Source organism: Mustelus asterias, unplaced genomic scaffold (genome assembly GCF_964213995.1).
Source record: "Mustelus asterias unplaced genomic scaffold, sMusAst1.hap1.1 HAP1_SCAFFOLD_35, whole genome shotgun sequence".
NCBI lineage: Eukaryota > Metazoa > Chordata > Chondrichthyes > Carcharhiniformes > Triakidae > Mustelus > Mustelus asterias.
In genome coordinates, this window is record NW_027590117.1 from 5,070,507 (window position 1) to 5,342,809 (window position 272,303).

At 45.0% G+C, this 272,303-nt stretch overlaps 10 protein-coding genes, 16 non-coding genes and 1 pseudogene across 26 annotated transcripts; 14 read left to right on the plus strand and 13 right to left on the minus strand.

Annotated features, from left to right (window-relative positions):
* Positions 1-19,110: 19,110 nt before the first annotated feature.
* On the minus strand, positions 19,111-19,202 carry trnar-ucg (transfer RNA arginine (anticodon UCG)). Its single transcript is given in 2 exon segments — positions 19,111-19,146; positions 19,166-19,202. It is a non-coding gene; the product is annotated as a tRNA-Arg (tRNA).
* A 10,145-nt stretch (positions 19,203-29,347) lies between these two features.
* On the minus strand, positions 29,348-29,419 carry trnag-ucc (transfer RNA glycine (anticodon UCC)). Its single transcript has one exon. It is a non-coding gene; the product is annotated as a tRNA-Gly (tRNA).
* A 1,853-nt stretch (positions 29,420-31,272) lies between these two features.
* On the minus strand, positions 31,273-31,354 carry trnas-gcu (transfer RNA serine (anticodon GCU)). The gene has a single exon. It is a non-coding gene; the product is annotated as a tRNA-Ser (tRNA).
* A 12,111-nt stretch (positions 31,355-43,465) lies between these two features.
* Positions 43,466-43,537, plus strand: trnam-cau (transfer RNA methionine (anticodon CAU)). The gene has a single exon. It is a non-coding gene; the product is annotated as a tRNA-Met (tRNA).
* Positions 43,538-65,416: 21,879 nt separating this feature from the next.
* trnaa-ugc (transfer RNA alanine (anticodon UGC)) lies at positions 65,417-65,498 on the minus strand. The gene has a single exon. It is a non-coding gene; the product is annotated as a tRNA-Ala (tRNA).
* Positions 65,499-72,836: 7,338 nt separating this feature from the next.
* Positions 72,837-73,148, plus strand: LOC144482249 (histone H4). Its single transcript, XM_078201437.1, has one exon. It carries the CDS (start codon positions 72,837-72,839, stop codon positions 73,146-73,148), a length of 312 nt encoding a protein of 103 aa, XP_078057563.1.
* Positions 73,149-74,503: 1,355 nt separating this feature from the next.
* Positions 74,504-74,914, plus strand: LOC144482250 (histone H3). Its single transcript, XM_078201438.1, has one exon. It carries the CDS (start codon positions 74,504-74,506, stop codon positions 74,912-74,914), a length of 411 nt encoding a protein of 136 aa, XP_078057564.1.
* Positions 74,915-75,976: 1,062 nt separating this feature from the next.
* LOC144482302 (histone H2A-like) lies at positions 75,977-76,366 on the minus strand. Its single transcript, XM_078201484.1, has one exon. The coding sequence runs from the start codon at positions 76,364-76,366 to the stop codon at positions 75,977-75,979; it is 390 nt and encodes a 129-aa protein (XP_078057610.1).
* An 882-nt stretch (positions 76,367-77,248) lies between these two features.
* On the minus strand, positions 77,249-124,693 carry LOC144482251 (histone H2B pseudogene; annotated as a pseudogene).
* trnar-ucg (transfer RNA arginine (anticodon UCG)) lies at positions 123,981-124,073 on the minus strand. Its single transcript has 2 exons — positions 124,037-124,073; positions 123,981-124,016 (listed from the first exon to the last, which is right to left on the minus strand). It is a non-coding gene; the product is annotated as a tRNA-Arg (tRNA).
* A 3,448-nt stretch (positions 124,694-128,141) lies between the features above and the next one.
* Positions 128,142-128,213, minus strand: trnag-ucc (transfer RNA glycine (anticodon UCC)). Its single transcript has one exon. It is a non-coding gene; the product is annotated as a tRNA-Gly (tRNA).
* A 1,914-nt stretch (positions 128,214-130,127) lies between these two features.
* Positions 130,128-130,517, plus strand: LOC144482338 (histone H2B-like). Its single transcript, XM_078201507.1, has one exon. It carries the CDS (start codon positions 130,137-130,139, stop codon positions 130,515-130,517), a length of 381 nt encoding a protein of 126 aa, XP_078057633.1. The 5' UTR covers positions 130,128-130,136.
* Positions 130,518-144,091: 13,574 nt separating this feature from the next.
* On the minus strand, positions 144,092-144,163 carry trnam-cau (transfer RNA methionine (anticodon CAU)). The gene has a single exon. It is a non-coding gene; the product is annotated as a tRNA-Met (tRNA).
* Positions 144,164-152,642: 8,479 nt separating this feature from the next.
* Positions 152,643-162,657, minus strand: LOC144482254 (uncharacterized). The gene is made up of 4 exons (XM_078201443.1): positions 162,034-162,657; positions 156,202-156,400; positions 154,391-154,443; positions 152,643-152,687 (listed from the first exon to the last, which is right to left on the minus strand). Exons 1-4 carry the CDS (start codon positions 162,655-162,657, stop codon positions 152,643-152,645), a joined length of 921 nt encoding a protein of 306 aa, XP_078057569.1.
* trnaw-cca (transfer RNA tryptophan (anticodon CCA)) lies at positions 156,906-156,977 on the minus strand. The gene has a single exon. It is a non-coding gene; the product is annotated as a tRNA-Trp (tRNA).
* Positions 157,305-157,386, plus strand: trnas-gcu (transfer RNA serine (anticodon GCU)). The gene has a single exon. It is a non-coding gene; the product is annotated as a tRNA-Ser (tRNA).
* A 5,778-nt stretch (positions 162,658-168,435) lies between the features above and the next one.
* Positions 168,436-168,517, plus strand: trnas-uga (transfer RNA serine (anticodon UGA)). Its single transcript has one exon. It is a non-coding gene; the product is annotated as a tRNA-Ser (tRNA).
* Positions 168,518-171,598: 3,081 nt separating this feature from the next.
* LOC144482255 (histone H2B 1/2-like) lies at positions 171,599-183,929 on the plus strand. Its single transcript, XM_078201444.1, has 2 exons — positions 171,599-171,796; positions 183,504-183,929. Exons 1-2 carry the CDS (start codon positions 171,599-171,601, stop codon positions 183,927-183,929), a joined length of 624 nt encoding a protein of 207 aa, XP_078057570.1.
* Positions 183,930-185,082: 1,153 nt separating this feature from the next.
* LOC144482335 (histone H2A-like) lies at positions 185,083-185,472 on the plus strand. Its single transcript, XM_078201504.1, has one exon. It carries the CDS (start codon positions 185,083-185,085, stop codon positions 185,470-185,472), a length of 390 nt encoding a protein of 129 aa, XP_078057630.1.
* A 14,700-nt stretch (positions 185,473-200,172) lies between these two features.
* Positions 200,173-200,770, plus strand: LOC144482322 (histone H2A-like). Its single transcript, XM_078201491.1, has one exon. It carries the CDS (start codon positions 200,330-200,332, stop codon positions 200,768-200,770), a length of 441 nt encoding a protein of 146 aa, XP_078057617.1. The 5' UTR covers positions 200,173-200,329.
* A 772-nt stretch (positions 200,771-201,542) lies between these two features.
* On the minus strand, positions 201,543-201,953 carry LOC144482257 (histone H3). Its single transcript, XM_078201445.1, has one exon. The coding sequence runs from the start codon at positions 201,951-201,953 to the stop codon at positions 201,543-201,545; it is 411 nt and encodes a 136-aa protein (XP_078057571.1).
* A 1,329-nt stretch (positions 201,954-203,282) lies between these two features.
* On the minus strand, positions 203,283-203,594 carry LOC144482258 (histone H4). The gene has a single exon (XM_078201446.1). The coding sequence runs from the start codon at positions 203,592-203,594 to the stop codon at positions 203,283-203,285; it is 312 nt and encodes a 103-aa protein (XP_078057572.1).
* A 615-nt stretch (positions 203,595-204,209) lies between these two features.
* Positions 204,210-204,292, plus strand: trnal-cag (transfer RNA leucine (anticodon CAG)). Its single transcript has one exon. It is a non-coding gene; the product is annotated as a tRNA-Leu (tRNA).
* An 11,152-nt stretch (positions 204,293-215,444) lies between these two features.
* On the plus strand, positions 215,445-215,516 carry trnag-ucc (transfer RNA glycine (anticodon UCC)). Its single transcript has one exon. It is a non-coding gene; the product is annotated as a tRNA-Gly (tRNA).
* Positions 215,517-236,264: 20,748 nt separating this feature from the next.
* On the plus strand, positions 236,265-236,355 carry trnar-ucu (transfer RNA arginine (anticodon UCU)). Its single transcript is given in 2 exon segments — positions 236,265-236,301; positions 236,320-236,355. It is a non-coding gene; the product is annotated as a tRNA-Arg (tRNA).
* A 6,689-nt stretch (positions 236,356-243,044) lies between these two features.
* On the plus strand, positions 243,045-243,126 carry trnas-cga (transfer RNA serine (anticodon CGA)). Its single transcript has one exon. It is a non-coding gene; the product is annotated as a tRNA-Ser (tRNA).
* Positions 243,127-261,783: 18,657 nt separating this feature from the next.
* On the plus strand, positions 261,784-261,855 carry trnad-guc (transfer RNA aspartic acid (anticodon GUC)). The gene has a single exon. It is a non-coding gene; the product is annotated as a tRNA-Asp (tRNA).
* The last annotated feature ends 10,448 nt before the right edge of the window (positions 261,856-272,303 follow it).

A 272,303-nucleotide genomic window follows, 5' to 3' on the forward strand; every position in this document is an offset into this window, starting at 1 on the left:
CAAATTGTGGCCGAGAAGGACAGCTACAACATTAATCCCAAACTGGCATATCATCGCAGGGAGAGAATGAATCCCGCGCTCACTCTCAGCCCCCACTAACTGGCAAATACACAATGAGTCTCCATCTGTCACATGCAGTCTCTGGGACTGAAAGATACAGAATGAACCCCACCTTCACAAACCAACATAGTGAGTAAATCCCACACACTCTGTATCAGAGTGAGTAAATCCCACACTCTCACTGTATCAGAGAGTGAGTAAATCCCACACTCACACACTGTATCAGAGAGTGAGTAAATCCCACACTCACACACTGTATCAGAGAGTGAGTAAATCCCACACTCTCACACTGTATCAGAGAGTGAGTAAATCCCACACTTCACACACTGTATCAGAGAGTGAGTAAATCCCACACTTCACACACTGTATCAGAGAGTGAGTAAATCCCACACTCTCACACTGTATCAGAGAGTGAGTAAATCCCATACTCACACACTGTATCAGAGTGAGTAAATCCCACACTCATACACTGTATCAGAGTGAGTAAATCCCACACTCACACACTGTATCAGAGAGTGAGTAAACCCCACACACACACACTGTGTCAGAGAGTGAGTAAATCCCACACTCACACTGTATCAGAGAGTGAGTAAATCCCACACTCTCACGCTGTATCAGAGAGTGAGTAAATCCCACACTCTCACACTGTATCAGAGTGAGTAAATCCCACACTCTCACACTATCAGAGAGTGAGTAAATCCCACACACACTCACACACTGTATCAGAGAGTGAGTAAATCCCACACTCTCACTGTATCAGAGAGTGAGTAAATCTCACACACTGTATCAGAGAGTGAGTAAATCCCACACTCACACACTGCATCAGAGTGAGTAAATCCCACACTCTCACACTGTATCAGAGAGTGAGTAAATCCCACACACACTCACACACTGTATCAGAGAGTGAGTAAATCCCACACTCACACGCTGTATCAGAGAGTGAGTAAATCCCACACTCTCACGCTGTATCAGAGAGAGAGTAAATCCCACACTCTCACACTGTATCAGAGTGAGTAAATCCCACACTCACACACTGTATCAGAGAGTGAGTAAATCCCACACTCTCACACTGTATCAGAGAGTGAGTAAATCCCACACTCACACTGTATCAGAGAGTGAGTAAATCCCACACACTCACACTGTATCAGAGAGTGAGTAAATCCCACACTCTCACACTATCAGAGAGTGAGTAAATCCCACACTCTCACACTGTATCAGAGTGAGTAAATCCCACACTCATACACTGTATCAGAGTGAGTAAATCCCACACTCACACACTGTATCAGAGAGTGAGTAAATCCCACACTCACACTCTATCAGAGAGTGAGTAAATCCCACACTCTCACACTGTATCAGAGAGTGAGTAAATCCCACACTCTCACACTGTATCAGAGTGAGTAAATCCCACACTCATACACTGTATCAGAGTGAGTAAATCCCACACTCACACACTGTATCAGAGAGTGAGTAAACCCCACACTCACACTGTATCAGAGAGTGAGTAAATCCCACACTCTCACACTGTGTCAGAGAGTGGGTAAATCCCACACTCTCACTGTATCAGAGAGTGAGTAAATCCCACACTCACACTGTATCAGAGAGTGAGTAAATCCCACACTGTATCAGAGAGTGAGTAAATCCCACACTCTCACACTGTATCAGAGAGTGAGTAAATCCTACACTTCACACACTGTATCAGAGAGTGAGTAAATCCCTCACACACACACTGTATCAGAGTGAGTAAATCCCTCACACACACACTGTGTCAGAGAGTGAGTAAATCCCACACACACTGTATCAGAGTGAGTAAATCCCTCACACATACTGTTTCAAAGTGCCAGGGACCCAGGTTCCATTCTACCTTGAGTGATTGTGTGCTGTTTGCACGTCCTCCCCTTGTTTGCGCTTCCTCGCATGCTCCAAACGTTGGGTGGATTGACCATGCTGAATTGCCTGTTCGTGTCCCAAATGTTTTGGTTCGGGGGATTAGCAGGATAAATATGTAGGTTACCAAGATAGGTTCTGGGTGGGATGCTGTGTCAGAGAGTCGGTGCAGACTCGATGGGCCAAATGGCCTCCATCTGCACAGTAGCGATTGTATGACAGTTAAGGCTGAAATAGACAAATTTTGGTTTCTCAGAGAATCAAGGAGTAAAGTGGAGATGAAACCCACGATCTGAAACTCTACAAGCAGCTGGTACGCCCACATCTGGAGCCTGCACTGACAGTTTGGAATCCACACTTTCAAAGAGAAATACAGCTGATAGAGAGAGTGCAAAGATGTTACCAGGAAAAGGGGAGGCATTTGGGGAATATTCTATGAGGGATTTAAGAGTTATTGGATTGCAATCTTTAGAGAATGCTGATTAATGGTTCAGTTCAAGTTGATAAATTGATACATTTTAATTTGACATGGAAGTATTCTATGAAAGATCTGACACTGGGAAGTTTCGAAGAACGAAAGGACCTTGGCATGTTTGTCCATAAATCTGGGAAGGCGGAAAGGCAGGTTAATAGGGTGGTGAAAAAGGCATATGTCACACTCCCCTATATCAATCGGGGAATAGATTACAAAAGCAAAGAGGTCATGATGGAGTTGTATAGAACTGTGGTGAGGCCAAAGCTGGAGCACTGTGTGCGGTTCTGGTCGCCACATTATAGGAAGGACATTGAGCGGGTGCAGAGGAGATTTACCAGGATGTTGCCTGGGATGGAACATTTAAGTTATGTTGGATAGACTTGGGTTTTTTTCATTGGAGCAGAGAAGACTGAGGGGCGACCTGATTGAGGTGTTCAAGATTATTAGGGGCATGGATAGGGAGCAGCTGTTCCCCTTAGTTGCAGGGTCAGTTACGAGGGGAGACAAATTAAAAGCGAGGGGTGGGAGGTTTGGGGGGATGTGAGGAAAAACCTTTTTACTCAGAGGGTGGTGATGGTCAGGAATATGCTGCTTGGAGGTAAATAAATAAATGAGCCATGATCAAATTGAATGGTGGAACAGAGTCAATGTGCCATGTGGTCAATGTCTGTTCTGAATTGCTGTGTCCTTGTTACTGGAAGAGACGGATCCATGGATACTGAGGGAAATAAGGGTGGAAATTGCAGAGGCAATGGCTATTTTTTTTCTAACCTATCTAGTTATAGGGGTGGTGCCAAAGGACTGGAGAATTGCAAATGGTAAACACACCTCTTCAGAAAAGGCTATAAGAATCAGTCCAATCAGTTTAACATCAGCAATGTGGAATATTCTCCAAATAACAACCTGAGATAAAATTAACACTCACTTGTGCTAATGTACATTAATTAAGGAAAACCCCAATGTAATTACTAAGGATGAATTGTACTTGATGAACTTGCTCGAGATTTTCATGAGGGTGATGGAAAAGGCAAGGGTTCAAATCCCAGTCCTGACATTGTTTGGGGGAGGCAGTGGCGTCGTGGACAAGTAATCCAGAGATCCTGGGTAATGCTCTGGGGAGCTGGGTTCAAAACCCAAAAGGGCAAGTGGTGAAGTTTTAATTCAAGACAAATCTGGAATTAATTGTCGATTGTCATAAAACCCCATCTGGTTTACTAATGCCTTTTAGGGAATAAAATCTGCTGGGCAGGAGGAGTGTATTTGAATCAGCAAGTCTCGAGGTAACAAAAGCATGGATGAGGGTTTCAGGTACGGGTGAGTTCAGGTATTATCAACAATGTGTGAAGTTACACAGCTGGAAACAGGTGATCTTGATGCAGGTGTTCAGAATCTCATTTCTGTGTCTAATGATGTGCCAAGATTATGAAGGTTTGTTTCAGCCTCGACAGTGACCAGGGAGAGTGATGGAGTCATTGACTGGGAATGGAATTTGTGGTGGAACCTTTGGTCTTCTAGATATTTAATGGGGAATTCTCTGCTTATCTTGTACAGGATGTCGGATAAACAATCTAATAATTTAATAAGTGGGTTTGGTTCTGAGAGGTGATGGTGAGGTAGAACTGGTGATATCAGCATACATGTGAAAACTAGTACTGTTCTTCAGATAATGTCACCGAGGGGTAAAGTCTAGAAATAGGACGGAGCCAAGGATAGCTCCTTGGGGGATTCAGGAGGTAACAACACAGGAGTGGGAAGAGAAACCATTGCGGGTGATATTGTGCCTATGACCAGAAAGATAAGAATGGAACCAGGCGAGTGCAGTCTTACCCTGCTGCACAATCCCTCCTCATCCTTCTCAACCTGTCCATGCCTTTGACATGGTTGGCTGCACCATCCTGCTCCAATACCTTCCCACTGTCAGGTCAGTGTGCACAGCAGATGAAGATGTTAATGTACCTGACATCCTTGGGAAACGAATGATGAATGAAGGGCTGGGCCTCAGTAAACGGGTGTAGAGAAGGCCGAACTTCTCAATCATCTTCATCTCGGGCAGCAGCCCCTCCATCTCTGTGTGTGTGGTGAGATCAGTCCATTCTGCTCAGTCAGGAACACCCAGACTGACTGTAAGAGAGAGAGGCTGTAACGAGAACAAAACAATGGAGGAGATCCATTCAGAGTAACCAAGCCCTGGACCCAGACAGAGCACAGGAATATCCCAGTATTTCTCCCTGGCCGATGCAGAGTGAGTTGTTCTAACCTGGTGTGGCACTGAGCCCCACACACACACCATAGGAGGAACCCAAGTCTCTCTGCTGATTGGTCTGACTACACGGGGTTTGCAGCGCCGCCACTGCTGAGATTGGGGAACTGCAGCGTGACATGTTTACATAGGAAGCCGCCATTTTTAACACTGAGCTGCGGATTGACAGCCGGGCAGGACAGGATTCCCGCTGCCAAAAGCCTTCACCCATCCGGAGTCCCCCCGCTGGCTCAGGATCCGGGCCCGGGGACTGAGGCCACTGGCCGGACATTTGCCGCCGCCCGGTGTCTGATGAGTCCAGTGTAATCCCCGCCCACTGTCCAATCACAGTCACCGGCCTGTGTCCGACAACTAAGGCAACTAATCAGCATTTGGGACATCCCTGTGATCCAATAGACGCTCTGCGCTGATTGAGTGACAGCTGCATTATCCAATCAGTGAGCTGCGTCTGTCTAATGTGCGCGAACAATGGAAATTACGCTTAATTCTGACTAATAGCAGAGTCATGATGTGGAGATGCCGGCGTTGGACTGGGGTAAACACAGTCAGAAGTCTCAACGTCAGGTTAAAGTCCCAACAGGTTTATTTGGTGGCAAACGCCACTAGCTTTTGGAGCGTTGCCCCTTCATCAGGTGAGTCGGAGTTCTGTTCACAAACATGGCATATAAAGACACAAACTTAATTTACAGAATAATGGTTGTAATGCGGGTCTTTACAGGTACTCGAGTCTTAAAGGTATAGACAATGTGAGTGGAGCGAGGGTTAAGCACAGGTTAAAGAGATGTATAATGTCTCCAGCCGGGACAGAGGACAAACACGGGACACGGCGGACAGAATACCCTTCGTCGTCCAGTACTTCCCCAGAGCGGAGAAGCTACGACATCTTCTCTGGAGCCTTCAACATGTCATTGATGAAGACGAACATCTCGCCAAGGCCATCCCCACACCCCCATTTCTTGCCTTCAAACAACCGCACAACCTCAAACAGACCATTGTCCGCAGCAAACTACCCAGCCTTCAGGAGAACAGTGACCACGACACCACACAACCCTGCCACAGCAACCTCTGCAAGATGTGCTGGATCATCGACACGGATGCCATAATCTCACATGAGAACACAATCTCCCAGGTACATACACTTGCAACTCGGCCAATGTTGTCTACCTGATATGCTACAGGAAAGGATGTCCCGAGGCATGGTACATTGGGGAGACCATGCAGGCACTACAACAATGGATGAATGAACACCGCTCGACAATCACCAGGCAAGTGTGTTCTCTTCCTATTGGGGAACACTTGAGCGGTCACGGGCCTTTGATCTTCGGGTAAACGTTCTCCAAGGTGGCCTTCACGACACACGACAGCGCAGAGTTGCTGAGCAGAGACTGATAGCCAAGTTCCGCGCACATGAGGACGGCCTCAGCCGGGATCTTGGGTTCATGTCACGCTATCTGGACCCCCTGCGACTTGCGTGGGCTTGCAAAATCTCACTAACTGTCCCGGCTGGAGACAATACACATCTCTTTAACCTGTGCTTAACCCTCTCTCCACTCACATTGTCTGTCCCTTTGAGACATGATTATTTGTAAAGACTCGCATTCCAACCATTATTTTGTAAATTGAGATTGTGCCTTTATATGCCCTGTTTGTGAACTTAAATGCCACTCACCTGACGAAGGAGCAGCGAGCGCTCCGAAAGCGAGTGGCTTTTGCTACCAAATAAACCTGTTGGACTTTAACCTGGTGTTGTGAGACTTCTTACTGTAATAGCAGAGAGACGTGCTTCGCTCAACACCCCACCACATTACAATTCACATCAGTCTGAGCCAATCGAAGAACGGCGCTGTAACACAGACACCAATCGCAATGCGGCGGTATTTTTCGACTCCAGCAGCATCCCTCCCAGCCCAGCGTCATTCAATTCAATCCGCGGCTGAAACCAATGAGAAATCAGAGAGCTGGAGGCAGGGAAAGAATCCTTAAACCAGGACCGCTATTAGAATTACCGTTGTACAACTCTAATTTACTGATGCTCGTTAAAGCAACAACAGGACTGGTGAAAGTCAGAGCGTGACAGAAATAGAACTCGGGGGAAAGGAAGGAGGAAATAAGTGGAGGAAACGCGATAGAAATGGAAGGGGAGGAAAACAAAATCGAGGCAGTGAGGTTTCGAGAGCAAATTTTCGAGCTGAGTCCCAGAGAACTGTGACACCCGGTTCAGTGTGAGACCCTGCAGACTTCAGGTGGGGAGGAATGAGCTCAGTAGTTATCAGATGCAGAGGGAAAACAAGGAGAGATGTCAAGCACAATGTGGGCGTGTGTTTAACTGAGCAGCCCGCTCTTCTATTGGTCGGGATCAGCGGCATCATTTCCATTGTTCGCTCCCATTCCAGAGGGACAGCGCTCACTGATTGGATAAAGTAGCTGTCACACAGTCAGCGCAGACCGTCCATTGGATAATGGAGCGGTCCCACAGTCCGATTGGTTTGCCCAGCTGTCAGTCACAGTCCGGTGGCTGTGATTGGTCAATAGGTCGGTAAAGAGGGCCGAGGTGACCCAGGGCCGATCAGACACCGCGCGGAGCGGCAGCAAATGTCCGGCAGGTGGCTTCAGTCCCCGGGCCCGGACCCTGAGCCCGCGGCGGGGCTCCGGATGGGGAAGGGTTTTGGTAGCGGGAATCCCGTCCCGCCCGGCTGTAAATCCGGAGCTCAGGGTTTCCAATGGCAGCTTCCTGTGTAAACATTTCACGCTGCAGTTCCCCAGCCTCAGCAGCACCGGCGCTGAAAACCTCCTGGAGGCAGACCATTCAGCACAGAGACTGGGATCTTCCTGTGCTCTGTGTGAGGGGCTCAGTGCCACACCGGGTTAGAACACCTCACTCTGCATAATCAGTCAGTCTGGATGTTCCTGACTGAGCAGAATGGCCTGATCTCGCCACACACATTGAGATGGAGGAGCTGCCACCGAGATGAAGGTAAATGAGAACTCCAGCCTTCTCCACACTTGTTTTCTGAGGCCCAGCCCTTCCTTCATCATTAGTTTCCCCAGGATGTCAGGTACTGACATCTTCATCTGCTGTGAACACTGACTTGACAGTGGGAAGGTATTGGAGCAGGATGGTGCAGTTAACCATGTTAAAGGTGTGGAGAGGTTCAGAACAATGAGAAGGGATTGTTCAGCTGTGTAAGACTGCACTCACCTGGTTTCGGTTTTATCTTTCTGATCAGAGGCAGAATATCAGCTGCAATGGTTTCTCTTCCCATTCCTGTTCTGTTAACTTCCGAATCCCACAGGGATCTATCCTTGTCTCCCTCCTATTTCTCATTTGCACCGTACCTTTTTGTGACATTATCTGAAAACACTTTTGCTTTTCACATGTATGCTGATAACACGCAGCTCACAATCACCACTTACAACCAATCTCATGTTATGAAATTATTAGACTGCTTATTCGACATCCAGTACTGGATAAGCAGAGAATTCCCCATCTGAATATTCGGAGGACAAAGTTCCCACCACAGATTCTGCTCCAAGTCACTGACTCCATCTCTCTCTCCCTGGTCACTGTTTGAGGCTGAAGTAAACCCTCATAACCTTGGCACCTCATTAGACTCGGAAATGAGATTCTGAGCACGTACCTACTCCTTCACCAAGATCACATATTTCCAGCTGTGTAACATCACACATAGTCGATAATGCCTCAACTCACCCGTATCTGAAACCCTCATCCATGCGTTTGTTCCCTCGTGACTTGTCCATTCAAGCATTCTCCTGGATAAACTCATATTCACCACCAATTAGTTGATTCACAACTCTGCTTCCCTTATCAGAATTCACTCTAAGTCCGGTTCAGTCTGCAACTCCTAATCGCTGCGTGGTCTCAATGTTAAAATTCTCCTCCTTGCTTTCAAAACCCTTTATGGCCTTACCCCTCCCAATCTCTGCCTCCATCTTTCTTTCTTCCTTCCACCTCTACTCCCTTCTTTTATTCAAGAAAAGGAGTAGAAATAGCCCTGGAAATTATAGACCAGTGAGTCTAACCTCAATGGTTGGTAAGTTGATGGAGAAGATCCTGAGAGGCAGGATTTATGAACATTTGGAGAGGTATAATATGATTAAGAATAGTCAGCATGGCTTTGTCAAAGGCAGATCATGCCTTACGAGCCTGGTTGAATTTTTTGAGGATGTGACTAAACACATTGATGAAGGAAGAACAGTAGATGTAGTAAATATGGACTTCAGCAAGGCAGTTGACAAGGTGCCCTATGCAAGGCTTATTAAGAAAGTGAGGGGGCATGGGATCCAAGGGGACATTGCTTTGTGGATCCGGAACTGGCTTGCCCACAGAAGGCAAAGAGTGGTTATCGATGGGTCATATTCTGAATGGAGGTCAGTCACCAGTGGAGTGCCCCAGGGATCTGTTCTGGGACCCTTACTCTTTGTGATTTTTATAAATGACCTGGATGAGGAAGTGGAGGGATGGGTTGGTAAGTTTGCTGATGACACAAAGGTTGGAGGTGTCGTGGATAGTGTGGAGGGATGTCAGAAGTTGCAGCGAGACATTGCTAGGATGCAAGACTAGGTGGAGAAGTGGCAGATGGAGTTTAACCCAGATAAGTGTGAGGTGAATCATTTTGTCAGGTCAAATCGGATGGCGGAATATAATATTAATGGTTGGACTCTTGGCAGTGTGGAAGATCAGAAGGATCTTGGGGTCCGAGTTCATAGGACGCTCAAAGCAGCTGTGCAGGTTGAGGCTGTGGTTAAGAAGGCGTATGGTGTACTGGCCTTCATCAATCGAGGAACTGAGTTTAGGAGTCGTGAGATAATGTTGCAGCTATATAGGACCCTGGTCAGATCCCACCTGGAGTACTGTGCTCTGTTCTGGTCGCCTCATTACAGGAAGGATGTGGAAGCCATAGAAAGGGTGCAGAGGAGATTTACAAGGATGTTGCCTAGATTGGAGGGCACGCCTTATGAAGATAGGTTGGGTAAGCTCAGCCTTTTCTCCTTGGAGAGACGAAGGATGAGCGGTGACCTGATAGAGGTATATAAGATGTTGATAGGTATTAGAAATCATAGAAACCTTACAGTGCAGAAGGAGACCATTCGGCCCTTCGAGTCTGCACCGACCACAATCCCACCCAGGCCCGACCCCCACATATTTACCCGCTAATCCCTCTAACCTACGCATCTAAGGACTCTAAGGGGCAATTTTTAACCTGGCCAATTAACCTCACCCGCACATCTTTGGACTGTGGGAGGAAACCGGAGCACCCAGAGGAAACCCATGCAGACACGAGGAGAATGTGCAAACTCCACACAGATGGTGACCCAAGCCGGGAATCGAACCCAGGTCCCTGGAGCTGTGAAGCAGCAGTGCTAACCACTGTGCTACCGTGCCGCCCCATGTTAAGGTCACTTGGTATTGATCGAGTATTGGTTCAGGTATTGGTCGAGTGGACGGTCAGAGGCTTTTTCCTCGGGCTGAAATGGGTGCCACAAGAGGACACAGGTTTAAGGTGCTGGGGAGTAGGTACAGAGGAGATGTCGGGGTAAGTTTTTCCACTGAGAGGGTGGTGGGTGCGTGGAATGGGCTGCCAGCAACGGTGGTGGTGGTGGATTCGATAGGGTCTTTTAAGAGACTTTTAGATAAGTACATGGAACTTAGTAAGATAGAGGGTTATAGGTAAGCCTAGTAATCGCTAAGGTAGGGACATGTTCGCCACAACTTTGTGGGCTGAAGGGCCTGTATTGTGTTGTAGTTTTTCTATGTTTCTATAGCTATCCCGTTCCTTTTTTTGCCTTCCTATTTCCACTCCTCCCAATTTCCGCAGCCCTGCTGTGGATTTAATTGACATCAGTGAAATGTAGTCACTGAGTTTCCAACATCAGGAACTACATTTTGAAAGCACTGCATTGTCTGTGATATTCCTCTGCAAATGGTCAGAGTGCTGACCATTCGCAGCTCCACCAAGTCCCCCTCCCACCCCCCGGCCCCCTCTCCGACCCTTCCAGAATGGGTTGCTCTGAAATTTCAGAAATTCCCTGCGATGATTCTCGCTTCCCAATTCCTGAAATTCCCACCACTTCTCCCAGCCTCATCCTATCTCCAAACACATTGTCCTGGAATACACTGACCCTTAAGAGAAAGAAGACACGATATGGAGTTGTGATAAATGCAATAAGTTTTATTTCAGAGTGCAGCCCATTTTTCAGACAGCAGTAAGTCAGGGTCAGGGATTAGTGAACAGAGCAAATCAAATAGGAGACTGTTTCCAAAGAAGGAAGATTTCATTCAGTGAGAACTTGGAGAGCTCGAGCTGCTGCGAATCCATCCCTATATCTTTCACGATATTGGAACGCAACATAGTGGCTTGACGGATTTTGGGAAAAGAGACTCCTCCATTTCCTTACAGGCCTCTTCACGAATTTGTCCTCCAAACTGATCGCAATTCTCCTTGTCCACTACAATGCAAAATGAAAAGTGAATGGAGAGATGGTTTTGCACACAGAGGGAGAGAGAATAATGTGAAAGTCTCGTTACTGATCCTGTCACTGTGACTGGGCCTGGGCGGCACGGTAGCACAGTGGTTAGCACTGCTGCTTCACAGCTCCAGGGACCCGGGTTCGATTCCCGGCTTGGGTCATTGTCTGTGTGGAGTTTGCACATTCTCCTCGTGTCTGCGTGGGTTTCCTCCGGGTGCTCCGCTTTCCTCCCACAGTCCAGAGATGTGCGGGTTAGGTTGATTGGCCAGGTTAAAAATTGCCCCTTAGAGTCCTGAGATGCGTAGGTTAGTGGCATTAGGGGTTAAAATATGTGGGGGTAGGGCCTGGGTGGGATTGTGGTCGGTGCAGACTCGATGGGCCGAATGGCCTCCTTCTGCACTGTAGGGTTTCTGTGATTTCTGTGACTCCGGATCAGACATCAACCTTAACTCTTTTATATTTAATATAAGCCCACACTTCCCTTCCTTCCCTCGACTAGTACACACTCACTCTCTGCCCTGAAGGACAGTCCAAGGGATTTTCCTCAGAGCAGACCCCACCACACCCGCAATCTAAGAGCAGAGGGAGACAGAAAAGCTCTGACATTAATCGAGAAGCTTTCCTGTTGCCAGAAGTTCTCAGAAAGTTTCACAGACCAGGGATAGTGTCTGAAGTACTGACACCGTTTGATAGGCAACGTCGCAGCCAATCAGCTTTCAGCCAAGTCCCAGAAAGAGTGAATGGGGTTTGACAGGATGAGGAGTTGTTGGTCATGTGGGTTGAGGGTGTGATCTTGTTTCACTGGGAGAAATGTCAGCTCTTCAAATAATTTAGCAGACATTTCCGGTCCCATGAACGCATCATCAGTGTCTTTGTTTAATGTTTCATCCATAGCATAACACAACAAACAGTGCAGCACTCCACCAATGGGGCGGCACGGTAGCACAGTGGGGGGCGGCACGGTAGCACAGTGGTTAGCACTGCTGCTTCACAGCTCCAGGGTCCCGGGTTCGATTCCCGGCTCGGGTCACTGTCTGTGTGGAGTTTGCACATTCTCCTCGTGTCTGCGTGGGTTTCCTCCGGGTGCTCCGGTTTCCTCCCACAGTCCAAAGATGTGCGGGTTAGGTTGATTGGCCAGGTTAAAAAAAAAAAAAAAAAATTGCCCCTTAGAGTCCTGGGATGCGTAGGTTAGAGGGATTAGTGGGTAAAATATGTGGGGGTAGGGCCTGGGTGGGATTGTGGTCGGTGCAGACTCGATGGGCCGAATGGCCTCCTTCTGCACTGTAGGGTTTCTATGATTTCTATGATTTCTATGAATGCTGGACTGGATCAAGTGGAGTGCAACATTAACCCACAATCTGTTCAGGCAGTTCCCGACTGACGCCTAGAGACAATGGATAAATTAACCGTTTGTCTTATTTACATCGCCTGTTTTCTCGCAACCCCAGCTCCATGAAAGCCGTAGTATGAATCAAGTTAAATAAACCTGTCTTAAACCCTCTTTCTCTCACTCTTTGCCCTTTCATTATGAAAGCTGGACACGTGTGGCCACTGCCTTGTCAGACACCTCCCAATTACTCATTGATTACTTGGGACCATGGTCACTGAGTCTGGGGGGAAGGGACTGAGGGAAGCCGCGATCCTGTGCCCACACACAGTCTCCACTCTCACACTGCAGCACTTGGCAGTGATTGGGAGCAGCGATTGGGAATTTGCTCCCTGTAATATCTGGGTATTGAGGCCAATTACAGAGTCTGCCAAACTGACCATCCAGCTGTGACCCGCCAACTCGGCACTGCCGAGTAATTTGTGCTTTTCTTGCTGGACTGCTTGGATCAGCGTCCAAACCTCACCGTCTCCTCTCACTGTTCAGGGAGTGACTGAACATTCAAGGAATTTACCTATGAGACTGGTTCACTGAAGAAAATTCAGCCTTTCACCTTAAATTATCTATTTAAACTGTTTACGTTCAAAGGGAAAACGTGAGTTTATCGAATCCCTACAGGACAGAAGGAGGCCACTCGGCCCATCGATTCTACACTGACCACAAATCCACCCAGGCCCTATTCCCGTAATCCCACATATTTACCCTGCTAATCTGCTGACACTAGGTTCATTTTAGCATGCCCAATCAACCTAACATGAACATCTTTGGACTGTGGGAGGAAACGGGAGCATCCGGAGGAAACCCACGCAGACAAGTCGAGAATGTGCAATCTCCACACAGACAGTGACCTGTGGCTGGAATTGAATTTGGGTCTCTGGCGCTGTGAGATAGCAGTGCTAACTACTGTGTCACTGTGCCATAATAAGGTACTGAACACTAGCTGCTGAGAGATTGGAGCAATTTCCAAATGTTTACCAGTAGGAGAGTCATATGCAACCCTTGAAGTCAAAACGGGCGGGCTCAGCAACAGAAGCACAATCAGCAAGAAAAGAGTTTTCATCATCTTCAGTGGAGTTCCTCAGAAAGCTGGAACAGAAATCTTCTGTACCTAATCTCGGGGAGTTTGCAGTTTTTATAGTCTCACACATGGGGAGTGACTCTGCTGTCTGAATGTATTAGAGGACAAAACGCGTATCCCTTCCTGCCACATCCTCATTTCTACAAATGTAGCCTTTAAGCAAGAATTCTCCGTGCTATTAACACCTGCAAGCTGGCCAGCAGTTTTACATGGCTGGTAATCCAGCTGGTCTGCCTCTCTTAAAGGCGAGCTAGACTTATTGTCTGGAAGCTGTTACTGATTTGCAGAGATTGTGAAATGGAGGAACACAGGAGAGTGAGAGAGAGAGAGCTCCTGGCGTCGTGGATGCTGCAGTTCAGGGCTCGGCGGGAGGGGAGAGTTCACTACTCTGCGGATATGCTGGGGTGGGAGGCACTAAAATAGCACCATCAGAAGGCAGTTAGGGATGTCTAATTCATAGGAACCCTATAGTACAGAAAGAGGCCATTCAGCCCATCGAGTCTGCACCGACCACAATCCCACCCAGGCCCTATCCCCATATAGTTTACCCGCTAATCCATGCATCCCAGGTCACTAAGGGGCAATTTTAGCATAGCCAATCAACCTAACCCGCACATCTTTGGACTGGGAGGAAACCAGAGCACCCGGAGGAAACCACGCAGACACGAGGAGAATGTGCAAACTCCACACAGACAGTGACCCAAGCCGGGGATCGAACCCAGGTCCCTGGAGATGTGACGCAGCAGTGCTAACCACTGTGCTACCATGCCGCCCTTGTGGTCTAACCAGAGGTTTCTAAGTATTCATCATAATTTCCCTGTTTTTGTACCCGATGATCCCCTTTGTGAAGCCCCAAAAGCCCAATTGTTTTGCTGTTAACCCCCTCAATACATTCTGCCACCTTGAAAGACCATTGTACAGAAATCCGCTACGTCCCAAAGACCCTGAACACTCTTCTGAACTGACTTCCTCTCCTCTACATTCTTTCCATAATGCATCACCTCACATTCCTCTGTATTAAATATTTAGTGCAGACTTTTAAATGATTCCTTTCCCATTTACTCCTGCACAGCATTTCAATTATTGACTGGACTGTATTTCTTGAGTGAAATAGATTTTTCCTGAAGTCTATACATCTTCATTTAAATAATTCTCAATGTTGTTCTCTCTCTTTGTTTGTTAATATTATTTTCCAGTTCATCTTTCCAAGTTGGATTCCCAGCACCTAACAAGAAGTTTTTTCAATACATGACATTGTGCTTTCCCTGACTTCACTCTTTTTCAATCATTATAATCAATGGGTTTGCTTGTGAGTAATAATGCCTCGATTTTCAGTGAAACTTTAATGTTGTTCTCTGCTCTCCTCACTGGAAGCAGCTGGAGGCAGCCCTGAATTCTCTTTTAACCTTCAGAGGTTCTGGGGGAGAAATGCGGCTTGAACACAGGGTAAATCCCCAATTCCAGTTTTCAACTTCCCCTCCCTCTCCCTCACTCATTCCTTGCTTTGAAATCTCTACGGATTATCATACTGTGAATTTCACTCATTCCCGAGCTTTGTTGAAACAGTTTCCTCGAACGTCATTCTAATATTTGTTATCCTGCAGGACGTTTTTGTTCGTGTTATGTAACCAGGATGTGCTTTACCCTTCCCTGAGGCAATAGTGTGCTGTATGGGAAAAGCTCCACACATCTGAAGCAATTCCCTGCCAACCATTAAAATGTTTTTGATGAATTTGGAAAATTGATCATTTAATTCAGTTACAGAGATATGCAGTCAAAAATAAAGTTATAAAAAGCAAACTTTATAAGATACACCGGACAGAATACTTCACAGGTGTAAGGACATTCAAACACATCTGAAATGGGAACAGGAATAGGCCGTGAAGCCTCCGGAACCTGCGCTGATACTTAATATGATAATGACTGGTCTTCTATCTGAAGTCAACCTTCCAGATACACCCCTTATCCCTTTATCCTCTTGGTATCCAAACATCTATCATATTGTCTCCTAAATATACCCAATGCCTGAGCGTCTACAATCATCTGGGATAGGAAACGCCAAAGAGTCACAGTCATTTCAACAATAAATTTTCCTTGATCTTTGTTACTAATGACTGATCCTTAATATAAGAATGAGTCCTGTGGTTCTACATTCCCCATGCAGCACATATCCATAAGTGAGTGGCTATATCTCCCACATAGGATGAATAGAGTTAGTTCTGGAGATCGGAAGGCAGAACTGCAGAAAAACATTGGAATGAAAAGCAAAGGTTCCTCTCGATTTCATCCCTATCTTGTTGTACTTGAAGCCATGGATGGAGCCTGGAACATTCAGGCAGCTCATTTCAAACAGGAAATGGAGAAGCTGGATTCATCAGAAAGCAATGTGTTAGACTGCAGGCTGGGTTCAAGTGGAAAGGTTTGTTTTCACACTGACCTGAAGCAACATCAATTTTATTTTTTAGGGTAGACATGGGTAGAGAGGGGAAAGAAACAGATTGAAAGGAAACAGACATCGTGAAGACAGGATTACGGAGAGTGGAGAAGAAAGACAATGGGACAAAGAGAAAGGAAGAGAAATTCTTAATGAGAGAAGAGAGAATGAATGAGCGGGATGAGGTAGAGAAAATTAAGAGGGAAAGAGGAGGTAGCAGGGGATGCAGAAGCCAAAAGATGGAGAATGCAGAAGCAAGAAGGGAAAATGAGAATTGAATGAAAAGCAAGGGTCAGAGAATAGAAAGTGGGATGACTCGATAATAAGCAGAGGGGGAGAAATGCTGGAAGACTGAAAGGAAATGAACTAGGAGTGGCACAATCAGAAAGAGAGATAGAGCAGAGACAGAGATGAGGGGCTTCACCTTAACTTGAGGAAAATGTTTCCTTTAGGATTCATTCAGCTGAAGAATTAGTTTCTTTTTCTCTATCGAATTTCATCCTATATTCAGCTTATCATTACCAAAGATTGTCTCTTCATCTGCGAATGTTTAGAGGCGACAATACTCTTCGACACAATCGGTCCTCATAGAACCATAGAAAATTACAGCTCAGAAACAGGCCTTTTGGCCCTTCTTGTCTGTGCCGAACCATTTTATGCCTAGTCCCACTGACCTGCACTTGGACCATATCCCTCTACACCCCTCTCATCCATGAACCCGTCCAAGTTTTTCTTAAATGTTAAAAGTGACCCCGCATTTACCACTTTATCTGGCAGCTCATTCCACACTCCCACCACTCTCTGCGTGAAGAAGCCCCCCCTAATATTCCCTTTAAACTTTTCTCCTTTCACCCTTAACCCATGCCCTCTGGTTTTTTACTCCCCTAGCCTCAGCGGAAAAAGCCTGCTTGCATTCACTCTATCTATACCCTTCAAAATGCCCTTCTCTGGCCCATTTTATCGAAATGAAATTTTTCAAAATCTTTCACTAATGTAAAGCCCAGAATCAGGCCACCCCTCAGCCTTGTTATTACAAGAAAAGAAAGATGCAAACAGTCAAAACTTTACCAGGCCTTTCCTTTGTTCTTAATGATTCTTCTTTTTATGGGCTGTGGATTTCACCTGCAGGACCAACATTTGTTGCCCTTCCCGAATTGCCCTTCAACTGAGAGTGGCTTGCTCGCCCATTTCAGAGGGCAGGTAAGAGTCACCCACATTGCTCTGTGTCTGGAGACACATGTGCCCAGACGAGGTAAGGAGGGCAGACTGACTTATCTAAAGTGCACTGGCGAACCAAATGAGGTTTTATAACAGTCGACGGTGGTTTCAAGGCGGCCATAACTGAGGCCAGTTTTTCAATTCCAGATTGATCAAATCAGTGAATTTAAATTTGACCAGCTGCCACGGTGGGATTCACTCCGTGTCCGCAAAAATTAGTGCGGGCCTCTGGATTACCAGCGCAGTGACATTGCCTTTCATCCCTGTAAACAAAAACAGTTCATTCAGTTCATTATTAAACCTCTTCCTGAGGAGAATAGAGTCCCCATCCCACAGAATTCTATTAAACCTATTGCTGCAAAGCCTGTTGCTCCATTCGGGAGCATCAATAATTTATTAAGATTACACAGATGAGATTGATTTCTTAGGAGCTCAATAAATTAATGATATGAGAAAATTGTATGAACCAAACAACAAGGAAATACCTCCTGAAAAGGCGCCCTGCAAGAAAATGCAGAACTTACAGCTGATGAGTAACATGGTGGTTTTCCGGATCTTTTCAGTATAAAGTGACCGCCACAGGACTCTAACGTACAATCTTCTGATATCATCATCATGATCACCGAAGTCAGACGCCTTGTCCATTCGGCCACGCGATCAGCACATGCATTAATGCAGCGGGCGTTAGCGCCATGTGAATAACTACCATGGTTATATTCATTGTCAGTTCTATTTTTGGATGTTCTGCTGATTTCCAGATACCAGAAACTTGAAGGGAAAACTCCAGCTTCTCTAACCTGCGGAAAACTAAAGTCCACTTCTAACATTCTTGGGTGCTGTCTGTGTGGAGTTTGAAATCAAAAGAGAAAATGCTGGAAAATCTCAGCAGGCCTGGCAGCATCTGTAAGGAGAGAAGGAGCTGACGTTTCGAATCCAGATGACACTTTGCATGGAGTTTGCACGTTCTCCCTGTTTCTGCCTGGGTTTCCTTCAGGTGTTCCGGTTTCCTCCCAGTTTCAACAATGTGCAGATGAGGTGGATTGGCCAGACTATATTGACCCTTAGTGTCAGGGGGATTAGCAGGGTAATTACGTTGTGGTTACAGGGTTGGGGAGGGATATTCTGTGAGAGAGCCGGCGCAGAATCAGTGGGCAGAATGGCCTCCTACCGCACTGTAGGGATCCTCTGCCTCCTACACAGCCTGCCTTAAACATTCAACACCTATTCCCGAATCTCCATGCTCGCAGTTAATAGAACCATAGACAACCATAGAAAATTACAGCTCAGAAACAGGCCTTTTGGCCCTTCTTGTCTGTGCCGAACCATTTTATGCCTAGTCCCACTGACCTGCACTTGGACCATATCCCTCCACACCCCTCTCATCCATGAACCCGTCCAAGTTTTTCTTAAATGTTAAAAGTGACCCCGCATTTACCACTTTATCCGGCAGCTCATTCCACACTCCCACCACTCTCTGCATGAAGAAGGCCCCCCTAATATTCCCTTTAAACTTTTCTCCTTTCACCCTTAACACATGCCCTCTGGTTTTTTTCTCCCCTCGCCTCAGCGGAAAAAGCCTGCTTGCATTCACTCTATCTATACCCATCAAAATCTTATACAGCTCTATCAAATCTCCCCTCAATCTTAGAACCATAGAACCATAGAAAATTACAGCTCAGAAACAGGCCTTTTGGCCCTTCTTGTCTGTGCCGAACCATTTTATGCCTTGTCCCACTGACCTGCACTTGGACCATATCCCTCCACACCCCTCTCATCCATGAACCCGTCCAAGTTTTTCTTAAAATAGAACCATAGAAAAATAAAGCGACCGCGACAGGACTCGAACCTGCAATCTTCTGATATCATCGTCATGATAACCACCGAAATCAGACGCCTTATCCATTAGGCCACGCGGCCAACATGCTCCAGGGAATAAAGTCCCAACCTATTCAATCTCTCTCTGTAACTCAGCTTCTCAAGTCCCGGCAACATCCTTGTGAACCTTCTCTGCACTCTTTCAATCTTATTTACATCCTTCCTGTAACTAGGTGACCAAAACTGTACACAATACTCCAAATTCGGCCTCACCAATGCCTTATATAACCTTACCATAACACTCCAACTTTTATACTCGATACTCCGATTTATAAAGGCCAATGTACCAAAGGCACTCTTTCCGACCCTATCCACCTGTGACGTCACTTTTAGGGAATTCTGTACCTGTATTCCCAGATCCCTCTGTTCAACTGCACTCTTCAGAGTCCTACCATTTACCCTGTACGTTCTTCTTTGGTTTGTCCTTCCAAAGTGCAATATCTCAGAATTGTCTGCGTTAAATTCCATTTGCCATTTCTCAGTCCATTTTTCTAGTTGGTCCAAATCCCTCTGCAAGCTTTGAAAACCTTCCTCACTGTCCACTACACCTCCAATCTTTGTATCATCAGCAAACTTGCTGATCGAATTGACCACATTGTCATCCAGATCATTGATATAGATGACAAACAACAATGGACCCAACACCGATCCTGTGGCACACCACTAGTCACAGGCCTCCACTCAGAGAAGCAATCCTCCACAACCACTCTCTGGCTTCTTCCATTGAGCCAGTGTCTTATCCAATTTACTACCTCCCCATGTATACCCAGCGACTGAACCTTCCTAACTAACCTCCCATGAGGGACCTTGTCAAAGGCCTTGCTGAAATCCAGGTAGACAACATCCACCGCCTTCCCTTCATCCACTTTCCTGGTAACCTCCTCGAAAAACTCTAATAGATTGGTCAAACATGACCTACCACGCACAAAGCCATGTTGACTCTCCCTAATAAGTCCCTGTGTGTCCAAATATTTGTAGATCCTATCCCGTATCACACCTTCGAATAACTTGCCCACCACCGACGTCAAACTTACTGGCCGATAATTTCCCGGATTTCTTTTGGAAGCTTTTTTAAACAACGGAACAACATGAGCCACCCTCCAATCATCCGGCACCTCCCCCGTGAATACTGACATTTTAAATATGTCTGCCAGGGCCCCTGCAAGGTCAACACTAGCTTCCCTCAAGGTCCGTGGGAATACCCTGTCCGGTCCTGGGGATTTATCCACTCTGATTTGCCTCAAGACAGCGAGCACCTCCTCCCCTTTAATCTGTAAAGGTTCCATGGCCTCCCTACCAGTTTGCCCTATTTCCGTAGACTCCATGCCCGTTTCCTCAGTAAATACGGATGCAAAAAAACCATTTAGTATCTCCCCCATCTCTTTTGGTTCCATACACAGTCTACCACTCTGGTCTTCAAGAGGACCAATTTTATCCCTCACTATCCTTTTGCTCCTAACATACCTATAGAAGCTCTTTGGATTTTCCTTCACTCTGTCTGCCAAAGCAACCTCATGTCTTCTTTTAGCCCTCCTGATTTCCCTCTTAAGTAGCTTCTTGCACTTTTTATACTCCTCGAGCATCTGATCTGTTCCTTGCTGCCTGTACATTTCATACAACTCTCTCTTCCTCTTAATCAGTGTTACAATCTCCCTCGAGAACCAAGGTTCCTTATTCCTATTTACTTTGCCTTTAATCCTGACAGGAACATACAAACTCTGCACTCTCAAAATTTCTCCTTTGAAGGCCTCCCACGTTCCATTTACATCCTTACCAGAGAACAGCCTGTGCCAATCCACACTTCCCAGATCCCTTCTCATTTCATCCAATTTGGCCTTTTTCCAGTTCAGAACTTCAACCCGAGGACCAGATCTATCCTTATCCACGATCAGGTTGAAACTAATGGCATTATGATCACTGGATCCAAAGTGTTCCCTCACACTCACATCCATCACCTGCCCTAATTAATTTCCCAATAGGAGATCCAATATCGCATCCTCTCTAGTTGGCCTCTATATACTGATGTAATAAATTCTCCTGAACACATTTTACAAACTCTACCCCGTCTAAACCTTTAACATTATGCGAGTCCCAATCTATATGTGGAAAATTAAAATCCCCTACTATCACAACTTTGTGTTTCTTGCAGTTGTCAGCTATCTCTCCGCTGATTTGCTCCTCCAATTCTCGCTGACTATTGGGTGGTCTATAATACAAGCCCATTAATGTGGTCATACCTTTCCTGTTTCTCAGCTCCACCCATAGGGCCTCTGTAGACAAGCTCCCTAATCTATCCTGCCTGAGTACCGCTGTAACATTTTCCCTGACCAACAATGCCACCCCCGCCCCCCCACCTTTTATCCCTCTGCCTCTATCCCGCCTGAAACATTGGAACCCTCCTCTGCCTCTATCCCACCTGAAACATTGGAACCCTAGGGGTTAATGTCGTAACTTCCCCTATGTACCTTAGTTCAATATGTTTTTTACATGTCTCTTACACCACTCAATCTCATGTGCTGCAAAGAGAATACACTCCAAATTATCCAACGAAACCTTGTAGCTAAAATCTCTCATCGCTGGATCCAAACCAGTAAATCTCCTTTTCTCCCTCCGACGGACCCTCACACAATTTCTAAAGTGTGGTTACCAGGTCTCGTTGTGATTCTAAAACAGCCGCAGTTGATCCGAGCTTTATAAAGATTGATCATAGCTTCCCTGCTTTTATATTCAGTGTCCTCATCGATGAAGCCGAAGATCCAATCCACTTCCTGAACAACTCTCCCAAGATCTCCTCTCACGTTCAAAGATCTCTCTGAACCTCAGGTCCCTCTGATCCTGCAATCCTGTGTAGAACTGGACCATTCAGAGTGGCAGGGTGGCACAATGATTGACACAGTGGTTAGCATATTGCCTCACATAATTAGTCCCGGGTTCCATTCCAGTTCACTGTCTGCTTTGAATTTGCATTTTCTCCCCATGTTGCATGTGTTTCCTCCCTGGATTCCCACACACAGTCCAAATATGTGCGGGTTAGGCTGATTGACCATGGATTGAATGCATAGTGTCAGTGGGATGAGACGGGTAAATGTGTGGGGTTATTTGAATAGGGCCTGGATGGGATTGTAGTCAGTACAGACTCCTTCTGTACTGCAGGAGTTCTATGTTCTGTTGCCTCTTTCCATCCCTTCTATCAGAATGCAGCACTGTTCCTGACTGAGATGAATAATGTGTTAATGAATAATGCTCAGAATGCAGCTTCTGTTTCTCCAAACCGGAATTTACAAGGATTTTTGGTACTGATACATTATCTAGCCGAGCAGACTCTGTCTCTGTCTATCCCTCCACCCCCTCTCATCAACTCTATATGAAGGCTGAACATTGTTTAGCGTCTAAATGCACATAATGTGTATCTTCATCTGATCAAATAGAATTCAGCTTGTGAACAAGATCATCATTTCAACCAGTTCCGGGGTAACCCAGGCACAGCTCTGATTGGCTGCAACCCCCTGAATCTGGGGAACTGACACGTTGAACATCGCCGGCCTCAGAGGCTTTAACAGTTACTGAGCTGGGAAACTCCAACTAATCCCCGATAATCCACAGCACAGAGCGAGAGAGGAAAGCCTGCCCTGGGAGCTGTCAATCTGAGACACAGTTTGACTTGTCAATGTGCAAATGTGAATATTGTGTCAGAGAGAGTGTGCTAAAGGGGCGGCTGGGTTAGACTAACGTTACTGTGTTTGTGTGTCCGCCCTCAGCGCCGCATTTCGCCGTCCTTCTTGTGTCAAATCGCAAGATTTCCTGGCATAGGATCGCGCTGTTCCCTTGCTCAGGTCTGAAGGGAAAATTTAATGGAAAATATTCGTCGACTGCAAGATTTCAGTTGGCAAACGGAGAATAAGTCAGCGCTGGACTGAGAGAGCGCGATCAATGCAGCAAAGAGACTGGTTGAAATGGAAATTGCTGCCCGGAATTCGGATGGAACTTTCTCAACAGGAAATATTCGGATTTCGGTCACAGAAATGATCAGTCAAAGAATGTGAAGTGTCAAGTTTTAATTGTAATGGGATAGATTGTGAGGAGAGACAAACACAGAGAGGCTGGAGAAGCGGAGAGCTGACAGCAGCTTGTCTCTGCTCCGTCCGCTCTCTGTCTTTAAATTGCTCTGTACCGCCACCACTGGTTTCATTTCGGATCCAGTTCAGGCTCTCACACACATTTTCCACACACTCTCGGATGTCATTGTTTAAAAAGGGCTGCAGGGAAAAGCCTAGGAATTGCAGGCCAGTGAGCCTCACATCTGTGGTGGGTAAGATGTTGGAAGGTATTTTGAGAGAAAGGATCTACAGGCATTTAGTGACGCAACGACTGATTAGGGACAGTCAGCATGGCTTTGTGAGTGGAAAATCATGTCCCACAAATTTGATTGAGTTTTTTGAAGGGGTAACAAAGGACAGTGAACTTGATGTTGCCTACATGAACTTTAGCAAGGCCTTGATAAGGTACCACATGATCGGTTGTTGCATCAGGTTCAATCTCACAGAATCCAGGGTCGCTAAATGGATACGAAATTGGCTCGATGACAGAAACCAGAGGGTGCTTGTAAAGAGCTGTTTTCAAACTGGAGACCTGTGGCCAGCGGTGTGCCTCTGGAATCGATGCTGGGTCCGCTGTTATTTGTTATTTATATTAATGATTTGGATGAGAATAGAGGAGGCACGGTTAGTCAGTTTGCAGATTACACCAAGATTGGTGGCATAGTGGAGAGTGAAGAAGGTTATCTCGGATTGCAGCGGGATCTTGATCAATTGGGCCAGTGGGCTGACGAATGGTATATAGAGTTTAATTTAGATAAATGCGAAATGATGCATTTTGATAGAATGAACCAGGACAAGGCTTCCTCAGTTAATGGTAGGGCGTTGGGGAGAGTTACAGAACAAAGGGATCTCGGGGTACAGGTTCATATCTCCTTGAAACTGGAGTCACAGGTGGACAGATTGGTGAAGACGGCATTCAGCATGCTTGGTATCTTTGTCAGAACATGGAATACAAGCGTTGGGATGCCTTGTTGAAGTTGTACAAGACCTTGGTAAACCTACACTTGGAATACTGTGTACAGTTCTCGTTACCCTATTATAGAAAATATATCATTAATCTAGAAAGAGTGCAGAAGAATTTTACTAGCATCCTTGTAAATTTTACTAGCATCTTTACTAGCATCTAAGACTATTTCCTCGGGTGGATGGAGCTATTACAAGGGGGCATAACTATAGGGTTCGTGGTGGGAGATATAGGAAGGAAATCAGAGGTAGGTTCTTTACGCAGAGAGTGGTTAGGGTGTGGAATGGACTGCCTGCAGTGATAGTGGAGTCAGACACTTTAGGAACGTTTAAGCGGTTATTGGATACGCACAAGGAGCACACCAGGATGATAGGGAGTGGGATAGCTTGATCTTGGTTTCAGATAAAGCTTGGCACATCGTGGGCCGAAGGGCCTGTTCTGTGCTGTACTGTCCTATGTTCTATCTAACGGGACTTGATGGTTTGAATTATAAGGAAAGGCTGAATAGATTGGGACTTTTTTCTCTGGAGCGTAGAAGGCTGAGGTATGATCTTATAGGGGTCTATAAAGTAATGAGGGGCATAGATTAGCTAGATAGTCAATACATTTTCCCAAAGCTCGGGGAGCCTAAAACTAGAGGGCATAGGTTTAAGTTGAGAGCGGAGAGATACCAAAGGGTCCAGAGGGGCATTTTTTTTCATACAGAGGTTGGTGACTGTCTGGAACAAGCTGCCAGAGGTAGGAGTAGAGGCGGGTATAATTTTGTCTTTTAAAAAGCGTTTAGACAGTTACAGGGGCAATATGGACATAGAGGGATATGGGCCAAATGCGGGCAATTGGGACTATCTTAGGTGTTTTAAAGAAAAGGGCGGCATGGACAAGTTGGACCGAAGGGCCTGTTTCCCTGCTGTAAACCTCTATGACTCTATGACCCTGTCATCTTGTCGGCTTGGTGCATATTGCACCAGAAATATATCATGTGCGTAAACAAGACAACAACTGCTTTCTGAACGAGCTGTCCAGCTCGGTTCAATCTGTCAGAAATTATTGGACGTCTTTTAAAGCAACATCGGTTTATTTGCAATATTCTCTAATCTCTGAATATATACCATCAATTTGTCGCTTGTGTATGGAATCCTGGGAAAAGCGAGCACTTAATCCAGACATCTTGAAGTCAATTCTAACATGGAATTTCCACTGATGTCTTATTATTCTCAAGAATCCTCTTTCACTAACGTTCCAATATGACTATTCCTCCCTATTTTTCACGTGCTCCTTCCATTCCCAAACTGTTATCATCAGGAATACCGAACGCCCAGCTTGTTGCAATATGTTTGAATGAACACGATGTCATTTCATCTTAGCAGCATTTTGAAATTCTCATTCATTCAATGTATTCTGGTGAAATGCATTTCTTATGCCATTACGTAAGAATCTTACTCTGACATGAGACCTTGTTTTGCTCTTATGCTGCTCTGTTTCTTTCCTCTCACGTCATGATTTTTCTCATGAAAGTTACAGCACAGAAGCCATTCGGCCCATCTTGTAGATGCCAGCTGAGAACACCCTGGCGCCCATTCCAATACCAACTTCCTGGACCCGGCCCATAGCACAGATCCAGATCTTCATAGAAAAAAACCCATGAAAATCACGATTTATTCTCGTGTGCTGCCCTGGAGAAGTCAATTAAACATTTCAAATGGCTAGCACTGCGGGCAGGTTTCCAACCTGCGCGCGGAATCCCCACTCTGTTTCCGGTCCAACACCTTAACTGCTCGGCCACCGCAGCGGTTTATCTGAACGAATGATGGAACCACTTCAGAAACGTTCATAGTAACTTCATCAGGCATCTAGATTATGCAGAGCACAGTGTGTGAGCTGAAACCTGATCGCCTCCCTCTTTTTGGTGTCTTTATCTTTGATTGAGAATTCATTTATTAGTTCAGAGACATTTCGTCTATTTCAATATTTTTTTTCAGTATAAAGAAATTGAAGCCGAATTTAACATCCGAAAAAAAATCACATTAAGTCCATTTTAATTCACAACCGGCAAACATTGCTTTCGAACTGTTTGTGCCCACATGCTTTGAAACGCAAGAAGCCGTGGATAAGGTGACAAATGATGAATACAATGGGTGGGAATTGAACCCGGGTCAACTGCTTGGAAAGCAGCAATGCTCACCACTATACCACCATACTGACCAACTGCACCCGCTCCAAATAGATTCACAAAATTTCTGAACAAACAAGCGCAACTGAGCTATGACAATCTCTGAAAGCAATATATTACCATCTCTTCAAGAATCAATTTGCTGTAACTAATTCAATATGAACCGTTTCAATGTCAGCCCTACGCATGGCCAGTTCTCAAACAGGCATTGACTGGTGAGAAGTTTTAATGTTATCAGAGAACAGTCATCAATATTCTCAGGAAAGTGAAACTGCCATCCCGAACTTCATAGAGTACGAACAGTACAGAAGGAGGCCATTCGGCCCATCGATCCTGTGCCAACAACATGCAGGCCCTATCCCAGTAACCCCACGTATTTAACATGCTAATGCTCCTGATACTAAGGGCAATATAACTTGACCATTCCACCTAACCCGGCGCTAATTTTCATGGCGGAACGGCCGATTCTGGAAAGACAAAATCTGCCACTAGTGCCGCAAATGAAACCAAGTCTGCTTTGGAGCTTCTGAAACCACATGTTTTCAGAGTGGCAACTCCTACCCAAAGCTGCTGTCCTAATTTGAATCGGTTGTCAGCTCGAGTTTCTCATTTGGATGAAGAATACGGAATGGTGCTGGACTATTCACCCTTCAAACCTGTGGAACTCTGTGTCTTACCTTCACTTGGTCCCTGATCCTCAAAATAAGTGATCAGTTCACCCTCAATCAGTCAAGTCGGAGACAGAGTTTCAAATGTCATAACAATAAAGATGGAATGCAAATCGATTTGTGCAGAGATATTAAACATTGACGTCGCTGGTCAGGATGGCCGAGCGGTCTCAGGTCACAATCTCCGCTGGAGGTGACAGTTCAAATCTCACTCCTGACCTTAATTTTTCATTCGCGAGGCACCATCCAAACCCAAGAAATCTCTCACCTGGCAGCACAAGGGCAGCAGACGCAGAGAAACAACGACCCGCTCTAAGTTGCACTCCGAAACCCGCATCATCTTGACTTGGAAACATATTGCTGTTCCAATGGGTCACAATCCTGGAAATTCCTCCCGAACAGCAGTGCATGTGCTGACACCACATGGACTGCAGTGGCTACAGAATGAATTCATCGCCAATTACTCAAAGATAATTAATTTGGATAATATGTGCTTCCCGGGTCAGCGACACACATATCCCGTTTAAATGAAATATTTTAAATAAATCACCTCGCGCCACAGAATGGCCTGCAGAGGAGAAAACTGTGTGTATGAATCACACCCTGAACACGGCTACTTTTATAGCAAATGTGGGTCTGAAAACAGGAAATGGAACCAGCTCAAGATAAACCGCTTAACGTTTAGCGGAAGAGTTTCACTGAGTGATGTGGGCAATTCCCTCTGATGTGTTCAATGTCAGGGGAAGGCAGATTTGAAAGGTTTACGGGGAAATCGGTGCAGTCTCAATGGGCCGCTGTAGGATTCAATTATTTTTCTTTCATGAATCTATCCGAGATCCCATAGCATCTGTGGAGAGAGAAACGGTCGTTCCCGTGAAATGTCTGCATTCGGAATGTGAACTGTCTCTATTTTCACAGTTACGTTCCAGATCTGGGCGTATCTCTTTTTTCACAAATACTCCTGAACACATTTTACAAACTCTACCCCGTCTAAACCTTTAACAGTATGCGAGTCCCAATCTATATGTGGAAAATTAAAATCCTCTACTATCACAACTTTGTGTTTCTTGCAGTTGTCAGCTATCTCTCCGCTGATTTGCTCCTCCAATTCTCGCTGACTATTGGGTGGTCTATAATATAACCCCATTAACGTGGTCATACCTTTCCTGTTTCTCAGCTCCACCCATAGGGCCTCTGTAGACAAGCTCCCTAATCTATCCAGCCTGAGTACCGCTGTAACATTTTCCCTGACCAACAATGCCACCCCCCCCCCCCCGCCTTTTATCCCTCTGCCTCTATCCCGCCTGAAACATTGGAACCCTCGAACATTGAGCTGCCAGTCCTGCCCTTCCTGTAGCCAAGTTTCACTAATGGCTATAATGTCATATTTCCATGTGTCTACCCACGCCTTCAGCTTATCTGCCTTCCCCACAATACTCCTGGCATTGAAATAGACACACCTCAAAAGATTATTTCCACCACACTCAACCCCTCCATTTGTGATTTTGCTTGAACTAACCTGTCTTTTTACCCCTGCTCCACTATCTGCTCTGGCACTCTGGTTCCCATCCCCCTGCAAATCTAGTTTAAACGCTCCCCAATAACACTAGCAAATCTCCCTGCAAGTATATTGGTCCCCTTGTAGTTTAGGTGTAACCCGTCTCTCTTGTACAGGTCCCACCTGCCCCAGAAGATGTCCCAATGATCCAAGAATTGGAAACCCTGCCCCTGCACCAGTTCCTCAGACAAGTTACAGCACAGAAGCCATTCGGCCCATATTGTCGATGCCAGCAGAGTGCCCGGTCTTTATAGAAAGAGCCCACAGTAAATTACAATTCAATATTACGGGCTGCCCTGGAGAAGCGAATTACACATTTCCAATCTCGCTCATTGCGCAGAGTTTGAACCTTCGCGAGGAAACGATGGTTTTGAGTGCAACGCCTTAACCACTCGGCCATCGCAGCTGCTTATCTCTCAAAATGATGTAATCACCTCAGCAATGTTCACGTTAACTTCATCAAGCATCAGGATTGTGCAGTGAACAGTGTGTGAGCTGACATGTGTTCCTCTATTTTTACTTGGTGTCCTTATGTTTGACTGAGAATTCATTTATTAGATTATTCTTCTATTTCAATGTTGTTTTCAGGATAAAAAAATTGAAACCGAATTCTCCGTCCGAAATAAATAAAATTAGAACGGGAAGCGTATTTATCGGCAATTGCCGCGTTCGAGTTTTATTTGGTCCACATGCCTTGAAACACAATATAAAGTCATAACTACATTACCAATGCGATGGCTGGGAATCGAACCCGGGTCAACTGCTTGGAAGGCAGCTCTGCTCACCACTATACCACCATCGCTCGCTATGTCTGACTGATGGTTATTTACATTTGTTATAATTACGGAACTGCCTTAGTTGCTGATTTCCTCAGACACCTGGTGGTCCTGACGCACATTTTGTAAACTGAAATTGTTCACTCTTGTTTTTTGGACAGTTTAAGCCTACATTTTAACATTGTACCTGCCTGAGAACTCATTGAATAATTTTGAGGCCTGTTCTTTCAGTTAAAAAAAGTCTCCAATCAAAGCAAATTTAGATTCCAAGTCGAATGCCTGAACCACCCTTCAATCGGAGCTGTTTATTGGCCAGTCGATGCAACGACCTCAGTAACGTTCATATTGACTTCATCGGGATTATTGCGATCACAGTCAGGGAGGTCAACTGTGTTCGGTTCCCTTTACTTTATATCTTTGTCTCTGACTGAGAACTCATTCATTAGCACAGAGACTTCTTCCTCTGTTTCAATATTTTTTTTCTGCAGGGAGAATTTGAAGCGGAATTTTCCGTCCGAATAAATAATATTTCAAAGGGACGTCCATTTTGTTTCATTTCCAGCAAATGCTGCGTTTGAACTGTTTTTGACCACATGATTTGAAACGCAAGAGGCCGTGAATAAGGACCTAAGTACATAACCAGTGCTATGGCCGGGAACCGAATCCGGGCCAACTGCGTGGAAAGCAGCCATGCTCACCACTACACCACCATCGCTTGCTCTGTTAAAGTGATTGTTATTTTCATTAGTTATAATTACGGAAGTACTTTCGTTGCTCACGAAGGTGTGTCCATAACACAATTTGTAAACTGATCTTGGCTGTCGCGTTTTTCTGCACAGTTTAACCCCCCTTTTCACTGTTGTTTCTGACTGAGAACTCATTGAATAGCTTTGAGGCCTATTCTTTCATTGCAACGAAGTTTACACAGGAAGCAAATTGAAGAAATATTTCCATGAACAACTCATGAATAATGAGAATCGTTAGTGAATTTCATTTGAGGTGTCCTGTTCTGTACTGTTCTGACCTGCGATAGCGAATTAAATAGGTCACCAATGTGATGGCCAGGACCCTTGATCGAATGCTCACACAGTCACCACCATCGCCCACTTGACTCTTGTCGCTGCTGCTGCCCACAGAGGTGGCCAAGCAAGAGGTACAGATGTTGACAAACTGCACCCGCTCCAAGTAGATTAACAAAATTACAGAACAAAAAAAGGAACTATGACAGTCTCTCTGAAAGCATTACACCACCTCTTAAAGAATCAATTTGCTGTAACTAATTCAATATGAACCTATTCAATGTCAGCCCTATTCCTTGCCAGTCCTCAAACAGGCATTGACTGGTTAGAAGTTTATATCTTATGCGAGAACAGTTGGGCATATTCTCAGAGAAGTGAAACTGTCGCCCCGAACTTCATAGAATCTCTACAGTACAGAAGGAGGTCATTCGGCTGATCGAGCCTGCGCCATCAGCAATCCCATGCAGGCCCGTAACCCCACATATTTAACATGCTAATGCTCGTGACAGGAACGGGCAATTGAACAAGACCATTCCACCAAACCCGGCACTAATTTTCATGGCGGAACGTCCGATTCTGGAAAGACAAAATCCGCAACTGGTGCCTCAAATGAAGCTTGAGTCTGTTTTGGAGCTTCTGAAACCACATGTTCTCCTGGTGGCAAACTCCTGCTCAAAGCTTGAATCAATTGCCAGCTGGAGTTTCTCATTTGGATGAGCAATATGGAATGGTGTTGGATTATTCACCCCAAATACCTGCAGAACTCGGTCGAAACTTCACGTTTGTTCGGAAACCTCAAAATAAGTCATCAGTTCACCCTCAATCTCTGGGTCAATACGAAGACGGAGAAAATGCATCTACGACGAAGATGGGATTCGAACCCACGCGTGCAGAGCACAATGGATTAGCAGTCCATCGCCTTAACCACTCGGCCACCTCGTCATGCATTTACATTGCCCCAAAACAGCTCTTGTGCTCTTAAGACCCGTAACAAGAAGACATTTCTCCCGCAGGACAATGCTGTGTTCCTGCTCTCTCATGAATCTCGGTTCGTTGTTCCTCTTTCATTCGATGTAAATCCATAGGAAGTAAAGAGGGAGACAGTTAATTTCTCAGGCCCCTCCAGGTCAGAGGGTTCCGTGTTTAATTCACGTCAGGCTCCTGGAGGATTTCTGCAGTTGGTCTTTGGAATCTGCATCCGGGGAAAGTTGATTGTTTGCAAATGTTCGCGAAATGATACATTTCAAAATTATAATGAAATGATATTTTAGGGACACCTCCGGTTTCCACGAGCAGGTCATATTTTTGCTGTTTGTAAATTTAAAGCAACGTCCACGGTCCGAGACGATTCAGCGAACATCTCAGGGGAGAGCGAACTGACTTCTGGTGATTAACATCTCAGGCGGGGAGCAAGGCTGAGAAGGCAGGGCCTGTATCAATAATCTCAACCGATACGGGAACTGATCGGGGGCCGTTGGCTGAATCTGCTATCCAGCCAACTGAACAAAACCTGGGACAAATGCGCTGTGCCACCCACAGTAACACAAATCAACATGACGAAGCAAATTTGCTGCCGAGAAAATACAGAGTTGCTATTGGACAGCAGCCGAATATGCCTTTTTGATACGAAAGAAAACACGATAGCAAAGGGTGGTTTCGATCCATCCACCTCTGGGTTACGGGCCGCTTTCGCTGCGACACTCTGCTCCGAAACGTAATCGCTTCCTGCCTATTACTGTTGCGCGGCAGTCCGACAACTATTGATTTAAAACAAAACCCTCCGTGGTGGGATGCACACCCTGGCTGGACAATAACACATCACATCACCTCGAGTGTAACAGATAGAGAAAGACACACAGAAAAGCAGTAAGAGACTATCAGGATACACACACAATGACAGACAGAAAAGGTGCCGAGCAAACCAGCAAGATACTGAGATGGAAAACATGAGTATTTATGAAAAGCTGTTTTCTGTTACACAAAGCTAGGCCCTGTTTTGAAATGTGTTTCCTGCTGTGTAACTGTGTTCTGTGCTTTGTAACTATTCTCTCTGTTGTGGAACTGTGACTCTGGCGTTGACAGATCTTCCTTGTGGTTTTGTCAAATTATTCCCTGTTGTGTCAATGTGTTCCCTGTTGTGTAAATGTGTTCCCTGTTGTGTAAATATGATCCATCTTGTGCAGAAGTTTTCTCGGTTCTGTAAAGGCGTGTCCTGTTGTGTGACATGTTCTCTGTTGTTCTGTGATGTTGTCTCTGGAAAACAATCGACGGAAATTTCAAGGCCGCCATTTCTGAAGCTTGCATTCAATTCCAGCTTTATTTGGGCCGAATGGCCAACTCCTGTTTCTGTTTTCTATCCATGTTTCTATGTATTAAATCCGTGAATTTGAATTTCACCAGCTGCCGTGGTGGGATTTACTCCGTGTCCCCAAATATTAGTCCGGACCTCTGGATTGCCAGCCCAGTGACATAACCTTTCATCCCTGTGAACAAAAACAGTTCATTCAGCTCATTATTAAACCTCTTCCTGAGGACATTAGAATTCCCTCCACAGAATTCCCATTGGCCGATTGATAACAAAGCATTTTGTTCGAGTTGGGAACATCAATCATTTATCCAGATCAAACAGATATTGTGGAATTGTTCGGATCAAAAATTCTAAGATAAGTGAGAATTAAATGGACAAAGTTACAAGGGAAGTAATTCTGAGACAGCTCCCTGCAATTTCTGAAAGAAATAGTGGATTTCAGTTAACAGGTTCGGTTTTGAGGAGGTTCCATCAGATTTCTGTACAAAGTGACTGGGTTGGAAACTGTAATCTTCAGATAGCATCACAAAAGGCACCGTTCGGCTCCGGTTACGCGCCTGAAAGTGAGTGATTTTTGTGGAGTATGTGGAATATTTCTTGTTCCAATCCTGTTCAGCCACCGCCAACGCCTCCACCCCCATCCGCCGCCCCCCCCCCCACCCCACCCCCGCCACCCGCTCTTCCCACCCCCCAACTCTTTTTCCGTTACATCGATGACTGTATCGGTGCTGCTTCCTGCTCTCATCTGCGTCTGGAAAAAATTGCTATTTTGCTTCCATTTTCTACCCTCGCATTTTCGCATGGTCCAAATGCGACACTTCCCTACCCTTCCCTGACCTGTCTGCCTCCAATTCTAGATAGACTGACCACCAGTAATTAAAGCCCCACCGACTCACACGCCGAGTACAGATCCTCATACCCCGCTCCCTGTAAGGACGCCATCCACATTCCCCTAGTTTGTTCACCTCAGTCGGAACTGTTCCCCTGATGCCTCTTTCCAAATCGGCGCTCCTGACATGGACTCCAACTTCCTGAAAGCAAGGTGCCTCCACCCCGACCCTCAGAGTTTGGTTGGGCGCTCAACCGTGCCCTATTCATATCCCGCACCTCTAAGCTCACCCCTTTCACCTCGCAGAGCCACGATCGGCTCCCAAAATACAGAAATCAAGCAGACATTGTTATCGTCTTCTTTTCCATCTGTTCACTCAATATTTCGCCGATATCTTCACAAAATCCAATAGGAATGGCGATCAGTTTTCCAGTCAGTGATCAGCCCTCTGGAGGTGATTAAAGAAAATGAACAGTATCATCCACTCTCGAACCCGTGGGGGCTCGAACCCGCGCGGTGAACCACATTAGATTTTAAATCAAACGCCTGAACAATTCGGTCATCGGAACTATAATCAACATCTAACGAACCAGTTTATGAACAGCTGATTTCTTCAAAGTTTACCTTTGATTGTCTCGCCAGACAATGACGAGGAATCCAACACACTATCCGTTTCGCCACAGAGCCACACCTGGTGCACTTATTCCCCATCCCCATATGGGAATGTCTGACGTATCGAACAGACAGTTCAAAAGTTCAGCAATTGGACAATGACTATATTTCAAAAATCCTTTATTATCAGTGAAATGATTTGGGACGTCCTTTGGTTCTGAAAAGAGCTACAGAAATTCCAGTCGAACTCTGAAAGGACACAGACAGCTTAGTGGAATGGGAGGACATGTGGCGGATGAAGAATTAAGTGATTCATTTTGGTGGGAAGAACGCAAAGAGGCAATACAAAATAAAGGATATAATTCCAAAAGGGGAAACAGGAACAGCGGGAAATATATGGACCTGTGTACAAATCATTGAAGGTGGCAGGGCAGTTTGTAACAGCCGTATATTATCCCAGGATTTAAAAACAACATCAGGATTTTGATACAAATTTTCTGCAAAGAAAATCCAGATGTACTATTAGATCGCACATTAGATATTTCAAGCATTGCCTGTCGCCTGAGGTGTGGTAACCCTTGGGCTAAATCGCCACCTGTAAGCTCTTCCTTTTGAGGGGGAAAGCAGCCTGTGGTCATTTGCAACTACGGCGACTTTACCTTTATATCTGTGTCATATTATTTGATTTTATTTGATTTGATTTATTCTTGTCACATGCATTAGTACACAGTGAGAAGTATTGTTTCTTACATGCTACGCAGACAAAGCATACCATACATAGCGAAGGAAAGAAGAGAGCGCACAATGTAGAGTTACAGTCACAGCAACATGTAGAGAAAGATCAAATTAATACGAGATAGGTCCAATCAAAATTCTGATGGTAACAAGGAAGAAGCTGTTCTTTACTTGGTTCGTGCCTGCCCTCAGATTTTTGTATCCAGTTCTCGACAGAAGCCGGTGGGAGATAGTCTGTCCACGGTATGTGGCTGCTTGATGAAACTGGCTGCTTTTCCAAGGCAACGCGACGTGTCAATGGATGGCAGGCTGGTTTGCGTGATGGACTGGCTTTGTTTAGGACACTTTGTAGATTTTTTGCGGTCCTGGACAGAGCTGGAGCCGCACCAAGCTGTGATGCAACCAGAAGGAATGCTTTTTCTGGTGCATCTGTCTGTATTCAGAATGTGTTTTGCATTATCTGCTGCTCAATGAAGATTGGGATCTTTCTGATTCTATCAGTTAAACTGCGTGTAGAAGTGACTTGCTCTGACTGTCAGCTTCCGGAACTGAAACATGGTTTCTCAATTAATTCTGTCTCTGACAACCTTTGGTACTGCAACTGAGTTTCTGTATCCCCTCATTATGACTCATCGATTTATTTTGTTTATTCATTTCTGGTATGTGGGTGTCGCTGGCTGGGCCCGCATTATTGCCCATCCTAAATTGCCCTTGAACTGAGCGGCTTGATAGGTCACCTCAGAGGGCAGCTTAGAGTCACAAAAGTTGCTGTGTGTCGGGGGCCACGTTTAGGTCCAAACCAGTTAAAATATTCATTCCTTAAAGGACATTAGTGAAGCAGTTGTCTTCCTTTTGACAATCGATTCATGGTCGTCAGACTTTTAATCCCAGATGTTCTTAATTGATGAAATTTCACCATTTGCCTTGGTGGTGGTGGTGGTCTGTGTGTGTGTGTGTGTGTGTGTGTGTGTGTGTGCGTGTGTGTGTGTGTGTACGTGAGAGAGAGAAATTCTCACATAATCAGTCCGTTTGTGAGTGTGGATTAACCTTTTATATTCCCTCACAAACACTGTGATCCCCTTGCTTTTGTGAATTCCCAAGAAGCATTTGTACTACTGAGGCCCTGGTGGTCGGGTGGAGGGTGGGGTGAGGTTTGAAGGCAATGCCGCAGGGTGCTGAGTATGGAAGCAGCCGATTTTAAAGCTTGTGTGTTGGAAAGTGAAGAGTGAACTTGTCCGTGTGAAGATCACAGAAAAGGTATGTCTGGACCTGCGCCCTCGAGACAAGTTTTGGGTTGTCAGTAAATGAACTCCTGTAATGAAGGGACAAAATCAGAAAGAGGAAATGCTGGAAATATTCAGCAGCTCCGAAAGCAGCTGTGGAGAGATATTCCTGTCGCCAGGATGTAACACTCCTATGGATACTTCACGTTGCTCAGATCTGACACTCTCAACACCTTCGTGGTAGGAACAGGGAGGGCGGGAATTGGGTCTTTGTTGATTTGAGCAAACAGCGCAATGCAGCAATGAGAAGGTCCTCAGCCCCCGGCAGCTTGGGAAAGGATGGGACTCAGATACAGGACTCTGGTTGGGGTTCAAAAATAGAAAAATACATCGAGTTATAAATGTAATGACAATAAAGGTGGAATTCAGATCGACTTGTGCAGAAATTTTGCGCTTTGGCGATGTAGTCAGGTTGGCTGAGCAGTCTATGCCGCTGCGTTCAGGTCGCGGTCTTTTCTGGAGGCGTGGTTTCAAATCCTACTCCTGACAGTGATTTTTCGTTCGCGAGGCAGCATCCAAACCCACGAAATTTCTCACCTGGCAACACAAGGGCAGCTGATGCTGAGAAACAACGACCACCTGTCAGTTCCACTCCGAGACACACTTCATCCTGACTTGGAAATGTATCACCGTTCCCCTGGCTGGCTCACAATCTTGCAACTCCCTCCCGAACAGGAGTGTATATGCACATATACCACATGGACTGCAGCGGCACCAGAATGAATTCATCGCCAATTACTCAAAGATAATTAATTTGGACAATAAATGCTTCTCGCGCCAGCGGCACACATATCCCGTATGAATAAAGTACTTTTTAAAAATCACCTCGTGCCACAGAAGGAGCACATCTGCCTTCAGAGCAGAAAACTGTGTGTGAATCAGATCCTGAACACGGCTGCTTTTATACCAGATGTGTGTCTGAAAACAGTAAGTGGATCCAAGCTCACGATAAACCTCTCAATGTTTAGTGGAAGTGTTTCACTGAGTGATTTGTGTGATTCCCTCTGATGTGCTTTCTTTTGTGAATTCCTAAGGAGCACCTCCCCTGAGACCCTGGTGGGCGGGTGTCGGGGAAAGGCGGATTTGAAAGGTTTACAGGGAAATCGGTGCAGTCTCGATGGGCCACTGTGGGATTCAGTTATTTTTCTTTCATGAATCTTTCCGAGATCCCATAGCATCTGTGGAGAGAGAACCGGTCATTCCCGTGAAAGGTCTGCATCTGAAATGTGAACTATCTCTATTTTCAGAGGTACGTTACAGATCTGGTAATATCTCTTTTTTCACTCATACCACCAGATCTGGAATGTATTTCCAGCATTCTGCTGTACCCACGAAGAGCAGGATCAGGCTCTGTGGCTTAGTTGGTTAAAGCACCGATTTACTAAACTAGAAGATTCTGGATTCAGATCCTCGGATTCCTTTCCAGTGAACTTTGCAACTGCGTAAGTCGCAATATCCATTTCTTGCTTGTCAATGTTGTCTTTCCCTTCACAGTGGATAATCTACAACGATAAAAAATACATAGTTCGAGAGTCTCCACAAATATCTTGACTATTTATTGACCTGATCCAGGTACTTTCATCATCTTGCAGTAAAAAAACTTTTAATTTGCAATGAATCCAATTCTCCAAGTTCTACAAACATTGCGTTCCATTGTTTTCTCAGGGAATTTCGAACAGAGTCAAATCGCCTTAGAATCACACCATCCCGACAGTGGTGAAGGAGACCATTCTGCCCATCGATTCTGTACCGACACTCCGACAGAGAATTGCACACAGGACCTATCTCCGCAGCGCCACGCATCCACTCCGCTAACCTACCTATACAAAGACCTTGGGGACCACGGGGCAATCTAGCATGGCCAAATCCACCCAACCTGCTCATCTTTGGACTGTGGGAGGAAACGGGAGCACTTGGTTTCCTGAGATAACATGCCTGGATGAATGCAGTTTGAACAGCACTACAAAAACTTGGCACCATCCAGGACAAAGCTTCCAACTTTATTCGCTTCCCATGCATAAAGCGTCACTCCCCCACTGCAGACACAAAATGGCAGCAGTTTGCGCCATCTACAAGATGCACTGCAGCAACACAGCAAGGCTTCTTTGCCAGCACCTTCCAAACCCACGACCACCGCAGACGAGAAGGACAAGCGCAGCAGACACATCAGAATAACACCACCAGGTTTCAGGGCACTGATATGTATTTATTGATTGGAGTTATTTATAAGTTGTTGTTGTTGCACGTGTGTGTTGTTTAATCTTCGTGATCTTCAAAAGAAGCGAAATATCTAATTGAAAAAGATGTTACTATTTCTAACCCAACCAGCGAACGTCGTGTCAAACTTTAAGAAAGCCCCCGGGGTTTGCGATTTATTTTTGAGTCAGTGGTTTCCCTGGGAGCCAATAAACAGAAGCAGCATGGAGAGATGGCAGAGCAGGAAATGTCGGTGCCGAAGCTGAATCACATCAACGGAGCAGCAACCTGCTTTCTACTAATCGGACCCCAAGTCCGATTCTGGTGGGACTGAAACCCACAACCTTCGAATAGCTGACTTGCCATTATTTAGATGTCTAACGCGCTACCCATCGCGCCACAGAGCCACATGCTGGAAGTTTGCTCTACTTGTCCATATATGGATATTTGACAATGTGGAAACTATTGGGAAGTTCAACAATCTCGTAGTTAAAACGTCAAGGACTGTGAAGAGGGACTTTATTGATTGCAAGTCATGTTGCCACATCTCATGTCTGTTAAAACAGCTGTGGGAATACAGACCATTTTGTCCTTTGTACATGAAATCTGTCCATCACAGAATGATCCTCCCTCTTTCTCTTCCTTATTCTCGTGGACAGCTCGGAGTGTAATCTCACAGGCTTGATAGTCGGGGGCACATTCTACTCTATCTGTCACAGCGCTGATCAGAATCTGTTCCCTGTTCCAGTTAAACACCTGCACAGAACACAACGCAAAGCTGGAAGCTGGAAACCAGAATCAAAAACCGAAAATGCTGGATATGCTCAGCAGGTGATGGATGAATGGAGATTCCTGTAAAAGAGACCTTGGGGTACAGGTTCATAGCTCCTTGAAAGTGGAGTCACAGGTGGACAGAGTGGTGAAGAAGGCATTCGGCATGCTTGGTTTCATTGGTCAGAACATTGAATTCAGGAGTTGGGACGTCTTGTTGAAGTTGTACAAGACATTGGTAAGGCCACACTTGGAATACTGTATACAGTTCTGGTCACCCTATTATACAAAGGATATTATTAAACTAGAAAGTGTGCAAAAAAGATTTACTAGGATGCTATCAGGACTTGATGGTTTGAGTTATAAGGAGAGGCAGGATAGACTGGCACTTTTGTCTCTGGACTGTCAAAGGCTGAGGGGTGATCTTATAGAGGTCTATAAAATAATGAGGGGCATAGATCAGCTAGATAGTCAATATATTTTCCCAAAGGTAGGGGAATCTAAAACTAGAGGGCATCGCTGTAAGGTGAGAGGGGGAGATACAAAAGGGTCCAGAGGGGCAATTTCCTTCACACAGAGGGTGGTGAGTGTCTGGAACAAGCTGCCAGATGCAATAGTAGAGGCGGGTACAAATTTGTCTTTTAAAAAGCATTTAGAGAGTTACATGGGTAAGATGGGTATAGCGGGATATGGGCCAAATGCGGACAATTGGGAGTAGCTTTGGCGTTTTGAAAAAAAGGCGGCATGGACAAGTTGTCCGAGGGCCTGTTTTCATGCTGTAAACCGCTATGACTATATGACAAGCCGCTGACGCACAGCACAGTTGCACAGTTTAAAGTTTCCTTTCATCCACAATAGATATTCCATTCTAGTATTTTGAACAATTCAAATTGAAAATGTGCATTGTTATTCTCGTCGCCACAGCCTGAAAACAACTCCAGGCATTGATCTCTCCCTTGGATTTTAAATTTGTAAATCCATTCTCTATCTTTTAAAGCTACTATTGAAACTGTATCCATCACCCGCTCATTTCCTTGTGAATGAGCAGGAGAATTGAAGATATATTTGGATAATTTTCCTTTGACTACATTTGTACAGAAGCATCAAGGTCAAGGAGGGAACCACACACAGCACTTCATGAAATTCACCCACTAAAAGGTGACAGTGTTTAATCAAGGGATGGTTCTATTTGTTCATTTATTATTAATGGAGAATATAAAAGTTGGAACAGTGTGCAATCTGGGCATTGTAACTGAGCAAAGTGAAACACAATGCGGACTGGGCAGGATAAGCCTAGCATGGGCAATGGACAGAGTGGAGGTGCGACGTTGGCTGGCTTGTGAGACGGCGCAGGGAGATGTTGCAAGGTGAAGGTACATCGGAAAATGGGAGTGTAAAATGTTGAATGATGAATGTGCAAGTAGAATGTGCAATGTAGACTGCAGGTTGGATATTCAATGGGTTCTGTGATGGGTGAATAGACTGTGGAATCTTGGCATGGTAAAGGTGCAATGGGGATTAGGACAGGTAAAGGTGTATCCTTTATTTTATATCACCTCTCCTCGATCTTCGGACCAAAATACATCACTTCACACTTCCTTACATTAATTAAATTTTATCTGTCACGTGTCTGCCCATTCCACCAGACTGTCTATATCTTCTTGCAGATTATCAATATCCTCCTCACTAAAAATCATAATATTTTCAAATTTTGCACCACTGACAAATTTTGAGATCGAAACCTAAGCACCAAGATATAGGTCAGTAATATATATCAAGAAAAGCAAATTTTTCTCTATATAATATCCCCAATCAGAAATTGGTAAAACCTTCTGAAAAATATGCTTTAATAGGTGTGCACTAATAATTAAACTGTTGATGAATGAAATTCTAACTAAGCTAATGATTCAAATGACATTTGGTTCCAAATTAAATGCCAACCGGCACTAATACATTCAATTATAAGCATAGCCTTGCTCATTTATCAGGATTTCAATGACGAATACAGAGGGAAGCAGCGTACTGGTAGATTTCAAAATGAAATGGCCAAAAGATTTAGTATTTCTAAATTCCGCAGTCCTCGGTTCAATTTGACGTGAACAATTCTTGTCTGTTGTGTCCCTCTCTGATGTCTGAACTTCAGCCGACCAGAGTGTGCTGACATCCACTGGCCGCAATACAGAACTGCAGTAGAGCGGAAAAATGCATCTTAACTGTCGCTGTTGCAGAGACAGATCAAACAGGAGTTAATGATTGGATATCGGCATTACATTCCATAGAGAAATCAATATTAATGTACTTTTAAATGCAGTCAGTATAACTTCGAATTTGCTATTACCTGGAGCAGTTGAGTCGACTAGCACAGATGTACGAAAGGAAAATCTCGGCAATGAGACGATGGAGAATGAATTTCAGAGATAAGCAGATGATGTTACGTTGAAGATTTTTAGTAGAGGATAGTGTGGAATCATGTACTAATTAGAAGAAAAGGCCCTGTTTCAATTATGTACCTTTCAGATACAATGTGTACAGATTTGCAAAGTCTCTCAGAGAGATTCATAATGAACATCACACACATATGTCGCACCAGAGACAGAGCGATACAGAATGAGTCCAACACTCATACATCTCGAATCTTAGAATGGATACAGCAAAGAGAGGGAGACCATTCGGCCCTTTGTCTCTATGCTGGTCTGTACAAGAACAACTCAGCTCATCCCTTTCCCGTCCTTGTCTCATAACCATGGAAATCCTTTCACTTCAGTTGCTGATTCCATTCCCCCTTGACAGCCCTGATTTGATGCTGCCTCTGCCACCCTCTCAGGCAGTGCATCCCAGGTCCTAAACACTCTGCACGTTAAAAGCCATCCTTCTCTCCTCAGGAAATGGGAGCAATATTTCTTCATCTACTCTTCTTAGACTGCACCCACAAGCCCACCACCTCTACCAGGGTAGAGGCAGAGAGATTCTTTCCACTTTGAAAGGAAACAAGAACTTGAGGACACAGCCTCAAAATAAGGGGGAGTCAGTTTAGGACAGACTTGAGGAGGAACTTCTCCTCTCGGAGGGTAGTGAATCTCTGGAATTCTCTGCCCAATGAAGCAGTGGAGGCTACCTCGTTAAATATGTTTAAGTCACAGGTAGATAGATTTCTGATCAATAAGGGAATTAACGGTTTTGGGGAGCGAGCGGGTAAGTGGAACTAAACCACTATCAGATCAGACATGATCTTATTGAATGGCGGGGCAGGCTCGAGGGGCTAGATGGCCTACTCCTGCGCCAATTTCTTATGTTCTTATGCTCTTACCATCTCGAAGGACAGCGGCAATAGATACATGGGAACACCAGCACTGCAAGCTCCCCCTCAAGCCACTCACCATCCTGACTTGGAAATACATCGCGGCTCTTTCGCTGTCAGAGTGGCAAAATCCTGAAAGACTGTATGGCGAACGTCACTGTGGCTGTACCGACACCTCATGGACTGCAGCCGTTCAAGAAAGCAGCAAACCATCACCTTCCGAATGTCAGTTGGGGATTGGCAATGAATGCTGGCCTCTTCAATGACGCCCACCTCTCGAAATGAATAAAACAAATAAACACTCGCAACTACAACCGGAGACAGATAGATACAGAACAAATCTCACTCACGTGCATGTTTGGATACAATCTGAATCCCCCAATCACATTCACTAACAGAGGGTAAAATGCAGTCGAAATTGGGCGATCGTTATCCAGTTGCAGTTTAACCAGAGTTTTATACAAGAATAGAGAACATCTTAACACAACGTGCAACATTTTAACCCAATATGGAACATTATGAGACCAGTTAATCATCGTTCTGCCGAACAGAAAACATCTTCACGGAGAATAGTTTCACACAACACGGAACACGTTTACAGAGCAGGGCATGTATTAACAGAACATTTTTTTAAAGTACACAAGATGGATCATATTTATACAACCGGAAAGATATTGACAGCATCAGGGAACCATTTTACACAACAGCAGAAAGCACCTCTCAACAACAGAGAGCAGAGTTACACAGCAGGAAATATATTTACAAATATGTCCTGGCAACCGAAAATTCCTTTAAAAATAGAGATCGATTTTCCAATTCCGTGCTTTGCCGGTTTCCCATCACCTTTGCCTGTCGTTACGTGTCCAGGCAATCTCTCTTACTGCTATTGTGTGTTTTTCTCGGTTTTATTTTCGGTTTGATGCAGTGGCTGAGCGTCCTGACACTGGAACGTGTATTAAATGATACAGGAGCGAAACTCTGCCTGACTATATTGATAGGCAGCAGCAAAGGCCCTTGACGGAGCAGAGTGGCGCAGCGGAAGCGTGCTGGGCCCATAACCCAGAGGTCGATGGATCGAAACCATCCTCTGCTACTCCTATTATCACTGAAAATGAAACGACTTGTGGCTTTTACGTGGAGTCTGCAGACAGGTATTTACATCGGCTTGTCTTTTCTCCAAAAAAGCTCAATCTGCAGTGAATCAATTTTATATGCAAGAAAGCATACGAACGGGGAACATCTTAACACAACATGCAACAATTTACTGACAGAAACATCTTCACGGAGAATCTTCTCAAACAACATGGAACACATTTGCAGAGCAGGGGCCATATTAACAGAATAGAAAAAAAAACATTTACACAGCCGGAAACACAACAGCGGAGCATCTTACACAACAGCAGAAATCATCTCTCAACAACAATTGAGTCAGTTACATGGGTAAGATGGGTCTGGCGCAAACACGGGCGATTGGGAATCGCTCGGTGGTAAAAAACTGGGCTGTCTTGTCTGGAGACAATACACATCTTTTTAGCCTGTCTTGATGCTCTCTCCACTCCCATTGTTTTGTTTCTTAAAGACTGGATTAGTTGTAAGTATTCGCATTCCAACCATTATTCATGTAAATTGAGTCTGTGTCTTTATAAGTTCTGTTTGTGAACAGAATTCCCACTCACCTGAAGAAGGGGCTCAGAGCCTCGAAAGCTTGTGTGGCTTTTGCTACCATAAGACCATAAGACCATAAGACATAGGAGCGGAAGTAAGGCCATTCGGCCCATCGAGTCCACTCCACCATTCAATCATGGTTGATTTCAACTCCATTTACCCGCTCTCTCCCCATAGCCCTTAATTCCTCGAGAAATCAAGAATTTATCAATTTCTGTCTTGAAGACGCTCAACGTCTCGGCCTCCACAGCCCTCTGTGGCAATGAATTCCACAGACCCACCACTCTCTGGCTGAAGAAATTTCTCCTCATCTCTGTTCTAAAGTGACTCCCTTTTATTCTAAGGCTGTGCCCCCGCGTCCTAGTCTCCCCTGTTAATGGAAACAACTTCCCTACGTCCATCCTATCTAAGCCGTTCATTATCTTGTAAGTTTCTATCAGATCTCCCCTCAACCTCCTAAACTCCAATGAATATAATCCCACGATCCTCAGACGTTCATCGTATGTCAGGCCTACCATTCCTGGGATCATCCGTGTGAATCTCCGCTGGACCCGCTCCAGTGCCAGTATGTCCTTCCTGAGGTGTGGGGCCCAAAATTGCTCACAGTACTCCAAATGGGGCCTAACCAGTGCTTTATAAAGCCTCAGAAGTACATCCCTGCTTTTGTATTCCAAGCCTCTTGAGATAAATGACAACATTACATTTGCTTTCTTAATTACGGACTCAACCTGCAAGTTTACCTTTAGAGAATCCTGGACTAGGACTCCCAAGTCCCTTTGCACTTTAGAATTATGAATTTTGTCACCGTTTAGAAAATAGTCCATGCCTCTATTCTTTTTTCCAAAGTGTACGACCTCGCACTTGCCCACGTTGAATTTCATCAGCCACTTCTTGGACCACTCTCCTAAACTGTCTAAATCTTTCTGCAGCCTCCCCACCTCCTCAATACTACCTGCCCCTCCACCTATCTTTGTATCATCGGCAAACTTGGCCAGAATGCTCCCAGTCCCGTCATCTAGATCGTTAATATATAAAGAGAACAGCTGTGGCCCCAACACTGAACCCTGCGGGACACCACTTGTCACCGGTTGCCATTCTGAGAAAGAACCTTTTATCCCAACTCTCTGCCTTCTGTCTGACAGCCAATCGTCAATCCATGTTAGTACCTTGCCTCGAATACCATGGGCCCTTATTTTACTCAGCAGTCTCCCGTGAGGCACCTTGTCAAAGGCCTTTTGGAAGTCAAGATAGATAACATCCATTGGCTCTCCTTGGTCTAACCTATTTGTTATCTCTTCAAAGAACTCTAACAGGTTTGTCAGGCACGACCTCCCCTTACTAAATCCATGCTGACTTGTCTTAATCCGACCCTGCACTTCCAAGAATTTAGAAATCTCATCCTTAACGATGGATTCTAGAATTTTGCCAACAACTGAGGTTAGGCTAATTGGCCTATAATTTTCCATCTTTTTTCTTGTTCCCTTCTTGAACAGTGGGGTTACAACAGCGATTTTCCAATCCTCTGGGACTTTCCCTGACTCCAGTGACTTTTGAAAGATCATAACTAACGCCTCCACTATTTCTTCAGCTATCTCCTTTAGAACTCTAGGATGTAGCCCATCTGGGCCCGGAGATTTATCAATTTTCAGACCTTTTAGTTTCTCTAGCACTTTCTCCTTTGTGATGGCAACCATATTCAACTCTGCCCCCTGACTTTCCTGAATTGTTGGGATATTACTCATGTCTTCTACTGTGAAGACTGACGCAAAGTACTTATTAAGTTCCTCAGCTATTTCCTTGTCTCCCATCACTAGATTACCAGCGTCATTTTGGAGCGGCCCAATGTCTACTTTTGCCTCCCGTTTGTTTTTAATGTATTTAAAGAAACTTTTACTATCATTCCTAATGTTACTGGCTAGCCTACCTTCATATTTGATCCTCTCCTTCCTTATTTCTCTCTTTGTTATCCTCTGTTTGTTTTTATAGCCTTCCCAATCTTCTGACTTCCCACTACTCTTTGCCACATTATAGGCTCTCTCTTTTGCCTTGATGCATTCCCTGACTTCCTTTGTCAGCCATGGCTGCCTAATCCCCCCTCTGATAACCTTTCTTTTGTTTGGGATGAACCTCTGCACTGTGTCCTCAATTACTCCCAGAAACTCCTGCCATTGCTGTTCTACTGTCTTTCCCATTAGGCTCTGCTTCCAGTCGATTTTTGTCAGTTCCTCCCTCATGCGCCTGTAATTACCTTTATTTAACTGTAGAACCTTCACATCTGATTCTGCCTTCCTTCTTTCAAATTGCAGACTGAATTCTACCATATTATGATCACTGCTTCCTAAGTGTTCCCTTACTTTAAGATCTTTTATCACGTCTGGCTCATTACATAACACTAAGTCCAGAATAGCCTGTTCCCTCGTGGGCTCCATCACAAGCTGTTCCAAAAAGCCATCCTGTAAACATTCAATGAATTCCCTTTCTTTGGGTCCACTGGCAACATTATTTACCCAGTCCACCTGCATATTGAAATCCCCCATGATCACTGTGACCTTGCCTTTCTGACATGCCCTTTCTATTTCGTGGTGCATTTTGTGCCCCTGGTCCTGACCACTGTCAGGAGGCCTGTACATAACTCCCATTATGGTTTTTTTGCCTTTGTGGTTCCTCAACTCTACCCACACAGACTCCACATCGTCTGACCCTATGTCGTTTAGTGCTATTGATTTAATTTCATTTCTAATTAACAAGGCAACCCCGCCCCCTCTACCCACCCCTCTGTCTTTTCGATAGGTTGTGAATCCCTGGATGTTTAACTGCCAGTCCTGAACCCCCTGCAACCACGTCTCTGTGATGCCTACCACATCATACCTGCCAGTCACAATCTGGGCCACAAGCTCATCTATCTTGTTCCGGACACTGCGGGCATTTAAATATAGCACCTTTAATTCCCTATTGACCGTCCCTTTTTGTTTTCGTAGTGTGGTGGACCTTGGTCTACTGAGCCTTTCCAGACACTGTGTCATATTTTGTGAGATGGGGACTATCGTAACCTCTCCTGAGTGCTGTCTTTTCGTGATTTTTTGTAATCCTAAGCAGCTACGCTTCCCACTGATTCCTTCACCTCTTGGTTCCCTGACTTTCCCTTCCCCCCCAATCTCTAGTTTAAAGTCCTATTGACCACCCCATTTACTCTCTTCGCCAGAACACTGATCCCAGCTCGGTCCAGGTGGAGACCATCCAAATAAACCTGTTGGACTTTAACCTGGTGTTGTTAAACTTCTTACTGAAAAAACTGGGCGGCATGGACAGGTTGGGCCGATGGGGCTGTTTCCATGTTGTTAACCTCTATATCATAGAGCACAGCAGGATAAACAGTGAAACACTTTGCACAACAACAGTGAACATCTTTGAACAGCAGAGAGCACAGTTACACAGCGGGAAATATATTTATAAACATATTTACAAGAGAAAACTCCATTCAAACATCAGTGATCAATTCCGTGACTGTCGTTACACGTGAACAAACAACCTCTTTGGCTGATTTTGTGTGTGTCTTTCTCTGACCCTTTATTCTTGGTGTAATGCAGTGGAATTGTGTAGCCAGACTGAGCCTCCTGACACTGGTGATGGTGTTAAACAAAAGTGTGGAAGTGAATATCTGACTGATTGCATTGATAGGCAGCGGGGGTGGGGGGTAGGGTGAGGGGGAGGAGGAGAGGGGGGAGGAGGAGAGGGGGGAGGGAGGAGTGGGAAGGAGGGGGGGGGGATGGGGAGAAAGAGAGGGGAGAGGGGAGTGGAAGGGGGAGGGGGGTTAGGGAGGGGGAGGGGGAGATGGGAGGGGGAGGGGGAGGGGGAGGGGGAGCGGGAGGGGAAAGGGGGGAGGGAGCAGGGGAGAGGAGGGGGCGGGGAAGGGGGGAGGGCGAGGGGGGAGGAGGGGAAGGCAGGTGGAGGGGGAGGGGAGGGAGGGGGAACGGGGGAGGAGGGGGAGGGGAGGAGGGAGAAGGGGACAGGGGTCGTGGGGGAGGGGCGGAGACTGGGGAGCGGAGGCGGGCGGGGTGGGGGGCGGGTGGAAGCGAAGATGGACTTTCTGTAGCAGACTGGCGCAGCTGAAGAGTGCTTGGCCCATAGCTCAGAGGCCGATGGATCGAATCCATCCTCTGTTACTTCCTCTTAACAATAATAACAAAACCACTTGACTACAATTCTTCAGCATTTACGTGGAATATGCAGGCAGGTATCTGCATTGGCTCCTCTTTTCTGTTATAAACCTCAACCCAGTTTGAAATGCACACAAGGTGTAGATACTGTGAACATGCACCAGGATATATTAGACAGAGGTAATGGTGCACAGGGCACAATTTCAGAATTTGTGGACAATGTGAAACTTGGAAGCATCGTGAACTGTGAGGAGCCTGGTGTAAAACTTCAAAAAGGACATCGGCAAGTTGACGGAATGCGTGGACAAGTTACAGATGAAATTCAAAGCTGAGAATTGTGAAGTGATTCATTCTGGTAGGAAGATTATAGAGAGACAATGAAAAGTAAAAGGAAAACAGTTCCAAAGTATCGAATCCATTTCATTAGTAACGTTTCTCAGTCCTACAACTCTAAATGAGGTGCAATAGTACAACTCTAAAATAACACCAAATTACTGCGGATGCTGTCATCTGAAACCAAAAGAGAAAATGTTGGAAAATCTCTGCCGGTCTGGCAGCATCTGTAAGGAGTGAAATGAGCTCGTGTTTCGAGTCCAGATGACCCTTTGACAAAGGGTTATCTGGATTGGTTTACTGCCAATTGGTAACTTCCTTAAAGTCAATAATAATCCATTCAAAATATCCGCATATGTATTTTACAATCATAATTACTCATTTGAATGAAATTACTGCATCTCACATTACTTCGTGTTAGCTCATAAACGTATTTAAAAGTCATTTAACTGAATGCTGCGAGTTGTATCCATGCCTTAATGTCTCCTGGTTTAAATATCTTACCACTCCATCAGGGGTTCCACTTACAGGTATTAAATGTCATGAGAAGTCTGGACAGAATGGATAGGGACAAACTGTTCCCACTTGTGGAATGATGAAGAATGAGAGAGAACAGATTGAACATGATGCGCAAAGGAAGGAATAGGAAGACGAGGAAAACATTTTTCACACAGTGAGTGTTTAAAGTTTGGAATACACTGCTGGAAAGTGCGGTGGATACAGATTCAATTGAAACGTTCCAAAGGAATTAGATTGTTATCTGCCGCGTTACAGGGAGAAGGCGGAGATGTTCATTTTCTGTCACAACTCCTCACATAATTTCTCATTCATCATTCATCACTGAATCGAGTGTGAACTGTTCTCTTGTCGTTTCTAAACAAGTAGAAGTGCAACACTGATTAAATGACAAGACAGTTGGTGGCCTAAGTCACTGGAGAGTTTAAAAATTACAAATATGTGTCTGAAAGGAGATGAGGATGGCACAGTGACGGAATTTGACATAAAAACAGAAAATGCAAGAAACCTCATGCAGGTCTCGCAGCATCTATCGGGGGAGAAACAGAGTTAATGCTTTCGGTGTCTGTGACTCTTCTTCAGAGTTGAGGAGAGTTTGAAATGTGACGGATTTCAAATGTTCTGGAGAATTCGGAGCACAATCTGGATTATTCATTCAAGCAATTACAAAGGCAAATGGCATGTTTGGTTTTTTGCACGTGAATTGGAGGAGATGAAGAAAAGTGTCTTGGTACAATTGTTCAGGAGTTTATGGAGACCACATCTGCAATGCTGTGTGCAGCTGTGGTATCCACATTTGAGAAAAGATAAGCTTGCATTAGAGGCGGTACAGAGAAGGTTCACGAGATTACCCCCCGGAATGAGGTGGTTGTTCCATGTTGAGAGGCCGAGTGAATTATTCTGAGAGACCTTAGAGCTCAGAACAATGTGTAGATTCTGAGTGAATGATTCCATTGCTGTCCTCTGGGCAGACGAGTGGCAGATGAAGTAAAAGTAAAGAAAAGTAAAGTTAAAGTAAAGTTTATTAGTCACATGTGAGGCTCACATTAACACTGCAATGAAGTTATTGTGAAATTCCCCAATTTGCCACAGTCGGGCACCTGGGCGAGTCAATCACCTAACTAGATGATGTTCAATGCACAGAAGTGTGAGTTGATTCATTTTGAGAGTGTGGAGAAATAAATGGAGAAACACTTAAGGAAATGCAGGAAAAAAGTGATCTCGGTTTCTCAGGAGAAAAGTCATTAAAGGTGGTTGGGCATGTTGAGAGAGCAGGTAATAAAGCAAATGACACCCTATGTTTTATTGGAAGATTGAATACATGAATAAGAAGATCATGTTGAGATTTTAAATACACTAGATAGGCCTCACCTGGAGCACTGAGTCCAGTGCTGGGCACCACACTTGAAGAAGTTTGGAGGGAGTGCAAAGGATATTCACATGAATGATTCTGTTGACAAAGATTTGTAGCAATGAAGATCGATTGAGAAGTTGGGTATTTTTCCTCACGGAAAGAAGTCTGTGAGGACCTGTAGAGGGAAACGTAATATTGAGGAAGCAGGTGTGCTGCAGAAGGATTTGGAAAGGCTGGGAGAGTAGGCAGAGAAATGGCAGAAGGAAAACAATGTGGGAAAGTGTGAGGTTACGCACTTTGGAAGGAGGAATGGAGGCACAGATTGCTTTTTAAATTGTGAAATGCTTAGGAACTCAGAAGCACAAAGGGACTTGGGAGTCCTTGTTCAGGATTCTCTTAAGGTAAACGTGCAGGTTCAGTTGGCAGTTAGGAAGGGAAATGCAATATCGAGAGGGGTGGAATACAAGAGCACGGATGTACTTCTGAGGCTGGCAAAGGTTCTGGTCGGACACCGTGTGGAGTATTGTGAGCAGTTTGGGCACCGTATCTAAGGAAGGATGTGCTGGCCTTGGAAAAGGTCCAGAGGAGGTTCACAAGAATGATCCATGGAACGAAGAGCTTGTTGTATGAAGAACGGTTGAGGACTCTGGGTCTGTATTCGTTGGAGTTTACAAGGATGAGGGGGGATCTTATTGAAACTTAAAGGATACTGGGGGGCCTGGAGAGAGTGGACACAGAGAGGATGTTTCCACTTGTAGGAAAAACTACAACCAGAGCACAACCTCAGACGAAAGGAACGTTCCTTTAAAACAGAGATGAGGAGAAATTTCTTCAGCCAGAGAGTGGCGAATCTATGGAAATCTTTGCTGCAAAAGGCTGTGGAGGTCAGGTCGTTGAGTGTATCTAAGACAGAGATAGATAGATTCTTGAGTAATAAGGGGATCAGGGGTTATGGGGAAAAGACAGCAGAATGGGAAAGAGAAAAATGGCGGAACAGATTCGATGGGCTGAGTGGCCTAATTCTGCTCCTATGTCTTATGGTCTTATGGAAGAGAAATAAGAGTGGCTTTCGCACTGCTGCTGCAGAATGACAGAGACCTGGACTCAATTCAGGCCTTGGGTGACTGTACGTATTTTTCACATTTTCTCTATGTCCACGTAGCTTTCCTCTGTGTGCTCTGGTTTCCCCCCACACTCCATTGATAGGGTAAGTGGATTTACCATGCTAAATTTACCCTTATGTCTCCCAGTATGTTTAGATTAGGAGGATTAACAGGATAAATATGTGAGGTTGCATGGATAGATCAGAGAATCAGCGCAGACTCAATGGGCCGAATGGCCACCTTTTGCAATGTAGGGATTCAATGATAGAGTTTTTTATGTTCCAGTCAAGCGTTCATCAAGAACCAGGGGGAAAATTTCAAAATAAGTGTCAAAATTGCACAGTTTCAGTTCCTAATGTATACATCTTTGGAAACTAAAGGAACATTTAACATGGCCAATCCACCTAAGCTGCACATCTTTGAATCGTGGGAGTCAACCAGAGCACCCAGAGGAAACCCACGGGGGAGAATGTGCAAAATTTGCACAGTCAGCAAAGGCCAGGAGCAAACCCGGGTCTCTGGGGCTGTGAGGCAGGAGAGTGGGATTAGGTAGCGTGCAATTTCAATAAGGCAGTGTAGACTTGATGGACCAAATGGGCTGTTACGGCATTGTAAAGATTCTGTGGTTTGGAATCTAAAACATGATCCTATTGAATGGAGCAGCAGGCTTGAGGGGCCAAGTGGTCCACTTCTGATCCGATTTATTGTGCTGCTGTGTCCAGAAAGCTGCTAATTGATTTCTCATCATTAAATCAGAATTTACTCCAGATACCGTTAATGCATCAACCCTGTGCTCAGTGACAAACACTGACTCGTGGTTAAGCAATGTCTCAATTTTAATATTCTTATCCGTGTTTCCAAAACCCTCCATGTCCTCAGCTCTTCCTACCTTTCATCACCTCCAGCATAACAATCATCTGAGATATCTGAGCTCCACTGATTCTGCCCTCATGGTAAGAAGTCTCACAACATCAGGTTAAAGTCCAACATGTTTATTTGGTCGCCAAAGCCACGAGCTTTCGGAGCGCTGCTCCTTCATCACGTTACCTGACTTACCTGATGGGGGAACAGCGCTCTGAAAGCTAGTGGCTTTTGCGACCAAATAAAACTGTTGGACTTTAACCTGGTGTTGTTAGACTTCTTACTTGGTTCACTCCACCAGTGATATTCGTACTTTCAGCTCTCTGGGTTTCAGCTCTGGAATACCCTCTCTAAAAGCCCCTGGCTTTCAGCTTGCTTTCCTCTCGTTCATTTCTGTCGCCTTTTCCCTTCATTTCTTTCCTCCTTCCTTTCCCGCGGGTTTCAGCTTTTGCATCCTCTGACTTTCCGCAATCCTTTTGCCGCTTTAACTGCCATCAACAAATTATAATTGTACAACTATAATTGTGTGAGCGGTTCCACTTTAAGGATTCTTTCCGCCTCCAGCTCTTTGATTTCTCATTGGTTTCAGCTCCGGATTGAATTGAATGACGCAATGACGCTGGGCTGGGAGTGACGCTCACGAGTTTGTTTATTTGGTTTGACCTAAAAAGAGGGCAAATATCAACGATAACCCACGACCATCGGACCGGCAGTCGCGCACGAGCGGCACAGTCCGATTGGACACTGCGTTACGATTGGCTAGACAAGATGTCAATCACATTGTGGGGCTGTTGTTGTTAGCAACGCGGTCTGCGATTGGTTACAATTGGGAGCATCATTTTCAATGGTCTCGAACTTCTGACTATGGAACCCATTGATTGGATAACGCAGCTGTCACTCAGTGGGCGCAGAGCGGCCATTGGATAATCGCGATGCGTCAATTTCCGATTGGTTTTCCCAGCTGTCGGTCGCAGGCCATTGGCGGGGATTCGGGCCCATCAGACACCGCGCGGAGCGGCAGCAAATGTCCCGCCAGTGGCTAAAATCCCCGGGTCCGGATCCATCCACAGCGGGGCACCGGATGGGTGAAGGGTTTTGGTAGCGGGAATCTCATCCTGCCCGGCTGTAAATGGGGTGGCACAGTAGTTAGCACTGCTGCCTCACAGCGTGGGGAGCGTGGGTTTCCTCCGGGTGCTCCGGTTTCCTCCCACAGTCCAGAGATGTGCGGGTTAGGTGGATTGGCCGTGCTAAACTGCTCCTTCGTTTCATGGGGACCAGCTCGGGTCAGTGCTGGGGGTAGAACCTGGGTGGGACTGTAGTTGGTGCAGACTCGATGGGCAGAATGGCCTTCTCCTGCACTGTCGGATTCTATAAATCCGCAGCTTAGTGTTTCCAATGGCAGCTTCCTGTGTAAACATGTCACGCTGCAGTTCCCCCGTCTCAGCAATAGCGGCACTGCCCTAAAAAGAGGGCAATAGCGGCACTGCAAACTCCCTGGAGTCAGACCAATCAGCACAGAAATTGGGATCTTCCCATGCTTTGTGTGTTGGGCTCAGTGTCACAGCAGGTTAGAGCAGCTCACTTTGCAGAGGCCGTGGTTAGATACTGGGATCTTCCTGTGCTCTGTTTTGGGACGGGGCTTGGTGACTTTGAGTGAATCTCCCTTCTTGTTTGGTTCTAATTACAGCCTCTCTCTCTCTCTTACAGTCAGTCTGGGTGTTCCTGACTGAGCAGAATGGCCTGATCTCACCACACATATTGAGAGGGAGGAGCTGCCGCTCGAGATGAAGATGATTGAGAACTCCAGCTTTCTCTCCTCTCGTTTACTGAGTGGGCCTTCATCCATCATTAGTTTTCCCAGGATGTCAGGTACATGAACATCTTCACCTGCTGTGCACACTGACCTGACAGTGGGAAGGTATTGGAGCATAATGGGGCAGTCAACCATGTCAAAGGTGTGGGTAGGTTGAGAAGGATGAGGAGATGAGGAGGGATTGTTCAGCTGGGTAAGACTGCACTCGGCCGGTTCCATTCTTATCTTTCTGGTCATATGCAGAGTATCACCTGCAATGGTTTCTCTTCCCATCCTGTTCTGTTACCACCGAAATCACCCAAGGATATATCCTTGGCTCCTTCCTATTTTTCATCTACACCTTACCCCTCAGTGATATTATCTGAAAGCACAGTGTTAGTTTTCACATGTCTGCTGATAACACCCAGCTGTACCTCACCATCACCTCTCACAACCAATCCCCTGTTATTAAGTTATTACACTCCTTCTCCGACCTCGAGTACTGGCTAAGCAGAGAATTCCCCCAATTAAATATTTGGAAGACCAATGTTTCCACTACAAATTCTGTTCTCAGTCACTGAGTCCATCTCCCACTGTCAATGTCCGAGTTTGAAACAAACCCTCATAATCTTGGCACCTCATCAGACTCGGAAATAAGATTCCAACCACATATCTGTTCCTTCACCAAGATCACCTATTTCCAGCTGTATAACATCACACAGTGTTTGTAATACCTCAACTCACCCGTCCCTGAAACCCTCATCCATGCTTTTGTTACCTTCAGATGTGACAATTCAAACACACTCTGGCCCAGCAGAATTCCTTGCTTTGAGGACATTAGTAAACCAGATAGGGTTCAATGACAAGCGACAATTAGATTTTTGATTGCAGATTCATAGTGAATTCAAATTTCATCATCTGCCATAATATCCACATAATACTACATCTGCCATGTAGATGCCCACACACTCAGCCTGTCCAAATCACGCTGGAGGATCTCTGCATGCCCCTCAAAGCTCACCCTCCCACACAATTGTATCATCTACATATTTGGAGATAATACATTTAGCTCCCGTGTCCAAATCATTAATATATAATATCAACAGTTGGGGTCCTCGCGCAGATCCCTGCGGTACCCCACTAATCACTGCCTTCCAATTGGAAAAATACCCATTTATGCCATCTCTTTGCTTCCTGTCTGTTCACCAGCTTTCTATACATCACAAGGCACTACCTGCAATCCCATGTACTTTAATTTTATATAGTAGAGAGGTGGCACAGTGGTGAGCACTGCTGTCTCACAGCTACAGGGACGCGGCTTCGACTCCTGGCTTGGGTCACTGTCACAGTGAAGTCTGCACGTACATCTATGTACGTCTGCATCTATGTGGGTTTCCTCTGGGTGCTCCAGTTTCCTCCCACAATCTGAAAGATGTGCTAGTTAGGTATATTGGTCATGCTAAATTCTCCCTGAACAGGTAGCAGAGTCTGGCGAGTGGGGGATTTTCACAATAACTTCATTGCAGTGTTAATGTAAACCTGCTTCTGACACTAAAAAACAAATTAACCTTTAAAACTTAAAAACGTCATGTGAAACCTTGTCCAAAGCCTTCTGAAAGTCTAAATAAACCGCATCCACAGGTTCTTCCTGGTCAACTCTCCTAGTTACATCCTCAAAGAATTCCAGTAGTATTGTCAAGCATGATTTCCCTCCCTTAAATCCATGCTGATTATAACCCTACTTTCCAAATGCTTGATGATGGACTCGAGCAACTGCCCGCTGACCGGCGTTCAGCTCACTGTTCATTGGTTCCCTCTTTCTTTTCTGCCTCTGTTCTTGAAGTCCAACAGGTTTATTTGGTAGCAAATAACATTTGCTTTCGGAGCGCTGCTCCTTCGTCAGATGGAGTGGAAATCTGCTCTCAAACAGGGCAAACTGTGGCCTGTTTGAGAGCAGATTTCCACTGCATCTGACGAAGGAGCAGCGCTCTGAAAGCTCATGGCATTTGCTACCAAATAAACCTGTTGGACTTTAACCTGGTGTTGTTAAAGCTGGAACTGTGTTTACCCCAGTCCAACACCGGCATCTCCACATCATCTGTTCTTGAATACAGGGTTTAGATTAGTTACCTCTCTATCCTCTGAAGGTGCTGACTCTGGCTGGGTTCAGTTCCACACTCACTGGTTCCTCCCTCTCCCCTGAAGATGCTGACTCTGGCTGCGTTCAGTTCTGCACTCACTGGTTTCTCTCTCTCCACTGAAGGTGCTCACTCTGGCTGGATTCAGTTCTACACTCACTGGTTCCTCTCTACTGAAGGTGCTGACTCTGGCTGTGTTCAGTTCTGCACTCACTGGTTTCTCTCTCTCTCTTGAAGGTGCTGACTCTGGCTGGGTTCAGTTCTGCACTCACTGGTTCCTCTCTCTATCTCTCTCTCTACTGAAGGTGCTGATTCTGGCAGGGTTCAGTTCCACACTCACTGGTTTCTCTCTCTCTATTGAAGGTGCTGACTCTGGCTGCGTTCAGTTCAAACTCACTGGTTTCTCTCTCTATTGAAGGTGCTGACTCTGGCTGGGTTCAGTTCTAACTCACTGGTTCCTCTCTCTATCTCTCTCTCTGTTGAAGGTGCTGACTCTGGCAGGGTTCAGTTCTACACTCACTGGTTTCTCTCTCTCTATTGAAGGTGCTGACTCTGGCTGCGTTCAGTTCTAACTCACTGGTTTCTCTCTCTCTATTGAAGGTGCTGACTCTGGCTGGGTTCAGTTCTACACTCACTGGTTCCTCTCTCTATCTCTCTCTCTACTGAAGGTGCTGATTCTGGCAGGGTTCAGTTCCACACTCACTGGTTTCTCTCTCTCTATTGAAGGTGCTGACTCTGGCTGCGTTCAGTTCTGACTCACTGGTTTCTCTCTCTCTATTGAAGGTGCTGACTCTGGCTGCGTTCAGTTCTGACTCACTGGTTTCTCTCTCTCTATTGAAGGTGCTGACTCTGGCTGCGTTCAGTTCTGACTCACTGGTTTCTCTCTCTCTATTGAAGATGCTGACTCTGGCTGGGTTCAGTTCTACACTCACTGGTTCCTCTCTCTATCTCTCTCTCTACTGAAGGTGCTGATTCTGACAGGGTTCAGTTCCACACTCACTGGTTTCTCTCTCTCTATTGAAGGTGCTGACTCTGGCTGGGTTCAGTTCTAACTCACTGGTTCCTCTCTCTCTCTGTTGAAGGTGCTGACTCTGGCAGGGTTCAGTTCTACACTCACTGGTTTCTCTCTCTCTATTGAAGGTGCTGACTCTGGCAGGGTTCAGTTCTACACTCACTGGTTTCTCTCTCTCTATTGAAGGTGCTGACTCTGGCAGGGTTCAGTTCTACACTCACTGGTTTCTCTCTCTCTATTGAAGGTGCTGACTCTGGCTGGGTTCAGTTCTAAACTCACTGGTTCCTCTCTCTATCTCTCTCTCTACTGAAGGTGCTGATTCTGGCAGGGTTCAGTTCCACACTCACTGGTTTCTCTCTCTCTATTGAAGGTGCTGACTCTGGCTGCGTTCAGTTCTAACTCACTGGTTTCTCTCTCTCTATTGAAGATGCTGACTCTGGCTGGGTTCAGTTCTACACTCACTGGTTCCTCTCTCTATCTCTCTCTCTACTGAAGGTGCTGATTCTGACAGGGTTCAGTTCCACACTCACTGGTTTCTCTCTCTCTATTGAAGGTGCTGACTCTGGCTGGGTTCAGTTCTAACTCACTGGTTCCTCTCTCTATCTCTCTCTCTGTTGAAGGTGCTGACTCTGGCAGGGTTCAGTTCTACACTCACTGGTTTCTCTCTCTCTATTGAAGGTGCTGACTCTGGCTGCGTTCAGTTCTAACTCACTGGTTTCTCTCTCTCTATTGAAGGTGCTGACTCTGGCTGGGTTCAGTTCTACACTCACTGGTTCCTCTCTCTATCTCTCTCTCTACTGAAGGTGCTGATTCTGGCAGGGTTCAGTTCCACACTCACTGGTTTCTCTCTCTCTATTGAAGGTGCTGACTCTGGCTGGGTTCAGTTCTAACTCACTGGTTTCTCTCTCTCTATTGAAGGTGCTGACTCTGGCTGGGTTCAGTTCTAACTCACTGGTTCCTCTCTCTCTCTCTCTCTCTGTTGAAGGTGCTGACTCTGGCTGGGTTCAGTTCTACACTCACTGGTTTCTCTCTCTCTACTGAAGGTGCTGACTCTGGCTGGGTTCAGTTCTACACTCACTGGTCCCTCTCTCCCTCTCTACTGAAGGTGCTGACTCTGGCTGGGTTCTGTTCGGAAGCTGGAAATCTGAAATGAAAGCAGAAAAGCAAGCTCAGCAAATTGTGCAGCATCTGTTCAGAGAGAGAAACAGAGTTAGTGTTTCAGGTCTGTGACCTTTCATCAGAACTTGAAAACATAGAAACTGGGAAGTGGAGTCGGCCATTCAGCCCTTCGAGTCTATTGCATCATTCAATGTGATCATGTCTGATCCTCTATCTCCATTCCATGTTCTCATTTTTCCCAATACCCCTTGATGCCAGTAAAATCTAAAAAAAACCTCTCTCTCCTTCTTGAATATATGCAGTGACTTGGTCTCCACAGCTTCTGAGGTAGAGAATTCCACAGGTTCACCACCCTATGGGTGAAGAAATCTCTCCTCCTCTTCTTCCTAAATGGTGAACCCCGTATCCTAAGACTGTGTCCTCTTGTTCTACATTCCCCAACCAAGGAAAACTTCCTTCCTGCAGCTAATCTGTCCAGCCCTGTTAGAATTTTATGTTTTAATCAGATCTCCTCTCATCCTGTCCTTTCTGTTTTTCACACCAAAATGTAGAAATTCACGTTTAGCCGCGTTGTACTGCATCTGCCATGTGTTTGGTCACTCACTCAAGTTGTCCAAATCACCTTGAAGCCTCCATGCATTCTCCTTCAACTCACAATTCCGCCAGTTTTGTGTTGTCAGCAAATGTGGAAATGTTACGTTTGGTTCCCTCATCAGGTCGTACATGTTTGAATACGCGCTGAAAAATGGGATTAGAATAGATAGATGCTGATGGCCAGTACATACACGAGGGGCTGAATGGCCTCTATCTGTGCTGTAAAATTCTATGACTATGACCTCTTAAAGAAGTCATTCATTGGCTGTCCTTTGGGAACTCCTGACATAATGATTTGTTTGATAGAAATGAAGATCTCTTGTCTTTTCTCTGGTGTCTTACACTTTGCTCCTTGCTTCCTGACTGGAATCTCCAAACTGGGGAAATTGTGGATGTGGTGACATCACCCTGTTGGGGATGAAGCTATTGTCACAGAGTCCTGTGTTGTCAATGTACCGACCCGTTAACATAGTTCCCCAGTTTCACTGGATGTTAACAGAATATTTACCATTGATTTGGTGTTCTACCTGCCAGCTGTTCATACGGAATACAGATGTTGTGAATGAGCATTGTCCACCTCCACTTACAGCAATGATAGTGACAACCTGCATCGTTTCCGGATAGGGCTGGAGTCATAGTCATACAGTCACAGAGATTTACAGCTGGAAACAGGCTGTTCAGCCCAACTCATCAATGCCGCCCAGGCAAAATTGTAACCACCTCTGCTGCTATCTCTGACAGCTCGTTCCAGACTCCACCCTCTGTGTTTCTCCCCTCTCACTTTAAACCTATGCTCTCCACTTTTAGACTCTCCTATCTTTGGGAAAAGATATTGACTATCTTGCTGATCTATGGCCCTCATTATTTTATAGATCTCTATAACATCACCCCACGCCTCCTACACTCCAGGGAAAAAGTCCCAGTCTATTCAGCCTCTCCTGATAACTCAAACAATCAAGTCCCGGTAGCATCCTAGTAAATCATTTCTGCACTCTTTCAAATTTAATAATGGTCTTTCTATAATAGGGTGACCAGAACTGCATACGGTATTCCTAGTGTGGCCTTCCCAATGTCTTGTGCAACGTCAACATGATGTGCGAAATCCTATGTGAGGATAAATGGGCCAATACATTGCATTGCCATTCCTATAGTTGTTAATGAAGTGAAAAAGCCGGTGTTTAATGAAATGCCCCAGGTGGAAATCTGCTCGAATGTAACAACACTGCAAAATCCTCAATTATTGTTGTTTCTGCTCAACCAGCCCCAGAAACTTGGAAGATGGAAATCTCCGATTGGTCTGAAGTTGGAGGTGAAGAGGAGCCAAGTTTCAACAACTTGCTGACAAACATCAAAAGGCAGCTGCTTTGGAGCAAGGCGATCCTCGAACAGGCCACTCAGAGTAGCCAAGACCCTGGAACATCATCGCTGCTGGAGAACAGAGAAGATGTGAGGCAAGGCAGGATGCTCGAGTGGTCAAAGATGGGACTGAATCATTGGTGGAGATTCCTACTCCAGTTCTGACTCCTTCTGGCATTGATGGACGGTTTGAAGTGGAGGAAATTAGTCAGGATGGAAGTGGTGATGAGATTCACAGTTATTCCCTCAGCTGAGAGACCATTTTTAAGGCAATCTGTGCAGCAACTCCACTCTGGGGTGGGTGTCAGATCAGCTCACCAGACGGAAGGAGGACTGGAGCACAGATGAGGCCATTCAGCCCCAATACTTTCTTAAACGCTCTGCTGTGTAGTTCAAAAACTGAAAGTCCAGGATTCAAGCCATGTTACGCAGGCGACTGGGAAAAGCATCATTGGATTAATCAGATCAGTGGCCCATACTGGAAAGACTCAAAGCCCAGCAGAGAGATGTCAACATGAATTTTCACTTTTAATGTCTCTTCTTTACTCTAAACAATTTGTTGTGTTTGTATAATTATCTTAAATATTACACATTAAAACAAATACTCGGAATATTTAGCATTGCCAGAGAAGTGTAACCAGGAACAGTGCCCTGTTCATTCAGTTTGGGGAACACTTCCTGACAGAGGAAGATTGGGACATGACAGCTTCTCCCTGTCAGCTCCTTCCATTTCCCTCCACAATCCTGAACACCTCTATCAAATCTCCTCTCAACCTTCTCTTCAACAAAGACCCAAATTCTCCAATCTCCCGATGCAACTGAACTTCTTCATCCCTGGACCCTCGCCCAGAGATTTATTGCAACCTTTTTTATGCCTTCCCCTCTTTTCGAAACAGTGCTGTCCTGCAGATAATGCAATACTCCAACTGAGGCCAAACCAGGGTTTTATACAGCTTTCCCATAACTTGCTTGGTCTTGTAAACTCTGCCCCTATGCATAAAGCTCACAATCCCAAATACTTTAATAACCACACTCTCAACCTGTCACCCAAACAGCAATTATTAGTGTCACATTTAATCACAGGTCCCTTGTTCCTGCATGCCTTTACAATTGTATCATTTTTTTCATATTGTCTCTCCCTTTACTTCCCACTGAAATAAATCATTTCACACTTCTCTGCTTTAAATTGGTCTTGTCTCACTAATCCACAAGCTGTCGAAGTAACTTTGAGCTTCAACACTACCCCCTCACAGTTCACAATGCTGTCACGTATTGTGTAATTACCACAGTTTGAATATGTGCTCTGCGCAGCATTGCCGATGTCTCTAATATGTATCAGGAAGAGCAGGATTCCTAACACCAACCCGCCGGGAATCCCACTTTAACCGACCTCCATTCCAAATAAAAACATTTCCCACTGCTGTGTTTCCTGTCACTCTGTCAGATTCCTATTCATGTTGCTGCTGTCCCTTTTATTCTATCAGCTCCAAATGTTACCACAAGTTTGCTGTGTGCCCCTTTATTTATAAAATGCTTTTTGGCAGTCCATGTTCACATTTACCACATTCCCCTCATCAACCTTTTCTGTTACCCTCATTAAAATCTTAAGCAAGTAAAATATGATTCCCCTTTAATCATTATGTACGTGTTTTCCTTAATGTACATCAGCACAAGTGAGTGTTAATTTACTCTCCAGTGTTTGGAGAATATTTCACGTTGCTGAGGTTAAACTGATTGGACTTCAGTTGGCTTATCCTCACAGCCTTTTCTGAAGAAGTGTATTTATCATTTGCAATTCTCCAGTCCTCTGGCACCACTCATATAAGTAGCTGGGATAGAAAACTTTTAACCATTGCCTCTGCAATTTCCACCCTTTTTTTCCCCTCAGTATCCATGCTTGTGTCTTGTCCAGTCACAAGAACACAGGAAATAAGGGCAGACATTTACTATGTGGCTCATCAATAATGTTAAACCATTCAAAACAATTATGGTTTATGTGTCTTTATTGCCATACAGTGCAAAGCACATAGGCACAGTATTAAAACAAGAACAGCAACATCATCAGACAATACATAGATAGAAATCACACTATATTTCTGACAAGTTTTCTAAAAAGTCACTACATTTTCAGCATTCCTAACAAAATCATTTAAAATATCAGCAATTCTATTGGGGAGAAAACAAACTGTGACTATTATGATGTGAATCAAATTTCTGTCGTTGATACTGACGATCACCAAAAATATGGTAACTCCGAATAAAGAACTTTTCAAGCTTGGGTAATAAGGTCATGTATCAATTTATAAATTTGAACTAAACCATAAATCAACCTCTTGAAAGGTTGCAATCCAATAATTCTTAATCCCTCACTAAGTATTCCCCTCATGCCTTCCATTTTCCTGGTTACACAGCTTTGCACTCTTTATATCAGCTGTATATCTTTTTAAAAGTGTGGGTTCCAAACTGTGGATGCAGACTCCAGGTGTGGATATACCAGCTGCTTATGGAGTTTCAGATCTTGGGATTGAACTCCACTTTACACCTCACTCCCTTGATTCCCTGAGAAACCAAAATTTGTCTATCTCAGCCTTAATTGTCATAGATTGTCATAACCTGCAGTGTAGATGGAGGCCATTTGATCCATTGAATCTGCACTGACTCTCTGACAGAGCATCCCACCCAGAACCTATCCCGGTAACCCCACATATTCTGCTAACCCCCCTAACCAATATATTTGGGACACTAACAGGCAATTTAGCCTGGTCAATCCATCTTAACTTTGGAGAATGGGATGAATTGCAAACATGGGGAGGATGTGCAAACATCATACAGGCAATCACCCAAGGTGGAATTGAACCCGGTTCCCTGGTGCTTTGAGGCAGCAATGCTAACCACTGTGCCACCACTAGTGTATTCAACAATGGAGCAAGTCAAAGGATCACAACCCAATGAGTGCTGAAATTTATTCTCATGTCAGTCCGAAATGATCTGATCCTTACACTGAGCCAGCTTCCGCAATCTCCCAATGTCCACAAAATCAAACCCCTTCAGAATCTTGTATGTTTTAATGTTTTGCCTCTCATGCTTGTGAATCACAGAGAATACAGACCCAGTTTACGAAGGGTCACATCATATGAAACCCTTTCACCCCCGTGGACCAATTTACTGACCCTTTGTTAGTGATTGAAGCATAATGAGAAAACCCTTTCCCGCAGCGAGTAGTTCAGCTCTGGGATGCATTGTCTGACAATGTGGTGATGCAGCTTCAAGTGAGGCATTCAGAAAGGAATTGGATTGTTAAAGTTACACCAGCAGAGTGGCACTGGTTAGCGCTGCTGCTTCACAGCGCCAGAGACCCATGCTCAATTCCTCCATGGCTGACTGTCTGTGTGGAGTTTGCACATTCTCCCTGTATCTGCATGGGTTTCCCCAGGTGCTCCAGTTTCCTCCCATAGACTAAACATGTGCAGAATAAATGGATTAGACATGATATATTGCCCCTTAGTGACCCAAGATGTGTAGAGTAAGAGGGTTAGCCATGGGCGAAAGATGTTCTTCCAGAGAGTCAGTGCAGATGCAATGGGCAAATGGCCTCCTTTTACACTGTGGATTATGCGGGATCCAATGGATACTCAGTGCTTCCATTTGTGAAGCCAAGGATCCCATCCACTTTGCAAGCGACAGTCCTAAACTATCTCACTTTCAAATATCTTCCTGAACCTACTCCCTCTGAGCCTGCACACAGTTTTGAACTGGACCATTCAGTTTATTTTGCCTCTCCCCATCTCTTCTGTCAAAAGGCAGCACTGTTCCTGAGTGTGGGATTAATAACGTGTCTCTTCCACATACTGCAGCTTCTGTTTCTCCAAGAGAATCTTTCTGGCTAAAGCTGGAATTTACAAGGATTTCTGTCACTGAGACATTGTCTGGCCGTCTGTTTCTCACCACCCTAACTCACTCTGTCTCTGTCTCTCCCTCCACCCACTCTCATCCACTCTATATGAAGGCGGGATATTGTTGTTTAGTGACTGAGTGCACACAATCTGTACCTTCATCTGATCAAATAGAATTCAGCTTGTAAACAATATCATCATTTCAACCAGTTCTGGGTTAAATCAGGCACAACTCTGATTGGCTGCAGCCCCCTGAATGTGAGGAGCAGACACTGTGAGCATTGCCAGCCTCAGAGGCTTTTACAGTTACTGAGCTGGGAAACTCCAACTAATCCCTGAGAATCCACAGCACAGAGCGAGAGGAGAGGAAAGCCTGTCCTGGGAGCTGTCAATCTGAGACAGTTTGATCCTGTCAATGTGCAGATGTGAACCTGCTCCTTCCATTCCCAAACTGTTATAACGAGGAACACAGAACGCCCAGTAATGACCAGCTTGTTGCAATGTGTTTGAATGAACATGATGTGATATCACCGAAGCAGCATTTTGAAATATTCATTCAATGTATTCTGATGAAATGTATTTTTATGCTCTGTGTGCATTCTTATGCCATTGCATAAGAATCTTCCTCTGACATGAGACCGTATTTTGCCTTTGTGCCTTGATGCTGCTTTTAAAAGAAAATGTTCATGTTATGAATTTTCTCATCGAACCACAGGAAGAATTATAGAAAAATAACAGCACAGAAGGAAGCCATTGAACCTATCCTGCCATGCCAGTCCAAGGACACAGCAAGAAATCTCACACCAGGTGAAAGTCCAACAGGTTTATTTGGTAACAAAGCTTGCTGCTCCTTCATCAGGTGAGTGGGAGTTCTATTCACAACAGGGCATATAAAGACACAAATTCAATTTACAAAATAATAAGGACACCCAGGTGTCCTTTCCAAGCCCATCTTCCTGCACCCAGCCCGGAGCCATGCAGCTGAATGCACGATGGAGATCCAAATACCAAAACTTTGCAAACCTTCTTTGAGCCAGTGGCTGCCCTGAAGCAGTAGAGTGAACATTTCAAATCACACCCGCTGCGAGCAGGGTTCGAACCTGCGCGGGGAAACGCCATTGGATTGCAAGTCCAACGCCTTAACCACTCGGCCATCCCAGCTGTTTATTTGCTGTTGTGATGTAACCACCTTAGCAACATTCACAGACCTTTATCAGGCACCGGAATGATGCAGAGCACAGCGTGTGAGTTGAAATTTGTTCGTCTCCTTTTAATTTGTATCTTTGTCTCTGATCCAGAACTCATTCACTAGTTCAGAGACTTGTTATTCTTTTTCAATAACCTTTCATTAAAATCAAATTGAACCCGAATTCTGCATCCGAAAAATAAAGTCCACTTCATTTCAGTCAAATGGTGCGTGTAAACCACAAGAGGGCGCCGATAATGTCCAATATACATTACCAATGCGATGGCCGGGAATCGAAACCGGGTCAAGGCAGCTATGCTCACCACGATACCACCATCGCTCACTCTGCGGAAGCAGTTGTTATTTTCATTAGTTATAATTACAAAACTACCTTAGTTGCTGATTTCAGCAGACACCAGGTGCGTCCTTGGCCCATTTTTTTAACCTGAACTTCGCTTGTCTCGTTTCTCTGGACAGTTTGAGCCACCTTTTTGCTGTTGTTTCTGACTGATAACTCTGATTAGATTTGCAGTTCATCTGAACAAAGTTTCCACTGAACGGAAATTGAAGCTGGATTTTATGTTAGAAACACATGGATGATGAGAATATTTGGTGTTTTTTTTTAGGAGTGTCCCCCATCTGTTCTGACCAGAGATAGCTAATTAATTAAGTCAAAACTCTGGGTCAGGAACTGACCCTTGGTCAAATGCTCGCACAGTCACCACAACACCACCTGGCTCTGTCACCCCCTCTGTATTTATAGAACGAATACACAAGCAATCAAGTGGCAGAGAAATCACAGCTTAGAGAATTATATAACCGACATTCCCGTTCGAGGAGTTTTACACTTTCCGATAGATCGGGGTGAGCAGGGTCGCCCAATCAGAAAGCAGATCCTTGGGACATGGAATTTGATTAATATCATGGTTTGCAATCATGTTAATCGGTCAGAACCATGTTGATGTTATTTCACTCCAATCGATGAAGGTTTGATTGAATCGTGACCTTGTTGCACAACTTGCGTTCAGCCAGGAGATGGCAGCAGGGAAAAATAATTTGGATTTGCTGTTTGTGTCAATAAATCGAGTCATGGAGGTTCACAGCATGGAAAAAAGCCCTTCGGCACAACATGTCCATGCCGCCCAATTTTTGCCATTAAGTTCGTCCCTATTGCCCGTGTTTGGTCCATATCCCTCTATATCCAGCTCACCCATGTAATTGTCTAAATTATTTTTAAAAGACAAAATTGTACCCGCCTCTACTACCTCTGGCAACTCGTTCCACACACCACTCTGTGTGAAATAAATTGCCCTTCTGGACCCTTTTGTATCCCTCCCCTCTCATCTTAAACCTATGTTCTCTAGTTTTAGACTCCTTTATTGTGGGGAAAAGCTGTTGGCTATCTACCTTATCTATTTCCTCATTATGATATAGGCCTCTTTATATCACCTCGAGGTCTCCTGTGCTCCAGGGGAAAAAAAAAGTTCCAGTCTATCCAGCCCCTCCTTATAACTCAAACCATCAAATCCTGGTAGCATCCTAATAAATCTTTTCTGCACTCTTTCGAGTTTAATATCCTTCCTTCCCATAATAGGGTGACCAGAACTGTACACAGTACTCCAAATGTGGCCTTACGAATGTCTTGTACAATTTCAACAAGATGTCCCAACTCCCATGTTCAATGTTCTGACCACTGAAACCAAGCATGTCGAATGTCTTCTTCACCACCCTGTCCACATGTGACTCCACTTTCAAGGAGCTATGAACCTGTACCCGGAGATCTCTTCGTTTTATAACTCACCCCAACGTCTTACCATGAACTGAATAGGTCTTGTCGTGGTTTAATCCACCAAAATACATCACCTTACATTTATCTAAATCAAATTCCATCTGCCATTCATTGGCCCATTGACTCAATTGATCAAGATCCCACTGCAATCCGAGGTAACCTTCTTCATTGTCCACTCTGCCACCAATCTTGGTGTCATTTGCCAACGTACTAAACATGCCTCCTAAATTCTCATCCAAATCATTAATATAAATGACGGGGTAGAATGAGTGACTTTGCAGATGCCATAAAGATTGGCTGGGTGGTGAAAGGGAGGCTGAGTTTCTTAGTCTGCAAGAAGATATAGACAGGATAGTCAAACGGGCGGATAAGTAGCAGATGGAATTTAACCCCGAAAGATGTGAGGTAACACACTTTGGAAGGAATAATTTGGCAAGGAAGTATTCAATGAAGGGCATGGCACTTGGAAGTTCTGTGGAATATAGGGACATTGGCATGTTTGTCCATAATCTTTGAAGGTAGAAGGGTATGTTAGTAGGATGGTGAAAAAAAAACATATGGGGCACTTGTCTTTAACAATCGGGGCATCGACTGCAATAAAATGCCATGTTGGATGCATAGAACTTTGGTGAGGCCACAGCTAGAGTACTGTGTGCAGTTTTGGTCGCCACAAGATAGGAAGGATGTGATTGCACTGGAGGGGATGCAGAGAAAATTCACCATGATGCTGTCTGGGATGGAACATGTAAGTTCTGAAGGGAGATTGGGTAGGCTTGGATTGTTTTCTTTAGAGCAGAGAATACTGAGGGGGGACCTGACCGAGGTGTACAAAATTATGAGGGCATCGACAGAGTGGATCATAAGCAGCTGTTCCCTTTGGTTGAAGGGTCAGTAAAAAGAGGACATAGGTTCAATGTGAGGGGCAGGATGTTTAGGGTGGATGTGCGGAAAAACATTTTTACCCAAGGGTAGTGACGGTCGGGAATGCGCTGCCCTGGAAGGTGATGGAGGCAAGTTGCCTCACATCCTTTAAAAGTATGTGGTCAGCAATTGGCATATCATAATATTCAGGCCTATGGATCAATTGGTGGTGGATGTGATTTGATTGGAGGTCAGATGCTTCTTCGATGTCAGAGCAGACTCGATGGGCCGAAGAGCCTCTTCTGTACTGCATGATTCTATTATTCTATAAACAAATTCACTATGAACCGTATCAATGTCAGCCATATTCCTTGCCAGTTCTCAGACAGGCACTGATTGGTTCGAAGTTTGTTTCATTTTCCAGGATCCAGCTCAATTAAATAAATGTATTTCTAATGTTCTGTGTGTCATTAATAAAAATCTTCCACTGACGTGAGACCTTGTTTTGTCCTTGTGCCCCTGTTGATGCCTTTGTCATTCTGCTCATGCTTTGATTTTCCTCATGTCACCTGAGAAAGAACCAGAGAAATGTAACAGCATAGAAGGAACCCATTCGGCCTATCTTGTCCTTGCCAGACTGAGGACACTCAGGTGTCCTTTCCAAGCTCACCTTCTTGTTATGTAGCTGAAAGCATGCTGGATATCCAAATAATTCATTCCAAAAAAATAGGATTTGCAACTCTGTGGCTGTCTAAAGCAAACATTTCCAATCACACTCGCTGGCAGCGGGGCTCGAATCTGCACGGAGAAACCCCATCGGGTTTCAAATCCAACGCCTTAACCACGCGGCCACAGCAGCTGCTTATTTAACAAATGAAAGCAAATCACTGCGGATGCTGGAATCTGAAACCAAAAGAGAAAATGCTGGAAAATCTCAGCAAGTTTGGCAGCATCTGGAAGGAGAGAAAAGAGCTGACGTTTCGATTCCAGACGACCCGTTGTCAAAGCTTTGACAAAGAGTCATCTGGACTCGAAACGTCAGCTCTTTTCTTTCTTTACAGATGCCGTCAGACCTGCTGAGATTTTCCAGTGTTTTATCTTTTGGCAGATCTTATTTGTCAGAATAATGTAACCACCTCAGTAAAGTTCATATTAACTTCATCAGGCACCAGGATTGCGCAATGCACAGTGCGGGAGCTGAAATTAGTTCCTCTACTTTTACTTTGAGTCTTTGTGTCTGGCTGAAAATTCATTTATTCGGTCAGAGATTTGTTTTTCTCTTCCAATATATTTCATTAAAAAAGAATTATGTCCGAACAAAAAATGAAAAAGGTATCTGCATTTTATTTCATTCCTGTCAAATGTTTCGTTCGCCCTGTTTTTGTCCACTCAGTTTAAAACACAAGAGGCCGTGGATAAGGTTCAAAATAAATGACCAATGCATTGGCCAGGAATCAAACCTGGGTCATCTGCTTGGAAGGCAGTTATGCTCACCCCTATACCACCATCGCTCACTCTGCTTAAACAACCGTTATTTTCATTAGTTATAATTACGGAACTTCCTGAGTTGCTGATTTCATCAGATACCAGATGTGTCCATAGCACAGTTTGTAAACTGAACTTGGCTTGTCTCGTAGTTCTGGACAGTATAGGCCACCTTTCTTTTTAATATTGTTTCTGACTGAGAATTCACTGATTAGTTTTGAGGCCTTTAATTTCATTTAAACAACATTTCAGCTGAAAGCAAATTGAATGTGGATTTTCCATGAGAAACACAGCGATGATGAGAATTTTTAGTCAATTTTATTTTAGGAGTGCCCACCTACTGTTCTGACCTGCGATAGATAATTAAATGAATTACCACTGTGATGGCCAGGAACTGACCCTTGGTCAAATGTTTGCACAGTCACCATCATCACTCACCTGGCTCTGCCACCCCCTCAGTCTGAAAGTCCAGCTCTGACAGTGAATCTGGTCACCTTCGGGCCCAATCGGAGGATGGTCAGAACATGTCTGCCACTGTCAGAAACTCCATTATCAGCGAGTGGGGGATGATTATTTAACTGGCTGCCACTGGTTGTTGAGGTTGTGATTTACTGTTACCTGTCAGTGCAGGAAAAACAAATAAAACAGGAAAATTGAGAGACTCCGAGAGCAGTTAATTTGTATCTTCACCCTAAAGAAACACAATGATGTCTGCAACCGCTATAATAACTGAAAAAAACAGATATAACTGACTGTTGCCGCGGAATCTGGTTTACAGATGTGGCCGTACACCCCATGGACTGCAGCGGTTCCAGAAGGCAGCTCATCATCACCTTCCCAAGGGCAATTAGGGATGGGCAACTAATGCTGACCCAGACAGCGACACTCACATTCCATGAATGAATTCAAAGACAATCTGCGGGGAGCGGGCTTCAGAGTGTTTAACAGTTACTGAGGCGAAAAACTATAACGACGCCCCCGGGATACAGAGCAAAGGCTAAAAGGAGCAGAAATTCCGTCCTGGGACCTTACAGTTGGTAAATGTTTTGTCCTGTGAATGTGTAGGTGTGAATATTGTGTAAGAGAGGGTGTATGAAAGGGACGGGAGAGTCAGACTAATCCAACTGTGTTTGTGTGTCTGTTCTGATCATGAGATCACCGAGTCTCTCTTGTGTAAAATAAAACAATTTTCCAATCAAAGATTCCCTTAATCCCCCTGCTGAGCCCCAAAGTGAGATTTCAAGGCAATTGTTTCGCCAAATTGAAAATTTCAGTGGAAAAGTAGAGAACATGTCAGCTATCGCGTTTGAGAGCGCGATCAGTGCAGCAGGAAAACGGGTTTCAGTGGAAAATGGAGTCCTCAGTTCGAGTGAAACCATTTCAACAGCAAACATTCGTGTGTCAGAGACATGAAGGATGTGAGCTGGATCTCCGGAGTGGCGGAATTTCATTGGAATGGGAGAGTTTGTGAGGAGAGAGAAACACAGAGAGGTTGGAGGAGCCGGGAGCTGACAGCAGCTTGTCTCTGCTCCGTCCGCTCTCTGCCTTTAAGTTGCTCTGTGCCGCCACCACTGGGTTCATTTCGGATCCAGTTCTGACTCTCACACAGATTTTCCACACACTCTCGAATATGACTGAAACTGCAGCCGCCGAAACGGCTCCTCCAGCCGCTCCCGCTCAAGTGAAGTCTCCCAGGAAGAAGAAGGCGGCTCCCCGACCTGCGGCAGCCGGTCCCAAGTTGGGCGAGCAGATCCTCAATGTTGTGGCGGGTTGCAGCGATCGCAAGGGGATGTCCCTGGCCGCGATAAAGAAAGCTTTGGCTGGCAGCGGAGTGGATGTGGGGAAGCGCGGCTCCCAGATCAGGTTAACGATCAAGAGGAAGGTGGAGACAGGGTCTCTGGTGCAGATAAAGGGACAGGGCGCCTCCGGCTCCTTCAAACTCGCTCAGAAGGAAAGCCTGGGAAAAATGGGAAAGAAGGTGAAGACACCAACAGCCAAGAAATCTTTAGTAAAGAAAACAGCGGCCAAGAAGCTGACAACAAAGAAAGCAGCAGCCAAGAAACCCGCAGCCAAGAAACCCGCAGCAAAGAAAACTCCAGTGAAGAAATCAACAGTGAAGAAAACAAGCAGCAAATGGCGGCAACTCCAAAAAAGGCGGTGAAGAAAGCAGCCCTGAAGAAAAAGTCTCCTGTGAAGAAGGTGACGGGCGGAAAGTCTGTCAAAAAAGTGACTAAATCGAAGGCCAAACCCAAAGTGAAAGCAGCAAAAGCGAAGAAAGCGCCAGGAAAGAAGTGAAAGAACCCGAGCAAATTGTAAACCTCTGAACCCAAAGGCTCTTCTCAGAGCCACCCACATCTCTCAGGAAAGAGCTGATCCCGCAAGAAAATGATTCCTGTCCCGCGGCCCGGCTCATTCTCAATAGAGATCATTTCAAATTCAGACTAAAGCAAAACACAGCAGATGCTGAATTTCATTTGAATTTCACATTTGTTCAATCGTCACTTTCTCTCATAATAAAGATGTCTGGTAGATTCAGTGTGAGACAGTAACACTGGCGGCTAAATACCGCTTTCCAACTTCAATTTTAACACAGGAGATTTCCCCAAACAGCTGCAATAAGGTATTTGTAAACAGCTGGAAGCGGATGTGGGTGAGGATGTTCCTGAGGGAGATTCTTCCTCGATTCTTGCTGTGCTTCAGTCGGAATATTACTGACTGGGAATCATAACGGGGCCAGGTTTTAAACACAAAAGCAAAAAGTCACGAACCGACTCGTTAACTCCCTCTTCACAAAAGCTGCGGGAGCTGCTGATTATTTGCAGCATTTTCTGTTTTGATTCCATATTTCAAAGCTCCGGGTTTGTAGAAACTCTTGTGTGTGAAGGGCGGCTCTGGAAGGGTTTGTGTGGGGAGCTGTGTTTCGCTTCCATTGTTAATAAACGGGTTGAAATTGGCGGTTGCAGAAACTGGAGGTGGAGCTGAAAGATCACGGGCCGTTCTGTGTGTGTGTGTCAGTCCGGCTCTCTCCTCCCTCCCGCTCTGTGTTTGATCTTCACTCTGTCTCCTCCCCTCTCTGCTCTCACTCCGCCTTTCTCAGTCAGGTCGGGGCGGGCTGTATAAAAGGAGCCTGAAAGAGTTCCTCTCCCATATTGTGCAGAGATCTGAGTGAAGAATCATCATGTCTGGCAGAGGGAAAGGGGGCAAAGGACTGGGTAAAGGCGGCGCAAAGCGGCACCGCAAAGTGCTTCGTGATAATATCCAGGGCATCACCAAGCCAGCAATCCGCCGCCTGGCTCGCCGTGGCGGTGTCAAGCGGATCTCGGGTTTGATCTATGAGGAGACTCGCGGGGTGCTGAAGGTTTTCCTGGAGAATGTGATCAGGGATGCGGTCACCTACACTGAACACGCCAAGCGCAAGACGGTCACTGCCATGGATGTGGTGTACGCTCTGAAACGCCAGGGCCGCACTCTCTATGGATTCGGCGGCTGAACAACTGCAACCTTCCTACCGAACACACAACAAAGGCTCTTTTCAGAGCCACTCACCACCTCACAGAGAGAGCATTGACCAGGGGACGGGGGCTGGGACAGGCTGTTCAGTGTTTGAGATGCATGTTTGTTTTGTTTAGGTTACAGTGCGGGAATCACCGAATTTAACATTTCATTTGGAGCAGCGATGCGGATTTTTTTTTGAAATTTTTAAGTGTATTGTCGAAGCAGCCCCCAGTTGACATGTGCCCTCAGTGAAACGCCACATCACTCCTGTTTTATCACTCAGTGTTTGGATAGAGTTTATAAAAGCTTTCTCTGGAATAGCGGAGTTTAGTAGCAGCAGCCGGTGAATCGTTCACTGGAACCAGTCCCAGTTGTGATGCTATTTGCCCCCAGACGGTTGTTTCCTGAACTGAAACTGACAGGCTTTGTGAAACTGATCAGTTTCCGCTCAGTCATTCACAAACCCGCAATTCCCGCAGTTTGAGCCGCTCCAACCCCAGCCTGCTTCTGATTGGCCATCCTCTCCGCATTCGCAGCTCTGAACCAATCGCAGAGCATCGAATGTGAACATTGAGCCAATCATTGGCTTCAACTGTCAACCAGCAGAAATTTTGAATTGGGGGAAATGCCGCCAATTTCAGCGCGGGAAAGGGAATTGAGACAAATTCTTAACTTATTAAAAATAGATTCTCAATTAATATTCTGCTCTAAGATTATTTTACAAGAGGTTTCATTTGTGAACATTTGTCCGCCACGGGCAGCAAACGACTCTATTCAGTAATATCAAACGGGACAAATATGAAGTCACTCTCTGTAACAAACAACAAACTCAACCCCTTTCACACCGGCTTCAGGGAGACACAGAGAAGCGACTGATTTCTGATCCTTGCCCCCGAAAACGGCGGGGAATGTTACAAGCGACAGGAGAGGGGAAATCTGAATGGGCTGGAGAGCAGAGGGACAGGGATCGAGTGGAACAGCGGGAGATTCTGGGAATGAACAGCCCAGAGAGCGGGGAAAGGGTCTAAAGCACTAAGTGCAGGGAGATAGACTTCAAATTTTCAATGTTTCTGGGAATTATCTGATTAAGGACGGAATGAAGACTTATTTTATATAAACGGTTATTTCCTGCACAGAAAACGGCGGAATTTCTGAAAGGGGCGGTTAAGAAAACAACTGAACTAATCAGAACCTGAGTTACAGACATTAATTCGCTGATCAGAGTTTGATTGAAACTTCCTGGGCCAATTCCCGCTGGGGGCGGTCCCTCACAGAGTTTAAAAAGGCGGCAGCAGGACAGACTCTGTATTAACAGTTTGTGTCACAGGTTGTGCTGAATCCTCTCAGAAAATGGCCAGGACCAAGCAGACAGCGCGCAAATCGACCGGAGGGAAAGCTCCTCGCAAACAGCTGGCTACCAAAGCTGCCCGGAAGAGCGCTCCAGCCACGGGCGGAGTGAAGAAGCCTCATCGCTACAGACCCGGCACTGTGGCTCTGAGGGAGATCCGCCGCTACCAGAAATCCACCGAGCTGCTGATCCGCAAACTGCCCTTCCAGCGCCTGGTGCGAGAGATCGCTCAGGACTTCAAGACAGACCTGCGCTTCCAGAGCTCGGCCGTCATGGCCCTGCAGGAGGCCAGCGAGGCTTACCTGGTGGGGCTCTTTGAGGACACCAACCTGTGCGCCATCCACGCCAAGCGAGTCACCATCATGCCCAAAGACATCCAGCTGGCCCGCCGCATCCGCGGGGAACGCGCCTAAACCCCGGCTTCAGCACCAAGTACAACAACGGCTCTTTTAAGAGCCACCAACTCGACAAATGAAAGAGCTACGATCTCCTGCTAACGATTCTAGTGTTTGAATTCCCAGGACAGAATATTCCCAGGACTCCAAAACTGAAACCTCTCAATGTTACAATTAACCCTCCGTTGCATTGAGGTCATTCATATCTCCAATCCTTTGATGGTTGGAGTAAAAACTATGCCGTTAACAATTCTACCGCAATTTAATTTTAAAGTATGGGGCAGCACGGTGGCACAGTGGTTAGCACTGCTGCCTCACAGCACCAGGGACCTGGGTTCGATTCCCGACTTGGGTAACTGCCTGTGTGGAGTTTGCACATTCTCCCCGTGTATGCGTGGGTTTCCTCCGGGTGCTCCGGTTTCCTCCCACAGTCCAAAGATGTGCGGGTTAGGTGGATTGTCCATGTTAAATTGCCCCTGAGTGTCAGGGAGACTAGCTAGGGTAAATGCATGGAGTAATGGGGATAGGGCCTGGGTGGGATTGCGGTCGGTGCAGACTCGATGGGCCGAATGGCCTCCTTCTGCACTGTAGGGATTCTATGATTTTATTAAACCTGCGATCATTTCAGTTTCCGAGCAATAATTCCGCAAATCCACTTTCTTCGCACGTGTTTCGAGTCGCAGCGAGTGTTGAAAATTGTGTCAATTAAGTTCAGAATATGAAGCATGTCCCCAACAGTAACCCACTCACACCGTTATAGCCATTGCAGGAACATTCGCATAGACAATAATTAACACTTTTCCAGATCGAGTGACTGACTTTGAAAACCGATGAATGTCCTCGCAGACTATCACATTTTAAAGCAATTATATTGGAAATAGGATCATTTCAGTTCACTGGGATGGTTTCCCCAATAAACTGTATGTGTCAATAGTACGGATTGATAGAACAAAGCGGGAAACAGCTGTACTGTGAATAGCAGTGCAGAAACTGACCGATAGACACGAGATCGCCCTTTTTCAGATAAAGTGAGTGGCTCTGAAAAGAGCCTTTGGGTTATCAGATTAAAGAATGGCCGCTTCACTTGCTCTTCGCGGTCCCAGCGCTGCTTTTCTTGGGCAGCAGCACGGCCTGGATATTAGGCAGCACCCCGCCCTGAGCGATGGTCACCCCTCCCAGCAGCTTGTTGAGCTCCTCGTCGTTGCGGACGGCCAGCTGCAGGTGTCTGGGGATGATGCGGGTCTTCTTGTTGTCCCGGGCCGCGTTCCCGGCCAGCTCCAGGATTTCAGCGGTCAGATACTCGAGCACAGCAGCCAGATAGACCGGGGCTCCGGCACCCACACGCTCAGCATAGTTGCCCTTTCTCAGGAGCCTGTGAACACGGCCCACCGGGAACTGCAGTCCAGCCCGGGAGGAGCGAGACTTGGCCTTGGCCCGAGCTTTCCCGCCGCTCTTTCCTCTTCCAGACATCTGCACAATCTCACAAACACTTTCACAAAGAATCAGCAATTTCTCCAGCATTGACTGTTCTTATAAACTGACAGCTCCTCTGATTGGCCGCTGCTCTATTCATCTCATTTGCCTATATTCTTCACCAATCAGCTCACTGGAAACAGAAGAGGGCGGGATTTCCCCACAACAACCGGCAGAAGCAGAGAATTTGTCCATTTCCAAAAGCCCGCCAATTTCATTGTGGGAAAGGAGCGAATTCAAATCAATGTCGTCCTTAGTCAGAGATTTCAAATCCCTTCCATTGATTTGCTTTTATTCAGCTCTTCCCGTCACCAATCGCAGGCGCGGCTTTAACATTTTCTTTCAAAGTGTTTCATTCTCCTATCGCTTTCTAACTGTCCTGGGCGGGAATCAATCCCTGTTCACAGCATTCCCAGAAGGAAAACACTCCGTTTTGTCTTCAATCAGAACCCAGTGTCCTTCACTGAAAACAGGGAGCCGGATCGAGTCCGCACACTGTCCTTATTCCGCTCTGTAATAATCCCACTCCGGAATGTTACCCTGCGGAGAAAAACTGTGAATAAAATGATGAATCAATGAACATTTCAGGAATTGAGAGAAGGGACCGTTCCCGCGAAAAACAGCCGCTAATGAGGTCATTTAGGAGCTGTGAAAATAACAGAATAATAACAGCTTTCAGCACAAAGCGAAGGCGGCTGAGTGAATTCTGGGTCAGTGTTTGGATTACAGGACAGGAGACACAAACGAAAGTTTAAAAGATAATTTATTAGTCACAAGTAGGCTTACATTTAACACTGCAATTAAATTACTGTGAAAATCCCTTCGTCGCCACACTCCGACGCCTGTTCGGGTACACTGAGGGACAATTTAGCATGGCCAATTCACCTAATCTGCACATCTTTGGACTGTGGGAGAAAACAGGAGCCCTTTCCTCTTTCAGAAGAGGAAAGAGGCAGAGGATGGATGTACTGGTCTGGAAACCCAGAGACCTGGGTTCAAATCCCAATGGGGTGGATTCCTAATGGGGCAAATTAGAAGTTTATGGGGTGGCACTGCTGTCTCACAGCGCCAGGAACCTGGGTTTGATTGCTGGCTTAGGTCATTGTCTGTGTGGAGTCTGCACGCTCTCCCCGTGTTTGCTTCGTTTCCTCCAGGTGCTCCGGTTTCCTCCCACAGTCCAAAGATGTGCAGGTTAGGTGGATTGGCCATGCTAAAATGCCCCTTAGTGTCCCGGGATGCATAGTTTAGAGGGATTTGCGGGATAACTATGTGGGTTTACGGGGATCAGACCTGGGTGGGATTGTTGTTGGTGCAGACTTGATGGGCTGAATGGCCTCCTTCTGCACTGTTGGGATTCTATGATTCACCCAGAGGAAAACCAATTAGATTTCCTGACCCAATTGTTGTTGGAATGATGATCAAATAGGATTCGGGAAAAAGGCAGCAAGATTTTTCCTTCCTCCCTTCCATTCTCTAGGTTTACACCGGCTGAAAGAACAACGGAAAACGTTATTAGGGATGGAGCAGTAACAGATTATCTTTGGGAAACACATTAAGTTTGAAATTTCCTTGTTATGTAATAGAGCAGAGTGGTTATGTTTGTGGCGAGATGCAAGAAACTGTGGAGGAACAGAGAGCCGGTACAGACATCATTATCAGCTAGTGGACAGGAAGGTAAAAAATAATGTAACAAAGCGAATAGAATATGAAGAATTGGAACTCGTGCTACAGTTATAGAAAACTCTTGTTTAGACCCCATTTAGATCACTGCGTTCAGTCTGGACAACACACCTCAAGAAGGTTAGATTGGCCTTGGAGTGGGAGCAACAGAATTTCACCAGTGATACCAAACTCAAATGATGAGGACAGATTGCAAAAACAAGTCCTGTCATTACCTGAATATGGAAGATTAAGGGATGATGTGAGTGAGATGTTTACAATGAATAATTTGACAGGGTACACAGAGATAAACTATTGGCTCTGAATGGGGAAACTCACTGTAAAATGACAGAGGCATTTCAGGGATAATTTCAGAAAAAAAGCTTCTTTACAGAGGATGGTGGAAATGTTGAATTGTCCACAAACAATTGTTAAAGCTGCGTTTATCAGGAAATTTCCAAGCTGAAGCTGACAAGTAGCCAGTAATATGAAGGTGGATAGTCAGAGATTCTGGAGATAGTTGAACAAGGAAAGAGTTAGCAGAGTGAGCATTGGTTCTATAGAAAGTGCAACTGGGGGATTGATAATGGAAAACAGGGTATTGGCAAATGAATTCAACAGGTATTTTTCATTGGTGTTCACCATAGAGGATACAAGTAACATCCCAGAAATAGCTGTAAACCAGCAAATGGAAGGGAGGGAGGAACACAGGAAAATTCCAATCAACAGGGAAAGGGGTATTGAGCAAATTGTCGGGTCGACAGGCTGACAAATTCCTGGGTCCGGATGGACTTCTCGTGAAGGACATGAAAGAAGTGGCGAATCAGATAGTTGATGCATTTGTTTTAATTTTGCAAAATTCCCTGACTTTGGAGAATGTTCCATTAGGTTGAAATATGACAAATGTAATACCTTGATTCAAAAAGGGATGGAGACAGAAAGCAGGAAACTGCAGGCTGTTAGCCTAACAGCTGTCATCGGGAAAATGTTAGAAGCTATTCTGAAAGATATTACAGATATTACAACTTGGAAAAAATACAAGGCAATCAGGCAGAGTCAATATGGTTTTCTGAAAGGGAAATCATGTTTAACTAAATTATTGGAGTTTTTTGAAAGAGGCCCATGTGCTGTGAATGGGGAACCGGTGGATGTCCTGTTCTTACATTTCCAGAAGACATTTGCCAAAGTGCCAGATTAAAGGTTATTGTGTAAAATAAACATTCATGGTTTTGGGCGTATCATTTTGGCATGGATTGATGGTTGGCTAGCTAACAGGTCAAAAAGAGTTAGCACAAATGGTTCTTTTTCTGGGTGGCAGGATCTGATGAGTGGTGTATTCATGCTGGGGCTACAAATTGTTACAATTTATAAAAATTGCTTGGGTGAAGGGACTGAAGGTACCGTTGCTAAATTTGCTGACAGCATAAAGATAGATAAGAAATTAATTGTGAAGTATACGTAAGGAGGCTTCAAAAGGAAACAGATAGATTAAGTGAGGGCAAAATGTGGCAAATGAGGCAAATTGCGAGGATAAAACAGTGGTTGACAAATGGGAGACTTTCAAAGTTGAGTTGAATGGGATGCCAGCCAGGTACATAGCCACCAGACACACATATGCAGTGTCCAAAGCTGGGGTATCCTGGATGTCTGAGGTTATTAACGAGAAAATAAGGAAGAAAAAAGAGGCATATGATGCATGCTGGAATAATAATAGCAATAGAAATCAGGAAAAACAGCTCAAAATGCAGGAGAGAGGCTAAGGCTGGAATAATGAAGAGGAAGCATGAGGAAATGTTAGCAGGCTGCGCTAATACAAATCATAACATGTTCTTCAAACATATTAAATGTAAAGGATTAGTGAAGGATAGAGTGGGGTTCATAAGGGCCAAGCAGGGTAAACTGCTCACTGCAGCAGAGGGTATGGCAGAGATAGTAAATAAGTACTGTACTTCTGGCTTTACCAAACTAGACAATGTGACAATGGCCCAGTTGAAAATGTATGTGTTGATTAACTGAGCTTCATAGTGAGAGTGTGGAATTAACTCTCTCTCAATCGATCATTGTGTGTGGGTACGGAATTAACCCTGTCTCAATCTATTCGTGTGTGTCAGTGTTGAATTAACTCTCTCTCAATCTATTACTGTGAGAGTGTGTGGAATTAATTCTCAATCGATCATTGTGTGAGTGTGTGGAAGAAACTCTCAATCTTTTATTGTGTGAGAGTGTGGAATTAACGGTCCCTCAATCTATTACTTGTATGAATGTGGAATTAACTGTCTCTCAATCTATTACTCAATGTCACTGTGGAATTAACTCTCAATCTATTACATTGTGTGAATGTGGAATTGACTCTCTCTCAATCAATTACCGTGTGTCAGTGTGGAATTATATCTCAATCTATTACTGTGTCCGAGTGGGGAATTAACTCTCCCTCAATCTTTTACTGTGTGCCAGTATTGAATTAACTCTCTCTGAATCTATTACTGTGTTTGAATGTGGAATTAACTCCCTCTCAATCTATCATTGCGTGTGAGTGTAGAATTAACCTTCTCTCAATTACTGTGCGCGAGTGTGGAATTATCTCTCTTTCAATCAATTACTGTGTGTGTGTGGAATTAACTCAATCTATTACTGTCTGACTGTGGAATTAACTCTCACTCAATCTATTACCGTGTGAGAGTGCGGAAATAACTCTCTCTCAATCTGTTAAAGTGTCAGCGTGGAATTAACTCTCTCTGTCTATCTGTTACTGTGTCCATGTGCAATTACCTCTCAATCTATTTTTGTGTTCGTGTGTGGAATTAACTCCCTCTCAATCTATTACTGTGTGAAAGTGTGGAATTAACTCTCTCAATTTATTACTGTGTGAAAGTGTGGAATTAACTCTCTCTCAATCCATTACTGTATGTGAGCGTTGAACTAACTCACTCTCAATCTATTCCTGTGTCAGTGTGGAATTAACTCTCTCACAATCTATTACTGGGTGTACGTGTGGAATTAACTCTCTCTCAATCTGTTGCTGTGTGAGAGCATGGAATTAACTCTCAATCTATTCCTGTGTGTGAATGTGGAATTGACTCTCTCTCAATATATTACAGTGAGAGAGTGTGGAATTAGCTCTCTCTCAATCTATTACTGTGTGTCAGTGTGGAATTAACTCTCAATGTATTGCTGTGTGTCAGTGTGGAATTAACCCTCTCTCAATCTATTACTGTGTGTCTGTGTCCAATTAACTGTCTCATTCTATTACGGTGTGACACAGTAATGGATTGAGAGAGAGTTCATTGCACTGTCACACCGTAATAGATTGAGACAGTTAATTGGACACTGACACACAGTAATAGATTGAGAGAGGGTTAATTCCACACTGATACACAGCAATACATTGAGAGTTAATTCCTCACTAACACACAGTAATGGATTGAGAGAGAGTTCATTGCACTGTGTTAGTGAGGAATTAACTCTCTCTCAATCCATTAGTGAGTGTCAGTGTGTAGTTAAAACTCTCTCAATCAATTACTATGTGTGAGCGTGGAATTAACTCCCAATCTATTAGTGTGTGTGAATGTGGAATTGACTCTCTCTCAATATATTACAGTGTGAGAGTGTGGAATTATCTCTCTCAATCTATTACTGTGTGGGAATGTGCAATTATCTCTCTCTCAATCTATTTATGTGTGTCCATGTGGAATTAACTCTCTCTCAATCTATTGCTGTGTGTCAGTGTGGAATTAACTGTCTCAATCTATTACGGTGTGTCAGTGCAACTAACTCTCTCGCAATCTATTAATGTGTGTCAGTATGGAATTAACGCATTCTCAACCGATTAATCTGTGTGTGTGTGTGGAATTAACTCTCAATCTGTTACAGTGTGAGAGTGTGGAAATAACTCTCTGATCTATTACTGTGCGTTACTGTGGAATTAACTCTCCCTCGATCTATTACAGTGTGTCAATGTGGAATTAACTCTCTCTCAATCTATTATTGTGTGTGAGCGTGGAATTAACTCTGTCTCAATCTATTATTGTGTGTCAGTGTGGAATTAACTCTGCATCTATTTCTGTGTGCGAATGTGGAATTAACTCTCTCTCAATCTATTATTGTGTGTGAGTGTGGAATTAACTCTGTCTCAATCGATGACTGTGTGAGAGTGTGGAATTGACTAGCTCTCATTCTAGTATCGTGTGTGGGATTAACTCTCAATTTATTACTGTGTGTGAGCGTGGAATTAACTCGCAATCTATTGCTGTGTGTCAGTGTGGAATTAATTCTCTCTCAATCTATTACTGAGAGAGAGCTTGGAATTAACTCCCAATCTATTACTGTGCATGAATGTGGAATTAACTCTCTCTCTCAATCTATTGCTGTGTCAGTGTGGAATTAACTCTCTCTCAATCTATTGCTGTGTGTCTGTGTGGAATTAAGAACAAAGAACAAAGAAAATTACAGCACAGGAACATGCCCTTCGGCCCTGCACCGACCTTGCTGCCCAACTGAACTAAAATCCCGACCCTTCCAGGGACCATATCCTGCTATTCCCATCCTATTCATGTATTTGTCCAGACGCCCCTTAAAACTCACTATTGTATCTGCTTCAACCACCTTCCCCAGCAGTGAGTTCCAGGCACCCACCACCCTCTGTGTAAAAAACTTGCCTCAAACATCTCCTTTAAACCTTGCCCCTCGCACCTTAAACTGATGCCCCCCAGTAATTGACTCTTCCACCATTGGAAAAAGCTTCTGACTGTCCACTCTGTCCATGCCCCTCATAATCTTGTAGCCTTCCATCAGGTCGCCGCTCAACCTCTGTCGTTCCAGAGAGAACAAACCAATTTTCTCCAACCTCTCCTCACAGCTAATATCCTCCATACCAGCCAACATCCTGGTAAGTCTTTGCTGTACCCTCACCAAAGTCTCCACATCCTTCTGGTAGTGTGGCGACCAGAATTGAACACTATATTCCAAATGCAGCCTAACTAAGATTCTATAAAGCTGCAACATGACTTACCAATTTTTAAACTCAATCCCCCACCGACGAAGGCAAGCATGCCGTATGCCTTCTTGACTACCTTCTCCACCTGCATTGCCACTTTCAGTGACCTGTGTACCTGTTCACCCAGATCCCTTTGCCTATCAATACTCCTAAGGGTTCTGCCATTGACTGTATATTTCCTTTCTGTATTAGACCATCCAAAATGCATTAATTCACATTTGTCCAGATTAAACTCCATCTGCCTCTCTCCGTCCAAGCCCCCAACCTATCTATATCCTGCTGTATCCTCTGTGGTGCTCATTGCTATCTGCAAATCCACCAACCTTTGTGTTGTTCGCAAACTAACAAATCAAACCAGTTGTATTTTCCTCCAAATCAGTTATATATATTACGAACAGCAAAGGTCCCAGCACTGATCCCTGAGGAACGCCAAATGTCACAGTCCTCCATTCAGAATCGCACCCTTCCACTGCTACGCTCTGTCTTCTAAGACCAAGCCAGTTCTGTATCCATGTAGCCAGCTCACCTCTGATCCCATGCGACTTCACCTTCTGCACCATTCTGCCATGAGGGACCTTGTCAAAGGCCTTACTGAAGTCCTTGTAGACAACATCCACTGCCCTACCCTCATCAACCATCTTCGTCACTTCCTCAAAAAACTCGATCAAGTTAGTGAGACATGACCAGCCCTTCACAAAACCATATTGCCTCTCGCAAATACATCCACTAATTTCCAAGTGGCAGTAAATCCTGCAGCCAGTGAGGATACAAACATTTCTCTCAAGGCCCCAGCAATTTCCTCCCTTGCCTCTCCCAGTATTTTGGGGTATATCCCATCAGGCCCTGGGGAATTGTCGACCTTAATATTCCTCAAGAACCCCAACACTTGATCTCAACATGACTCAAACTATCAACACACCCTTTCCCAGATTCATTACCCACCAAGTCCTTGTCTATGGTGAATACTGACACAATGAACTCATTGAATACCTCACCCATTTCCTCTGGCTCCACGCATAGATTTCCTCCTTTGTCCTTGATTGGGCCAACCCTCTCCCTGGCTATCCTCTTGCTCTTTATATATGTATAAAAAGCCTTGGTATTTTCCTTAATCCTGCCGGGCAATTATTTTTTGTGACCCCTTTTAGCCCTATATTAACTCTCTCTCCAATCTATTACTGTGTGCCAGTGTGGAATTAACTCTCAATCTATTACTATGTGTGTGGAGTTAAGTCTCCCTCAATCTATTACAGTGTCAGCGTGGAATTAACTCTCTCTGTCTATCTATTACTGTGTCTGTGTGCAATTAACTCTCTCAATCTATTTTTGTGTTCGAGTGTGGAATTAACTCTCTCAATTTATTACTGTGTGAAAGTGTGGAATTAACTCTCTCTCAATCTATTACTGTATGTGAGCGTTGAACTAACTCACTCTCAATCTATTCCTGTGTCAGTGTGGAATTAACTCTCTCACAATCTATTACTGTGTGTACGTGTGGAATTAACTCCCTCTCAATCTGTTGCTGTGTGAGAGCATGGAATTAACTCTCAATCTATTCCTGTGTGTGAATGTGGAATTGACTCTCTCTCAATCTATTACAGTGAGAGAGTGTGGAATTAGCTCTCTCTCAATCTATTTCAGTGTCAGTGTGGAATTAACTCTTTCTGAATCTATTACTGTGTGGGAACATGGAATAACTCTCTCTCAATCTAATGCTGTGTGTGGGTGTGGAATTAACTCTCTCTCAATCGATTAGTGTGTCTGAATGTGGAATTAACTCTCTCTCAATCTATTACTGTGCATGAGTGTGGAATTAACATTTTCTCAATCTATTACTGTGAGAGAGTGTGGAATTAACTCTCTCAACCTATTACTGTGTGTGAGTGTGGAATTAACGCTGTCAGCCATTCTCTGTTCATGTGTTTCAGTATGGAATTACATCAGTTCATCTATATTAGTGAATGCGAGGATGGAATTAAATCTGTATTTGTTATTCACTATTACTGAATGTGAGTGGGACATTAACTCTCTGTTCATCGCTGTTATAGCATGTGAGAGTGGAATTAACGGTCAGTCTTGGTTATTGTGTATGAATGTAGCATTAACTCTTGCTCAGTAGAATTGAATGTGTAATTAACTCTGGCTGTGTTACTGTATGTTAGTGTGGAATTGATTCTCTATCCTTTAATCACCATCACTGTATTTTTGTTTGGAATTACCATTGTGTCAATCTCTGTTACTGCATCTGAATGTGTAATTCACTCCCTATCTATCAATAATAATGTGTGAAGTTATCTCACTGTCTGTAAGTCTCTGTTACTGCATGGAAGTGGGTCACTGTCAGCTTAGCAAACTGCTGCTTGCAGAGAGCCACATGGATCAGTGCTGGGTTCTCAGCTATTTACAATCTATATTAATGGCCCAGATGAAGGGACAGACCATCACAAAATTTTCAGACAATACATAAATAGGTGGGGAAGTAGGTTGTGAGGAGGACACAAAGAGTCTGTAAGGAGATATAGCGAGGTTAAGTGAATGGACACAAATTTGTCAGGTAGGATACAATGTGGGAAAATGTGAGGCTTTCCACTTCAGTGGGAAGGATGGGAAGGCAGAACATTATTTAAATAGAGGGGGAGATACAGCAGATTGATCCAGAAAAGGAGGAAATAACTCTAATTATAAGTACATATGTGGCGTATCAAAGTAGGGAAATGTTGCTACAAATACATGATATTGCTGAGTTTAAAGGTTTTCTCTGATTTAAAGAGGAAAATACTTGTAATGGAGGCAGTGAAGATTCACTCGGCTGATTGCTGAGATGAAGGAGTTATCTTATGAGGAAAGTTCAATCAAGTTGAGCCGATCTCATAGAAGTTGAGAAGAATGAGAGATGATCAGGTTGAAACATTGAAGGATCTGAGGGAATTGGACAGGGTAGATATCGAGAGAAATGTTTTCATTTGTGGGCAAAATTAAAACTAGAGGACACAGATAAAAATAAAGTATGCCCCACTTTAGATGGAGATGAGAAGAAATTTCTCCCCTCAAAATGTCCTTAATTTGTGGAATTTAACAGATTCCATCCTAAGTTAGAAAGAGTTTTGATCTACAGGAGAGACAAGGGTTATGGGGCAGGCAATTAAATGGAGTTGAGGCCATAATCACATTAATCATGATCTTACCGAATGGTGGGGGAACCCTAAAGAACAAACTGCCTTCTGCTACTCCTGCTTCTTATGTTCTGATTTGATGTCAATGTGGGACTAACTCTCTGTTAGGCTCTGTTCCAGTATTTCAGTGTGGAATTAACTCAAGCTTGATACTGCATATGAGTGCAGAACTGATTTGCTGTCGATTATTTATTCTATATGAGAGTGCAATGTCTCTGCCAGTCTCTGTTCCTGTTCAGGAAACTTTGATGAGAAATGTTTGGGCTCGACTGGTCTCAAATGTACTCAGGTTTAAAGCCATCAGCTTTTCCTCCATCAACACTCCAGTTCAAAGCCAGCCAACAAGAACGTACCTTCACAGAACATCCACCCTCATTCCAAAGGGGTCTTCATTTGTCTATTTCAGGCCTCAGTTTTCTGAACAGCTGCAATATTTCACCGGTAAAATCATGTGGATACTGAACATCTGAAACAAAGTGAAAATTCTGGAATGACTCAACAGGTCAGGCAGGTCAGAGAGAAACAGAGTTCATGTTTCAGCTCTCTGACAATTGGCTTGCATTAAAACACGTACTGATGTCTGTGAATGGCAGCAGCCATTAATTCCCACATGAGGAATTAATGGTGTAGTGGTATTGTCACTGGACCATGATCCAGAGTAATGCAATGGGACCTGAATATCACCACAACAGAGTGACATTTGAGCTCAATAAACAACTGGAAATAAAGGTCTAATGATGGCCATGTCGTAAAAACTCTCTGGATTCACTGATGTCCCGTTAGGCAAGCAAATCTGCCCACATGACCTCTTCTGGCCTACATGTGACTCCAACCACACAGCAATGTGTTTGACTCTTAAATGCCCTCTGAAATGGCCTAACAAGCCACTCAGTTCAAAGGTAATTAGTGCAATGAATGCTGGCCAAGTCAGTGACGCACACATTACATGAATGAATAAAAATAATTATCTGCACCCAGAAAGCGCTCTATCCAACACACTGACTTGCCCAGGCACTGAGAGTGGGCACGCTCCCCAGGGGCAGCTGCAGGACAATCGGTGCTGGAACTTTCCTCACTGCCACTTGTCTCCCATTCCACCAAGCTGCCTGTGTCCTTTTGAAGTTTCCCACTTTCCTCCTCACAGCTGCCAATGCCTCCAAGTTTGGTGGCGTGTGGAAATGTTGAGCTTGTGTCCTGTACACCAAGGTGTGTGTCATTAATATATATCAGAAAGAGCAGGGCTCCTAACACCGAGCCCTGGGAACTCCACTGGAAACCTTCCTCCAGTCTGAGAAACAACCATTAACCACTGCTCTCTGTTTCCTCTCACTCACACTGTTCCATATGGGGCGGTGAGGATGGCCTCGCTGCACCATCCGCTTCATGGTGCCGCTCCCCCGGCTCCCTCGCTGCACGTCCGCCGAGCCCGGCGGCTCTGAGAGCCGCTGAGACTCGCCGTTGTTGCGCGTGCACAGTTCCGCTCAGCTTCCGCTCCGGGGCGGAGCCTCCTGACGCCTGCGCAGTGCGGATCATTCTGACTGAGATAGACCGTATTCACGCTCGCGGTGCATTGTGGGTTACACTGCCCACCATTTCATGGAATAATACAGCATATCATAGAAATCATAGAAACCCTACAGTGCAGAAAGAGGCCATTCGGCCCATCGAGTCTGCACCGACCACAATCCCACCCAGGCCCTACCCCCACATATTTACCCGCTAATCACTCTAACCTACGCATCTTAGGACTCTAAGGGGCAATTTTTAACCTGGCCAATCAGCCCAACCCGCATATCTTTGGATTGTGGGAGGAAACCGGAGCACCCGGAGGAAACCCACGCAGACACGAGGAGAATGTGTAAACTCCACACAGCATATGGGGTTATATTTAAACCCATCGGAATTCTGCCAGAGATTTCGTAGCGAATCCGCCCCATTTCCTCTTTATGCCCTAAAATTCGCCCTTTCAAACGGTTTTTCTCCAACTGCTCTTTGAAAAAATTTTGCATCAGATTCCCCAGTTTTTTAGACAGCGTATTCAGGATTTACAGAAACTAGCTCCCTATGTAAGTAAACATGTGTTTGCTCACAATATCTTTACTTTTTTAACAAATCATAATGAATCAATGTCCTCATGCAACAGGAACAGTTTATGCCAATTTACTCTATTAAAGCTGTCCATGATTTTGAACACCTCCATGAAAACTCCTGTTAGAACATAGAACATAGAACATAGAACATTACAGCGCAGAACAGGCCCTTCGGCCCACGATGTTGCACCGACCAGTTAAAAAAAAAAACTGTGACCCTCCAACCTAAACCAATTTCTTTTCGTCCATGAACCTATCTACGGATCTCTTAAACGCCCCCAAACTAGGCGCATTTACTACTGATGCTGGCAGGGCATTCCAATCCCTCACCACCCTCTGGGGAAAGAACCTACCCCTGACATCGGTTCTATAACTACCCCCCCTCAATGTTAACGTGCCTACAGACATCAAAAACTATGAATGCTGGAAGTACAAACTTAATTTTGAAAATCTGGATGTACACAACAAGTATGCACCTGCGGGGGTAAATAGTGATCAGGTTTAAACTTTCAGATCAACATCCTTTCATCAGCACTGGTGAAAGTTACAAATGTGATCGAAGATTTTAAGAAAATGCTACGGAGAACGGCAGATGGCAAAAAAAAACCAAAAGGGAGGTTTGTGATTGTGTGCAACACACGCGCATAAAATGGCAAACAGTCTAAAGGAAATAGTAAGAGTACAAGTAAAGATAGTGAGCACTGTGTCGTCAAGAGGGGTGCATGAGTTCCATTGGAGCACTAGAGAAGACCAAGGACAGAATGATCAGTGTGAGCAAAGCACAGAATTAAAATGATAGGAATTATCACAAATAGTGTGCTACTTGTGGACTGAATGGAAATGTTCCACAATCTGTACATCTGTCATCAGAATGTAGAGCAGAGTACATTGTGAGCAGCAAATACAGCACACTACATTTAAATGATAAGTCCAGTAGGATTCATTGAGGGGGTTTCTGATGAGGAGAAAAGAGGTAAAAGGCCTGTTGTTGCACCTTGACAGGTGCCATGGAAAGTCAAAACGACAAATAGAAGCTGTTAGGAAAGGACTGCAGTATTCGGAGGGGAAGGAATGTTTGGTGACAGCATCACACAAGCTAGAGGTGGTAAAAATGCTGAGAGCTAATCCATTGAAAAAGTTGGTAATTTAAAGGAGGAAGCATTATCATAATACAGAGAATATAGAGACGGGGTGAGAGCAGAGGTGTGGGACAAGAGCAGACATAGATGAGTATGCTGTCAGCCACAGAGTGGGGAGATCAGTGGCTGAGGAAAAAGGAAGAAATATCAGAATTTCTCAAATGGAAAGCTCCATTATCAGTACGCATTGTTCAAGACCTTAATTATACGGCCAGGAGAAATATTGATGTATCTGAACGTTTTATGTTTCAATTTTGTAGAATACATTCAATGCTCACAATGTGGTTTGCTCTGGGTTGGATAGATTGAGTGTCTGCTTTGTGAAACACCTGTCTTCAGTCAGAACAAAGATTCAAATCCAAGCTTAAACTGAAGTCCCAGCTCTAAACAAAGGAAACTCAGAATGTATTACAGGTGAGTTGGCTAAAATAGATTGGGAAACTCGATGAAGGGGCACGAAGGTGGATAGGCAGTGTCTGATATTTAAGGAAGAAATGCTTGCATTGTAACAGTTGTAGATTTCCTTCAGTCGCAAAAACATAACAGGAAAAATGACCCAATCATGGCTAATAAAATTAGGTATTATTAGATATGATGATGATTTTTATAAAGTTGAAAGAAAAAGTTGAAACCCGAAGGATTGGGAACAGTTTTTATTTCAGGAAAGGAGGACAAAGAGATTGGTTAGAGGGATAAAATGCTGTACGAGAGTGAACTTGCAAGTCGCTGACAATTGGACTATTAAAGCTTATGTTAGTATGTGAAAAAATATAACAAAGATAAATTTAGGTGCTTTGCATTCGGATATGGACAAATTTATAATGGAGAACAAGGAAATGGCAGCGCAATTAAATAAATGTTTTCATGCTGTCTTCATGGAGGAACACACAAATAACTTCCCGGCAATGCTCGGGAACCATGGTCTAGAAATTGGGGGGATTTAATATTACTAAAATATATAGTGCTGGAGAAATTAATGGGACTGAGGGCTGCAAAATCTCCAAAGCCCAATAATCTACATCACAGGGTTCTAAACGAAGTGGCAATGGGAAGAATGGATCCAACATTCTCTACATTCTTTAACAGTCTAAGCAGTTTGGAGAGTGGAAAATGTAACCCCTGAGCACAGTTTCACAGCAGAGAGCACAATTCCACAGCAGAGATCACAGTTTGACAGCAGAGAGCACCGTTCCACAGCAGAGAGTATTTTTCCACAACAGGGAGATGAGTTCCACAGCGGAGATCACAGTTCCACAGCAGAGAGCACAGTTCCACAGCAGGGATCACAGTACCACAGCAGATATCACAGTTCCACAGCAGAGAGCACAGTTCCACAGCAGGGAGCGCAGTTCCACAGCAGGGAGCGCAGTTCCACAGCAGGGAGCGCAGTTCCACAGCAGAGAACACAGTTCCACAGCAGAGAGCACAGGTCCACAGCAGAGAGCACAGTTCCACAGCAGAGATCACAGTTCCACAGCAGAGATCACAGATCCAGAGCAGAGATCACAGATCCACAACAGAGATCACAGATCCACAGCAGAGATCACAGTTCCACAGCGGAGAGCACAGTTCCACAGCAGCGAGCACAGTTCCACAGCACTGAGAACTTTTCCACAACAGGGAAAAGAGTTCCACAGCAGAGATCACAGTTCCACAGCAGAAAGTACAGCTCCACAGCAGGGATCACAGTTCCACAGCAGGGATCACAGTTCCGCAGCAGGGATCACAGTTCCGCAGCAGAGATCACAGTTCCACAGCAGAGATCGCAGTTCCACAGCAGAGGATCTATTTAGAAACGAGGAAGCAGAATTAAACAAGAAGAAGGTTAGAAACAGGAGACATCTTGGGATTTACATTAATGACCACTCAGTCCATTCTCCTTTGCCTGTGTGTGATCTTGTGTATCCTGACTATCTGTCGCTTCGTCTGTGTGTCTTTCTGTGTTTTCCATTCTTGGTGACAGTGGAATTGTGGCGCCAGGGGGAGCAGCCGAGCGCATGCACTCCAATGATGAACACGGAAGTGAAAACCTGTGACACATTCACAATAGTTCGCAGGCAATTTTAATTGTGGAGCAGAGTGGCACAGCGGAAGCGTGCTGAGCCCATAACCCAGAGGTCGATGGATCGAAACCATTCTCTGCTATTACGTTTTGAACAACAGCAAAAATAATTCCTCAGCGGCTCCTTCAAAATGATTTGACATTTCCGCCCAGGATGCTGTAATTTTCTTCCGCTTCTCGCTCCTAGTTAACATTTGAATGAGCAACAGATCGCTGAAATGCCATTTACTCACACACGGACACAAGCTGTAAATGTTGCAAAGATACACAAGCCAAGGTTTTTCCCTTTCAGCCCGTTTCTCCCAAACAGCTGACACAGGCGTGATGATCCGAATGATCTTGAATTATTCACCATCACTCTATGATTGTCCGAATAGAAAAAAAGCTATTTTCTTCAATGAAAACAATCTAGTGAAGTTTAGACATATTAGCTGCACTATTTCTGATCTACAGGGCACCCTGCAGTAAGCCACCATGCTTATATGGGCAGCAGCGTCCTCCCTGTGACATGTACTATTGAGAAGGACAAGAATATCAGCACAGCGGACACAGCATCACGTTAAAAACAGAGTTAATCCTTATTTGGACAGAAATCACTATTTTTTTCTTAATTACTGGTTTAAAACATGAAATTCAGTTCCCAAAATCACCATAAACTGAGAAAGTGAAGTTTCCTTTCTTCAGGTTTGCACATTGCATACACATTGTATGAAATACTTTTTTCAGTCTCTCTGATTGTTCCCTTGATTCGCCTCTTCATAGCTGGACGGATTTTAACGTGTTCGGTTTACAACATATTTCACCCTTCTCGGCCTTACTTCAGGTCAAAACTGTGACCTGCGAGGGTCCTTTCTCCTCGCACTGAATGTCTGCCTCTAACATATTGTGGTCACTCAGTGTTTGATGTTTATTTACTGTCAGATTATTAATTAATCCTGCTCCTGCCTCATTACTGAAATTCGTGGAACCTTTTGTCTTGTGCTTTCCAAAGCAAGGTGGAGGGCAGGAGTGATTAAGTAATAAAATAATTGGTGCTGCAAGGCTAAAGGGAGTGTGAAAGGAACAAGTAACAGCAAACAGAGATGTGTCTGAAGGAGGTGTGAATTGAAGAATGATGAACAACTGCCAGCTGAAAGCAAAATCAAGAGAAAATCTAGATGAAAATAAAATGGATTCAATTATGACGGTTACTATCATATTAGAAATACGGGCAGGAGTCAGGCCATTCAGCCCCTCAGTCCTGCACCATCATTCAAGAAGGGAGGCGATGGTCTCGTGGTATCATCGCTCGACTATTAATCTGGAAACTCAGCTAATGTTCTGGGCACCCAGGTTCGAAACCCTCCACAGCAGATGGTAGAATTTGATTTCAATAAAAAGTAATTTGAAAATAAGAATCGAGTGATGGCGATGGAACCATTGTTGGAAAAATCCATCTGGTTCACTAATGTGCTTTAGGGCAGGAAATCTGATGAAATTACCTTGTGTGGCCTACATGTGACTTCAGAACGACAGCAATGTGGTTGACTCGATACGTGGATGGGTAATAAATGCTGGCCAGTGATACGCACATCCTATGAATGGACCAAGGAAAAAGATCATAACTAAAATAATTGTGGCTGCAATTCGACTTTTCGAACTTTTGCAGCAACCATTCACTCCCTTGTATAATCTGTCTAATTCAGCCTAGAACATATTCAATGATCCAGTCTCAACTGTTGTCTGGGGAAGGGAATTCCACTGACTAACTATCCTCTGAGATGAGATGAGAGTGACTGCCCTTGACATCAAAACAGGATTTGACCGAGTTCAGCATCAAGGATCCTCAGCAAAAGCAAAGTCGATGGGAATCATGGAAACCTCTCCACTGGTTGGAACTTGATCCAGCATAAAGCCAGATGGTTGTGGTGGTCAGTCATTTCATCCTCAGGAGACCATTTCCCGAGTTTGTCAAGTTACTGTCCCAGACCCTTCCACCATAAGGTCAGAATTGGAGATGCTCGCTGATGACTGTGCAATGTTTAGCACCATTCAGGACTCTTCAGTTACCGAAGTAGACGATTCCCAAATGCAGCAAGAACTGGACAGTATCCAAGCTTGGGCTGAGATGTGGCAAATAACAATCACACCACACATGTACCAGACAAAGACCATTTCCAGCAAGAGAGAATCTAACCATTGTCCCTTGACATTAAATGAAATTATATCAATATCTTTGTGATTACCTTCAATTGGACTAGCGATGTAATACAAGGGCTACAAGGCAGGTCAGAGACACAGAATCCCACGGTGAGTAACAAAGATCCTGACTGCCAAACACTGTTCACCATCTACCAGGCACAAATCAGGAGTATGATGGATTAATCTCCACTTGCCTGGGTTAATGCAGCACCAGCAACACTCAAGAGGTTTGACACCATCCCGGACAAAGCATCCCTCATGATTGACATCCCATCTGTAAACACACATGCCCTTGACCACTGACACACAGTGGCAGCAGTACTTACTACCTCCAAGATGAGCTACTGGAACTCACAAATGTTCCTTCAGTCGCATCTTTCAAACCAAAGAGCACTACCGTCTAGAGAAGGACAAGAACAGTTGACTCATGGAAACACCATTAAATGGACCTTCCCCTCCAAGTCACTTACCATTCTCACTTGGGAATATATCGCTGTTCCTTCATTGTGGCTGGATTCATTCTGTATCTGTCATTCTCTGGTGCAATATATCTGTACCATATGCCATATGTATCTTGCATTTTTTGCTGCAGGATGCATGTTGCATCATTATTTGAACCTGTGTTTGGAACAGTAGTTGAGCAAGGGATTTTGTCTATCAGTTACTTTCTGATACTGCAAGTGAATTTGGGACTCATTCTGAATCTCTTAAGAATAGCATGTGTGATCATTCAAAATCTGAGCAGGAATAGACCACTCGAGTCTGCTCCTCCATTCTATAACATCATGGCTGATCTGATTTGAACATCGACTCCACACTCCTGCCTAACCTTAATACCTTTTACCTCTTTGCTTATCAACAATCTATCTACCTTTGGCTTAAAGACTCCATTTCAGTTAGCGTGTGTGTGTTTGTGTGTGTGACCATCAGTCAGTGCTATTGTATATGCATTTAAACACAATTCTGAATAGGAATCTTTCTGGTACCACACGAGTGCAGTATTCAGTATTCTCTGAAATTGTATGAGTTTGGCAGGCATTCTGATCTGTCACAAAGATGGAATATTAGGGTAGGATTTATGTTTCTCTCTCTGGTACCATACGTGATTTGGGGTTCATTCAGCATCTGAGTATATCTGCTGCTGTTTCTAAAGGGTGCAAATCATATGTATTGGTCAGACTGTCATAATGTGTGTGAGTGTGGGATCATTCTGAATCTGTCACTGGTACTCAGTGTCTGGGATACTGCTATGTAAGTGTGATAATCAGATGTAACTTTCAGTCCCTGGTGCTGTGTGTGCAGCATGAGATTCATTCATCTAACACTGAGCACATGTTTGAGAATTATCGTGTGTATGTCAGAGTCTATGACTCAATGTGAGCATGGGATTCATCATGTAATCTTCAATCTATTTATAAGTTTGGATTCATTCTATATAAATTTCCAGCAAAACAACAGGCCACTGATGTGGTAGGTTTGAAGCAAACAATGTATGTGAATTTCGGCCCAACATTAAATCTGTGTCACTCTGAACACAATTGTAAAAGATAATGTATCCTTCAATCTGATACTGGATTGCTATGCAAGCTTCACTCAGGTTGTTCACACTGATTTGATCTGTGACACTCAGCCTGATTCTGAGGAAGAATTTTGACATGAATGTAAAAGGAAACTCAGTCTGGAATTCATGTAGTATCGTCCATCTGGCTCAGTGTGAGTGGGGAGTTAGGATTAGTTAATAAACTATAGTTCAATTCAAAGTAATCAAATTGATGTTGTAACTTTAAGTTTCATAACCTGGGTGAGTTTTCAACTGGAATCTGAATTTGTATCTCAGGTTATACGAGCTCTCAGAATATCTCAATCTGAGAATGTATTTGAGATTAGGCTTTGTATGAATGTATTTGTGAGGATACAAACTATGGGCCACTTTTAAACCCCTGATGTGGGTGGTATTTAACTCGAATCTCAGTGTACATTATTAAGGTGCATTGTGTAACTTTTAACCGAAAACCATTTGTCAGTTTGATCAGATATTGAATTTGGAGCTGTGGCTGCTCTATTGTGGGATTCACACAGTGATGATCCAATATTAGGTGAGAATTTGGACTGCGATTTATGGATCCCCCTATCAATGGCACTGAGTTTGATTTGATGTATTGGTACACAGTGAAAGGTATTGCTTCTTGCGTAAAACGGACGAATCATACCGTTCACAGAGTAGAGGGGAGAAGGAAAGGAGAGGGTGCAGACTGTAGTGTTAAAAATTCATTTAGCAGGCGTGGGGTTTGAACCCACGCAGACATATGGCCATTGGATCTTAAGCCTTAACCACTCGACCATTCTGGTACGAGAACGAGCTGTCAAATAGGCACATCATCTGTCTCTCCTGCTGTTTGGGTCTGTGGAATTGATCAGCTGTCTGTGTCTCTGAGCTGTCAGTGACAATGTACGGACTGTGTGTGAGAAGGAGTTGGCGACAATTTCCCCTGTAACTTGTGTGGAGGAAATATCACGTTTGTTTTGGATCTGTCAAATATTTGTCTGGGAAACAAAGTACATTTAATATCTCAAATCCAGATTCCGTCAGTTTAATCTCTATTAATAATCATTGTGAGCGGTTTGTGAGGCTGCAGCCAGACTCTAGCTCTGATTGGTCACTCACATTTCAATCACATTCTTAACCAATCGGAGTGCCAGGTCGAAGAAATGGGAGGGTTTGATTGGTTCACATTTTCAAATTGGAAAAACCCGCCAATTTCAGTGCAGAAAAAATTAAAAAATAACGGAACGCCTGAATGTTCAGGAAACTATTTCAATCTCACACTTTATAATCCGTTTATTGTATTTTCCCTCACAGAATCCTGGCGCTATTGTAGGAACAGTTTGAATTTCTCAATCTCTTATCTATAACCTGCGGTAATCAGACCCCGTTCCGCAATTTAAAACGGAGCAAATCTCAGCTCAGTGAAAAAAGCAGAACCAAAGAGATCACCAACCAACTCCTTCACACAGGCTTCACAGGGACAGAGAGAAACGGCTGATTTCTGATCCTATCCCCTGAAAGCGGCCGAGAATGTTACAATGGGAAGTGCGGAGAGAATCCCTGACTCTATCCCGCCGGTGGAACAAGGCAGCTTTGTCACCGGAGAAGGAGGAGGGCCTGGGGGAGACAGATCTGAAAAGCGCTGCAATGGACTCAGGTCCTGTGTGTGCAGAAATCTCAGTGATTCCGCCCTCTGGGAAAGCTGCGGAATAAACAGATCAGCCCGAGAATAACCTCTTCATTCCCGCCTTTACTCTGTTCCGGGAGCGGCTCCCAGATCGCCCGAGAAAAAAATAATAATTTAATTCAGAGTCGTGAAACTCTGAATATAGTTATAATCAAATTTAAATAATTACCTCCTGATATTTTTTCTGCCCATTGTCCGTGACGATCCCCAGACTGGGATTTAAAATCTGCTCTCAGTTCAGTTTGATTGTCCCTTCAATGTGAAAGTGTGTGTGAGGGGCGGATATGAAGTCCCATTCACAGCATTCCGGAACGGGACAAATCTCTATCCTCCAGAAAGACATTTCTCATTCACTCAATAAGGGAAAAGATGGCGCAGCTTTTTCACAGAGATTGTGGGTGGCTCTTAAAAGAGCCGTTGTGTTTGGGGTGTTTTTCAGTCCATGGGGGAGTTTTACTTGGAGCTGGTGTACTTGGTCACCGCCTTTGTCCCTTCCGACACGGCGTGCTTGGCCAGTTCTCCGGGCAGCAGCAGGCGCACGGCGGTCTGGATCTCCCGGGAGCTGATGGTGCTGCGCTTGTTGTAATGGGCCAGGCGGGAAGCCTCACCCGCGATGCGCTCGAAAATATCGTTCACGAACGAGTTCATGATGCTCATGGCTTTGGAGGAGATGCCGGTGTCGGGGTGAACCTGCTTCATCACTTTGTAGATGTAGATGGAGTAACTCTCCTTCCTCGACTTTCGTCGCTTCTTGCCGCCCTTTGTTCCCGGTTTCTTAATCACTTTCTTCGCTCCCTTCTTGGGAGCTGGTTTCGATGTTGGTTTCTTCTCATCAGCCACCTTCAATTTCACGCAGAAAAAAAGCAAACGCCTTCCGAGCGCTGATTAAATAGACAGTCCCACAGAACTATGCTAATGAGGAATTGGGAAAGCAATGATTGTGATTGGACATTTTGAAAGTTATTACAGTCACTTATCAGGGATTCATTTGAGTGAATATGAAAACAGACCAATCTGATTGAGGTGTTTCCGCCAATCACAAGCCTCCTTACTAAATCAGGAAATACATTTTACAAAGAATCTCCAGCGCCAGTTTGTCAGTGTGTAAAGATCCACCGGGAAATGTCCCCTGACTGTGGGTGTGAGGGACCGTTCTCCACAGAGGGACTGTGCGGGAGTGTGGGATTCCTTCAGGAACTGTGAATCTCTGGTAAAGTGTGTGAGTGTGGGATTTACTCACTCTCTAACACAGTGTGTGTGTGTGGGATTTACTCACTCTCTAACACAGTGTGTGTGGGGGGGATTTAATCACTCTCTAACACAGTGTGTGAGTGTGGGATTTACTCACTCTCTAACACAGTGTGTGTGTGTGGGATTTACTCACTCTCTGATACAGTGTGTGTGTGGGATTTACTCACTCTGATACAGTGTGTGTGTGGGATTTACTCACTCTCTGATACAGTGTGTGTGTGGGATTTACTCACTCTCTGATACAGTGTGTGAGTGTGGGATTTACTCACTCTCTGATACAGTGTGTGAGTGTGGGATTTACTCACTCTCTGATACAGTGTGTGAGTGTGGGATTTACTCACTCTCTAACACTGTGTGTGTGGGATTTACTCACTCTCTAACACTGTGTGTGTGTGGGATTTACTCACTCTCTAACACTGTGTGTGTGTGGGATTTACTCACTCTCTGATACAGTGTGTGAGTGTGGGGTTTACTCACTCTCTGATACAGTGTGTGAGTGTGGGGTTTACTCACTCTCTGATACAGTGTGTGTGTGTGGGATTTACTCACTCTCTGATACAGTGTGTGAGTGTGGGATTTACTAACTCTCTGATACAGTGTGAGTGTGGGATTTACTCACTCTCTGATACCGTGTGTGTGTGTGGGATTTACTCACTCTCTGATACAGTGTGTGAATGTGGGATTTACTCACTCTCTGATACAGTGTGTGAGTGTAGGATTTACTCACTCTCTGATACAGTGTGTGTGGGATTTACTCACTCTCTGATACAGTGTGTGAGTGTGGGATTTACTCACTCTCTGATACAGTGTGTGAGTGTGGGATTTACTCACTCTCTGATACAGTGTGTGAGTGTGGGATTTACTCACTCTCTGATACAGTGTGAGTGTGGGATTTACTCACTCTCTGATCCGGCGTGTGAGTGTGGGATTTACTCACTCTCTGATGCAGTGTGGGATTTACTCACTCTCGGATACAGTGTGAGTGTGGGATTTACTCACTCTCGGATACAGCGTGAGTGTGGGATTTACTCACTCTCTGACACAGTGTGAGAGTGTGGGATTTACTCACTCTCTGATACAGTGTGTGAGTGTGGGATTTACTCACTCTCTGATACTGTGTGTGAATGTGGGATTTACTCACTCTCTGATACAGTGTGAGTGTGGGATTTACTCACTCTCTGATGCAGTGTGTGAATGTGGGATTTACTCACTCTCGGATACAGGGTGAGTGTGGGATTTACTCACTCTGTGATACAGTGTGTGAGTGTGGGATTTACTCACTCTCTGATACAGTGTGTGAGTGTGGGATTTACTCACTCTCTGATACAGTGTGTGAGTGTGGGATTTACTCACTCTCTGATACAGTGTGTGAGTGTGGGATGTACTCACTCTCTGATACAGTGTGTGAGTGTGGGATTTACTCACTCTCTGATACAGTGTGTGAGTGTGGGATTTACTCACTCTCTGATACAGTGTGTGAGTGTGGGATTTACTCACTCTCTGATACAGTGTGTGAGTGTGGGATTTACTCACTCTCTGATACAGTGTGTGAGTGTGGGATTTTCTCACACTCTGATACAGTGTGAGTGTGGGATTTACTCACTCTCTGATGCAGTGTGTGAATGTGGGATTTACTCACTCTCGGATACAGCGTGAGTGTGGGATTTACTCACTCTCTGATACAGTGTGAGTGTGGGATTTACTCACTCTCGGATACAGTGTGAGTGTGGGATTTACTCACTCTCGGATACAGTGTGAGAGTGTGGGATTTACTCACTCTCTGACACAGTGTGAGAGTGTGGGATTTACTCACTCTCTGATACAGTGTGTGAGTGTGGGATTTACTCACTCTCTGATACTGTGTGTGAATGTGGGATTTACTCACTCTCTGATACAGTGTGTGTGTGGGGGATTTACTCACTCTCTGATACAGTGTGTGTGTGTGTGGGATTTACTCACTCTGATACAGCGTGTGAGACCATAAGTTATCGGAGCAGAATTAGGCCACTCGGACAATCGAGTCTGGTCCGCCAATCATGACTGATATTTTTCTCTTTCCCATTCTCCTGCCTTTTCCCCATAATGCCTGGTCCCCTTATTAATCAAGTCTATCTATCTCTGTCTTAAAAAACACTCAATGACTTGGCCTCCACACCCTTCTGCGACAAAGAGTTCCACAGATTCACCAGTCTCTGGCTGAAGAAATTACTCCACATCTATTTTTTAAAGGATCGTCCCTTTAGCCTGAGATTGTGCCCTCTGGTTCTAGTTTTTCCTGATTTTGGAAATAACCTCTCCATGTCCACTCTATCCAGGCCTCACAGTATCCTATAAGTTTCAACAAGGTCCCCCCTCATCCTTGTGAACTCCAATGAGTGCAGACCCAGAGTCCTCAACCGTTCCTCATATGACAAGCTTTTCATTCCAGGGATCATTCTTGTGAACCTCCTCTGGGCCCTTTCCAAGGCCAGCACATCCTTCCTTCGATACGGGGCCCAAAGCTGCTCACAATACTGCAAATGGGGTGTGACTGGAGCCTTGTACAGCCTCAGAAGTACATCACTGCTCTTGTATTGTATCCCTCTCGCCATGAATGCTAACATTGCATTTGCCTTCCGAACTGCCAACTGACCCTGCCAGTTAACCTTCAGAGAATCTTGAACAATGACTCCCAAGTCCCTTTGCGCTTCTGATTTCGTCAGCATTTTCCCATTTAGAAAATAGTCTATGCCTCCATTCCTCCCTCCAAAGTGCATAACCTCACACTTTTCCACATTGTATTCCATCTGCCACTTCTTTGCCCACTCTCCTAGCCTGTCCAAGTCCTTCTGCAGCCTCCCTGCTTCCTCAATACTACCTGTCCCTCTCCATATCTTTGTATCATCTGCAAACCTAGCAACAGAGCTTTCACTTCCTGCTTCCAAATTGTTAATGTATATGGTGAAAAGTTGTGGTCCCAGCACTGATCCCTGAGGCACACCACTCAACATCGGCTGCCATCCTGAAACAGACCTCTTTATCCCCACTCTCTGCCTTCTGCCAGTCAGCCAATCCTCTATCCATGCCTGGATCTTACCCTTAACGTGGAGATGCCGGCGTTGGACTGGGGTAAACACAGTAAGAAGTTTGACAACACCAGGTTAAAGTCCAACAGTTTTATTTGGTAGCAAAAGCCACACAAGCTTTCGAGGCTCTGAGCCCCTTCTTCAGGTGAGTGGGAATTCAGTTCACAAACAGAACTTATAAAGACACAGACTCAATTTACATGAATAATGGTTGCAATGCGAATACTTACAACTAATCCAGTCTTTAAGAGACAAAACAATGGGAGTGGAGACAGCATCAAGACAGGCTAAAAAGATGTGTATTGTCTCCAGACAAGACAGCCAGTGAAACTCTGCAGGTCCACGCAACTGTGGGCGTTACAAATAGTGTGACATGAACCCAATATCCCGGTTGAGGCCGTCCGCGTGTGTGCGGAACTTGGCTATCAGTTTCTGCTCAGCGACTCTGCGCTGTCGTGTGTCGCGAAGGCCGCCTTGGAGAACGCTTACCCGAATATCAGAGGCCGAATGCCCGTGACCGCTGAAGTGCTCCCCAACAGGAAGAGAACAGTCTTAAGACCATAAGACCATAAGACATAGGAGCGGAAGTAAGGCCATTCGGCCCATCGAGTCCACTCCACCATTCAATCATGGTTGATTTCAACTCCATTTACCCGCTCTCTCCCCATAGCCCTTAATTCCTCGAGAAATCAAGAATTTATCAATTTCTGTCTTGAAGACGCTCAACGTCTCGGCCTCCACAGCCCTCTGTGGCAATGAATTCCACAGACCCACCACTCTCTGGCTGAAGAAATTTCTCCTCATCTCTGTTCTAAAGTGACTCCCTTTTATTCTAAGGCTGTGCCCCCGCGTCCTAGTCTCCCCTGTTAATGGAAACAACTTCCCTACGTCCATCCTATCTAAGCCGTTCATTATCTTGTAAGTTTCTATCAGATCTCCCCTCAACCTCCTAAACTCCAATGAATATAATCCCACGATCCTCAGACGTTCATCGTATGTCAGGCCTACCATTCCTGGGATCATCCGTGTGAATCTCCGCTGGACCCGCTCCAGTGCCAGTATGTCCTTCCTGAGGTGTGGGGCCCAAAATTGCTCACAGTACTCCAAATGGGGCCTAACCAGTGCTTTATAAAGCCTCAGAAGTACATCCCTGCTTTTGTATTCCAAGCCTCTTGAGATAAATGACAACATTACATTTGCTTTCTTAATTACGGACTCAACCTGCAAGTTTACCTTTAGAGAATCCTGGACTAGGACTCCCAAGTCCCTTTGCACTTTAGCATTATGAATTTTGTCACCGTTTAGAAAATAGTCCATGCCTCTATTCTTTTTTCCAAAGTGTACGACCTCGCACTTGCCCACGTTGAATTTCATCAGCCACTTCTTGGACCACTCTCCTAAACTGTCTAAATCTTTCTGCAGCCTCCCCACCTCCTCAATACTACCTGCCCCTCCACCTATCTTTGTATCATCGGCAAACTTGGCCAGAATGCTCCCAGTCCCGTCATCTAGATCGTTAATATATAAAGAGAACAGCTGTGGCCCCAACACTGAACCCTGCGGGACACCACTTGTCACCGGTTGCCATTCTGAGAAAGAACCTTTTATCCCAACTCTCTGCCTTCTGTCTGACAGCCAATCGTCAATCCATGTTAGTACCTTGCCTCGAATACCATGGGCCCTTATTTTACTCAGCAGTCTCCCGTGATTGTCGAGCGGTGTTCATTCATCCGTTGTCGCAGCGTCTGCATAGTTTCCCCAATGTACCATGCCTCGGGACATCCTTTCTTGCAGCGTATCAGGTAGACAACGTTGGCCGAGTTGCAAGAGTAGGTACCATGTACCTGGTGGATGGTGTTCTCACGTGAGATGATGGCATCTGTGTCGATGATCCGGCACGTCTTGCAGAGGTTGCTGTGGCAGGGTTGTGTGGTGTCTTGGTCACTGTTCTCCTGAAGGCTGGGTAGTTTGCTGCGGACAATGGTCTGTTTGAGGTTGTGCGGTTGTTTGAAGGCAAGAAGTGGGGGTGTGGGGATGGCCTTGGCGAGATGTTCGTCTTCAACAATGACATGTTGAAGGCTCCGGAGGAGATGCCGTAGCTTCTCCGCTCCGGGGAAGTACTGGACAACGAAGGGTACTCTGTCCACCGTGTCCCGTGTTTGTCTTCTGAGGAGGTCGGTGCGGTTTTTCGCTGTGGCGCGTTGGAACTGTTGATCAATGAGTCTAGCGCCATATCCTGTTCTTATGAGGGCATCTTTCAGCGTCTGGAGGTGTCTGTTGCGATCCTCCTCATCCGAGCAGATCCTGTGTATACGGAGGGCTTGAGAACCACAGGACGTTCCAAACTATTTTAATGCCGATAAAGTATTTTTGAAATGCAGTCACTGTCCAATTGCTGAACGTTTAAACTATCTGTTCGACGAAGTCAGAAATTCCCATCTGGGAATGGTGAATGAATGCTGCAGCTCTGTCTCTGTGGCGCCAAGATTGACATGTTGGACTGCTCGTCATTGTCTTGTGAGATGTTCAAAGGTTGTTGGTCCGAACCTTATCGGAGTCAGGTTTTCGGGAAAAATTTGAAGAAAGAAGGAACTGCTGTGTCAGTGTTCTCAGATAAGTGAAACTGCCGCCTCGAACTTCATAAAACCCCACAGTGTGGAAGGAGAACACTCGGCCCCACGAGCCTGCACCGAGAAGAATCCCACCCAGCCCGTATCCCCGTAACCTCACATATTTACCGTGCTAATCCACCTGACACTACGTGCCAATTTAGCATGGCCAATCCAGGTAATACAGCAATAATTTTCATGGCTGACGATTCTGGAAAGACAAAATCTGCCACGATTGCCGCAAATGAAGCTGGTGTCTGCTTTGGAGCTTCTGAAACCACATGTGTTCAGAGTGACAAAATCCTGCCCAAAGCTGGTACCCTGATTTCAATTTTCATTTGATTGTCACATCGAGTTTCTCATGGGATTAGAATTATGGGAATATGGAATTGTGCTGGCCGACTCATCTCTCAAGACTTTGTGTCCATACTTCATCTTGGTCCCGTGAACTTCAAAACATTAAAGGAACCAACAGTTCACCCTCAATAAGGAGGCAAAGCAAATACACCACGCATGAGGTTGGGATTGTGCAGAAGACAATCGGTCAGCAGTCCATCGTTTTAACGACTCGGCCACCTCGTCACATGCACCGACCGCCATCATTTGTGATTTTAACACCCGTAAAAAAGAACAGATTACTCCAATAGGATAATGCTGTGTTTCTGCACTCTCGTTAATCTCTGTCTATCGCTGTTACTCTTCCATTCGATGTAAATCCACAGAATGTAAAGCGAAAGATAGTTCCCCTCTCTGGTGCCTATTTGATTTTGAATTCACTGAACATGGTAGTCGTGGTACACATTGGTACCAACGACATAGGTAAGGAAGGGATGGGGATTTAAAACAGGAACTTCGGGAGCTGGGCTGGAAGCTGAGAGCCAAAACAAAACATGTGGTCATCTCTGGTACGTTACCGGTGCCACGTGATAGCGAGTTGAGGAACGGGGAGAGAGTGCATTTAAACATGTGGTTGCAGGGATGGTGTAGGAGGGAGGGTTTCAGATACGTGGATAATTGGAACACATTCTGGGGAAGGTCGGACCTGTACAAACAGGACGGGGTGCACCTGAAACAGAGGGCACCAATATCCTGGGACGGAAATTTGATACGGCTCTTCAGGGGGGTTTAAACTAATTTGTCAGGGGAGTGGGAAAAGGAGTTGTACTCCAGTGGACAGTGTTGAGGGTGGTGAGGTATTGGGGAAGGTATCAATGTCAAGGGTGGGAACCGGGAGACAGGAAGGTGGGTTGAAGTGTGTCTACTTCAATGCAAGGAGCATTCGGAACAAGGTAAATGAACTTGGCGTGGATTGGTACTTGGGACTACGATGTTGTGGCCATTACGGAGACGTGGGTAGAACAAGGACAGGAATGGTTGTTGGACGTTCCGGGGAATAGATGTTTCAGTAAGTGTAGGGAAGCTGGTAAAAGAGGTGGAGGAGTAGCATTGTTAATCAAGGATAGTTTAACGGCTGCGGAAAGGCACTTCGAGGGGGATCTCCACACTGAGGTAATATGGGCTGAGGTTAGAAATAGGAAAGGAGCGTTCACGTTGTTAGGAGTTTACTATAGGCCCCCAAATAGTAATAGAGATGTGGAGGAAGAAATTGCTAAGCAGATTATGGATATGTGTGGGGGTCACAGGGTAGTTGTCATGGGGGACTTAAACTTTCCAAATATTGATTGGAACCTTTGTAGGTCAAATAGTTCGGTTGGGGCAGTTTTTGTGCAGTGCGTGCAGGAGGGTTTCCTGACACAATATGTGGATTGGCCGACAAGAGGTGAGGCCACATTGGATTTGGTACCGGGAAATGAACTGGGCCAAGTGTTAGATTTGGTTGTGGGAGAGCACTTTGGAGATAGTGACCACAATTCGGTGTCTTTTGTTATTGCAATGGAGAGGGATAGGGCCGTAAGGCAGGGCAAGGTTTAGAATGGGGGGAGAGGTAATTATGATGCGATTAGGCAAGAATTAGGGGGCATAAGATGGGAACAGAAACTGTCAGGGAAAGGCACGAATGAAAAGTGGAACTTTTTCAAGGAACAAATACTGGGTGTCCTTGATAGGTATGTCCCTGTCAGGCAGGGAGGAAATGACCGAGTGAGGGAACCATGGTTCACGAACGAGTTGGAATGTCTTGTGAAAAGGAAGAGGGAAGCTTATGTAGGAATGAGGAAACAAGGTTCATATGGCTCGATTGAGGGTTACAAGTTAGCAAGGAATGAGCTGAAAAAGGGGCTGAGGAGAGCTCGGAGGGGACATGAGAAGTCCTTGGCGGGTCGGATCAAGGAAAACCCCAAGGCTTTTTACTCTACTGTGAGGAATAAAAGAATGACCAGGGTGAGGTTAGGGCCGGTCAAGGACAGAAGTGGGAACTTGTTTATGGAGTCAGTAGAGATAGGCGAGGTGATGAATGAATACTTTTCTTCAGTGTTCACCAAGGAGAGGGGCCATGGTTTTGAGGAATAGAAGGTGTTACAGGCTAATAGGCTGGAGGAAATAGATGTTCGGAGGGAGGATGTACTGGCAGTTTTGAATAAACTGAAGGTCAATATGTCCCCTGTGCCTGATGAAATATATCCTAGGATTCTTTGGGAGGCAAGGGATGAGATTGCAGAGCCTTTGGCTTTGATCTTTGGGTCCTCACTGTCCACGGGGATGGTGTCAGAAGACTGGAGAGTGGCGAATGTTGTTCCTCTGTTTAAGAAAGGGAATAGAAATGATCCTGGTAATTATAGACCGGTTAGTCTTATTTCGGTGGTTGGTAAATTGATGCAAAAGGTCCTTAGGGTTGGGATTTACGACCATTTAGAAATATGCAGGTTAATCCGGGATAGTCAGCACGGATTCGTGAAGGGCAAGTCGTGCCTCAGAAGTTTGATTGAATTTTTGAGGAGGTAACTAAGTGTGTTGATGAATGTCGGGCAGTTGATGTCATATACATGGATTTTAGTAAGGCGTTTGATAAGGTCCCCCATGGTCGGTTTATGATGAAAGTAAGGAGTTGTGGGATAGAGGGAAAGTTGGCCGATTGGATAGGTAACTGGCTATCTGATCGAAGACAGAGGGTGGTGGTGGATGGAAAGTGTTCGGACTGGAGGCAGGTTGCTAACGGAGTGCCACAGGGATCAGTGCTTGGTCCTCTGTTCTTTGTCATTTTTATTAATGACTTAGAGGAGGGGGCTGAAGGGTGGATCAGTAAATTTGCTGATGACACCAAGATTGGTGGAGTAGTGGATGAGGTGGAGGGCTGTTGTAGGCTGCAAAGAGACATAGATAGGATGCAAAGCTGGGCTGAAAAATGGCAAATGGAGTTTAACCCTGATAAATGTGAGGTGATTCATTTTGGTAGGACTAATTTAAATGTGGATTACAGGGTCAAAGGTGGGGTTCTGAAGACTGTGGAGGAACAGAGAGATATTGGGGTCCATATCCACAGATCTCTAAAGGTTGCCACTCAAGTGGATAGAGCTGTGAAGAAGGCCGATAGTGTGTTAGCTTTTATTAACAGGGGGTTGGAGTTTAAGAGCCGTGGGGTTATGCTCGAATTGTACAGGACCTTGGTGAGACCACATTTGGAATATTGTGTGCAGTTCTGGTCACCTCACCATAAGAAGGATGTGGAAGCGCTGGAAAGAGTGCATAGGAGATTTACCAGGATGCTGCCTGGTTTGGAGGGCAGGTCTTTTGAGAAAAGGTTGAGGGAGCTAGGGCTGTTCTCTCTGGAGCCGAGGAGGCTGAGGGGAGACTTAATAGAGGTTTATAAAATGATGAAGTGGATAGATAGAGTGAACGTTCAAAGACTATTTCTTCGGGTGGATGGAGCTATTACAAGGGGGCATAACTATAGGGTTCGTATTGGGAGATATAGGAAGGATACCAGAGGTAGGTTCTTTACGCAGAGAGTGGTTGGGGTGTGGAATGGACTGCCTGCAGTGATAGAGGAGTCAGACACTTTAGGAACATTTAAGCGGTTATTGGATAGGCACATGGAGCACACCAGGATGATAGGGAGTGGGATAGCTTGATCTTGGTTTCAGATAAAGCACGGCACAACATCGTGGGCCGAAGGGTCTGTTCTGTGCTGTACTGCTCTATGTTCTAACATAACCCAGATGTAAAAGGCAGTAAGCATCGTGAGTTTTTGGCGGAACGACAGCGCGTCTGACTCCAAGATCAAAAGGTAACAGACAGAGAAAGACACACAGAAAAGCAGTAAGAGACTATCGGGACACACACACAATGACAGACAGAAAAGGTGCCGAACAAACCAGCAAGATACTGAGATGGAAAAAACTGATTATTTGTGAAAAGATGTTTTCTATTACGCAAATACAGGCCCTGTTTTGAAATGTATTTTCTGCTGTGTAACTGTGCTCTCTGCTGTGTAATGTTCTCTCTGTTGTGGAACTGAGACTCTGCCGTTAAGAGATCTTCACTGTGATTGTGTCAAATTTTTCCCTGTTGTGTTAATGTGTTCCCCGTTTTGTAAATATGATCCGTCTTGAGTGGAAGTTTTCTCAGCTCTGTAACGATGTTTTCTGTTGTGTCAAATGTTCTCTATTGTTCTATGAAGATGATTTCTGTGGGAAAACAATCGACGGGAATTTCAATGCCGCCGTCATTGAAACTAGCTTAAAATTGCAGACTTATTTCGGCCGAATGGATAACTCCTGTTTCTATTTTATATCCATGTTTCTATGTATTAAATCAGTGAATTTAATTACATCAGCTGCCATCGTGGGAGTTACTCCGCATCCCCGAAGATTAGTGCGGTCCTCTGGATTACCAGCCCAGTGACATTACCTTTCATCCCTGTCAACAAAAACAGTTCATTCAGCTAATTGTTACACCTCTTCCGAAGGAGATGGTAATTCCCTCCACAGAATTTCAATCAACCGATTGAATAAAAAAAAAGTTCTACTTAGGAACATCAATAATGTATCCCGATCAAACAGATATTGCGGAATTGTTGGCGCGGGGTGGTGGATGGGGAGGAGGAGAAATACCGACATCTCTGAGAATTAAATTTACAAAATAACAAGGAAATACATTCTGAGAAAGAGCCCGGCAGTGCTTGGAGGAAAAGGTGTGTTTCAGCTGACGGGAAAGAACTCGGTTCCATGGGAGTTCCACCAGATTCCTGACACAAGCGACGGCGAGTGGACTCGAACCTGTAAACCATCACGAGAAAAATCGAAGTAAGACGCCTGATCCATCAGGGCACATGGTCAACGCATCGACTGCTAACCTGATGTTAGCACAATGTCATCAATATAGTGATTATATATGTTTTTCAGTTCTATTCTTAGATCGCCCAGTTATTCCCAGATCCTCGAAAATACAAGGATAAGCTCCAGCTCCCGTAGGTCATGTTTTTCGATGTGGAAAAAGCCGTTTAATCTGCGAGTTGTGAAGACTCATGTAGCGGAAGGGATGGAGTATCAATGTATGATTGTAAGAGCAGGAAGATTCAGTTGGAGCTGGACAATACTTTGGTGAGGCCACAGCTGGAGGATTGTGTGCATTTCTGGTCACATCGCTATAATAAGGACATGATTGCACTGGAGAGCGTTTAGAAGCTATTCACTTGGATGTTGCCTGTTTGGAGAATATGAGCAACAAAGAGACATTGGATAGGCTCGGGTTGTTTTCTTTAGATCAGAGACGGCTGCGGGAAGACCTGACTGAGGTGTATAAGATTATGAGGCGTACGGACACGGTGGATAGGAAACAATTGTTCGCCTTACTTGCAGGCTCGACAACAAGGGGACAGAATATTAAGGTGAGGGTCAAAAAGTACAAAGCAGATTTGAGGGAACAATATTTTTTCATCCAGAGGACAGTGGGAGCCTGGATTGCACTGCATGGGAAGATAGTAGAGGCCAGAAACAACAAAACTGTCACTACCGTCTGTAGCTTTGGATGTCGATCACCCAGTCGCAGTGTCTAAGTCAGTGCAGACAACCTCTCTAAAACCTAATTGTGTGAATTACTTCTGGACTGGAATGCCGAACAACATCAAAAAGTTCACTTCCTGCTCAGTAAAACCCCTCAGTTAGAATATAATCAATTCAATACCAAACTGCAACCTCCCCCACCCCCCCCCCCCCCCCCGCGCCACCCACCCCCCACCCCCCCCCCCCCGATTGGTTTACTGAGATAGGTTTACAGTCCGGTTACGTGGGAAAACATTCTTCAAACCTTTTCCACATTTTCTCCACGTGTGCAGTTTTGAGAAATACGCCGCAATGTGTGGCAGGTTCCAAAACCTAATCTCGAAATATGGAAACCCCGCGTCTGAAACGTAACATTTGTTTTCAAATAAACAATCGGCAGTTGGGACCAAAACTGGCAACAGGTCAGGGCTCTTCCCGGATTTGACTCTCCGACCTCTCGCACACTCATTCTCTGGGGAGACATGGCTTAAAGTTTATGTTAATTTATTAGTCATAAGAAGGACTTAAATTATCATTGCAAAGAAGTTACAGTGAAATTCCACCAGTCGCCACACTCCGGCGCCTTTTCAGGTCAATGCACCTCACCAGCACGTCCTTCAGACTGTGGGAGAAAATGTAAGCAGAAACGGGGAGAACGTGCGAACTCCGCACAGAGAGTGACCCAAGCACGGGAATCGAACCCAGCTCTCCTCGCGTTGTGAAGTAGCAGTGCTACCGTGAGGCTGCAGGTGGGAATTGAATATACCGGCGTATTCAATATTTAGGAAGGACAGAAATAAAGGAAAAAAGTGGTGGAGTGTCACTGCTGATGAAAGAGGAAATTAGCACAATGGTGAGAAAGGATATTAGCTCTGAAGAAGGGGAAGGGTTAATTTTAATTTCGTACTCAATGTATTTTGTACCTAAAAGGTTGAACTTTGTACCTGGAATGTATCACAAATATTACCCTTCCTTATGGCTAGTTTCCCCTTTGTTTATATTGCTCCTGGGTTGTAGTATAAGCCGTTTGTTTATGTTTTTCATCTTCACCTTTTCGTAGTGTAGGCCATTTGTTCATGGTTCTCTCGCTTGTTTATATCATTCTGATAAAACGGACAGTTAAATGTAGATATTGGGTTGTAAGTCTTGCTTTCCCGTAGGCTTGTGTATGATTTAAACAAAGGAAGCAGCTGCCAAATGGTAGAGTGCGAGAATGGCCGTTTGAAGGAGGACTCCACTGGGACAGCTGCAATCGCACACAGTCACTTCAAAGGAAAGGCCGCGGGAAGAGCAGTGGACCAGAAGTTGCATCTTGATTACAACTACCAGGAGAATTGTGCTTTATGACCCAAGGATACCAGATAGTCTCTAACCATGATCCAGAGACTATCAGAAGCTGTTAAAGGAACTATAATTTATGATCAAGGACTGTTAACTTACAAATGAATGGATGTCCAACTGCAGCCAAAAACCAGTGTAAAGTGTTATTTAATTCACACTAAGCTTTCGATGGAAGATGGAAGAGGGGGGGGGGGGGTGGTGTGTGTGTAGTTAAATGTATAATGTACAAGCTAAAGCCATACAGATAGAGGGAAAATTGTGGACAGAGGTATTGCCCACTATACTGATGAGGCTGAGTTACCACAAACTGGACAACCGGATTAACCCCTTATGAATTAATGACAGAATGGGCGATGATGTAGATTCACTAAAAGATGAATTCAGGAGATATGTTTTGGAACTAAGCCCCCAACTTAAAGGGATGCGCAAATTGGTAAAAGATAATCCGGAACAAAAAGACACAGGGAGAGAGAGCTTGAAATGTTCCTTGACGGGCGGGAAGTTGATTCCCAGTAAAAGCACTGCTTGACAAATCTGGGTTCGCCCCTAATTGGGAGGGCCCCTATGAGGTTAAAATTGTGTAGTATGCTTAATTCACAGATATGTGAGACAGTTGACCTCCAAGCAAGCTGAACGGGTTTGCGGGCAGTGGCGCGTGGGTGGTATAGCCTTTGGACCATTGTATAATGGTCGCGCGGGTTATTCGTTAAGTGATAGGATGATTTTCTTGCTGCTACTCACGACCCTTGCCCTGCTAGTTACGGAGGGGAAGTATAGGTGGAATTGTATAGACTTGGGGATAGAGCATCGCAAGCATCTCTGTAACGATGATTCTGTCTATTGTAACCTTCCGACACATGGAATAAATCCCTGGGAGGTTACCCGTAGGGACCGCTGCTCGGGATTCCTTAACCATGCCATATTGCCAACTCTGTTGGAGGGGCGAGGTGATTGGGGTCTCCCATGCAATGTAACGTGGTGTAACTGGAATTTTTGGTGTTTAGCTGAGGGAACGGGATGGACCAGTACCCTGCATCAGCGGACGGCTCGGAAGGATGTGTACATCAACACGAGATTTGGTTGATCCAAGCGATCATTGTACCAATCCTCTAAAATCCGACCCTATCACATGAACACTTTCATGTATATGTCTCACTTGTATGTATTGCAGTCAAAATTTTGAGCAAGTGCTGGGTCTGCTTACATATTCCCATGCACGAAAGGAAGGGGGGTGGGGGGAGTCCTTTATTCCCTATCCTTTTGACAACTCCGGGAATGGTAGAGGGGATTTCGAATCAGAATGGAACCCAAGATGGGACAAGGAAAGTGACATTTAAAACCCCATCAGGCATGTTGTGAAAACCCAACAAGGGGGGATCTATCTGCGTGGTAGGAAACGGAACCATACTTATTGGCCGTAGCTACTACACCCAGCAGGTTAATGTCACCAGTGGTGCCTGGGTTTGGTGCAACAGATTACAATTCATTGCCCCACGGCTGATGTCCTGGTCAGCCTCTCTTCTACTTACATGAACAGCATGATTGCATATAATGTTACCTATTTTGTATGGAAACAATGCCTACCCATGGCTTCCTTGGGATTGGGTAGGATCGTGTTATTTTGCATATGTGATACCCTATATTCACCATTAGTGAGACAGAACGGTTCTTTATGATAGCTTTCCCACTTTATGGGACAGCAAAAGCAGCACAGGAACTTGTACATATGGCCTCGACTTTGGAGAGAATTGCGAATGAAACTCGAGACGGGTTCGAGGAGGTGAGCACAGCCTTCTCTGAAGTATCAGCCGAGGTTGTAGCTATCCAGACTGTTGCTTTACAGAACCGATTGACACTTGATTATGTGTTGGCTTTCCAGGGAGGAACGTGCGCTATAATTGAACCCGAATGCTGCACATATATCCCAGATGATTAAAATATATCTCGTTTGGCAGATTATATCAAACGAATAGCGAAGACAATACAAGATGAAGGGAGCCAATATCATAATTATAACCCTCCGGGTTGGCTGGGGCAATGGTTCGGGTCGTGGGGATCATACTTGATGCATGGGTTAATTGCATTAATTGTCATTGTTATATTTGTATTTGTATGGCATTATTGAACACTTGTTGTAAAACGGTAACAGCCTAGATTATGCCGACTGCAAGTGTGCAGGCAGAAAGGGCAGACTTCCTGACGAAAGTGGTAGACCCATATGCTGGTAACATTTGGCTCTAAATTGGTCATGAGGCCATGTTTGCACTTGGCCTCTGACCAAAAGGGGGGATTGAAGAAGGGGAAGCGTTAATTTTTTTTTGTAATCAATGTGTTTTGTACCAAAAAGGTTTAACTTTGTACCACAATGTATTACAAACATAACCCTTCCTGATGGATACTCTCCCCTTTGTTTATATTGCTCCTGGTAGTAGTATAAGCCATTTGTTCATGGTTCCCTCGCTTGTTTATATCATTCTGATAAAACGGACAGTTAAATGTAGATGTTGGGTTGTAAGTCTTGCTTTCCCGTCGGCTTGTGTATGATTTAAACAAAGGAAGCAGCTACCAAATGGTAGAGTGCGAGAATGGCCGTTTGAAGGAGGACTCCCACTGGGACAGCTGCGATCGCACACAGTCACTTCAAAGGAAAGGCCGCGGGAAGAGCAGAGGACAAGAGTTTGCATCTTGACTACAACTACCAGGAGAATTGTGCTTCATGACCCAAGGATACCAGATAGTCCCAAATCATAAACCAGAGTGTATCAGTAGCTGTTAAAGGAACTATAAGTTATGATCAAAGACTGTTAACTGGACTTTGCTTCATGACTTGTATTGGGAACCCTGATGTATAAAGGTCAACGCTTCTTGTGTTCAGGGAGAACTTTGGCTTCTGCTTTCAAGGGGTCAGGTTCTCCTGCACTTTTGTGAGAATAAAGCCTGACTCTATTTTGACTCAGACCAGGCTCCGAAGTATTTTTACCTACTTCAAGTCCAAAACGTGGAGCCTGCGTGCGTAGAGTTCAGAAATACCAAGGGGCAAAAAGCATGAGTGAGTGTCATATATACACTCCCAAACTGCAGTGGTGATGTTTGGAATGATATTTAACACGAAATTAGAGATGCATGTGATAAGGGGATATCGTTGATCATGGGTGATTCTAATCTGCACATGGATTGCACAAATAAATTAGCTACAGTGCCATAGATGAAGAATTCCTGGAGCGTATACTGCATGGTTTTCTTGAAAAATATGTCGAGCAACCAACGAGAGAGCAAGTCATCTCAGACTGAGTACTGTGCAATGAGAAGGGAATCATTGCCAATCTAGCTGTACAAGCCCTTGGGGATGAGCGAACATAACATTCTGATTTTTTTTTATCAAGGTGGATAGTGAAGTTGTTGGTTCGGAGACTATGGTGTTGAATCATAATAAAGGACACTATGAGGATATGAGGCTTGAGTTGGCCTTGATAGATTGGGGAGAGTTAATTAAAAGCATGTCAGGAAGGAGAGATTGCGGAGAGTTAATTAAAAGGAAGACAATGACAAACATTCAAGGAACACATGGGGGAACTGCAGCAACTGATTGTTCATGTCCGGCACATAAGCAAAATGGCGAAGAGGGCCAATCCATGTCCTACAAAGGAAATTAGAGACAGTATCCAATCCAAAGAAGAAGCATACAGATTGGCCAAGAAAAATAGTAGGTCTGAGGATTGGGAGCAGTTTAGAATTCAGCAAAGAAGGACCAAGGGACTGATTAAGAAGGGGAAAATACAGTACGGAAGTAAGCTTGCAGGAAACATAAAGACTGACGCTGAGAGTTTCTAGAGATGCGTGAGGAGAAAGAGGTTGGTGAAGACAAATGTCGATCCTCTGCAGACAGAAATGGGGAATGTATAATAGGGGACAAAGAAATGACCGAGCAACTGAATGCATACTTTGGTTCTGTCTTCACAAAAGAAGACATAAATCAAATGCCAGGAATGTTGGAGAATGCCAGATTTAGTGAGAGAGAAGAACTGAGGAAGATTAATATCAGTAGATAAATGGTGCTGGGAAAATTGAAGGGGTTAAAAGCAGATAAACCCCCCGGGCCTCATAATCTACATCCCAGAGTACTTACAGAAGTGGCTCTCGAAATAATGGATGCATTGGTGGTCATCTTCCAGGATTCTATAGATTCTGGAACAGTCCCTCTGATTGGAGGGAAGCGAATACCATTCCAATATTCAAAAAGGGAGGTAGAGAGAAAACAGGGAATTATGGAACAGGAAGCTGAACATCGAGATGTGGGGAAGATTTTCGATTCCATTATCAAGGACTTTATAACAGAGCATTTAGAAAGCAGTGGCAGGATCAGAAAGAGTCAGGATGAATTTATGAAGGGGAATTCATGCTTGACAAATCTGCTGACATTCTTTGAAGACGTAACTAGTAGAGTTGACAAAGGGGAACTAGTTGATGTGGTATATTTGAACTTTCAGTAAGCGTTTGACAAAGTGCTGCACGAGAGATTATCGTGAAAGATTAAAGCACATGGGACTCGGGGAATTATAGAACATAGAAAAAATACAGCATAAATAGGCCCTTCACGTTGCTCCGGTCACGTACCGAACTACCTTGGCTTATACAGAGGCTTCCCTAGAACTCTCAATCCTATTAAGTTCCATGTACTCATTCAGAAGTCACTTAAAAGACCCTATCGAGTTTGCCTCCACCACCACTGACGGCAGCCGATTCCACTCGCCCACCACCCTCTGAGTGCAAAATCTACTCCTGACATCTCCTCTGTACCTACTCCCCAGCACCTTAAACGTGTATCCTCTCGTAGCAGCCATTTCAGCCCTCGGAAAAAGCCTCCGAGAATCCACCCGATCTATACCTCTCAACACATTGTTACCCTCTATCAGGTCACCTCTCATCCTTCGTCTCTCCAAGGAGAAAAGACCGAGCTCCCTCAACATATCCTCATAAGGCATGCCAACCAATCCAGGCAACATCCTTGGAAATCGTCTCTGCGCCCTTTCAATAATTCGCACATCCCTCCTGCAATGAGGCGACCAGAGCTGAGTACAGTACTCTAAGTGGGGTCTGACGAGGGTCTTATAAAGCTGCATCATTATCTCCCAACTCCTAAACTCAATCCCTCGATTGGTGAAGGGCAGCACACCATACGCCTTCTTAACCACCTCCTCTACCTGCGAGGCTGATTTAAGAGTCCTACGGACCCGGACCCCAAGGTCCTTCTGATCCTTTGCACTGCTAAGAATCTTACACTTGATACTATACTCCTTCATCCCATTTGACCTGCCAAAATGGACCACTACACATTTATCCGGATTGAAGTCCATCTCCCACTTCTCCGCCCAGCCTTGCATCCTATCTATGTCACGCTGCAGCTTCTGACATCGCTCCAAACTATCCACAACACCACCAACCTTCGTGTCGTCAGCAAACTTGCAAACCACTCCCTCCACTTCCTTATCCAGTTCAATTATGAAAATGACAAACATCAAGGGTCCCAGAACAGATCCCTGGCGCACTCCACTGGTGACTGACCTCCATTCAGAAAAAGATCCATTTACAACCACTCTCTGCGTTCTGCAGGCAAGCCTGTCCTGGATCCTCAAGGCAACAGCCCCTTGGATCCCATGCCCTCTCACTTTCTCGAGAAGTCTTGCATGGGGGACCTTATCGAACGGCTTGCTGAAGTCCATGTAAACCACATCTACCGCTTTTCCTTCGTCAATGTGTTTAGTCACATTTTCAAAGAACTCCACCAGGCTCGTGAGACACGATTTGCCTTTGACAAAGCCGTGCTGACTACTTTTGAGCATACTAAACTTCTCTAAATGTTCATAAATCCTGTCCCTCAGGATCTTCTCCGTCAACTTACCAACCACTGAGGTTCGACTCACCGGTCGGTAATTTCCTGGGCTATCCCTATTCCCTTTCTTGAATAGAGGAACCACTTCCGCAATCCTCCAATCCTCCGGAACCTCTCCCGTCTCCATCGACGACACAAAGGTCATCTCTAGAGGCTCTGCAATCTCTTCCCTCGCCTCCCACTGTGCCCTGGGGTACATCCCATCCGGTCCCGGCGACTTATGTATCTTGATGCTACTCAAAATTTCCAACACATCCTCTTTCTTAATTTCCACATTCTCTATCTTTTCAGTCCACCGCAATCCTGTAGTACAACCACCCAGGTCTTTTTGCACTGTGAATACCGAGGTAAAGTATACACTAAGCACCTCTGCTATTTCTTCCGGTTCTGTACATACTTTCTCACCTTCACATTTTATAGGTCCTATTTCTTCGCATCTCATCCATTTACTCTTCACATATTTATAGATCGCCTTAGGGTTCTCCTTAATCTTACCTGCCAAGGCCTTCTCGTGACCCCTGCTGGCTCTCCTAATTTATATCTTAAGTCCCTTCCTACAAGCCGTACACTTATCTAGATCCCTATCATCTCCGAACTCTCTGAACCTTTTGTACGCTTTCCTTTTCTTTTTGACTAGGTTCAGCGCAGCTTTCATGCACCACGGTTCCCGTAACCGACCAAAACCTCCCTGTCTCATCGGAACGTTATCATGCAGTACTCCAGACAAACATTCCTTTTAAATCTGCCACCTTACTTCGGTACTTTTCCTCGAGAATACCTCGTTCCAATTTACGCCTCTAATTTCCTGCCTGATGGCTTCATATTTCCCCTTACTCCAGATAAACACTTTCCTTGCTTGCCTGATCCTATCTCTTTCTAATGCTCGCGTAAAGGAGATAGAGTTATGATCACTATCCCCAAGATGCTCCCCCACTGAGAGATCCGACACCTGTCCAGCTCATTAGCCAGTACCAGATCGAGTACAGCCTCTCCTCTTGTAGGCTTATCCACATGCTGTGTCAGCAAATCCTCCTGAACACACCTAACAAACTCCTTCCTATCTAAACCCCTTACCTTCGGGATATTCCAATCGATGTTTGGGAAATTAAAGTCTCCCATCACGACAACCCTGTTATTACTACATCTCCCCAGGATCTGTTTCCCTATCTGCTCCTCAACATCCCTGTTACTATTGGGCGGCCTGCAGAAAACACCCAGCAAAGTTATCGACCCCTTCCCGCTCCGGACTTCCACCCACAGAGACTCCATAGACAATCCCTCCACGGCTTGCACCTTCTCTACAGCTGTGACACTATCCATGATCGGCAGTGCCACTCCCCACCCCCTCTTTTGCTTCCCTCTTGTCCTTTCTGAAACATCTGAAACCTGGCACCTGAAGTATCCAGTCCTATCCCTGTCCCCAAGTTTCCGTAATTGCCGCCACATCACACTTCCAAGCACCAATCCACACTCTAAGCTCATCCACTTTATTCACTACACTCCTGGCGATAAAATAGACACATCTCAAACCTTCGGTCTGAGCTCTCCCCTTCTCCATCACCCGTCTATTCTCCCTCTTACAATGTTTACAATCCTTCTCTATTTGTGGGCTAACCTCCTCGCTCTCAGTCACCTCATCACGATTCCCTCCCCCCAACTTTTGTAGTTTAAAGTCTCCCCAGTAGCCTTAGCCAACCTTCCTGCCAGGATATTGGTCCCCCTGGGATTCAAGTGCCACCCGTCTTTTTTGTAAACGTCACATTTGCCCCTAAAGAGTTCCCAATGATCCAGGAACTTAAATCCCTGCCTCCTACTCCAGTCCCTCAGCCACGCATTCATCCTCCACCTCACTCCATTCCTACTCTCACTTTCCTGTGGCACAGGCAGAAATCCTGAGATTACTACCTTTGCGTTCCTCCTTCCCAACTGTCTACCTAACTCCCTATATTCTCTTCTCATGACCCCTTCCCTCTTCCTACCTATGTCAGCGGTACCAATATGTACCACGACCTCTAGCACCTTTCCCTCCCACCTCAGGATTTCTCAATATTTCCATCTTGAGATGGATCGAAAACTGGTTGGCAGAGAGGAGACAAGGGGTAGGAACGAATGGGTGCTTTCCAAATTGGCAGGCAGTAGCTAATGGGGTGCCACAGGGATCGGCGCTGGGACCCCAGCTATTCACAATAAATATCAGTGGTTTGGATGAGGGAACAAATTGTAACACCTCAAAGTTTGCAGATGACACCAAGTTGTGTGGGAGGGTGAATTGAGACGATGATGCAGAGATCCTTCAGAATGATCTGGACAGGTTGGGCGAGTGGGCAAATCAATGGCAGATGCAGTAAGATTTGGACATGTGTGAGGTTATTCATTTTGGAAGTAAAACAAGAAGGCAGATTACTACCTGCATGACTGTAAATTAGGAAAGGGGAGTGTGCAGTGGGAGCTGGGTGTCGTCGTGCACCATTCACTGAAGGTAAGCATGCTGGTGCAGCAGGCGGCAAATAAGGTAAATGGTATGTTGGCATTCATTGCGAGAGGTTTCCAGTGCAGAAGCAGGAATATGTTGTTGCAATTATACAGGGCCTTGGTGAGTCCACACCTAGAATATTGTGTGCAGTTTTGGTCTCCTTTTCTGAGGAAGGATATTCTTGGACTCGAGGGAGTGCAGTGAAGGCTTACCAGGTTGATTCCAGGGATGGCAGGGCAGATGTATGAGGGGAGATAGACGAGGTTAGGATTGCTTTCGCCGGAGTTCAGACGAATGAGGTGGGATCTCATAGAGACTTATAAAATTCGAAAAGGGCTGGACGGGATAGATGCAGTTCGAATTTCTCCGATCGTTGGAGAGTCCAGAAACAGGGGTCACAGTCTGAGGATTCAGGGTAGACCACTTAGGACGGAGGTGAGAAGACATTCCTTCAACCAAAGAGTAGTGCGCCTGTGGAATTAATTACCACAGGAAGTAGTTGATGCCAAAATATTGAATGCATTCAAGAGGCGGCTAGATATAGCACCTGGGCGAATGGGATCAGAGGTTATGGGAAAAAGCGGGATTAGGCTATTGATTTGGAGGTTTAGCCATGATCGTAATGAATGGCAGAGCAGGTTCGAAGGGCCAAATGGCTTCCTCCTGCTCCTTTCTTCTATGTTTCTATGAAGCCCCCAAAGCGAGAATCACACCACGAGACCAACGAGCCGGTCACATGCAAGGAGCTGAGCTAATCAATATATGTTCCGCTCAAAGCAGACTAACTGTCTTTGCAGACCATGAGAGAGTAATAGAAAATTGAAGACAACACAGCAGATTCACAGGGAAATGTGATTCTCTTTGTCTTACACCCTGAGTATTGAACAAAATTTCAATGTTGGGATTGTAGTTCCTCTCAGCGAAAGGGACTCCAATCACATCAGTTCAGAGATTGTCGTGAAGAGCCGACAAGAAACAAAATGTGGAAAAGCACAGCTACGTGTGTTCAAATGCAGAGAAGCAATGTATGAAACGTTCCATGGATTGTTGATGAGAGTGCATTATGCACCATCCGTGCAGAATACAATCGATAATCAGTCCATCGCCAAAACCATTCGAACATCTCGTCAACTACACAGAAACTTGTCAACCGTCTCCTTCCATTTGATTTTCTATCCATGAAGAGCTGGGGAAGAAAGTTTCCCTCACCAGCGCTCCTGGATGACCAGCCAGATGGAACATGCTGGAAATGTAGCTGCTGCAAATAGAATACATTTTCTTTCCATCAGGTCAGGGAATTATGGGAATGGAGCAGTGTGAAATATTCCCAGACCATGTCCCACATGTTTCTCCTCAGCATGAAAACTCACCACGGAAAGACTGAAACAGACACTCATTTGATCACATCATGATTCGCATCACTCATACTTTAACCATGAGGCCACAGGTGAAGTCAGGATGACTTCGAATTTCTACTAAAACTCACTGACTGGCAGAATGATATTACACACAGGACTGGTGATTCACAACCACAGGCCGACTTGGCGAGTGGTGAAAACAGATATCACTGCTTCTGACCTTCACCAGAACCGATAGTGAAATGAAACATTGTTCATTAACATCTCTGATGCGTTGAGAAAAGATAGTTGATAAACAATTGCGTTGTGAAAAGATATATGCTAAACTTTGGGATACATTGAAAAGTTGTTTTCAGGATTTGGGTTACTGCGGGTGGCTCGTTGGTCTACGGGTATGATTCTTGCTTTGCGCGCAACATGAAGATGCGAAAAGTCTCGGGTTCAAATCCCGGACGAGCCCCGAAAAGTTTGTTTTAAAGATAATTCTTTGCAATGCAGACGGCGACAATGAGCGAATGCCGAAGCAATGTTGAGCTCCCGTGAACACATTGCAGAGAAAATATCTCTGCAGACTCGAAAAACAACCATACAGTCTGACAGATCTGGGAATCCCACCGTCTGGTTTTATTTTTTCCATGTATTAGCTTAAGTCCGGTGCTCTGAGTGAACCGCGAATACGGGTGCGTTTCAGCAGTCCTGTTGAGGGGAAATTTACAATCAGGCGACGACACATGAACAGAGGAAATAAAGGCCATTCGGCCCCACAAGACTGCCCCGCCATTCACTAAGATCATGGCTGATCTGTTTATGTTTCGATTTCCACATTTCCATCTGTCCCCGTTGACCTGTGATTCTGTTGCCAAATAGGAATCATCTCCCTCCGGCTTAAAAATATTCAATATCCCCGCCTCCACCGCCTTCTGAGGCAGAGTTCCAAAGTCGCGCAACGCTCCGAGAGAACAGAATTCGCCGTCCGATAAGAGGAAGCTCAGTTTTCTTTAAGTGCCCGTTGTTCTGCATTCACTCACACGAAGAGACATCATTTCCACGTGCAATTGTGAAGACCATTCAAGATCTGATAAGCTTTGAACAAGGTACCTCCGACTCGGAGTATCCCTGTTGCAAAGATGCCCTAACAGAGGAAATTCTTTCCTCTTCGCAATCTGGTAAATCTCCTCTGCATTGTCGAACTTTTCAAGTTATCAAACTGGTAATCTCTTCTGGACCGTTTGCAACGCATTTACATCCTTCATTAGATATGGATACCAAAACTTCAGACAATATTCGAGATACTTCACTAATGACCTAAACAACTGAAGCATAACAATATTTTCTTACATGGTTAAATGCTTGTAACAAAGCAAACATTCCATTTACCTTTTTTGTTACTTGTTATTCTCGCATAATAAATATTTGTGACTCGTACACTCGAACAACGAAATCCCTTTGCATCTGGGGAAGTTTGTAGCCCTTCTCGAATTCAGTAATAATCTGATTTTGTTCTCTTCCTGCCAAAGTGAATAACTTCACATATTCCAGTTGCCAGGTTTCTACACATGCACAAAACCTGTCTATAACTATCTCCAAGCTCCTTACCTCCTCTCCTCTCCACAAGTTACTTGACGACATATATTGTGGCTTCTGCAAATTTTGCTGTCGTGCTTTCAGCTGTGGGCTGCGATAGCTGAGCTTCTATGGAGATGACAACACCCAGACAGAAAGTGTCCGATTATTTTTTCCTGCGCTGTAACTATTCTGTGTGTATGGATGTAAAAACCATTCTGTGTTCCTTGGTGTGTGATGCGGGAATTGAGAGTGGAATTCATTGTTTATCTGTCAGTCTCTGTGGGGTATATGAGTGGAAAATTTTAACAATACTAATGTTGGACGTGGTTTTTTATGATAGGTATTTTGTAACAAGCAGTTGTAATCGTTGCCTGTCCCTCGATTCAAGGATGACATCTATTCAGGGCCGTGAATTTCTGCTATGGGTCTTCATGTGAATGAACAGGCCCATTCTCGGCCCACAGAGCTTTCTTCTCTGTTACTTTCTTCTCTGCCGCCATTTTGCCTCATAAAAGTATGCTGTAGATTGGCGGATATGTTTCGCCCATTTTCAAGCTCCTCCCAGTCATCGGCATGAATGTTACCTCGCTTCAATCTGGAGGATGTCGGGGAAGAATTACTTTTGGAATTTCCCTCACACTCTTAGGATGCGCTGATACACTGGTCGGATGTACATCATTGCCCTAAAACTACCAACCATCAATGGCATATATGAGTGAGATGCATTTTTATCTGCCCTTCTCTGGTCCCATTTGATCGAAATGATTTTTTTTCCAAATCTTTCCCTAATTTAAATCCCAGAATCAGGCCATTCCTCAGCCTTGTTATTAGTGGAGAAGAAGGGTCCAGTTTCTCAGTCCGTTACCAGGCCATTCTCTTTCCACTCAATGATTCTTCTTTTTATGGGCTGTTGGTGTCGCCTGCAGGACCAGCATTTGTTGCCCTTCCCTAATTCCCCTTCAACTGAGAATGGCTTGTTTGACCATTTCAGAGGTCGAGTAAGAGTCACCCTGTTACTCTGGGTCTGGAGTCACATGTAGGCCAGACCAGTTAAGGAGGCCAGACTTATTTATCTGTAGTGCATCGGTGAATCAGATTATATTTTACAACAATCGACCGTAGTTTCGAGGCCGCCATTACTCAGACCAGCTTTCAATTCCAGATTGATTAAATAGTGATTTTAAATTTCATCAGCTGCCGTGGTGGGATTTACTCCGTGTCCCCAAAGATTAGTGCCAGCCTCTGGATTACCAGCCCCATCACCTTTCATCCCTGTAAACAGTTCACTCAGCTCATTATTAAACCTCTTCCTGAGGAGATTAGATTTTCCTCCACAGAATTTTATGAAACCATTTGCTGCAAAGCCTGTTGCTCCATTCGGGAGCATCAATAATTTATTAAGATCACACAAAAAATATTGATTTCTTGGGAGGAGAATAAAATAAAGAGATGAGAAAATTTAATGAACAGAACAAGAAGGAAATGCATTCAGAGAAAGCGCCCTGCAGTGTGTGCAAGACAATGCAGAACTTTCAGCTGAAGAAGGAAATCTCGGTTTGCCGTTCGTTCTCCCAGATTCCTGCATAAAACGACCGCGACAGGACTCGAACCTGCAATCTTCTGATATCATCACCGCACAGAACTACCGAAGTCAGACGCCTTATCCATTAGGCCACGCGGTCAACAGATGCCATGGCGTCCCAAATGTTAGCTCCATGTGAATAACTGCCGTGATTGTATTTATTTTCATTTGCGTTTTTGGATGCTTCTCTGATTCCCAGATGCCAAAAAATTGAAGGGGAATCCCCAGAGTTTGTAAACGGCTGGAAACTAAAGTCCACTTCTATCATTCTTGGCTGCCTGTTTGTGTGGAGTTTGCCCGTTCTCCCATGTCTGCGTGGGTTTCCTTCGGGTGCTCCGGTATCCTCTCATCTCCAACGATGTGCAGATTAGGTGGATTGACCAGGCAAAATTGACCCTTATTTTCAGGGGGATAAGCAGCGCAATTACGTGGGGTTACAGGGAGAGATTCTCTGTCGGAGAGTCGGTGCAGAATGTCTGGGCCGAATGGCCTCCTTCCGCACTGTCGGGATCCTATGCCTCCTCCACATCCTGTCTTAAATCTTTGATACCTGTCCCTGAATACTCCTGCTCGCAGCTAATGCAGCAACTTCCCCCTGTGTGCCTTAGTTCAATATGTTATAGTATTTTACACCTCTCGTACAGCACCACTCAATCCCGTTTGCTGCAAAGAGAGAAACTCCGAATTATCCAGCATTACCTTGTAGGTATAATCCCTCATCGCTGGATCCAAAACAGTAAATCTCGTTTCCCCCCTCATCAGGACCCTCACGCACTTTCTAAGCTGTGCTTACCGCGTCTGGGTGCAATCCAAAAACAGCTGCAGTTGATCAGAACTTCATAAAGATTGAGCATAACTTCCCTGCTTTTATACTCAGTGCCTCGACTTACGAAGCCAATGATCCAATGCGCCTTCCTGACGACCCTTTCCATCAAAGGCATCTTTGAACCTCAGGTCCCCGTCAGCCTGCACACAGTCGAGAACTGGACCATTCCGTTTCTATTGCCTCTCCCCATCTCTTCTGTCAAAATGCAGCACTGTTCCTGAGTGTGGTATTAATACTGTGTCTCTGTTACAATATCACTGAGAGCTGAGGCTGCAGCTTTTGTTTCTCCAAGATAATCTTTCTGGAAAAAGCCGGAATTTACAAGGATTGTTGTAATTGAGACATTGTCTGGCCGTCTGTGTCTCACTGCCCTAACTCACTCTGTCTCTGTCTATCCCTCCACGCCCTCTCATCAACTTTATATGAAGGGGGGAATTTGTGGGTTAGTAACTGAGTGCACACAATCTGTACATTCATCTGATCAAATAGAATTCAGCTTGTGAACAAGATCATAATTTCAACCAGTTCTGGGTTCACCCAGGCACAGCTCTAATTGGCTGCAGCCCCCTGAATCTGGGGAACAGACAGTGTGAGCATCGCCGGCCTCAGCGCTTTTAACAGTTACTGACCTGTGAAACTCCAACTAATGCCCGAGAATCCACAGCACAGAGCGAGGAGACGAAGTCCTGGGGCTGTCAATCTGAGACAGAGTTTGACCTGTCAATGTGCAGAGGTGAACATTGTGCCAGCGAGAGTGTGTTAAAGGGGCGGCTGGGTTAGACAAATGTTAGTGTTTGTGTGTCCGCACTCAGCTCCGGATTCTCCAGCCCTTCTTGTGTCAAATCGAAAGATTCTCTTGTCATTAGATCGTGCTGCTGTCCTGCTCAGACCTGAAGAAAGAAGTTAAGCGAAAGTTTTGGTCGATTTCAAGGTTTCAGTCGACAAACGAACTCTGAGTCAGCGCTCGACTGAGAGAGCGCGATCAATTCAGCAAAGAGACGTGTTGAAATGGAAATTGCTGCCCTGAATTCAGATGGAAATTTCTCAACGGGAAATTTTCAGATTTCAGTAATAGAAGTAGGACAGTCTGAGAATCTGGAGTGTCCAATTTTAATTGCAGTGGGAGAGTTTGTGAGGAGAGTGAAACACAGAGAGGCTGGAGGAGCCGGGAGCTGACAACAGCTTGTCTCTGCTCCGTCTGCTCTCTGCCTTTAAGCTGCTCTGTGCCGCCACCGCTAGTTTCATTTCGGATCCAGGTCTGACTCTCACAGACATTTTCCAGACATTCTTGGATATAATTTTGTCGGTCTGGGACATATTGTACCAGAAATATATCTTGTGCGTAAACAATACAACAACCGCTTTCTAAATGAGCTGCCCAGCTCGGTTCAATGTGTCAGAAATTATTGGACGATTTTAAAGCAACATCGATTTGGATGCAGAATTCTCTCATCTCTGAATATATTCCATCACTTTATCGCTTGTGTTTGGAGTCCGGGGCAAAGTGACCACTTAATCCAAAGACATTTTGAAATTAATTCAAACATGAAATTTCCTGATGTCTTCTGAATATCTATAATCCTCCTTTACTAACGGTCCGATATGATTATAATTCCCGATATTCGACATGTTCCTTCCATTCCCAAGCGATTTTAAGCAGGAATACTTAACGCCCAGTAGTGAACAGCTTGTAGCATTTTTTGAATGAACATGATATTTTATCATCGAAGCAGCACTTTGATATTCTCATTCATTCAATGTATTCTGATGAAGTGTATTTCCTACGCCGTGTGTGTCATTGCATAAGAATGTTACTCTGAAATGAGACGTAGTTTTGTCCTTGTGTCCTGATTGTGCTCTTTTTCTTTCTTCCTCCGTCATGATTTTTCTCATGGAAGGGAGTTACAGCACAGACGCCATTCGGCCCATCTTGTCGATGCCAGCATAGTTCCCGATCATTATTGAAAAATACCACAGCAAATTACAACTCAATATCATGGGCTGCCCTGGAGAAGCCAATTAAACATTTCTCGTCTCAGTCACTGCGCGGACGGCTTGAACCTGCGCGTGGAAACGAGGGTTTCGAGTCGAACGCCTTAACCACTCAGCCACCGTAGCTGCCTATCTCTTAAAGTGATGTAATCGTCTCAGCAATGTTCATCTTAACTTCGTAAGAAGTCTCACAACACCAGTTTTAGTCCAACAGGTTTATTTGGCAGCAAAAGCCACTCGCTGGAGTCACATGATGAAGGAGCAGCGCTCCGAAAGCTAGTGGCTCTTGCTACCAAATAAACCTGTTAGACTTTAACCTGGTGTTGTGAGACTTCTTACTGTGTTTACCCCAGTCCAACGCCGGCATCTCCACATCATCTTAACTTCGTCAGGCACCAGGATTGTGTAGAGAACAGTGTGAGCTGAAATATGTTCCTCGTTTATTTGGTGTCCTATTCTTTGACTGAGAATTTATTTATTAGTTCAGACTTGTTCTTCTATTTCAATATTGTTTTCAGTATAAACAAATTGAAACCGATTTCTCCGTCCGAAAAAAATAAAATTAAAACGGGAAGTCCTTTTTATTTCGTTGCCGCCTATTGTTCTGTTCGAACTTTAGTATATCCACATGCTTTGAAACGCAAGAGATGGTGGATACGGTCCGAAGTAAATTATCAAGGTGATGGCCGGAAAGCGCACTCGAGCCAACTGCTTGGAATGCAGCTATGCTCACCACTATCACACCATCTCCCGCTCTGTTTCATTAATTGTTATTTTCATTAGTTATAATTACGGAACTACCTTAGTTGCCGAATTCATCGGACACCAGGTGTATCGTAATGCAGTTTGTAGACTGAAATTGTTTACTCTCGTTTTTTGGACAGTTTAATATTACACCTTTCTGGGGACTCAATTATTGGTTTTGAGGCCTGGTCTTTCACTTAAACAAAGTTTCCCACTGAAAGCAAATTTAGATTCCAAGTCAAGCGCCTGAACCACTCGGCCATCGCAGCTCCTTATTGGCCAGTCGATGCAACCACCGCAGTTCATATTGACTTCATCAGGATGATTGAGATCACAGTCAGGGAGGTCAACTGTGCTCGGTTCCCTTTGTTTTATATATTTTCTCTGACTGAGAATTCATTCATTAGATCAGAGACTTGTTCATCTATTTCAGTATTTGCTTTCAGTATAAAGAAACTGAAGCCGAATTTTCCGTCCGGAAAAATGAAATGCAAACGTGAAGTCCATTTTATGACACTGCCGTCAAATGCTGCGTTCTCGCTGTTTTTGTCCACATGATTTGAAACGCAAGAGACCGTGGATAAGATTCTAAAAAAAAATGATGAATGCGATGGCTGGGAATCGAACCCGGGTCAACTGCTTGGAAGGCAGTTATGCTCACCACTATATCACCACCGCTTGCTCTGCTGATGGGCCCCTTATTTTCATTAGATATAATTACGCAACTTCCTGAGTTGCTGATTTCATCAGATACCAGGTGTGTCCATAGCACAGTTCATAAACTGAACTTGGCTTGTCTCCTTTTTCTGGACAGTTGAACTTACCTTTTTTTACTGTTGTTCCTGACTGAGAACTCATTGATTAGTTTTGAGATCTGTTCTTCCATTGAAACAAAGTTTACACTGAAAGCAAATTGAAGCTGGATTTTCCGTTCGTAACTCATTGATAATAAGAATATTCAGTGAATTTCATTTTAGGAGTGACCCTCTGCAGTTCTTACCTGCGATAGCTAATTAAATAAGTCACCACTGCGATGGTCAGGAACTGACTCTTGGTCAAATGCACGCACAGTCACCACTACACCACCATCGCTCACCTAAATCTGACACTCCACCCGTGCATTTACGGAACGAATACACAAGCAACGAGGTGGCATATAAATCAGAGATTAGAGAATCCTATAAACGACATTCCATTTCTGGGAGTTTTATATTTTCCGTAGATCGGGGTGTGCAGCATCGCCCAATCAGAAAATAGATCTCTGGAACATGGAATTTGGTTAATATCATTTTTTGCAATCATTTTAATTGGTAAGAATCATGTTGTTCTTCTTTCACTCCAATCCAAAAAGGTTCTGAATGAATGGCTGCCTTGTTGCACAACACGCGTTCAGCCAGCAGTGAACAATAATTTGGATTTGCTGTTTGTGTCAAGACATCGGGAACAGGAATGGAGTTGCTGCTGCCCGCGGAGCTGGGCCAAGCAAGAGGCACAGATACTGACCAACTGTACCCGCTCCAAATAGATTCACGAAATTAATGAACAAACGGAAAACAAGCGCAACTGATCTTTTAAGGAGCTACGACAGTCTCTGAAAGCATTATATTAACAACTCTTCAAGAATCAATTTGCTGTAACTACTTCAATATGAACCGTTTCAATGTCAGCCTTATTCATGGCCAGTTCACAAACAGGCATTGACTGGTTAGAAGTTTTAACGTTATCAGAAAACAGTTATCAATATTCTCAGAGAAGTGAAACAACCGCCCAAACTTCATAGAATCCCTATAGTACTGAAGAAGGCCAATCGGCCCATCGAGCCTGTGCCAACAACAATCCCATGCAGGCCCCATCCCCGTAACCTCACGCATTTAACATGCTAACGCTCCTGACCCGAAGGGGCTATTTTACATGACCATTGCACCTAACCCGGCACTAGTTTTCATGGCGGAACAGCCGATTCTGGAAAGAAAATACCTGCTACTAGGACCGCAAATGAAGCTGGCGTCTGCTTTGGAGCTTCTGAAACCACATGTTCTCATGCTGGCAAACTCCTGCCCAAAGCCGGTGTCCTGATTTAAATCGATTGCCAGCTCGAGTTTCTGATTTGGATGAAGAATATGGAATGGTGCTGGACTATTCACCCCTCAAACCTGTGGAACTCTGAGTCTTACCTTCACCTTGGTCCGTGAACCTCAAAATAAGTGTTCAGTTTACCCTCAATCAGTCAATGCGGAGGCAGAGATTTAAATGTAATAACAATAAAGATGGAATTAAAAAAATTTCGGCAGAGATTTTACAGCTTTCCCCGTGTAGTCAGAATGGCCGAGCTGTCTAAGGTTCGGGTAGCAGTCTCCACTAGAGGTATGGGTTCAAATTCTGCTCCTGATGTTGGTTTTTCCTTCTCGAGGCGCAACCAAACCCAATAAATCTCTCACATGGCAGCACAAGGACAGCAGATGCAGAGAAACAACGACCACCTCTAAGTTCCATTCCGCGACGCACATCATCCTGACTTGAAAATATATCGCCGTTCCGATGGTTCGCAATCGTGGAAATCCCTCCCAAAGGGGCTTGCTTTATTTCTGCGTGAAATTGAAGATGGCTGATGAGAAGAAACAAACATCGAAACCAGTTCCCAAGAAGGAAGCGAAGAAAGTGATGAAGAAACCGGTAGCAAAGGGCGGGAAGAAGCGGCGAATGTCCAGGAAGGAGAGTTACTCCATCTACATCTACAAAGTGATGAAGCAGGTTCACCCCGACACCGGCATGTCCTCCAAGGCCATGAGCATCATGAACTCGTTCGTGAACGATATTTTCGAGCGCATCGCGGGTGAGGCTTCCCGCTTGGCCCATTGCAACAAGCGCAGCACCATCAGCTCCCGGGAGATCCAGACCGCCGAGCGCCTGCTGCTGCCCGGGGAACTAACCAAGCACGTCGTGTCGGAAGGGACAAAGGCGGTGACCAAGTACACCAATTAAAACTCCCCAATGGACTGAAAAGAACCCCAAACACAACGGCTCTTTTAAGAGCCACGCACAATCTCTGTGAAAAAGCTGTTCCATCTTTTCCCTTATTAAGTTAATGAGAGATCTATTTCTGGAGGATAGGGATTTGTCCCGTTACAGAATGCTGTGAATGGGACTTCAGACGCGCCCCTCACACACACTTTCACATTGATGGGACAATCAAACTGAACTGAGAGTGGATTATTAAACTCAGTTTGGGATTTGTGAGGGGCAATGAGGAGAAACACAATATTAGGAAGCCATTACTTAAATTTAATAATACCTATATTGAGAGCTTTAACAATTGGTGAATTAACTTCATAATACAATGATGTTTATTGATATCTGGTGATCTCGGAGTCGCAGCCTGAACAGAAGAAAGGCGGGAATGAGGAGGTTCTTCTCGGGGTCATCTGTGTATTCCGCAGTTTTCTCAGAGGACGGAATCAGCGAGATTTGTGCACACTCAGGACCCTGAGCCCATCGTAGCGATCCCCCCCCCCCCTTTCCCTCCCCCCCTCCCCCCCCCCCCCCCACTCCCTGCAGCCCCGATTCTCCGGACACAATGCTGCCGATTCAACCGGCAGGATATGGCGGGAATTCTCTCCACACTTCCGATTGTAATATTCCCAGCCGCTTTCAGGGGAGAGGATCAGAAATCAGCCTTTCCCTCTGTCCCTGTGAAGCCTGTGTGAAGGAGTTGGCTGGGAATCTCTGTTTTTGCTTTTCCAGTGAGCTGAGATTTGCTCCGTTTTAAATTGCTGAACGGGGTCTTATTTCCGCTGGTGACAGATAACAGATTGAGAAAATCAAACTGTTCCTAAAATAGCGCCAGGATTCTGTGAGGGAAAATACAATAAACAGATTCTAAAGTGTGAGATTGAAATAGTTTCCTGAACATTCAGGCGTTCGGTTATTTTCTATTTTTCCTGCACTGAAATTGGCGGGCTTTTCCAATTTGGAAATGTAAACCAATCAAAACCTCCCATTTCTTCTCCTGGCTCTCAGATTGGTTACGAACCTGATTGAAATGACAGTGACCAATCAGAGCTCGAGTCTGGCTTCAGCCTCGCAAACCGCTCACAATGATTATTAATCGAGATTAAACTGACGGAATGTGTATTTGAGTTGTGAAATGTACTTTGTTCGCGCGGACAAATAATTGAAGGAACCGGAATAAATGTGATATTTCGTCCACGGAACTTAAAGAGAAGAGTGTCGCCAGCTCCTTGTCACACATTCCGCATATTTTCACTGACAGAGAAGCAAACAGCTCATCAGTTCCACGTCTGAGACAGCAGAAATAAATCCAGAGGCGCATTTTCAATCCACTGCTCTAACAGCAGGAAAGCCAGATGTAGTGTTCACATCATGCCAAACTTTCGTACTAGGATGGCCGAGAGGTTAAGGCGTTGGATTTAAGATCCAATAGACATATGTCCTCGTGGGCTCGAACCCTACTCCTGGTAAATAGATTTTTTAACACGACATTCACGACACTGCTTCATTTCTCCTCCATGAACGGTATGCTTTGTCGAACCAGCATGAAAGAAACTGGAATTTTCACAGCAGAATAATACATGAGACAATAAGAAATCAAAACAAACTCAGTACAACTAACAGGGGGATTCATCAATCCCAGTCCAAATTCTCATCAATTATCAGATCATCGCTGTGTCAACCACACAATAGTGCAGCCTCAGCTCCAAATTAAATATCAGATAAAACTGACAGATGGTTTTCTGTTAAAAGTTACACAACCTGAATAATGTACTCTGAGATTCGAGTTAAATACCAGTCATATCACCAAATCAGGGGTTTAGAAGTGGTCGCAATAATCCCCACAGTCTGCCCTCACATACATTAGGTACACATTCAAATCTCAAATACATTCTCAGATTCGGATATTCTGAAAGCTAGGATACAAACACAAATGCCAGTTGAAAACTTACCCTGCTTATGAAACTAAAAGTTACAACATCAATTTGATGGCTACGAACTGAACTATAAATTATAAACTAACGCTAAATCCTCACTCACACTGTGCCAGGTGGAAGACACTCTACCAATTCCAGACTGGACTTCATTTTACATGCATGTCAAAATTCTTACACAGAATCAGGCTGAGTGTCACAGATCAAATCAATGTGAACAACCTGAGTGAAACTTGCATAGCAATCCAGTATCAGATTGAAGGATACATTATCTTTCACAATTGTGTTCACACTGACAGAGATTTATTGCTGGGCTGAAACTCACACACATTGTTTGCTTAACACCTACCACATCAGTGGTCTGTTTCGGTGCTGGAAAGTTATTTGGAATTAATCCAAATTCATAAATAGTCCCAGAGACTGCAGATTATTTAATTAATCCCAAACTCATACTAAATACCAAAGATTGATAGATGAGATGATAGTTCTCGCTCACATGCACTTTCAGGAGCTGAAAAATACAGGCTGCTTGCTGCACAATCTCAGAGGAGCTGTGCCTGAGTGATATGAAATAAATTGCACACATCAATTGTATCACTGAGAGATTTAGAAACAATGCAAGACTCACACAGAGTAATGAATGCAAAAGGAAGAATAGCGAGAGAGAGAGATGTGTGACAGATAACAAATGAAACCCGCAATTTTAAACAGCACCAGAGACTTACATACAGAATTATTTCCAATGATAGGACCAGCATAAAGCTGATGTTCCATAAACAGTACCACGGGAATTAACGCATATGTTCCAAAAACAGCGCCAGGGGACTTAAAATTATCGATGATCCCCACATTTATATGAAATTTACTGTTTATTCATGAGTCACAAGTACGCTTACATTAACATTGCAATGAAGTTACTGTGAAAATCGCAGAGTCGCCGCACTCTGGCAGCTGTTCAGGTACACTGAAGGAGAGTTTAGTACGGCCAGTGCACCTAACCAGCGTGTTTTTGCCCTGTGGGAGGAAACCGGAGCACCCGGAGAAAATCCACGCAGACACAGTGAGAACATGCAAACTCCACGCAGACAGTGGCCCAAGCCGGGAATCAAACCCGGGTCCCCTGTGCTGTGAGGCAACAGTGCTAACTCCAGTACCACTGAGACACCCCACAGACATATCACAGAATAAAGAACCATTGACAGGTCCAGAATGATACCACACTCACACACTTTATAACAGTCCGAGACACTCACAGAAACAACACCAGACAAATTCAGATACGGAATGGTTCCAGATACTGAAACAGGTGAACTGATTCCCACACTGATTGTGTGCCCTGGGCAGTCCATAGCTACAGGGATGCGGTGAATCACGGTGACAAATCCGACCATATACACCACCAGGCAGGTCACGACTGCATAATGTGATTCTGCAATGGGACAACACTTACTAAATAATCCTGATTGTGCTCAGAATTACACTGACAATGTGACCAGAAAAGCAGAGTTTTTTAAAAAGCAACCTCCCATTGAAGATGGAGGTGAGGAGGAACCTTTTTGATCAGTGGTTTTTTTTTTACTTCGTCCATTCATGGGATTAGGGCATCGCTTGCTCAGCCAGGATTTATTGCCCGTCCATAATTGTCTTGAAGTACGCTGTGCTGAACTGCAATCTTCAACTGCTGCCATAAATGTCATGTAGGTACACCCACAGTGCGATTCGGGGGTGGGGGGTGGGAGGTGTTGGGGAGTGGGAAGTTTCTGGGTTCTGACCTACTGAAACTGAAGGAACGGCGATACATTTCCAAGTCCTGATGGTGAGTGCCTTGGAGGGAGATTCTCAGGTCGTATTGTTCTGATGCGTCTGCTGCCCTTTTCCTTCTCGGCCAAAGTCACGGTGGGTTTGGAAGGTGCTGCCAAATTAGCCTTTGTTAATTCAGGCAATGCATCTTGTGGATGGTACACACCGCTGCCGCTGTCTGCCAATGACAATGTAAGCCTATTTGTGACTCATAAATAAACTTTAATTTTTGGTGGAGGGAGTGAATATCATTGGATGGGGAGCGAATGAAGGCAGATGCTTTGTACAGGATAGCGTCAAACTTTGACTGTTTAAGGAGCTGCATTCACCCAGGTAAGTTACGTCTGGAAACCGAGTGCTCCGGATTCCTTCCACAGTCCCAAAACGTGCCGGCTGGTTGGATTTGCCATGCTAGATTGCCTTTGGTGTGTTAAGAAGTGAAGGTAAGATAGATTAGTGGTCGGACAGACAGAGGGTAGTGGTCGAAGGGTCTTTTTCCGGCTGGAGGTCTGTGACCAGTGTTCCGCAGGGCTCTGTACTGGGGCCTCTGCTATTTGTGATATATATAAATGATTTGGAAGAAGGTGTAACTGGTGTAATCAGCAAGTTTGCGGATGACACGAAGATGGCTGGACTTGCGGATAGCGAAGAGCATTGTCGGGCAATACAGCAGGATATCGATAGGCTGGAAAATTGGGCGGAGAGGTGGCAGATGGAGTTTAATCCGAATAAATGCAAAGTGATGCATTTTGGAAGAAATAATGTAGGAAGGAGTTATACAATAAATGGCAGAGTCATCAGGAGTATAGAAACACAGAGGGACCGAGGTGTGCAAGTCCACAAATCCTTGAAGGTGGCAACACAGGTGGAGAAGGTGGTGAAGAAGGCATATGGTATGCTTGCCTTTATAGGATGGGGTATAGAGTATAAAAGCTGGAGTCTGATGATGCAGCGGTATAGAACGCTGGTTAGGCCACATTTGGAGTACTGCGTCCAGTTCTGGTCGCCGCACTACCAGAAGGACGTGGAGGCGTTAGCGAGAGTGCAGAGAAGGTTTACCAGGATGTTGCCTGGTATGGAGGGTCTTAGCTATGAGGAGAGATTGGGTAGACTGGGGTTGATCTCCTTGGAAAGACGGAGAATGAGGGGAGATCTAATAGAGGTGTACAACATTATGAAGGGTATAGATAAGGTGAACAGTGGGAAGCTTTTTCCCAGGTCGGAGGTGACGATCACGAGGGGTCACGGGCTCAAGGTGAGAGGGGCGAAGTATAACTCAGATATCTGAGGGATGTTTTTTACACAGAGGGTGGTGGGGGCCTGGAATGCGCTGCCAAGTAGGGTGGTGGAGGCAGGCACGCTGACATCGTTTAAGACTTACCTGGATAGTCACATGAGCAGTCTGGGAATGGAGGGATACAAACGATTGGTCTAGTTGGACCAAGGAGCGGCACAGGCTTGGAGGGCCGAAGGGCCTGTTTCCTGTGCTGTACTGTTCTTTGTTCTTTGTTCTTTGTTCTATTAGCGGGGTGAGTGCATGGTGCTATGGGTATCGGGCATGGATGGGATGCTCTGTCAGAGAGTCGGTGGAGACTCCATGGGCCGAATGGCCTTCAGCACTGTCGGGATTCTATGATTTTAATGCCTTTTGACTGTGTCAGAACTGCCCTGAGAAAAGGGGGAAAGCTGTGTTTGTAGCATTTACAGCAGAGAGCTCGTTGCAGCTTAAACTGTTGATTGCAAGCGAGAGTTGATGAAAATGACTGAGTCCTGTAAAAGAATAGGTGAGATACTTGTGGGAAACAACCGAATGTTTTTTTTAAAAATCTGATATTGGAAACGGAAATAGCAGAAATTGGTACTGACCAATCGATCCCTGGGTTATGGGCCCAGAACGCTTCCGCTGCGCCACTCTGCGACACACTGGCGATATCGTACTTATTGTTGTCGTGCCATACAGGACAAAATTTCACTGTCGTTTACCAGGTGGATTCCTGGGATGGCAAGTCTGGCGTATGAGGAAAGATGAAGTCAGTTCGATTATATTCATTGGAACCAACAGCGAAAATGCTGGAAAATCTCAGCAGGTCTGGCAACATCCGTAAGGAGAGAAAAGCGCTGAGATTTTGAGTCCAGATGACCCTTTGTCAAAGCTAAAAGGCATAGAAAGTGGGAGATATTTACACTGCAGGGGGAGGGAATGAAAGATGAGTCCATGGAAACCAGGGGAAAAGACTGGTAATTGCTGTCCACAGAGAGAATAAAGGGTGTGAATGGCCAAACGGCAGAGAAGCTTTTATCCTGATGTTCTTTGGAGTTTAGAAGATTGAGAGGGGTCTCATAGGAACTTATAAAATTCTAACAGGACGAGAAATGGTAGATTCAGGTAGAATGTAACTGATATTCAAAGACTGAGGTGAGGAGAAATGTCTTCACCCAGAGAGTGGTGAATCTGTGAAAATAGCGAATGCAGAAAGTTAGTTGAGGCCAAAATGTGTGATGTCAAGAAGGAATTAGATATAGCTCTTGTGGCTAAAGGGATCAAGGGATATGGGTGGAAGGTGGGATCAGGAAGTCGAACTTGATCAGCCAGAATCATAATGAACGGTAGATCAGGCTCGATGGGCCGAAGGGCCTATTGCTTCTATTCGCTGTTTAAAGAGAACAAAGAAAAGTGCAGCAAAAGAATCGGCCCTTCGGCCCTCCAAGCCCGTGCCGAACATGGTGACCGAATTAAACTGAAGAAAAAACCTTCTGCCCTTCCTCAGTCCGTATCTCTCCATTCCCTCCGTAATCATGCACCCACCCTTACATGTTGCTAGTGTGCCTGCTTCGACCACCTCCTGTGGCAAACTGTTCCAGGCACCCACCACTCGCTGTGTGAAAAACCTCCCCCGCACATCTCTCTTAAACTTTCCCCCTCTCACCTTGAACATGTGCCCCCTTCCACCCCTGGGAGAAAGTCTGTTACTATTCACCTTGTCTTTGCCTCTCACAATTTTGATGATCTCTATCAGGTAACCCCTCAGCCTCTGTCTTTTCAGTGAAAACAATCCTAGTTCATGCAACCTCTTCTCCTCACCAACAACCTCGAGACCAAGCAACAACTTTCTAAGCATGAAAGAGAGGAACCAGTGAGTGTGGAACAGAATCCATCCAGAGTCATCACCTTCAGGGGAAGGGAGACAGGAACCAGTGAGTGTGGAGCTGAACCCAATGAAAACCATTGCCTTGAGAGAAAGGGAGAGGAACCAGTGAGTGTAGAACTGAACTGCGCCAGCGCCAGCATCTTCGAGAGAGAGAGAGGAACCAGTGAGTGCATGACGGAACCCAGCCAGAGTCAGCACCTTCAGGAGAGTTGGAATAGTGAGGATAGGTAGTTGAGAAGACTGCATGGCTGCATGGATGGTACAGGAGGGAGGGCTATAGATTCCTGGGGCAGAGCGACCATTTCAGGCAGAACTGGGAACGGTACAATTTGGACAGATTACATTTGAACAGGAAGGGGACCAACATCCTCCCTGGGAGCTTTGTGAGAGCTGTTGGGATGGATTTATACTAAACTGGTAAGGGGATAGGATCCTGACAGGTAGTGATAGAATCTTCAGATTTGCCAAGTGGTCACAGCCAGGACGGAGTGACTGCAGCTTAGGCAGCGAAGAGGACTCAGAGGGCAGCTGTGTCAGCCTCTACAACTAACCAATAGGTTTGAGGTTCTTCCAGCTTCTTTGGATAAGAGCGGGGGCTGTAGGATGGATGAGGTGACTGACCTTTGCACTGGAGTACGGATGCCATTCAAGTAGTGATAGAAGGGGTATAGTGAGGAGAAGTGAGACTGCTCTCTGTAGCAAGGAGCAAGAGTTCAGATGGCTGTGAGGAAGAATTCTGAGTATGAATATGAATCTGCAATTAAAAATCTAATTGTCCCTTGTCATAAAACCCTATCTGGTTTACTAATGCTCTTTAGGGAAGGAAGTCTATTGGGCAGGCGTGTGTCTGAATTGTCAAGTCTCGATGTAACAAAAGCATGGATGAGGATTTCAGGTGCGGGTGAGTTGACGTATAATCAACAATGCGTGATCTTGCACAGCTGGAAATAGGTGATCTTGGTGAAGGGACAATATGTGGTCAGAATCTCATTTCCGAGTCCAATGAGTTCCCAAGATTATGAGGGTTTGTTTCAACCTCAGACATTGACCAGTGGGAGAGATGGAGTCAGTGACTGGGAACGGAATTTGTGGTGGGAACTTTGGTTTTCCAAATATTTAATTGGGGGAATTCTCTGCTCAGCCAGTACTGGAGGTCAGAGAAGGATTCTATTAAATTAATAACAGAAGTTGGTTGTGAAGGGTGATGTTGAGGTAGAGCTGGGTGTTGTAAGCATGGACGTGAAAAGGACCACTGTGCTTTGAGATAATGTCACCAAGGGGTAAGATGAGAAGTAGGACGGAGCCAAGGATAGATCCTTGGGGAATTTGGGTGGTAACAGCAGAGGAGTGGGGAGAGAAAACATTGCAGGTGATATTCTGCATATGACCAGAAAGATAAGTTTGGAACCAGCTGATTGCAGTCTTACCCAACTGAACAATCCCTCCTCATCCTTCTCAACCTGTCCATGCCTTTGACATGGTTGACTGCACCATCCTAAACCAATACCTTCCCACTGTGAGGTCAGTGTTCACAGCAGATGACGGTGTTAACGTACCTGACATGCCAGGGAAACATGATGAAGAACGTCTGGGCCTCAGTAAACGAGTCAGGAGAAGGCTGGAGTTCTCAATCATCTTCGTCTCAGGCGGCAGCTCCTCCATCTCAATGTGTGGTGAGATAAGACCATTCTGCTCAGTCAGGAACACCCAGATTGACTGTCAGAGATAGAGGTTGTAATTATAACCAAACAATGTGTAACCAAGCCCCACCCAAACACAGAATCATAGAATCCCTACAGTGCAGAAGGAGGCCATTCGACCCATCATGTCTGCTCTGACCAAATTCCCACCCAGGCCCTTTCCCTCTAAACCCACATATTTACCCTGCTAATCCCACTAACACTTGGGTCAATTTAGCATGGCCAATCAACCCAAACCACATCTTTGGTATGGGAGGAAACCGGAGCACCCAGAGGAAACCCACGCAGAGACGGGGAGAACGTGCAAACTCTGCACAGACCAGTGACCCGGGGCCGGAATTGAACTTGGGTCCCTGGCGCTGTGAGGCAGCAATGCTAACCACTGTGACACCTTTCCTTTCCCAGAAAGCACCGAAGGATCCCAGTATCTCTCTCTGGCCGATGCAGATTGAGGTGCTCTAACCCGGTATGGCACTGAGCCCCACATGCAGAGCACTAGAAGATCCCAGTATCTCTCCCTGGCCTATGCAGAGTTAGGGGCTCTTACCTGGTGTGGCACTGAGCCCCACACATAGAGCACGGGAAGATCCCACTGTCTGTGCTTATTGGTCTGACTCCAGGTGGTTTGCAGCACCGCCACTGCTGAGACTGGGGAACTGCAGCGTGACAGGTTTACATAGCAAGCCGACATTGGAAACCCTTAGCTGCGGATTGAGAGCCGGGCGGGACGGAATTCTCGATGCCAACATCCTTCACCCATCCAGAGCCCCGCCGCGGGCTCAGGATCCCGGCCCGGAGACTGAAACCACTGGCCGGACATTTGCTGCCGCTCCGTCCGGTGTCTGATGGGCCCAGGGTAAATTCCCGCCATCGACCTGTGACTGGCAGCTGGGAAAACCAATCAGAAATTGACGCATCACTGTTATTCAATGGACGGTCTGCGTCGACTGATTGACAGCTACTTTGTCCAACCTGTGAGCTCCATTCGACTGAATTAAGAAAATAATGAAAATGACGATCACGCTGCGAACAAAACACGGCCCTAATGTGATTGACATCTTCGTTAGCCAATCGCAACGCACTGACCAATCAGTGTGCGCCGAGTTTGCGCGACTCGCGGAGCGTCAATCCCAGCCCAGCGCTATTGCGTCATTCAATTCGATCCGGGGCTGATCCCAATGAGAAATCAGAGAGCTGGAGGCGGGAAGAATCCTTAAAGTGGAATCGCTCAGAGAATTATAGTTGTGGAACTATTATTTGCTGATGGCAATTGAAGAGTCAAAAGTCAGACTGTGCAAAAGATGAAACCCGCGGGAAAGGAAAGAGGAAATGAATGAACGGGAAGGAACGCAAGTGAGAAGCAGAGACTTTAGAGAGGGAATTCCAGAGCTGAATTTCCAGGGCTGAAAGCACGTCAATCACAGGTGGAGAGAATCAAATGAGGGTTGCTCACGAGGCCAGAATCAGATGAGCTCACACATTTCAAAGGATTCTTGGGCTGGAGGTGATGAATCATAGAAACATACAGTACAGAAAGAGGCCAATCGGCCCATCGAGTCTGCACCGACCACAATCCCATCCCAGGCTGTACCTCCATATATTTTACCCACTAATCTATGCATCCCAGGACACTAGGGGCAATTTTAGCATAGCCAATCAACCTAACCCGCACATCTTTGAATTGTGGGTGGAAACCGGAGCTCCCGGGGAAAACCACGCAGACACGAGGAGAATGTGCAAACTCCACACAGACAGTGACCCAAGCCGGGAATCGAACCCAAGTCCCTGGAGCTGTGAAGCAGCAATGCTAACCACTGTGCTACCGTGCCGCCCACGGCATGAAAGGGAGGAAGAGCTGAGGACATGGAGGGATTTGGAAACAGGGATAAGAATTTTAACATTGAGGCATTACTGAACCACGAGTCAGTGTTTGTCAGTGAGCACAGGGTTGATGCATTAATGGTATTTGGAGTAAATTCTGATATGAGAAATCAATTAGCAGCTTTTTAGACCCAGCAGCACAATAAATCGGATCAGAAGTGGACCACATGGCCCCTCAAGCCTGCTGTTCCAGTAAATACGGTCATGTTTTAGATTCTCAAACCACGGAATATTTGCAATGTACTACAACCCTTTTGGCCCATCAAGTCCACACTGCCTCATTGAAACGGCATTCTACCGAATCCCACTCCCCCACCTCACAGCCCCAGAAACCCGGGTTTGTTTCTGGCCGTTGGTGACTGTGCAAAATCTGCACATTCTCCCCGTGGGTTTCCTGGGTGCTCTCGTTTACTCGCGTGGTTCCACGATGTGCAGGTTAGGTGGATTGGCCTTGCTATATGTACCTATAATGTCCAAAGTTGTGTACATTCGGCATTGATTCGGTGCAATTGTGACACTCAGTTTGAAATTTTACATCTGGTTCTTGATGAACTCGGGAAGATGAAAACCTTAGTCATAATATCCCTAAAGTGCAGAAGGTGGACATTCGGCCCATTGAGTCTGCCCTGATTCTCTGACCTCTTCACGCAACCTCGCATATTTACCCTGTTGATCTTTCTAAATTAAACATACTGGGACACATCAGAGAGAATTTAGCATGGTAAATTCACTTACCCTATCAATGGAGTGAGTGTGTGTGTGTGTGTCTGTGTGTGTGTGTGTCGGGGGGGGGGGGGGGAGGCGGCGGGAGGAGGGGGGGGGGTTGACGGGGAGGGGGCAAGAGCACCCGGAGGAAAGCAATGTGGACACAAAGAATATGTGGAAATTGCAAACAGGCAGTCACCCAAGGCCTGAATTGAATCCGGGTCCCTGTCATTGTGCGGCAGCAGTGCTAACCACTGTGCCACTCTTCTTTTTCTTATAAAAGACCAAAAGACATAGGAGGGGAATTAGGCCACTCTGCCCATCGAGTCTGCTGCGCCATTCAATCATATATTTATCTCATTCCCATTCTCCTGTCTTTTTCCCATAACCACTGATCCCGTTATTAATCAAGAACCTATCTATCTCTGTCTGAAAAAACACTCAATCACCTCGCCTCCACAGCCTTCTGCGGCAATGAGTTCTACAGATTCACCACTTTCTCGCTGAAGAAATTCCTCCTCATCTCTGTGTTCAAGGAACGTCCCTTTAGCCTGAGGTTGTGCCCTCTGCTTCTAGTTTTTCCTACTCGTGGAAACATCCTCTCCATGTCCACTCTATCCTGGCCTCAGTTTCAATAAGATCCCCCCTCATCCTTCTAAACTCCAACGAGTGCAGACCCAGAATCCTCAACCGTTCCTCATATAACAAGCTCTTCATTCCAGGGATCATTCTTGTGACCCTCCTTTGGACTCATTCAAAAGGCCAGCACATCCTTCCTTAGATACGGGTCCCAAACTGCTCATAATACTCCAAATGGGGTCTGACCAGAGTCTTTGTCGGCCTCTGAAGTACATCCCTGTTCTTGTATTCTAACCGTCTCGACATTGCATTTGCCCTCCTAAATGCCGGCTGCACCTGCACATTGACCTTAAGAAAATCTTGAACTCGGTCTCCCAAGTCCCTTTGTGTTTCTGATTTCCGAAGCATTTCCCCATTTAGAAAATAGTCTATGCTTCTATTCCTCCTTCCATAGTGCATAACCTCACAGTTTTCCACATTGCATTCGATCTGCCACTTCTCTGCTCACACTCCTAGCCTGTCCAAGTCCTTCTGCAGCAGCCACCCACCACCCCCGCACCACCGCCCCCCCCCCCGCGCCCCACCCACCCCACGCCTGCTTCCTCAATGCCACCTGTCCCTCTACAGGTCCTCTCAGACTTATTTGCCTCATGAAAAATACCCAACTTCTCAAATCTATCTTCAATGCTGCAGGTCGTGATCAATAGAATCATTCATGGGAATCTCCTTTGCACTCTCTCCAATGTCTTCACAATCTTCTTCAATTGTGATGCCCAGAACTGGACTCACTGCTCCAGGTGAGGCCTGTCTAATGTACTTAAAAGCTCAACTTGACCTTCTTATTCATGTATTCGATCCTCCAAGAAAACGTATGATGCCATTTGCTTTATTCTCTGCTCTCTCAACATTCACAACCAACTTCAATTATTGTTGTACATAGAAACCGAGATCCCTTTGTTCCTGCATTTCCTTAAGAGTTTCTCCCTTTCTTTCTCCACACTCTCAAAATGAATCAACTCACACTTCTGAGCATTGAACTTCATCTAATTAGGTGCATTGACGCGAACAGATCCTGGAGTATGGCGACTGGGGGAATTTCACATTAACTTCATTGCAGTATTTATTCGGCAAAATCCTTACTTATGACTAATATATAAACTTTATTTAAAGTTCACTTTACTTTACTTTTACTTTATCTGCCACTCGTCTGCCCAGAGGACAGGAATGGAAGCGTTGACTCAGCATTTACACTGAGATGTTCGCTGTTGTTGTGCAAGTGTTTCACTGTTTATACATATATTTCCTGCTGTGCTCTGTGATGTAGAGTGTTCCAGCATGGAAACAGGCCCTTCGGCCCAAAGTGTCCATGCCGCCCAGTTTTTTTTTTACCTCGGAGCCATTCCCAATTAACCGCGTTTGGCCAATATCCCTCCAGACCCATCTTACCCAGGCAACTGTCTCAAATGTTGTTGAGAGCTTTTTTATCTGCTGTTGTGTAAAATCCTTCCCTGTTGTTGTGTTTCCGGCTCTGTAAATATTTTTTTCTTCTGTTCTGTTAATATTTCCCCTTCTCTTGCAAACGTATTCCCTGATGTGTAAAAAGATTCTCCGTGAAGATGTTTTTGTCAGTAAATCGTTGCGTGTTGTGTTAAGATGTTCCCTCTTCTTCTGTCAAACGCTGGCTGCAGATCGAAGTTTTTTTGCGGGAAAGAGAAGCCAAATACCTGTCTTCGCCATGTTAAAGTCACAAATTATATGCGATTATCGTCATGCTACTGCACCATAAGTGCGAACATGAATAGCAGAGGATGGTTTTGATCCATCGACCTCTGGGTTATGGGCCCAGCACGCTTCCGCTGCGCCACTCTGCTACGCCACAAGCCACCCTTGCTGTCTATCAATGTATCCAGGCAGATTTTCACTCCTGTATCCTTTAACAGGAATACGAGTGTGAGGAGGCATCACTGCATCACACCGAGAATACAATCGACAGAGAAAAACACACAATAGCAGCAAGAGAGACTGCTTGGATGCATGTAACGACAGACAAAGGTGCTGGGAAAACGGCAAGAAACGGAATTGCAGGATCGATCACTGATTTTTAAACGAATTTTCTGTTGCAAATCCATGTTTGTACATATATTTCCTGCTGTGTAACTGTGCTCTATGTTGTTGAGAGGTGTTTTCTGTTGTTGTGTAGCATGTCTCCCTGATGCTGTCAATGTCTTTCCGCCTGTGTAAATATGATCCATTTTGTGTCAATATTTTTTAAATATTCTGTTAATATATGCCCTGCTGCGTAAACGTGTTCCCACTTGAGTCAAAATATTCTCCGTGAAGATGTTTTCTGTTCAGCAAATGTTAATTATCTGCTCTCATGATGTTCCATACTGGGTTAAAATGTTGCAGGTTGTGTGAAGATGTTCTCTGTTCTTGCATAAAATTCTGGTAAAACTGCAACTGAAAAAGGATCGCCCAATTTCGACTGTCTTTTACCCTCTGTTAGCGAATGTGATTGGGGATTCATATTGTATCCAATACATGCATGTGAGTGAGATGTGTTCTGTATCTGTCTGTCTCCAGTTGTAGTTGCGAGTTTTTATTTATTTCGAGAGGTGGGCATCACTGACTAGGCCAGCATTCATTGCCAATCACTAACTGACCTTAAGAAGGTGGTGGTTTGTTGTTTTCTTGTACTGCTGCATTCCCTGAGGTGTCGGTACAGCCCCAATGCTGTTAGCCAAACAGTCTTTCAGGATTTTGCCACTGCAGCAGTGAAGGAGCCGCGATGTATTTCCATGTCAGGACGGTGAGTGGGTTAGACGCCGGTTTGGGGCGGGGGTGATGGGGGGGGGGGTGGGTGCGGGGAGGGGGGGGGCGTTGTGGAAGCGGGAGGTGGTGGAGATTGCAGTGCTGGTGCTCGCATGTATCTGCTGCCGCTGTCCTTCGAGGTGGTAGAGGTGGTGGGTTTGTGGGTGCAGTCTAAGGAGAGAAAATGAAAAAAAATATTGTTCCAATTGGCAAAGGAGAGAAGGATGGTTTTTAATGCGCTGAGTGATTAGGACCTGGATTGCACTGCCCGAGACTGTGGCAGAGGCAGCATCAAATCAGGCTATCAAAGGGGAATGGGTTCAGCACCTGAAGTGAAAGGATTTGCAGGGATATGAGACAAGGACTGGGAAAGGGAAGAGCTGAGTCGTTCTTGTACAGACCAGCACACAGGCAAAGGGCCGAATGGTCTCCCTTTCTTTGTTGTATGCATTCTGAGATTCTGTATGTATGAGTGTTGGACTCATTCTGTATCGCTCTGTCTCTGGTGCGACAGATGTGTGTGATATTCATTTTAAATCTATGTGAGAGATTTTGCAAATCTGTACACATTCTACCCGCAAGATACCTAATTGGAACCGGGCCTTTTGTTCTAATTAGTACATGATTCCATACGATCCTCTACTCTAAATCTTCAATGTAACAGCATCTGCTTATCTCTGAAATTCATTCTCCATCGTCTTATTGCCTAGGTTTCCCTTTAGTACATTGGTGCTAGTCGACTCAACTGCTCCAGGTAATAGCAAATTGCAAGTTATATTGACTACATGGGAAAGTACATTAACATTGAATTCTCCATGGGATATAAGGCTGACATCCAATCATTAATTCCTGTTTGATCTGTCTCTGCAAAAGCGATCGTTCATGTCTTTTATCTCTGCTCTACTGCAGTTCTGTATTGCGGCCAGTAGATGTCAGCACACTCTGGTCGTCTGAAGTTTCGATGTGGAGATGCCGGCGTTGGACTGGGGTAAACACAGTAAGAAGTTTAACAACACCAGGTTAAAGTCCAACAGGTTTATTTGGTAGCAAAAGCCACACAAGCTTTCGGAGCTGCAAGCCCCTTCTTCAGGTGAGTGGGGTCTGAAGTTTAGACAGAGAGGGATACAACAGACAGGAAATGTTCACATTATATTGAACCTGGGACGGAGGAATTTCGGAATATTAAATATGTTGGCCATAACAATTCGAAATTGACCAGTACGCTGCTTTGCTCTGTATTCACCATTTAAATACCCATGAATCAGCAAGGCTATGCTTTTTAAGTATTTTTAAGTGAAAGTATTAGCACCAGTCGGTATTCTCTTTTCAACCAAGTGGCATTTTGAATCATTGTTGTTTAGCATGGTTAGAATTTCATTATGCAACGGTTTAATTATTAGTACAAACCTATTAAAGCATATATTACACAAAGTTTTATCTATTTATAATTGGGGTAGTACATAAAGAGAAACTTGCTTTTCTTGACAGATATTATTGACCTATATCTGGGTGTACAGGTTTCAATCTCAAAATTTACCAGTGGTGCAAAACTTGAAAAGATTATGAACTTTAGTGAGAAGGATATTGATAATCTTCAAGAAGATATGGACAGGCTCGTGGAATGTGCAGACACGTGACATATTGCAACTTAATTAATGTAAGGAAGTGTGAACTGATACATCTTGGTCCGAAGATCAAGGAGAGACGATATAAAACAATTTATATTTTATATAAAAACATTTAGCGTTCCTAATCCGTATTGCACCTTTACCACACCAAGATGCCGCAGTCTCTCCACACATTTCAGAACCCACTGAATATCCAGCCTGGAGTCTGCATTTCACCATCTACTTGTACTGTGAACATTAAACATTTAGCACACCTACTTTCCTATGTCCCTTCACTCTGCAACGACTCCCTGCTCCATCTGACAACTCCGTCAATGTCGCACCTTCACTTTGTCTATTGCCCATGGTAGGCTTACTCTGCCCAGTATCCATTGTGTTTCACTTTGATCAGTTATATTGCCCAGATTGCATACTGTTCCAACTTTTCTATTCTCCATTAATAATGAATGAATAAATAGAACCATCCCTTGAATAAACACTGTCACCTTTCAATGTTTTGCGGATGAGTTTCATGAAGTGCTGTGTGTGATTCCCACCTTTATGCTTCTGTACAAATTGAGTCAAAGGAAAGTTATTCAAATATATTTTCAATTCTCCTTCTCTTTCACAAAGGACTGAGCGGGTATTGGATACAGTTTCAATCATAGCTTTAAAAAGATAGAGATTGGGTTTTCAAGTTTAAAATCCAAGGGTGACCTCAATGCCTGAAGTGATTTTCAGGGCTGTGGCGACTAGAATACCAATGCAGATTATCAATTTGAATCATTCAAAATCATAGAATGGAGCATCCATTGTTGATGAAAGGAAACTTTAAACTGTGCAGCTGTGCTCTGCTTCAGGAACTGGTTTTATGGAAATCTCCATTAATCAAAAATGTTGCCACACCTGGTGAGCATTTCCAGCATTTTTTGTGTTTCTTTCAGATTTCCAGCTTCCAGCTTTGCGTTGTGTTCTGTGCAGATGTTTCCCTGGAACAGGGAACAGGTTCTGATCAGTCCTGTGACAGATAGAGTGGAATGTGTCTCCCGACTATCAAAACCGCGAGATTAATCTCCAAGATGTACAGGAGAATGAGGAGGAGAGACAGGGAGGATCATTCTGTGATGGACAGGTTTCCCGTATAAAGGACACAAAGGTTTGTATTTCCACAGCCTTCTGAACAGACATAAGATGCCCCAACATGACTTGCAATCAATGAAGTTCCTCTCAACAGTTCTTGACATTTTAACTCCGAGAGTTCTGAACTTACCAGTCGTTTCTACCTTGTCAAGCATCCATGTATGGACCTGAGAAGTGAATTCCTAGCGCGCGGCTCTGTGGCGCAATGGATAGCAGGTTGGACTTCTAAAAGATGGCAGCTTAGCAATTCAAAGGTTGTGGGTTCGAATCCCACCAGAGTCGAATTTTGGATCAGATTCGTAACAAACAGCTTGCTCCTTCATTGATCTGATTCGGTTTGGCACCGACATTTCCTGCTCTGCCATCTCTCCATGCTGTTTCTGTTTACTCGGCTCCCAGGGAAACCACTGACTCGAGAAGAAATCGCAATCCCCGGGGGCTTTCTTAAAGTTTGACACAACATTCGCTGGTTGGGTTAGAAATAGTAATTTTTCAATTAGATATTTCGCTTCCTTTGGAAGATAAAGAAGATTAAAGAACACACACTGAACGACAACAACCTATAAATAACTACAATCAATAACTAAATATCAGCGCCGTGCAACCTAGTGGTATTATTCTGATGTGTCTGCTGCGCTTGTCCTTCTCGGCTGTAGTGGTCGTGGGTTTGGGAAGGTGCTGGCAAAGTAGCCTTGCTGAGTTGTGCAGTTCATCTTGTAGATGGTGTACACTGCTGCCGTTGTGTATTGGTAGCGAACGGAGTGAATTTTTATGCATGGGAAGGGAATGACGTGGGATGCTTTGTCCTGGATGGTGCCAAACTGTAGTGCTGTACAAGCTGCATTCACCGAAGCAAGTTATCCCAGGAAACCGAGTGCTCCGGTTTCCTCCCACAGCCCAAAGATGAGCAGGTTGTGTGGATTGGCCATGCTAGATTCCCCAAGGTGTTTGTATCGGTAGATTAGCGGGGTGGAAAGGTCCTGTGTGCGATTCTCTGTCGGAGAGTCGGTACAGGCCCGATGGGCAGAATGGTCTCTTTCAGCACTGTCGGGATTGTGTGATTCTCAGGCCATTTGACTGTGTTAGAAATTCCCTGAGGAAATAAAAAGGAAAACTGTCTTTGTAGAATTTACAGCATTGGGTTTATTGGAGATTATTTTTTACTGCAAAATGATGAAAATAACTGAATCGTGTAAATAAACCGTCGAGATATTCGTGGGGAGTCTCGAAATCTGTGTTTGTTTCATCTTTGTAGATCATCCACTGTAAAGGGAAAGACAATATTGACAAGCAAGAAAGGGACATTGTAACTTGAGTAATTGCAATGAACACTTGAAAGATCACCTGAAAGTAATCAAGGCACTGCTCTTGTACGTGAAACCAGGATCTACCTGTTGCTAGACATGGGCTTTAACCAACTCAGCTGCAGAGCCTGATACTGCTACTCCTGGTGCAGCAGAATGCTGGAAATAAGCTCCAGATCTGTTGGTGTTTGTGAAAAAAGAGATACTGCCAGATCTGGAACGTATCTGAGAAAATAGAGGTCGTTCACATTTCAGATGCAGACCTTTCACGGGAACGACCGTTTCTCTCTCCCCAGATGCTATGGGATCTCGGATAGATTCATGAAAGAAAATAATTGAATCCCACAGTGGCCCATCGAGACTGCACCGAATTCCCAGTAAACATTTCAAATCCGCCTTTCCCCGACATTGAACAAGCACATCAGAGGGAATCGCACACATCACTCAGTGAAACTCTTCCGCTAATCATTGAGCTGGTTCCATTTACTGTTTTCAGGCACACATCTGGTATAAAAGTAGCCGTGTTCAGGATTTGATTCACACGTATAATTTACTATTCTAAAGTTGGTTATTTTTTAATACTTCATTCATACGGGATATGTGTGTCACTGGCCTGGGAAGCATTTATTGATCAATTTAAATACTTCTCAGTAATTGGCGGTGAACTCATTCTTGAGCCACTGCAGTCCATGTGGTGTATGTGTATACACACTGTTGTTCTGGATAGAGTTCCAGGATTGTGAGCTGGCCACAGCAAAGGCGATATATTTCCAAGTCAAGATGGAGTGCATCTTGCAGGTCGTCGTCGTTGTTCTGCATCTGCTGCCCATGTGCAGCCAGGTGAGAGTTGCCTTGCGTTTCGAAGGTGCCTCGCGACGCAATAACAATTGTCAGGAGTGGGATTTGAACAGACGTCTCCAGAGGAGACTGCGATCTAAACGCAGCGCCTTAGACCGCTCGGCCATCCTGCCTACACTGGAACTAGCGTAAAAACTCTGCACAAATCGATTTGAATTCCATCTTTATTGTTATTACATTTAAAACTCGATGTGTTTTTTCCATTTGTCAATCCCAGCCAGAGGCTCGTATCTGAGTCCCATCCTTCTCCAAGCCGCCGGGGGGTGAGCAGTTTCTCATTGCTGCATTGTTCTGTTCGCCCAAATCAACAAAGACCCAATTCCCGCCCTCCCTGTTCCTTCCATGAAGGTGTTGAGAGGGTCAGATCTGAGCAACATGATGTATTCAATTGGAGAGTTACATCCTGGTGACATGAATATCTCTCCACAGCTGCTTTCGGAGCTGCAGAACATTTCCAGCATTTCCTGGTTCTGATTTTGTGCCTTCATTACAGGAGGTCATTGTCTGACAACCAAAACCTGTCTCTTTTACGCAGCTCCAGATACAGCTTTTCTGTGATCTTCTCACAGACAAGTTCACTCTTCACTTTCCTACACACACGCTTTAAAATCGGCTGTTTTACACTCAGCACCCTGCGGCATTGTCTTCAATGCTCACCACACCTCCCATCCGCCCATCAGGGTCACAAGGGTACAAGTATTTTTAAAAAAATAAGAATTCACCGGTTCAAAGGGATCACATTGTTTGTGAGGGAATATAGGGGAATAATCCGCACTCACAAGCAGAATGAAAATGAGTTAATCTCTCTCTCAAACGCACACTCATATAAACACTCACACATCCACCGCCACGGCAGATGGTGAAATTCGACATCAATAAAAATGTCTGGAATTCGATTGTCGTAGAAAAAGAAACAACAACTGATAAACTAATGCTCTTTTGGGAAGGAATTCTTACCTTGTCTGGCCTGTATGTGACTCCCGACCAACAGCAATGCGGTTGACTCTGAGCTGCCCTCAAAGGTGGCCGACCAAGCCACTCATTTGGAGGGAATTTTGGGGGCGATGTCTTTGTGGTATTATCGCTGGAATATTGATCCCGAAACTCAACTAATTTCTGTCTGGATCCGTGCTCAAATCCCGCCACGGTAGCTGGTGGAATTTGAGTTCAATGCAAAATACCTGCAATCCACCAGGTACACGGTACATACTCTTGCAACTCGGCCAACGTTGTCTACCTGATACGCTGCAAGAAAGGGTGTCCCGAGGCATGGTACATTGGGGAAACTATGCAGACGCTGCGACAACGGATGAATGAACGCCGCTCGACAATCACTAGGCAAGACTGTTCTCTTCCTGTTGGGGAGCACTTCAGCAGTCACGGGCATTCGGCCTCTGATATTCGGGTAAGCGTTCTCCAAGGCGGCCTTCGCGACACACGACAGCGCAGAGTCGCTGAGCAGAAACTGATAGCCAAGTTCCGCACACACGAGGACGGCCTCAACCGGGATATTGGGTTCATGTCACACTATTTGTAACTCCCACAGTTGCGTGGACCTGCAGAGTTTCACTGGCTGTCTTGTCTGGAGACAATACACATCTTTTTAGCCTGTCTTGATGCTCTCTCCACTCCCATTGTTTTGTCTCTTAAAGACTTGATTAGTTGTAAGTATTCGCATTCCAACCATTATTCATGTAAATTGAGTCTGTGTCTTTATAAGCTCTGTTTGTGAACAGAATTCCCACTCACCTGAAGAAGGGGCTTAGAGCTTCGAAAGCTTGTGTGGCTTTTGCTACCAAATAAACCTGTTGGACTTTAACCTGGTGTTGTTAAACTTCTTACTGTGTTTACCCCAGTCCAGCGCCGGCATCTCCACATCAGTCAGGAACACCCAGACTGACTGCAAGAGAGAGAGAGGCTGCAATTAGAACCAAACAATGAGGGAGACCCACTGAGAGTAACCAAGCCCTGGCCCCAGACACAGGGCACTGGAAGATCCCAGTATTTCTCACTGGCCTATGCAGTGAGGTTCTCTAACCCGGTGTGGCACTGCGCCCCACACAAGAACAATGGAAGATCCCAGTCTCTGTGCTGATTGGTGTGACGGGGTTTGCAGCGCCGAGACTGGGGAGCTGCAGCGTGACATGTTTACACAGGAAGCCGCCATTCGAAACCCTGAGCTGCGGATTGACAGCCGGGCGGGGCGGGATTCCCGCTGCCAAAACCCTTCCCCCATCCGAAGCCCCACCGCCGGCTCAGGATCTGGGCCCGGGGACTGAAGCCACTGGCCGGACATTTACCGCCGCCCGGTGTCTGATGGGACCAGTGTGTACCCCCGCCCTCTGTCCAATCACAGCCACCGACCTGTGACCGACAGCTGAGAAAACCAATCAGAAATTGAGCCAGTTCTGTTATCCAATAGACGCTCTGCGCTGATTGAGTGATGGCTGCATCATCCAATCAGTGAGCTCAGTCTGTCTGACATGTGCGCGAACAATGGAAATGACCTTTTATTCTTGACCAATAGAGCGAAATGCTTCACGATTGACATCGGCCTGAACCAATCGAAGAACCCCGCTGTAACTCATACACCAATCGGAATGCGGCGCTGATGTTCGGTTCCAGCAACGTCACTCCCAGCCCAGCGTCATTGCGTCATACAATTCGATCCGCGGCTAAAACCAATGAGAAATCAGACAGCTGGCGGTGGGTAAAGAATCCGTAAAGCGACACCGCTATTAGAATTACCGTTGTACAACTCTAATTTACTTAAAGCAACAACAGGATTGGTGAAAGTCAGAGCGTGAGAGAAGTAGAACTCGGGGGAAAGGAAGGAGGAAATAAATGTAGGAAACGCGATAGAAATGAAAGGAGAGGAAAGGAAGATGGAGGCAGTGAGGTTTAGAGAGGGAATTCTGGAGCTGAGTCGCTGAGAATTGAAAGCACAGCCATCACTGGTGGAGTGAATCGATGATGTGGAGATGCTGTTTCTGGGGGTGTTTCCGAGTCGGGAATGGTGGAAATGATCTTTAGTTTTCTGCATGTTGCAAACTAAAGTCTCATCTGCTTCTCAGAAGGAATGCTCAGTGAGCTGGGGCTAAGTTTCTGAGTTAGCACCCACACAAGCTTTACCTGCAGCCTGGAGCTCAATTACTGAAGCGGGATTTTGTCTTTCTCATCAGGACGGTGCAGGCTGAACAGGTGCAGTGTTGCAGTGAGGAAAATGAAAAAGAGAATTGGTGCAATGACACAACCTTATTTGGCTGCAGTTTTTACTGAACGGGGTTTGTGTTGGTTCACTGGGTTAGGATCACTGACTGCATGTATTTGTGGAGTGTTTTAGGTTCATTTATTAACATCGCAAGTAGGCTTACATTAAAACTGCAATGAAGTTACTGTGAAAATTCCCCAGTCGCCACACTCCAGCGCCTGTTCGGATACACTGAGGGAGAATTTAACATGGTCAATGCACCTAACAAGTGCATTTTTCGGACTGTGGGAGGAAAATGGAGCACCTGGAGAACACTCATGCAGAAACAGGGAAATGTGCAGACACTGAACAGATAGTGATCCAAGCCGGGAAGCAAACCCGGGTCACTGGCGCTGTGAGGCAGCAGTGCTAACCACTGTGCAAACATGAGGAGAGGGTGCTGACACATGTCCGTGAGAAGCCAAGTCTGACGATAATAGCGAGAGTCATACAGTACAGAAGAGGCGCTTTGACCCATCACTTCTGCACCAACAAACCTACATTAAATCTACAAGTATTCCTACCTTCCAGCACTTGGCTCGTAGCATTGAAAGTTATGACATTTCAAGTGTTCATCCACATACTTTGTAAAATTAATGAGTTTTCCCACCTCTACTACCTCTCCAGGCATTGCAATCCAGACTCTGACCATGCTTTGGATGAAATAATGTTTCTCTCAAATCCCCTCTAAACTTTCTGCCCCTCACCTTAAAATTCTGCTTCCTTGGTATCAACCCTGCAACTAGGAGGAACAGCTGCTTCCTATCCACCCTTTCCATAATCCTCATAATCTTATACACCTCAATCAGGTCTCCCCTCAGCCTTCTCTGCTGTAAAGAAAATGACACGAGCCTATATAGTCTCTCTTCCTCGTTCAAATTCTCCATCCCAGTCAACATCCTGGTGAATGGCCTCTGCACCCTCTCCAGTACAATCATATCCTTTCTCCAGTGATTTGACCAGAACTGCACTCAGTGCTCCAACTATGGCCTCACCAAAGTTTTGTACAGCTCCAACATTGTCTTGCTGCTCTTATAATCATACATTAATACTCCATCCCTCATGCTTCATGAATCTTCGCAACTCACAGAGTGAAAGGCTCTTTTATCATCAAAAAATACAATGTACGGCAGCTGGGGCTTTCCCTTGTATTTTCAGGGATCCAGGAATCAGTGGATCATCTAGAGATAGAACGAAAAGAATATTTTCACAGTATTTATTCACATGGTACTAACATCAGGTTCCAGTAGTTATGAGCCGATTGCGTGGCCTTATGGATAAAGTGTCTGACTTTGGTGTTTGTAGTAATGATATCGGAAAATTGCAGGTTTGAGTTCTGTCACGGTCATTTCTGGTGGAGCTTCCTGGGAACCGATCTCCCACATCATATTAAATCCACATTTTCTTCCAAACATTGCAGGGTGCTTTCTCAGAATGTACGTCCTTGTTATATTATTAGCTCAATTCTAAAATAATCTTAGCTCTGAACAATTCCACAATATCTGTTTGATCTGGATAAATTATTGATGTTCCCAACTAGAGCAAAATGCTTTGTATTGATTGGGAGATTGAAATTCTGTGGAGGTAATTCTAATTTCCTCAGGACGAGGTTTAATAATGAGCTGAATGAAGTGTTTTTGTTTACAGGGATGAAAGGTTATGTCACTGGGCTGGTAAACCAGAGGCCCGCACTGATCTTTGGAGGCATGAAGTAAGTCCCACCATGGCAGCTGGTGAAATTTGAATTAACTGATTTGATACACAGAATTATTGATCAAAAACAGAAACAGGAGTAGGCCATTCGGCCGAAGTAAGTCTGGACTTGAACCCAAGCCTCAGAAATGGCGGCCTTGAAATTCCTGTTGATTGTTTTCCCACAGAAAACATCTTCACTGAACAACAGAGAACATTTCACACAACAAGAAACACCTTTGCAGAACAGAAAATAAAAATTCTGCTCAAGATGGCTCATATTTACATAACCAGGAATCTGGTCAGACCCCATTTGGAATATTGTGAGCAGTTTTGGGCCCCATATCTAAGGAAGGATGTGCTGGCCTTGGAAAGGGTCCAGAGGAGGTTCACAAGAATGATCCCTGGAATGAAGAGCTTGTCGTATAAGGAACAGTTGAGGACTCTGGATCTGTATTCCTTCGAGTTTAGAAGAATGAGGGGGGATCTTATTGAAACTTACAGGATACTGCGAGGCCCGGATAGAGTGGGCATGGAGAGGATGTTTCCACTCGTAGGAAAAATTAGAAACAGAGGGCACAACCTCAGGCAAAAGGGACGATTCTTTAAAACAGAGATGAGGATGAATTTATTCAGCCAGAGAGTGGTGAATCTGTGGAACTCTTTGCTGCAGAAGGCTGTGGAGGTCAGGTCATTGCGTGTCTTTAAGACAGAAATAGATAGATTCTTGATTAATAAGGGGATCATGGGTTATGGGGAAAGGGCAGGATAATGAGGATGAGAGAAATATATGATTGAATGGTGGAGCAGACTCAAAGGTCCAAGTGGCATAATTCTGCTCCCATGTCTTATGAATATATTTACACAACAGGGATGAATTTGACACAACCACAGCAAAGATCTGTCAACGGCAGAGTCACAGTTTCACAACAGAGAGAACAGTTACACAGCAGAGAGTGCAGTTACACTTACATGAAATTAATTTTAAAACAAGGTATATCTTTATGTAACAGAAGATCCCTTTTCAAACATAATCAGTTGTTCCACCTCAGTATCTTGTTGGTTTGTTCGGTACCTTCTCTGTCTATCGCTCTGTGTGTGTCCTGATCATCTCTTACTGCTTCTCTGTGTGTCTTTCTCTGTCTGTTTGATTCGGGCTGATGTTAAGTGTTATTGTCCAGCCAGGGTGCGCTTCCCAACACGTGGGTCTTGTTTGAATACAAATACAATGAATCGTTTCCTCTCACCCGCGCAATAGGAATGGACAGGAAGCGGCAACGTTTCGGGGCAGAGTGGCTGGACCCATAACCCAGAGGTCGATGGATCGAAACCATCATCTGCTATCATGTTCTCACCAACATCAAATCGTAACATTCGGCTGCTGCCCAAAGGTAAATCTGGGTTTTCTCGACAGTAAATTTGTTTCATCATCTTGATTTTCATTAACTGGGAACACAGCCCATATGTCCCAGGTTCACAGGAAGTAGTCTCACAACACCAGGTGAAAGTCCAACAGGTTTATTTGGTAGCATGGGCTTTCGGAGAGTTGCCCTTTCATTAAATGGTTGGACAGCTTATTCAGCCAAAAGCAGGGGATTAATTCCTGTATCGGTTGAGATTGTTCATGAAGGCCCGGCTTCGAAGCCTTGCTCCTCTCTTGACGTGTGGATCATCCAGTTAAATCGCCACAGTCAGCTGTCTCCTTTGATGACCCATAGGAACATCTGAGTCTGTGGACCTAGCTTTAATTTTGCAAGCAATGAACACCTCACAACTCTGACACATTGTTTCAGATATAAAACTGTGCAAAAACAAAACTGAGCATGCGAACCGGAAGCATCCCTAAAATATCATTTCTACCATCGTTTTGAAATTTGTCATTTCGGGAACAATCAACTTTACCAAGATACCAATTTTACCCAGACACAAAATCCGACGTAGAAAAGCTTCATGAGCCTGACGTGATTTGAACACGCAACCTTCTGATCTGGAGTCAGACGCGCTACCGTTGCGCCACAAGCTCAGACTACTTGCTGCATTTTACATCCGGATTATGTTCGGTGAATTCAAAATCAAACTGGGACCAGGGAATGGAACTGTCTCCCTCTTTCCTTTCTGTGGTAACACATCGAATGGAAGAGTAGCAGCGAACCGGATTAACAAGAAAGCAGCAACACAGCATTATCATGCGGGAGAAATATGTTCTTTGTTACGGGTGTTAAAACACCCTGGTTTGGTGAGAAGTCAAAAGAGAAAACGCTAGAAAATCTCAGCAGGTCTGGCAGCATCCGCAAGGAGAGAGAAGAGCTGACACTTCGAGCCCTTTGTCAAAGCTTGGCGGTTATTGCGTGACGAGGTGGCCGAGTGGTTAAGGCGATGGACTGCTAATCCATTGTGCTCTGCACCCGTGCGTTCGAATCCCATCCTCGTCGGTGATGCTTCGTTCAGTGTTTTGAGGTTCCAAGATGAAGTTTGAACACTCAGGCTTGAGAGATCAGACCAGAACAATTCCATATTCCCATAATTCTCATCCTCTGAGAAACTCGATCTGACAGTCAATTCAAATCAGGGCACCCGCTTTGGACACGAGTTTGCCACCATGTCAACATGTGGTTTCGGAAGCTCCAAAGCAGACGCCAGTGGCAGATTTTGTCTTTCCAGAATCGGCAGGTCAGCCATAAAAATTAGTGCTACATTAGCTGGTTTGGCCATGCTAAATAGCCCCTTCGTGCCAGGGGGATTAGCATGGGAAACATATGGGGTCACGGGGACTCATTCTGGGTGGGATTGTTGTCGGTTTCAGCTTGATGGGCCGAATGTCCTCCAAGTTCGAGGCGTCAGTTTCGCTTCTCTGAGAAGACTGACACACCAGTTCCTAATTTCCTCAAATTTTACCCAGAAAGCTGACTCCGATGAGATTCGGACCCACAACCTTTGAACATTTCACAAGACAATGACTCGCAGTCTAACATGCTGGTACCCACTGCCGCAAACAGGTCCACAGCAGACGCCATTTCCCTGGCCCTGCACTCAACCCTGGAACACCTAGAGAACAAGGCTACCTCTGTCAGACTCCTATTTATTGACTACAGCTCAGCCTTCAACACCATTATTCCCAGGAAACTCATCTCCAAACTCTGTGGCCTGGGCCTCGGCACCTCCCTCTGCGACTGGATCCTGAACTTCCGAACTCACAGACTTACCTCGAATGGACTTACTTTGCATGAAGTTGATCTTTCTCTCCACCCTAGCTATGACTGTAACACTACATTCTGCACTCTCTTGTTTCCTTCTCTATGAATGGTATGCCTTGTCTATATAGTGCACAAGGAACAATACTTTAACAATACTTTTTCACTGTATGTTAACACGTGACAATAATAAATCAAATGAAATCAAATCCAAAATGCCATTCTTTGTGCCACAGAGACATTGCTGCAGCAACTATTCCCCGTTCCCATCTGGCAATTTCTGATGTCGTCGAACAGACAGTTGAAAAGTTCAGCAATTGGGCAGCGATTACATTTCAAAAATACTTTATCATCATTAAAATATTTTGGGACGTCCTATGGTTGTGAAAAGAGCTACAGAAATTCCAGTCGAACTCCGAAACGACACAGACAGGTTGGTGGAATGGGAGGACATGTGGCAGATGATGAATGAAGTGATTAATTTTGGTGGGAATAACACAAAGCGACAATATAAAATAAAGGATTTAATTCCAAAAGGGGGTGCAAGAACAGCAGGACATATTTGGACATGTGCATATGTCATTGAAGGTGGCAGGACAGTTTTTAAGAGCCGTTAATAAAACATACTGTATCTTCCAGTTTATAACTGAAAACAAGAAGTTTATACAAATTTACGGCAAAGAAAATGCAGATGTGCTGTTAGATATTTTGAGCCTTGCCCCTCGCCTGAGGTGTAGTAATCCTGAGGCTAAATCAACACCATTAAGCTCTCCCTGTTGAGATGGGGAACAGCGGATGGTCATTTGGGATTATGGTAACTTTACCTTTATATCTGTGCCATATTCAGAATATGTTTTGCATTATCTGCTGATTTTCGAGGATTGGGATCTTTCTGATTCTGTTGGTAGAACTGCGCGTGTACAAGCAATTTGTTCTGGCGGTCAGCTCCCGGAACAGTAAACTAGTTTGGAATCCATTCTGTATTTGCAAACTCTGGGATTGTAAACGAGTTGATGGATCTCCTCATTCTGAATCTTCAATGCATTTTTTCAGCGTCGCTGACTGGGCTTGCATTTTTTTAAAAATTAATTCATGGGACATGGGTGCCACTGGCTGACCAGTATTTATTGCCCAACTCTAGTTGCCTGCAGGCAATTGAGAGTCAACCACATTGCTGTGGCTCTGGAATCACATGTCGGCCAGACTGTGTAAAGACGGCAGATTTTGGTCCCTGGAGGACCAGATAGATTAATACAACAATCGACAAAGGTTTCATAGTCATCAGGAGATCCTTAATTCCACATATTTTTTATTGAATTCAAATTCCACTGCCTTGTCAGGATTTGAACCCGGGTCCCCAGAATACGAGCTAAGTTTCAGATTTCAGCGATGATACCACAAGGCAAGGTCTCCAAATTTCCTTTGAACTGAGTGGCTTGGTAGGCCACCTCCGAGGGCCGACAACATTGTTGTGGGTCGGGAGTTGTATGTAAGCCAGTCCAGGTAAGAATTCCTTCCCTGAAGAGCATTAGTGCTTTAGTTGTCTTTTTTTACGAAAGTTGATTCAAGGCCATTAATTCCAGATTTTTTATTGATTTTGAATTTCGCCATCTGTCGTGGTGGGAGATGTGTGAGTGTTGGTCTGTGAGAGCTTGTGTGGGTGTGTGTGTGGGTGTGTGAGAGAGAGAGAGTGATGGAGATTCACTCATTTCCAGTGAATGTGAATTAACCCCTTATATTCATACACGGACACTGTGATCCCCTTGCCCTTGCGAATTCCTAAGAAGTAATTTTACCACTGATATCCATTGTCGTAGCGTCTGCATGGTTTCCCCAATGTACCATTCCTCGGGACATCCTTTCCTGCAGCGTAGAATGAACACCGCTCGACAATCACCAGGCAAGACTGTTCTCTTCCTGTGGGGGAGCACTTCAGCAGTCACGGGCATTCAGCCTTCGATCTTCAGGTAAGCGTCCTCCAAGGCGGCCTTCACGACACACGACAGTGCAGAGTCGCTGAGCAGAAACTGATAGCCAAGTTCCGCACACATGAGGACGGCCTAAACCGGGATGTTGGATTTATGTCACATTATCAGTAACCCCCACAGCTTTCCCCCTGATCTTGCAGAATCTTACTAGCTGTTCTGTCTGGAGACAATACACATCTCTTTAACCTGTGTTTAATGTTCCCTCCACCCACATTATCTGTACCTTTAAGACCTGGCTGGCTGTAGAGATTTGCATTCTAATTAGTATTCTGTAACTTGATTTCTGTGTCTCTGTGCACTGTTGGAGAACAGATTTTCACTCCATCTGACGAAGGGGCAGCGCTCCGAAAGGTTATGGTATTTGCTACCAAATAAACCTGTTGGACTTTAACCTGGTGTTGTGAGACTTCTTACTGTCCTTTCCCTCTGCCAGACATGATGATTCTTCACTCAGATCTCTGCACAATATGAGAGGAAATCATTCAGGCTCCTTTTATACAGCCCGCCCCGACCTGACTGGGGAAGGCGGAGTGAGAGAGCAGAGAGGGGAAGAGACAGAGTGAAGAATAAACACAGAGCGGGAGGGAGGAGAGAGCCGGACTGACACACACACACAGAATGGCCCCTGATCTTTCATCTCCACCTCCAGTTTCTGCAACCGCCAATTTCAACTCGTTTATTAACAATGGAAGCGAAACACAGCTCCCCACACAAACCCGTCACAAACAAGTGTTTCCACAAACCCGCAGCTTTGAAATATGGAATCAAAGAGAAAATGCTGCAAATAATCAGCAGCTCCGGCAGCTTTTGTGAAGAGAGAGAGAGACAGAGTTAACGTTTCCGGTCGTGACTTTGTTCTTTTGTGTTTTTAAACCTGGTCCCGTAATAATTGTAAGAAGTTTAACAACACCAGGGTAAAGTCCAACAGGTTTATTTGGTAGCAAAAGCCACACAAGCTTTCGGAGCTCTAAGCTCACCTGAAGAAGGGGCTTAGAGCTCCGAAAGCTTGTGTGGCTTTTGCTACCAAATAAACCTGTTGGACTTTAACCTGGTGTTGTTAAACTTCTTACTGTGTTTACCCCAGTCCAACGCCGGCATCTCCACATCATGCCCCGTAACAATTCCCAGTCAGTCATATTCCGACCTAAACACAGTCGAATCTATAGCAATAATCTTCCTCCGCAACATCCTCACACACATCTGCTTCTCGCTGTTTGCAAACACTTTATTGAAGCTGCTTGGGGCAATCTCCTGTGTTAAAATTAAGGGAGTCAGGATGGCCGAGCGGTCTAAGGCCGCAGTCTCCTCTGGAGGCGTGGGTTCAAATCCCACTCCTGACATCGATGTTTGGCTAAGAATTGCCGTCTCACAGCGCCAGGCACCTGGGTTCGATTCCCGGCTGAGGTCACTGTCTGTGTGGAGTTTGAACATTCTCCCTCGGCTTTCTCCGGTTTCCTCCCGCACACCAAAATGCGTGTTAGGTTGACTAGCCATGCTAAATTGCACCGGAGTGTCGGGGAGTAAATAGGGTCATGGGGATCCGGACTGGGTGGGATTGTGGTCGGTGCAGACTCGATGGGACTGCAGGGATTCGGTTAAAAATGAGGCGCGAATGCGGTGTTTGGCCGCCAGTGTTACTGAATCTACCAGACATCTTTATTATGCGAGAAAGTGGCGATTGAGCAAATGAAATTCAGCCTGTTTCGCTTTAGTCTGAATTTGAAATGATCTCTATTGAGAATGAGCCGGGCCGCGGGACAGGAATCATTTTCTTGCGGGATCAGCTCTTTCCTGAGAGATGTGGGTGGCTCTGAGAAGAGCCTTTGGGTTCAGAGGTTTACAATTTGCTCGGGTTGTTTCACTTCTTTCCTGACGCTTTCTTCGCTTTTGCTGCTTTCACTTTGGGTTTGGCCTTCGATTTAGTCACTTTTTTGACAGACTTTCCGCCCGTCACCTTCTTCACAGGAGACTTTTTCTTCAGGGCTGCTTTCTTCACCACCTTTTTTGGAGTTGCCACCTTCTTGCTGCTTGTTTTCTTCACTGTTGATTTCTTCACTGGAGTTTTCTTTGCTGCAGGTTTCTTGGCTGCGGGTTTCTTGGCTGCTGCTTTCTTTGTTGTCACCTTCTTGGCCGCTGTTTTCTTTACTAAAGATTTCTTGGCTGTTGGTTTCTTCACCTTCTTTCCCATTTTCCCCAGGATTTCCTTCTTAGCGAGTTTGAAGGAGCCGGAGGAGCCCTGTCCCTTTGTCTGCGCCAGAGAGCCTTTCTCCACCTTCCTCTTGATAGTTAACCTGATCTGGGAGCCGCGCTTCCCCACATCCACTCCACTGCCAACCAAAGCTTTCTTTATCGCGGCCAGGGACATCCCCTTGCGATCGCTGCAACCCGCCACAACATTGAGGATCTGCTCGCCTAACTTGGGACCGGCTGCCGCAGGTCGGGGAGCCGCCTTCTTCTTCCTGGGAGACTTCACTTGAGCGGGAGCGGCTGGAGGAGCCGTTTCGGCGGCTGCAGTTTCAGTCATATCCGAGAGTGTGTGGAAAATCTGTGTGAGTCAGAACTGGATCCGAAATGAATCCAGTGGTGGCGGCACAGAGCAACTTAAAGGCAGAGAGCGGACGGAGCAGAGACAAGCTGCTGTCAGCTCCCGGCTCCTCCAGCCTCTCTGTGTTTCTCTCTCCTCACAAACTCTCCCCTTGCAATGAAATTCCGCCTCTCCAGAGATCCAGCTCACATCCTTCATGTCTCTGACACACGAATGTTTGCTGTTGAAAAGATTTCACTCGAACTGAGAACTCTATTTTCCACTGAAACCCGTTTTACTGCTGCACTGATCGCGCTCTCACACGCGATAGCTGACATGTTCTCTACTTTTCCACTGAAATCTTGAATTTAGCGAACCATTTGCCTTGAAATCTCACTTTGGGGCTCAGCAGGGGGATTAAGGGAATCTTTGATTGGAAAATTGTTTTATTTTACACAAGAGAGACTCGGAGATCTCATGATCAGAACAGACACACAAACACAGTTGGATTAGTCTGACTCCCCCGTCCCTTTCATCCACTCTTACACAATATTCACACCTACACATTCACAGGACAAAACTTTTACCAACTGTAAGGTCCCAGGACGGAATTTCTGCTCCTTTAAGCCTTTGCTCTGTATACCGGGGGCGTCGTTATAGTTTTTCGCCTCAGTAATTGTTAAACACTCTGAAGCCCTCTCCCCGCAGATTGTCTTTGAATTCATTCATGGAATGTGAGTGTCGCTCTCTGGGTCAGCATTAGTTGCCCATCCCTAATTGCCCTTGGGAAGGTGGTGATGAGCTGCCTTCTGGAACCGCTGCAGTCCATGAGGTGTACGGCCACATCTGTTAACCAGATTCCGCGGCAACAGCCAGTTATATCTGTTTTTTCAGTTATTATAGCGGTTGCAGACATCATTATGTTTCTTTAGGGTGAAGATACAAATTAACTGCTCTCGGAGTCTCTCAATTTTCCTGTTTTATTTGTTTTTCCTGCCCTGACAGGTAACAGTAAATCACAACCTCAACAACCAGTGACAGCCAGTTAAATAATCATCCCCCACTCGCTAATAATGGAGTTTCTGACAGTGGCAGACATGTTCTGACCATCCTCCGATTGGGCCCGAAGGTGACCAGATTCACTGTCAGAGCTGGATTTTCAGACTGAGGGGGTGGCAGAGCCAGGTGAGTGATGATGGTGACTGTGCGAACATTTGACCAAGGGTCAGTTCCTGGCCATCACAGTGGTAATTCATTTAATTATCTATCGCAGGTCAGAACAGTAGGTGGGCACTCCTAAAATAAAATTGATTAAAAATTCTCATCATCGCTGTGTTTCTAATGTAAAATCCACATTCAATTTGCTTTCAGCTGAAATGTTGTTTAAATGAAATTAAAGGCCTCAAAACTAATCAATGAGTTCTCAGTCAGAAACAATAGTAAAAAGAAAGGTGGCCTAAAATGTCCAGAACTACGAGACAAGCCAAGTTCAGTTTACAAACTGTGCTATGGACACATCTGGTATCTGATGAAATCAGCAACTCAGGAAGTTCCGTAATTATAACTAATGAAAATAACGGTTGTTTAAGCAGAGTGAGCGATGGTGGTATAGGGGTGAGCATAACTGCCTTCCAAGCAGATGACCCAGGTTTGATTCCTGGCCAATGCATTGGTCATTTATTTTGAACCTTATCCACGGCCTGTTGTGTTTTAAACTGAGTGGACAAAAACAGGGCGAACGAAACATTTGACAGGAATGAAATAAAATGCAGATACCTTTTTCATTTTTTGTTCGGACATAATTCTTTTTTAATGAAAAATATTGGAAGAGAAAATCAAGACTCTGACCGAATAAATGAATCTTCAGCCAGACACAAAGATTCAAAGTAAAAGTAGAGGAACAAATTTCAGCTCCCGCACTGTGCGTTGCGCAATCCTGGTGCCTGATGAAGTTAATATGAACTTTACTGAGGTGGTTACATTATTCAGACAAATAAGATCTGCCAAAAGATAAAACACTGGAAAATCTCAGCAGGTCTGACGGCATCTGTAAAGAAAGAAAAGAGCTGACGTTTCGAGTCCAGATGACTCTTTGTCAAAGCTTTGACAACGGGTCGTCTGGAATCGAAACGTCAGCTCTTTTCTCTCCTTACAGATGCTGCCAAACTTGCTGAGATTTTCCTGCATTTTCTCTTTTGGTTTCAGATTCCAGCATCCGCAGTGATTTGCTTTCATTTGTTAAATAAGCAGCTGCTGTGGCCGCGTGGTTAAGGCGTTGGATTTGAAACCCGATGGGGTTTCTCCGTGCAGATTCGAGCCCCGCTGCCAGCGAGTGTGATTGGAAATGTATGCTTTAGACAGCCACAGAGTTGCAAATCCTATTTTTTTGGAAAGAATTATTTGGATCTCCAGCATGCTTTCAGCTACATAACAAGAAGGTAAGCTTGGAAAGGACACCTGAGTGTCCTCAGTCTGGCAAGGACAAGATAGGCCGAATGGATTCCTTCTATGCTGTTACATTTCTCTGGTTCTTTCTAAGGTGACATGAGGAAAATCAAAGCATGAGCAGAATGACAAAGGCATCAACAGGGGCACAAGGACAAAACAAGGTCTCACGTCAGAGGAAGATTTTTATTAATGACACACAGAACATAAGAAATACATTTATTTAATTGAGCTGGATCCTGGAAAATGAAACAAACTTCGAACCAATCAGTGCCTGTCTGAGAACTGGCAAAGAATATGGCTGACATTGATACGGTTCATAGTGAATTTGTTTATAGAATAATAGAATCATGCAGTACAGAAGAGGCTCTTCGGCCCATCGAGTCTGCTCTGACATCGAAGAAGCTTCTGATCTCCAATCAAATCGCATCCACCACCACTTGACCCATAGGCCTGAATGTTATGATATGCCAATTGCTGAACACATACTTTTAAAGGATGTGAGGCAACTTGCCTCCATCACCTTCCAAGGCAGCGCATTCCCGACCGTCACTACCCTTAGGTAAAAATGTTTTTCCGCACATCCACCCTAAACTTCCTGCCCCTCACATTGAACCTATGTCCTCTTTTTACTGACCCTTCAACCAAGGGGAACAGCTGCTTCCTATCCACTCTGTCGTTGCCCTCATAATTTTGTACACCTCGATCAGGTCCCCCCTCAGTATTCTCTGCTCTCAAGAAAACAATCCAAGCCTACCCAATCTCCCTTCAGAACTTACATGTTCCATCCCAGACAGCATCATGGTGCATTTCCTCTGCACCCCCTCCAGTGCAATCACATCCTTCCTATCTTGTGGCGACCAAAACTGCACACAGTACTCTAGCTGTGGCCCCACCAAAGTTCTATGCAACTCCAACATGACATTTTATTGCAGTCGATGCCCCGATTGTTAAAGACAAGTGCCCCATATGATTTTTTTTTTCACCATCCTACTAACATATCCTTCTACCTTCAGAGATTATGGACAGACACGCCAATGTCCCTATATTCCACAGAACTTCCAAGTGCCATGCCCTTCATTGAATACTTCCTTGCCAAATTATTCCTTCCAAAGTGTGTTACCTCACATCTTTCGGGGTTAAATTCCATCTGCCACTTATCCGCCCGTTTGACTATCCTGTCTATATCTTCTTGCAGACTAAGAAACTCAGCCTCCCTTTCACCACCCAGCCAATCTTTATGCCATCTGCAAAGTCACTCATCCTACCCCGTCATTTATATTAATGATTTGGATGAGAATTTAGAAGGCATGGTTAGTACGTTGGCAACTTACACCAAGATTGGTGGCAGAGTGGACAATGAAGAAGGTTACCTCGGATTGCAGTGGGATCTTGATCAATTGAGTCAATGGGCCAATGAATGGCAAATGGAATTTGATTTAGATAAATGTAAGGTGATGTATTTTGGTGGATTAAACCACGACAAGACCTATTCATTTCATGGTAAGACGTTGGGGTGAGTTATAAAACAAAGAGATCTCGGGGTACCGGTTCATAGCTCCTTGAAAGTGGAGTCACATGTGGACAGGGTGGTGAAGAAGACATTCGACATGCTTGGTTTCAGTGGTCAGAACATTGAACATGGGAGTTGGGACATCTTGTTGAAATTGTACAAGACATTCGTAAGGCCAGGTTTGGAATACTGTGTACAGTTCTGGTCACCCTATTATGGGAAGGAAGGATATTAAACTAGAAAGAGTGCAGAAAAGATTTATTAGGATGCTACCAGGATTTGATGGTTTGAGTTATAAGGAGGGGTTGGATAGACTGGAACTTTTTTTCCCCCTGGAGCACAGGAGACCTGGAGGTGATATAAAGAGGCCTATATCATAATGAGGAAATAGATAAGGTAGATAGCCAACAGCTTTTCCCCACAATATGGGAGTCTAAAACTAGAGAACATAGGTTTACGATGAGAGGGGAGGGATACAAAAGGGTCCAGAAGGGCAATTTATTTCACACAGAGAGTGGTGTGTGGAACGAGTTGCCAGAGGTAGTAGAGGCGGGTACCATTTTGTCTTTTAAAAATAATTTAGACAATTACATGGGTGAGCTGGATATAGAGGGATATGGACCAAACACGGGCAATAGGGACGAACTTAATGGCAAAAATTGGGCGGCATGAACATGTTGTGCCGAAGGGCCTTTTTCCATGCTGTGAACCTCGATGACGAGATTTATTGACACACACAGCAAATCCAAATTATTTTTCCCTGCTGCCATCTCCTGGCTGAACGCAAGTTGTGCAACAAGGTCACGATTCAATCAAACCTTCATGGATTGGAGTGAAATAACATCAACATGGTTCTGACCGATTAACATGATTGCAAAACATGATATTAATCAAATTCCATGTCCCAAGGACCTGCTTTCTGATTGGGCGACCATGCTCACCCCGATCTATCGGAAAGTGTAAAACGGGAATGTTGTTTATATAATTCTCTAAGCTGTGATTTCTCTGCCACTTGATTGCTTGTGTATTCGTTCTATAAATACAGAGGGGGTGACAGAGCCAGGTGGTGTTGTGGTGACTGTGCGAGCATTTGACCAAGGGTCAGTTCCTGACCCAGAGTTTTGACTTATTTAATTAGCTATCTCTGGTCAGAACAGAAGGGGGACACTCCTAAAAAAAAATCACCAAATATTCTCATCATCCATGTGTTTCTAACATAAAATCCAGCTTCAATTTCCGTTCAGTGGAAACTTTGTTCAAATGAACTGCAAATCTAATCAGAGTTATCAGTTAGAAACAACAGCAAAAAGGTGGCTCAAACTGTCCAGAGAAACGAGACAAGCCAAGTTCAGGTTTACAAAATTGGCCAAGGACACACCTGGTGTCTGCTGAAATCAGCAACTGAGGTAGTTTTGTAATTATAACTAATGAAAATAACAACTGCTTCCGCAGAGTGAGCGATGGTGGGAGAGTGGTGAGCATAGCTGCCTTGACCCGGGTTCGATTCCCGGCCATCGCATTGGTAATGTATATTGGACATTATCGGCGCCCTCTTGTGGTTTACACGCACCATTTGACTGAAATGAAGTGGACTTTATTTTTCGGATGCAGAATTCGGGTTCAATTTGATTTTAATGAAAGGTTATTGAAAAAGAATAACAAGTCTGAACTAGTGAATGAGTTCTGGATCAGAGACAAAGATACAAATTAAAAGGAGACGAACAAATTTCAACTCACACGCTGTGCTCTGCATCATTCCGGTGCCTGATAAAGGTCTGTGAATGTTGCTAAGGCGGTTACATCATAACAACAAATAAGCAGCTGCGATGGCCGAGTGGTTAAGGCGTTGGACTTGAAATCCAATGGGGTTTCCCCGCGCAGGTTCGAACCCTGCTCGCAGCGGGTGCGATTTGAAATATTAAATTCAGGGCAGTCACTGGCTCAAAGAAAGTTTTGGCATTTAGTATTTGGATCTCCATCGTGCATTCAGCTGCATGGCTCCGGGCTGGGTGCAGGAAGATGGGCTTGGAAAGGACACCAGGGTGTCCTTATTATTTTGTAAATTGAATTTGTGTCTTCATATGCCCTGTTGTGAATAGAACTCCCACTCACCTGATGAAGGAGCAGCAAGCTTTATTACCAAATAAACCTGTTGGACTTTCACCTGGTGTTGTGTGACTTCTCACTGTGTCCTTGGACTGGCATGGCAGGATAGGTTCAATGGCTTCCTTCTGTGCTGTTATTTTTCTATAATTCCTCCTGTGGTTCGATGAGAAAATTCATAACATGAACATTTTCTTTTAAAAGCAGCATCAAGGCACAAAGGCAAAATACGGTCTCATGTCAGAGGAAGATTCTTATGCAATGGCATAAGTTTGCACATTCTCCTCGTGTCTGCGTGGGTTTCCTCCGGGTGCTCCGGTTTCCTCCCACAGTCCAAAGATGTGCGGGTTAGGTTGATTGGCTAGGTTAAAAATTGCCCCTTAGAGTCCTGGGATGTGTAGGTTAGAGGGGTTAGCGGGTAAATATGTGGGGGTAAGGCCTGGGGGGGGATTGTGGTCCGTGCAGACTCGATGGGCCGAATGGCCTCCTTCTGCACTGTAGGGTTTCTATGATTTCTATGAATGCACACAGAGCATAAAAATACATTTCATCAGAATACATTGAATGAATATTTCAAAATGCTGCTTCGGTGATATCACATCATGTTCATTCAAACACATTGCAACAAGCTGGTCATTACTGGGCGTTCTGTATTCCTCGTTATAACAGTTTGGGAATGGAAGGAGCAGGTTCACATCTGCACATTGACAGGGTCAAACTGTCTCAGATTGACAGCTCCCAGGACAGGCTTTCCTCTCCTCCCGCTCTGTGCTGTGGATTCTCAAGGATTAGTTGGAGTTTCCCAGCTCAGTAACTGTAAAAGCCTCTGAGGCCAGCAATGCTCACAGTGTCTGCTCCCCAGATTCAGGGGGCTGCAGCCAATCAGAACTGTGCCTGATTTAACTCAGAACTGGTTGAAATGATGATATTGTTCACAAGCTGAATTCTATTTGATGAGATGAATATACAGATTGTGTGCACTCAGTCACTAAGCAACAATATCCCGCCTTCATATAGAGTGGATGAGAGTGGGTGGAGGGAGAGACAGAGACAGAGTGAGTTAGGGAGGTGAGACACAGACGGCCAGACAATGTCTCAGTGACAGAAATCCTTGTAAATTCCAGCTTTAGCCAGAAAGATTCTCTTGGAGAAACAGAAGCTGCAGTATCAGTTCTCACTGATACTGTGGAAGAGACACATTATGAATCCCACACTCAGGAACGGTGCTGCCTTTTGACAGAAGAGATGGGGAGAGGCAAAATAAACTGAATGGTCCAGTTCTAAACAGTGTGCAGGCTCAGAGGGAGTAGGTTCAGGAAGATATTTGAAAGTGAGACAGTTTAGGACAGTCGCTTGCAAAGTGGATGGGATCCTTGGCTTCACAAATGGAAGCACTGAGTATCCATTGGATCCCGCATAATCCACAGTGTAAAAGGAGGCCATTTGCCCATTGCATCTGCACTGACTCTCTGGAAGAACATCTTTCGCCCATGGCTAACCCTCTTACTCTACACATCTTGGGTCACTAAGGGGCAATATATCATGTCTAATCCATTTATTCTGCACATCTTTAGTCTATGGGAGGAAACTGGAGCACCTGGGGAAACCCATGCAGATACAGGGAGAATGTGCAAACTCCACACAGACAGTCAGCCATGGAAGAATTGAGCATGGGTCTCTGGCGCTGTGAAGAAGCAGCGCTAACCAGTGTCACTCTGCTGGTGTAACTTTAACAGTCCAATTCCTTTCTGAATGCCTCACTTGAAGCTGCATCACCACATTGTCAGACAATGCATCCCAGAGCTGAACTACTCACTGCGGGAAAGGGTTTTCTCATTGTGCTTCAATCACTAATGAAGGGTCAGTAAATTGGTCCACGGGGGTGAAAGGGCTTCATATGATGTGACCCTTCGTAAACTGGGTCTGTATTCTCTGTGATTCACAAGCATGAGAGGCAAAACATTAAAACATACAAGATTCTGAAGGGGTTTGATTTTGTGGACATTGGGAGATTGCGGAAGCTGGCTCAGTGTAAGGATCAGATCATTTCGCACTGACATGAGAATAAATTTCTGCACTCATTGACCCAAGATGTGTAGAGTAATGATATTATGGCAGATGATGAAATTTGAATTCACTATGAATCTGCAATCAAAAATCTAATTGTCGCTTGTCATTGAACCCTATCTGGATTACTAATGTCCTCTAAGCAAGGAATTCTGCTGGGCCAGAGTGTGTTTGAATTGTCACGTCTAAAGGTAACAAAATCATGGATGAGGGTTTCAGGGACGGGTGAGTTGAGGTATTACAAACACTGTGTGATGTTACACAGCTGGAAATAGGTGATCTTGGTGAAGGAACAGATATGTGGTTGGAATCTTATTTCCGAGTCTGATGAGGTGCCAAGATTATGAGGGTTTGTTTCAAACTCGGACATTGACAGTGGGAGATGGACTCAGTGACTGAGAACAGAATTTGTAGTGGAAACATTGGTCTTCCAAATATTTAATTGGGGGAATTCTCTGCTTAGCCAGTACTCGAGGTCGGAGAAGGAGTGTAATAACTTAATAACAGGGGATTGGTTGTGAGAGGTGATGGTGAGGTACAGCTGGGTGTTATCAGCAGACATGTGAAAACTAACACTGTGCTTTCAGATAATATCACTGAGGGGTAAGGTGTAGATGAAAAATAGGAAGGAGCCAAGGATATATCCTTGGGTGATTTCGGTGGTAACAGAACAGGATGGGAAGAGAAACCATTGCAGGTGATACTCTGCATATGACCAGAAAGATAAGAATGGAACCGGCCGAGTGCAGTCTTACCCAGCTGGACAATCCCTCCTCATCTCCTCATCCTGCTCAACCTACCCACACCTTTGACATGGTTGACTGCCCCATTATGCTCCAATACCTTCCCACTGTCAGGTCAGTGTGCACAGCAGGAGAAGATGTTAATGTACCTGACATCCTGGGAAAACTAATGATGGATGAAGGCCCACTCAGTAAACGAGTGGAGAGAAAGCTGGAGTTCTCAATCATCTTCATCTCGAGCGGCAGCTCCTCCCTCTCAATATGTGTGGTGAGATCAGGCCATTCTGCTCAGTCAGGAACACCCAGACTGACTGTAAGAGAGAGAGAGAGGCTGTAATTAGAACCAAACAATAAGGGAGATTCACTGACTCTCTGGAAGAACATCTTTCGCCCATGGCCCACCCCATTCCCCAGCACCAGATCCAGCAATGCTTTGTTCATAGTTTCTTGAGAATACTCTGGTCCAAGAAATTCTCTTGAACATATTTCAAAAATTCCCAGACAGATGAATGTATGAATTAGGAGCAGGTGTAGGTCACTTGGCCCCTTGAGCCTGCTCCACCATTCAGTATGATCATGACTGGTCTGATTGTAACTTCAAACCCACATCCTTACCTATCCCCGATAATCTTTCACCTCCTTGCTTCCTCGAAGCACCAGGGAGCCGGGTTCAATTCCAACCTTGGGTGACTGTCTGGAATTTGCACATTCTCCCTGTGTCAACATTTGTTCCTCTGGGTGCTTTTTCTGAGTGGCAGTCAGTGACTAGTGGGGTTCTGCAGGGATCAGTGCTAGGACCCCAACTGTTCACGTTATATATTAATGATTTAGAAGAGGGAACTGAATGTATTATCTCCAAATTTGCAGATGATACGAAGTTGGGTGGGAGGGTAAGCTGTGAGGAGGATGCAGAGTTCCTTCAGTGTGATTTGGACAAGCTGAGTGCATGGGCATCGCATGTCATATGCACTATAATGTGGATAAATGTGAGGTTATCCACTTTGGTAGAAGGAATCGGAAAAAAGATTATTATTCATGAATGGCTGTAAATTTAGAGAGGTGGATATTCAATGAGAGCTTGGAGTCCTCATGCATCAGTTCCTGAAAGTAAGAGCGCAGGTACAGCAGGCAGTAAAGAAGGCAAATAGCATGTTGGCCTTAATAGCGAGAGGATTTGAGTACAGAGATAGGGATGTTTTGCTGCAATTGTGTAGGGCGTTGGTGAGGCCACACCTGGAGTATTGTGTGCACTTTTGGTGTCCTTATCTGAGGAAGGATGTCCTTGCTGTAGAGAGAGTACAATGAAGGTTTACTTGGCTGATTCCTGGGCTGGCAGGTCTGTCATATGATGAGAGACTAACTCGCTTAGAATTCAGAGAGACTAAGTCGGTTAGAAAGAATGTTCCAAATGGTGGGGGAGTCCAGAACTAGGGGTCTTGGTTGAGGATAAGGGGTAAAGCTTTCAGAACTTAGGTGAGGAGAAATTTCTTCACCCAGAGGGTGGTGAATGTGCGGAATTCACTACCACAGAATGTAATTGAGGCCAAAACGTTGTCTGGTTTCAAGAAGAAATTAGATATAGCTCTTGGTTCAAAGGGATCAAGGGATATGGGGGGAGGGGGGGGATCAGGATATTGAATTCAATGATCAGAATGAATTGTGGAGCAGGCTCGATGGGCCGGATGGCCTCCTCCTGCTTCTGGTTTCTATGTTTTTACACTCCGGTTTCCTCTCACATTCCAAAGATGTGCAGGTTAGGTGGATTGACATGCCAATTTGCTTCTTTGTGTCCCAAGATGTGTAGGTTGAGGGGATTAGCAGGGTAAATGCATGGGGTTACAGGGATGTGGCAAGGAGTTGCCCTCAGAAAGATGCTCTGTTGGAAAATCAGTGCAAACCCGAGGGGCCAAATGGCCTCCATCTGCACTGTAGAGATTCTATGATTTTCTATCCACCTCTGCAATCAAAATATTGAAAGACTTTGCTTGCTTTGCCTTTTGAGGAAGGGAGTTCCATCGATGCACAACCCTCTGAGAGAAAATAATCTCGCCTCATCTGTGCCTTAAATGAATGTCCCTTTATTTTGAAACAGTGACCCCTTATTCTAGATTCTCCCACAAGAGGAAATATTCTCTCCACATCCATCCTGTCAAGACCACTCAGATCTGTAAAATTTCAATCAAGTCGATACTTACTCTTCTAAACTCTCATGCATGCAAACTTATCCCCTCCAACAATTCCTCATGAGAACCTGCTCCTTCCTGGTATTAATCCCGTAAACCTTCTCTGAACTCTGAACTTCTCTGTAGGGCGGCATCGTAGCACAGTTGTTAGCACTGCTGCTTCACAGTTCCAGGGACCTGGGTTCGATTCCCGGCTTGGGTCACTGTCTGTGTGGAGTTTGCACATTCTCCCCGTGTCTGCGTGGGTTTCCTCCGGGTGCTCCAGTTTCCTCCCACAGTCCAAAAATGTGCGGGTTAGGTTGATTGGCCATGCTAAAATTGCCCTTAGTGTCCTGAGATGCGTAAGTTCGAGGGATTAGTGGGTAAATATATGGGAGTAGGGCCTGGGTGGGATTGTGGTCGGTGCAGACTCGATGGGCTGAATGGCCTCTTTCTGTGCTGTAGGGTTTCTATGATTCTATGAACTGTTTCAAGCACATCTACATATTTAGCTGAAGCTAATAGAACAAAGAACAATACAGCACAGGAACAGGAACAGGCCCTTCGGCCCTCCAAGTCCGTGCCGCTCCCTGGTCCAAACTAGACCATTCTTTTATATCCCTCCATTCCCACTCCGTTCATATGGCTATCTAGATAAGTCTTAAATGTTCCCAGTGTGTCTGCCTCCACCATCTTGCCTGGCAGCGCATTCCAGGCCCCCACCACCCTCTGTGTAAAATATGTCCTTCTGATATCTGTGTTAAACCTCCCCCCCCTTCACCTTGAACCTATCACCCCTCGTGAACGTCACCACCGACCTGGGGAAAAGCTTCCCACCGTTCACCCGATCCATGCCTTTCATAATTTTTTGAAGCATGTTATTTATTGGGAAAATTATTATATATTATATATTATCTTTATTTGTTCTAGCAAGAAGTTTCACAATACCAGGTTAAAGTCCATCTGTTTTTTTTGGGGAGCATGAGCTTTCAGAGCGCTGCTCCTTGTTAGAATGTAACCGGGGACAACTTTGATTGGCTGTAATGTGATCAATGGGAACAAGATGTAAGGGTCAGCTGACCCAGCAAAGCATGGAACCAATCACAGAGTGATGTAGCAGTCAGCTGATGAGCTGATTCACTATAAATAAGAATCTGTGTAGAATTGTCTGCGTGGGTTTCCTCCGGGTACTCCGGTTTCCTCCCACAGTCCAAAGATGTGCGGGTTAGGTTGATTGGCCATGCTAAAAATTGCCCTTAGTGTCTTTAGATGCGTAGGTTGGAGGGATTAGTGGGTAAATATGTAGGGATATGGGGGTAGGGCCTGGGTGGGATTGTGGTCAGTGCAGACTCGATGGGCCGAATGGCCTCTTTCTGTACTGTAGGGTTTCTATGATTTCAATGAATTGTGGGAGCTTGGAGTGGCCCAGGGTGAGGCCCCAAGTTTGGAGTAATGATGTTTCTTTATTAAACCCGTCCTTTGATTTATAAGATGGAGTAAGTTTTGTTGTATTTTCATGAGCTGCATTTTGAAGAGTTCCTTCTGAAGAAACACTCCTTCCTCAGGTGAGTGGAGAGTTGGATTCACAAACAGGGCATATATAGAAACATATAGAAACATGAGAAGCGCTCTGAAAGCTTGTGCTACCAAATAAACCTGTTCGACTTTAACCTGGTGTTGTGAGACTTCTTACTGTGCGCCCCCCCAGTCCAATGCCAGCATCACGACATCAGATTTGTTCTAGTACAAGGTGTAAATTTTACATTGAAGACACGTCAGGTGAAGACAGCTGAGTGGAATGTGTGGTTTGTCTCATGTAGGGAGTCTTGGATGCTGCCAGTGTCTTGAATGACCAAATGTGCAGGAAGTGTTCCCAGCTGCAGAAACTGGACCTTGAGGAGCAGCTGGAGAGACTGTGATGCATTTGAGAGGCTGAGAGTTATGTGGACAGCACATTTAGAGAGATGGTCACAGCACAGCTCAAGGGACTAGAGGAAAGAAGGAAATGGGTGACCACTGAGCAGTCCAAGAAGAACAGGCATGTAGAATCATAGAATAGAATCATAGAATCCCTACAGTGCAGAAGGGGGCCATTCAGCCCACCGAGCCTGCACCAATAACAATCCTGCCCAGCCCCTATCCCCATAACCCCAGGTATTTACCCTGCCAATCTCTCTAACCTACACATCATGGGGCACTAAAGGGCAATTTAGCATGGTCAATCCACCTAACCTGCACATTTTTGGAGCACCCGGAGGAAACCCATGCATAAACGGGGAGAATGTGCAAACTCCACACAAACAGCCACCCAAGGCGGGAATTGAACCCGGGTCCCTCGTGCTGTGAGGCAGCAATGCAAACCACTTTGTCACCGTGCCACCCAAACAGGTACTGCAGGAGTCCCGTGGGGTCCTCGTCACTAACACATCTTCCATTTTGGATGCAGATGAGGGTGCGGTAGGCACCCCAGAGGAGTGCAGTCAGAGCCAAGATTCTGGCAAAACAAGCATCTTGCTTGTACAGGTGGGGAGGAAGAAGACAGGAAGAGCAATAGTGATAGGGGATTCATCAGTCAGTAGAGCAGACAGGCATTTCTGTGGCCAAAGATTTGACTTCAGGATGGTGTGTTATCTCCCTGGCCAGTGTCAGGGATGTCACTGAATCGCTGCAGGACATCTTGAAAGAGGAGGGTGATAGGATAGAGGTTGTGATACATATAAAAGTAGCAGAAAGGAAGAAGGGCAGAAAGGAGGGAGAGTGATGGATAATACAGGAGAAGGAAGTAATACCATGTTGGATAGAAGGAGACGAACAAGTACTATGAAGAATGTCAAGACAGGTTTCCAATGTATGTAAACACACAGAGTGTGATAAATAAGGTTGATGAGCTTGAAGGACAAAGAGAAATGTGGGAATCTGGTGCAGAGGCAATGACAATAAGAGGGGGGCCATGCCTTACAAATTTGATGGAGTTTTTTGAGGAAGTGACAAAAACGATTGACGAAGGATGTCGAAGGATTGCCGTGGATATCGTCTATATGGATTTCAGTAAGGCATTTGACAAAGTCCCTCATGGCAGGTTGGTTAAGGAGGTTAAGGCTCATGGGATACAAGGAGAGGTGGCTAGATGGATAGAAAACTGGCTTGGCCACAGGAGATAGAGGGTAGCAGTCGAAGGGTCTTTTTCCGGCTGGATGTCTGTGACCAGTGGTGTTCCGCAGGGCTCTGTACTGTGACCTCTGCTATTTGTGATATATATAAATGATTTGGAAGAAAGTGTAACTGGTGTTATCAGCAAGTTTGTGGATGACACGAAGATGGCTGGACTTGCGGATAGCAATGAACATTGTCAGACAATACAGCAGGATATAGATAGGCTGGAAAATTTGTTCGGAGAAATGGCAGATGGAATTTAATCCAGATAAATATGAAGTGATGCATTTTGGAAGAACGAATGTAGGGGGGAGTTATACAATAAATGGCAGAGCCATCAAGAGTATAGACACACACAGAGGGACCGAGGTGTGCAAGTCCGCAAATCCTTGAAGGTGGCAGCACAGGTGGAGAAGGTGGTGAAGAAGGCATATGGTATGCTTGCCTTTATAGGACGGGGTATAGAGTATAAAAGCTGGAGTCTGATGTACAGAACGCTGGTTAGGCCACATTTGGAGTACCGCGTCCAGGTCTGGTCGCTGCACTATCAGAAGGACGTGGAGGCTTTAGAGAGAGTGCAGAGAAGGTTTCCCAGGATGTTGCCTGGTATGGAGGGTCTCAGCTATGAGGAGAGATTGGGTAGACTGGGCTTGTTCTCCCTGGAAAGACGGAGAATGAGGGGAGACCTAATAGAGGTGTACAAAATTATGAAGGGTATAGATAGGCTGAACAGTGGGACGCTTTTTCCCAGGTTGGAGGTGACGATCACGAGGGGTCATGGGCTCAAGGTGAGAGGGGCGAGGTATAACTCAGATATCAGAGGGACGTTTTTTACACAGAGTGGTGGGGGCCTGGAATGCGCTGCCAAGTAGGGTGGTGGAGGCAGACACGCTGGCATCGTTTAAGACTTGCCTGGATAGTCACATGAGCAGTCTGGGATTGGAGGGATACAAATGAATGGTCTAGCTGGCCCAATGAGCGGCACAGGCTTGGAGGGCCGAATGGCCTGTTTCTTGTGCTGTACTGTTCTTTGTTCTTTGACAGAAATGTGCCTTAAAAAGAGTGAGGACTGGGTGCTGAATATTCAGGAATTGTGTTCAGAAAGAGATAGATAAGAGAAAAAGAGAGGTGGGATGACAATACTGACTAGGGAAGACATTGTAGTGTTGGAGAGTGGAGATGCCCTTGAGGTGACAAGGACACAATCCAGTAGTTTAAAATCTGAAATCAGTGTAAGGGGAACTATTGAGACAAATTGTGAGGGTTAAAATTAATCTCCATTTTCAGAGGCAAGGATTAATCAAGGATAGTCAGCATTGCTTTGTTAGGGAAAGATCATGTCTTACAAATTAAATTGAATGTTTTGGGGAGGTGTCGATCCTTGTAGATCAGGACAGTGAGTTGATGTCATCCACATGGACTTCAGTAAGGCATTTGACAATGGGAGACTGGTCAAGAAGATATCAGCACATGGGATCCAGTATGATTTGGAAAATTGCATCAACAACTTTCGTAGTGACATAAAGCAGAGGGTGATGGTCACAGGTTGCATGTTCCTTTGTGTTCCAGCTTGTGTAGATTCAGTGGTTTGTGGGTTATTTGGATAGTGTGGGAGGGGCGGTTGTGTGGGCAAATGTAAGATGCTGAGTCAGTGCAGACGAGATGGGATAAATATCCTCCTTCTCTACTATAGGGATGCAAAGAACAAAGAACAGCACAGAACAGAAACTGACCCTTTAGCCCACCAAGTTTGTACAGACTCAGACGCCTCTCTGATCTTTGGAACAAGTTTGGTGAACCTTTGTTACACTTTCTATAACAAAATTATTATCCTTCCTAAGGTAAGGGGACCATAACTGCACACAGTTCTCCAGGTGCAGTCTAACGAAGCTGCCAGACAATTAAAGTAAGACGTCACTTCTGCTGCACTCAGAACCTTTTACAATAATGTCCAACATATCATTTGCCTTCATAATTGCCAACTGGACCTGCATGTTAACATCTAGAGTCCTTTTGTACATCTTCATTTTCCTATCTTTTGTCTTGACAGGTATATATCACAGGAATAAAACAAATTCATTCACTCACAGATATAAAACACGGTGTCACCTTGATCACACATTAAGTAACAATTCTTTGCTCAGACAGACAAAAGATAATTGTACAATACTGAATAAGTTACAATTAATTTCCTGATACTATATACAGGGATAAATATGTAAATGAATCCAAAAGTGCTCAATCTGAGTAAGACAGAAAGATGTAACAGCAATTCCTTTGCTCCAAACTGCAGGAATTACTTACCAGGTTATGTATCCAATTGTTGCCATTCACAGAATTACAAATTGAATACTCACACACAGCTGCTGAATATAAACAGGGACAGTCAAATGTACTGGAAATCTACATGAAAAAATAAATTGAAAGATGAACAAATATCAATACATTATGTATTTAGCATGTAGTGTTTATCACAATGTCTGAGATACATGTAAAGTTAAAGTACAGAAGTATCCCACACTTCAACGCAAGAGATAAATGGATAAAGATTGATTCCTACACCCACATGGATAACCAGAGAATCACAGATGTAAAATTAATCCTACTTTCTCAAACTCTCTCGAGACAGATGGAAGAACAAGGAATTCCAAAACATACTAGAGAATGACAACTACAGAATGATACCTACATTTGTTTTGAGAAACAGTGAAGCAAAATGATGTCCACTCTCACACAGTATCACAAGTAGCATCCATGGAATGAACCCTGCATTCACACACAGCACCACAGACAGACAGAAAAGCACACTCAGATGTTGTACCATAGACGGATGCATACAGTATGATTCAGACACTTATACAGTTACTCAATGACACATGCCTGCTGAACCGAAATCAAACTCACATTCACTTCAAGACACAGGTGTGAGCAGAATTTACCCCATATTAACATACACAGTGGAGACTGATATAGTGCATGAGTCTCAAAATTATGTTCAGCCAATCTCACACATGCAAGCTGGCAATCAACAGACAAATACACATTTTGTTTCACATACTGTACCCAATACTTAGAGGCACATAATTAATCGCATTCTGTTCATGAAATAGAGAGATGCCATTTCAGTCCCAAACTCAGCCTCACTGATTTAGAATAGAATCCCTCCAGTGCAGAAGGATGTCATTTGACCCATCAAGTCTACACTGACTCAGCATTTTACCCAGGCCCTATCCCCATAACCCCACAATTTTACCATGGCTACATCCTCTAACGACACATCTTGGGATACCAAGGGGCAATTAACATGGCCAATCTGAATAACCTGCACAACTTTGAACTGTGGGAGGAAACCAGTGCACTTGGAGAAAACCCATGCAGATAAGAACATAGAACATTGAACAGTCCAGCACAGAACAGGCCCTTCGGCCCACGATGTTGTGCCGAGCTTTATCTGAAACCAAGATCAAGCTATCCCACTCCCTATCATCCTGGTGTGCTCCATGTGCCTATCCAATAACCGCTTAAGTGTTCCTAAAGTGTCTGACTCCACTATCACTGCAGGCAGTCCATTCCACACCCCAACTACTCTCTGCGTAAAGAACCTACCTCTGATATCCTTCCTGTATCTCCCACCACGAACCCTATAGTTATGCCCCATTATAATAGCTCCATCCACCCGAAGAAATAGTCTTTGAACGTTCACTCTATCTATCCCCTTCATCATTTTATAAACCTCTATTAAGTCTCCCCTCAGCCTCCTCCGCTCCAGAGAGAACAGCCCGAGCTCCCTCAACCTTTCCTCATAAGACCTACCCTCCAAACCAGGCAGCATCCTGGTAAATCTCCTCTGCACTCTTTCCAACGCTTCCACATCCTTCTTAGAGTGAGGTGACCAGAACTGCACACAATATTCCAAATGTGGTCTCACCAAGGTCCTGTACAGTTGCAGCATAACCCCACGGCTCTTAAACTCCAACCCCCTGTTAATAAAAGCTAACACACTATAGGCCTTCTTCACAGCTCTATCCACTTGAGTGGCAACCTTTAGAGATCTGTGGATATGGACCCCAAGATCTCTCTGTTCCTCCACAGTCTTCAGAACCCTACCTTTGACCCTATAATCCACATTTAAATTAGTCCTACCAAAATGAATCACCTCACATTTATCAGGGTTAAATTCCCTTTGCCATTTTTCAGCCCAGCTTTGCATCCTATCTATGTCTCTTTGCAGCCTACAACAACCCCCCACCTCATCCACTACTCCACCAATCTTGGTGTCATCAGCAAATTCACTGATCCACCCTTCAGCCCCCTCCTCTAAGTCATTAATAAAAATCACAAAGAGATGAGGACCAAGCACTGATCCCTGCGGCACTCCGCTAGCAACCTGCCTCCAATCCAAAAATTTTCCATCCACCACCACCCTCTGTCTTCGATCAGACAGCCAGTTACCTATCCAATCGGCCAACTTTCCCTCTATCCCACACCTCCTCACTTTCATCATAAGCCGACCGTGGGGGACCTTATCAAACGCCTTACTAAAATCCATGTATATGACGTCAACTGGCCTACCTTCATCAACACGCTTAGTTACCTCCTCAAAAAATTCTATCAAATTTGTGAGGCACGACTTGCCATTCACGAATCCGTGCTGACTATCCCGGATTAATCCGCATCTTTCTAAATGGTCGTAAATCCCATCCCTAAGGACCTTTTCCATCAATTTACCAACCACCGAAGGAAGACTAACCGGTCTATAATTACCAGGGTCATTTCTATTCCATTTCTTAAACAGAGGAACAACATTCGCCATTCTCCAGTCCTCTGGCCCCATCCCTGTGGACAGCGAGGACCCAAAGATCAAAGCCAAAGGCTCTGCAATCTCATCCCTTGCCTCCCAAAGAATCCTAGGATACATTTAATCAGGCCCAGGGGACTTAACGACCTTCAGTTTATTCAAAACTGCCAGGACATCCTCGCTCCGAACATCTCAGGGGAGAATATGCAAACTCCACAAAGACAGGCGTCCGAGGCCGGATACGAACCTGGGTCCATGGCATTGTGAGGCAGCTGTCTAACCATTGTGTCGCCTGTTCTTGCAGTGTACTTCACAAATGGTGCACACTGTGTGTGAATGGTTGAGGGAGTAAATGCTGAAGCTGATGAATGGTTTGCAAGTGAAACCACAAACTTGATTTGTTTCTGAGATTCTTTGGTGTTGTTGGAGGTGCACTGACCAGTGAGTGGAGAGTATTCCATCCCTTACCTAAATGTGGAATTCAATTGTGGAATGCCTTTTGGAAAATAGGAGGTCAGTCACTAGCTATGGACATGCTCTGTTCTATTTTTAAAGCCACAGTCATATTGTGACAGGGTACAAGAAATACCTTGTACCCATTTATCGTTAATTACAGTCACAGAATGATGACCGTGCTAAAGCATAATTAGAAGATAAGAAATTGGAGCAAGAGTAGGCCATTCGGCTCTTCAGGTCCACATTGCCATACAGTGAGATCATGACTGATTTTCCACTTCAACACCATTTTCCTGAACTATCCCCGTAACCCTTGGTGTTTTTGACATGTAGAAATCTATCAATCTCACTCTTGAACATATTTAATGATTAAATCTCCTCATATCTCTGCGCATTGCATTCTATCTGCAAAATTGTTGCCCATTCGCTCAGCCTCTTCAAATACACACAAAGAGTCTTTGCCTCCTTTTCACAACTCACACATCCACCTTGTTTGTGACAGCTACCAATTTGGAAATATTACCTTTAATCCCAAATCATTGATACACAGATTGGAAATAGCAGTGGCCCAAACACTGATCCTTGTGGTAGCCCACTTGTCATAGCCTGCTAACTTGAAAATGACCCATTTGTTCCTACTCTCAGTTCTCTGTCCATCAGCTCGTTCTCAGTCTATTCCAGGATATTCTCTCCCCCAGCCCCCTCCACCCCCCCCAGCCCCCTCCACCCCCCCAGCCCCCTCCACCCCCCCCCCCAGCCCCCTCCACCCCCCCCAGCCCCCTCCACCCCCCCCCAGCCCCCTCCACCCCCCCCCAGCCCCCTCCACCCCCCAAGCCCCCAGCCCCCTTCCCCCCCCCCCCCAACCACCCCCCCCCCCATTCCACGTGCTCTCATTTTCTTTATTTGCCTCTGGTGTGGAACCGTATCAAGGCTTGTCGCCAGTAATATCCAATTCTGATTCCACTTCTTCTTGCAGTCAGCTTTTTGTTTTAGCAACAATGTCAATGTGGCTGTTGCTCATCAAACTTATTCCCCTTCCACACGCCCAGATATTGTACACTGCCAGCTCCCGGTGATGGGCGGAAGTAAAGCAGAGGAAGGGGAAATGTATGAACAGTATCAGCAGTCTGATAGAGTGATGTGGGATTAGCAGCAGAGAGAATGCGCTGGTGCGGCAGAGGGAGTGAGAGAGTCAGGGGGTTGGGTGGATCGGGGCGGACCAGGGGAAAGGACGGATTGACAACAGACTGGTTGCTGCCCAAATCCACAAACGATGTGTTTGTGTATCTGAACTAACCAATCAGAGAGAGAGCGTTACGAATTGACATCACTGTGAATGAGCCAATGGGGAACGGGGCTTTCAGCCATCCTTCATTAGCATAGGCCTCTGCTTTGGTCTATAAAAGAGGAGTTCCGAGCGCGACTCAGTGATTCTGTGTCTGAAATTAACTGTGAGGATGGTTGATGAGAAGAAAGCAGCTCCGAAGAAGGGGGCGAAGAAAGTGATTAAGAAACCGGTAGTAAAGGGCGGCAAGAAGCGGCGAAAGTCGAGGAAGGAGAGTTACTCCATCTACATCTACAAAGTGATGAAGCAGGTTCACCCCGACACCGGCATCTCCTCCAAGGCCATGAGCATCATGAACTCGTTCGTGAACGATATTTTCGAGCGCATCGCGGGTGAGGCTTCCCGCCTGGCCCATTACAACAAGCGCAGCACCATCAGCTCCCGGGAGATCCAGACCGCCGTGCGCCTGCTGCTGCCCGGGGAACTGGCCAAGCACGCCGTGTCGGAAGGGACAAAGGCGGTGACCAAGTACACCAGCTCCAAGTAAAACCCCCCATGGACTGAACAACATCCCAAACACAACGGCTCTTTTAAGAGCCACTCACAATCTCCCTGAAAAAGCTGTATCATCCATTTAGTTTCAATTAATCTTTCACTCTGAAGCGTCTCGAACAATCTAATTGTTGTTTTTACTGTTGATCAATGATAGGTACTGAGTAATGCAAGTTGATCACCCAGCGTCTGATTAATAATGTTTCATTAATTAATTAATTGGTTTCCGTACGCCTCTGCACTTAGATCTCAGAGGCCCGTTTCCCCGACTTTAGAGAGGGAGAGAGAGAGCTAATGGAGCAAATGTGTCAGCTTCCAATTCTGTTCCAGTTTGGTCTTGATAATCGATCAGTTTATTCCCCATCAGCCCCGGTTGTGCAGGAACCTCAGTCTCGGCACTGGTCAATTTACACCGAAAATGTTCACTCCCCTCTTGATTCTCACGAATATGGAGAACATCCCGTCCGTTTACAGAACGATGTCAATGAGACTTTCTGGCGGCGAGTTCGAGTTTTAAAAAGGGCCGAGATTAACCCCGAATGGATCCAGGATTCTAAAAGCAAATCTGCAACTTGGGATAAAATGTGAAATGGTGCAAACACAGACTGATGTTTTAAACACTTTGTTGTTCGACAGTTAATTATTGAGAGATTTTATTTGAAATATATTGCTTGTTTTATAAATACATCTGCGAACTTTTCAAAAATGAATCGTGAAAATTTTGTTATTTTCGACTTATTTTCCGAAAAACCCAGGCTGAAAATCAGAAACTGCCAGATACAGGTTAACTATAGACTGGGGAAGGAGAGAAAGGGAGATTCTTACATTGCTCAAAATTAATTAACCATTACCTATTCGTATAATTTTCGAAACTCTTGTTCTTTCCGCTTTGGCGGCTTTTACAGTTTGAAATGAAATCGGTCGGAATCTGAGATTTTGGCGCCGTTATTTTCCGCCCTCACTCCGTGGGCTCTCCGGATTGGTGAGTTAAGCAGATTTCTGATTGGTCATATGAACAAGATGCTGAGAGGCAGCAACAAAGTGACCAATCAGCAATGTCCGCACCTCCATTCCTCCCGGAGCGAAAAGAGAAGCGAAAGGGAGTTGGTTTCAGCATTCTTTGTGAAAGTGTTTGTGAGATTGTGCAGATGTCTGGAAGAGGAAAGAGCGGCGGGAAAGCTCGGGCCAAGGCCAAGTCTCGCTCCTCCCGGGCTGGACTGCAGTTCCCGGTGGGCCGTGTTCACAGGCACCTGAGAAAGGGCAACTATGCTGAGCGTGTGGGTGCCGGAGCCCCGGTCTATCTGGCTGCTGTGCTCGAGTATCTGACCGCTGAAATCCTGGAGCTGGCCGGGAACGCGGCCCGGGAGAACAAGAAGACCCGCATCATCCCCAGACACCTGCAGCTGGCCGTCCGCAACGACGAGGAGCTCAACAAGCTGCTGGGAGGAGTGACCATCGCTCAGGGCGGGGTGCTGCCCAATATCCAGGCCGTGCTGCTGCCCAAGAAAACTTCTGCGGCCTCGTCCAAGAGCAAGTGAAGCGACCATTCTTTAATCTGATAACCCAAAGGCTCTTTTCAGAGCCACTCACTTTTTCTGGAAAAGGGCGATCTATTGTTTGCCCCTCAGATGCTGCGCTGCTATTCACAGTCCAGCTGTTTCCCGCTTTGTTTTATCAATCCGGAGTTCCCCTTGTGTACGATAGTAAATAGACCCCATCAGTCTCGCAGCAGATAGAGGAATTCATCAGGCGAATACACCATCCACATTACGATAGTATTGTCACAGGCAGTATTTTAATGCATGCAAGTTGCTGTTTTTTATTAATAGTTGATATCTGGAACTCGGGTTCTGATTTCAGTTAATCAACAATTTCATCATTTGCGCCGTTTTTTGTGCAGCAAATAACCATCTGTGCAAACTAAGACTTTATTCCATTCTTACACAGATTGTTACAGGTACAGAGAGGATTTGCAGTCTATCTTCCTCCACTTAGTGCGTTAGACTCGATCTCTGTCCCTTTTCTCTCAAGCCCATTCAGATTTAACACATAAACTCACAGGTTCAGTGAAAGGGCTGCTTCCTGGCAGCAGGGAGTCAGAGATGGAGTTATTGTCACGGTGGATTGATCTGTTTCTGATTTGTTTACTGATGTTTTCAGTTCCCTCTCTATATTGAGCTCAAGTGAATAATTGAACGACATGGTGTCAGAATCAAGGTTTTTATAAATCCTTCAGTTTGCTTCATACCGAGTCTATCCCGGTGCATTATCGACAACAAGGAAGAATTTCGCAGTTGGAGAATGATATATTTTCCTCTGTCGGATGATCTGGGCGTCGCTCCCGGAACAGAGTAAAGGCGGGAATGAAGAGGTTATTCTCGGGCTGATCTGTTTCTTCCGCAGTTTTCCCAGAGGACGGAATCAGAGAGATTTCTGCACACACAGGACCTGAGTCCATTGCAGCGCTTTAAGATCTGCCTCCCCCCGGCGCTCCCTATTCTCCAGACACAAAGCTGCCTGTTCCACCGGCGGGATCGGGCCGGGGATTCTCTCCGCACTTCCCATTGTAACAGTCCCGGCCGCTTTCAGGGGAGAGGATCAGAAATCAGCCGTTTCCCTCTGTCCCTGTGAAGCCTGTGTGAAGGGGTTGGTTGGTGATCTCTATGTTTCTGCTTTTCCACTGATCTGAGATTTGCTCCGTTTTAAATTGCGGAACGGGGTCTGATTACCGCGGGTTATAGATAAGAGATTGAGAAATTCAAACTGTTCCTAAAATAGCGCCAGGATTCTGTGGCGGAAAATACAATAAACAGATTATAAAGTGTGAGATTGAAGTAGTTTCCTGAACATTCAGGCGTTCGGTTATTTTGTATTTTTCCTGCACTGAAATTGGCGGGCTTTTCCAATTTGAAAATGTGAACCAATCAAAACCTCCCATTTCTTCTCCCTGATCCTCCCATTGGTTACGAATCTGATTGAAATGTGAGTGACCAATCAGAGCTCGAGTCTGGCTGCAGCCTCACAAACCGCTCACAATGATTATTAATAGAGATTAAACTGACGGAATCTGTATCTTCTCTCTCACCTGTACTTGAATTTTAAAATATACTTTGTTTCCACAGACAAATTATTGAAGGAACGTGAATAAATGTGATGTCTCCTCCACGCAAGTTACAGGGAAGTGAGTCGCCGGCTCCTTCTCACGTTGTCTCTGACGGAGCTCAGACAGTAAGAAGTCTCACAACACCAGGTTAAAGTCCAACAGGTTTATTTGGCAGCACAAGCTTTTGGAGTCTCAGGCTCCTTCAGGTGAGTGAGAAGCTGTGTTCACAAACAGGGCACAGACAGGCACAAACTCAATTTACAAGACAATGGTAAGAATGCGAGTCTTTACAGGTAATCAAGTCTTAAAATTACAGACAGTGTAAGTGGAGAGAGGGCCAAGCACTGGTGAAAGAGGTGTGTATTGTCTCCAGCCAGGACAGTTATTGATATTTTGCCCAGACAAGTTGTGGGGGTTACAGATAGTGTGACATGATCCCAAGGTCCCGGTTGAGGCCGTCCTCATGTGTGCGGAACTTGGCTATCAGTTTCTGCTCAGTGATTCTGCGTTGTCATGTGTCGTGAAGGCCACCTTGGAGAACGCTTACTCGAAGATCAGAGGTTGAATGCCCATGACTGCTGAAGTGTACCCCGACAGGAAGGAAGCACTCCTGCCTGGCGATTGTTGAGCGGTGTTCATTCATCCGTTGTCATCGTGTCTGCATAGTCTCTCCAATGTGCCGTGCCTTGGGACATCCTTTCCTGCAGCGTGTCAGGTAGACAACATTGGCCAACTCGCAAGAATATGTACCGTGTACGTGGTGGATGGTGTTCTCATGTGAGATGGTGGCATCAGTGTCAATGATCCGGCACATTTACAGAGGTTGCTGTGGCAGGGTTGTGTGGTGTCGTGGTCAATGTTCTCCTGAATGCTGGGTAATTTGCTGCAGACAATGGTCTGTTTGATGTTATGCGATTGTTTGAAGGCGAGAAGTGAGGGTGTGGGGATGGCCTTGGCGAGATGTTCGTCTTCATTCTTGACATGTTGAAGGCTCCGGAGAAGATGTCGTAGCTTCTCCGCTCTGGGGAAGGATTGGACAATGAAGGGTACTCTGTCTATCATGTCCTGTGTTTGTCTTCTGTGGCACATCGGAACTGTCGGTCAATGAGTCGAGCACCATATCCTGTTGTTATGAGGGCATCTTTCAGCGTCTGTCGGTGTCTGTTGCAATACTCCTCATCTGAGCAGATCCTGTGTATACAGAGGGCTTGTCCACAGAGGACGGCTTCTTTAACGTGTATAGGATGGAAGCTGGAGAAGTGGAGCATCATGAGGTTATCCATGTGCTTGCGGTACAGTGAAGTGCTGAGGTGACCGTCCTTGATGGAGATGCGTATGTCCAAGAATGCAACCAATTCCAGACACACAGACATCTTATTAGTTCAACGGTCTCAGAGAGCAGAAATAGTTGCAGACACATTTTCAATCCATCAATCAAACAGAGCAGGAGAGACAGACATTTTTGTCCATGTGACTCTAAATATCCTACCAGGATGGCCGAGTGGTTAAGCGGTTGGACTTAAGATCCAATGGACTTATGTCCGTGTGCATTTGAACCGCACTCCAATTAAATGGACTTTTAACACTACATTCTGCACCCTCTCCTTTTCTTCTGCTCTATGTGCTGTATGAACTGTCTGCCTTGTCTGTATAGCACGCAAGAAAACAATACTTTTCACTGTATACCAATGCGTGTGACAATAATAAATCAAATCAAACCCAGTACCATTGATAGTGGGATCCATAAATCCAAGTCCAAATTGACTCCTGCCATCAGATCATCACTGTGTCAATCCCACAATAGAGCAGCCTTAGCTCCAAATTAAATATATGATAAAACTGACACATGGAATCTAATTAAAAGTTACACAATGAACATTAATAATGAACTCTGAGATTCGACTTAAATACATCACGCAAATCAGGGGTTTTGAATTGACTGTACTAAAGGCCACAGTGAATATTCACAAATACATTTGATACAAATCCAAATCTGAAATACATTCTCAGATTGAGGTATGATTTGATTTATTATCGTCACATGTATTAGTAAATAGTGAAAAGTATTGTTTCTTGCGTGCTATACAGACAAAGCATACCATTCACAGAGAAGGATAGGAGAGAGTGCAGAATGCAGTGTTACAGTCATAGCTAGGGTGCTGAGGCCATCTTCACCGCCCCATATGGAACAGTGTGAGTGAGAGGAAACAGAGAGTAGTGGTTCATGGTTGTGTTTCAGACTGGAGGAAGGTTTCTAGTGGAGTTCCCCAGGGCTCGGTTTTAGGAGCTCTGCTCTTCCTGATATATATTAATGACACACACCTTGGTGTACAGGACTCAAGCTCAACATTTCCATACGCCACCAATCTTGGAGGCATTGGCAACTGTGAGGAGGAAAGTGGGAAACTTCAATAAGACACGGGCAGCTTGGTGGAATGGGAGTGGTACAGTGGTTAGCACTGCTGCCTCACTGCGCCAGGGACCCGGGTTCGATTCCTGGCTTAGGTCACTGTCGATGCGAAGTCTACACAATCTCCCCATGTCTGCGTAGGTTTCCTCTGGTCATTGGTCATGCTAAATGCTCTCTCAGTGTACCCAAACAGGCGCCAGAGTGCAGTGACTAGAGAGTTGTCAGTGTAACTTCATTGCAGTGTTAATGTAAGCCCTACTTGTGACACAAATAAATAAACTTTACAAGTGGCACTGGGGAATGTTCCAGCACAGATTGCCCTGTGGCTGTGCCTGGGCAAGTCAGTGTCCTGGATAGAGCACTTCCGGGGCACAGAGCATTGTTTTTATTAATTCATGTGATGTGGGCATCACTGGCTTGTTAGGCCATTTCAGAGGGCACTTAAGAGTCAACCACATTGCTGTGTGTCTGGAGTCACATGTAGGCCAGAACAGTAAATTTGGGCAGATTTGCTTGCCTAAAGGAGCATCAGTAAATGAAGTGGGTTGTCATGACGTGGTCATCATTAGACCTTAATTCCAGATTTTTTTTTAGTTCAAATTGCACTCTCTGCTGTGGTAAAATTTGCTCCCATTGCATTACACTGGATCACTAGTCCAGTGACAATAGCACTACACCATTACCTCCCCATGTGGGAACTGCGGCCGCCATGAGTGGATATTAGGAAGTGTTTTATCTCATGCTGATTGTCAGTGAGCTGAAACATGAACTCTGTTTCTCTCTTTGCAGATGCTACCTGACCTGTTGTGTATTCCAGAATTTTCACCTTGTTTCAAAATTCCAGTGGCCACATGATTTTACCAGTGAATTATTGTAGCTGTTGCTCAGAGAAATGAGGCCAGAAATGGACAAAGAATCCATTTGAACCAGGGTGGATGTTGGTTGTGAAAATTGGTGTCTCACTTTCTGTGAAAGTATGTTCTTGTTGGCTGGCTTTGAACTGGAGTGTTGATGGAGGAAAAGCTGATGGGTTTAACCCTGAGTACATTTGAGACCAGTCGGGCCCAAACATTTCTCATCAAGGTGTCCTGTACAGTAACAGAGACTGACAGAGACATTGCACACTCATATAAAATTAGTAATGGAAAGGGAATCAGTTCTGCACTCATATGCAGTGTCAAACGTAAGTTAATTCCACACTGAAATACTGAAACAGAGACTAAGAGAGTTAGTTCCACATTGACATCAAATCAGAACATATGAAGCAGGAGTAGCAGAAGGCAATTTGTTCTTTCGGGTTGCCCCACCATTCAGTAAGATCATGGTTGATGTGATTATGGCCTCAACTCCATTTTATTGCCTGCCCTATAACCCTTGTCTCTCTCGTAGATCAAAATTCTTCCTAAATTAGGATGGAATCTAATCAATGCCAAAAATTAAGGACACTTTGAGAGGAGAAATTCCTTCTCATCTCCATCTTAAGTGGGGCATACTTTATTTTTAAACTGTGTCCTGTAGTTCCAATTTTGCCCATAAATGGAAACATTCCTCTCAACATCTACCCTGTCCAGTCTCCTCAGATTCTTCAATATGATCATCTCTCATTCTTCTCAACTTCTATGATATTAGCTTAACTTGATTAAACTTTCCTCATAAGATGACTCCTTCATCTTAGCAATCAACCAAGTGAATCTTCATTGCCTACAATACAAGTGTTTCCCTCTTTAAATCAGAGAAAGCATATAAACGTGTAGATTCAGCAATGCCATGTATTTGCAGCAACATTTCCCTACTTTTATACTCCACATATGTACTTATAATTACAGTTAGATCCTCTGTACTGTAACATTCTGCTGTCTCTTCCTCTAATTAAATAATGTTCTGCCTTCCAATTCTTCCCACTGAAGTGGAAAGCCTCACTCTTTCCTACATTGTATCCTACCTGCCCGATTTGTGTCCACTCACTTAACCTCTCTATATCCCCTTGCAGACTTTTTGTGGCCTCCTCACAACCTGCTTTCCCACTTACCTATATATTGCCTGAAAATCTGGTGTTGATCTGTCCCTTCATCTGGGTCATTAGTATAGATTGTAAATAGCTGAGAACCCAGCACTGATCCCTGTGGCTCTCTACTAGCAGCAGTTTGCTAAGCTGACAGTGACCCACTTCCATACAGTAACAGAGACTGACAGTTAATTGCATACATTATTAATAGATAGCTAGGGAGTTATTTCCACAATCACACAGTAACAGATTGAGAGAGAGTTAATTCCACATTCACACTCAGTAATAGTTTGAGAGGGAGTTAATTACACATACACAGTAATTGGTTGAGAGAGTGTCAATTTCACACTCTCACACTGTAACATATTGAGAGAGAGTTACATCCACACTCTCACACAGTAATAGATTGAGAGAGAGTTCTTCTATCCTCACACACAACAATACAATGAGAGACAGTTAATTCCACGCTCGCACGCAGTGCAATAGATTGAGAGAGAGTCAATTCCACACTGACACACAGTAATAGATTGAGAGTTAATTCCACACTGAAACACAGTAATAGTTTGAGAGAGAGTTAATTACACATTCACACAGTGATAGATTGAGAGATTATTCATTGCACACTCGCACACAGTAATAGATTGAGAGAGATAATTCCACACTCTCTCACAATTCAATTCAGAGGGTGTTAATTCCACACACACACACTAACAGATTGAGACGGTTAATTCCACACTATCACATAGTAATAGATTGAGAGAGAGTTAATTCCACACACTCTCAGGAATAGATTGAGAGGGAGTTAATTCCACACTCATGCATAGTAATAGATGGGAGTTAATTCCACCCTCTCACACAGTAATAGATTGAGAGAGAATTAATTCCACACTCACACTCAGTAATCGATTGAGAGAGAGTTAATTCCACACACTCTGAGGAATAGATTGAGAGGGAGTTAATTCCACACTCGCACCTCGTAATAGATGGGAGTTAATTCCACCCTCTCACACAGTAATAGATTGAGAGAGTATTATTTGCACACTCGCACTCAGTAATAGATTGAGAGAGAGTTAATTCCACCCTCTCACACAGTAATAGATTGAGAGAGAATTAATTCCACACTCACACTCAGTAATCGATTGAGAGAGAGTTAATTCCACACACTCTCAGGAATAGATTGAGAGGGAGTTAATTCCACACTCGCACCTCATAATAGATGTGAGTTAATTCCACCCTCTCACACAGTAATAGATTGAGAGAGTATTATTTGCACATTCGCTCTCAGTAATAGATTGAGAGATAGTTAATTCCACACTCACACTCAGTAATAGATTGTGAGAGAGTTAATTCCACACTGACAGAGCAATAGATTGAGAGAGTTAATTCCAAAATCACACAGTGATAGATTGCGAGAGAGTTAATTCAATGGTAGCACAGTGGTTAGCACTGCTGCTTCACAGCTCCAGGGTCCCAGGTTCGATTCCCAGCTCGGGTCACTGTCTGTGTGGAGTTTGCACATTCTCCTCGTGTCTGCGTGGGTTTCCTCCGGGTGCTCCGGTTTCCTCCCACAGTCCAAAGATGTGCAAGTTAGGTTGATTGGCCAGGTTAAAAATTGCCCCTTAGAGTCCAGAGATGTGTAGGTTAGAGGGATTAGCAGGTAAAATATGTGGGGGTAGGGCCTGGGTGGGATTGTGGTCGGTGCAGACTCGATGGGCCGAATGGCCTCCTTCTGCACTGTAGGGTTTCTATGATTTCTATGATTTCACTCACAGCAATAGATTGAGAGAGCTACTTCCACAATCACACAGAGGAATAGATTGAGAGAGAGTTAATTCCACACACATGCACACACAGTAATAGGATAGAGTTAATTCCACACTCACATACAATAATAGATTGAGAGAGTTAATTCTGCACAGTAATCGGTAAAGTATTAGAAGAGAGTCATTTCCACACTCACACACAGTAATAGAGTGAGAGAGTTAATTCTACACACACACTAATATATTGAGAGAGTTAATTCGACACTCATACACAGTAATAGACTGACAGAGGGTTAATTACACACACACACACCTTAATAGATTGAGAGAGAATTAATTCTACACACAGTAACAGATTGAGAGAGTGATAATTCTACACTCTCACATAGTAATAGATTGTCAGAGAGTTACTGCCACACTCTCACATAGTAATAGATTGAGAGAGAGTTTCTGCCACACTGACACACAGTAGTAGATTGAGACAATTATAATTGCCGCTCTCACACACTAATGGATTGAGAGAGTCAACTCCACACACACACACAGTAATAGATTGAGAGAGAGTTAGTTCCACACACACCACACACACACTCACACAGTAATAGATTGAGAGTTAGTTCCACACACACACATACACACACACTCACACAGTAATATATTGTCAGCTCGTTAATTCCACACACTCTCACACAGTAATAGATTGAGAGAGAGTTAGTTCCACATACACACACACACAGTAATATATTGTCAGCTAGATAATTCAACACACTCTCACACAGTAATAGATTGAGAGGGAGAGTTAATTTCACACTCTCTCACAGTAATAGACTGAGAGAGAGAGAGTTAACCACACACTAATAGATTGTCAGTGTTACTTGCACACTCTCTCACAGTAATAGATTAAGATAAAGTTAATTCCACACCGACACACAGCAACTGATTGAGAGAAAGTTAATTCCACACCCACACACACTGTTAGATTGAGAGAGTTTTAATTCCACACACACAGACAGTAATAGATTGTTAGAAGGTTAATTCCACCCAAACACAGCACTAGATTAAGATAGAGTTAATTACACACTGAGACACAGTAATAGATTGAAAGAGAGTTAATTCCACACTCTCATACTAATAGATTGAGAGTTAATTCCACACCCATACAGTAATAGATTGAGAGTTGATTCTTCACGCACACACGCTGATAGATTGAGAGAGTATTCATTGCACACTTACACTGCTTCTAACGTGTTTACATCTTTCTTTCGATAAGGGGACCAATACTGTATACAATCCTTCAGATGTGGTCTTACCTCGTCCTGTTCAAGTGAAGCATCAATTCCCTACAATTCCTCACATTAAGCAATAACATTCTATTTGCATTCCTAATTATTTGCTGCACATCTATATTAGCCTTTTCTGATTCACGGACTAGGAACCCAGAACCAGAGGGTTTTCACACACAGAGTTGTGAGTGTCTGGAACGAGCTGCCAGAGGCAGTCGGAGAGGTGGGTATAATTTTGTATTTTAAAAAGCATTTAGACAGTTACATGGGTAAGATTGGTATAAATTGGAATTGTAGGGAATTGGGGCGGCACGGTAGCACAGTGGTTAGCACTGCTGCTTCACAACTCCAGGGACCTGGTTCGATTCCTGGCTTGGGTCACTGTCTGTGTGGAGTTTGCACATTCTCCTCGTGTCTGCATGGGTTTCCTCTGGGTGCTCCGGTTTCCTCCCACAGTCCAATGATGTGCAGGTTAGGCTGATTGGCCATGCTAAAATTGCCGCTTCGTGTGCAAAAGGCAGAACAGTGGGGATGAGAAAAATATCAGCTATGCTTCATTGGCAGAGCAGACTCAAGCGGCCGAGTGGCCATATTCTTATATCTTATGGTCTAAATTATCCCTGAAATGTCTCACTCTCATTTTATGGTGAGGTTCCCCCATTCAGAGCTAACATAGAACAGTACAGCACAGAACAGACCCTTCAGCCCACGATGTTGTGCCGAGCTTTATCTGAAACCAAGATCAAGCTATCCCACTCCCTATCATCCTGGTGTGCTCCATGTGCCTATCCAATAACCGCTTAAATGTTCCTAAAGTGTCTGACTCCACTATCACTGCAGGCAGTCCATTCCACACCCCAACCACTCTCTGCGTAAAGAACCTACCTCTGATATCCTTCCTGTATCTCCCACCACGAACCCTATAGTTATGCCCCATTGTAATAGCTCCATCCACCCGAGGAAATAGTCTTTGAACGTTCACTCTATCTATCCCCTTCATCATTTTATAAACCTCTATTAAGTCTCCACTCAGCCTCCTCCGCTCCAGAGAGAACAGCCCGAGCTCCCACAACCTTTCATCATAAGACCTACCCTCCAAACCAGGCAGCATCCTGGTAAATCTCCTCTGCACTCTTTCCAGCGCTTCCACATCCTTCCTATAGTGAGGTGACCAGAACTGCACACAATACTCCAAATGTGGTCTCACCAAGGTCCTGCACAGTTGCAGCATAACCCCACGGCTCTTAAACTCCAACCCCCTGTTAATAAAAGCTAACACACTATAGGCCTTCTTCACAGCTCTATCCACTTGAGTGGCAACCTTTAGAGATCTGTGGATATGAACCCCAAGATCTCTCTGTTCCTCCACAGTCTTCAGAACCCTACCTTTGACTCTGTAATCCACATTTAAATTAGTCCTACCAAAATGAATCACCTCACATTTATCAGTCCAAAGGTGTGCGGGTTTGGTTGATTGGCCAGGTAAAAAATTGCCCCTTAGAGTCCTGGGATGCGTAGGTTAGAGGGATTAGCGGGAAAATATGTGGGGGTAGGGCCTGGGTGGGATTGTGGTCGGTGCAGACTCGATGGGCCGAATGGCCTCCTTCTGCACTGTAGGGTTTCTATGGTTTAAACTCCATTTGTCATTTTTCAGCCCAGCTTTGCATCCTATCTATGTCTCTTTGCAGCCGACAACAGCCCTCCAACTCATCCACTACTCCACCAATCTTGGTGTCATCAGCAAATTTACTGATCCACCCTTCAGCCCCCTCCTCTAAGTCATTAATAAAAATCACAAAGAGCAGAGGACCAAGCACTGATCCCTGCGGCACTCCGCTAGCAACCTGCCTCCAATCCGAAAATTTTCCATCGACCACCACCCTCTGTCTTCGATCAGACAGCCAGTTACCTATCCAATCGGCCAATTTTCCCTCTATCCCACACCTCCTCACTTTCATCATAAGTCGACCATGGGGGACCTTATCAAACGCCTTACTAAAATCCATGTATATGACATCAACTGCCCTACCTTCATCAACACACTGAGTTACCTCCTCAAAAAATTCTATCAAATTTGTGATATTAGCCTGTAACACCTTCTCTTCCTCAAAAACATGTCCCCTCTCCTTGGTGAACACTGAAGAAATGTATTCATTCCTCACCTCGCCTATCTCTACTGACTCCATACACAAGTGCCCACTACTGTCCTTGACCGGCCATAACCTCACCCTGGTCATTCTTATATTCCTCACATAAGAGTAAAAAGTCTTGGGGTTTTCCTTGATCCAACCCGCCAAGGACTTCTTGTGTCCCCTCCTAGCTCTCCTAAGCCCCTTTTTCAGTTCATTCCTTGCTAACTTGTAACCCTTAATCGAGCCATCTGAACCTTGTTTCCTCATTCCTACATAAGCTTCCCTCTTCCTTTTCACAAGACATTCCACCTCTTTCGTGAACCATGGTTCCCTCACTCGGCCATTTCCTCCCTGCCTGACAGGGACATACCTATCAAGGACATCCAGTATTTGTTCCTTGAAAAAGTTCCACTTTTCATTAGTTCCTTTCCCTGACAGTTTCTGTTCCCAACTTATGCCCCCTAATTCTTGCCTAATCGCATCATAATTACCTCTCCCCCAATTGTAAACCTTGCCCTGCCGTACGGCCCTATCCCTCGCCATTACAAAAACAAAAGACACCGAATTGTGGTCACTATCTCCAAAGTGCTCTCCCACAACCAAATCTAACACTTGGCCCGGTTCATTTCCCAGTACCAAATCCAATGTGGCCTCACCTCTTGTCGTCCTATCCACATATTGTGTCAGGAAACCCTCCTGTACACACTGCACAAAAACTGCCCCATCCGAACTATTTGACCTACAAAGGTTCCAATCAATATTTGGAAAGTTAAAGTCCCCCATGACAACTACCCTGTGACCCCCACACATATGCATAATCTGCTTAGCAATTTCTTCCTCCACATCTCTATTACTATTTGGGGGCCTCTAGTAAACTCCTAACAACGTGACCGCTCCTTTCCTATTTCTACCCTCAGCCCATATTACCTCAGTGAGCAGATCCCCCTCGAAGTGCCTTTCCGCAGCCGTTAAACTATCCTTGATTAACAATGCCACTCCTCCACCTCTTTTACCAGCTTCCCTACACTTAGTGAAACATCTATACCCCGGAACATCCAGCAACCATTCCTGTCCTTGTTCTACCCACGTCTCCGTAATGGCCACAACATCGTAGTCCCAAGTACCAATCCACGCCCCAAGTTCATCTACCTTGTTCTGGATGCTCCTTGCATTGAAGTAGACACACTTCAACTCACCTTCCTGTCTACCGGTACCCACCCTTGACCCTGACACCTTCCCCAATACCTCACCACCCTCACTGACTTCTGGACTACAACTCCTTTTCCCACTCCCCTGACAAATTAGTTTAAACCCCCCTGAAGAGCCGTAACAAATTTCCCTCCCAGGATATTGGTGCCCCTCTGGTTCAGGTGCACCCTGTCCTGTTTGTACAGGTCCCACCTTCCCCAGAATGTGTTCCAATTATCCACGTATCTGAAACCCTCCCTCCTACACCATCCCTGCAAACACATGTTTAACTGCACTCTCTCCCTGTTCCTCAACTCGCTATCACGTGGCACCGGCAATGTACCAGAGATGACCACATGTTTTGTCTTGGCTCTCAGCTTCCAGCCCAGCTCCAGAAATTCCTGCTTTAAATCCCTGTCCCTTCTCTTACCTATGTCATTGGTACCAATGGTACTTGTGACTGTTTCCCCTCCCCCTTCAGAATCCGGAAAACACGGTCTGTGACGTCACGGACCTTGGCATCCGGTAGGCAACATACCATCCGTGAGTGTCTTTTGCTGCCACAGAACCTCCTATCTATCCCTCTAACTAACGAGTCCCCAATTACTATAGCCCTCCCGCTCTGCCCCTTACCCTCCCGAGCCACAGAGACGGACACAGTGCTGGAGATCCTCTCACTGCGGCTCACCACTGGTATGTCATCCCCCTCAACCGTATCCAAAGTGGAATACTTGTTGCTAAGGGGTACGACCACCGGGGATCCCTGCACGGACTGCTTTCTCCCAGCCCCTCTCACCGTCACCCATCTGTTTTCATTCTAACAGTTTATCTCTCTGCACCCTATCAAATCATTCACTGTAAACATCTCACTCACCACCACTTAATCTTCCATGTTCAGGTTATTACAGGACTAGTCTTTGCAATCTGTCCTCATCATTTGAGTCTGGCATCACTGGTGAAATTCTGCTGCTCCCACTCCAAGGCCAATCTAATCTTCCTGGGATGAACACAGTGATCTAAATGGGGTCTGAACAGAGTTTTCTGCAACTGTAACACAAATTCCAATCCTTCATAGACTATTAGCTTTATTACTTCACCTTCCTGTTAATGATATCTGTACACTGGGGGAGGTGATGGCCGAGTGGTATTATCACTATGCTATTAATCCAGAAACTCAGCTAATGTTCTGGGGACCCGGGTTCAAATCCTGCCACGGCAGTTTATGGAATTTAAATTTGATAAAAAAATATCTGGAATTAAGAATCTACTGATGACCGTGAAGCTATTGTCGATTGTCAGAAAATCCTATCTGGTTCACTTCCTTTCGGGAGGAAATCTGCCGTCCTGACCCGGTATGGCCGTCATGTGACTCCAGAGCCACAGCACTGTGGTTGACTCTCAACTGTCCTCTGAACAAGGGCAACTCAGGATGTGCATTAAATGCTGGCCAGTCAGCGATGCCCATGTCCCACAAATGAATTTTTAAAAAACACGGCCCTCTGTTCGTCTGCAGTTTCCTCCATCTCGCCACAAACATAACCACTCTGCTCGATTACATCACGAGGACGTTTCAAACTAAATGTGTTCCCAAGGATAATCTGTTTCTGTCACTATGAACTTTTCTCGTTGTTCTTTCAGCCGGTGTAAATCCAGAGAATGGAAGGGATGGAGGGAAAAATCTTTCCCGAATCCTATTTGGTCATCATTCCAATAACATTTGGGTGAGGAAATCTAATCGTCAGTCTCTGTGAAAAGCTGTATCCGGCACCTTCCTATTCGATGGTTAGAATGTAAAATGGAATAACTTCGACTGCTGTTTGTGTCTCCTGCCCTGTAAACCAAACACTGACCCAGAATTCACTCACTGCCTTCGCTTTGTGCTGAAAACTGTTATTATTCTGTTGTTTTCACAGTTCCAAAATGACCCCATTCGCGGCTGTTTTTCACGGTAACGGTCCCTTCTCTCAATTCCTGAAATGTTCATTGATTCATCATTTTATTCACAGTAATTCTCCGCAGGGTAACATTCCGGAGTGGGATTATTACAGAGCGGAATAAGGACAGTGTGCGGACTCGATCCGGCTCCCTGTTTCCTGTGAAGGAGAGTGGGTTCTGATTGAAGACGAAACGGAGTGTTTTCCTTCTGGGAATGCTGTGAACAGGGATTGATTCCCGCCCGGAACAGTTAGAAAGCGTTAGGAGAATGAAGCACATTGAAAGAAAATGTTAAAGCCGCGCCTGCGATTGGTGACAGGAAGAGCTGAATAAAAGCAAATCAATAGAAGGGATTTGAAATCTCTGACTAAGGGCGACATTGATTTGAATTCGCTCCTTTCCCACAATGAAATTGGCGGGCTTTTGGAAATGGACAAATTCTCTGCTTCTGCCGGTTGTTGTGGGGAAATCCCGCCCTCTTCTGTTTCCAGTGAGCTGATTGGTGAAGAATATAGGCAAATGAGGTGAATAGAGCAGCGGCCAATCAGAGGAGCTGTCAGTTTATAAGAACAGTCAATGCTGGAGAAATTGCTGATTCTTTGTGAAAGTGTTTGTGAGATTGTGCAGATGTCTGGAAGAGGAAAGGGCGGCGGGAAAGCTCGGGCCAAGGCCAAGTCTCGCTCCTCCCGGGCTGGACTGCAGTTCCCGGTGGGCCGTGTTCATAGGCTCCTGAGAAAGGGCAACTATGCTGAGCGTGTGGGTGCCGGAGCCCCGGTCTATCTGGCTGTTGTGCTCGAGTATCTGACCGCTGAAATCCTGGAGCTGGCCGGGAACGCGGCCCGGGACAACAAGAAGACCCGCATCATCCCCAGACACCTGCAGCTGGCCGTCCGCAACGACGAGGAGCTCAACAAGCTGCTGGGAGGAGTGACCATCGCTCAGGGCGGGGTGCTGCCTAATATCCAGGCCGTGCTGCTGCCCAAGAAAAGCAGCGCTGGGGCCGCGAAGAGCAAGTGAAGCGCCCATTCTTTAATCTGATAACCCAAAGGCTCTTTTCAGAGCCACTCATTATATCTGAAAAAGGGCGACCTGGTGTCTATCGGTCAGTTTCTGCACTGCTATTCACAGCACAGCTGTTTCCCGCTTTGTTCTATCAATCCGTACTATTGACACATACAGCATTTTAATGCAAGTTGCTGCTGTTTATTGGGGAAACTATCCCAGTGAACATAAATGATCCTATTTCAAATATAATTGCTTTAAAATGTGATAATCTGCGAGGACATTCATCTGCAGCCCATCGGTCTTCAAAGTCAGTCACTATCTGGAAAAGTGTTAATTATTGTCCATGCGAATGTGCAAGCGTTTCTGCAATGGCTATATCTGTGTGAGTGGGCTCCTGTTTGAGACATGCTTCATATTCTGAACCTAATTGACGCAATTTTCAACACTCGCTGCGACTCGAAACATGTGCGGAGAAAGTGGATTTGCGGAATTATTGCTCGGAAACTGAAATGATCGCAGGTTTAATAAAACCACTTTAAAATTGAATTGCGGTAGAATTGTTAACGGCATCGTTTTTACTCCAACCATCAAAGGATTGGAGATATGAATGACCTCAATGCAACGGAGAGTTAATTGCAACATTGAGGTTTCAGTACTGGAGTCCTGGGAATATTCTGTCCTGGGAATTCAAACACTAGAATCGTTAACAGGAGATCGCAGCTCTTTCATTTGCCGATTTGGTGGCTCTTAAAAGAGCCGTTGTTGTACGTGGTGAAGTCGGGGTTTAGGCGCGTTCCCCGCGGATGCGGCGGGCCAGCTGGATGTCTTTGGGCATGATGGTGACTCGCTTGGCGTGGATGGCGCACAGGTTGGTGTCCTCAAAGAGCCCCACCAGGTAAGCCTCGCTGGCCTCCTGCAGGGCCATGACGGCCGAGCTCTGGAAGCGCAGGTCTGTCTTGAAGTCCTGAGCGATCTCTCGCACCAGGCGCTGGAAGGGCAGTTTGCGGATCAGCAGCTCGGTGGATTTCTGGTAGCGGCGGATCTCCCTCAGAGCCACAGTGCCGGGTCTGTAACGATGAGGCTTCTTCACTCCGCCCGTGGCTGGAGCGCTCTTCCGGGCCGCTTTAGTAGCCAGCTGTTTGCGAGGAGCTTTCCCTCCGGTCGATTTGCGCGCTGTCTGCTTGGTCCTGGCCATTTTCTGAGCGGATTCAGCACAATCTCTGAGACGCAAATTGTCTGTCCTGCATCCGCCTTCTTAAACTCTGTGAGGAACCGCCCCCAGCGGGAATTGGCCCAGGAAGTTTCAATCAAACTCTGACCAGGGAATTAATGTCTGTAACTCAGGTTATGATTGGTTCAGTTGTTTTGTTAACCGCGCCTTTCAGAAATTGGGCCGTTTTCGATGCAGGAAATAGCCGTCTGTATAAAAGACTTTATCCCGTCCTTATTAAAACAAACATTACTCGAAATATTGAAGATTTGAAGTCTATCTCCCTGCACTTGGTGCTTTAGACCCTTTCCCCGCTCTCTGGGCTGTTCATTCCCAGAATCTCCCGCTGTTCCACTCGATCCCTGTCCCTTTCCTCTCCAGCCCATTCAGATTTCCCCTCTCCTGCCGCTTGTAACATTCGCCGCCGTTTCCGGGGGAAAGGATCAGAAATGCTTCTCTGTGTCTCCCTGAAGCCGGTGTGAAAGGGGTTGAGTCTGTTGTTTGTCACAGAGAGTGACTTCATATTTGTTCCGTTTGACATTACTGAATAGAGCCGTTTGCCGCCCGTGGCGGACAAATGTTCAGAAATGAAACCTCTTTGTAAACTAATCTTACAGCAGAATATTAATTGAGAATCTATTTTTAATAAGTTAAGAATTTGTCTCAATTCCCTTTCCCGCGCTGAAATTGGCGGCATTTCCCCCAATTCAAAATTTCTGCTGGTTGACAGTTGAAGCCAATGATTGGCTCAATGTTCACATTCGATGCTCTGCGATTGGTTCAGAGCTGCGAATGCGGAGAGGATGGCCAATCAGAAGCAGGCTAGGGTTGGAGCGGCTCAAATTGCGGGTTTGTGAATGACTGAGCGGAAACTGATCAGTTTCACAAAGCCTGTCAGTTTCAGTGCAGGAAACAACCGTCTGGGGGCAAATAGCATCACAACTGGGACTGGTTCCAGTGAACGATTCACCGGCTGCTGCTACTAAACTCCGCTATTCCAGAGAAAGCTTTGATAAACTCTATCCAAACACTGGGTGATTAAACAGGAGTGATGTGGCGTTTCACTGAGGGCACATGTCAACTGGGGGCTGCTTCGACAATACACTAAATTTCAAAAACAATCCGCATCGCTGCTCCAAATGAAATGTTAAATTCGTTGATTCCCGCACTGTAACCTAAACAAAACAAACATGCATCTCAAACACTGAACAGCCTATCCAAGCCCCCGTCCCCAGGTCACTGCTCTCTCTGTGAAGCGGTGAGTGGCCCTTAAAAGAGCCTTTGTTGTGTGTTCGGTAGGAAGGATGCAGTTGTTCAGCCGCCGAATCCATAGAGAGTGCGGCCCTGGCGTTTCAGAGCGTACACCACATCCATGGCAGTGACCGTCTTGCGCTTGGCGTGTTCAGTGTAGGTGACCGCATCCCTGATCACATTCTCCAGGAAAACCTTCAGCACCCCGCGAGTCTCCTCATAGATCAAACCCGAGATCCGCTTGACACCGCCACGGCGAGCCAGGCGGCGGATTGCTGGCTTGGTGATGCCCTGGATATTATCACGGAGCACTTTGCGGTGCCGCTTTGCTCCGCCTTTACCCAGTCCTTTGCCTCCTTTCCCTCTGCCAGACATGATGATTCTTCACTCAGATCTCTGCACAATATGAGAGGAACTCTTTCAGGCTCCTTTTATACAGCCCGCCCCGACCTGACTGAGAAAGGCGGAGTGAGAGCAGAGAGGGGAGGAGACAGAGTGAAGATTAAACACAGAGCGGGGAGGGAGGAGAGAGCCGGACTGACACACACACACAGAACGGCCCCTGATCTTTCAGCTCCACCTCCAGTTTCTGCAACCGCCAATTTCAACCCGTTTATTAACAATGGAAGCGAAACACAGCTCCCCACACAAAACCTTCCAGAGCCGCCCTTCACACACAAGAGTTTCTACAAACCCGGAGCTTTGAAATATGGAATCAAAACAGAAAATGCTGCAAATAATTAGCAGCTCCGGCAGCTTTTGTGAAGAGAGAGAGAGACAGAGTTAACGTTTCGGGTCGTGACTTTGTTCTTTTGTGTTTTTAGACCTGGTCCCGTAATAATTCCCAGTCAGTCATATTCCGACCAAAACACAGTCGATTCTATGGCCAGAATCTTCCTCCGGAACATCCTCACACACATCTGCTTCTCGCTGTTTGCAAACACTTTATTGAAGCTGTTTCGGGCAATCTCCTGTGTTAAAATTAAGGGAGTCAGGATGGCCGAGCGGTCTAAGGCGCTGCGTTCAGGTCGCTGTCTCCTCTGGAGGCGTGGGTTCAAATCCCACTCCTGACATTGATTTTTGGCTAAGAATTGCCGTCTCAGAGCGCCTGGGTTCGATTCCCGGCTGAGGTCTCTGTCTGTGTGGAGTTTGCACATTCTCCCCGGGCTTCCTCCGGCTTCCTCCGGTTTCCTCCCGCACACCAAAGTGCCTGTCAGGTTGATTGGCCATGCTAAATTGCACCCGAGTGTCCGGTCAATAAATAGGGTAATGGGGATCCGGACTGGGTGGGATTGAGGTCGGTTCAGACTCGATGGGACGATTGGCCTCCTTCTGCACTGCAGGGATTCGATTAAAAATTAGGCTGCAATGCGGTATTTAGCCGCCAGTGTTACTGTCTCACACTGAATCTAACAGACATCTTTATTATGAGAGAAAGTGGCGATTGAACAAATGTGAAATTCAAATGAAATTCAGCCTCTGCTGTGTTTTGCTTTAGTCTGAATTTGAAATGATCTCTATTGAGAATGAGCCGGGCCGCGGGACAGGAATCATTTTCTTGCGGGATCAGCTCTTTCCTGAGAGATGTGGGTGGCTCTGAGAAGAGCCTTTGGGTTCAGAGGTTTACAATTTGCTCGGGTTCTTTCACTTCTTTCCTGACGCTTTCTTCGCTTTTGCTGCTTTCACTTTGGGTTTGGCTTTCGATTTAGTCACTTTTTTGACAGACTTTCCGCCCGTCACCTTCTTCACAGGAGACTTTTTCTTCAGGGCTGCTTTCTTCACCACCTTTTTTGGAGTTGCCGCCTTTTTGCTGCATGTTTTCTTCACTGTTGATTTCTTCACTGGAGTTCTCTTTGCTGCGGGTTTCTTGGCTGCGGGTTTCTTGGCTGCTGCTTTATTTGTTGTCACCTTCTTGGCCGCTGTTTTCTTTACTAAAGATTTCTTGGCTGTTGGTGTCTTCACCTTCTTTCCCATTTTCCCCGGGCTTTCCTTCTTAGAACATAGAACATAGAACAGTACAGCACAGAACAGGCCCTTCGGCCCACGATGTTGTGCCGACCTTCATCTGAAACCAAGCTCAGGCTATCCCACTCCCTACCATCCTGTTGTGCTCCATGTGCCTATCCAATAACCGCTTAAATGTTCCTAAAGTGTCTGACTCCACTATCACTGCAGGCAGTCCATTCCACACCCCAACCACTCTCTGCGTGAAGAACCTACCTCTGATATCCTTCCTATATCTCCCACCATGAACCCTATAGTTATGCCCCCTTGTAATAGCTCCATCCAGCCGAGGAAATAGTCTTTGAACGTTCACTCGATCTATCCCCTTCATCATTTTATAAACCTCTATTAAGTCTCCCCTCAATCTCCTCCTCTCCAGAGAGAACAGCCCCAGCTCCCTCAACCTTTCCTCATAAGACCGACACTCCAAACCAGGCAGCATCCTGGTAAATCTCCTCTGCACTCTCTCCAGCGCTTCCACATCCTTCTTATAGTGAGGTGACCAGAACTGCACGCAATATTCCAAATGCGGTCTCACCAAGGTCCTGTACAGTTGCAGCATAACCCCACGGCTCTTAAACTCCAACCCCCTGTTAATAAAAGCTAACACACTATATGCCTTCTTCACAGCTCTATCCACTTGAGTGGCAACCTTTAGAGATCTGTGGATATGGACCCCAAGATCTCTCTGTTCCTCCACAGTCTTCAGAACCCTACCTTTGACCCTGTAATCCACATTTAAATTTGTCCGACCAAAATGAATCACCTCACATTTATCAGGGTTAAACTCCATTTGCCATTTTTCAGCCCAGCTTTGCATCCTATCTATGTCTCTTTGCAGCCTACAACACCCCTCCACCTCATCCACTACTCCACCAATCTTGGTGTCATCAGCAAATTTACTGATCCACCCTTCAGCCCTCTCCTCTAAGTCATTAATAAAAATCACAAAGAGCAGAGGACCAAGCACCGATCCCTGCGGCACTCCGCTAGCAACCTGCCTCCAGTCCGAAAATTTTCCATCCACCACCACCCTCTGTCTTCGATCAGATAGCCAGTTACCTATCCAATCGGCCAACTTTCCCTCTATCCCACACCTCCTTACTTTCATCATAAGCCGACCATGGGGGACCTTATCAAACGCCTTACTAAAATCCATGTATATGACATCAACCGCCCTACCTTCATCAACACACCTAGTTACCTCCTCAAAAAATTCTATCAAATTTGTGAGGCACGATTTGCCCTTCACAAATCCGTGCTGACTATCCCGGATTAATCCGCATCTTTCTAAATGGTCGTAAATCCCATCCCTAAGGACCTTTTCCATCAATTTACCAACCACCGAAGTCAGACTAACCGGTCTATAATTACCAGGGTCATTTCTATTCCCTTTCTTAAACAGAGGAACAACATTTGCCACTCTCCAGTCCTCTGGCACCATCCCCGTGGACAGCGAGGACCCAAAGATCAAAGCCAAAGGCTCTGCAATCTCATCCCTCGCCTCCCAAAGAATCCTAGGATACATTTCATCAGGCCCAGGGGACTTATCGACCTTCAGTTTATTCAAAACTGCCAATACATCCTCCCTCCGAACATCTATTTCCTCCAGCCTATTAGCCTGTAACACCTTCTCTTCCTGAAAAACATGGCCCCTCTCCTTGGTGAACACTGAAGAAAAGTATTCATTCATCACCTCGCCTATCTCTACTGATTCCATACACAAGTTCCCACCACTGTCCTTGACCGGCCCTAACCTCACCCAGGTCATTCTTTTATTCCTCACATAAGAGTAAAAAGCCTTGGGGTTTTCCTTGATCCGACCCGCCAAGGACTTCTCATGTCCCCTCCTAGCTCTCCTCAGCCCCTTTTTCAGCTCATTCCTTGCTAACTTGTAACCCTCAATCGAGCCATCTGAACCTTGTTTCCTCATCCCTACATAAGCTTCCCTCTTCCTTTTCACAAGACATTCCACCTCTTTTGTGAACCACGGTTCCCTCACTCGACCATTTCTTCCCTGCCTGACAGGGACATACCTATCATGGACACCCAGTATTTGTTCCTTGAAAAAGTTCCACTTTTCATCAGTGCCTTTCCCTGACAGTTTCTGTTCCCATCTTATGCCCCCTAATTCTTGCCTAATCGCATCATAATTACCTCTCCCCCAATTGTAAGCCTTGCCCTGCCGTCCGGCCCTATCCCTCTCCATTGCAATAACAAAAGACACCGAATTGTGGTCACTATCTCCAAAGTTCGCTCCCACAACCAAATCTAACACTTGGCCCGGTTCATTTCCCAGTACCAAATCCAATGTGGCCTCAGCCCTTGTCGGCCTATCCACATATTGTGTCAGGAAACCCTCCTGCACACACTGCACAAAAAGTGCCCCATCCAAACTATTTGACCTACAAAGGTTCCAATCAATATTTGGAAAGTTAAAGTCCCCCATGACAACTACCCTGTGACCCCCACACGTATCCATAATCTGCTTAGCAATTTCTTCCTCCACATCTCTATTACTATTTGGGGGCCTATAGTAAACTCCTAACAACGTGACCGCTCCTTTCCTGTTTCTAACTGCAGCCCATATTACCTCAGTGTGCATATCCCCCTCAAAGTGCTTTTCCGCAGCCGTTAAACTATCCTTGATTAACAATGCTACTCCTCCACCTCTTTTACCAGCTTCCCTACACTTACTGAAACATCTATACCCCGGAACGTCCAACAACCATTCCTGTCCTTGTTCTACCCACGTCTCCGTAATGGCCACAACATCGTAGTCCCAAGTAGCAATCCATGCCCCAAGTTCATCCACCTTGTTCCGGATGCTCCTTGCATTGAAGTAGACACACTTCAACCCATCTTCCTGTCTACCGGTACCCACCCTTGACCTTGATACCTTCCCCAATACCTCACCACCCTCAACACTGACTTCTGGACTACAACTCCTTTTCCCACTCCCCTGACAAATTAGTTTAAATCCCCCTGAAGAGCCGTAGCAAATTTCCCTCCCAGGATATTGGTGCCCCTCTGGTTCAGGTGCACCCCGTCCTGTTTGTAGAGGTCCCACCGTCCCCAGAACGTGTTCCAATGATCCACGTATTTGAAACCCTCCCTCCTGCACCATCCCTGCAACCACATGTTTAAGTGCACTCTCTCCCTGTTCCTCAACTCGCTATCACGTGGCACCGGTAGCGTACCAGAGATGACCACATGTTTTGTCTTTGCTCTCAGCTTCCAGCCCAGCTCCCGAAATTCCTGTTTTAAATCCCCGTCCCCTCTCCTACCTATGTCGTTGGTACCAATGTGTACCACGACTTGTGACTGTTTCCCCTCCCCCTTAAGAATCCGGAAAACACGGTCCGAGACGTCACGGACCCTGGCATCCGGTAGGCAACAAACCATCCTCGAGTCTCTTTTGCTGCCACAGAACCTCCTATCTATCCCTCTAACTAACGAGTCCCCAATAACTATTGTCCTCCCGCTCTCCTCCTTACCCTCCTGAGCCACAGGGACGGACTCAGTGCCGGAGATCCTCTCACTGCGGCTCACCACTGGTATGTCGTCCCCCTCAACCGTATCCAAAGCGGAATACTTATTGCTAAGGGGAACGACCACCGGGGATCCCTGCACCGACTGCTTCTTCCCAGCCCCTCTCACCGTCACCCATCTATTTTCATTTCGCGGAGTAACTGTATCCCTGAAGCTTCTGTCTATGGCCATCTCTGCATCCCTAATGATCCTAAGTTCCTCCAACTCCAGCTCCAGTTCCCTTACACGGTTTTGGAGGAGCTGCAGATGGATACACTTCTCACAGGTATAATCAGCAGGGACACTGACGTCGTCCCTCACCTCGAACATAGTGCAAGAGGAACATTGCACTGCCTTCACACCCATCCCCTCTAGATACCTTGCCAGTACCAGGTAGAAACAGCAAAGAATGAATTAACTCGCCCTTTCTGCCTAAGCCCTGTGAGCCAAAGCCCTACAGCTTTCACTCTGCCTCCTGCTCACTCTGCTGCCCGCTAACGACACTGCCCGCTCAAAAGTGCGGCCTACTTTTAAACCCTCCAAAAACCTTCCTAGACTCCTGCTGGGCCCACTTCCTGTTTTTTAAAAAAAAACCTCCGATTTTTTACACAAATTTAACTTAAAATAAATAAATAAATGTAGTGGACACACCAACTGCCTTCTCCTCAGCCTGGTCCTGTGGAACTTCTTAGCGAGTTTGAAGGAGCCGGAGGCGCCCTGTCCCTTTGTCTGCACCAGAGACCCTGTCTCCACCTTCCTCTTGATCGTTAACCTGATCTGGGAGACGCGCTTCCCCACATCCACTCCGCTGCCAGCCAAAGCTTTCTTTATCGCGGCCAGGGACATCCCCTTGCGATCGCGGCATCCCGCCACAACATTGAGGATCTGCTCGCCCAACTTGGGACCGGCTGCCGCAGGTCGGGGAGCCGCCTTCTTCTTCCTGGGAGACTTCACTTGAGCGGGAGCGGCTGGAGGAGCCGTTTCGGCGGCTGCAGTTTCAGTCATATCCGAGAGTGTGTGGAAAATCCTGTGTGAGTCAGAACTGGATCCGAAATGAACCCAGTGGTGGCGGCACAGAGCAACTTAAAGGCAGAGAGCGGACGGAGCAGAGACAAGCTGCTGTCAGCTCCCGGCTCCTCCAACCTCTCTGTGTTTCTCTCTCCGCACAAACTCTCCCATTGCAATGAAATTCCACCTCTCCAGAGATCCAGCTCACATCCTTCATGTCTCTGACACACGAATGTTTGCTGTTGAAAAGGTTTCACTCGAACTGAGTACTCCGTTTTCCACTGAAACCCGTTTTACTGCTGCACTGATCGCGCTCTCACACGCGATAGCTGACATGTTCTCTACTTTTCCACTGAATTCTTCAATTTAGCGAAACAATTGCCTTGAAATCTAACTTTGGGGCTCAGCAGGGGGATTAAGGGAATCTTTGATTGGAAAATTGTTTTATTTTACACAAGAGAGACTCGGAGATCTCATGATCAGAACAGACACACAAACACAGTTGGATTAGTCTGACTCCCCCGTCCCTTTCATACACTCTCTCTTACACAATATTCACATCTACACATTCACAGGACAAAACTTTCACCAAAGGTAAGGTCCCAGGACGGAATTTCTCCTCCTTTTAGCCTTTCCTCTGTATTCCGGGGGGTTCGTTAGAGTTTTTCACCTCAGTAACTGTTAAACACTATGAAGCCCCCTCCCTGCAGATTGTCTTTGAATTAATTCATGGAATGTGAGTGTCGCTGTCTGGGTCAGCATTTATTGCCCATCCCTAATTGCCCTTGGGAAGGTGGTGGTGAGCTGCCTTCTGGAACCGCTGCAGTCCATGTGGTGTACGGCCACATTTGTTCACCAGATTCGCGGCAACAGCCAATTATATCTGTTTTTTTTTCAGTTATTATAGCGATTGCAGACATGATTGTGTTTCTTTAGGGCGAAGGACAAATTATCTGCTCTCGGAGTCTCTCAATTTTCCTGTTTTATTTGTTTCTCTTGCACGGACAGGTAACAGTAAATCACAACCTCAACAACCAGTGACAGCCAGTTAAATAATCATCCCCCACTCGCTGATAATGGAGTTTCTGACAGTGGCAGACATGTTCTGACCATCCTCCAATTGGGCCCGAAGGTAACTAGATTCAGTGTCAGAGCTGGACTTTCTTACTGAGGGGGTGGCAGAGCCAGGTGAGTGATGGTGGTGACTGTGCGAACATTTGACCAAGGGTCAGTTCCTGGCCATCACAGTGGTAATTCATTTAATTATCTATCGCAGGTCAGAACAGTAGGTGGGCACTCCTAAAATAAAATTCACTAAAAATTCTCATCATCGCTGTGTTTCTAATGGAAAATCCACATTCAATTTGCTTTCAGCTGAAACGTTGTTCAAATGAAAGAAAAGGCCTCAAAACTAATCAATGAGTTCTCAGTCAGAAACAATTGTAAAACGAAAGGTGGGCTAAACTGTCCAGAAAAACGAGACAAGCCTAGTTCAATTTACAAACTGTGCTGTGGACACATCTGGTGTTTGATGAAATCAGCAACTCAGGAAGTTCCTTAATTATAACTAATGAAAATAACGGTTGTTTAAGCAGAGTGAGCGATGGTGGTAAAGGAGTGAGCATAGCTGCCTTCCAAGCAGATGACCCAGGTTTGATTTTTGGCCAACGCATTGGTCATTTATTTCGAACCTTATCCGCGGCCTCTTGTGTTTTAAACTGAGTGGACAAAAACAGGGCAAACGAAACATTTGACAAGAATGAAATAAAATGCAGATAGCTTTTTCATTTTTTGTTCGGACATAATTATTTATTGATGAAAAATATTGGAAGAGAAAAACAAGTCTCTGACCGAATAAATGAATTTTCAGCCAGACACAAAGACTCAAAGTAAAAGTAGAAGAACAAATTTCAGCTCCCACACTGTGTGCTGTGCAATCCTGGTGCCTGATTAAGTTAATGTGAACGTTACTGAGGTGGTTACATTATTCAGACAAATAAGAGCTGCCAAAAGATAAAATACTGGAAAATCTCAGCAGGTCTGACAGCATCTGTAAAGAAAGAAAAGAGCTGACATTTCGAGTCCAGATGACTCTTTGTCAAAGCTTTGACAATGGATCGTCTGGACTCGAAACATCAGCTCTTTTCTCTCCTTACAGATGCTGCCAGACTTGCTGAGATTTTCCAGCATTTTCTCTTTTGGTTTCAGACTCCAGCATCCGCAGTGATTTGCTTTCATTCTTTAAAGAAGCAGCTGCTGTGGCTGCTTGGTCAAGGCGTTGGATTTGAAACCCAATGGGAGTTTCTCCATGCAGATTCGAACCCTGCTGGCAGCAAATGTGATTGGAAATGTTTGCTTTAGGCAGCCACAGAATTGCAAATCCTATTTTTTTGGAATGACTTCTTTGGATCTCCAGCATGCTTTCAGCTACATAACAGGAAGGTGAGCTTGGAAAGGACACTTGAGTGTCCTCAGTCTGGCAAGGACAAGATAGGCCGAATGGGTTCCTTCGGTGCTGTTACATTTCTCTGGTTCTTTCTAAGGTCATGATGTGGAGATGCCGGCGTTGGACTGGGGTGAACACAGTAAGAGTTTTAACAACACCAGGTTAAAGTCCAACAGGTTTATTTGGTAGCAAATACCATTAGCTTTCGGAGCGCTGCTCCTTTGTCAGATGGAGTGGAAATGTGCTCTCAAACAGGGCACAGAGACACAAAATCAAGTTACAGAATACTGATTAGAATGTGAATCCCTACAGCCAACCAGATCTTTAAACCTGTTGGACTTTAACCTGGTGTTGTTTAAACTCTTACTCTTTCTAAGGTGCCATGAGGAAAATCAAAGCATGAGCAGAGTGACAAAGGCATCAACAGGGGCACAAGGACAAAACAAGGTCTCATGTCAGAGGAAGGTTTTTATAAATGGCACACAGAACATAAGAAATACATTTATTTAATTGAGCTGGACCCTGAAAGATGAAACAAACTTCGAACCAATCAGTGCCTGTCTGAGAACTGGCAAGGAATATGGCTCACATTGATCCGGTTCGTGTGAATTTTTTTAGAGAATAAAAGAATCATACAGTACAGAAGAGGCTCTTCGGCCCATCGAGTCTGCTCTGACACGGAAGAAGCATCTGACCTCCAATCGAATCGCATCTACCAGCACTTGACCCATGGACCTGAATGTTATGATATGCCAATTGCTGAACACATACTTTTAAAGGATGTGAGGCAACTTGCCTCTATCATCCTCCAAGGCAGCGCATTCCAGACCATCACTTCCCTTGGGTAAAAATGTTTTTCCGCACATCCACCCTAAACTTCCTGCCCCTCACATTGAACCTATGTCCTCTTTTTACTGACCCTTCAACCAAGGGGAACAGCTGCTTCCTGTCCACTCTGTCGATGCCCTCATAATTTTGTACACCTCGATCAGGTCCCCCCTCAGTATTCTCTGCTCTAAAGAAAACAATCCAAGCCTCCCCAATCTCCCATCAGAACTTACATGTTCCATCCCAGACAGCATCATGGTGAATTTCCTCTGCATCCCCTCCAGTGCAATCACATCCTTGCTACCTTGTGCCGACCAAAACTGCACACAGTACTCTAGCTGTGGCCTCAGCAAAGTTCTATGCAATTCCAACATGACATTTTATTGCAATCGATGCCCCGATTGTTAAAGGCAAGTGCCCCATATGTTTTTTTTTCACCATCCTACTAACATACCCTTCTACCTTCAGAGATTATGGACAAACACGCCAATGTCCCTTTATTCCACAGAACTTCCAAGTGCCCTGCCCTTCATTGAATACTTCCTTGCCAAATTATTCCTTCCAAAGTGTGTTACCTCACATCTTTCGGGGTTAAATTCCATCTGCCACTTATCTGCCCGTTTGACTATCCTGTCTATATCTTCTTGCAGACTAAGAAACTCAGCCTCCCTTTCACCACCCAGCCAATCTATATGCCATCCGCAAAGTCACTCATCCTACCCCGTCATTTTTTAGGAGGCATGGTTAGTATGTTTGCAAACGACACCAAGATTGGTGGCAGAGTGGACAGTGAAGAAGGTTACCTCGGATTGCAGTGGGATCTTGATCAATTGAGTCAGTGGGCCGATGAACGGCAGATGGAATTTGATTTAGATAAATGTAAGGTGATGTATTTTGGTGGATTAAACCACGGCAGGACCTATTCAGTTCATGGTAAGACATTGGGGTGAGTTATAAAACAAAGAGATCTCGGGGTACAGGTTCATAACTCCTTGAAAGTGGAGTCACATGTGGACAGGGTGGTGAAGAAGGCATTTGACATGCTTGGTTTCAGTGGTCAGAACATTGAACACGGGGGTTGGGACATCTTGTGAAATTGTACAAGACATTCATAAGGCCACACTTGGAATACTGTGTAGAGTTCTGGTCACCCTATTATCGGAAGGATATTAATAAACTAGAAAGAGTGCAGAAAAGATTTATTAGGATGCCACCAGGATTTGATGGTTTGAGTTATAAGGAGGGGCTGGATAGACTGGAACTTTTTTTCCCCTGGAGCGCAGGAGACCTCGAGGTGACATAAAGAGGCCTATATCATAATGAGGAAATAGATAAGGTAGATAGTCAACAGCTTTTTCCCGCAATAAGGGAGTCTAAAACTGGAGAACATAGGTTTAAGATGAGAGGGGAGGGATACAAAAGGGTCCAGAAGGGCAATTTATTTCACACAGAGTGGTGTGTGGAACGAGTTGCCAGAGGTAGTAGAGACGGGTACAATTTTGTCTTTTAAAAGGAATTTAGACAATTACATGGGTAAGATGGATATAGAGGGATATGGACCAAACACGGGCAATAGGGACGAACTTAATGGTAAAATTTGGGCGGCATGGACATGTTGTGCCAAAGGGCTTTTTTCCATGCTGTGAACCTCTATGACGAGATTTATTGACACAAACAGCAAATCCAAATTATTGGTCCCTGCTGCCATCTCCTGGCTGAACGCAAGTTGTGCAACAAGGCCACGATTCAAACAAACCTTCACAGATTGGAGTGAAATTACATCAACATGGTCCTTACCGATTAACATGATTGCAAAACATGATATTAATCAAATTCCATGTCCCAAGGATCTGCTTTCTGATTGGGCGACCCTGCTCACCCCGATCTATCGGAAAGTGTAAAACTCCCAGAACGGGAATGTCGGTTACAGAATTCTCTCAGCTGTGATTTCTCTGCCACTTCATTGCTTCGTTCTATAAATACAGAGGGGGTGACAGAGCCAGGTGGTGTTGTGGTGACTGTGCGAGCATTTGACCAAGGGTCAGTTCCTGACCTTCAGAGTGTTGACTTATTTAATTAGCTATTTCTGGTCAGAACAGAAGGGGGACAGTTCTAAAAAAAATCAGCAAATATTCTCATCATCCATGTGTTTCTGACATAAAATCCAGCTTCAATTTCCGTTCAGTGGAAACTTTGTTCAAATGAAAGAACAGGCCGCAAATCTAATCAGAGTTATCAGTCAGAAGCAATCGCAAAAAGGTGGCTAAAACTGTCCAGAAAAATGAGACAAGCCAAGTTCAGGTAAAAAAAAAATGTCCCAAGGACATACCTTCTGTCTGCTGAAATCAGAAGCTAAGGTAGTTTTGTAATTATAACTAATGAAAATAACAGTTACATGAGGGGAGCGAGCGGTGGTGGTATAGTGGTGAGCATAGCTGCCTTCCAAGCAGTTGACCCGGGTTCGATTCCCGGCCATCGCATTGTGTATTGGACATTATCAGCGCCCTCATGTGGTTTAAACGCAACATTTGACTGCAATGAAATAAAGTGGACTTAATGTTTTCGTTTTATTTTTCGGATGCAGAATTCGGGTTCAACTTGATTTTAATGAAAGGTTACTGAAAAAGAACAACAAGTCTCTGAACTAGTGAATGAGTTCTGGATCAGAGACAAAGATACAAATTAAAAGGAGACGAACAAATTTCTGCTCACCCGCTGTGCCCTGCATCATTCTGGTGCCTGATAAAGGTCTGTGAACGTTGCTAAGTCGGTTACATCTTCAACAGCAAATAAGCAGCTGCGATGGCCGAGTGGTTAAGGCGTTGAGAAATCCAATGGGGTTTCCCCGCGCAGGTTCGAGCCTGAGAATGCACAGAGCGAGAGGAAAGCCTGTCCTGGGAGCTGTCAATCTGAAACCCAATGGGGTTTCCCCGCGCAGGTTCGAGCCCTGCTCGCAGCGGGTGTGATTTGAAATGTTTACTCCGCTGCTACAGGGCAGCCACTGACTCGAAGAAGGCTTGCAAATATTTGGCATTATTTGGATCTCCATCATGCATTCAACTGCATGGCTCCGGGCTGAGTGCAGGAAGATGGGCTTGGAAAGGACATATTATTTTGTAAATTGAATTTGTGTCTTTATATGCCCTGTTCGTGAATAGAACTCCCACTCACCTGATAAAGGAGCTGCAAGCGCTCTGAAAGCTAGTGGCTTTTGCTACCAAATAAACCTCGGCCTTTTGGCTAAGATCAAGTGTATGGACGGCAGCCCATGGTCGGCCGCACTTGGTCGAGGTCATTAGGTTACGCTGAGGCTTCATATGTTTCATATGAAGCAATTTTTAAAAGCGGCATCTCGGCCTTTTGGCTAAGGTGCAAATGAGCTCAGGTCTTGGAGGAGGAACCTCCCCCTTCTCCAATCAGCTTGGCTCATGTAGATCAGGCCCAGGACAGGGTGGTTTGGTCGCTCGTCCTGTCTTGTCAACCTGGATCTGAAATGTCTCAACTTGTTGAGACTCTGAATTGGATTTGATTTGATTGAATTGGAAAAGTATAAAAAAAAACCTGTTGGACTTTAACCTGGTGTTGTGAGATTTCTTGCTGTGTCCTTGGACTGGCATGGCAGGATAGGTTCAATGGCTTCCTTCTGTGCTGTTATTTTTCTATAATTCTTCCTATGGTTCGATGAGAAAATTCATAACATTAACATGTTTTTTTAAAGCAGCATCAAGGCACAAAGACAAAACACGGTCTCATGTCAGAGGAAGATTCTTATGCAATGGCATAAGAATGCACACAGAGCATTAAATAATCAGAATACATTGAATGAATATTTCAAAATGCTGCTTCGATGATATCACATCATGTTCATTCAAACACATTGCAACAAGCTGGTCATTACTGGGCGTTCTGTATTCTTGGTTATAACAGTTTGGGAATGGAAGGAGCAGGTTCACATCTGCACATTGACAGGATCAAACTGTCTCAGATTGACAGCTCCCAGGACAGGCTTTCCTCTCGCTCTGTGCTGTGGATTCTCAGGGATTAGTTGGAGTTTCCCGGCTCAGTAACTGTAAAAGCCTCTGAGGCCGGTGCTGCTCCCCAGATTCAGGGGGCTGCAGCCAATCAGAGCTGTGCTTCATTTAACCTAGAACTGGTTGAAATGATGATATTGTTCACAAGCTGAATTCTATTTGATCAGATGAAGGTACAGATTGTGTGCACTCAGTCACTAAACAACAATATCCTGCCTTCACATAGAGTCGATGAGAGTGGTTGGAGGGAGAGACAGAGACAGAGTGAGTTAGGGCGGCGAGACACAGACTGCCAGACAATGTCTCAGTGACAGAAATCTTTGTAAATTCCAGTTTTAGCCAGAAAGATTCTCTTGGAGAAACAGAAGCTGCAGTATCAGTTCTCACTGATATTGTGGAAGAGACACATTATTAATCCCACACTCAGGAACAGTGCTGCCTTTTCACAGAAGAGATGGGGAGAGACAAAATAAACTGAATGGTCCAGGTCGAAACAGTGTGCAGGCTCAGAGGGAGATATTTGAAAGTGAGATAGTTTCGGACAGTCGTTCGCAAAGTGGATGGGATCCTTGGCTTCACAAATGGAAGCACTGAGTGTCCATTGGATCCCTCATAATCCATTGTGAGAAAGGAGGCCATTTGCCCATTGCATCTGCACTGACTCGCTGGAAGAACATCTTTTCCCATGGCTAACCCTCTTAACCTACACATCTTGGGTCATTAAGGGGCAATATATCATGTCTAATCTATTTATTCTGCACATCTTTAGTCTTTGGGAGGAAACTGGAGCACCTGGGGAAAACCCATGCAGATACAGGGAGAATGTGCAAACTCCACACAGTCAGCCATGGAGGAATTGAGCATGGGTCTCTGGCGCTGTGAAGCAGCAGCGCTAACCAGTGCCACTCTGCTGGTGTAACTTTAACAATCCAATTCCTTTCTGAATGCCTCACTTGAAGCAGCATCACCACATTGTCAGACAATACATCCCAGAGCTGAACTACTGGCTGTGGGAAAGGGTTTTCTCATTATGCTTCAATCACTAACGAAGGGTCAGTAAATTGGTCCACGGGGGTGAAAGGGTTTCATATGATGTGACCCTTCGTAAACTGGGTCTGTATTCTCTGTGATTCACAAGCATGAGAGGCAAAACATTAAAACATACAAGATTCTGAAGGGGTTTGATTTTGTGGACATTGGGAGATTGCGGAAGCTGGCTCAGTGTAAGGATCAGATCATTTCACACTGACATGAGAATACATTTCTGCACTCATTGGGTTGTGATCCTTTGACATGCTCCATTGTTGAATACACTAGTGGTGGCACAGTGGTTAGCATTGCTGCCTCAAAGCACCAGGGAACCGGGTTCAATTCCACCTTGGCTGATTGCCTGTATAATGTTTGCATGTCCTCCCCATGTTTGCGATTCCTTCCATTCTCCAAATGTTAGGTGGATTGACCATGCTAAACTGCCTGTTAGTGTCCCAAATATATTGGTTCGGGGGATTAGCAGAATATGTGGGGTTACCGGGATAGGTTCTGGGTGGGATGCTCTGTCAGAGAGTCAGTGCAGATTCAATGGACCAAATGGCCTCCATCTACACTGCAGGTTATGACAGTCTATGACAATTAAGGCTGAGATAGACAAATTTTGGTTTCTCAGGGAATCAAGGGAGTGAGGAGTAAAGTGCAGTTCAATCCCAAGATCTGAAACTCTTTAAGCAGCTGGAATGCCCACATCTGGAGTCTGCATCCACAGTTTGGAACCCACACTTTCAAAAAGATATACAGCTGATAGAAAGAGTGGAAAGCTGTGTAACCAGGAAAATGGAAGGCATGAGGGGAATACTTTATGAGGGATTAGGAATTATTGGATTGCAACCTTTCAAGAGGCTGATTTATGGTTTAGTTCAAATTTATAAATTAGTACATAACCTTATTACCCAAGCTTGAAAAGTTCTTTATTCGGAGTTACCATAGTTTTGGTGATCGTCAGTATAAACTACAGAAATTTGATTCACATCTTAATAGTCACAGTTTGTTTTCTCCCCAATAGAATTGTTGATATTTCAAATGATTTTGTTGGGAATGCTGAAAATGTAGTGACTTTAAGAAAACTTGTCAGAAACATAGTGTGATTTCTATCTATGTATTGTCTGATGATGTTGCTGTTCTTGTTTTAATATTGTGCCGATGTGCTTTGCACTGTATGGCAATAAAGATACAGAAATCAAAATTGTTTTGAATGGTTTAACATTATTGATGAGCCATATAGTAAATGTCTGCCCTTATTTCCTGTGTTCTTGTGACTGGACAAGACACAAGCATGGAAACTGAGGGGAAAAAAAGGGTGGAAATTGCAGAGGCAATGTTTAAAAGTTTTCTATCCGAGCTAGTTATATGGGTGGTGCCAGAGGACTGGAGAATTGCAAATGGTAAACACACTTCTTCAGAAAAGGCTGTGAGGATAAGGCAACTAAATCCAATCAGTTTAACCTCAGCAACGAGGTTAAACTGGTTTGAGGTTTAATCTCCAAACACTGGAGATTAAATTAACACTCACTTGTGCTAATGTACATTAAGGAAAACACATACATAATTATTAAAGGGGGATCATATTTAACTTGCTTCAGATTTTAATGAGGGTAACAGAAAAGTTTGATGAGGGTAATGTGGTTAATGTGAACATGGACTGCCAAAAAACATTTTATAAATAAAGGGGCACACAGCAAACTTGTGGTAAAATTTGGAGCTGATAGAATAAAAGGGACAGCAGCAACATGGATAGGAAACTGACTGAGTGACAGGAAACACAGCAGTGGGAAATGTTTTTATTTGGAATGGAGGTCGGTTAAAGTGGGATTCCAGGAGGGTTGGTGTGAGGAATACTGCTCTTCCTGACGCATATTAGAGACATTGGCAATGCTGCACAAAGCACATATTCAAACTGTGGTAATTACACAATGTGGAGTGCCGGCGTTGGGGTAATCACAGTAAGAGTTTTAACAACACCAGGTTAAAGTCCAACAGGTTTATTTGGTAGCAAATGCAATTAGCTTTCGGAGCGCTGCTCCTTCGTCAGATGGAGTGGATATCTGCTCTCAAACAGGGCATACAGAGACACAAAATCAAGTTACAGAATACTGATTAGAATGTAAATCTCTCCAGCCAACCAGGTCTTAAAGATACAGACAATGTGAGTGGAGGGAGCATTAAACACAGGTTAAAGAGATGTGCATTGTCTGCAGACAGGACAGCCAGTGAGATTCTGCAAGTCCAGGAGGCAAGCTGTGGGGGTCACTGATAGTGTGACATAAATCCAAGATCCCGGTTTAGGCCGTCCTCATGTGTACGGAACTTGGCTATCAGTTTCTGCTCAGTGACTCTGCGCTGTCGTGTGTCGTGAAGACCGCCTTGGAGAACGCTTACCCGAAGATCAGAAGGTGAATGCCCGTGACCACTGAAGTGTTCCCCCACAGGAAGAGAACAGTCTTGCCTGGTGATTGTCGAGCGGTGTTCATTCATCCGTTGTCGTAGCATCTGCATGGTTTCCCCAATGTACCATGCCTCGGGACATCCTTTCCTGCAATGTATCAGGTAGACAACGCTGGCCGAGTTGCAAGAGTAGGTACCGTGTACTTGGTAGACGGTGTACTCACGTGAGATGATGGCATCCGTGTCGATAATCCAGGACGTCTTGCAGAGGTTGCTGTGGCAGGGTTGTGTGGTGTCGTGGTCAATGTTCTCCTGAAGGCTGGGTAGTTTGCTGCGGACAATGGTCTGTTTGAGGTTGTGCGGTTGTTTGAAGGCAAGAAGTGGGGGTGTGGGGATGGCCTTGGCGAGATGTTCGTCTTGATCAATGACATGTTGAAGGCTCCGGAGGAGATGCCGTAACTTCTCCGCTCCGGGGAAGTACTGGACGACGGAGGATACTCTGTCCACCGTGTCTCGTGTTTGTCTTCTGAGGAGGTTGGTGAGGTTTTTAATTCCCATATACACAGGGTCTGCTCAGATGAGGAGGATCGCAACGGACACCTCCAGACGCTGAAAGATGCCCTCACAAGAACAGGATATGGCGCTCGACTCATCGATCGACAGTTCCAACGCGCCACAGCGAAAAACCGCACCGACCTCCTCAGAAGACAAACATGGGACACGGTGGACAGAGTATCCTTCATCATCTAGTACTTCCTGTCAGTGGCTGACTTTAATCTTCCTGTGGATTCGGACAATCAAGTTTGCAGAGGTAGCCATGAGGAAGAATTCAGAGTGCATTCGGCACAGTTTCCATGAAGAATATTTTGTGAATCCAAGCAGAAATCAGGCCAGTTTGAATATTGTAATGTGTAATGAGACAGTTTTCATAAACACTCAGAGTAAAAGCTCCGCTGGGAAACAGTGACCTTAACATGGTGGAATTTAGCATTCAGTTTGAGAGTGCAAACTTGGGTCAGAAGCAACTGTGTTCAACGTAAATAAGGGTAATTGCAAAAGAATGAGAGCAGAGATGGCGAGACTGGACTGCAAAAGATATTTAGCAGAAAAGACGATCGATCAGCAATGACATACATTATGAAAATAGTTTTTGACTCACAAAAAACACTCAGTGTGTTTCTGGAGTCACTTTGTGCAGATTATGTCATGGTCAAGTTCTGCCTTTCCAGCATCTCTCCAAGAATGTGGGAGTGTGTCTATCAAGGGCTAAAACAATTGTAATTTCCTTTTTTTAAACTTGATCGGCAAAAGATTCCCACAGCTACTGTAACTAGCTCTCTAAGGAGAGTCACCCTTAGATTCATCGTTACTCCCGCTTTTATAGATTTGTGAAACTGCAATATTGTTTGCATATATCAAGATGATCTCTATATAAGAAAATCAGAATATTTACAGAATGTTTTAATGGCAAGTTGCTTCTCCTTGCTTTATTTACATAAGCAAGTTGCTCTTCTGTGAAGATATAGGTCTACATGGCTTATTCTACCTTGGGGACATGGTGGCACAGTGGTTAGCACTGCTACGCCTCAGCACCAGGGACCCGGGTTCAATTCCAGTCTTGGGTGACTGTGTTGACATTTGCATGTTCTCTCCGTGTCTGCATGAGTTTCCTCTGGGTGCTCTGATTTCCTCCCACAGTTCAAAGATGTGCCATGCTAAATTGCCCCCTAGTGCCAGGGGGACAAGCAGGGTTAACTTACGGGGATAGGGCCTGGCTGGGATTGTTGTCGATGCAGGCTCAATGGGCCAAATGGCCTCCTTTAGCACTACAGGGAATCTTATTCTGAATCTTATGTCTCTTTGCCCTCCACTTCTTCCAAAGATGTGCGGATTAGGTTGATTGGCCAGGTTAAAAATTGCCCCTTAGAGTCCTAAGATGCGTAAGTGAGAGGGATTATGTGCATACTGTCTTGGGCCTTTTTTCTCTGAAACGTAGAAGGCTGAGGGGTGACCTTATAGAGGTCTTTAAAATAATGAGGGGCATAGATCAGCTTGATAGTCAATATCTTTTCCCAAAGGTAGGGGAGTCTAAAACTCGAGGGAATAGGTTTCAGGTGAGAGGGGAGAGATACAAAAGTGTCCAGAGGAGCAATTTTTTCACAGAGGGTGGTGAGTGTCTGGAACAAGCTGCCAGAGGTAGTAGTAGGGCAAGTACAATTTTATCTTTTAAGTGTTTAGACAGTTACATGGGTAAGATGGGTATAGAGGAATTGGCCAAATGCGGGCAATTGGGACTAGCTTAGGGGTTTAAAAAAAAAAGGGGGCGCCATGGACAAGTTGGGCCAAAGCACCTGTTTCCATGCTGTAAACCTCTAAAACAAAGATATATACCAGTGACAAACAAGGATTCTGGAAGGGAATAAATCAACCATGGTTAACCGAGGAAGTTAAAGATTGCATTAAACTGAAAGACGAACATAGGATGTTTCATATATTAGTGGGAAGACAGAGCATTGGGGAAGTTTCAAAAACCAACAAATGATGACCAAAAAAATACTAACGTGGGAGAAGATGAACTACAAACGTAAATGAACAAGTAATATAAAAAGGATCAGAAAGAGCTTCTTTAAATATATAAAAATAAAGAGGGAGACTAAAGTGAACATAAGCTCCTGAGAGGTTGAGACTGGGAAATAAAGGGGAACCAGAAAGTGGCAGAGGAGTGAAATACATAGTCTGTGTCAGGATGGCCAAGTCATCGAAGGTGCTGCGTTCAGGTCACAGTCTCCTCGAGAGGCATGCGTTCAAATTCCAGTCCTTACATTGATGAAGGGAGGCAGTGGCGTCATGGGCTAGTGATCCAGAGACTCTGGGGAATGCTTGAGGGACCTGGGTTCAAAACCCAGCAGGGCAGATTGTGAAATTTGATTTCAATATGAATCTGCAATCAACAATCTAATTGTTGCTTGTCATAAAACCCTATTTGGTTGACTAATGTCCTTCAGGGAAGGAAATCTGCTGCAGGAGTGTGCTTGAATTATCAAGTCTAGAGGTAACAAAAATATGGATGAGGGTTTCAGGTACGGGTGAACTGAGATATTACAAACAATGTGTGATGTTACACAGCTGGAAATAGGTGATCTTGGCGAAGGAACAGATATGTGGTCAAAATCTCATTTCCGAGTCTAATGAGGTGCCAAGATTATGAGGGTTTGTTTCAACGTCGGACAGTGATCAGTGGGGGAGATGGAGTCAGTGATTGGGAACGGAATTTGGGGTGGGAACATTGGTTTTCCAAATATTTAATTGGGGGAATTCTCTGCTTAGCCAGTACTTGAGGTCGGAGAAGGAGTCTAATAATTTAATAACAGGGGATTGGTTGTGAGAGGTGATGGTGGGGTAGAGCTGGGTGTTATCAGCATACATGTGAAAACTAACACTGTGCTTTCAGATAATGCCACTGAGGAATAAGGTGGAGATGAAAAATTGGAGGGAGCCAAGCATAGATCCTTGGGCGATTTGGGTGGTAACAAAACAGGAGTGGGAAGAGAAATCATTGCAGGTGATATTCTGCATATGAAGGAAAAGATCGGAACGGGGTAAATGCAGTCTTACCCAGCTAAACTATCCCTCCTTATCCTTCTCAGCCTGTCCACACCTTTGACATGGTTGACTGCACTATCCTGCTCCAATACCTTCCCACTGTCAGGTCAGTGTGCACAGCAGATGAAGATGGTAATGTACCTGACATCCTGGGAAAACTAATGATAAATGAAGGGCTGGGCCTCAGTGAACGAGTGTCGAGAAAGCTGGAGTTCTGAATCATCTTCATTTCGAGCGGCAGCTCCTCCATCTCAATGTGTGTCGTCAGATCAGGCCATTCTGCTCAGTCTGTAAGAGAGAGAGAGAGGCTATAATTAAAACCAAACAATGAGGGAGATCCACTCAGAGTAAGCAAACCCCACCCCCAAAGCAGAGCACAGGAAGATCCCAGTATCTAACCGTGGCCTCTGCAAAGTGAGCTGCTTTAACCCAGTGTGGCACTGAGCCCCACACACAGAGCACAGGAAGATTCCAGTTTATGTACTGATTGGTCTGACTCCAGGGGAGTTTGTAACACCAGCATTGCTGAGACTGGGTAACTGCAGCGACATGTTTACACAGGAAGCTGCCATTGGAAACCCTGAGCTGCGATTTATAGAATCCAACAGCGCAGAAGGAGGCCATTCGGCCCATCGAGTCTGTACCAACCACAATCCCACCAAGTCCTATCTCCATAACCTCATGCATTTATCCTAGCTGGTCCCCCTGACACTAAATCATAGAAATCATAGAAACCCTACAGAGTAGAAGGAGGCCATTCGGCCCATCGAGTCTGCACCGACCACAATCCCACCCAGGCCCTACCCCCACATATTTACCCACTAATCCCTCTAGCCTACGCATCTCAGAACTCTAAGGGGCAATTTTTAACCTGGCCAATCAACCTAACCCGCACATCTTTGGACTGTGGGTGGAAACCGGAGCACCCGGTGGAAACCCACGCAGACACAAGGAGAACGTGCAAACTCCACACAGACAGTGACCCGAGCCGGGAATCGAACCCAGGTCCCTGGAGCTGTGAAGCAGCAGTGCTATCCACTGTGCTACCGTGCCGCCCCATTGCACGGTAGCAAGTGGTTAGCACCGGAGCACCCGGAGGAAACCCACTGGGAGACGGGCAAACTCCACACAGACAGTGATCCAAGCCGTAATCGAACTCGGGTCCCTGGCACTGTGAGGATATTGGGTTCATGTCACACTATTTGTAACCCCCACAGTTGCCTCGACCTGCAGAGTTTCACTGGCTGTCTTGTCTCGAGACAATACACATCTTTTTAGCCTGTCTTGACGCTCTCTCCACTCACATTGTTTTGTTTCTTAAAGACTTGATTAGTTGTAAGTATTCGCATTCCAACCATTATTCATGTAAATTGAGTTTGTGTCTTTATATGCTCTGTTTGTGAACAGAATTCCCACTCACCTGACGAAGGGGCTTAGAGCTCCGAAAGTTTGTGTGGCTTTTGCTACCAAATAAACCTGTTGGACTTTAACCTGGTGTTGTTAAACTTCTTGCTGTGAGGCAGCAGTGCGAACCACGGTGCCGCCCCATTTACAGCCGGGCAGGACGGGATTCCCGCTGCCGAAACCCTCCCGCCATCCCGAGCCCCGCCGCGGGGACTGAATCCACTTGTGGGACATTTGCTGCCGCTCCGCGCGGTGTCTGATGGGTCAAGGGTAAATCCCCGCCAACGGCCTGTGACCGGCAGCTGGGAAAACCAATCGGAAATTGACGGATCGAGGTTATCCAATGGACGCTCTGCGCCGACTGAGTGACAGCTACTTTATCCAATCGGTGGGCTCCATCCGGCTGAACTGTGAGAACATTGAAAATGACGCTCCCAATTCTAACCAATCGCAGACCGTGCAGATGGCAACACACGCCCTCAATGTGATTGACATCTTCCTTAGCCAATCGTAACCCACTGCCCAATCGGAATGCGCCGCTCCTGCGAGTCGCGCAGCGTCACTCCCAGCCCAGCGTCATTGCGTCATTCAATTCGATCCAAAGCTGAAACCAATGAGAAATCAAAGAGCTGGAGGCGGAAAGAATCCTTAAAGTGGAACCACACGGAAAATTATAGTTGTATAATTATAATTCGTTGACAGCAGTTAACGCGGCCGAAGGACTGCGGAAAGTCAGAGGGTGCAAACTGTGAGACCCAAGGGAGAGGATGGAGGAAATAAATGAAGGAAACAGGCGACAAAAATGAACGAGAGGAAAGCAAGCTAGAAGCAGGGACATTGAGAGAGGGAATGCCAGAGCTGAAACCCAGAGAGCTGAAATTACGATCATCAGTGGTGGAATGAACCAAATCAGGGATGCTCATGAGGGCAGAATCAGAGGAGCTCAGATATCTCAGATGATTGTTATGCTGGACGTGATGAAAGGGAGGAAGAGCTGAGGACAAGGAGGGTTTTGGAAACACGGATAAGAATGTTAAAATTGAGACATTGCTTAACCACGAGTCAGTGTTTGTCACTGAGCACAGGGTTGATGCATTAACAGCATTTGGACTAAAATTCTGATTGAATGATGAGAAATCAATCAGCAGCTTTCTGGACACAGCAGCACAATAAATAGGATCAGAAGTGGACTACATGGCCTCTCAAGCCTGCTGCTCCATTCAATAGGATCATGTTTTAGATTCCCAAACCACAGAATCTTTACAATGCAGTAGCAGTCAATTTGGCCCATCAAGTCTACACCGCGTTATTGAAATTGCATGCTATCTAATCCCACTCTCCCGCCTCATAGCCCCAGAGACCCGGGTTTGGTCCTGACCTTTGCTGACTGTGCAGAGTTTGCACATCTTCCCCCGTGGGTTTCCTCTGGGTGTTCTGGTTTACTCCCATGGTTCAAAGATGTGCAGGTTAGGTGGATTGGCCATGTTAAATGTTCCTTTATTTTCCTAAGATGTGTACATTAGGCACTGAATCGTTGCAATTTTGACACTTATTTTGAAAATTTTCCCCTGGTTCTTGATGAATTCTTGACTGGAACAGGAAAACATCTATCATTGAATCCCTACATTGCAAAAGGTGGTCATTCGGCCCATTGAGGCTCCACTGATTCTCTGACCTATCCACGCAACCTCACATATTTACCCCGTTAATCCTCCTAATCTCAACATACTGGGAGACATAAGGGCAAATCTAGCATGGTAAATCCACTTACCCTATCAATGGAGTGTGGGGGTAACCAGAGCACCCGGACAAATGCCACATGGACACAGAGAAAATGTGGAAAATACATACAGCCACCCAAAGCCTGAATTGAACCCCCGTCCCTGTCATTCTGCAGCAGCAGTGCGAAAGCGACACTTCTTTCTCTTCCATAAGACCATAAGACGTAGGAGCAGAATTAGGCCACTCAGCCCATCGAGTCTGCTCCGCCATTTTACTCATTCCCATTCTCCTGTCTTTTCCCCGTAACCCCTGATCCCCTTATTAATCAAGAATCTATCTATATCTGTCTTAGAGACACTCAATGACCTGGCCTCCACAGCCTTTTGCGGCAAAGATTTCCACAGATTTGCCAATCTCTGGCTGAAGAAATTCCTCCTCATCTCTGTTTTAAAGGATCGTCCCTTTAGTCTGAGACTGTGCCCTTTGGTTCTAGTTTTTCCTAGAAGTGAAAACATCCTCTCTGTGTCCACTCGATCCAGGCCTCGCAATATCCGATAAGTTTCAATAAGATCCCCACTCGTCCTTGTAAACTCCAATGAGTACAGATCCAGAGTCCTCAACCATTCTTCATACAACAAGCTCCTCATTCCAGGGATCATTCTTGTGAACTTCCTCTGGACCTTTTCCAAGGCCAGCACATCCTTCCTTAGGTATGGGGCCCAAACTGCTCACATTACTCCAAACGGGGTCTGACCAGAGCCTTTGCCAGCCTCACAAGTGCATCCATGGCCTTGAATTCCAGCCCTCTCAACATTGCATTTCCCTTCCGAACTGCCGACTGAACCTGCACGTTTACCTGAAGAGAATCTTGAACAAGGACTCCCAAGTCCCTTTGTGCTTCTGAGTTCCTAAGCATTTCACACTTTAAAAAATAATCTGTGCCTCCATTCCTCCTTCCAAAGTGCATAACCTCACACTTTTCCACATTGTACTCCATCTGCCACTTCTCTGCCCACTCTCCCAGCCTATCCAAGTCCTTCTGCAGCACACCTGCTTCCTCAATGCTACCTGTCCCTCGACAGGTCCTCTCAGACTTCTTTCCCTGAGGAAAAATATCCAACTTCTCAAATCGATCTTCATAGCTACAAATCTTTATCAATAGAATCATTCGTGTGGATATCCTTTGCACTCTCCCCATTGCCTTCACAACCTTCTTCAAGTGTGGTGCCCAGAATTGGACGCAGTGCTCCAGGTGAGGCCTATCTAGTGTATTTAAAAGCTCAACATGATCTTCTTACTCATGTATTCAATCCTCCAATAAAACGTAGGATGCCATTTTCTTTATTACCTGCTCTCTCAACATGCTCAACTACCTTCAATGACTTTTGTACTGAGAAACCGAGATCCCTTTTTTCCTGCATTTCCTTAAGAGTTTCTCTCTTTATTTCTCCACACTCTCAAAATGAATCAACTCACACTTCTCAGCATTGAACTTCAACTCGTTCAGTGATTGACCCGCACAGGTGCCCGACTGTGGCAATTCGGAGAATTTCACAGTTAATTCATTGCAGTGTTAATGTAAGCCTTACTTGTGATTCATAAACTTTACTTTAACTTTACTTTCCTTTACTTTTACTTTATCTGCCACTCGTCTGCCCAGCGGACAGCAATGGAAGCGTTCACTCAGTATCTACACATTGTTCTGAGCTCTCGGGTCTCTCGCCTAATTCACTCGGCCTCTCAACATAGAACAACCTCCTCATTCCGGGGGGCAATCTAGTGAACCTTCTCTGTACCGCCTCCAATGCAAGCTTATCTTTTCTCAAATGTGGATACCATAGCTGTACACAACATTGCAGATGTGGTCTCCATAAAATCCTGTACAATTGTACCAAGTCTTCATCTACTCCAATCCACTTGCAATAAAAACAAACATGCAATTTGTAATTGCTTTAATGAATAATCTGGATTGTGCTCCGAATTCTCTGCAACATTTTAAATCCGTCACATTTCAACGTCTCTTCAGCTCTGAAGAAGAATCATACAGACTCGAAGCATTAACTCTGTTTCTCTCTCCATAGATGCTGCCAGATCTGCTAAGGTTTCTAGCATTTTCTGTTGTTATTTCAAATTTCGTCTCTCTGCCATCCTCACCTTTTAGACATATATTTGTTTTTTTTTTAACTTTCCCGTCAGACTTCGGCCACCAACTCTCCTGTCATTTAGACATTGCTGCACTTCTCCTTGTTTAGAAACGACAAGAGAACAACTCACACTCGATTCAGTGATGAGTGATGAATGCGAAATTATGTGAGGAGTTGTGACAGAAAATGAACATCTCCGCCTTTTCCCTGCAACCCTGCACATTCTTCCTTTTCAGATAACAGTCTAATTCATTTAGAACGTTTCAATTGAATCTATATCCACCACACTCTCCAGCAATGCATTCAACACTTTACACAATCACTGTGTGAAAAATGTTTTCCTCGCGTTCCTATTCCTTCCTTTGCTAATGATGCTAAACCTGTTCTCTCTCATTCTTCATCATTCCAGAGTGGGAACAGTTTGTCCCTATCCATTCTGTCCAGATGCCTCATAACATTTAATGCCTGTAAGTGGAACCCCTGATGGGATGGTAAGATTTTTAAACAAGTCGACATTAAGGTTTTGATAAAACTAGCAGCATTCAGTTAAGTGACTTCTAAATGCGTTTATGAGCTAACAAGAAACAATATGAGATGCAGTAATTGATTCAAACGAGTAATTATGATTGTAAAACACATATGCTGATATTTTGAATGGATTATTATTAACTTTAAAGAAGTTACCAGTTGGCAGTAAACCAATACAGATGAGACTTTGTCAAAGGGTCATCTGGACTTGAATCATCAACTCATTTTACTCCTTTCAGATGCTGCCAGACCGGCAGAGATTTTCCAGCATTTTCTCTTTTGGTTTCAGATGATCGCATCAGTAGCAATTTGCTTTTATTTTAGAGTTGCACTGTTGCACCTCATTTAGAGTTGTAGGACTGAGAAACCTCACTAATGAAATGGATTAGATACTTTGGAACTATTTTCCTTTTACTTTTCATTGTCTTTCTATAATCTTCCTACCAGAATGAATAAGTTCACAATTCTCATCTTTCAATTTCATCTGCAACTTATCCACTCATTCCGTCAACTTGCCTATGTCCTTTTTGAAGTTTCACACTATCCTCCTCACAGTTCACAATGCTTCCAACTTTAACATTATCCCAAAATTCTGAAATTGTGTCCTGTGCACCATTACGTCTGTCACTAATAGATCCTGGTGATGTTCACAGTATCTACACCTTTTGTGCATACCAAACTGGTTTGAGGCTTAAAACAGAAAAGAGGAGCCAATGCAGATACCTGCCTGCATATTCCACGCAAATGTTGCAGAATTGCAGTCAAGTGGTTCTGTTATTATTGTTAAGAGGAAGTAGCAGAGAATGGTTTCGATCCATCGACCTCTGAGCTATGGGCCCAACATGCTTCAGCTGCGCCACTCTGCTACGGCAAGCCCAGCTTCGCCTACCCCCTCCCGCCTCCACCCCTCCTCCCCCACCGCCTCCACCCCCTCTCCCTCTTCTCTCCTCCCCTCCCCGCATCTCCCCCCTTCCCCCGTCCCCCCTTACCCCGTCCCCCCTCCCTACTGCCCTCTCCCTCTCTCCCCTCTCCCCCTCCCCCCTCGTCCCCTCCGCCCCTCTCCCCCCTACACCCTCGTCCCCTCCGCCCTCCTCCCCCTCTCCTCCCGTACCTCTCCCCCCTCACCCCTTGCCCTCCCCCTCCAGCCTCCCCCTCCACTCCCCGCTCCCCGCTCCCCCCTCCCCGCTCCCCCTCCCCGCTCCCCCTCCCGGTCCCCCACCCCCCCTCCCCCCTCCCACTCCCCCCATCCCCCTCTCCCTCCCCCTACACCCTCCCCCTACCCCCTCCTCCTTCCCCAACCTCCCCTCACCCATACCCCTCCCCCGTCCCCCATCCCCCATCCCCCTCCCCCTTCCCCTCGCCTAACCCTCCGCCTCCCCCTCCCCCTCCCCTCCCCCTCCCCCCTCCTCCCTCCCCCCTCCTCCCTCCCCCCTCTACCCCTCCCCCCCCCCCCCACCGCCGCTGTTCAAAGATGTTCACTGTTGTTGTGCAAAGTGTTTCACTGTTTTTCCTGCTGTGCTCTATGATATAGAGGTTTATAACATGGAAACAGCTCCATCGGCCCAACCTGTCCATGCCGCCCAGTTTTATTTTACCACCGAGCTATTCCCAATTGCCCGTGTTTGTCCCATATCCCTCCAGACCCACCTTACCCATGTAACTGTCTCAATTGTTGTTGAGAGATGATTTATGCCGTTGTGTCAAATGCTCCCCTGTTGTGTTTCCGGCTGTGTAAATGTTTTTTTTTCTCTGTTCTGTTTATATGGCCCCTGCTCTGCAAATGTGTTCTATGTTGTGTGAGAAGATTCTCCGTGAAGATGTTGCTGTCAGTAAATTGTTGCATATTGTGTTGAGATGTTCCCCGTTCATATGCTTTCTTGCATATAAAAGTTATTCACTGCAGATCGAGGTTTTTTTGGGGAAAGAGAAGCCGATGTAAATACCTGTCTGCAGACTCGATCTAAAAGTCAAAAGTCGTTTCATTATCAGTGATAATAGGAATAGCAGAGGATGGTTGCGATCCAACGACTGCTGGGTTGTGGATCCAGCACGCTTCCGCTGCGACACTCTGCCATGGTAAAAGTCAGCTGTGCTGTCTATCAATGTAGTCAGGCAGATTTTCGCCGTTGTATCATTTAATACTCGTTCCAGTGTCAGGAGGTTCAGCCACTGCATCACACCGAGAATAAAACAGAGAAAAACACACAATCGCAGTAAGAGAGATTGTCTGGACACGTAACGAGAGACAAAGGTGCTGAAAAACCGGCAAAACACGGAATTGGAAAATCAATCATTATTTTAAAAGGAATTTTCTGTTGCAAATACATGTTTGTAAATATAATTCCTGCTGTGCAACTGTGCTCTCTGTTGTTGAGAGGTGTTTTCTGCTGTTGTGTAAAATGCTTCCCTCATGCTGAAAGTATCTTTTCGGTAGTGTAAATGTGGTCCATCTTGTGGAATTTAAAAAATGTTCTGTTAATATATGCCCTGCTCTGTAACCGTGTTCCCTGTTGTGTCAAAATGTTCACCGTGAAGATGTTTTCTGTTCGGCAGAAAGATGATTAACTGGTCTCATGATGTTCCATATTCGGTTAAAATGTTGCACGTTGTGTTAAGATGTTTTCTATTCTTGTATAAAACTCTGGTTCAACTGCAACTGGATAACGATCGCCCAATTTCGACTGCATTTTACCCTCTGTTAGTGAATGTGATTGGGGGATTCATATTGTGTCCAACACAGGCACGTGAGTGAGATTTGTTCTGTATTCGTCCGTCTCTGGTTGTAGTTGTGAGTTTGTGTTTGTTTTATTCATATCGAGAGGTGGGCATCACTGACGAGGCCAGCATTCATTGCCAATCTCTAACTGACCTTAAGAAGGTGGTGGTTTGCTGCTTTATTGAACTGCTGCAGTCCCTGAGGTGTCGGTACAGCCACAGTACTGTTAGCCAAACAGTCTTTCGGGATTTTGCCACTGCGACAGTGAAGGAGCCGCGATGTATTTCCAAGTTAGGATGGTGAGTGCCCTGAGGGGGAGCTTGCAGTGCAGGTGTTCCCATGTATCTACTGCCACTGTCCTTCGAGATGGTAGAGGTGGTGGGTTTGTGGGTGTAGTCGAAGAAGAGTAGATGAAGAAACATTGATCCCATTGCCAGAGGAGAGAAGGTTGGTTTTTAATGTGCTGAGTGTTTAGGACCTGGGATGCACTGCCTGGGAGGGCGGCAGAGGCAGCATCAAATCAGAGCTGTCAAGGGGGAATGGGATCAGCAACTGAAGTGAAAGGATATCCAGGTTTATGAGACAAGGACTTGGAAAGGGATGAGATGAGATGCTCTTTTACAGACCAGCATACATACAAAGGGCCGAATGGTCTCCCTCGCTTTGTTGTATCCATTCTAAGATTCTAGATATATGAGTGTTGGACTCATTCTGTATCTTTCTGTCTCTAATGCGACATATGTCTGTGATATTAATTTCTAAATCAATCTGAGAGACTTTGCAAATCTGTACACATTCTACCTGGAAGATACCTAATTGAAACTGGGCCTTTTGCTCTAATTAGTGCATGATTCCACACGATCCTCTACTCAAAATCTTCAACGTAACATCATCTGCTTATCTCTGAAATTCATTCTCCATCGTCTCATTACCGAGATTTTCCTTTAGTACGTCTGTGCTCGTCGACTCAAATGCTCCAGGTAAAAGCAAATTCGAAGTTAGAGAATAAAGAACAAAGAAAATTACACCACAGGAATAGGCCCTTCAGCCCTCCAAGCCTGAACCGACCATGCTGCCCGACTGAACTAAAATCCCCTACCCTTCCGGGGACCATATCCCTCTATTTCCATCCTATTCATGTATTTGTCAAGACGCCCCTTAAAAGTCACGACCATATCCGCTTCCACTACCTCTCTCGGCAAAGAGTTCCAGGCACCCACTACACTCTGTGTAAAAAATCTGCCTCGTGCATCTCCTTTAAACCTTGCCCCTCGCATCTTAAACCTGCGCCCCATAGTAATTGACTGTTCCAAACTCGGAAAAAGCTTCCATCCATGCCTCTCATAATCTTGTAGACTTCTATCAGGTCGCCCCTCAACCACCGTCATTCCAGTGAGAACAAACAAAGTTTCTCCAACCTCTCCTCATAGTTAATGCCCTCCATACAAGGCAACATCCTGGAAAATCTTTTCTGTCGCCTCTCCAAAGCCTCCACATCCTTCTGGTGGTATGGCGACCGGAATTGAACACTATATTTCATGTGCGGCCTAAATAAGGTTCCATAAAGCTGCAAAATGACTGGCCAATTTTTAAACTCATTGCCCTGGCCGATGAAGGTAAGCATGCCGTATGCCTTCTTGACTACCTTCTCCACCTGCATTGCCACTTTCAGTGACCTGTGTACCTGTACACCCAGATCCCTTTGTCTATCAACACTTGTAAGGGTTCTGCCATTTACTGTATATTTCCTAACTGTATTAGACCTTCCAAAATGCATGACCTCACATTTGTCCGGATTAAACTCCATCTGCCGTCTCTCCGCCCAAATCTCCAACTGACCTATATCCTGCTGTATCCTCTGATTGTCCTCATTGCTATCTGCAAATCCACCAACCTTTGTGTCGTCCGCAAACTTACTAATCAAACCAGTTACATTTTCCTCCAAATGGTTTATATATATTACAAACAACAGAGATCCCAACACTGATCCCTGAGGAACGCCACTTGTCACAGCTCTCCATTCAGAAACGCACCCTTCCACTGCTACCCTCTGTCTTCTTTGACCAACAACATGTCGGTCTGCAGCGATAGTTGATGTGCATTTTTTCCACGCTACTGCAGTTCTGTATTGCGGCCAGTGGATGTCAGCACACTCTGGTAGACTGAAGTTTAAACATTAGAGAGGGACACAACAGACAAGGATCGTTCACATTATATTGAACCTGGGACGGAGAACTTCGAAATACTAAATCTGTTGGCCAGATCATTTTGAAATCTACCAGTACGCTGCTTTCCTCTGTAATTAAATTAAATCACTTAAATTATGATAAATCAGCAAGGCGATGCTTTTTAAGTGAATGTATTAGTGCCGGTTGGCATTTTATTTTGAACCAAGTGGCATTTTGAATCACTGCTGTTTCGGATAGTAAGAATTGAATATCCAACCTGCAATCTGCATTGCACCTTTTGCTTGTACAGTGATCATTAAACGTTTAGCACTCCCACTTTCCTATGTACCTTCACCCTACAACGTCTCCCTGCCCCGTCTCACAAGGCAGTCAACGTCGCACCTTCACTTTGTCTTTTACCCATGGGAGGCTTATCGTGACCAGTCCTCATGTGTTTCACTTTGCTCAGTTATATTGCCCAGATTGCACACAGTTCCAACTTTTATATTCTCCATTAATAATAAATGAATGAAGAGAATCATCCCTTGATTAAACACTGTCAGCCTTTAGCGGGTGATTTTCATGAAGTGATGTGTGTGATTCCCGCTTTTATGCTTCTGTACAAATTCAGTCATAGGAAAATTATCCAAATATATCTTCAATTCTCCTTCTTACTCACAAAGAACTGAATAGGTGATAGATACAGTTTCAATAGTAGCTTTAAAAGATAGAGAATGGATTTACAAATTTAAAATCCAAGGGCTTCAATTCTCCTTCTCATTCACAAAGAACTGAATAGGTGATAGATACAGTTTCAATAGTAGCTTTAAAAGATAGAGAATGGATTTACAAATTTAAAATCCAAGGGCGACATCAATGCCTGGAGTGGTTTTCAGGCTGTGGCGACCAGAATAACAATGCACATCCTCAAATTTGGATTATTCAAAATCATGGAATGGATCATCCATTGAGGATGGAAGGTAACTTTAAACTGTGCAGATGTGCTGTGCTTCAGGAGCTTGTTTTCCAAAAATCTCCATGAATCAAAAATGTTGCCTCATCCGCTGAGCATTTCCAGCATTTTCTGTTTTTGATTCAGATTTCCAGCTTCCAGCTTTGCGTTGTGTTCTGTGCAGATGTTTTAGTGGAACAGGGAACCGGTTCTGATTAGCCCTGTGACAGATAGAGTAGAATGTGTCTCCTGGCTATCAAGCCTGCGAGATTTGCCTCCAAGCTGTACAGGAGAATGAGGAAGAGAGAGAGGGAGGATCATTCTGTGATGGACACATTTCCTGTATAAAGGTGTGTATTTCCACAACTGTTTCAAAAGGCATAAGATGTTCCAACACGAGTTGCAATCAACGAAGTTCCTCTTAACAGTTCTTGACGTTTTAACTATGAGATTATTGAACTGATGAATAGTTTCTACATTGTCAAAAATCCATAGATGGACAAGTAAAGTAAGCTTCCAGTTCGCGGCTCTGTGGCGCAATGGATAGCGCATTGGATTTCTAAGTGAAGGCAAGTTAGCTATTCAAAGGTTGTGGGTTCGAGTCCCACCAGAGTCGCATTTTTGATCAGATTCGTGGCCACCAGCTTGCTGCTTCACTGATGTGATTCAGCTTCGGCACCGACAATTCGTGCTCTGCCATCTCTCCATTCTGTTTCTGTTGACTCGGCTCCCAGGGAAACCACTGACTCGAGAATAAATCGCAAACCCCGGGGGCTTTCTTAAAGTTTGACACGACGTTCGCTGGTTGGGTTAGAAATAGTAACATATTTTTCAATTAGATATTTCACTTCTTCTGGGAGATAAAAAAGATTAAAGAACACACACACGCAACAAAGGCAATTGATAAATAGCTACAATCAATAAATCAATATCAGTGCCCTGCAACCTGGTGGTGTTATTCTGGTGTGTCTGCTGCGCTTGTCCTTCCAGGCTGTCGTAGTCGTGGGTTTGGAAGCGGCTGGCAAAGGAGCCTTGCTGAGTTGCTGCAGTGCATCGTGTAGATGGTGCGCACTGCTGTAGTGGAGGGAGTGAATTTTTAATGCTTGGGAAGCGAATGAAGTGGGATGCTTTGTCCTGGATGATGCGAAACTTCTGTAGTGCTGTTCAAGCTGCATTCACCCAGGCACGTTATCTCAGGAAACCAAGTGCTCCTGTTTACTCCCACAATCCAATGATGGGCAAGTTGGGTGGATTGGCCATGCTCGATTGCCCCTTGGTCTCGAAGGTGTTTGTATAGGGAGATTAGCGGGGTGGATGCGTGGCGCCGCGGGGATAGGTCCTGTGTGCTCTCTGTTGGAGAGTCGATACAGACTCGATGGGCAGAATGGCCTCCTTCAGCACTGTTGGGATTGTACGATTGTAAGGCCATTCGACTGTGTTAGAAATTCCCTGAGAAAAAAAATGGAAAGCTGTATTTGTGGAATTTACAGCATTGGCTTTATTGCAGATTATTTGTTTTCTGCAAAATGATGAAAATACCTGACCGAGCAAATAAATAGTAGACATATTTGTGGGGAGTCTCGAAACATGTTTTTGTTTCATCTTTGTAGATCATCCACTGTAAAGGTAAAGACAATATCGACTAGCAAGGATAGGACATTGCGACTTGCACACTTGCACTGATCACTTGTAAGGACTCAAGTTTCTCGCTGGGATTTGAAACCGGGATCTCCTGTTTACTAGGCTTGTGCAATGTCCTGTTTGCTCAAGTCAACAAAGACCCAAATCCCACCCTACGTGTTCCTTGCACGAAGGTACTAAGATTGACAGGTCTGAGCCACGGGAACTATGCAATTGGAAGGTTTCATCCTGGCGACAGGAATATCTCCCCACAGCTGCTTTCGGAGTTGCTGCATATTTCCAGCATTTCCTGTTTCTGATTTTGTGCCTTCATTATAGGAGTTCATTTACTGACAACCCAAAAGTTGTCTCTTGGACGCAGCACCAGATAGAGCTTTTCTGTGATCTTCACACAGACAAGTTCACTATTCACTTTCCTACACACGTGCTTTAAAATCGGCTGTTTTCACACTGAGCACCCTGCGGCATTGCCTTCAAACCTCACCCCACCCTCCACCCGCACACCAGATTCTCAGTGGTACAAGTGTATCTGAGGAATTCACAAAGATAAGAGATCACGGTGGTTATGAGGGAATATAAAGGATTAATCCGTACTCACAAACAGATTGATTATGTGAGAATCTCTCTCTCTCTCTCTCTCTCACACACACACACACGGCAGATGGTGAAATTTGACATCAGGAAAACCATCTGGATTTAAAAGTCCAATGACCACGAATCGATTGTCATAAAATAACACAGCTGGTGCACTAAAGTCCTTTAAGGAATGATTTTTTACCTGGTCTGGACCTACATGTGGCCCCCGACCCACAGCAATGTGGTTGACCCTGAGCTGCCCTCTGAGGTCACCTAAGCTGCTCAGTTTAAGGACAATTTAGGATGGGCAATAATTGCGGGCCCAGCCAGCGACACACACATCCCAGGAATCAACAAAGAAAATTAATCAGTGATTCAAAATGAGGGGATACAGAAAGTCAGTTGCAGTACCAAAAATTGACAGATAAAGAATTAATTTATAAACTATTTTACAGTTCCGGAAGCTGGCAGTCAGAACAAGTCACTTCTACACGCACAGTTCAGCTGATAGAATCAGAAAGATCCCAATCCTCATTGAGCAGCAGATAATGCAAAGCGTAGTCTGAATACAGACAGACGCACCAGAGAAAGCATTCCTTCTGGTTGCACCTCAGCTTGCTATGGCTCCTGCTCTGTCCAAGACGGCAAAAAAACTACAAAGTGTCGTGAAATCACACAAACCAGCCTCCCATCTCTTGACACTTCCCGCTGTCTTGGAAAAGCAGCCAGTTTAATCATGGAGCGACGCACGCTGTTCATGCTCTCTTCCACCGGCTTCCGTCGAGAACAAGCGACAAAAGTCTGAGGACTGCACTAACCAACTAAAGAACGAACTGGACTGAACAAGGAATATTCCACAAACTCCGCAAACAGGCAGCCTTGCGTGGCCGTAGCCTAACGGGTAAAGCGATTAATTTCGCTACTTTCCACGTTGCTATCTGACGATTGCAGGTTCCAGCCCGGTCTCTTTACACAGAAATCTGTGGAACCTCCTGAAAACCGAGCTTTCGCCCGTTAACTGAAATCCACCGTTAGTTCCGAACAGCTCTCTCAGAATTACTTTCCTTGTAACTTTGTTCATTTAATTCTCACTTATCTTAGTATTTTTAGATCAGAACTATTGCACAATGTATGTTTGATCTGGATGAATTGTTAATGTTCCAAACTGGAACAAAATCCTTTGTATCAATTGGCTAATTGAAATTCTGTGGCGGGAATTCTAATCTCCTCAGGAAGAGATTTAATGCTGAGCTGAATGAACTGTTTTTGTTTACAGGGATGAAAGGTGATGTCACTGGGCTGGTAATCCAGAGGCCCGCGCTAATCTTTGGGGACACAGAGTAAATCCCACCACGGCAGCTGGTGAAATTCAAATTCACTGATTTAACACATAGGCACATGGATAGAAAACAGAAACAGGAGTAGGCCATTCGGCCCAAACAAAGCTGGAATTGAAAGCAAGCCTCAGAAATGGCGGCCTTGAAATTTCCGTCGATTGTTTTCCCACAGAAAACATCTTCACAGAACAACAGAGAAGATTTCACACAAAAGGAAAACTTCTGCTCAAGACGGATCATATTTGGAAATCGCGAATACATTTACACAACAGGGAAGAATTTGTCAGAACCACAATGAAGATCTGTCAACGACAGAGTCACAGTTCCAAACAGAGAGAACAGTTACACAGCAGATAGGACAGTTACACAACAGAGCATACATTTCAAAACAGGGCCTGTCTTTGTGCAACAGAAAATCCCTTTTCATACATCATCAGTTTTTCCATCTCAGTATCTTGCTCGAATCTTTTCTGTCTCTCATTGTGTGTGTGCCCTAATAGTTTTTTTTTTACCGCTTTTCTATGTGTCTTTCTCTGTCTGTTACATTCAAGATGTTATGTGTTATTGTTCAGCCAGGGTGAGCTTCCCAACACGTGGGCCTTGTTTGAAATAAAAAGAGACAGTGAATTGTTTCCTGGCTCCCGGCAGCAGTAACGAGCAGGGCGACATCATCTTTCGAAGCAGAGTGGTGCAGCGGAAGCGTGCTGCGCCCATAACCCAGAGATCGATGGATCAATACCATTCTCTGCTATCACGTACTCACTCCATCAAATAGAAATATTCTGCTGCTGCCCAAAAGCAAATCCGGGTTTTATTTGCTTCATCGTCTTGATTTTCATTAACGAGTAGCACAGCGTATTTGTCTCAGTTGGTTGGACAGTTTATTCAGCCAGCAGCGCGGGATCAATTCCCGTATCGGTTGAGAAAGCCTTGCTCCTCGCCTGAGGTGTGAATCCTCTGGTTAAATCACCACCAGTCAGCTCTCCCCATTGATGCCTCCCAGAAACAATTGGGACTGTGGACCTTGCTTTAACTTTACAAACAATGGACGAATCATATCTCTGACACGTTGTTCAAATACAAAAGTCTGCAAAAAAGTAAACTGAGCGTGCGAACCGGAAGCATCCCTAAAATTTCATTTCTATCACAGTTGTATCATTTCAGAAACAATCGGAAACAACCAAAATCAAAAGACCAACGCAGAAAAGCTCCGTGATTCGAACACGCGGCCTTTTAATCTGAAGTTTTGCGCCACAAACTCACCGCAGCTGCTACTTTTTGCATCAGAGTCATGTTCGGTGAATTCAAAACCAAACAGGGACCAGAGAGGTGAACTTTACTTTCTCTGGATTTACATCAAATGGAAAAATAACAGCGAATCAAGATTAACGAGAAAGCAGAAAGACAACATTTTCCTGCGGGAGAAATGTGTTCTTTGTTACGGATGTTAAAACACTAAAAATCGATTGGGGAGTGACTGTTGCATGGCCGAGTGGTTAAGGCTGCTAATCTATTGTGCTCTGCACGCGTGGGTTTGAATCCCATCCTCGTTGGTGTTGCATTTGTTCTGCATCCTTATTGCCGGTGAACTGATGATTCGTTCAGTGTTTTGAGCTTCACAGAACCAAGATGAAGTTTGGACACATAGGCTTGAGGGGTAAATAGTCCAGAACAATTCCACATTCCCATATTTTTAATCAGATGAGAAACTCTATTCAAATCAGGACACCAGTTTTGGAGAGGAGTTTGCCACCAGGTAAACCTATGGTTTCGGACGCTCCAAAGCAGACGCCAGCTTCATTTGCGGCCCGAATGGCAGATTTTGTCTTTCTGGAATAGGCAGCTCAGCCATGAAAATTAGTGCCGTATTAGCGGGATTGGCCATGCTAAATAGTCCCTCAGCGTCAGCGGGATTAGCACGGTAAATATGTGGGGTTACGAGGATACAGGCTGGGCGGGATTGTTGTTGGTGCAGGCCTGATGGACCGAATGCTCTCCTTCTGCCCTGTTGGCATTCCCATGAAGTTCGAGGCGGCAGTTTCACTTCTCTGAGAGCATTGACACAACCGTTCCTAATTTCTTCAAACTTTACCTAAAAAGCCGACTTCGATTAGATTCTGACCCACAACTTTTGCATGTCTCACCAGACAACATTCTCTCTTCCACCTTCTTCCATCGGGAAAAAGATACAACAGTCTGGGGTCACCTACCAATCGACTGAAGAACAGCTTCTGCCCTGCTGCCTCTGAATGGACCTCCCTTGCATTACGTTGATCTTTCTCGACATCCGAGCTATGATTGTAACACTACATTCTGCAGTCTCTTCTTTCCTTCTCTATGAACGGTATGCGTTGCCTCTACAGCGCACAAGAAAAAATACTTTTTCACTGTATACTAATACATGTGACAATAATAAATCAAATCAAATTAAATAAAACAATGATGAGAAGTCCTACATGCCATTCTTTGCACCACAGATCCGCAGCTGCAGCGCTCATACTGCAACAGAGTGTTCAGAGTAGAAAGTGGATCTTGCTGAAATAATAGGCCAATTCCAATTGGTTTCAGTTCAACATTTAAGCAAACGAGCAAATAAACACAACACGTCGCGAAAGGGAAAGGGTATCGTGGGAAAATAAATACAAGAATCAAAGTGCATCAGACGTGACTGCCGTCAAACTGAACAGAACCACACATCCATTATTCAAATGCTCCCAGTGCCTCAAGAGAAGCCCTTTCTCCAAATAAGTGTTTGTATAGTTTTATTTGCTGCTCTTGAACTGACAGGTAACAGTAAATCACAACCACAACAACCAGAGACAGCTAGTTAAATGATCATCCCGCACTCGCGGTTAATGGAGTTTCTGACGGTGACAGACAGTTTCTGACCATCCTCCAATTGGGCCTGAAGGTAACCAGATTCACTATCAGAGCTGGACTTTCTTACAGAGTGGGTGGCAGAACCAGGTGAGCGATGGTGGTGGAGTGGTGACTGTGCGAGCATTTGATCTAGGGTCAGTTCCTGGCCATCACGGTTCTGATGACTTTAATTAGTTATCGCAGGTCATAACAGTAGGTGGGCACCCTTAAAATGAAATTCACTAAAAATCCTCACCATCACGATCTTTCTAATGGAAAATTCAGCTTCAATTTACTTTGAGTGGAAACTTTGTTCAATGAAAGAACAGGCCTCAAAATTGATCAATGAATTCCCAGTATGAAACAATAGTAAGAAGGTGGCTAAAACGAGACAAGCCAATTTCAGTTTACTACCGGCACACCTGGTGCCTGAAATCAGCAACTAAGGTAGTTCCGTAATTATAACTAATGCAAATAACGATTGCATATGCAGCGCGAGCGATGGTGGTATAGTGGTGAGAATAGCTGCCATCCAAACAAGTGATATGGGTTGATGCCCAGCGATCGCATTGATAATTTACTTAGAACCTTATCGGCGGCCTCTTGTATTTTAAAACGAGTGAACAAAACAGGGCGAACGCAACATTCGCCAGTAATAGAGATACTTTTGTTTTCATTTTCTCTTCGAACGTAATTCGTTTTCACTGAAAAATTATTTAAATAGAAAAAAAAACAAGTCTCTGGCCTCATAAATGAATTCAGAGACAAAGATACAAAGTAAAAGTTGAGGAACAAATTTCAGCTCACACACTGTGCTCTGTGCAATCCTGGTACTGATGAAGTTAATATATGCACGTTACTGAGGTGGTTACATTAGTGCAGCAAGGAAGCAGCTGCGATGGCCGAGTGGTTAAGGCGTTGGATTCGAAAACCAATGGGGTTTCCCCGCGCAGGTTCGAACCCTGCTCGCAGCGATTATGGTTGGAAATCTTTGCTTCAGGCAGATACAAACTCGTGGAATTTTTCTGTTAATTATGTGGATCTCCATCATGCTTTCAGCTGCATGGCTCTGGGCCGGGTGTCGGAAGCTGAGCTTGGAAAGGACACCTGGGTGTCCTCAGGCTGGCATGAATGTGATAGGCTGAATGGGTTCCTTCTGTGCTGGTTCTTCTCTCTGGTTCTTTCTGCGGTTCCATGAGGAAAATCATAACGTGAGCAGAATGAAAAAAAAATCAGCATCAGGTGCACAAGAACAAAACAAGGTCTCACGTCAGAGGAAGATTCTTATGTAAAGACACACAGAGCATAAGAAATACATTTAATCAGAATGCATTGAATGAATGCGAATATCAAAATGCTGCTTCGATGATATGTCATCGTGTTCATTCAAACACATTGCTACAAGCAGGTCATTACTGGGTGTTCTGTATTCCTGGTGATAACAGTTTGGGAATGGAAGGAACAGGTTCACATCTGCACATTGTCAGGTCAAACTGTGTCTCAGATTAACAGCTCCTCTGTTTTCCTCTCCTCTCGCTCTGTGCTGTGGATTCTCGGGGATTAGTTGGGGTTTTCCAGCTCAGTAACTGTTTAAGCCTCTGAGGCCGGCGATGCTCACAGTGTCTGTTCCTCAGATTCAGGGGGCTGCAGCCGATCAAAGTTGTTCCGGGGATAACCCAGAACTGGTTGAAATGTTGATATTGTTCACGAACTGAATTCTATTTGATCAGATGAAGATACAGATTGTGTGCACTCAGTCACGAAACAACAATATCCCGTCTTCATATAGAGTGGATGAGATTGGATAGAGGGATGGAAAGAGACAGAGTGAGTTAGGGCAGTGAGACACAGACGGCCAGATAATGTCTCAGTGACAGAATTCCATGTAAATTCCGGCTTTATCAAGAAAGATTCTCTTGGAGAAACAGCAGCTGCAGTCTCAGCTCTTACTGATATTGTAGCAGAGACACATTATTAATCCCACACTCAGGAACAGTGCTGCATTTTGACAGCAAAGATGGGGAGAGGCAATAGAAACTGAATGGTCCAGTTCTAAACAGTGTGCAGGCCCAGATGGACCTGAGGTTCAGAGAGATCTTTGAAGATGAGAGGAAATTTTAAAAGAGTCGTTCGGAAAACGGAAGGGATTCTTGGTTTCATAAGTGAATACACTTTGTATGCATAGAATCTCTGCACTGCAGAAGGAAGCCAGTTGACCCATCGAGTCTGCACCGACTCTCTGAAACAGCATCGTTCGCGCTATTTTACCATGGCTAATCCCCCGAAACTCCACATCCTGGGACACTAAGGGACAATTTAGCATGGCTCATGCACCTAAGCAGCATGTCTTTGGACTGTGGGAGGAAACCGGAACACCCAGAGGAAACCCGCGCAGACACAAGGAGAAGGTGCAGACTCCACACCGATAGGCACCCAAGGCCCGAATTAAACACGAGCAGCAATGCTCACTACTGTGCCACTTTGCCCCCCTCTTTAATGCATCAAAGCAGGGAAGATCTGCTTCATTTTTACATCTTGTGTTACATTAATTGCTAGTCGCGGGATTCGGGGACAGATATTGAGGATTTGAGGTAACGTGCGGGCATGCGATAACTGACATGTTCTCTACTTTTCGACTGGAATCTTGAATTTAATGGAACAGTTGCCGTGAAATCTAACTTTGGGGCTCAGCAGGGGGATTACGGGGACTATTTAATTGAAAAAAACGTTTTATTTTACTCAAGAGAGACTCGGAGATCCCATGATCAGAACAGACACACTGACACAGTTAGAATAGTCTCGCCCGCCCCGTTCATACACTGTCTCTTACACAATATTCACACCGACACATTCACAGGACAAAACTTTCACCAAATGTAAGGCCCCAGACGGAATTTCTCCTCCTTTTAGCCTTTGAAATCATAGAAATAGAAATCATAAAAACCCTACAGTGCAGAAAGAGGCCATTCGGCCCATCGAGTCTGCACCGACCACAATCTCACCCAGGCCCTACCCCCATATCCCTACATATTTTACCCGCTAATCCGTCTAATCTACGCATCCCAAGACACTAAGGGACAATTTTAGCATGGCCAATTAACCTAACCCGCACATCTTTGGACTGTGGGAGGAAACCGGAGCACCCAGAGGAAACCCACGCAGACAGGAGGAGAATATGCAAACTCCACACAGACAGTGACCCAAGCGGGGAATCGAACCCAGGTCCCTGGAGCTGTGAAGCAGCAGTGCTAAGCACTATCCTACCGTGTGGCCTGGTCCCACATTGTACCCACATACCCTTTGCTCCAGATTCCAGGGTGTTCGTTACAGTTCTTCACCTCAGTAACTGTTCTTCACCTTAGTCACACTTTGAGGTCCGCTTCCCGCAGATTGCCTTTGAATTCATTCAGGGAATGTGGGCGTCGCTGTCTGGGTCAGCATTTATTGCCCATCCCTAATTGTCTTTGGGAAGGTGGTGGTGAGCTGCCTTCTGGAACCGCTGGAGTCCATGTGGTGCAGGACCACATCTGTTCACCAGATTCCGCGGCAAGAGCCAATCATATCTGTTTTTGTTTTAGTTATTATAGTGATTACAGATATCATTGCGTTTCTTTCGGGTGAAAATACAAATTATCTGCTCTCGGAATGTCTGGATTTCCTGTTTTATTTGTTTCTCCTGCACTGACAGATAACAATAAATCACACCCTCAACAACCAATGACAGCCAGTTAAATAATCATCCCGCACTCGCTGATACTGGAGTTTCTGACAGTGACAGACAGTTTCTGACCACCCTCCGATTGGGCCTGGAGGAAACCAGATTCACTGTCAGAGCTGAACTTTCAGCAAATTAACAGATACAGTGAAAAAAACACAGAAACATAACATCGCAGCTGGAGGAGGCCATTCGGCCCTTCGATCCTGCTCCGCCTTTCATCATGATCATGGCTGATCATCCAACTCAATCGCCTGGTCCCAAATTGTACCCACATATCCTTTGCTCCAGTTTGCCTCAAGTGCTATATCTAACTGCTTTGAAAACATTCAATGTTTTGGCCTCAGAAATATCCATGTGTGTCCAAAATAAAATTCAGTTTGAAGTTGCTGTCAGTGGAAACTTTGTTTAAATCAAAGAGCAGGCCTCAAAGCTAATCAATGAGTTCTCAGTCGGAAACAGCAGTAAACAGGTGGCAGCCGTCCTGAAAAATGAGACAAGCCAAGTCTAGTTTATAAACTGTGCAAAGGACACACCTGGAGCCTGATGAAATCAGCAACTAAGGTAGTTCTGTAATTATAACGAATGAAAATAAGGGTTGTTTCAGCAAAGTGAGTGATGATGGTATAGTGGTGAGTCTCGCTGCTTTTCCTAAAGAGTTGACCCGGGTTCGATTCACGACCATCGAATTGGTAATTTATTTAGAACCTTATCCGCGGCATCTTGTGTTTTAAACCGAGTGGACAGAAACAGGGCGAACGCAACATTTGACAGTCATGAAATAAAATGGAGATTTCTCTTTTTCAGTTTTTATTCGGATGTAATTCGTTTCTGATGAAAAACTATTGAAATAGAAAAACAAGTCTCTGATCAAATAAATGAATTCTCAGTCAGAGACAGATACAAAGAACAGGAACAAATTTTACCTCACACCCTGGGTGGCACGGTAGCACAGTGGTTAGCACTGCTGCTTCACAGCTCCAGGGACCTGGGTTCGACTCCCGGCTGGGGTCACTGTCTGTGTGGAGTTTGCACATTCTCCTCGTGTCTGTGTGGGTTTTCTCCGGGTGCTCCGGTTTCCTCCCACAGTCCCAAGATGTGTGGGTTCGGTTGATTGGCCATGCTAAAAAATTGCCCCTTAGTGTCCTGGGATCCGTAGATTAGAGGGATTAGTGGGTAAAATATGTAGGGATATGGGGGTAGGGCCTGGCTGGGTTTGTGGTCGGCGCAGACTCGATGGGCCGAATGGCCTCTTTCTGTACTGCACAATCCTGGTGCCTGATGAAGTTAATTTGAACGTTACTGAGGTGGAATCCAATAGGGGTTCCCCACGCAGGTTCGAACCTTGCTTCACAGCGATTATGATTGGAAATGTTTACGTCGGCTGCTTCACAGAGCCGCAAATCCCAGTGAATGTTTGGTATGAAGGTTTTGGATCTCTATCATGCTTTCAGCTGCATGTTTCCGGGCCGGGTGCAGCTGGGTGAACTTGGAAATGACACCTTAGTATCTCCGGGCTGGCATGGACAAGCTCGGCCGAATGGGTTCCTTGTCTGCTGTTACCTTTCTTTCGTCCCTTCTATGGTTCCATGAGGAAAATAGCATGAACAGAATTTTTTAAAATCAGCATCAGGGGCACAAGGGCATGTCAGGGGAAGATTCTTGTGCAATGACACACAGAGCATAAGAAATACATTTCATCAGAATATATTGAATGAATGAGAATTTCAAAATGCTGCTTCGATGATATGACATCGTGTTCATTCAAACACGTTGCAACAAGCTGGTCATTACTGGGCGTTCTGTATTCCTGGTGATAACAGTTTGGGAATGGAAGGAGTAGGTTCACATCTGCACATTGTCAGGCCAATCTGTGTCTCAGATTGAGAGCTCCCATGACAGGTTTTCCTCTCCTCTCGCTCTGTGCTGTGGATTCTCCAGGATTAGTTGGAGTTTCACTGTTCAGTAACTGTTAAAGTCTCTGAGGACGGTAATGCTCATAGTGTCTGCTCCCGAGATTCAGGGGGCTGTCTCCAATCAGAGCTGTGCCTAGGTTAACCCAGAACTGGTTGAAATGTTGATGTTGTTCACAAGCTGAATTCTATTTGATCAGATGAAGATGCAGATTGTGTGCACTCGGTTACTAAGCAACAATATCCCGCCTTTGTATTGAGTTAATGAGAGGGGTTTGAGTGATAGACAGAGACAGAGTGACTTCAAGCAGTGAGACACCGACGGCTAGACAATGTATCAGTGACTGAAATCCTTGTAAATTCCGGCTTTATACAGAAAGATTCTCTTGGAGAAACAGAAGCTGCAGTCTCCGCTCTCACCGATATTGTCGCAGAGAGACATTATTAATTCCACACTCAGGAACAGTGCTGCATTTTGACAGACGAGATGGGGAGATTTTACGAAGTGTGTCAGGATCCTTGGGAGGGTGTAAATGTGATTTACTGCACTGGACACAGCGATGAGGGATTTTAGCTGCAAGGTTTGTTTGGAGAAGCCAGAGTTCCTCTCGTTGAAGCAAACTCAATTGAGTGCGGCTCTAAGAGATGTGTAAAAGTGTATAACATATTGAACTAAGATGTGGAGATGCCGGCGTCAGTATTGAGTGCTGAGGCTGTTGTAGCAATGTCGTCGTCGCGGGGGATGCTGGTGTAGAGTGCCATTGTCCATTGTGACAAGGAGTATTCCTGGTTCAACTACTCCATGGGTGTTGAGTTTCTGTAAGAAGTTCGTGGTGTCGTTTCAGAAGCCGGGGGTCCCTTTTCGATGCGTTTCAGGATGCCCTCGACTTAGCCAGAGAGGATCTCACACAGAATCCTATTGCCTAATATTGAACTAAAATACTCAGGCGGAAATTGTTGCAGTAACAGCTGGCAGAAAGATTTGGGAACAGTGAAGATTTAAAATGTATGGAAGGCATAGGGGCATCGCACTTCAGAAGGAAGTATTCGGTCGATTGAGTCTGTACCGGCTCTCTGACAGAGCATCCCACTCTATCCCCAGGTAATTACCCCGATATTCCCCCTAACCCAAACATCCTGGGACATTATACGGCAATTTAGCATGGTCAATTCACCAACGCTGCACATCTTTGAGGAAACCCATGGGGACACTGGAAAAATGTGCAAACTCCACAGAGACAGTGAATCACGGACAGATTTGAAAGCGGGTGACTGGCCCTGTGAGGCAACAGTGAAAGTGGTTGTGGATAAGATAAGTTTATTTATTTGTCACAATAGGCTTACATTCACACTGCAATGAAATTACTGTGAAAATCTCCTCGTTGCCACATTCCGGCGACTGTTCGGGTACGCTGAGGGAGAATTTACCGATTCACCGAACCTGCACATCTTTGGAGTGTTGGAGGAAAGTGGAGCACCCAGAGGAAACCCACGCAGACACGAGGTGAAGGTGCAAACTCCACACAGACAGTGACCCAAGCCAGGAATCGAACCTGAGGCTCCGGCGCTGTGAGGGAGCAGTGCTAACCACTGTGCCGTCCCAAATAAATTAAAACAATGCGATAGCCGGGAGTCGAACTCGGGTCAACTGCTTGGGAAGCAACTGTGTCACAACTACAGAACATCACTCGGCCAGAAGAGCCGAGTAATGGATCGATCAAGTTCTCTACGAGGATGGTGGAAGCAGAGACGATCAATGATTTCACAGAAATAGTTTATCCATATTTGCTGCGGTGTGTCTGATCTACAGGACACCCTGCAGTAAGTCACCATGCTGATTTGGATAGCAGCGTCCTCCTTGTGACATGTACCATCAAAAAGGACGAGAGAGTCAGCAAAGTGGAAACGGCACCACGTTGAAGACATACTTAAACATTATTTGGACAGAAATCAACATTCCTTCTTAATGGTTTAAAACATGGAATTTTGTTCCCCAAATCACTATGAATTGATAAAGTGAGGTTTCCATCCTTTCCGGTTGTATTAGATATATATTGTTCCATATGTTTCTTTCCGTGTCTCCGATTGTTTGTGTTTGCCTGTTGGCAGCTGTTCCAATTTAACATGTTCAACTTACCGCTCATTCTGTCCATATCAACCTTACATAAGGTAAAAATTACAGCATTTGAGTGATTTTGCCCTGCCTCAAACACTCATTTCTGAATGTTTCGCTGCTGTCAGAATATTAATTAATTATTTCTTGATACTTATTACTGAATTTAGCATTAATATTTCTCTTCTGGTTTCAAAGCATCGTTGAGGGCAGGAGACACGAAATGACAAAGGAGTTGATGGTATGAGGCTAAGGTAAATGCACTAGTACTGAGACTATAAATGTGCATAATATTCCAGAAATGTACAAAATTGGGACAGTGATTCCACATTCAAAGAAATGCAACAATTTCAAAGAAGAATCATATAATCCCTGCAATGCAGAAGGAGGCCGTTTCGCCCATCAAGCCTGCATAGAAAACAACCCACCGAGTTCCTATCCCCGTAACCCCATGTATTTACCTTGCTAGTCCCCCTGACACTAAGGGACAATTATAACATGGCCAATCAACCGAAGGCACACATCCTTGGAGTGTGGGGGGAAACAGGAGCACTCAAAGGAAAGCCATGAGGACACAGGGAGAACATGTGAACTGTACACAGACAGTCACCCTAGGCTGGAATTGAACCCGGGTCGCTGACGCTCTGAGGCAACAGTGCTAAACATTGTGCTTCCCACCTGCCTTAAATTTGATTTTATTTGATTTTTGGTTTGGTTTATTATTGTTACCTGTATTAGTATACTGTGAAAAATATTGTTTCTTGTATGCTATACAGACAACGTATACCAATCATAGAAAATGAAATGAGAATGTAGTATTCCAGTCATGGCCAGGATGTAGAAAAAGATCAGTTTAATATAAGGTAGGTCGATTCAAGAGTTTGATGGCAGCAAGAAAGAAGCTGTTCTTGAGTCAGTTGATACGTGATCACAGATATTTGCATCTTTTTCCCAACAGAATGTGGAAGACAGTATGTCAGGAGTTTGTGAGTTCCTTGATTATGATGGCTGCTTTTCGGAGGCAGCGGGATGTGTAGACAGAGTCAATGGATGGAAGGCTGGTGTGTGTGATGGACTGGGCTTCGTTCATGACCCTTTGTAGTTGTTTCCAATCTTGGTCAGAGCAGGAGCCTGTGATGCAACAGGAAATAATGTTTTCTATGGTGCATCCGTAAAAGTTGCTGAGCGTCGTAGTGGACATGCAGAATTTCCTTAGCCTGCTGAGAATATAGAAGTGTTGGGGGGCTTTGATATAGCGTTGGCCTGGACGGAGCAGGACAGGTTGTTGTTGATCTGCACACCTAAAAATTTGAACCTCTCGACCAAAAGAAAATGGCAGATTGATAACGGCAGAAAAAAAGGGACAAAATAGAAGATCTGTGATAGTGTAGAGTACAAGAGAGATGAAATGCAGGAACTGGTGGTGCAAAACTACCATGAATAGAAAAAGAACGTGTGAAGATATCAAAGTAGTGCGTTGAGGAATTGTGCACTGAGGTTCATTGGAACACGGGAGAAGACGAAGGACAGAGAGATCAGAGTGAAAACAAGTGAAGAATTAAAAAGATAGTGGACCAGAATTCTGATCAGAAGTGGAGCCAGAAGTTTGGACTGAATGGAGGAATCCCACAGGGTTATTACACAATCTTTGTTTGGTCTCCACAATCCAGAGCAGAGCATGATGTAAACAGCAAATACGATTAATTGGGGAGACGAAACTGGCCTTTCATTTGGAAGAAATGTTCAAGGCGTTTTACTATGAGCAGATTGGATCGGATGAGGGGGGCGGGGGCGGGGAGGGGGGGAGGGGGGCGTGGGGTGGTTGTCGTTGGGGGTGGGGGGGCGTGGGGGGGGGGTGGTGGGGGCGGAATTGCCTTAACTGATAGGAAATGGGTGAAGGTGTAAAGAGGAAAATCTCCACTCAGAAAATTGAAAGGACTGCAGAGGGGTGTGGAATTCTAGTGGTGGCAACAATCTAGAGTTGGCAGAAATGACAAAGGATGATGCATTAAATGAGAAGAATATTGGGGAAGAAGGTAAAGTGAAGTTTGTTTATTTATTAGTGTCACAAGTAGGCAGACATTAACACTGCAATGAAGCTATGGTGAAAATCCCCCAGTCACGTCAATCCAGCACGTGTTTGCGTACACTGAGGGAGAAGTTAGCATGGCCAATGCACCTAACCAGCACATCTTTCGGACTGTTGGAGGAAACTGGAGCACCCGGACGGAATTCACGCAGCCATGGGGAGAACGGAGTAACTTTAAACAGACAGAGACCCAAGTCAGCAATCGAACCCAGGTTCCTGGCGCTGTCAGGCAGCAATGCTAATCATTGCACCACTGTGTCACCGTGAGGACAAGGGGAAAACATCCATAGTTTTAGAGGGGAAGGGATGTGAATGAAAAACAGGAAGTGGGACAGAAAAGCTTGACATCCCTGTCAACCTCAGTGGGAGCAGATCATCTGGTGAGGAAACAGGAAAATGGATTACAATTGTTGGTGTGATAAGTTCCATATTCTCTCCTCACTGTTCAGATCCCGAAACTCAAATTCCACATGTAAGATTGATTTCTATATTTCTTTTTTCCAACATGTTATTTTGCTTATATGTCATATTGGGCAGAGTATTTATTTATCATATATTATTTGATTTATTATTGACATAAGTATTAACATACAGTGAAAAGTATTGTTTCTTATGCGCTATAGAGACACAACATACCGTTCATAGAGAAGGAAACGAGAGAGTGCAGCATGTAGTGTTACAGTCATAGCTGGGGTGTGGAGAAAGATCAACTTAATGCAAGGCAAGTCCATTCAAAAGTCTGATGTCAGCAGGGAAGAAGCTGTTCTTGAGTTGGTTGGTGCGTGACCTCAGACTTTTGTGTCTTTTTCCCGATGGAAGAAGATGGAAGGGTCCAGGGTGCCTGCGGTCCTTAATTATGCTGGCTGCTTTGCCGAGGCAGCGGGAAGTGTGGACAGAGCCAATGGATGGGAGGCTTCTTTGCATGATGGATTGGGCTACATTCATGACCTTTTGTAGTTCCTTGCGGTCTTGGGCAGAGCAGGAGCCATACCAAGCTGAGATACAACCAGAAATAATGCTTTCTTTGGTGCATCTGTAAAAGTTGGTGAGAATCGTAGCTGACATGCCAAATTTCCTCAGTCTTCTGAGAAAGTAGAGGCATTGGTGGGCTTTCTTAACTAAAGTGTCGGCATGGGGGGAACCAGGCCAGGTTGTTGGTGATCTGGACACCTAAATACTTGAAGCTCTCGACCCTTTCTACTTCGTCCTCGTTGATGTAGAGAGGAGTATGTTCTCCTTTACGCTTCCTGAAGTAGATGACAATCTCTCATTTTGTTGACATTGAGGGAGAAATTGTCGTTGCCGCACCAGTTCACCAGATTCTCTCTCTCATCATTGTTTGAGATCCGACCCACTATGGTGGTGTCGTCAGCAAACTTGAAAATAGAATTGGAGGGGAATTTGGCCACACAGTCATCGGTGTATAAGGAGTATAGTAGGGGGCTGAGAACACAACCTTGTGGGGCAGCGGTGCTGAGGATGATCGTGGCGAAGGTGTTGTTGTCTATCCTTTCTTATTGTGGTCTGTAATTTCGGAAGTTCAGGATCCAGTCGCAGAGGCAGGGATTGCTTCGTGAAACACCTCTGTTCAGTTCATAAACATCACTCGGATTTCACAGTCTCCTGTCATTTTAATTTTCTACCTTGCTTTATACTGCTCTTTCCATTCAGCCTCCTGCAATGTCCCAATGAAGCTTAATGTAATTTCCAGGAACAGAAACTCATCTCTCAATGAAACATTTTACAGCCTTCCAGACTCAGCACTGAGTCAAACAATTTCAGACATTAAACACAGCTCCATTTTGCTTTCATTTTTCTTTGCAGGTTTTGGTTTTTACCCTCATGTTTATTCTTGTTTTTGTAATCACTTCCTTTTCAACACAAACTTGGGTTCGTTGCCTCCCGTTTAGACTTACCCCACCAACTTTTTTGTCAGTTAAACATTGCTGTACTTCACCGTATTCATACTCGATTCAGTGATGAGTGACGAATGAGGGTGGCACGGTAGCACAGTGGTTAGCACTTCTGCCTCACAGCTCCAGGGTCCTGGGTTCGATTCCCGGCTTGGGTCACTGTCTGTGTGGAGTTTGCACATTCTCCTCCTGTCTGCGTGGGTTTCCTTCGGGTGCTCCGGTTTTCTCCCACAGTCCAAAGATGTGCGGGTTAGGTTGACTGGCCATGCTAAAATTGCTCCTTCGTGTCCTGGGATGTGTGGATTAGCGGGTAAAATATGTTGGGATATGGGGGTAGGATTGTGGTCGGTGCCGACTCGATGGGCCGAATGGCCTCTTTCTGTACTGTTGGGTTTCTATGATGAGAATTTATTAATGTTCTGACAGAAAATTAACATCTCCACCTTCTCCCTGTAACCCTGCACGTTTGTCTTTTTCATGTCACAGCCTAATTCTTTTTAAAATGCTTCATTTGAACTTACCTTCATCACACTCTCCGGCAGTGCATTCCACACATTAAGCATTCACTGTGTGAGAAAGGTTCTGTTTGTATTTCTATTCCATCCTTTGCTAATGGTGTTCCATCTGCTTTCTCATCCTTGATCATTCCAAGAGTAGTTACAGTTTGTCCCTATCCACTCTATCCAGACGATTCGTGACATTTAATACCTCTATTACATCTCCTTCAATTTTCACTTCTCCAAGGAGAACAATTCCAAAGTCTTTGATCCATTTCATGAGTGAAGTTTGTCAGTCTCACAAACAATCTCATGAACCTTTTATGCCCTCTCCAATGCCATCACATTCTTTCTAAAGTGTGGCTTCCAGAACAGGCTACAACACTCCAGCTGGATGTTTTAGTGTCTTACACCATTTGAACACAACCTCCCTGCTCTTGTAGTCTATGACCCTGTTAATAAAGGGTAGAATTCAATATGCCTTATTAAACGTATCTTAACCTGTCCTGACCTGTTCAGTGACATAAGCACACGCACAACCAGTTCCGTCTGCTCCTGCACCTCATTGAGAGTTGTACCCTTTATTTTGTATCTCTATAATCTTCCCACCAGAATGAATCCCTTCACAATTCTCTGCTTTAAATTCCACCGGCGTCTTTTCCATTCATTCGAACAACTTATCTATGTCCTTTTTGAAGATTCGCACGATTCTCCTCAGAGTTCGCAACACTTCTAAGTTTTACATTATCCACAAATTCAGGAACTCTGCCTTGTACAACATTACCTCGATCACTAATATATGCTGATGCATTTTCATAGTATTTCTAGCTTGTGTGAATATACAAGAGATTCGCTGCAGATTGAAGCATTTAACGAAAAAATGAAGCGAATGTCAATATCTGTCTATATATTCCACGTAAAAGTCACAAATGCATTGGTGTTGATTTCAAGAAATTTTATTATCAGTATTAACAGAAATTAGCAGAAAATGATTTTGATCCATCGACCTCTGGGCTATGGGCCCAGCACACTTCCGCTGTGCCACTCTGCTACAGCACTCTGAAGTTTTGCTGCCTATTAATGTAGCGAGAGAAATATTCATTGCTGTATTGTTATTTAACACAACACCAGTGTATCGTCCATAGTTGACCTTGAGAATGACTGCTGCAGTCCCTGAGGTGTAGGTAACGCCACAGCGCTCGTAACCTAATAGTTTTCGGGAGGTTGTTCCAGGATTTTGCGACAGTGAAGGTAGTGACATTTTTCCAAGCCAGGATGGTGAGTGCCTTGGAGGACAATTCCTAGGTGCTGGTGTTCCCATGTATCTAGACCTTCTAGACGGTAGCAGTCGGGGGTTTAATTGTGCTGTCCAAGGAGAGTAGATGAAGAAAAACTGTTCCCATTGGCAGATTGGAGAAGGATCGTTTTTAATATGCTGAGAGTTTAGGACCTGGAATGCACTGCCTGAGAGTATGGCAGAGGCAGCATCAAATCAGGATTGTCAGGGGAAAGGAATTAGCACCTGAAGAGAAATGATTTGCAGGTTTATGATACAATGTTTGGGAAAGGGTCGAGATGAGTTGTTCTTGTCCAGGACAGCACACAGACAAAGGGTGTAATGGTCTCTCGCCCTCTCTTTTGTATCTATTCTAAAATTCTACAGGTGCTGGACGCATTCTGTCTCCGGTACAACATAAGTGTGTGATATTCCTTATCAATCCATCTGAGACACTTTGCAAATCTGTACTCATTCTACCCGGAAGATATCGAATTGAAATTGGGCCTTTTGGTGCACTTAGTACATGATTCCACACGATCCTCTGCTCAAATCTTTAATGTAACATAATCTGCTTATCTCTGAATTTCATTCTCCATCGTCTCATTACCTAGATTTCCCTTCAATACAGCTGAACTAATCGAGTCAACTGCTCCAGCCTATAACAAGTTCCAAATTATACCGACTATATGGGAAAGTACATTAATATTGAATTCTTTATTGGATTTAATGCTGACACCCAATCATTAATTCCTGTTTGATCTGCCTCTGCAACAGGGACAGTTCATGTAAATATCTTCCTCTCTGTTGCGGTTCCGGGTTGCGGCCAGTAGATGGCATCACACACTGGTAGACCGAAGTTTAGGAAGACGTTTTACAACACCAGGTTCAAGTCCAACAGGTTTATTTGGTAGCAAATGCCACTAGCTTTCGGAGCGTGCTGCTCCTTCGTCAGGTGGAGTGGGAGATGTGCTCACAAACAGGGCATACAGAGACACAAACTCAATTTACAGAATAATGATTGGAATGCTCATCAAGCTAATCAATGCTAATACAGCTTCATAGATAGAAACCCGACAGTGCAGAAAGAGGCCATTTGGCCCATCGAGCCGGCACCGACCACAATCCCACCCAGGCCCTACTCCCATATCCCTACTAATCAAGTCTTAAAGGTACAGACAATGCGAGTGGAGAGGGCATTAAGCACAGGTTAAAGAGATGTGCATTGTCTCCAGACAGGACAGCTAGTGAAATTTTGCAAGTCCAGGCAAGTTGTGGGGGTCACAGATAATGTGACATGAACCCAACATCCCGGTTGAGGCCGTCCTCATGTGTTCGGAACTTGGCTATCGGTTTCTGTTGGAGGGATAGACAGAGACAAAGTCTGCTCGGCCAGATAATGCATCAGTGTCAAAAATCCTTGTAAATTCTGGTTTGGAGAAAAAGAAGCTGCAGTCTTCGCTCTCACTGATATTGTAGCAGAGACACATTATTCATCCCACAATCAGGAACAGTGCTGCTTTCTGCCAGAAGGGATGGGGAGCGGCGACAGAACATAGAAACGCTGTAGTTCCGAAGGAGGAAATTTAGCCCACTGAGTCTGGCCTGACTGCAATCCCACCCAGGCCCTATTCCCACAACCCCACACATTTACCCGGATCATCCCCCTGACACTATGCATTCCATCCCTCTGACATTTAGCGTGGTCAATCAACCTAACCCACACATATTTGGGCTGTGGGAGGAAACCAGTGCACCCGGAGGAAAGCCACGCAACGCGGGAGAAAATGCAAACTCCACACAGACAGTGATCCGGGGCCGGAATGGAACCTGGGACTCTGGTACTGTGAGGCAGCAGCGCTAACCACTGTGTCAATCACTTTGCCGCAGTGGCATTCTGAATGGTCCAGTTCTAATCAGTGTGCAGGGTCAGAGGGACCTGAGGTTCAGTGAGATCTTTGAACGTGAGAGGAGATTTTGAGAGATTCGATTGTAAAGTGCACTGAATCCTTGGCTTCATCAACCGAGATACTGAGTATAAAAACAGGGAAGTTATGCTCAATCTTTATAAAGCTCTGATCAACTGCAGCTGTTTTAGGATTGCACCCAGACCCGGGAACCACATTCTCGAAAGAGTGTGAGGGTCCATGGGAGGGAGAAAAGGAGATTTACCATTTTAGATCCAGCGATGAGGGATGTTAGATACAAGGTTTGGTTGAATATTTCGAAGTTTCTCTCTTTGCAACAAAGAAGATTGAGTGGTGCAGTAAGTGACGTGTAAAAGAGTATAACATATTGAACTAAGGTACACAGGGGATGTTGCTGCATTAGCTGCGAGCAGAGGGATTCTGGGGATCAGTAGTGAATGTTTAAGACAGGATGTGTAGGAGATATAGGATCCCTATAGTGCTGTATGAGGCCATTCTGCCCAGTGATTCTGCACCGACTCTCCGTCAGAGAATCCCTCTCCAACCCTGTAGTCACAAGTAATTACCCTGCTAATCCCCCTGACACTAAGGGTCAATTTATTCTGGCCTATCCATCTAACCTGCATTGTTGAAGCTGGGAGGAAACCGGAGCACCCGAAGGAAACACAGGCAGACACGGGGAGAACTCGCAAACTCCACACAGAGGGTCACCTGGATTCGAAACATCAGCTCCTTCTCTCCTTACAGACGCTGCCAGACTTGTTGACATTTTCCAGCATTTTCTCTTTTGGTTTCCAACTCCACAAAGGCAGGCACCCAAGAATGTAAGAAGTGGACTTTAGTTTTCGCTGGTTACAGCAGCTGGAGATTTCCCTTCAATTTTCTGGTATCCGGAAACCAGCGGAGCATCCAAAAATAGAACTGACAATTAATATCACCACAGTAGTTATTCACATGGCGCTGGCACCCGCCGCTTTAATGCGTGTGCTAACGCCGTGGGCTAATGGATAAGGTGTTTGACTTCGGCGATCATGATGACGATAACATCAGAAGATTGCCGGTTTGTGTCCTGCCGCCGTCGCTTTACGCAGAAAATGTCTGGTGGTATTTCCGGAAAACCGTGATATGCCTCGTCAGCTGAAAGTTCTGCATTTATTGCCAACATTGCAGGGCACCTTTTCAGAAAGTACTCCCTTGTTGTTCTGTTCATTCAATTTTCTCAGATCATTAATTTTTTGAGTTCCGAAAAATCAATCTTACCTGTGTGATCCTAATAAATTAATGATGCTCCAGAATAGAGCAACAGGCTTTGCAGCAATCGGTTTAGTAGAACTCTGTGGGGGGAATTCTAATCTCCTCAGGAAGAGGTTTAATAAGGACCTGAACGAACTGTTTTTGTTTACAGGGATGAAAGACAATGTCACTGCGCTGGTAATCCAGGGGCCCGCACTAATATTTGCGGACATGGAGTGAATTCTACCATGGCAGCTGGTGAAATTTAAATTCACTGATTTGATCAAAGTGGAATTGAAAACTGGTTTCAGTAATAGCCGCCTCGAAACTACCTTCGATTGTTGTAAAACCTCAAATGGTTCACCAGTGCACTTTAGATAAAGAAGTCTGCCCGCCTTACCTGGTGTGGCCTACATGTGTCTCCAGACACAGAGCAATGTGGGTGACTCTTACCTGCCCTCTGAAATGGCCGAGTGAGCCACTCTCAGTTGAAGGGCAATTAGGGAAGGGCAACAAATGTTGGTCCTGCAGGTGACACCCGCAGCCCATAAAAAGTAGTGTCATTGAGAACAAAGGAAAGACCTGGTAACGTTTTGACTGCTTGCATCTTTCTTTTCTTGTAATCACAAGGCTGAGGGGTGGCCTGATGCTGGGCTTTAAATTAGTGAAAGATTATTTAAAAAATCATTTCGATAAAATGGACCAGAGAAGGGCAGATAAGAATGTACCTTACCCTTTCATACATGTCGTTGATAGTTGGTATGTACCTGGACTGCGTGGTTAGGGCTCTGAATAGTGAGGACGGATAATGGAACACATCACACCAACACTTCTGATCCATTTTCCTATTTCCTCAACAGATGATCTGCTCGCACTTGTGCTGATGTGGAGGCGCCGGCGTTGAACTGAGGTGGGCACAATAAGAATTCTCACAACACAAGGTAAAGTTGGAATCACAAGCTTTCGGAGATGTGCTCTTTCATCAGATGAGTTGAGGGAGGTTGACAAACACGGCATCGATAGACACAAATACAATAGTACGATAATTACAGATTGGAGTGTGGACAATGGTTAGAATGCGAGTCTTTTCAGGTAAAGATATAGACAGCAAGGGTGGAGAGAGGGATAATCACCGGTTAAAGAGGTGTGAATTCTCTCAAATCAGGAGAGTTAGAAGGATTTTGCAAACTCAGAGAGAATGGTGAGGGTTGTGTGTCCTGTGGCTTGAACCCAGGATCCCGGTTGAGGCTTTCATCATGCATGTGGAACTTGCCTGTCGGTTTCTGCTCGGCGATTCTGCTTTGTCGTGTGCCATGAAGATACCCGAAGATCGGAGGCTGAGTGCCCTTGACTGCGGAGGTGTTGCCCGATTGGAAGGCAATACTGCAGCCTGGTGAGGCCGCACGCACTTTCCGATGGTCCAGTGATAAGGATTCGGCGCTTTTCACCGCCGTGGCCTGTGTTCGATTCCCAGCCAGGCAAGCTACTTTCCATGCCCAAAACAAAGGAATTTCATTCCCAAAAGAAATTTGGTATGTCAGCTATGATTCTCACCAGCGTTTACAGATGCACCAAGAAGCATTCTTCCTGAGTCTATCACAGTTTGGTGTGGATCCTGCTCTGCCTCATACCGCAAGGAACTACAAAATGTTATAAATGTAGCCCAATCCATCATGCAAACCAGCCTCCCATCAATTGACTCTGTCGACACTCCCCGCTGCCTCGGCAAAACAGCCAGCATAATTAAGGACCCCACGCACCACGGACATACTCTCTTCCACCTTCTTCCATCGGGAAAAAGATACCAAAGCCAGAGGTCACGTACCAACCGACTCAAGAACAGCTTCTTCCCTGCGGCGATCAGACTTCTGAATGGACTTATCTTGCATTAATTTGATCTTTCTCTCCACTCTATCTATGACGGCAACACTATATTCTGCACTCTCTCCTTTCCTTCCCTGTGAACGGAATGTTTTATCTGTCGAGCGCGCAAGAAGCAATAATTTTCACTGAAGGCGAAAACATGTGACAAAAATAAATCAAATCAAATCAAGTGAAATGAAACAACTGATCAGATCACATCAGACTCTGGCGAAAGGCGTGTTTTTGCGCTGCAGGGATTACGTGGTTCTATGTTGCAGACACTGCTTGGAAATCTGTTTGGTTTTCGAATCCGTGGCCGAACCATGGACAGTAGAGCTTTAATTGAGCTTCTTAATATTATCATCGGAGACAGAGAATAATTAACTTCAACTTCATGAGTTCAGAAACGGGTTGGAAACTTCGCTCATTTTCCAGTGGCTCACAGAATTATGCACCAATAAGATTTTAACTGAGGCAGCTTTGAGCAAATGTATCTATATCAGACAACTGATGAGATGGTCAAAGCCACAGAAATAATTTTTCCATGATCCTGTGAGATTGGGGATGATATTTTCTGTTTTTGCTCAATCCGCACCTGCCTCGGGCAATACAAGACAATAGAATTAAAGAAAAGCATCTGAGCTGTAAAGCACTTTGGAAGTTCCAGCAGTTTGGAGAAAAAAAACGCATTTCAAGACAAGATAAAAGCAAAATACTGCCGCTGCTGGAATCTGAAACAACAAATGAAAATGCTGGAACATCTCAGCATGTCTGACATCATCTGTGGAGAGAGACGAGCTGAGATTGTCCAGATTGTTCAGATTTCAACACAGGCCGTCTTTCCTCCAGAATTAATAAGAACATGCAGCTTGAAATGAACGGCAAACGCACCTTTCTGTCTCCGCTTGATTCTTGTTTTTTTCATGCATCCATCTCATTCTCTTTCTTGCTAATCCAAAAGTCGGTTGGTGAAAGCCGCTGTTTGCTGCATTAAATGGGACTCCGAATTGGAGAAACGAACTGATCTCGTCCGAACTCAGTTGTCGCTCTGAAAGTGTAAGTGGCAAGTGTACAGTACGCAAAGCATCGCTTCCTCGTTAGTATAGTGGTTAGTATCCCCGCCTGTCACGCGGGAGACCGGGGTTCAATTCCCCGACGGGGAGCTTGTTGCATTTTTATTATGTCAAATTGTACACTCTGGTCGACTGAAGTTTGGACATCAGAGAGGGACACAACAGACAAAAATTGTTCACATTATATTGAACCTGGGACGGTGGAATTTCGAAATACTACATCTGTTGGCCATATCATTTTGAAATCTAGCCGTACCCTGTAACTAAATTAAATCATTTAAATTATGATAAATCAGCAAGGCTATGTATTTTAAGTGAATGTATTAGTGCCGGTTGGCATTTTATTTTGAACCAAGTGGCATTTTGAATCACTGTTGTTTAGGATAGTAAGAATTGAATATGCAGCCTGTAGTCTGCATTGCACCTTTTGCTTGTACAGTGAGCATTAAACGCTTCGCACTCCCACTTTCCTATGTGCCTTCACCCGACAACATCTCCCTGCTCCGTCTCACAAGGCAGCCAACGTCGCACCTCCACTTTGTCTTTTGCCCATGGGAGGCTTATCGTGCCCAGTCCCCATTGTGTTTCACTTTGCTCAGTTGTATTGCCCAGATTGCATACAGTTCCAACTTTTCTATTCTCCATTAATAATAAGTGAATAAATAGAACCATCCCTTGATTAAACAGTCAGCTTTTAGGGGGTCATTTTCATGAAGTGCTGTGTGTGATTCCCGCCTTTATGCTTCTGTACAAATTCAGTCAAAGGAAAATTACCCAAATATATCTTCAATTCTGCTTCTCACTCACAAAGAACTGAATGGGTGACAGATACAGTTTCAATAGTCGCTTTAAAAGGTAGAGAATGGATTTACAAATTTAAAATCCAAGTGCGACATCAATGCCTGAAGTGGTTTTCAGGCTGTGGCGACGAGAATAACAATGCACATTCTCAAATTTGGATTGTTCAGAACCATAGAATGAAGCCTCCATTGTGGATGAAGGGAAACTTTAAACTGTGCAGCTGTGCTGTGCTTCAGGAGCTTGTTTTCCAGAAATCTCCATTAATCGAAAATGCTGCCTCATCCGCTGAGCATTTCCAGCATTTTCTGTGTTTGTTTCAGATTTCCAGCTTCCAGCTTTGCGTTGTGTTCTGTGCAGATGTTTCACTGGAACAGGGAACAGGTTCTGATCAGCCCTGTGACAGATAGAGTAGAATGTGTCTCCCGACTATCAAGCCTGCGAGATTTGCTTCCTGTTCTCTTTGTATAGTGGTTCTCATTTGAAGAATTCTTCTGACATGCATCATGCGGCTTCTTCATTGTTTCGTTATATTTTCTATCTTCCTCATCATCCAGCTCTGGCTTTGGTTCCCCTCCCTTTCAACCTGATTGGAATGTACCGATTCTGTACCTGAAACGTCTCCTGAAAAATCATCCATTGTCCTGTTACAGTTTTTCCTGTCAGATTTTGGCTCCATTTTACTCTCGCTCTATCCCAGCTCCTCCCGTTGAAGTTACTCCTCTTCCCATTCAGAAGTGCTACTTTAGATTGTTCGTTGCTAATATCAAGCTTGTGATACAATGATCACTGTTACCCAAGTGACTACCCACAGACACTTGGATCATGCAGTCAACCTTCCTGTCAGTCTGTGTGAGAATGGAATTAATTCTGTATCTGCAATACCTGATCTGCCTCCAGATTTGCTGCTCTATTTCTTTGTCACCACACCTACCTTTTTCCCTTCTCTGTCTGTTCTCTTCACATTGTATTGAATAGCAATCGCCCGGTTCACTCCATTTCTAAGCCACTTTGTCATCATTGCCAGTGTATTGTATTCCCAAATGGCTATTTGTGCTTCTAACTCACCAACCTGATACACCACACTGTGTGATTACACACATGCATTCTAAACCTGTCCTTGTATTCCTCTTAGATTCCTTCTTCATCTACTCTGATCTTATATGGCCCTACTTCTTCCTCGAGATATTCCTCCTTTCTACTTCTATACACTGATGTCTATCCCCCTGCCAGGTTAGTTCAGACCCTCCCCATCCACACGAGTGACCTCCCCATGAGGACACAGGCATTGAGTCCAGAATCATGCAAGTTATGCTGAGCCTTTAGAAAGTTTTGATTGTACCACAGCTGCAGTATTGAGTCCAGTTCTGCTCAGCACCCTTGAGGAAACACGTGAGGATCATTCAGCTGGTGCAGAGGAGATTAACCAGAATGGTTTCAGCAATGAGGCTTTTAGCCACAAGGTTTGGTTGGAGAAGCTGGGGTTGATATTTTTGGAGCAAAGCAGACTGAGGGGGAGATCTGATAGAGGTGGACAGGATTATGCCAGGTGTAGATCAAGTAGACAAAGAAATGCTGATCCCATTCGCTGAGAATGCAAGGACGAGGGTGCACAAGTTGAAGGTTTTGGGATGAGACAGAGAGGGGATGTGTGTGGAAGAACTTCTCATGCAGCGAGTAACAACCTGGAAGTCGCTGCCTCTGAGGGTGGAAGCAGAGATGATGAATAGTTTGAAAGATGAATTGGGATGGACATTTGAGGGAAATAAACTGATAGGGCTCTGGGGATAGAGCAGGGGAGTGAGACTGACTGGATTGTTGCATGGAGAACCAGCATGGACTGGATGTGGTTCCAGATATATATTTTTAATCCACAATCAGTCAGAGCAGGAGAGACAGACATTGTTTCCATGTCACCCCAACTCAGTACCGCTGACAGAGAGATACATAAATCCCAGTCCAAATTCTCACCCACTATCAGATTGTCAATGTGTCAGTCCTAAAATATTGCAGCATTGGCTGCAATTAAATTAAATGCCAGATACAACTGAATGATAGGATAACCTGAGACACCAACTGTGATCATTAAAATAAGAATACATATAAATTTGATGAGTACAGATTGAGATACAGATCACATACCCAACCTGATGCCTCATAGAGTGTATGGCAGATATTATATTCTAACAGTGAAAGCTAAGCTCAACATTCAAGCATAATGTTCTTACAACCAGAGTGAATGATGAAAGCATCAATTTGATTAATAAAATTTGAATAACACTTTCTTTGACTTTGCAACGATTGTGAGATGAAAAGATCCATGGTCCTTCCCAATTGTGTTCAAATAGAAAGTGATTTAATACTCGGCCAAATTCTCAATAATTCCATTAAAACCCACAGCATTAATGGTCTGTTTCTGTGCTGAAATTTCAACGTGGAATGAACTCAGATTGTTAAACAGTCACAGAGCCTGAGGTTATGTAATGAATCCCGCACTGTCAGAGCAGCAGAGGCGACAGATTCAGAATCATTCTCGAGCACATGTTCATTACCAGACACTGACAGAGACAGACTGTTACTGAACTCACTGACAGAACCTGATCCTGAATGACACTAATCAATCTGACACACATATATGGTACCACTGACATGGTCAGAAATCATCACAAACCCACATAGACTGCCGAATGTGCACAAACAGCACATGTTTCTTCAGAAGGAACTCTTCAAAATGCAGCTAATGAAAATACAACAAAACTTACTCCAACTTATAAATCAAAGAAAGGGTTTGATAAAGAAGCATCATTACTCCAAACTCGGGGTCTCGCCTGGGCCAATCCAAGCTCTCCAAAATTCTGCACAGTTCCTTATTTATAGTGAATCAACTGGTCAGCTGACTATTACATCACTTTAATTGGTTCCATGGTTCACTGGGTCAGCTGACCCTTTCATCTTGTTCCCATTTGTCTCATTACATCCAATCAATGTTGTCACCGGTTACATTCTAACAACACACACCCATTAAAGAGTGGGAGTTACAGACCCACATTTTCAAACCGGTTTACCACATTCCCACGGAGGATCACTGAATTATACTAAAATAATCCCACACTCACATCCAGCACCAGATGCTGACAGACACAGCATGAATTCCACATTCACATACAGCACCAGAATCTGATGTGCGTAATCAACATAGTCAAACTCACAGAGAGACACACTTGTTACACGACTGAAAGAGGATTTTTGGCCTGTCAAGTTCTGGCTCTCCAAGTGAGTAACACACCTCGGGCCATTCATCCACCTTCTCCCCACATCTCTGCCCATTCTTCATTTTCAGGCAATAATCCAATTCTTTCTTGAAGGCCTCGATTGAAGCTGCCTCTCATGCACTGTCAGGCCCCACATCCCAGACCATAACCACTCGCTGTTTGAAAACGTTTCTCCTCATGTATCCATTCCTCCCGTAAATCTGTTCCCTCTGCTTCTCAACCCATCCAACAATGGGGACAGTTTTTCTCTGTCAACTCTGTCCAGACTCCCCATGATTCTGAATACTGTTATCAAATCTCCTCTCAATCTTCTCGGCTCCAAGGAACGTGGTCCCAACTTCACCAGTTTATCTCAATAACTGAAGTTCCTCATATTTCACAATGTGTCTCACTTACACAGGCCAGAGGCAGCATATATTTATATGCAGGCCCCTGTCAATTGATCCCAATCTCACAGACAGGACCACCAACTGACAGAATTAATCCCACTCTCACAAACAGCACTGAAGTTAAACAGATGCAGAATTGGTGTCAAAGATTCCCAGATTTTGAGAATGATCTCCACATTCCCATTCAGTGCCAGTAGCTGACAGATACAGACTGAATTCCACGATCACATTGAGCAGCAGAGCACATTCAATGCCACAGACTGAAAGATATTCAATCAATATCACACTGATTCACACTGCCAGAGACTGACAAATACAGGATGAATCTCACAGATGGTTACAAAGACTGATAGGTACAGAATAAACCCAGCCCCCTCAAAGTGGCCGAGAAGGACAGCTACAACATTAATCCCAAACTGGCATATCATCCCAGGGAGTGAATGAATCCTGCACTCACTCTCAGCCCCCACTAACTGGCAAATACACAATGAGTCTCCAACACTCCCACAGACAGAATGACTCCATCAGTCGCATAGTCCCCGTGACTAAAAGATACAGAATGATCCTCACCTTCACACCCGAACAGAGAGTAAATCCCACACTCTCGCACTGTATCAGCGAGTGAGTAAATCCCACACTTCACACACTGTATCAGACAGAGGGTAAATCCCACACTCTCACACTGCATCATCCAGTGAGTAAATCCCTCACTCTCGCACTGTACCAGATGAGTAAATCCCACACTCGGATACTGTATCAAAGTTCCAGGGACCCAGGTTCAATTCCACCTTGGGTGATTGTCTGTTAAAGTTTGCACATCCTCCCCTTGTTTGTGTTTCCTCCCATGCTCCAAATGTTAAGTGGATTGACCATGTTAGATTGCCCCTTAAGTGTCCCAAATATATTGGTTAGGGGGATTAGCAGGATAAATATGTGGGGTTACCAGGATAGGTTCTGGGTGAGATGCTGTGTCAGAGTCTGTGTAGACTCGATGGGCCAAATGGCCTTCATCTGCACTGTAACGATTCTATGACAGTTAAGGCTGAAGTAGACAAACTTTGGTTTCTCAAAAAATCAAGGAGTAAAATGGGGTTGAAGCTGAAGATCTGAAACACTATAAGCTGCTACTACGCCCACATCTGGAGCCTGAATCCATAGTTTGGAATCCACATTTTCAAAGAGAAATACAGCTCATAGATTGCAAAGACATGTTACCAGGAAAATGGAAGGAATGTGGGGAATATTTTATGAGGGATTAAGAGATTTTGGATTGCAATCTTTAGAGAAGGCTGATTTATGGTTCAGTTCAAGTTTATAATTTGATACATTTTAATTTGACATGGAAGTACTCGATGAAAGGTCTGGTACGGGGAAGTTCCGAACAACAAAGGGACCTTGGCGTGTTTGTTCATAGACCTCTGAAGGCAGAAAGGCAGGTTAATAGCGTGGTGAAAAAGGCGTATGGCACATTCACCTTTATCAATCGGGGTATAGATTACAAAAGCAGAGAGGTCATGATTGTGGTGAACCACTGTTACTACATGTATGTACCTGGACACATCCATGCTGCACCTGGCCCGAGACTCCTCCCTTTCCACCTGGACCCCTCCCTTTCCACCCAGAGTGGGGTATAAAGGTGATGGTCCCTCCTTCTTGCGTCAGTTCAGACAAGGTCAGCTAAAATGGTGTGCTCCTGTTCTCAGTGAATAAAAGCCTATTAGTTTTCCCTCACTCTCAGAAGTCTCCGCGTTGTAATTGATAGTGCATCAATGATGTATAGAGCTTTGGTGAGGCCACAGCTGGAATTGTGTGTGCAGTTCTGGTTGCCATATTATAGAAAGGATGAGACTGCATTGGAGGGGATGCAGAGGAGATTTACCTGGGTGCTGCTTGGGATGGAACATTTAAGTTATGAAGAGAGGTTGGATACGCTTGGGTTGTTTTTGTTGAAGCAGAGAAGACTGAGGGGGCAACCTGATTGAGGTGTTTAAGATTGAGGGGAATGGACAAGGTGGAGAGGGAGCAGCTGTTCCCCTTAGTTGAAGGGTCAGTTACGAGGGGACACAAGTTAAAATTGAGGGGTGTGATGTTTAGGGGGGAGTTGAGGAAAAATGTTTTTACCCAGAGGGTGGTGACAGTCAGGAATGCACTGCCTGGGAAAGTGGTGGAGGCGGGGTGCCTCACATCCTTTAAAAAGTACCTGGATGAGTACTTTGCATGCCATAACATTCAAGGCTATGGGCCAAGTGCTGGCAAGTGGGATTAGGTGCCCAGGTCAGAGCATTTCATGCATCGGTGCAGACTTGATGAGCCGAAGGGCCTCTTCTGCACTGTAATATTCTGTGATACATGGCCTTACTACCCAAGCTTGAAAAGTTCTTTACTCACAGTTACTGTATTTTGTGTGTCATAATAAACTACAGAAATTTGGTTCATGTCTCAATAGTCAATTTGTTTATCCCACATAGAATTGTTGATATTTCAAAAGCGTTGCCTGATTCTGTGGTGAATGCTGAAAATGCAGTGACTTTTGGAAAACCTGTCAGAAACATAGTGTGATTTCTATTTATGTATTGTTTGATGTTGTTGCCGTTCTTGTTTTTAATACTGTGACTGTGTGGCAATCAAGATAAATAAATGAGTCATGGTCGAACTGAATGGTGGAAAAGAGTCAATGCGCCTTGTGGGGGGCCAAGGATAGATCCTTGGGTGATTCGGGAGGTAACAGCACAGGAGTGGGAAGAGAAACCATTGCGGGTGATGTTGTGCTTAAGACCAGAAAGAGAAGAATGGAACTGGGGAGTGCCATCTTACCCAGCTGAACAATCTCTCCACCTGTCCCCCACTATTGACATAGTTGACTGCACCATCCTGCTCCAATACCTTCCCACTGTCAGGTCAGTGTTCACAGCAGATGAAGATGTTAATGGACCTGACAACCTGAGGAAACTAATGACGAATGAAGGGCTGGGCCCCAGGAAACGAGTGTAGAGAAAGCTGGAGTTCTCAATCATCTTCGTCTCGGGCGGCAGCTCCTCCATCTCAATGTGTGTGGTGAGATCAGGCCATTCTGCTCAGTCAGGAACACCCAGACTGACTGCAAGAGAGAGAGAGGCTGAAATTAGAACCAAACAATGAGGGAGACCCACTGAGAGGAACCAAGCCCTGGCCCCAGACACAGGGCACTGGAAGATCCCAGTATTTCTCCCTGGCCTATGCAGTGAGGTTCTCTAACCCGGTGTGGCACTGTGCCCCACACAAGAACACAGGAAGATCCCAGTCTCTGTGCTGATTGGTGTGACGGGGTTTGCAGCGCCGAGACTGGGGAGCTGCAGCGTGACATGTTTACACAGGAAGCCGCCATTCGAAACCCTGAGCTGCGGATTGACAGCCGGGCGGGGCAGGATTCGCGCTGCCAAAACCCTTCCCCCATCCGAAGCCCCAACGCCGGCTCAGGATCTGGGCCCGGGGACTGAAGCCACTGGCCGGACATTTACCGCCGCCCGGTGTCTGATGGGGCCAGTGTGTACCCCCGCCCTCTGTCCAATCACAGTCACCGACCTGTGACCGACAGCTGAGAAAACCAATCAGAAATTGAGCCATTTCTGTTATCCAATAGACGCTCTGCGCTGATTGAGTGATGGCTGCATCATCCAATCAGTGAGCTCAGTCTGTCTGAAATTTGCGCGAACAATGGAAATGACGTTTTAATCTTGACCAATAGAGCGACATGCTTCACACAACACCCGCCCACATCACGATTGACATCGGCCTGAACCAATCGAAGAACGCCGCTGTAACACATACCCCAATCGGAATGCGGCGCTGATGTTCGGCTCCAGCAACGTCACTCCCAGCCCAGCGTCATTGCGTCATACAATTCGATCCGCGGCTAAAACCAATGAGAAATCAGTCAGCTGGAGGCGGGTAAAGAATCCTTAAAGCGGAACCGCTATTAGAATTACCGTTGTACAACTCTAATTTACTTACGATGGTTAAAGCAACAACAGGATTGGTGAAAGACAGAGCGTGAGAGAAGTAGAACTCGGGGGACAGGAAGGAGGAAATAAATGTAGGAAACGCGATAGAAATGAAAGGAGAGGGAAGGAAGATGGAGGCAGTGAGGTTTAGAGAGGGAATTCTGGAGCTGAGTCCCTGAGAATTGAAAGCGTAGCCATCACTGGTGGAGTGAATCGATGATGTGGAGATGCTGTTTCTGGGGGTGTTTCCGAGTCGGGAATGGTGGAAATGATCTTTAGTTTTCTGCATGTTGCAAACTAAAGTCTCATCTGCTTCTCAGACGGAATGCTCAGTGAGCTGGGGGTAAGTTTCTGAGTTCGCACACGCACAAGCTTTACCTGCAGCCTGGAGCTCAATTACTGAAGAGGGATTTTGTCTCTCTCATCAGGACGGTGCAGGTTGAACAGGTGCAGTGTTGCAGTGAGGAAAATGGAAAAGAGAATTGGTGCAATGACACAACCTTGTTTGGCTGCAGTTTTTACTGAACGGGGGTTGTGTTGGTTCACTGGGTTAGGATCACTGACTGCATGTATTTGTGGAGTGTTTTAGGTTCATTTATTCACATCGCAAGTAGGCTTACATTAAAACTGCAATGAAGTTACTGTGAAAATTCCCTAGTCGCCACACTCCAGCGCCTGTTCGGATAAACTGTGGGAGAATTTAACATGGTCAATGCACCTAACAAGTGCATTTTTCGGTCTGTGGGAGGAAAATGGAGCACCCGGAGAACACTCACGCAGACACAGGGAAACGTGCAGATACTGCACAGATAGTGATCCAAGCCGAGAATCAAACCCGGGTCACTGGCGCTGTGAGGCAGCAGTGCTAACCACTGTACCACCATGGGGAGAAGGTGGTGACACATGTCCGTGAGAAGCCAAGTCTGAGGATAAAAGCAAGAGTCATACAGTACAGAAGAGACGCTTTGACCAATCAAGTCTGCACCAACAAACCTACATTAAATCTACAAGTATTCCTACCTTCCAGCACTTGGCTCGTAGCATTGAAAGTTATGACATTTCAAGTGTTCATCCACATACTTTGTAAAATTAGTGAGTTTTCCCACCTCTACTCCCTTTCCAGGCATTGCAATTCAGACTCTGACCATGCTTTGGATGAAAAAATGTTTCTCTCAAATCCCCTCTCAACTTTCTGTCCCTCACCTTAAAATTCTGCTTCCTTGGAATCAACCCTGCAACTAAGAGGAACAGCTGCTTCCTATCCAACCTTTTCATAACCCTCATAATCTTATACACCTCAATCAGGTCTTCCCTCAGCCTTCTCTGCTGTAAAGAAAACGACCCGAGCCTATATAGTCTCTCTCCATCGTTCAAATTCTCCATCCCAGTCAACATCCTGGTGAATGGCCTCTGCACCCTCTCCAGTACAATCATATCCTTTCTCCAGTGATTTGACCAGAACTGCACTCATGCTCCAACTATGACCTCACCAAAGTTTTGTACAGCTCCAACATTGTTTTGCTGCTCTTATAATCATACATTAATACTCAATCCCTCATGCTTCATGAATCTTCGCAACTCACAGAGTGAAAGGCTCTTTTGACATCAAAAAATACAATGTATGGCAGCTGGAGCTTTCCCTTGTATTTTCAGGGATCTAGGAATCAGTGGATCATCAAGAGATAGAACGAAAAGAATATTTTCACAGTATTTATTCACATGGTACTAACATCAGGTTGCAGTAGTTATGAGCTGACTGCATGGCCTTATGGGTAAAGTGTCTGACTTTGGTGTTTGTAGTAATGATATCAGAAAATTGCAGGTTTGAGTCCTGTCACGGTCATTTCTGGTGGAGCATCCTGGGAACCGATCTCCCACATCATATTAAATCCACATTTTCTTCCAAACATTGCAGGGTGCTTTCTCAGAATGTACGTCCTTGCTATTTTGTTAATACAATTCTAAAATAATCTTAGCTCTGAACAATTCCACAATATCTGTTTGATCTGGATAAATTATTGATGTTCCCAAGTAGAGCAAAATGCTTTGTATCGATTGGGTGATTGAAATCCTGTGGAGGTAATTCTAATTTCCTCAGG

What these genes read in the sequence shown, in the direction of transcription:
- LOC144482249 (XM_078201437.1), top strand. Translation starts at nt 72,837, where the DNA reads ATGTCTGGCAGAGGGAAAGGGGGCAAAGGACTGGGTAAAGGCGGCGCA.
- LOC144482250 (XM_078201438.1), top strand. Translation starts at nt 74,504, where the DNA reads ATGGCCAGGACCAAGCAGACAGCGCGCAAATCGACCGGAGGGAAAGCT.
- LOC144482302 (XM_078201484.1), bottom strand. Translation starts at nt 76,366, where the DNA reads ATGTCTGGAAGAGGAAAGAGCGGCGGGAAAGCTCGGGCCAAGGCCAAG.
- LOC144482338 (XM_078201507.1), top strand. Translation starts at nt 130,137, where the DNA reads ATGGCTGATGAGAAGAAACAAACATCGAAACCAGTTCCCAAGAAGGAA.
- LOC144482254 (XM_078201443.1), bottom strand. Translation starts at nt 162,657, where the DNA reads ATGACTGAAACTGCAGCCGCCGAAACGGCTCCTCCAGCCGCTCCCGCT. An exon ending in TGTCCATTCCTATTGCGCGG is followed by an intron (nt 154,444 to 156,201) that starts GTGAGAGGAAAC and finishes TTCTATCTCTAG; the next exon opens with ATGATCCACTGATTCCTGGA. An exon ending in AAGGGAAAGCCCCAGCTGCC is followed by an intron (nt 152,688 to 154,390) that starts GTACATTGTATT and finishes CATTGGTTTTAG; the next exon opens with CCGCGGATCGAATTGTATGA.
- LOC144482255 (XM_078201444.1), top strand. Translation starts at nt 171,599, where the DNA reads ATGGTTGACTGCCCCATTATGCTCCAATACCTTCCCACTGTCAGGTCA. An exon ending in CCTCCCTCTCAATATGTGTG is followed by an intron (nt 171,797 to 183,503) that starts GTGAGATCAGGC and finishes GGTCTATAAAAG; the next exon opens with AGGAGTTCCGAGCGCGACTC.
- LOC144482335 (XM_078201504.1), top strand. Translation starts at nt 185,083, where the DNA reads ATGTCTGGAAGAGGAAAGAGCGGCGGGAAAGCTCGGGCCAAGGCCAAG.
- LOC144482322 (XM_078201491.1), top strand. Translation starts at nt 200,330, where the DNA reads ATGCTGGAGAAATTGCTGATTCTTTGTGAAAGTGTTTGTGAGATTGTG.
- LOC144482257 (XM_078201445.1), bottom strand. Translation starts at nt 201,953, where the DNA reads ATGGCCAGGACCAAGCAGACAGCGCGCAAATCGACCGGAGGGAAAGCT.
- LOC144482258 (XM_078201446.1), bottom strand. Translation starts at nt 203,594, where the DNA reads ATGTCTGGCAGAGGGAAAGGAGGCAAAGGACTGGGTAAAGGCGGAGCA.